The sequence below is a fragment of the Rousettus aegyptiacus genome, unplaced genomic scaffold, assembly GCF_014176215.1.
Source record: "Rousettus aegyptiacus isolate mRouAeg1 unplaced genomic scaffold, mRouAeg1.p scaffold_m13_p_3, whole genome shotgun sequence".
Lineage (NCBI taxonomy): Eukaryota > Metazoa > Chordata > Mammalia > Chiroptera > Pteropodidae > Rousettus > Rousettus aegyptiacus.
The window spans coordinates 104,350,903-104,639,260 of NW_023416306.1; the positions used below are offsets into that span (position 1 = coordinate 104,350,903).

Consider the following 288,358-nt stretch of genomic DNA (forward strand, 5'->3'; position numbering starts at 1 on the left):
ATATAATTTAAAATTTAAGTAGATAAAACATTTTACTTCTTAACGCAGAGTCCCCTCCTTTATAAATGTTTGCATCCTGTTCTTCCTCTTTACCTCATCATTGTTGTGATTTTTAAAAATAATTCTTAAAACCTATGGGAGGTGGAACAGAGATACAAAAGGTTTTGATGATTGAATTGCTATTTATTCTGCAAATATTTGTAGCTACCTGTTCTGTGACAGGTCATGGACTGGGTACTTCCTCTTTTCCATAACTTCTGGAAGGCTTCTTGTGTAAACACCCAAGCAATTTTTTTTTTTTGAGAGTTTTGCATGCTTCAAAATGCTTCCCATGGATAAGTGGAGAACTGTTTTACATGAATTTGGCAATGAGTTATACTGTAGGAAGAATCACCAAGGGTATTGCGGTGAGTCTCTGGTGTCTGGTTGAGGCAGAAACTACATTGATGACCTGTGTGTGAGAATGAGGATAGTGGGATTGGGTGTGTGGAAGGTGGGGGGTTGTCTATATCTGCAATATTGAGAAAATAAAAGATAAAGAGGAAGATAAAAAGAGACAGGTGGTAGAAGAAAGGGTGGCTGGCAATAGAAATTAGGGACATTTTAACCCACAAAATCACTGTATTACCCAAAAGCTGATTTCAAAGATTTGTAAACAGAATCCTAAACACACTAAAAGATGCTGTACCACCATAATGATGATCTAACACCCTTCACAGCACAGGCTAGAGAGAGATGTGCCACAAAATTTAAGGGAATGTCAAAGAACTCGGTAATCAAGATAAATATTTTAATGAAATATTTTAAAAATTAATGTAAAAAAATGATGAAAAATATCAACATTTAAAATAAAGACGGGATTAGTATTACTGGTTTTTCTTTTTTCTTCAGACAGCCAAAAGGCCTTGGGCAGGGCACTATTACAGATCCTGCAGAAACTTCCTACTCAGGTAATTTTATTAATGATGTTTTTCAAAAATTAGTTCTCATGACCTCTTCCCACATCAGTAACTTTTCTTCAATACCCTGGCATTTATCTGTAGGTCTGTTACAACCGAAAAACCATTTTCCTTAGTAACTGTAGTACTTTGATGGTAATCTGAAACATAGTGAATCCCTTCCAGTGCCTTACCAAACCACATTTGCTAAAAGAGCACAGAAATCACAGACTTCAAATTGGCTCTCTTAGGGATTGAGTAGGGAAGGAACACGAATATATTGTTTTGTCCACAGCGTGTGTCTTTTTTAAAAAACAAACAAACAAACTGAATTTGTTATCAAGAATTAAAAACTCAGAATACTTTACATGAAAATTATCTACATCTCTCATTTCTTGGAAAATCCGAAAACCTAGCAAAAGTAGGCCCAAATTCTTCCATGATAGCAATGGGCATTTAGAGCAGAATGGATCTGCCTTGAGAGCTCTCTCTAGTTGGTCGCCTCCTGTCTGTTTTACTCATTTACGTTGCCTGACCCTTCAGCTATTTGAGTTTGCAACCCTAGGCATGAAGGTACGCGTGCAACGGCTAACATCCATCTGCTGGCTCCATTTGGTCTCTCTTAGTGAATAAAGTTTCCTCGTTGTCTTTTCGAATATAGTCTTGCAGAGAGACTCACAGAGGTAGCTCACCTTTCTAGCCCACAAACTTTCCATAAGCCGTGAAAGTTGTACTGCCTTCCGCACATCTTTTCTCCTTGGCTCTTTGCTCCAGGGTCCCCTCCCAGGTCCAGAGCCTTCCTTTCGAACCCTAATCCCCGTGCTCTGGAGCCTGGGGCGGGTCCTTGTCCCCCAGCCGCAGCCCTCTGCTCCCGGCCAGGGCGCTCAGGCTCGCCCACGGCAGCACTGGGCATGCTCAGAAGCGGCCGCGGGGGCAGGTTTACTTCGCAGGCGCTTGCACTCGGCGGCGGGCGGGCGCGCGGCTGCAGCTGGAGCTCCGGCTCCCGGAGTTGGAGTTGGAGAGAGTTTCCCCCGCTACCCGCCCTCTTTGCGCGCGGCAGCCGGAGCCGGCGCGGAAGCCGGGAGCGTTGACCAGCCAGTACCCGGGCCGGCCGAGCCTTGTCCGGAGTCTGGAGCCCCGCGCGGGGCAGCCCCCGGGGAGGAGTCTCGCTAGCTGGGACGCGTGCAGCGCATTGGCACTGCCAGGGCACGAGTCGGGCTGCACGGTAGGGCTGGGGCGTGGGGAGCGGGCGGGCGGGCGAGGCAGAAGCCAGGCCAGGCCAGGGGGGATGCGGCTGCAGCAGCCGCAGCGATTGGGGTTCCTGGCGCTCGGTCTGATGCGGGAGGCTGGGGCAAGGACCCCGTTGCGGGGCGGGAGGAGTGGTCAGACGACCAGAGAGATGCTTTCAAGTTGGCGGGAGAGGGGGCTAAACGCCCAGGCGCAGCTGCTTAGTGCGCGCCAAGAGAGGGATTCGGGTCCCTGGTTCTCCCCAAACCCGGGACCCGGCGTGCGGGCAGGGTTGGGCAACCGGCAGAGCGGAGCAGTTTCCTCCGAGAAAGTTGAGGATGGAGCCCTTATTTTCTTTCTGTTCCCGCGGTACTATGGTCTGGAGAGTGCTGCCTGAGGCCCCCAGTGTGGAGGAGCTTAGTGGGTCGCTGCGCTCCTGGGCTGAGCTCCTCCATCCCCGGCTGAAATCGACGAATCACTCAAATCTTCCCAGCGTCTTCTAGGAAAATCTTCCCAGCCAAAACTGAGGTAGGCTCTCTGGGCCGGCACGGTTCCCTGCCTCCAGGGCGCTTAGCTGGGCGATGCCCCCTCCTTAATCTCAGACGTGGCCAAGGGCGCTAGGATCTGAGTTAGTGCTTGTGGTGCGCGCCAGAATGGAGCCTCACGCATGGTGGGGCAGTGTGGCTGGAGTAGGTGGACAGCCGGATTTCTCCTCCAGCCTTTCCTCAGGTTTACAGCACCTCACCAACCTCACCCCGTCATCTTCGCAGAGACAGGACCTGGAGCAAGGGCCAGGTGGAGAGTTTGGGTGGACATACTTCTTACGAGAGGTCGCCTGGGTTGTACTTCTGCCTTGAGCTCTGGCTGCAGGACGTCATAACGAACCCTCGCCTTCAGGGGCTGGGTGGGAAGGAATAGAGCCAGTGGGTCCACAAGAAGGTCCACCTCATCCCACCAGTCTCTAAGATCGTGTTCCAGGCCATCCTAGGACTCTGAAACTGGCATTGTGTGGATTGCGAGGGTGTGGAGGATGCTGACGGCTTCTCTTGGCTCCACTTTTTTCACTTCTTGTTTTGAGTTTTGGGGTTTTGCCCGCACTCAAGTCAGAGCTGCGCTGTCATAACCCGAGGCGGGGAGGGGGGTTGGCGGGCGGGGGAAGGGGGCGGAGGGAGGCTGTGGAGGCGCTTCAGCCAAGCAGTGAGCCGCCGTTTGCCTCGCCTCTGAGGCTGCTAGTGGGAACTGGTCCAGAAATGATTATGCAGGCTAGAAATATGCCTCTCGTTTTTTCTTTTTTGGCTGAACACCTTGGCTGTTGGGTTTGTGTGTTAAGTTCTTAAAGGGGTACCCACATACTGTTCAAAGCCATATTTTTGGGCCTCACCGTTTGTGCTGCATGTTTTTCTGTGTGGTTTTTCCTACAGGTAATCTCCTTGGGGGCGGATTTTCGGATGTGAGAATCACCTGGTGTGGGTACATAGATTCTAGAGCCAGGCGGACCTGAAGTCAAGGTGTAGCTTTACAGGGGATGACTCTGCTGATAGACAAATTGTTAGCCACTCTAAACTTCAGTTTTCTCTTCTGTTGAGTGGGGATAATAGTAGACTTATCCCTTACATTGCAGGGTTGTTGCCAGACTTGGGTGAGATAATGGCAATGAGAAGTGCTAAGAAAAGTTTAAAGCACCATTCAAGTCTTATTGTGTCTGTACCCTTTACCTTTTTTTTTTGTTTTTTTTAAATTAACAAGTTCTTCTAGTTATAACAAGATACCCAAGTCTTCCCTATACCCACTCCTCACCAAGAATTTTGGCTGCTGGGTTTCTTTGGAGTAGCTATTTATCTTCTTTTTTTTTTTTTTCTCTTCCTTTAAATCCATTTCTCTTTTGATGCTCTAGTCTTCATATTTATCTGAGGGAAGCAGTATGGAGTAGATTAGGAGACTGGTTGGGGGGTTGCCTTATCAATATTCAGAGTCCTGGGCCCTGGTTTCTATTGACAAACAAGTCTGCAGACCCTTGAGCTGGAGCTCTGGTTTGGTCTCAGGCTATGACCTTGAACTAAGGACTCATTGGAGAAATCAGCCTGTGAGGTTGAGTCAATGCTGATCAGGGTCAAGGAGAGGTGAGGTAAGCTTGACTCAGTAAGGGTTTCATCAGTCTCCTGACACCCACTCCCCACCCCCACCCCCACCCCCACCCTGCATTTTCCCTAATCCTATCGCAGTGGTTCTCAAACAGGAGCATCAGAGTCATTTGGAGTACACCTATAGAATCACTGACTTAAGAGGTGAAAGAAAGAGAAGTGAGATTTGTTCTAAAATGCTATTATTTTAATATTTCATGTAAAGAGACAGGGTGTTTTAGTAATTTGCCTAAAGCATTTTGTATTTCCAACACCTGTGCCACTTAACATTGTCCAGTTTTAATAATTCTGATTGCTCTTTAAATGAATTAATTTTACACACACACAAAAGATAGGATTCCCCTTTCTTTTAATACTGTAAAGTACTTAGTGTTTGGTTTCTAGATCATTCTTGAGTAGATTAGTGATCCTGATACTGATAAATCCAACAACTACCTCACTTTCTTTCTTTAGAGATCTCCGACATTTGTGAGAGAAGCTGCGTAAAGTCTGGCAGCTTGAACCTTAAGGTTGGAAAACAGATTGAATCGCTTATGAGCAGGTTTAAAAAGAATTTGCAATGTGGTATCTTCTCTGAATGGACAACTTCTCTAGGCCTCAGGGGGAGGTGAAGTACACCCACCCAGTGACAGATGTCCTGTAGTCGTGAGATCTGGTGAAGGCCTTCCATTCCTTCTAGAGGATGTTGGTGTTGGCTGTGACTGAGCTCCTCTGTCACTCTCCGAGGATGAGGAAGGCTGACTTTCAGGGGCAACTGTGCAGTATCAGTGCTTCTCTGTGTGATTCAGTTTATAATCAAGCAATGTTTGGACACAACCCAATCTTAAGCTCTTTTATCCACTAAGCTATGGTCCTGGCTGAGAAATGGCCTTGAATTTTAGCTGCTTTGTATCAGAGAGGCTTTGGGAGCCTGCTTAAGTCAGGAGGGTTCCTGAGATGACATTCTAAGGCAGGAATAAGGTTTATGTAGCACCCAAATGGACGACATGCACAAGGTCAGCGCTTTAACTAGTCTTGTGTTGCTGTGCCAAATGGAGTCCCAGCCGATTATCCTGCTGCTTTATCTCAGCTTTCCATTTGGGCTTTGTTTTAGTTTAAAAATGATTAGCACTAGAGAAAACTATCAGTAAATCAGAAACCTATTCAAAAACTCAAGTGTAGCACTTAGTGTCTCAGTAGATAAAAGTGCAGGGTCCATGCCTATCTTCCTGACTGTAATCAGCACTCAGTAAAGAGACGACCTTTGGGTTGTAATTCTCAAGATTCACTAGCTAATTTAAATGGTTTCTCCTACTTGACATGAGTAGGAATCATTTCTATTTTAAAATTCTTTCCCATAACTCGATGTTGATATTTTGGGTGTTACCCCTACTTTTTGCTGCTAGGATTTTTTTTTTTCCAGCTTTTTTCTTTATCACTGTTGTTCACTTTCCTCAGCATGTGACCACTTGATATCTTTGCTCCCTTGAGTAAGTCTGTTGTGAGACAGTCATTATGATACTTTATTTCATCAGGGCTATTGTCACTGGGTCATAAAGAGTCATGGCCCATTCCCGGAACACTGTTCTTCTCAACCTTTCTAGGGGATGCTTTTTAACTAAAACTCAGGTTGTACCACACTAATGCAATTCTAATATACATTTTCTTTCACACTCTATCATTTACCAATTTCAGAAATCCAGATGGGTCTTAAAATTATGAACACACTTAATGTGTTGTTTCTTTTTTTTTTTTTCCTGTAACCTGGCATGTTAATAGAGTGATTTCCAATTGATGGCATTTTAAAACAAAGCAAATTTGGTTCTGTAACCAAGTAGAAAATACAGTTTCTACTCAGTGCTGTCCTGCTGGTAGAATTGAGCGGCTATTGAATTAGCTCATGTTCGCAGAGCATGTGGGAAGAGTGACGCTGGGGTGGAGGCTAATAGGTGTGCTCCTGTGAGGGCAGATCAGCTAGGAAGCACTGCCTACTGTTTTCCTCTCATAGAGCCTCAAACATGTGCACCCTCATATCAAAGGCTCTGAGAAGTACTACAGTTAACAATAATCAGCAACAAAGAAACTTGGTTATAGTGGTTCAATTAAACGTTTCCCAGAACACAGAACATTTCTGATGTTTTGTGTGTATCTTCTAGGACCCCACTGCTGAATTAGCACATTCCAACAATTCTAATAAGTTGTTTAACACCATCTGTGGATAGGGAGGTACATCCCTAAAGGAAAGGGAAGTTGATAAATATGGATATTGATCCATTAATGAATTCTCTAGGTGATTACTGTTTTTTATTTCAGAGTAGAGAGAAACATTTTAAGCTGTGGCGGCTTAGAAAGTATCCGTGGAGGGGCTAGACTACAGAAATGCTGTAAATGATGAATGGCGCTTTTGTGAGAGGAAAAGGGGACTTTTAGGTTGGTGGTGTAATGGAGCAAGAGTGTGAAGTCTTGTACTTGTGTTTGCACATAAGTAATCTTCAGAGCACACACAAACAGGACTGTGCCTCGCACAGAGTGAGTCTGAGTGAATGAATCTGCGTTGGTCTAAGAACCTATGGTTAAGTTTACTATTGATTCTGTAAATTCACTGAAGTAGCAGATGAGTTCTAGTAACCACAGGAGAGCCAGTTGTGGATCAGTAGGAGGGGAGGAAAAATACTCGTGTTGAAAACAAGGAAGGATGCATGGGATGGGTGGTGGTGGGTGTTCTTAGGCCTTTTAGAGGATAGTGGTACCAGGTACAGAGGAATTCATTAAAATGCAGGTCCATTGAAGAATATCAGCTATTTGGGGGAAGAGAGTTCTTGGAAGATCCCCCAAGAAGAGGGCTCTTAACTGGAGTTTCTAAGAATATCAAGAAGAAAGAACTTTTACAACTCAACAATAAAATGGCAAATAACCTAATTTAAGAATGGGCTAAGGACTGAAGTAGACATTTCTTCAAAGAAGATATACAAATGGTCAATAAACACATGAAAAGATGTTCAACATCATTAGTCATTAGGGAAGTGCAAATCAAAACTACAATGAGATTAACACTTCACACCCACCAAGACAGCTATAATAAATAAGGTATAATAACAAATGTTGGTAAGGATGTGAAAAAATCATAACCCTCATACATTACATTGTGGGTGGGAATGTAAAATGGTGCAGCCACTTTGCAAAAGAGGTGGTTCCTCAAAACGTTAACATAGAAATACCTCATGAGCAGCTTCACTCCTTGTTAGATACCCAAGAGAATAGAAAACATGCTCATGCAAACCCTGTATTCAAATGTTCATAATAGCATTATTCGTAATAGCCAAAAAGTGAAAATAACTCAAATGTCTGTCAGTGGATGAATGGATAAACAAAATGTGGTATATTCATACAATGTAATATCATTCATCTATAAAAAGGAATAGTTTTTGTGCTACAACATGGGTAAACCTTGAAAACATGCCATATGAAAAAATCCAGACACAAAAGACCACATGTTATATGATTCCACTGTGAAATGTCCAGAATAGGTAAATCCATGGTGACAGAAATTACATTAGTGGTTGCCAGGGGCTGGGAAGGGCGAAGAGTGCAAAGTGACTGTTGATGGGTATGTGGTTGGTTTCTTTTGAGGATGATGAGAATATTCTGGAATTAAATAGTGGTGATGGTTGCACTACCTTGTAAACACACTAGAAACTACTGAATTCTATACTTTAAAAGGGTGTATGAATGTCTCAATTAAAACAAAAAACAAAAAATAGCCAGAAGGCCACTGTGACTGGGGCAAAAGGAGAGTATTAAGAAAAAAGTTAGAGAGATCTAGGAGTAGGGTATCAGTTTCAGGCCAGATTTTTTGCTCTTGGGAAAAAAACATCTAGATAATTCCTTTCTCCTTGTTTGTCATTTGGTCTCCTAGAATTGTTACTCTTTCATCTAGAAATCCTTCCCCCGAATTAAAGGGTTTTGTTCTTTTTTAAAAAATACTTTTTTATTTTTCAATCACAGTTGACATACAATATTATATTAGTTTCAGGCATACAACATAGTGGTTAGACATTTATATAACTTATGAGGTGGTCCCTAAAAGGGTTTTGTTTCAAGTTGCTCTCGAGTCAGTGGGCCAGTTTTCGTGTCAAATGCCTGTGATCTTCAGATCAGAGTGTGTTTCTAGACACGAATTCCGTCTTTAGGCTTCCTTGTTGCAATCCGCTGAAGGCCAATAGGCAGTGCTGACTGGGTAGTTTTGGTTTAGCTTCTCCCTTAAGATTTGACTGCGGTAGATGGTTTAGTGCCATCTTCTAATTTGTTTAGGGAACTCTGTCAAGACCTTTAAAAAAAAATTTTCTGATTGTATTAAACAGGATTCATACGGTATGTAGCATTGTATGAGCATCCACATTATTTGGGAACAAGTGTCATGATACTAAATGAGGTTTAATACCATTGGAGGTGGGGCTACTATCCCCTGGGTGGAGGTGTTTCTTCTCTCGTTAGCACTGTGTTGTAGCTGTGCTTCTCAGACTCATGCCTAGAAAGTACCTGGGGATCTTGTTAAAGTGCTGATTCAGTAGGCCTGGGTGAAGGCCTCAGACTCTGCAGTTTAACAAGCTCCTTCCGATGTAGATGAGGTCATGCATGGATCACTCTGAACAGAAGCTGATACAGTGTGGAGAGGATGGCTTTGAAATGGGACAGAGCTGAATGTGGAAGGCGGCTCCACCATTCCTTTGCTATGGGAACTTGGGCAAGGTAATCAACTTTTGAGCCGCATTTTTCGTATCTGTAAGATCAGAGTAAGACCTAGCTCATAGAAAAGTATCTAACATGGCATTCCTTGGAATGTTAAATATTGTTTTTCTTTTTCTTCTCACAAGACTAAGGATTCCATGGTAAGGACTAAGGAAAAATATATGGAAGAAAGGGTTTAGAGAGGTTTTTGATTTGTGTGGGTAGAGATAGGATGTAGGGGAAGTGGGGTATGAATCCCAGTCCTCAGGGAAACATTTAGTCTGCTAATTGGTTCTCAAATTGCCATAGTTTTAGCAATGACACTGTGCTGGTCTCAGCTCAATCTGGATAATTTTTAGTCAAGATGTTGGGTCTTTGTTTTCATGTCCTTGGTTTCTTTTTGACTAGAAGGTTATCTCTGAGCTGCCTAATTGTTGCTACAGTCCTTGGTGAGGGTGGGGGGGATAGTCTCCGCCCATCCTTGCCTCTCCGCCTTACCCCCAATTAATGAAATTTCTCTCTTATGAAGACTAGAAAAAGTAAAGGGAACTAAAAAGCAAACCATTGAGCTTCATTAGCACAATGAGGGGAGGTTTCCGGGGATGAGGTTGAAAATATTTGCTTCATTGTTGACTTCAGAAAATCTCTCGGCATTTCATTAGTTTACCTCCCGAGAGTCCCTTAACTCTGGAAAGGTTAAGTTGTATTAGGTTAATGGGGAAGAGGCAAAGAGGAGGAACTGGGAACTAAATGACTGTAATTCTGCTACCTGGAGCATGTGTCTCTTGCCCTCACCGAGTCTCAGTTCCCTTTGTTGCTATGCAGGACCCCTAATCACTACCTGGCTGCCTCCTGGGATTGGTCTGAGGCTCAGATAAGTGGCATTTGTGAGGGCATTGTGAGCGCCTCTGTAAAGTCTGCACCATCACTCCACGGGGCTGGCTTAGGCACTTGGTTCCTCTGGGTTAGACAAGGTGAGTGTGGCTTGTTGATTTTTGTTGTTTCTAGCTCCTCCATCATTTGAAGTGGGAGGAAATAAGAGATTGTGTTTACATTTCAATTAAGTTGACAGATCCTTTTCACTTACTTTCTTCTGGAGAAAAAAAATAAACATGGTTTTTAGAGTTGAACAAAACCAAACTGCAAACTGCTTTCCAGTCTTCACTGCTTGAAATTCACTGCTTTCCTAAGGGTGGTAATTTCACCCTGTGAGGCCCAGCGCCTTGCTTGACTGTCTTGTGGATTGGCAAGCATGGATCTTCATGCCTGATGATGATGAAGCGATGATGGTTCACTTTGTTACAGTGCTGGGGCTGGGCATTTAAACTAATGCTGCACCATTATATCAGATAATCAAAGATAAGATATTCAGGTGGAAGCCTAACACACGCTAGGCCTCGCTGGCACTTGCTGTCCTTCCAGTAGGTGGGGATGGGGATGTCATGTAGAATTGAGGATGATCTGATTTTTGAGGCGAGTGAATGCGTGTGCTATAATCTCATCACTTTTCATAACCGCTGTTGGTAACTAGCTTCAGTCAAAGATGTCATGTATCGGTGAGCTGTTCTTTCTTTTGAGACTGCCTAGGATAAGTTGCCTCACACAGTCTGAGATGAAAGCCAGCTGTATCTAGTGGTTAAAAAGTTAATATTATTCTTGAAGAATTTAACCTACCCTATCATTAAGGAAGCTGCCCTGCTGCTGAGAAGGAGCTGGGTGGATAAAGCTGGGTGTTCCTCAGGTAAGACCTTGAAAAATGGAATCTGTATGCAACTACAACAGTAGTTTAAAAAAAAAAAAAAAACTACCTTGATGGTAGAAATTTGGTGCTTATATAAAGAGCTCAACTCTAATAAAATGGACATGTCTCCAAATTTTACCTACTGAAAAATGAGACTTTTTCTTTTTAATCTGATTTTTTTTTCCCCCTGACAGAGCCAACTACACACACACTGGTCTATCTAGCAGTTGATCTTTAAAAACAAAACCAGGAATCTTGACGTCAGATACCTTGTTTATGAACAGCCCTTGCTCTCAAATCCCACTAGACTGTGAATCCTCCAAGGGCAGAGATTCTCATTTTTGTATCCCTGAGGCCTGGTGTGTCTGGCATGTAGGAGAGAATCAGTAAAAATATGTTGAGCTGGATAGCTGCTTTCTTCTGGGATTCTCCTCTAATGTCTAGTCCATGAATTCTTCTGTTGGTATATTATTTTTATTATTTTACATTTCCCTAGAGATTATTAAGTGCTGACATAACACATAGTTCTAAGCACTTTACAAATACTGGTTCCTTTCATCTGCACAGCGGTCAGAGGTAGGTACTATTACTTATCCCTATTTTACAGTTGAAAAACCTGAGGCAGAGAAAGGTCAGGTGACATGCCTGAGGTCCCACAGCTACCATGTTGCAGAGCTGGGAGTTGATCCTGGGTGCTCTGGTTTCAAGGTTCCTATTCTCAATAGTAAGCTGGGCTTCAGCTCTCATATATTACCCTTCTCCCTACCTGCCCTCCACAGCTTTCCTGAGAATTACAGAGAGACCAGACGTGCCTTTCCATCTCCCCTTTTTTTCATCTCCTTTGTCCTCTGCCCCCTTTCTGCCCACTCCCAAGTTCCAGAAATATGTGACTCTGAGTCATATATAGCACCATAGCTCATTTATACAGGCTTCGGGTGAGGCCACTCACACAGGAGCTGATTAGAATGAACTCTGTTATCTGGACAAGACTGTGACCTCTAGCCGTAGTCCTCTGAGTTGGCCAAGTGACGAGCCATGTGATCTAGAGTAGTGTCCCTCAAACCTTACGTGAATCACCTGGGCATCTTGTTGAGGACAGATTTGGATTGATCGGGTGTGAGATTCTGCATTTCTAACCAGCTTCCAGGAACGATGAGGTTGTCCATCCTTGGCCCAAGGCCCTAAAGGAGTCCTGAGTCTGTGCAAGGCCACCTCTACTATTCCAAGCACTGTCTTGCTTGAATAGACCTAATTCCTAACCTGGGACCCAGAGAGACATACAACATCTAGAAACGTACACACCAAGGAACTGGAAGTTGTGTGAACACAGGGAGAGGCTTAAGAAGAAATGAGCGCATAACTGAGAGTAAAGGAAAGTTGATGCTTTCAAAATGAAGACTGTTATTTCTAAATGTGAGCTGAAAGGTGCTCTATTTATGATGGAAAGTTTATTATACAGTAGCTCTAGTGATTTAGCTGTGGTAATGCAAAGTATAATAACTCCTATTTGAGCTGAAATGAAGTTTTATAGAGAACCTATGCTACTGGCCCCTAAAACTCTTGCACGGAACCTCTCTAAACTCTCCAAAATCTCCATAAGTCTCGGGTTCTCTCTGTTTTCCAACTCCATCTGCTAGGCTGTGCGATAACGCCCTAAGAACCAATACTGGTATACCAACTTATGGCCCACAAAGTGCTCTCATTGTATTTGAGTGAGATGGTATCTCATAATTACTCAGATGTTTTTTATACATGAGAGCAGTAGGGCTAGAGAGTCTCTGTCAGAATCACAGGCTCACAAATGATGGAGTCGGGGCAGGTATGGGTGAGGGAGCGTAACCTGGTGTCTCTTGCTCTTTATACTAGGCTGAGCTGCTTCGATACATTTATGCCAATGAGCAACTGAATTGGTTTGCCCTATTTGGCTTTGCACAGGAGGAGGCATCTAGATGGGTTTGCTTTTTTTTTTTAAATGATGTTTTTGAAGTTTAACATACATACAGAAACAAGCACAAATTGCATTTATATAGTTTAACGACTTTCCATTCCACGAACACACGCATTTAGCCTTAATACAGATCAAGAAAGAGAGCCATCGGCACCCCAGAATCTCCCCTTGTGCCTCCCACTTCTGGTTACTTCCTCCTCCATGGTAGCCACTGTCTTGACTTGTAACACTAGAGATCACTTTGCCTATTTTTTCAGTTTTAAATAGACACACACATGCTTTTGTATTCTATTATGTCTGAATTTTCTTTCTCTCAGTATTGTACAACTCATCCATATTGTGCATGCAGCAGTAGCTGGATCTTATTCTGTTGTGTAAACATACCACAATTACTGGTTAGGGGCATTCGAATTGTTTCTAGTTTTTGGCTGTTATGAATAATGCCACTGTGAACATTCACGTATATGTATCTTTTGGTTCCCAGAGCTATGCATTTCTGGGGTGCGCACGCGCGCGCGCGCGCGCGCGCGCGTGTGTGTGTGTGTGTGTGTCCTGTGATGTGAATATGTTCAGCTTTACTAGATATAGCCAGTTTTCCAATATGGCCATTCCAATTTATATTCCCATCTGGTGTGAATGACAGCGCCATTACTCCACGTTTTTTGCCAGTATTTAGTTTAAGTCATTTAAATTTTGGCTATTCTCATGTTTGTAGAGAGGTCTTTCATTATGGTTTTAATTTGTAACTCTCATCACCACTTGCAGCTTAGCCTCTTTGCACATGCCTTTGGCTATCCTCTTTTGTGAAGTGCCTGTTCAGATCTCTTGGCTATTTTTCAGTTGTGTTGTTTGCTTGTATAACTTTTGAAAATAAAGTGAGAGTTCCATAGAAATGTCTATGAAAAGTCCTTGAAATCTGTAGTAATGGGGCTTACCTGTCACTGATATCTGGTTGTATCACTGTAAATGTAATTTCTGGAGAGCCTCTCCTGCAGGAGGCTTGCAGGACAAGTTGAAATGAGGATATGCAGAGGTAAAAAACCCTTAGTAGGTAACTTTCTGAAAAGTTGGGGCACGCCAAGTATGTGGTCCAGGGCAATTGTTAAGATGTGAGATCACCTGAAAGCTTAAAAGCACTTAACCTACAAATGAGCTTGCCTTTTATGGAAGTCATTCTGGAATATTGTAGACCAACTTCAAAAGTATTGCTGAAAACATTTTTGGAATTGCTTTGAGTACGTTGTTATGGATATTTTTAGTTGGTGTTATAATGTGCTTTGAGCATCTGTTTGATTTGGGGGAAAAGCAAAAGACCTCTCAGAACCTGGTCCATTGAATAAGGAGGGTGCTTCATGAGTGACTTAAAAAACAAAACATTATTCATAAGACTTATCTATAAAAGGATGGAACTTTCTTGGAAGAAGAATGAAGATGTTAGCAGGGAGGGAGAAGGAACTGCACTAAGTGATTTCTTTTCCTCCTTTCTTTTAATCTTAACCTGTGAGGTACTTACTGTTGTAACTATTCCACTTTATAGATGAAAAGTGAGAGATTTAGAAAGAGAGCATGATTTAAGAGTGAAACCCAGCTGTCTCCTGAGGGCCACTAGTGTCTTTTCCTTTTTCACACCCTGCCTCACCTCTGACAGGTGTTAAAAGGAATTACCAACCTGTTGCAGCCAAGAAAACATGTGCAGATGGTGAAGGTCTGGTGTCTACCCCGTCCTGTTACAGACTTCCAGGAACTGGGTGGGCCCACTGCCCAATGGCACTCTAAGTGGGGAGGAGAACTGGGAGCTGGGCTTCAGGGCACTAGATCTTTCCAAACATGATTCCTGGGGATCTACTCTTTGGGAACAGTTTAAGGCCTTTCGGTCTCTTACCAGGACTCGTAGTCTGATCCATAGACCTTACTCTCTTCGCTCTTTTTTCCTTCTGGCTGGCAAACAGCCACCCAAGAAATACTCTAAGACATGTTGATGAATATTGTCACTGTTGGAAACTATTTTCTATGTAGTAAATAGTCTTTTTTCAGCTGAGTACTCTGTATAAAATCTGATCAGTAGGGGCAGAACATTGCTGAGTTCTTTAATATTCATTCATTCCTGATCTTAAAATACACATTACTTTTCTCTGACACAGAGTGGGTTAATGGCTTTGGCGTCTAGTAAAGGCCTTCAAAAATGATTCCTGAAAAGAATGCCCTGGGTAGATTGCTTTCGGATAGACCTTGGGGCAGCCAGCTGCGCCTGAGATGTGAAGGGCCTGGGAGAGACTTGAAAATACACTTGGCCATTGCAGAGGCTTGTCCTAACCCTTCCTGGTTTGTGGACCCCGACAAGCTGCCCCTCTTCCAGTGAGATTGAGAATGTTGTCTAAAAGCTGAATACATAGAAAGCAGAAGCTGCAACCTATTTTTCTGGCTCAAAGTGTACCAAAGAAACCTCTGGATTTCTCTTGAGACTACACAGTAGAATGGTTTCTTTATTTGGTGATTTCTTTATCCTTAACACCTTACATCTTGCACAGCCTTGGTTATCAAGGCAAAGCTCTGGGTTGCAAGTAACCAGATAACCAAGTCATTTCCTATATAGATTAGACTTTTAGTTCATTCATACTCAGACAGTTTTCCCCGGATACAACGAGGTGCTCGAGATAAAATGTGAAGACATTTCAATGAACACCTCCCCTGGCAAGATATTCATTTTCTCATCACATTTAATTCCTGTAGAGGATTCTAGAGTAGGTGCAAAGAGCGAGGTGTTACTAAGAAGGACTTAGTTGTCCCCGGTGACTGAATGCCCCATGTGGCCATTTCGCCTGTTTTCTTGGCAGATTATAGTATCCTATACACGTGTGCAGTTTGTACACTTCAGATTTGGACTTGACTGGTAGACATCTGAATAATTTACCTCCTGCCAGAAGAAAGAAATTTATAAATAGTGCTTTGTATTTTGAATTTTACAGTGCACTGAGTAAACACAAGATATACATTGTGAAAGGAGGAGTAAAGGACCGCCCACATCCTTATTTTTCAAGTGGGTGTAACTAATGACTAGTTCCTGGATGTGTAACTAGGATGCAGGTCATGGTCCCATTGTTGTCCCTGGCAGAGCTACAGTAAACACTGCCTCCCCGTAGGTCGCTGTGTTATCTCGCAGGTACAAGTGTCTGAAGTTCTTTTTTTCCTGAGACGTTTTCTACAGAGCTTGCTTCAGTGAATACCTGAGGCTCCCTTAATATGATATTAATTATACTAATAGTTGGTAGTTGCACACATGTGATGTGCCAATGCTCACTCCTTTTTGTGGATTCTTCCAACTCTGTTAATTAGGTGCTGTCATTCACTCATTTTACAGAAACCAAGATGCAGAGAAACTGTCCCTTGGTCCCAAGCTCCATAGCCCATCATTATGACTCTGGGTCAGGTTCTTGAATGTCACATTATGCTGTATGGAGTCAGTGAGTGATGGGAGGGTCTTGGCAGAACCTGGGGCTGGTCCTGCAACAAGATGTCAGAAGGAAGAGCAGACATTTCTTGATAGGAAGTATATCACTGTGGGTGGCTCCTGCGTTTTAAATGTGCTCAGTTTAGGTGAGTGATGGGCAAATTCATTGCAGCAGATTTCAAGAAGAAATGGAATTTTGAAGGAGAGAGACGTCTAATGACATTTAAAGGAAAGGGAAAGATAGTCAGCTTTGTATAGAGTGCTGACCTACATCCTGGAAAGGCATCTACAGAGATGATGTGGTATCTGTCAGGAGGTTCCTAGGAGCAGTTTTACCTGGAACAGCTGTTTCAGGTTTGTGGGTATTAGCTGTCCCTCCTTGCCCTGCTTTTATCGAAGGCAAACATAGACAGGGCCAAGCTCCTTCAATTCTTTCCTTGTTTATTTCATGGCTGGGTTTGGGAGAGGAGGAAGGGCAGGTAAAGATATAGTTCCACTCCCCTTCTTCACATGGACACCATGTGTCACACAGTGCTGTGTCGGGGTGAAGAGACCTGGAGAAATCCTCAGGAAAGACCCCTTGTGAAAGGCGAGGGGTCTGATAAAATCCTGCAGGGGCCTTTTATCTACATCTTTGTCAGGATATCTTTTCCATTTTGTTTAGTATTGATCTTATCCCTGTCTTTTCATTCATTCAGCAAAAACTGCCTACTCTGTGTAACCAATTACCATGGTGAGCAAAAACAGACAAGATTTCTGCTTTCATGTAACTTTTTTTGAAAAGCTGTGCAAAAAATAATTGCACAAAATGTTAAATGGCAAATGTTCTGAGTACCTTTGGGAGAGGTACATATTTGAAGGGGTTTGGCCTAGTTAAAGAAATCGAGGCAGCCTTCCTAAAGAAGTGATGAAGAGCAACAATCTGAAGGATGAGTAGGAGTTAAAGAGAGAAGAGATGGCATTACAGAGGTGGCAGAATGTGCAGCGTCTGTAGAGGAAGGGGCCGTGGCATGAAGGAGGGACAGAAGATGGCCCTCATGGCTCGGAATGTAGAATAAAGAGTATAAGACGTCTTTTCCCAAGAGACATGAGGTTTTCTAAGCATGGTTTTGAAATGATCAGATTGACAAGATATTACTTGGGTTGCAGTGAAGAGAATGGATGAATGGATTATAGAGGTTTGAGTGGAGATGTAGGTGGACTATTCTAGAAGTTTTTGCGGTTCAGGAAAAAATGATCACTTGGCCAAGGAGGTAAAGATGGAGAGAACTGTGTGGATGGAGAGAGGTGATGATTGGATATGCTGATGGGTTGGAAAAACAGGATGAGAAAGATGGAGGCATCAGGGACTCTAGCTTGCACGATTCGATGGTGGTGCCATTCCATAGACATCGTCATGTCTCCCCCAGCAGACCGTAGGCTGATAGCAGGATATTTCTCTAATGTAATTTCAAACCCTCACAGAGTAACCTATACAGTTGGTACACAGCTTTTGTTCACTGTGTTCTTTGAATAGGAGGGATTTCTTTAGAATGAGGGCCTTTGTGCTTGGTGGGAAGCAGCAGTTTGTGTACCACGTAGTGTGGTTGGGGTAAGGTAGAAGTTCCATAGCTGGAGTAGAGCCCCAAAGGCATTTAGCCATGTGGAGGTATGCCTTCAATTTTCAGGAAGCCTTTCCAATAATTTTGAAATCTTAGCAGTTAGAAATCTATATTTCTCATTTATGTTAGACTCAACCCTTCTGACCTTCACTGTCTCCAGTGTAAGATGAGCCTAATAACACCAACCTCCTTGGGTGGCTGTGAGGATTTTTTTTTTTTTTTTGATAATTCTGTGAAATATGGAGGAGTAATCAAAGGACTCTGTCCATCTGTGCAACCTTTTACCTGTATTTCTCCCCACCATTAGTCGGTGCCATTGCTCAGAGGGCACCAGCCAGCAGATGATGGTTGGCTCATGGTAGGTGAGGTATCTCTCTTGAGAGGCTGCTCATGTATGGGTTTCTTTTATCACCCAATCCTTCTGTAAAATGGCTAGTCAGTTTACAGTGGGTAAGTTTTTGATGTGACTCTGTTGGCTGGTCTGAAGGCTGAGAAAGAGAGATGAATGAGAAACAGGTCAGAGCTAGTTTTTTCTTTTATTAAGATTGTTTTAGATTTCAGGTTCTGGAATGCTCAAGGCAAGTCACAACCCCTGAATTGAGAGTATACTAAGCACAAGTGATTTCTCAATTTCCATCCTCAGTGTAGATTTGTGTAAGATGATAATGGTAGTCATCACTGACGCTTTGAGACTGGGCACTGGATAATTCTAGTGTTTTGGTTGTCGCTGGAAACAGTTTTCCCACAGTGTTTTCTCCTCACAGAATAGAATGCTTTCACTATATTGGTGAACTTGTTCAAAATGATTTGCCTTTAGGTAGCCTATTTTCCTCCCTTGTCTTTAGATTAAATAGTTCAAGCCTCTTTAATTTTTCCATCTCTGTCATTTCAAACATTCTGGAACACTGGTGCATGTCTTTCTATCTTTACCATTATATGTTTTTTTTTTTTTTTCTGTTTATTTCCACTTTCTCTTGGAACTACATATCTTTGTCCATTTCATCCTTTAGTTGGCAAAGGCCTTAGATATATAATTAACCCCTTTGTATTCTATATATTTTCTATGTATTCCATTTTATAGATAAGGAAATTGAGGCTGTCCAGTTCTACCATAAACCAGTAGTAAGCCCATGACTCAGTTCTAATCTGTTGATTTCTCAGCTCATGGTGATTTTCTAGAACTTTAAAATATTTCTAAGATTCTTTGTTTTAAAATGTAACTTTCAACTTAGGGTTATTCTCTCCTAGAAATTGTTTTCTTGCTTTATTGTAACCATAGCTTTAATTGGTTTAGCGCAAGGGGAGAAGCAAGCAATGACTTTGTCTCATAAAATTTACATAAAAATTTATAGCTTTATAAATAATATTTACAGAATTTGGCAATATTTGTATAATGAATAAATAATTTTAAAGTGTACCAATATTTTATGTATGGTCTAGCCGAATTCCCACTTGGAGGAGATTACATTTGTGTTGAAACATACTGTCTTTTCTCTATCATCTTGGGCTTTATGAGGGGTGAATCCTCAGACTAGTGATTTTTCACTCTGAGTTTGTGTAGGAAATCAGGATGTATCTAGTTATCTTATGGGATATTATGAAATTTTCATAACGAAATGCTCATAAATCCACTTAATTAAAAATAAAGAACATATTATATAGCAACAGGATTTTGTTCTTCCTTTTAAAGAGGAGATGGGAGTCCATGAATCAGATGAAGATAGGCTGTAGCAATTTCAGAAAGCATGGGGATTACTGCTTTAAAGGACCCGGAAGAGCAGAAACAAACCCAACAACTCTGTCAATCTTTACTGTGTCCTGGTGTTTAGGTGGATATTGAAGCTCTCTGACTGGTGACCTGTGGTCTAGCTATTTCCCTTTAAAAGCTGTCTATTTAAAATACGTCTGTTCCTCTGCCCAGCTCAGTGAGCATTTTTTTTTCCTGTGCTGCCCTCAGAGCTGCTTGTCAAGATGAAGAGCCTTTGGTGGAATAACATTTTGTCCTTAACTCAAGGTCCTAGAATCAGAAATAATTGGCAGATGTTGGCCTCAGAATGGACAAGAGACTCGTTCATAGACTCCACAGGGCTTATAGTGAGAATAAAGGTGCTGAGAGCAGATGGGAAAGTGCTTGGGTAGAGGTGGCCAGGCACGCCTAGTGCGTTGATGAGCACCTTGGCTTCCTTTGCCCATTCAGCGCCTCATATCCTCCCTTTTCCCCTTCCTAGAGGGCAGGGTGCTGTGCTGTCTTGGGTGCTGTGGTCAGACGTGCACAGAAGATTGGACTTTGGGGACTGGGGCTTGTTCACCTTTGCTTCTCTATGGCCAATTCCGTCCCTCTTTCCCAGTTTCATTTCCCCGTTGTCATTTGGTACTATTTTGAATAACATGAAGTACCATGGTAACATCGTTCATTTTTATTGTTTGCTCTTAAAAATGCCATTCTCTTCTTCATTCATATTGTATCTTTGCAATCATTCTTCAGACCTAGTCAAGGGCTTCCACCTCTTTGAAGCCTTCTGTGCCCATTGAACTTCTACCCTGAGGCAGAATTGACCTGTGCTGCTCCTGTGCCATATGTAATTATCATGATCAAGTATGATTATTTGCTTGCATGTCTAAAGTGAACACTGGAGGGATGGGACTGTGACTTGTACATTTTATGTCTTTAACATGGTGCCTGGTATAGGATGGGTACTGCAAAGGGGATGGACGGATGGATGGGTGGGTGGGGTGTAGAGAGAAGACATTTTTAGCTGGGATACAGGGGAAAGGCTTTAGGTGTGGATGAGAGAGTTGTTTCTGCTATGTGCTTACTGAAAAATAGTAGAGGATGGAAACACAAGCTATTAAAAATGAACTGTGCCATTTTTTTTTTCAGAGTAGAGACCAAGTAATTGTCAAGAGATGACATTACCATCATTTGCCTTTTTTCCTTAAAAGCTCTGGGATCTTTACTGAAAGATCTAGTTTCCTATGTGTAAAGTAGGTTGATAACTCTAAAAAGTAGATTCTGTTATTAATGTGAGGATCAACTGAAGCCTTCAAAGTGCTCAGCTCCCTGCCTTGTATGTATAGTGAGGGCTCAGTGTGGTAAATGGTATAGTTATTGCTGTTATTATTGGCTTCTGTTGTATGATAGAATCAAGAGGTGTCTGTTATAAATGTTATGGGGCAGAATTCTCCTTCTCCCTGAAGTAAGAACTTTTAGATTCATAGGTAAACACAAAGTAGATGTTCAGGTGTTAAGATTCATTGCAAATGGGGTTATACATTCTCCTTCCTGTTCCTAGTTATATCGTACTTCTATACAGAAAGGAAAGCACTTGCCAGTTTTTTAGAAAAAGTTTTACTCCTGCCAGCATTTGGTTCTGCATGAGGCCTTACGTGGGAGTCTTTTTGGTTGTTTAAAAGAATATGTGTCTATGTATGTATATATTTATTTGCAAAAAGAGTTATTCTGTTTCTCCCGCAAGACCTAAAGAGCAGGTGGCATGCACTGCTGTTTCTATTTTGATATGGAAACAAGTTGGATTGGTCTGGGCCACCTCGATTTTGGCATATGAATGCCATTGTATGGGTACATTTCTGCCCCTGCTGCCCCCAGCTGGAAAGCCATTTGGAAATCAGTGATGGGCATTCCTAACAGTGTTTATTTATCCATTTATTCACTCATTCACACAATCATTGATGCAGTCACTTCCTGCTCAGTGTTTCATTGCTTTTCTCACCTGGTCCTTCAGTGCTGGTTCCAGAGATTTTTTTTTTCTTGGTCTAAGAGGCTGCAACAGTTGCCAGTGGTGATGACTATTCATATGTGCCTCTTAACTCCTTCTTCTAAGAGTATTTTATAGCCTGTCTGCTACTGTTTAGGTGTGTGATCACTTGTATTTGTTGCTGAAATATAGGTCAGTCCTGCTTTAGTGAATTTCTGAGCAAACAAGAAAATGCATATGAAAGAGCTATATACCAGGTGGCATGGACCCACCATCTTTTCTATTTCCAGAATCCAAAAGGCTCTGAAAGCTCTCATAACTCATTTGGTGGCGAGATCTCATTTCAGTGAATGAGAGTCTGTTTGTATTCATTTACCTCATTTAGTGTGGTTATTCCTAAGTTTTGCTGCAGAAGTGTTACTATGTTTGAGTATGGGGTGCTGACCTACACTCTACACATAAGGTGTATGCTACATGTTTGAATTCCAAAGTGCTTCTGGCCTTAGGGCATTTGCAATGAATCCTACTATCTGTAGTGTTTTTATTAGGGCCTCTAAACCTTTTTTCAGTTGATGACCTACCCTTGAGATTCTCTTCATGGCGCCATCTTTTTTGGTGCGCAGATGAGGATCTCCCTTGCCTGTTATTTAAGGAATATTGTCTGAGGTGCTGTAGGTTGGACTTTGTGCTAGGTATGGGTCTAATACTTGGAGAAGCTAAGAGCCTCCTGATGATGTGGAAGGTGCTATAACAGCAGTCTGTGGAGTCTTGGGTGTGGGAGGATAATCACAGCCAGAAACTCCATTAAATTTGCAAAGGCAAAGAAGTGTGGAAGAGAGTGTGATGGGAGCAGTTATATATTTGCTGTGGTCTTTGAAAAGGAAAGCCAGAGATGGGGCTGCAGAGGGGCCGGTTTTTGAAGAGCCTTATCTGCCAAGCTAAACAGCTGAGAATTTATCCTTTGGCAATAGGGAGCCTTTAAACCTGAGAGTGAATGATTGGGTTTGCATTTTAGAAAGAGCTCTCCACTTTCATCTTAAGCGATCTCCTAAAAAGTCATTGCAATAGTCTGGTCACCTGGACATTTTACTAGTCTACCTAATGATACTTTACATTGTATAGCACTTAGGGGTTTGCAAAAGATTTTCTCCTGCCTTAATTTCTTTTGCAGTAACTCTGAGGGATGAATGAGTAAGTAATAATTTAGGAAACAGATTCAGAGAAGCGACGTGCCTAAGGTCATACATAGCAATGGGCTACACCAGCTCTCCTAATTCCACACCCATTGCTGCTTGGACGTGATATTAAAACATTTTAGTATGCCACCTGCATATCTTTTATGTTTCTACCCACTGACTAGACTGTCAGCTTCTTGAGAACTTCCAGTATTAAATTTGCTGTGCCTTTGACCCCAGTAGGCACCACCAAGAATTTGCTAGACTGTTTCTCATACAAAGCCAGCACAGGCCTAGAAAGAAGCAACATTTACGAAAACAGAGGGACCATCATTTTTCTTATTGTATATATCATCATGTTTATTTATTAGGCATTTTGTATGTTTAAGACACTGCTCCAGGTGCTGTGGGGAATACAAATGTAAAACATTTAGATTTAAATTAAGAACTTTGCCATGAATTAAGCCTATTCTATCTTATCCACATCCCACACACCAAATTTCTTGGCTTTTGCAACAAAAATTCTTTTTAATGAATGTTGGGTGTTGAAATCAAAAGGCTTCTTGCACAAACTGATTAGAACAGTTAGGCTACACAGTTGCTTTGTGTTAGTTTATGCCGTAATTAGGTGTGACATGGCACCTTTCCAAATGGGTATCTTAGAAACAAACAAACATCATTAAATGGGGATACTTTATTATAAAAGAATGAAAATTTTAGCTTGACTAGGTGCCCAGTGATATCACTTCACAAGTGAAAATCATCTTGTGAATCATACTTAAAATTAATAGCAAACTATAACTTTTTGTTAAAGCCCTACTGAATTAGCAGTGAAATTAATGATGTAATCTTTTTCTTATACACTTGGCATGTATTGCTATTTATGCTAGCAGTAGTTCCTAAGCTGTCCAGGAGTTAGAAAAAGGTCAAGTTCTAAATTATTCTCAGTCTTAGAAGACAGGTCTACTTAAAAGCATCAGATGAGTTGACTTGGTTCTGATTTTCCTTCACCGACATTGTATCAGAAGAGCTTTGGGGGGCCCTAAAGAAACTGTAGAGATCACTCAAACCCAAGGGCTAGATTGAGGGGAAAACAGATTAGGAAACTGATCTACGTGGGTTCAAGTCCATTCTTAAACTTTTTAATTATAACTTTGAGCAAGTCTCCGAGTCTCTGGTTTTTTTATCTAAAATGTGAGCCTTAAGCTAATATTTTTCAAAGATTCTAAGACATGCTTTTTTTTTTGGTCCATTTTATATTTTAATATATCTGAAAACAAGATATGTTTTACAGTGCATTACATGTTATGGTTTAATTTATGGTGTTTTTTCCTAACATAGTGGTTCATAAAATAATGGTGCATCTTATAACCAGTGATTTCTTAGATTTGATGCAATGTGGTAGTATTTGCCGTACCAACCTTCTGGGTTGTTGTCAGGATTAAATCAGATAATATATTTCCTAGAACATGATTCTATCTGTGCTAACAAACTAGCAAAAGCAAAAGCACCTTTCAACGTCCCTTGACAGTCTTTCTCCCTTTGGTACTTATTGTGATGAAACTTACTTTCTCTGTGTCTTAAAAGTATATTGTCAAGAGATGGAAAGTGGAAATGTCAACTTTAAATGAATTATCAAATGTCTCTCTTGAATATTTGAACTAGCAAAAGAATTTCAGTGGATTCTTACAGTTGACTTCCTGAAAGATTTTTCTTTTCGAAGAATACCTTGGACATGTTGGTCTTGTCTCCCCTTACTCCCCTTACCCCAAAGGGAACTCTAGGGCAGGCCAGCTTTAGGCGAGAGGAGGTGGAGGGAGAGAAGATAATTTCATTTGGGACGAATTGAATTTGTGATGAGTTTGAGGCATCCAAGTGAAGATGTTGAGTAGGCAGTTGAATTTGTGAGTCAGAGATAAAAATGTGGCATTTTGGGTACAGAGATGGTAAATGAAGGCTCGATCTTGGATGAGATAACCTAGGAAACAAACAGAGAAAAGAGAATTGGAACTGGAGGTTGACAAGCCCCTTCAGCTAGCAAACCTGTTTTATTTGGCCTGTGTAATGTTTTTAAAATATTTGAACAAGTTGCTATAGCATGTTTATGGTTTTTTGGCTGCCCAGAATATATTTTCTCTTTTTGACAGCAGCATCACAATTTCCCTTTAAGAAATTTCCTATCCTCCAATCTCAGACCTTGTGCTTTAAGATTAAGTTCCATTCTGACCCCAGATGAAGTGTGTGACCTAGGGCTGACCAATCATCCTCCGAGTAGCCTAGCTACAATGATTGGTTCAAGAATCGTCTAACAATCCAAGTTGGTCCGATCAGAGAGAATTTTGAGACTGTGAGGGAGCTCTGGGAAGAGAATTTTTCTTGTTTTCTATTTAAACACCTGGCAGGGTATGGTCTGGAGGTCTGGCAACTGCCTTGCTGCCATAGGGTAGATCTTATCTGAGAAGAGGGACAACAAAGAAATACAATCCAGATAGAGAAACTGGTCCTGGTCACACTGATCAAACCCAGTGGCAGCTGTACCTCTAGGCTTTTTGGTTAAATGAGCCAATAAATTCTCTTTTTGGTGTAACTAGGATTCTTTTGTTTGTACCAGAAAGAAAGTTTAATTGATGCAGTTGCCAAGATTTAAAAATTGTGAGTTTTTATATAGAACTCAGGACTTCTCGCTTAAGCTAAGTAACTGTTGTCTTAATAGGAGCATCTGCTCTCCATTTTATTATAATCTGCATCTCTCCCTATTGTCATCTTGCCCTGATGCCTAGGGTCTGTCTGTTGCCAGTTACCCTGCTCTTCCACTGTTTTAAATTACAGAGTTGAGGTGGAAATGAAAATCAACTTTGTTTCACTTAATTGCATCACTGTTTGCCCCTGTGGGTAGTTGGGCTTTTGACTGCATATCCAGTGAAAGGAAAAGGAAGTCTAGGTTCAAGCTTTGGGGAGCTAGAACCCTAAAGTACAGGTAGAGGGGGACAAGCCTGCTAAGAGAAGAGAGCCACAGCAGGAGGGAGGAGAGCATTGGTTGTAGAGGCCAAAGCAAGGAGTACTCCAGGGAGAAAACTGATCAGCATTGCCAAAATATAAAGAATGAAAAAAGGATTCTCATTTGAATTTGCCAACAAAGAGATTATTGTTGACCTGGAGCTGTTTCAGAGAGTAATGGAGCCAGCCAGATTCAAATGGGTCGAGAACCGAATGGGAGATGAAAAAATGGAGATACCCAAGGACAATTTTTATTTTCCTTGTGAAGGAAGCAAAGAAATCAGATACTAGCTAGAGACATGTGAGGTTGAAGTGCAGTCCTTTAAAGGTAGGATTTCAGGATGTTGAAGTGTCAATGGGAAGGATCTGGTTGAAAGGGAGAAGTTGATTGAGTAAACAGGAGAGAAGAGGAGTAACTGATTAGGCGAGCCTGAGAAAGTAGGCCAGAGTGGGTTCTAAAGCCCACATGGAGTGGTTGACCTTGGATGAGAGGAGGGAACAGGATGCAACAGGAAGGAAGAAGCTGAACATTGGTAGAGATGTAAGTTAGTCAGGTAATAAGAAGTTACTGTGCGATGGGCTCCATTTCTCTGTAGGAGACAAGGTCATCTGAGACTGGGGCGCTGGTGGCCTGGATGTCAAAAAGGGTGGAGATCTGAAAGTGAAATAACAGTTGAGGAGAGTAGGAGAATGAGTCTGTGAGAGAAATGTGGAATCAGCCAGCCTTGCTGAGTACTCATTTGCAGTTGGTGCTCATGAATGACACTATCTGCCTACTTGTCACTTTCTCCAGTGCCCAGGTCCTCAGTTATAGGCACAGGCAGAGCTATAGTAGGCATCATCTAAGGCTGGGGTTTGGCAGAAGGAGAAGGACAAAAAGGTGAACAAGTTAAGTTAGGCATTTGGCAAAGGTGTCATGAAAGTGTGTGTGATGGGAATGACGGGCTTTAGAAAGGAAATTGAGTTATATGGGGTGTGAAATGAAACTTCTGATGAGGCCCTAGTGGTTGATCACAATGAAGGAGATTTTGATAAGGAAGCTGGGGATATTATTTATAGTCAGAGGATGGGGTGTTTGGGTGGTGCGTGGCTCAGGTGGAGTAGAGGAAGAGGTCATTGGAGGTAAGCAGTCAAGAGATTAAGACCAGATGAGTTTGGGTGTTCAGGTCACCCATGCTGACTGCAGGATTAGGGGAGGAGAGGAAGATTTTGGTCAAGGTTCAAGTGAGGTAATTGGGTTTGGCTGTTTATTAAGAGCAGGTTATTCATTTCCTCTACACCTCCTTACCTTTGGTTTCAATGGAAATTCAGCTTGGAGAGTATATTTAAATGGTTTGGGGCCCACATCTCTGTTTTTGCAGTATGTCCTGAGAGTGATATTTTATCAGGAAAAATGTGTCTTTAATCACTTTGTGTTACTATGGAAAAGGTAAATCATTGAAACTTCTTGAGTTCATAGAATCTTCAGTTGCTGGAATGATCAGTGCTCTTTTTGCCTCACAAATGGTCATGTTGCTTCAGAAGGTGCAATCAAAATCTTCAAGAGGAGGCCAGGTTTAACTGAAGCTCTCTGTGATGAGCTTTGAAGGAAGGGTAAGTAGGAAGCCATGTTAGAGACATCTGTTGTCATTTGTAATACATGTTGTGCTTTGGCAGTAACTGAGGCCAAGCAAGCCCACTAGTCTGTAGTTTATAAGCAGTAAACTGAGAACCCAAAAAATTCTTCTCCAAATGGTAAGGCATCGGAGCCAGCATTCTTTATATTTGAGAGGGGAAGGAAAAGGGTTTGAAAGGCTTATCAAGAAAAAAAAATAAGCACTTGCATTTTATAATAAAATGCTTAATCTGATTATCACAAAACATATGAAGGTTGTGATAAAAATCCTCACCAAGTAATCAGGATGCAGAAGTCTGTAATCTTTTAAAAAAAAAAAAGCAAGCATGCAAGCTTTCAGATAGAGTATCTATTCATCACTGATACTGAAAAGATTAGGTAAATGACTAAGAATGAGGCAAGAGTGTCCCTGTTTTCAGGCTGAGCATGATGATGGCAATGGGAGAAGTCCCTTGCACTCAAGAGATCTGCCGTGGAATGAGATGTTTTACAGCCTAGAGCAACTGTGCTGTCAACCAGCCACTCACTCTGCCCTCTGTAGCTCTGTCTCCTTATTTCTCCGAGGAACCTGTTTATTCATCCCTACTTTTGTCTTTCCTTTGCCCTGTCCCAATGCCTCTCTTCCCCTTTTTGCGTATCTCACCTATTTTCCCTGTCCAGTGAGGCCAACCAAGTCCAAATCCAACATGATGCTATATGTGTGTGTGTGTGTGTGTGTATACACACACATATATGCACACACATATATATATGTATGTATGTATTTATGGCTCCTTGTGCTTATTGTTTGTGTGATTTGGTAAGTTAGCTCTTTGATAGATATATAGATTGTTAACGTTGTGAGAAATCTTGTATTTTTTCTCAAACTATTCCCAAGGCAAGAATCACTCTACCTAACTCAAGGTTTACAGTCTGCAACTTCTTTTAGTCTCTGGGCTATTCTGGAGTCTGAGACTTGGGTTCTGCTATCTGGGACTTCAACCCTTCAAGGATTGTTTCATTTTTCTCTAACAAAGAGAACAAAGAGTAGCTAATGAGCGTTGCCTGCCCTTGACATCTGCTGTTTTATGCTATTTTACCCAAGCAATAGTTTTGGCCCTGCCATAATCATTTCTTTCTTGCTCTCAAAATAACTAAACCACCTGCTTTGTTCTTAGCATTTTTTTTGAAAGCCTTAGTTTATTCTAGATATGAGCCTTTTTGTGGCATTTAAACTTATCTTGTCCTTTTCTTTACGCCTTTACTACAAGTATTGTAAAACTTATGAAGTGGGAGATGAGATGTAAGTCCACCCAGAATTGTTTCTTGAGCTCAACAGTGGAAGGGGACTGAGTTAGCTTGCAGCCAAGGAGCTCTGGCCTCCTTCAAGTCCTTCAGGAAGTCTCATTTGGGTTTGCAGAATGCCTGGCATGTAGTAGGCCATTAATGGGAGCTTTTTTTTTTTTTTGAGGCCTAGGCGGCTGATCAGAAAGATTCCACATTAAAGAAGTTTATAAATTAAGAATTCATCTCCTACATGAATTAAACCCCTCAGGATTTTCATATCATGGTAGTTCTCTGTACTTAGGCCAGCCAAAGAATAAATGGTGAACTTAGAATCATAGAACACTACAGCTGGCAGGAAACAGATCTCAGCATTGAAAATGCTGTTAAGTCAAAGGAGGCTGAGGCCTGGAGAAGTTTGGTGACCACCCCCAGGCCATACTGTTTCTATTGACAGATTGGGACCAGGATGTAGCTTTCTTAACCCTCGAACTAGGATTTTACCAGATGTGTGACTCTGGAAAGTCACTTTTGAGGGAGGAGAGTGGAGAGACAAGAGGAAAGGGATAGCGTCTTGAGGACACTCTAACCTTGGGTGGTAATGTCAAAGCATAGCACTAAATATAGCGGTTTGGCCCCTGATACTTAACCACATTTTCCTCTCTGTAGTTGGCTTCTACATTTGGTCCTTTTAAATTAAATTATGAGTCAATAGTTTGGAAAACCAAGAGAGTTTGGGGTCTTAGGGATAATTATAGCCTCCCACAATATTAAAGGTCACTGCTTTGTGACTGCATCTGGCAAAGAGTGAGAGAAGAGGCTGGACTCAGAGAGGCCTCTGGGCCCTGTGGGAACTGTGGGGTTCTAGTGTATTGCTGCCTAGACCTGGGGTCAGTGCTTGGTATTTAGCTATGTAAGGAGTGAGTTGCAGGCAAACGAGAAGCCTCTGGCAGTGGCTGATGTATTGAGAATTTTTGGGGGTCCTGTTCATGTCTACTGCAGGAAGGATGGGAAAATAAAGAAGCAACACAGCACAACAATGATAGAATGGAAATGAATGCATACAAAGATTAGATTGAGAAAGTGTTTTCTGAAATTGCTGAGATGGGGGCAGTGTATAATTGTGTTGTATGTTGTAGAGAAGTCCTGTGTTTCCTTAATGTATAGCGAAGACCTTTCAATGACCCCCTAAGAGCATGTGGACAGTGGGAAAATTTAGGGTTGGATGTGCGAGCAGACAGAATAAGGACTTAATTTGACCTTGTCAGTGGCAAGCTAAGGTGCAAACCGGGTGGTTTAGCTTCATAGTTGGAGATCTCAGCCATGGTGCTGCCTGCCCTGTGGAGCTGCCACCTGTGATTCAAGCCCTGGAAAAGCAATCAGATCCTGTAAGTCTTCCTGCTCTCTGCCTTCCCCAGGATTCCTTAGAGCCTAGTAAGTCACTGGGATGCTTTGCAACCCAAGACCACCCTTTGTCAAATGACCATGCTTTTTAGGATCCCATTGAATCTTTGATCTTTGAAGATACTTGCATCCTTTCCTTATACCATCAACTTTTTATCTTGGTAGCTGAGTATCAATTGGTTTTTCCATGCCCTTTGGAGATTTTTAGTTAAACTTGGCTCAACCCAAAACCTTCTGGCGATTCCATATGTTCCTCACGCCTTCCTCTGCCTCTGAGCTCCTGAGTCCTACAGTGCTGTCTGTGTGTCACTCACATACATTCTGAATGCAGTATTTCTCTCCGCACCAGTTTCCAAGGGAAATCTCAGGAGATTTTATTCCACCAAATAGGCCTTAATGAAGACTAGAAGAGTCGTAATTTGACCTTTGTGACCAGCTTTACTGATTTTATCCCTACTTCATATTTTTTCTTACCTGATAACCAAAGTTCTCTCCATACTGGGGCAGCTGTGGGACAGGGAGGCACTCTCACTCTATACCTTAACGACTAGCACACATAAATACTATTTATTTTCCAAGAATTCTACTGAGAAGTAAAAGAATGTCTCATTACATGCACTTTACCTTGAGTACAAATACATCAAATCAGAGATATGACTTTATACCTAATATCTAATTGACTATGCCGTTGATTCTGCCATCACTGGACTATTCGTATTAATTTCTAATAAATGTTTTACAACGTACTCAGCATTATACACTATGCTATCTGGACAACACTCACCTCAAATTTCGTTATTCTCCTTTATCTGACAACTCTTTTTATGTTTTCAGTGCGAGCCTTATAACTTTGCTTTTAGCTCTCATACCAATTCCCATATTTTTGAGCCTGAGACCTATATGAATCTCATTCCATTTCTTCTTTCCCTCTCCTTGTGGCCTGGAATATAGTTTTGAGTTTTTTTTTTTAAGTTTTATGCTTTATTAGGTTTATTTTATGATTTCAACAATCCTTTTCATATCCTGTTAGTAAGTACACAATCCAGAAGTCTCCTAGAATTTTCTTTTGAGTAAAAGTTGTATAGAATATGCACATATTCTTAAGACTTGTGTTCCTTTTCTCTAGAATGATGTGAATTTCTCCCAATCAGTCTCATTGGCATGGATTGTCTGAATGTCTTTTTTTCTCGAAAGATTTCTTTGAGAGATTTTGTGTAACTGGAAACTAGATCTCCAAAACAAAGGACTTTGAGGGGATTGGGAAGTCATGCTCTAATTCTGAGGATTGCCTAGGACCTCAGAAACTGAGAAATTCTTTCTAGGTTCGAGGAATTAAGAATCTGCTACCATTTGTGACTGCCAAAAAGTAAAGGGGTCTCTAACTCCATCTTTGTTGTTTTCTAGAGAAAAAGTTCATTTCTGCTCTGGGGAAAACAGAAGAGTCGAGGTTTAAAATAGATTATAATATTCACTGATGAGGTTGAAGAATTAGAATTTTGTCAAGTCTTTGTTTCTTGGGTGAAAAAAAAGAAAAAGGGGGAAGATAGGAAAAGGTGTATTAGGTTATAATAACAATAGTAGGTAGTATTCGTAGGTCACATATGTGTTAAGGCACTGTATTTTCCACTTCTCATCTCAGTTATTACCACAATCCTCTGACACTCCCACTCTTATCTTTATTTTATAGATGAGGGATCATGCTGCCAGAGAGGTTGAACAGCTTGCCGTAAGTCACACAGCTAATAAATGGCAGACCGGTGATTTTAACCTTGGCAACCTGGTCCGAAGCTCATACTCTTAGCTACAAGGTTACACTGCCATATATTGAGTCATTTTGACTTTTTTCCTCACTTTGAGTGTAGCCTCCCACAATATATATAAAGCACAGAAGTGGCAGTTTCAGCTTTTTCCTTGTTGTTGTTTGTTTGTTTAATAGCAGGGTTAAAAAAAGACAGCATGCAGCCTAAACCAAGTTTAATTAGACCCATGTGGAAAACATAACAATTATCCATGCCAAATTTCCAACTTTTTTTTTTTTTCATTTTCATTATTAATAGTCACTGGTGCCCATATTCTTTCATTTATTTTCTAAGTGAAATAATCGAAGCTAACATAGGATTCTCAACTGTTGCCTAGTTCTTAAAGTATTTTAGCTTAGAGGAACATTTTCTCTAAAAAAGAAAAAGTTAATTTTTGTTTGTGGGACACAAATTTCTTTAGAGAATATGGTATCATCAGGTGTGGAATCTTGGCATTAAATTAAACTGTCCTTTCTCTTCCTTGGGTTGATGGACAGGAACAGGAGATGGGGTGGTGAGGCTAGGAGGTGGTGGTAGACAGAATATCTGGAGAGATTTATCCAGATCTGGTCGGTGACAGAAGCCCCTTCATTAGGTCCCAGACATCCCTATAAGCCCCCAGCTTTCTGAAGCTGAGATTTTAGAAGAACCGTACATGATCTTCTCGAGCTCAGTTATTCAAATGTTTTGTTATAAAAAAAGCAATTCTCCTCTATTTGTAAAGGAAAAGAAAATGAAGGATATCCACCCCCTTCCCAAATATAAAAAGGGTGTTCTTATATTGCTTTTAAATTCAATTTAAAGATTCCTCGATGATGGTTTTCAATATTTTCTTCATTATAATATTCTTTCCCCAAGCCACAGAATGGTCATAGAAATATAGCAAATAAAAATTATTATATAAAATAGCTATCTATAGAGCTTTGATAGTATAAATGATTTTAAAATAACATTTATTAGGTTCCCCACACACACATATAAAACAATGCAGTAATTACAGAAAAGTTAGAAAATTCAGAGAAATAGAAGCAAAGAAATGCAAATTCCCGTAGTTCCTGTACCCAGGAGAGAGAAACTTACTATTTTCATATATTTTCTTGATCTGCAGAGTTTTGTACACCTTTTTCTGTATTGAGTTTTTGTTTATATTTCTTGGGTATGATCATCCTGCAAATATGATTTTGTTTTCTGCTCTGTTGGGAAGATGTCTCAGGTTCTGTACTTCTTTGCTGAACCTGCCCTGTCACAGGTCAGCTCTGCAGAAGGAGTGCTCCCTAAACCCAGACCCACTGCTCCACGCTACTGAGTTGCTGGGATGCAGAGCACACAGGTCCTGCCTCTGGGATCTCACAGAACTGCTGGAGAAGACAAGCAGACATTTTTGCGGCTGATTTTTTTGTTTTGATTTTGTGTGGAAAATTACAAACATACACAGAAATTGAAAAAATATTGTTATGGACCCTGTGTGCCTTTCTCCTAGCTTAAACAATGATCAATTTAAGGCCAGCCTTGCTTCATCTAGACCCTAACTTCCTCTGCCCACCCCCACCAGAATCATTTAGAAGCAAGTCCCTGACATCTTAATATTTCATTAGTAAGTATTTCTGTTCACACCTCTGAATGATGACTCTTTTCTTTTAATACTGTAATATTATTATCAGACTTACTTAAAGACCTTCTCTAATATAATCTAATAAGGAATATCTAGTCAGTGTTCAAATTCATGTTTTCCTCATTTTTCTTTTCAATTGGTTTGTATTAGATTCCAAATAAGGTCCATACGTTGCAATTAGTTGACATGGCCTTTGAGTCTCTTTTAATCTATGAATTCACCTTTCACTGTCTTTTCCTTGCAATTTATTTTTTGCCACATTGGACCATTTATTCTGCAGAGTTTCCCCTAGGCTGGATTTTGCTCATTACCTCCTCTGGCAGTTACATCTAGAGGCTGGATCAAATTCTGCTTCCATTTTTTGGTCAAGAATGCCTTATGAGTGTATTGTGTACTCCCATCAGGAGGCACTTAAATTAATATCAGTGTGTGTGTGTGTGTGTGTGTGTGTGTGTGTGTGTGTGTGTGTTTATGATATGTTGACAGTCAATGGTGATTGTTGCTCCCTAAATTCATAATTAGGGGATTCAAAATCTTGTTTCAACTATTTCTTCATTTATTACCTAGAAGACTTCTATAAAGAGGAACTAGTCAGCTATTTGGTTATCCTGAGGTATAGTTTACGTAGGAAAGACAGGAGAACACTTGATTCTTTATGTTTACCAATTTTCAAAATGATTAGTTGACTCCATTAGTCATCTAATTAGTAATCTCCAAAAGTAACCATTGAAAGAGACAGAGACAGACAGACAGACTTGGAGGTGGGGAAGGAAAGGTGTGTGTGATTCATTAAGAATTCATGAATTTAAAAATATTGGTGTTTCAATTTGTTGCATTTATTCTTACAGATACTAAAATTGTGCCGTTTTTGACCAGCGGGAGCTCCTCTGTGTTGGCTCCTGAATTCTTTGGTATGATTCTACTAGTCTTTGACAGCTTTCTTGCTTTCTTATGTTGGGATATTTCTGCTAGTGGTTCTCCAAGTGTGATCTAAGGATGTCTGGGGGTTCCCGAGACCCTATTAAGGGGACTGTGAAGCCAAAATAATTTTTATAATAGTGCTAAGGTGTTATTTACCTCTTTTACTCTCATTTTCTCACATATGTGTAGTGGAATTTTCTAGATACCACTTGTTGTCTATTGGAGTGTGCGTGTGTATGCACGTGTGTGTGTGTGTGTGTATACACGTGTGTGTGTGTGTGTGTGTGTACTGTGTTTTCTAGAATTCCCTAAGATAAGCTCTTAGGAGTCTTCAATAATTTCTAAGACCATAAAGGTGTCTTAAGACCAAAAAACTTGAGAACTGCTGTTCTATGGTCATCTTTTACATTTCTTGGCACATACATGAAATCACTGGTGACCTTATAAATTAGCTCCCTTAGTTTTCAACTTTTTTATGTGTGAAAGATCTGCTCCAAGTCTCATGGCTAATCCGTAGCAAAACCAGAATTTGAGCTAGATGTTTATGAAGTCCCCCCCCCCCAAAAAAAAAAAAAAACAGAATCACTGCTGTCCAAAAATTTCTGATTAATTAATTAAAGCTTAGAAGCTGTAAAGACCACCTGCTATGCTGAACATGTACATTTAAGGGCCCACCAAGTAAAATTAGCAGTTCTTTTTGTGAAATGGAATATCCCTCAAAAGGGAAAAACAGATGTAGAGGCAGGATGAGTGGTTGCTGTAACTCCATAGTATAATGAAAAACAACAGAGTGAATATGCTGTTTTTCTGGCCACAGTAGGGAAACTCGAGATGCTGTGGTAACTCATTAGAGTCTTAACTTTTGAAGATTTTAGCCATCCAGAGAAAAGCCAGCTTGGCCCATGGAATTCAACAATAGCTCATGCATTTCCCACTAATTTCTGCACCCAGGATCCAATTGATTGCTTGACTATGTAGCTTAGAAATACTTTTTAGTTAATCTGGAGTTATTTGAAACAAATCCTGTAAGAAAGCATCCTGCAGTTTTCAAAGCTGAATAGCAGTGCCTTAAGCCTAGGTCTTTCATTTTTCTATCACTGAATAGTATGCAAATACCTAAAAGATGGGTACTTAAAGTCACTGGATTTTGCAGTTCTAGGTCCTCAAGAGAATATTTTCTCTCTTTTGAGCTGAACTCAGTAACTCCTCTTTGTTCACGGTTATTCCTAATAACTGTAGCTTCTCCTGTGTAATGAACAACATTCTCTCATTTCTCAGGCACAAGGAAGAGTTTCCATCATAAGAAAAGGTAGTCCACTTCCCAAACTGGTAGCAGTGAGTGGCTTTCTGAAATTAATGTTTGTGTGGGAGAGGAGCCGCCTTATGTAATGTCCTTGAGTATTTACCAATGTAAGAAGCACCTGACAGCCTCAGGTGCCATCTGGAAAAGTGTCATTGTATAGGAAGCTTGGGTCAGAGCCCACATCACCATTCAGGTGCTTCATAATTACTTGTGGTTCAGATGAGTGAGGCAAAGAATACGTCAGAGGTTTCAGAGCTCTTAGTAAAATACAGATTTCTTTTTTGGAAGTAGATATTAAACAGAAAGTAAGTTTTTATACTTTTGAGCAAATTTATTTTTCACTGGAGCTTTGTTTATTATTCTCAACATTAAATCTGTTATAGTGAAATGATTTACATATCTGATTTAGGTGACCTGTTGCATTTAGATTTATGTATTGGAAAGTCAGAAGGCTGGGCTCTTCTAGCAAGTCATCTCATTGACTTTGCTGAAGTTAGTTTTAGAATACATGAAAGTCAGAGTATGAAATAGAAAGGCAGTCTTTCATGGGGATGGGCACTACCATTGGCCATATCAAAATTTTATTTTCTCTCATATTTGTCACTTAGACCAAATTGAAAAAAAAATTTAAGTTTCATGTATCAGTCTTCACGTGAAAAGCATTTGGTATATGATGATGTAAGCCTTGAGTTTATGGCTGGGGTATGCCAGGAATTTGGGGTTCTGGTGTCAGTGAGGAAAATGACCCCTCCTTTCTGTGCTTTGGTTTCCTGTTGAGAGTTCTGCTCCTTCATAAGGACCTTGAAGTACTAGGAGGAAAGGAGCTTTGTGTGTGGAGTTTTCCATAAAGAGCAGTCTTAACTAAAAGGCTGGGTTAAAGGTAGGTGAATCCTTTATAAAAACATGTCGTACATGTATATGAAATATTTATTAGCTTATACCATGCTTATTTACTTACTGAAGTATGAAGTAGCCCCAGGCAATTCGAATTCAGATTTAAAATTCAAGTTTTGTTCACCTAATTCCCTTCTTTCTCTTAAGAGCAAAGACTATAAAGGCTTAGAAAGTGGAAATTGGAATTGATTTTAATTGCCTGAGTGGGTTTACTTCAGAAAAAGCATTATTGAAGTGAAAAATGAGGGCCAAATTAGTTTTGTTTTTTCTCTCTGTCTAATTACGGGCAACTTTGGAGTATTCCATACATCTCTTTTCCAAGTCTAAGTGAGAGTATCCATCGCAAAGTGAGCTATGACTTAACTCTGTGATAACTGCCTTGGCTAAAAATCTCTGTGGTGAGAACTCAGAATTCCAGGAATACATTCGAAGGTGGAATCGATTATACAGATGATGCCCAAGGATATGAAGCTATTTCAGGATATCCCAGAAACTCCAAAGACCTCTTCCACATTCCGCCAAATCTTAGGCACCGTCAAGAGCAGTTGTGTTTCGTATCCTTCCAGTGTTTTAAAGTTAAACACAAAGTTAGGCTGATGCAGAGGGTGGAGATAGCCTGTTAGAATAACATTTCTCTCTGTAGAATGCCATTCTTTAGAAAAGATAAACAACAGTATTGCATGATTTGTAGCTCATACAGAGTCCATCACTGTTGCTCTATATTTAGGACCATGTCATATTCGAATTTGTGATATTTTGCTTTGGTTCTAAATGCAAAGTTTTTTGTTTTTGTTTTTTGCATGATGTCATTTTGCATGAAGAGGCTACAGGTGAGTGTTTTGGAGCCCATTAACAGAAGCCAATGGGATGAAAAACCTCAACTACTTAGTTGAAGATGAGAGCCAAGTTAGAGTGAATTCCGGAAAGAGTATGTGACATCGTGGCCATGCCCTGTTCCTTAGTTGGTGGGTTGGACTTGTGTTTTTGTTTCAGTAATGGAGGAGAGCTTTTTTTGCATTAGATTATGCTACACGATACTGCGTAACCCGACATTTTGGGGCTTAGGTCTGGGAAATAAAGAAATATAATAATTATTTATAATATAGTTTTGCATAATTTGTATGATTTTTCTCTTTTACTGTGAGAGTCAAGTAAGAAAATGGAAAAGCAGAGAACCCAGGTGCTCCACAAATCAGATTAAGAAATATAGGACATTAATAAGCTCCGAAGATATATAAGTTTTAGAACATCAGATATTAAAACCAGGGATTCAGAATTTTCCACTTAATTGAAATACTTTGAGATTTCATATTTTTTTGCTACCAATGACAACTTGATCTCTGGAAACATTTTATGATTTTGTGAAGTTCTGAAGTCAAAATGAAGCAGATTAACTAGAAATGATCTTAGCTGTCAGACCATTTTTTGTATTTTGCTGAGGAATCTAGTAATTCATAATGAAAGTTATATCTTTGTCTTAGCCTAGCATTGGGTCCCCATGCCTAGCATTGAGTTTAACAGATAATACATACTTATTGGCGGGTGGGCTGACGGGGGCAGTGTTTACTAAAAAGAAAAAAAAAAAACTTGAAGCAAACCTTTTGGCCAGAGTATATTTGAAGAAAGTCTCAGTGGAAACTTTAAGTATGATGGAAGGTGTTAAAACAATTCTTCCTTTGTGGATTTGAAAACTTTGCCATTTTTCTATGAATTGTTAGATTCTAATATCTACTATTCTAAAAACTTCTGATATGTAAAATGTCCTATATGTTAAACCTTTTGATCTGTTAAATATCTTTTGTGTTACACATTCTCAAGATGGTATTCTCTTGCCATTACTTTGGGAATATTATTTTTTACTGTTTTAGAATTGACAAGAAGAATGAATGAACAGGGATCATTGTTGCCAATTGACACTGCTCTCCCTATGTGAAAAATTAGATAGAACATGGGTTTTGAGTTCCATCAAGCAAGCAATAGCTTTTCAAATTAATAACATTTCAGTGATTTTTTTTTTCCTTTGGTTTGTCGTTTACTGGTATTTATGTCTCAATAGAGTTTTAAAGATTTTTTTTTTTATCATTGAGGAATAATTGACATGTAACATGTGGATTTCAGATATATAACATAATGACTCGATATTTGTATATTTTGCAAAATGATTACTACAAATCTAGTTAACATCTATCACCATAATTACAAATCTTTTTTTCATTGAGCTGAGAACTTTTAAGACCTACTCTCTTATCAACTTTCAAATGTGTAATATAGTATTATTAACTATAGGCACCATGCCATCCAGTACATCCCCATGACACTCATTCCCCTAGGCCCCGTCTCTGGCAACCACCAATCTTTTCTCTGTACCTATGAGTTTGGTGTTTTTTGTTTTTGTTTTTAGTTTAGTTTTATTTTGTTTAGATTCCACATATAAGTGAAATTATGCAGTGTTTGTCTTTCTCTGACTTATTTCACTTAGCCTAATGCCTTCAAAGTCTATCCACATTGTCACAAATGGTAAGATTTCCTTCTTTTCTATGGCTGAATATGTACATATATACATATTCATATTTTCTTTATCCATTCATCTATCGATGGACACTTAGGTTATTTCCATATCTTGGCTCTTGTAAGTAATGCTGCAGTAAACATGGAGGTGCATATATCTTTTTGAGTGTTTTCATTTTCTTCAGATAAATACCCAGAAGTGGAATCATTGGATCATATGATAATTTGATTTTTAATTATTTGAGGAACATCCAAACTGTTTTCCATAACATTTGGTCATTATTTTTTTTAAAAGAACCTAAAGTAATTTATTAGGTATACAGCCACTTTTGAAAAGTCAAGAATTTTAACCTGAAACTTTTTTTCTTTCTTTAAATGAATTTTGGCTATTTCCAGTGGGTAGAGCTGGGTCTGGGATCCAATCCTTTTATTCGTGTGGGACTCAGATTTGTTTCTGAAGCCATTTGAAGGAATCTCCCATCCTCCTGTCTGGCTTCATGCCTCAGGTACTGGTGCCAGCTCCACGGACAGGACTCTGGAGTGAAGGGGGAACCAGAGGTGGACAGCAAGTCAGGCCCACACAGGTGGTTCTTGTTTGGTGAAAGGCTGCCAAAAAGGCCAATCCTGAAGATTCTGTCCATTCTCAATTTATCTGGGGACTTTAAGATGGCATGACAATTACTCAGATTTCTAGAAACCCTGTTTTGTAACATCTTTGAGATCTCTTTTTGAGATGTTCTGCTTATGTCAGAAGAATGTGTGGAGCATTGCAGGGTCAATTTCTTTTATGGTCAAAAGCTTCAGATTTAGAGGAAAGAATCCAAATATCGTCTTTATTTTATCCATTCTTTCTACAGATGTCTATTGAGCACTTCTAACGTGCCAGGTACTATTTGGGGGTGGGACAACAGGGATGTAATTTCCTGCCCTCGCAGAGCTTCTAGTGGTGGAGACAGACACACAACAAAGTTGAATATGTCAGATGGTGATACAAGCTATGGAGAAAATTAAAACAGGGATGGGAGATAGGAGTAGTGCCAAGAGGTGAGGGAACCATATTAGGGCCTAGGGTCTTACAATATTGATGGTGACTGATTGGACCCTTAGGCATTAAATAACACAGTCTTTTATGTATTGTGACTGATTGTGCTATCGTAGTCCACCAGCATTGTCACTGCTACAGTCAGAAAGTATTTACCCCACACCTATTGGCAAGGTTGTATATGGAATGAGTCATACAGCTGAGTGTTTGTCCTTAATACTGACAGCCCTTATGTGGACACATGTAGAGGACCTATTAATGACAAATATTAAAAATAAGAAATTGACTACATTCATTCAGCAAATGCTTATTGGATGATGGTATATACAAAGCATCGTGGAGAATAGCAAGATGAATTGCATACATATCTTACCAAAAGAACACATAATCTAGTACACTTGTGTGAGGTAGATCATTTGCATGTTGGTGATTCAACACCTGAGATAGATTATGAACGGTCCATGATGTATGCTGATTTGTCATTTTGCTGAGGCATGGTTTTCAGCCACATGCTCTGGGAGGCATATGAGGGTAACTAACCTGGGAGTGTGTTAGCCAACTTCCGGGTGTCCACATTCCAGCACAACATTGTTTATACCCATTGTTTAATGTGTAAAATGCCTTTGAAATGAAGTATCCTTTCCTTGCGAGGGATTGCTCTGAGAAGGAAGCTAGCTTGTAGTGCTGGTGATAAAACTGCCCAAGTCTAAGACACAATGATTCTTAGCCAGAAAATGGCATCATTGAGAGTCTCAAGGAAATACTTCACATTTTGCTCCCATTCTGAGGGAAAATTATATGCCATACTAGTATTTGCCAGCTTGGAGATGAACTCTTCATGAGTGTATTATTTGGGTAAATCCTGATAATGGCCTTAAGGGAAGTGTAGACACTAGAGAATTTATCTGCCTTGACTCTCTCTTGGAGGAAGCTAAGCGAAGCTTTTTTATGAGCTGCTTCATCTGGATCCTAACATCAGGTTATTATTCCCTTTCATTCAGAAATAAAGGGTCAACCATTTTGTGTACAGGTCCCTGGCATTTATTATATAGATGGGATCAAAAGTTTACTGTATGGAAATACATGTATATATTACTATGTAGAACTATATATATAAACACAGTAAGGGAAATCTTGGAAGAGGAAGGAAAAGCCATAAAATACAATGGCAGAGGCTGTTGGCTATCCACCAAAATCCACATTTTTCTCTTCCTGAGACCACAGCAAGAAGGCATTTTCCAGCCTTCTTTGCTCTTAGCTGGGGCCAGGTGACTGAGTTCTAGCTATTAGAATGACCATGATAAAGATGGCAGAGGCTGTCAGCCTGAATTCCTTCTTCAGTATGAGAAGGAGCACCTCACCCACCCATTCCCTGTCACGGCAGCAAGACACAAAGTTATGAGGTGTTCGAGCCATCCTATGTTTTGGGGTCAATTTCAGTGGTGACTAGTCTTCCCTAACCAAGACTAATACTATGTGTAGTAAATGAGAGAGGCCAAGACTATAGTTTTGGTACCTTAGTCTTACTTCATTTCGATGCTGGACCTGGTTGTTTCTATCTTAATGATGGAGTCACCACTCTTGGGCGAGGCTGGTTGTAGGCTCAGGCTGTGTGTTTATTACTGCACTCACCGTTCATGGCTCTCAGGTGTCTATGCTCCTTGATGTGCTCCCAGTGGCTGAGGGTGGAATCCAGGGAGTACTAGCTGACTCCTGATTTTTCTTTTTATTTTCCCCTTCTCAAATATTTTATTGTCTACAATTGTGCTAGGTTCTAGAAATGAAAGAAACATGAACTGTAACCTCAAAGAACTAACTTATTTGACCTGACCACCTCAAATGGAACTCTTAGGTGGAGGTAACAAAAAATTCAAGTCAAATTTCTCAAACAATAAGTGATTTTATCAAGAGCTGAGAGGTACATAGACTTTAGGTGCTATTTCTCTATGATTCTTTACCTATTTATTTATTTTTAATATTTTTAGGAGAGGCAACCCTTGGTTGACCTCACAGATCGCAAGGACCTTGTCAGCTTGCAATCCCTTATTTTTTATTTTTAATGCCTATAGCACTTGGTCTTCCTAGGCTCTCTGTGATTCTTAATCCAGTCAGGTTTATCCCTGAAATTTATTTTAGGTAGTCAACCACAAAGTTCAGTACACAACCATACTTGGTATTGCCTTCCCTACTCCTTGTGTCTATAATTCTAATATGGACCATTTGGCAGGTATTGCATATTATCCAGAGCAAGTTGACTGGGTGTGTTTTCCCCTTTGAATTCCATTGAGCAGGACCCACAATGGAAGAATCACGGTATTACTTCACTGAGTATTTTGAAGGACAGTGATATGAGAGGATTGGTGTGTGTAACCTGAGGAAATCCTGTTCAACTGTGTTTTAGTTGTTAGGTTCGGCAAACTTCAGTGGCTCCCTTCATTGGGCCTATCCCTATATTTCAAGTTGGAATTTGAAGATCAGCTGCTTTCTTCTTCTTTAACCCATTGTCAATCTCCCTCTTTAGTTTGCTTTATTACTACCATTTGTCTTGTTACTGTTGCCTTATCTGTCTTCCTTTTGTGATGGTATACTCCTTGGAGGTAGGTGCACTGGACCTTAGCTATCTTTGTGTTTTTTTCCTAGTCCCTTATCTCAGAGCATATTGTAGTGTTTTATATATTATGTATATCTCAATAAAAGTTTGATGAATTAATTGATTACTTAAACTTCTTACACTAGAAGAGCTTCTTGAGCAAGTTTTATACTTGATGAATAGTTCTTTTCATGGCAGACATTACTTCCTGCCGCCATTGTGTTGCCATTAATTCTTATGATGTCTCATCCTGTTTAACTTTGTGACACTGGCCTCACCCTAGCCCATAACAGGAGTCATCCAGCATGAGGTCTACAAAGGGAAAGTGGTGACATGCTAAATGGTTGCTGTATGAGTGTGGTAGGATGTGTCTTGACCTGGTTCAAAAAGTATTTATAAGGCTCTTGTCTGGTGGATGATACTGTAGCACATTACCATGATTTCTTGGCAATGTTATATGTTATATGTAGTAATATATTTTTCAATTAAATAAAAGAACAACAGATTAATCTTTTTCCGCTTGGTAGCTAGGTTTGTATCTTACTTTGAGTCTTGCTTGACTCACTGAAGGTTCTGAAGAATTCTCTGAGAAAAGAGTCATGCAAATCCATAATTAGGCATGTTTCCCCTAATAAAATTACAGCTGAAATCCTTCCCTCGGGGTTTTGTTATGTTCCTTCTTCCTAAGAGCGCATTTTAATAGTGGTAACAGAACAGAATGATGACTTTACAGGCTTTAAGACTGTTGAGTCCTAAAGGATAGGAAAGAAGGTATTTTACGGGAAGAGCCCTCTACTCTCCTTTGTAATTAGGGCCTTCATCAGTATGTCTGTTCCTTTGGGCAAGAGAGGGATTACCGTCAATGTCTTCCTTTATCTTAGACTTAACAACTGGTCTTCCCTTTCCCTCCAGCTGAGAAGCGACTTTGAAAGAAGCTGGCCAGAGCCTTTTGCCAATCTCACTCTTCTCACTTCTTTTGTCAGTTTATGATCCTTTTGCTAAAAGTCAGTGAAGCAGAAGATCATCTTCACATCTTTGATTGTCTGACCTTTACATTTAAGAATCTGTGATATGTACATTTCAGTGCTCTCTTGTTGCTTAACTTCGACTGGCTTTGTGAAGACAGGGAAACCGTTATTTCTTTAGCAGGACTTAGAAAGCCGTAAGAACTTAACTGTATAGAATTCCCTATCATAAATTTACTTTTCAAAATTGTAAGCATTTATGTTGCAAATATGGTGCTGATTATCTTTTCCCCAAATAGTCTGCAGTGATTAATAGTGCAGGAGTTAAATATTTCCTATATCTCAACTCACTGGACTACATGACATTGTAGTGGCCTGAAAATTTTGGCCCAGTCTCATCTACCCACAGGAAATAATTTTAGAGAATGTCTTCACTAAGTATCAGTATGTTGGGTTATAAGAAAGCAACTTCTTATCTCCAGCTCATGCAGAAAGAGATATTAGTTTGAAGTTGAAAAGATTTAAATTTATATGGCAAGAACCTCCCCCCTTCCTTGACCATCGTGTATAAAGATGTTCAACTTCATTAATGACCTAAGAAATACAAATTTTAATAACATGCCATTTTTCACTTATAAGATTGGCGAAGATTGGTATGGTTAATAATACTCAGAATTGGATAGGAAAAAGGTAATCTTATATATACACTAGGAGTGGAAGAGTAATTAAAATTAGTACAATAGTTTGGAATGCTATTGGATATGTTTATCAGCATTTTAAACATGTATCAATTTCTAGCAATTCCTACATAATATTTGCACTGATATGTAATAGGTGTCTATAGTACTTTTTACCATTGAAAAGTTGGAAAGAGTGTGAATATCCATTAGTAGAAAAATGGTCAAATTAAATATGACATATTTGTATAAAAAATGACAATACATTAAAAGAATTTTAGGCAAAAGATGAATTTATAACATCCCATTGAAATTACTTATTTTTTTCCTGTGCGTGTGAATTATATATTCATAGAAAGAAGTCTAGGAGAATGTAAAGCTCTGAAGGGTGGATTTATAGGAGCCTTTTATTTTCTACTCCAAGCATTTTTATGTTGCTCATGTAATCAAAAGAATTACAACTATTTAAAAATATATATGCAGTGCTTCTTAGGCATGGGGTACTCAGCTCTGGATTGGGGACACAAAAATGCATAATAATGAAGATTTGATACTGATCTCAAGGAGTTCATGGTCTAGTCAGTGAACACAGGAAATAAGATATCCCTGGTAATATCTCGTAGGTACTCTGTGATAGAAGCTGTAAAATATTCGGTAGAGTTAGGGTTAGTTTGATTGGGTGGGAAGGAGATAATTGGGTATAAAATAAAATAAAAAGGTGGCCATAAAAGGAATTTGAGCCATATCTTGAAAGATTAGGTATTTAATTTGGTATTTCATAGTTGAATAATGACAGAGTGAACACAAGAGAGTAAAAGTGTGGATGATGGTGTCAAGTTTGAGTTTGGGAAATACGAGGAGGTTGACTTGGCTGCAGTACATGAGCACCCATATTGGTGAGCATCTTATAGGGGAGATGGGGAGGACCCCATGGAGAAGAATGGACAGGATTCTGGCCCGGATTACCCCTTCCTGCTTCTGCCATGTAGATGCTGTGCAAGTTTAGAAAAAGTCACTTCCCCTCTCATGAAGCAGGTGTTAATATCATTATTGTTTTACAGATGGGGAGACAGAAGCAGGCACAGGCACAAAGAGGCAAATAATGTGATGAGGTCAAAGAACAGTTGGATGAACTGTGGCTCAGGTGTAGACAAGCTGGCTCTGGAGCCCTTCCTCTTAACTGTGGCCTAAACTTCTTTACTTTCACTTTTTTAGCTTTTGGTTCTCAGGAAGGGTGTATTCCCATTCCTTCCCGGGTCTTTGTATGCTCTGGAGCTATATTTCTGCTCCCTTTCCTTCCTCCTTCCCTTTCCTTCCCTTTTTTGAGACGCAAATAAGCCCTATGTGATGCCAAGAATGAGATGGTTAAAATTTAACTGAAACTCGCAAGAGAAGTGATTTGGGGATTATTGTTTTAAATGGATTTCTTGGGTTGTAACAGAGGGAAATGAGGCTGAGATTCAAGTATAGCGAGCTCATTTAGGTCAACAGTTGCAAGTTTTCTAAGGAATTTGGGGTAAGAAAGGAAGTCAGGGAGAAAAACGGACAGGGGTAGGCATTTTATCAAAGTCAAGAGATAGAAAATTGTTCCCACTTTCTATTGTTACTTTACTATTTTGAAAAGCTAAACAACTTTAGATAATGACTTCTTTTGTTCTGCTATGCTATTTTAACATTGTGCCAAGAATAATCTTAATATAATTACCTGAAAATAAATAAGGAGGAATATGTGCCATCCTTGATTCGTGTTAAGTATATTGTTGCTACCAAGAAATCAAGGAAAAAAGTAAATGATTAACCAATTGCCTAAAGACTGAAACCTTTGAACTGCAAAGTGTTATAGTGTTTACTCAGCAGAAATAAGTCTACTAAATGGCAAGAAACATTAAAAAAAAAAATTAACCTAGAAGCTTTTGGCCAATGTCTCTCCTATTTCATCATAACTAAATTTAAAGTATGAAAGGTAAGTGGTGAGAAGTAAAATTCACATAGATCTGTTACTTTTACCCATAATGTTACAAAACTATAGGAAAACTTAGCCATTTCTCTTATTATTTCAATCTTTTGGGGTGGAGGAAGAATGAGTTGCAAATATGGAAACATATCTCCAATTTATACAGTAAATCTATGTAGAGAAATCAATATAAAGATTTATACCTCATTGAAGCACTTTTCTTCCCATGGACTGAGTTCTGAAAGTAATGTTCAGATTTATAACACACTTGATTTAATGCAGTTTCTAAAATCTGGTGTGTGTGAGTTTTTTGAAGGGAAAGCTGTAAAGTAAGCTTATTAGGATGCCAGTACACATTTTACTTTAGAATGGATGTTGGAAACTGCCTAAGCCTTTTAAAAAGGGAGAGGGCTAATAATAATCCAAGGGAGTTTAGTTTCTATATTTCTAAGGTAGTTTTATCTATGTGATTGCCTATGGATATAGCCAAAGATATAAGTTTTATTCCCAAGAAGTTTATTTTTCAAGAGTTGCTTGATAATTTGGATACCCCTAAAAGAAAAACATTTTTACTTATATGAATTGTTAGGAAGTTCATGGAAGCGAAAGATGAAATTTTCTGCAAAATTTCTGCAGTGCTGGAGAGTGTAAAATCCTACCTCCTTTAAAAAGAGTCCCCAAATCTCCCCTAGTAGGAATGAATCTATACCTTCTCATTGATGGATTGATTTATTCAATCATTCATTCAACAAACTATTATCAAAAACTTGTATGGGATCAAAACTGTCAGCAGAGTACCTGTCTTCCCATAATTCACGGTTTGTGGGGAATACAAAGTAACAACATAGTTAACAGGCTGTATCATTTCTGTTATAATGAATGAAGTTCGGCTACATGCAAATCCGGGAAGACTTCTTGGAGAAAGTGCTATTTAAGCTAAGCAGAAGTTAACTGGGTCAACAGAGGATTAGGAGAATAATATATGAGGTTAGTGAAACAGATTCGTGAAGGGAGTGACAGAGACATAATAGTTCTGAAATGGAAAGGAGTTCAGACTGGTTGGAGCTTGGAGCATGAGGGAGGAGGAAGTGTAGAGAGAAACGGTGGCTCTAGAACCCTGAGAGTCTTAGTAAGCCCACTCTGCTGATTGATGGCCATGGTGAGCCATTGAGGTAATCACAAAACATTTTGTAAAAATCATAGTAGCCTCTGTGTAGAGAATGTATTGGAGGGAGGCATGAGGTCATCACTGTTCAATGTCTGAGAAGTAATTGACCCAATCCTAGAATTCCAGTTTTTAGGTTTTTTTTTCCCCCCTGGGAACCACTCCCAGTACCAAGTACTGCATCATCAAGGTCCAATCACAAAATAGATGCCATGCTCGTATTTCAAATAGAAGTAATTTAACATTGGGAATTGGGGACACTGAGTATTGGAGGGCTGAAAGAGTAAACGGTGGAAGCAGAGATAGCCTATAGATTAGTAACTTCAGGAACCAGTTGCCTAGGGCTGGAGGGAGCAAAAAGGGAATGAGTGTGGTGACTAACCTAGAAACTCAAGAGTAGGGACCATTACTGTAAACAGTAGATTACCTTATGGCTTGTTCTCCGACCATCGAGGAGATAGGGTTAGTGGCTAGTGCACACAGTGCCGAAAGCTTGGGGAAATGGAGCTTTCTGCTACCTTGGAGACTGACAGGAGCTGGAAAACAGGAAGTCTCTTCTCCCTGCCTCTGCCTTCTAGTGTCCTGCCAGTGGCTCCCATTGTCAGAATTTAACAAGAAGCCAGTTGCAAGGGAGTCCGGGAAATGTGATTTGCAGACTCCTAACTCTAGCATCATAGAGTAGATTGTGGAATGGTGGTGGGCTTGGGTGGACAGATAGCTGGTAAATTATCTGTCCCAGGCATTTTAGAAAAATAACTCTAGCTGTACTGTGGGAGCTGGTTTGGAGGCAGGCAAACCTGGATAATGTGGATAATGTCTGATCAGGTCAGAGGTTGTTATCTAGGTAGGAGATAATGGCAGCCTGATTTAGGGCAAGAACAGAGAAAGAAAGAGAAGTGGGTAGATGTGGAGAGATTTAGAATGCAGAATGGAACAGAATTTGGTGACTGATGTATGGTGAGGAATAAGGGGACAGATCAGAAGGAATAAAGGATGGGGAGGAGCTAAGGAGGAAGCATGCGTTTCTGACTTAGGTGGATGATGGTGCTATTTACCAAGATAGGAATGTAGGGCTAGAAACTATTTAGGGAAAGATGATTCATTCAATTTAGGACTGTTGAATTTGAAGTGCCTGTGGCTCATCCAGCTGGAAATTATTGTGGCTATCCAGTCATAAGATGTGGATGTGATGTATTCTCAGCCGATAGGTGGTACTTCAAATTTTATTGTGAGTGAGATATACCAAGGGAGACTAGCATGCAGAAAGAAGTGAGCACAGGGCAGGAATAACAACATTTTAGGAAAGAACATAGTAGTAGAGGAAAGTCTGTGAAGAGACTGTGAAAGAGTGGGCAGAGTGGTTGGAAGAAACCAGAATTCCTAATATCCCAGAAGCCAAGAAAACACTTTGGAACAGGAGATTATGGTCAATAGTTCAGGCGCTCAAAAGTTTACTCTTCAGTGTTGTTTGCGCTTCTCTTATCATACTCATCAAGTCTGCCTGTTCCCCAGAGTTACTTATGGGTGATTCTCCTCTAGTATAATGTAGGCCTGGGACACTGTACTTCACGTACCTCAGAATCTGGCATTGATATTTTGCACGTAAGTATATACTCGATGTGTGTTTGTTACATTGGGTTAATCAGGTGTCAGCAAACTTCAGTTTGTGAATTAGTCATTTGTTTTTGTAAATAAAGTTTTATTGGAACACAGGCCTGCCAATTTACTTATTTATGTCTATGGTTTCTTTCACACTGTAACAGCAAAGTTGAATAGTTGCGACCAAGACCCCACAGGCTACAAAACCTAAAATATTTATTATGTGGCCCTTTGTATTTACTGATACTTGGATTATGGTCATGAAGCTGTCTTATGTAAGCTTGTGAGATTGTTTCTTTGACTCTTCCTTTAAAAAATCTGTTTAGTACATGTAGGAAAGATGTGGAACATAGAATGTCTTCTTGGGGTTGATTATGGTCTTGTTTTTGGTGTGAAGGCAGCAGAGCCAAGGGAAAGAAAAGTTAGCAGATGGTTGTAGCAGTCTCTTTCAACATGACTGGGGCTAAGTGGTACCCTTATAAGGAAAGCTGCTAGGTAAGGAAGTTGGAACAAGAGGGAATGTGGATCCATGCATTTAAAACATGCCTTTTCAGCTCTGTGATATACCAGGTTTTGTGCTAGGTGGTGTGATTTCTCTAGTAACTCACAATCTGGTTGGAGACATAGAGCCATAAGCCGAAACTTACAATTCCCTATGATGTGCTAGGTACAGTAATAAAGTTCTGCACATGTGGTACAAATGAAGGTCACCTGACTCAGCCTGGAGAAAAGAAGTGAGAGAAAGAATAACTATGGGTGGAGGCCACCAGGTGCCTCAGGTGCCACATTGCCACTTAGGAGCTGGGAATGAATGTAGAGGATATGAGCCTAGGAGGATCATCTACCAGCTCTGCGGCTGGAAGTCCTGTGTGAGAAGTAGCCCCTGAGGCTGTGCAGTCATGGAGAAAAGGCAGTTCCTAGACATAAACTTGTCCATCACCATTCTTTTTCTTTTCTTTTTTTTTTTTTTTTTTGAGATGATATATTTAGTGTGGTTTGATTTTGTGAGAATCATAACCTTGAATTGGTTGATTTTCTCCTTACATAAAGTACAGAAGTCATCTTACATTAATATGTCTTTTGACTAGATTTGTCTTGCCTTTAGGGATGATAAAAGCTCAGTGAGCTGAGCATCGAACATAGGCAGTGAAAAGTTTCTGTTGATTTAAAAGCCTGAACTTGCTGTCATTTTACTATTCATGCCCTCAATAAGAACAAATTACACATTCATCTGACCGTGCTCTCCTAGTGACCTCTGTGAACTGATTTGGGCGGGTGTTAGACCCAACTCAGGAAAAAAGAAAGTGAGATGCATACTTGCAGATTTTAGATTATTTGCCAATGTTCAATGGTTTCAGTAAGTTCTCTTGTTTGCAAGTAACAGCAACTCATTCCAATTTAGAAAATAGGAGTTTGTCAAAACCTTGCACATGAACTGGAAAGCTGGGTGAACACAAGCAGTTCTGGGTGCTTCCTGCTTTCCTTCCCTCTTTCTACATATCTGCACCATCCTTTCCTCAATCTACATATCAGTTTTCTCTGTAGCTTTTGCTTGCCAGGGATCTGTCTTTTCTCAGCCTCTTTCTGCGTCATAAATGACACTTAAAGCGTCAGCTCCCATTGCTGTTTGAGGTGTTAGCTCTGTTCTAATTCAGAGTCTGAGTGGTCCAACTTATCTTTAAGCAAGGCCATATTGTACTGGATTGACTCTTCCTGGGTCAAGGACTCTCCCCTGTTCCACTCAGCTTGGACTCGGGGGTATGCCCACATCGTTCATAAAAACAGGAGAATTGGGTAACTCCTCTCAGAAGCAGAAAGGAAGAAGCAAGGCATCCCAAGTTGTGATCTGTCCAGTACATCCCTTCCCTGCCTGGCCCATAATTTACTTCCTGCACACAGTTCCAAAGATGGCCTTTCTAATGTAATCCAATCCTCCTCATAGGTAAAACTACACATTCACATACCCCTTTCGCCAATGTGAAGCATCCCAAAGTCATAGGTACTACCTTGAGAAGCAGTCAAGGGACCACTTAAAAAGCCTCATCTAATTTGAATCTACAATTCTCAGTGATGACCATTTCAACTCATTCTCTCACGATTCAGTTTAAACATTTTGTGACCCGTGGACTAAACTTGACACATAACACGGACACATCCTGTGTTCAGTAGTGGAGACTATTTTAATGTTCAGTTAAGAAAGGGGAGAAGAAATCTCCACCTCCTAATCTAGCTTTGAGAAAGATCCATTGTGCATTGGTCACTGGCTCAGCATACACTCTGCCAGTAAAATAGAGCTCATGTCTGCTGATGGATGGCCTCCTACTATTTCAGGTCATCAGGATGACCTGATACTTGGAAATAGTAAGGTATATTGGAAGATACCTGCCTGATTCCTAAACTCTTGGCTTGTTGCTTCACCTCTCTTACCCTGAAATGAGTTCCCTGATCTGTAAACAACTACTCTAGAGTTGTTGTCTCTAGGCCGTAGGTTGACATGGATTTTTGGAAATATGGATTCTTCTATTTTCTTCCTGTGTCTTTTTTCAATATTTGTTCCCTGTGCCTTTCCTTGTTAAAATCTGATTATGGCGTTTTTGTTTTTTTATGAGTTCTTTGGTAGTTAATGATGTCACATAGAATAGAAATCTTAGCTCAGTGGATATATCTCAAACCAGAATCTTTTTGGATCTTTTTCCTTCAACCCCTGTGAAGAATTTAGGGCACTCTAATTTTGTAATAGATAGAGTAGGTATCTATGGGGCTTGGATTCTGTAATCAAGCTTTATTTTTCTGAGCATCCCTTCTTGGCTAAGTTCCACATGGTTTCTAAGTTAATTGCATAGAAAAAAATGAAAAATTTAGTTTTCTGCACTGTATCGACATGACTTTTACATTTGCATTTAATCATTTGCTCTTCTTCTATCTCAGTAAGTACAGTGAACTGTCTTTATATTTACATACCATTGAGAACTATATGATATATGAGGAGTAGAGTTAGAATAGAGGAAATCAGCATAGTCATTTTGTAAATAATAAGAATCAAGAAATGTTACAGCCATTAACCAACACCAAATAACTTCACACTAATTAAGGCATTGGAGAGTGAGTGAGAGTGTGTGTGTGTGTGTGTGTGTGTGTGTGTGTGTGTGTGTGTTTTCGCCCAGTCCCTTCACCCTCTTCCATCAGCTTGTTCTCTTTATCTATAGGTCTGTTTCTGTTCTTTTTTGTTAATTCATTTATTTCGTTTTTTCAGATTCTACATATAAATAAAATCATATGGTATTTGTCATTTTCTGACCTATTTCATTTAGCATAATACCCTCTAGATCCATCCATGTTGTCGCGAATGACAATATTTCATTCTTTTTTATTGCTGAATGATATTTCATTATATATATACCACATCTTTATCCATTCATCTATTGATGGATGTTTAGATTGCTTTTCTATCTTAGCTATTACTAGTAATGCTGTGATGAGTTTAGGGTTGTATATATCTTTTCAAATTAGTGTTTTTGTTTTCTTTGGATAAATACCCAGAAGTGGAATTTCTGGATCATTTGGCATCTCTGTTTAATTTTTAAATTAATCTCATACTATTTTCCATAGTGGCTGCACTAATTCATAATCCCACCAACAATGTATGAAGGTTTCCTTTTTCTACCTACTTGCCGGCACTTATTTGTTGATTTTTTGATAATTGCCATTCTGACAGGTGTGAGTTGATATTTCATGGTGGTTTGAATCTGCATTTCCCCAATTATTAGTGATGTTGACCTTTTTTCATATATCCGTTGGCTATCTGTATATCTTCTTTAGAGAAATGTCCATTTTTTAATTGGAGTATTTTGTATTTTTTTTAATGTTAAGTTGTATGAGTTCCTTATATTTTTAATATTAACCCCTTATCAGATGTATCATTTGCAAATATTTTCTCCCATTCAGTAGGTTGTCTTTTCATTTTGTTGATGGTTTCTTTTGTTGTGCAAAAACTCTTTGGTTTGATGTAGTCCCATTCGTTTGTTTTTTTCTTTTGTTGCCCTTGCCCAAGGAGACAGATTAAAAAAGATACTGCTAAGAGCGATGTCAGAGAGTTTACTACCTACATTTTCTCCTGGTTTTATGGTTTTAGGTGTCACATTTAAGTCTTTAATCCATTTTGAGTTTATTTTTAGATATGGTATAAGAAAGTGTCCTAGTTTCATTTTTTGCATATATCTGTCCAGTTTTTCCAACATCACTTATTAAAGAGACTCTTTTCTCCATCGCATAACTTTGCTTTCTCACTGATTAATTGACCGTATAAATGAGGATTTATTTCTGGTTTCTCTGTTTTATTGATCTATATATCTGTTTTTATTATTGTAGCTTTGTGGTATAGTTTGATATCAGGGAACATGACACCTCCCACTTTGTTCTTTGTCAAGATTTCTTTGGCTATTCAGGGTATTTGTGGTTCCATATAAATTTTAGGATTAGTTCTAATTTGGAGAGAACGCCATTGGTATTTTAATAGGAATTGCATTGAATCTGTTTATTCCTTAGGTAATAAGGATATTTGAATAATATTAATCCTTCCAATTTATGAGCAAGGTATATCTTTCTATTTATTTGTATTTTCACTGTCTCATAGTTTTCAGAGTACAGGTCTTTCACTTCTTTGCTTATTTTATTCCTAGATATTTTGTGCTTTTTAATAACAATTGTAAATTAGGTTATTTTCTTAATTTCATTTTTTAATCCTCTGGTGTCTAGAAATGCAACCGATTTTTGTATATTCTGTATCCTATAATTTTATTTGCATTCATTTATTCTATATAGTTTTTTAGTGGTGTCATTAGAATTTCTATATATAGGATCATGTTATCTGCAAATACAGTTTTACTTCTTCCTTTCCAATTTGGATGCCTTTTATTTCTTTTTCCTTTCTCATTTATGACTTCCAATACTATGTCGAACAGAAGTGGTGACAGTGAGCAACCTTGTCTTATTCCTGATCTTAGAGGAAAAGCTTTCAGCTTTTTATCATCAAGTATGATATTAGCTGTGGGTTTGTCATATGGAGACTTTATTATGTTGAGATACGTTCCTTCTATACTCATTTTGTTGAGAGACTCTATTATAAAAAGATGTTGAATTTTATCAAATGCTTTTTCTGAGCCTAAAGAGATGATTATATAGTTTTTATTCTTTATTTTGTTAATGTGAGGTATCATGTTGATTGATTTACAGATGTTGAACTACCTTTGGGATGGTTCCCACTTGCTCATGATACATAATCCTCCTAATGTATTGTCGAATCTGGTTTACTAATATTTGTTGAGAATTTTTGTAGCTATATTCATCAAGGACATTGGTCTGTAAATTTTTTTTTTGTAATGTCTTTGTCTTGTTTTGGCATCAGGGTACGTTGGCTTCATAGAATAAGTTTAGAAGCATTCACTCCTCTTAAATTTTTTGAAATAGTATAAGATGGATAGCTATTTATTCTTCTTTGAATGTTTAGTAGAATTCACCTGTGAAGTCAAATGATTCTAGAGTTTTATTGGTTGGGAATTTGATTACTGCTTCAATTTTATTGCTAGTAATCTGTCTATTAAGAGTTTCTATTTATTCCTGGTTCGGTCTTGAAAGGTTATATACTTCTAGAAATTTATTCATTTCTTCTAGATTGTTGAATTTGTTGGCATATAATTGTTCATAGTATTCTTTAATAAGAACATGAATTTCTGTGGTGTCGGTTATAACTTCTCTTTCATTTATAATTTTATGTACTTGGGCTCTTTTTTTTTTTTTTTTTTTACCCCTGATAAATTTAGCTAAAGGTTTGTCAATTTTGTTTATCTTTTCAAAGAACCAGCTCTGAGTTTTATTGGTCTTTTCTATTGTTGTATTTTTTAATTCTATTTATTTCCATGCTCTTCTTAACTATTTACTCTCTCCTAGTTTTTATTTTTATTTTTTTTGGCGGGGGAGGAGGGGTAGGAATGGGGTTTATTTGTTCTTTTTATAGTTCCTTTAGGTGTAGAGTTAGATTGTTTGTTCGGGATTTTTTGTTTGTTTCTTGACGTAGGCCTGTATAGCTATGAATTTCCATCTTAGAATTGCTTTTTCTGCTTCTTATAAATTTTGAAAAGTTGTATTTTCATTTTCATTTGTTTCAAGATAGTTTTTTATTTCCCGTTTGATTTCTTCTTTGATTAATTGGTTGTTTAGTCTCCATGTATTTATGTTTTTCCAGTTTTCTTCCTGTAAATGATTTCTAGTTTCATGCCATTGTGCTCAAAAAAGACGCATATTATGATTTTAATCGTGAATTTATTGAAACTTGTTTTGTGGCCTAATTTTTGATTTATTCTGGACAATGTTCCATGTGCACTTGAAAAAAAATGTGTATTCTACAGTTCGGGGGTAAAATGTTCTACAAATGTCTATTAAATTGATCTAGTCTAATGTGACATTTGAGGCCATTACTTCCTTAATTTTCTGTTTGGATGATCTATCCATTGATGTGAATGGAGTGTTAAAATCCCTCATGATTGTATTGCTATGGATTTTTCCCTTTATGTCTATTAATAATTGCTTTATATATTTAGGTGCTCCTATGTCGAGTGCATAGATATTTAAGATTATTACATTCTTTTCTTGGATTGACCCCTTTCTAATTATATAATGTTCTTCTTTGTTTATTTTTTACATTTTTTGTTTTAAAATCTATTTTATCTCATAGGAGTACTGCTGCTCCAGCTTTCTTTTCATTTCTATTTGCATGGAATATCTTTTTCCATCCCTTCACTTTCAGTCTGTATGTCTTTCAATTTGAAGTGAGTCTCTTGTAAGCAGCTTATAGATGGCTCCTGTTTTTTTAATGCATTCAGCCACCCAGTGCATTTTATTGGAGCATTTCATATATTTACATTTAAAGTAATTATTGATAAGTATGTACTTATTGCCATTTTGTTAATTTCTTTTTGGTTGTTTTTATAGTTCTCTGTTCCTTTTCTTCTCTTGACCTCTTCACTTATAGTTGGCTGGTTTTCTTTAGCGTTTTGTTTGGATTCCTTTCTCTTATCTTTGTATGTTTTTTATAGGTTTTTGGTTACCATGAGGTTTTATGTGTATCATTCTATAACTGTAGTAGTCTAGTTTAAGCTGATAGGTGTTTAAATCTGAATATTTTCTATAAGGTCTACAATTTTACTACCCCCTCCGTGCTTCATTTTATCGATATCATGTTTTAGATCATTTCGCATAGCTCCTAACTACTTGTTGTAGTTTGATACCTTTTTGGTTTTTGTAGTAGCTTTTTTTTTTTATTTTTTTATCTTATTTATTTATTTATTTTAATTAAGTTTATTGGGGCAACATTGGTTAATGTAATTAAAAAATTTCAAGTGCACATTATTTGACATCTGTATATTCTATTGTGTATTTACCACTCAAAGTCCCGTTTCCTTCTGCTTCACCGTATTTATTAAATATTTGACTTTAGCCATGAGATTTTTTTCTTTCTCATATTTTTCTTATTTCTGCTTATGTGATTTCCTTTTATGCTTAAAGAAGCCCTTTCAACATTTCTTTTAAAGCTGGTTTTATAGTGATGAACTCCTTCAGTTTTTGCTTGTCCAGGAAATCCCTTTCCTCTCTTTCAATTCTGAATGATAACCTTGCTGGGTAAATTATTTCAGCTTGTAGTTTCCTTTTTTTTTTTTTTAAATGACACTTTAAAGATAACCTTCCACTCCCTCTGGCTTGTTAAGTGTCTGCTGAGAAATCAGCTGATAGCCTTAAGGAATTTCCTTTGTAACTATTGTTTTCCTCTTGCTTCCTTCAAGATTGTCTCTTTATCTTTAACCTTTGCCATTTTAATTATACTATGTCTTAGTGTGGATCTCTTTGGGTTCATCTTTAGAACTCTATGCTTCCTGGACATGGATGCCTGTTTCCTTTCCTAGGTGAGGAAAGTTTTCTGTCATTTCTTTGAATAAAGTTTTTCTTTCTTTCTTTCTTTTTCTTTCTTTCTTTTCTTCTCCTTCTGAGATTCCTATAATAAAAATGTTAGTGCTCTTGTTGTTATTCCAAAGATCCCTCAGACTGCCATTTTTATAAATTTTTGCTGTTCTGATTATTTGCCTTCCATTAGTCTGCCTTCCAGGTCACTGATTTATTCTTCTCTAGTAACTAATCTGCTGTTGCTTCCTTCTAATGTATTTTTCATTTCAGTTGATTTTTCAGGTATGCTTGGTTCCTTGTTATACTTTATAACTCTGTTGAAGTTCTCCCTAAATTCTTGGTATTCCACTTTCAAGTTTGATGAGCATCCTTGTGATCATTTCCTTGAATTTTTTAAATCAAATTATTTACCTTCTTTTCCTTAGGGTTTTTTTCTCAGAAGATTTTTTTTGTTCCTTTATTTAAGAAATATTCTGTCTTTTCATTTTATTTGGCTTTCTATATTTGTTTATATGAATTAGATTAAATAGCTATCTCTCTTAATTTTGGAAAAGTGGCCTCTGTGTAGATTATTTGTGCCAGGTAGTTTTGGCAGGCCAGTGGAGTCAAGCAGATGCCTAAGGCTTCCAGGGTACTAGCCTACTGAGCCAGAATAGCTCCAGGTGGGAAGGCCAGGTTCATGTTAGTAATGCTCTGTTGATATTGCTCGCTCCCTTTTTTTCAGACTGAAATGGGCTCAGATGATGTGTCTGGGAACACACTGCAGCAACCTTGCAGGTAGATCAGAGCACCTGAATAGAGCCCCTACTCACCCTATGGAGAGGTGAAGGAGGGTATAAACAATGGCGTAACGGTATTCACAGGAACCTCCAACCCCAGAGAATTCCTGCAGTCTCCACAGAGCTCCCATGCCCCGCAGCCTTCTCTATACTACAGTCTTTCTTGTTTGTTGTACAGAAAGAAGGTGGACTTGTGTTGACATGATCTCTGTAGATTTTATGTGCTGAGTGGTTTTAAGAAGCCTATTGGAGCTAGGCAGGCACTTATGATGCCTGGAGCACTGGCCTATCTGACTGGAGCAGCACGGCAGAGAAGCCAGGTGCATGTGGTGATCCCATTGTTCCCGTTTGCTCCTTTCGTTCAGAGTCTAAAGACTCTGGCTGATATACTGGGAATGCTGTGCAGTGATATTGCAGGTAGACCAAAGCACCTGAATAGAGCTCCCATCCACCCTGTGGAGGTAGAGAGGGATGTAAACAATGGTGCTCACTGGCTCTACCACCATGGAGAGTTCCCACAGCTCCCAGAGGGCTTCTGCAGTTTCCCAGCCTTCTCTAGTCAGTCTCTTTCTCTTATTTGCTGTTCAGAAGCTACTCATTCAGTCTTCATTTTTCTCACAGGAGTAATTGATCTCTATATACATGCACATTTATGTTTGCTCATGGGAGGGGGTGTGTCCATTATCCTCCTATGCCACCACCATTTTTTTTAACCGTATGTTATTTATCTAGTCTAATTTAACTAGTAGAAGTTCCCAGTCTCCAACCCTGCCCTCTTTCTCTTCAGAGTTTCCCAGCTTTTATTGAGTTGGGTTCAGCTTCCCAATGAAAAACGATTTCATAACATCACATTGATAAAACTGTCCAGAACAATAGGGATATTTTTGTGTTATGGAAACACACACACACACACACACACACACACATACACACATAAGCACACAGCATTAACAGACCAATTAAGAAATAATGTCTAGTGTTAGGTACACATAGGAGTAAAATAGTTGGTGATTGTCCTGCGAATGATCCTTTGGCATTGCATAATTTATTTTTCTACAGATATTGTTGAGATGAACACAGAAATCCAAGAAGTTTATTGCACAGGCTATGAGAAGAATACTAGACATAAAAGTTTTTAAAAAAAATAAAATACAGATCTTGTATGTTTAAGCTCTTCATATGAAGCCAGTGGTCCTCAAGAGAGTAGTCATTATTGAGAGCCCCTTGCAGGTTCAAAGCCCTTTCCAGCACAGTCTCCTAACCATGTCTGCTCTGCCTACCACTCCATATGCAGTGATCATTTTGAGTCCCGGCACAGATTTGGAACATAGTAGATATTCAACAAAATGTCTGTTTGAAAGGACGAAAACCTGAATAAGTAAGGTTTCAGCCTTCAAATTTCTACAGAACACTGACTCTTTAAGGTTATATATAGAGATTGAATGGGATATCAATGAAAGAAGACTATCAGGCTGATCGGTGTTTTAAGAATACCAATTGAGTAGATAGCCATCTTTGAATATGCATCTTTGCCCACTTGTTTGATTTCCTTAGGATAAATTCTTAGAAACTGAATTGCTGCTGTGCCTATTTCCAGAGATTTTGATAGATATAACTGAAGTGTCTTCCAGAAGGCCACAGCAGTTGGCTGTATAGGAGACTGCAGGAGTCCCCACTGTCCGCATTTCACCTTATTTGTATTTGTATCTCCAGAGTCTGTTTGGTGGCAGTTTGTCAGAGCAGTTGGCTTATTGGAATTGAGAATATAAAGTGTTTATAAGCTTCTAAAATGACTATGTGATATAGACATTTAGCTTTTTTTTTTTTTATGCCCTTGGTTTGATTCCCCAGACTTCATGTGATGATTTCTTAATCTCTGCTTTACTCTTCCATTAAGCTTTATTTTAATTAAAACTGTTCTCTCTCTTTCTTATATATTCTCACAACTTTCCCAGTCATGCTAATTAATTAGATATCTATACCAAGTTATTCATACTCAGTAAACAGGTGGGAATAAATTAATGAACAAGCTATATATAGGAAAAACAGGGCAACTTAGATGACAGACAAATGACGTTAAGCCTCTGTTTGGACAATAAAATAGGACGTGATGGGACCTGATGAACTTGGGGACCGATTGTGGAGGTGGTGATCATGGGGGGGAAGAGAACATGTAGGCCTAGTATATATATAAAATGCACAGGGGCCAAGAAAACTTATTCTCACAAACTATCCATTTATGACCTTAGGTCTGTCTACTCCCACTTCAGTGAACAGATGGAGATGAACATTTTTAAGGTAGTTTTGTTTCACCTCCCCCCTACCAATAATACTTCGTACCAAATAGACGTTTGAGGAGTTTGTATTTGTCTCAGACACCTTTGTCCTGTGGTAGCTTCTCTGTGATCGTTTTTTTTCTTTCTTTTCATATATGTGCCCAGAGTGTCCTCTTGCTGTTTTAAAAGTGTGTAGGGTCTGTGCAGAAATGTTTCCCTGCAGAGTGTTCTCTCTGTTCCCTGCAGAGTGTTCTCTCTGCATCCCTTACTGAGCTAAAGCATTCCCAGTTACCTTGCACAGATCCCAGGTGGAGCCAAGGTGTATGTTCTAGGTTGCTCGCTCAGAGCCAATAGTTGCCATGGCTTTCCATGGCAGTGCACCTCCCTGTGTAATTTGTGTAGGCAGACCTAATTAGATTCTTTAATTGCATTTCAAAGATAGGATTAACACTCAGAGTATTTCCTGGTTATCAGCCTCTGAAGGATTCAAGTAGCTGCCTCTTCTGCTGCTGTGGAATAGAAGCTTCAGCCCCATCACTTAGTCCAGTGGTTGCCTGTTCTCCTTGTCTTTCTCCTCAGCTAGACTCTTTTTTTCCTTAAAGTTACCTACTTTGGCTTTAATCTCCATCCCTTGCACAGAGTCCAGGTTGTAATAATTACTCAGTAAAGGTGTAATGAAAGGTGGAATGAAAGTCCTGTTCCTACATGAATTTTTTTTGTTACCTCTGATCATAAAGAACTGTATGTGCTAGAACAGAAATATTCATCAAAGCCAGATGAATGTCCTCTCAGAAGGTTTGGAGAGCTTTGGCTCCACGTTATTTAATTTTCCTGTCTGATGGTTAGTGGTAAATGATAGCGACTGTTATTCTTTGTTTCTTTGCATAATTGCTGAACCCACTAGACCTGTCTAAATTGATTTATTTTCAACTGCCGCACAGATATGCTTTCTTGTTGGTTGTTTTTCCCCACTAGAGTGTAAGTTCCACGACTGCATTGCTGTTGCTCCTCAGTGTCCAGAGCAGTGTTGCATATTGAATGAGTGAGGCTGTGTCTCACCCCAACTCCACTATGGTCTTTGTGTGTTCCTTTTATCTTATCTCTTTTCTTGCCCTTGCCTTTTTCTTAATGTCTACACAGCTCCACATCTCCCTTGGTAACAACACTCCGGCCACAACAGTGTTCCACTTAAATTGGCTCGGTCATTATTTTCCTGCTTAAGCTGGCAGTTCCATATAGTGAAGGGTGTGATGGAGACAGGGCAAGATTGGAGGATGAAATCCATCTCTTTCCTGGCCAAGTCCAGTGGAGTCATCAAGGTGGTTGCATTCTCTGACCCTCATTCTCTTCACCTGTCAAGGAAAAATGACAAAATTCTCTATCTCCCTCACAAGCTGGGAAGATGAAATAGGATGACTCTTGAGGAAAGCTTTGTAATATACAATGTGATGTGTATATGCTTTTGCAGAGGAAAGCTGGCATGCTTGTATACTTGTCTGCCTTTCAAGGACCAGGGCAGGGTACCCCAGGTGGGAGCAGACTGACCCAGGGAGCTGATTTCTATAATCTCCTCCTACCTTTCTAACAACATTCTTGTGACATGGACAGCATTCTGCCATTTTTAAAAATGAAGATGCAGCTCTCAAAGATATAGAATTTTACCCAAATTTTTTCAACAAATAAAGGCAAAGGCGGGGCTCAGACCTAGATCATCTGATGACAAGCCTAGCCAATATCCAATATCTGTAAGATTGGGGCAGAGGATAAGTGACCACTGTGCCTTGGCCCCAGATTCTGGGTGGTGAGCCTGATCACATGTGCTTGAATGTCTCTGTAATTCGTTAATGCATGATACCGTAAGTTCATAATAGTGTTACCCTGAGTAAGTATTAGCATTAGAGTCATATTCAATTGATAGATTTTTCTTCCCTATCAAACATTGCACAGCGAGGTAGGTCAGAAGTTAGTTATTTTCTGGAACATGCTGATTAAAAAAGGGTTGACATTGAATGACAGAAGAGCTGATTGAATGGGGCAGAATCTGCATTTACATATGGACCTTGAGTCTGACCTGGATTTGTAGGCTAGTCTGTGGCATCTCGAGTGGGTGCCTGCCTACCCACTTATCTCTCATTTGTGGAGATTTCACCGTGGATTGAATGCTGGGTCCCAACCAAGGCATACTACTTTGTTGCTTCCGGGGAGTCTCACGTGAACCTGTAAAGACTCTCAGTTAACCAATAGGGCCTTGTGCAGCTGCGTGTGGAAATCAGGATAATTCTGGCATTTCTGAGAGCATTTTAATAGAGCACTGATTACAGATTGCAGGCACCTGGTGGTGTTTTTGTACTGAGGCTGAAGGATGCAGTTCCGAAGACAAAAACAGGGCTTGACAGATTCCTGATTTCCTACCCCGTATTTCCCAGGGCCTGGAATAAGTACTGAGAAATCCTTACAACACCTGATCCAGGCTCCTGGCACAGTTTTTACATGCTTTCTGCAGACCACCAATGCTAGACCGATAATGGGCATGTGACTTTGCCTGGGGTGTGTTCTCTTTCCAACAGCTCAAAGCACTAAGACTGTGGGAGGGCTCCTGTTAGTCTGGGTCAGCACAGAGCCCTGTGGCTTGGGACTTGGCCAAAGCTATTCTGTGCTTCTTGGACTGGCTCAGGCTGTTCCACTTGGGTAGCCATCATTGCTTTTGGCCTTGACAGCCAAATGAGAAAACATAAACTGTGAAAATTCAAGGGAATAAAGGTGATAGCCAAAAGTTGAGGTTTAGAAATCTGTGGGCTAGAGGTATTCTAGTCCAACACTTAGTTTCATACCAATTCATAATAAAAAGAATGAATCTGAGAAGAGTTCCCACTGTGATAAGTCATGATTTCTCTCTCTTTCCCCCTTCCTCCTGACATACTACCTGTCCTCACCTTCCACACACTTGGGACTGCTATAATAACTGTTACTTGAAAGAGCAAAGTGGACAGCAATGGCTAGCCTTAACCTTGACCTTGCTATTCTTTAGTGGTGTGATTTGGAAATTATCCTCTGGACTTCAATTTTCTTATGATTTAAGGAAGAGAATTGGATGAGATAGACAACCACTAAGATTACTTACAGCTATTAAATTTTTAAACCTACGAATGCCAACATTCTAACTCGCCATGCCTTTCAACCGAAGTATAATCTACTGGCAGGTAGGCCCCAAAAACGTGTTAAGGAATGGTGGTCGGTTGGCTCATTTGGAAGATCTTGCTGAGACCTGTCTCAGCAAGGTCAAGTGGATGGAATTCCCTTTGCCAAGGCTTTTAAATTTGTGAAGCTCAGGCATTGCTCCTAGGGAAGCCACTAAGTTTGCTTGAAGCACTGACAGCAAAGATAGAAGGCATAGAAAGAGTGTGAGGGAGGAGGTAACAGGAGGGCCCGAGTGTGTTTTTGAGATGCCAGAGGGGGGTAATACAGCAAAGGAAGTGGAAAGAGGAGTTTCCCTTGAGAACCAGCAGAAACCTTTGAAATATGTGCCTTTTATATTTAAGTTTTTTCCGGTTTGGAAAATAGCCTACCAGGTTCATAAAACTGCCCGGTGGCTGCCATCCAAGATCCTTCCGGGAGTTGACTCCTGTCGTAAACTGCTGGTCTCTAAAGGAGGGTGGCGGACAGCTGTGACGAGACTTCGGCAGGCATTGTCCTGTTTACGGGGACAGAGATCTATCGTAGACGCTCTCTGCTAACATATTCTTACCTCCCCAGTTTTTTATTTGTGGAACCTAAACAGGCTGTATTGTAACTAGACTATGCAATTTTCCATCCCAGCTACACAGCATGACATGCATACACAAGATGAACAGATACCCAGAAGAAAGACTTCAAACTTCAGCCTGATTTGTTATCTTTGTAACTGCTGGTCAGGGATGATAACAGTATCTGGTCCACCAGAAAGTAAGGCTGATCAAAGACAAAACTGTGAAGCACATGAATTTGTCTCAGTTTACCTAGAATTTATTTCTACCTCACCTTTTCCTACCGTTCTTATTTCTTTCAATGAGATAGTAAAGAAGAACAGACTCCTGGAATCACATTTTCTAGTTTTAATACCTACTCTGCCCTTTAAAATCTGTGTGGTCTAGAACAACTTACTCAACTACTCTGAGCTGTAGTTTGCTTATCTGTAAAATGGAATCTTGCTCCTTCCCCACAGGTGTAAACATATTCATGGGGATTTTCAAATACCAAAGCCCCATATCTAAGTGTATGCATCTTGTGTGGAAATTTGAGGTAGCTAATGGGGAAAGCTTTTTGAGACTGGGCAGAATTCTTTCCAGCACTGTTCAAATTATACTGCACAGGCACAAAATCATGACATTGACCACTGGGGAGACCAATTAAAGTTGAAATTACAGTCCTTGGCCAGATCCTTATGAGATAGAAGAGTTTAATGACCTTATTGAAAATTTCATTTATGAGATTGAGACATTGAAAGACAGAGTGCCTTACCTTTTAAATTGACATGGTAAATATGTATAAAATGGGTCCTATTTCTTCTGTGCCCCCTTCATTGCTTTAAAGACTTCGTTCATGTCACAGTATAATACTGATAAAATATCAATTACAGAAAATTCATTGAAGCTCTATCAAGAAATTATAAAGTGATGCTATTCTCCAAATCAGGAATTCAGGTAGGAAATATTGTTTTAAAAATGTTAGATTTAGAGAATATCTTGAGGTTTTGCTCTGATTTTTAGGTTTTTAGAAAATATGTAAACTTGTTTCAACTATATTTTAGATTTTGTCTTTTTTTTGTAGTTTAGGTTTTTATAGGTTTCATACACTTAAACAATGAAGAGTCTTTTTAAAGCCTTATTATCTTTTTAGTGTTATATTCCAGGACTGTACTAAAATAGAAATAGCTGAATCAAGAGAACTTATAATTTACCTAAGATTTGAGTCAACAAATATCTAATATAAAGGTCTCATCTTATGCTTGCTGGAGGGTTTATTCATTTATTCATTTCTTGCTTTTTAATGGTTGATATATTTGCTCTTTTTATTTTTATTTTTTAAATCCATAACCTCTCTTACAAACATCTATATAAATCAAACCTGTCCCTTAAAAAAAACACCTAAACCACCACCTAAATCTGTTCATTCCTTTCATGTACGGGTGTAGTGTTTCCTCTCTCTTCTATCTTCAGTGTAAGTAAAGGAAACTTACTAATTTTGTAAGCAGCACAGAACATACCACATAATTAAAAGGTTTATTTTCATGTTGTCAGTCCTTGTGTGGCTTTGTTTGTATTTGATTGAAATAGATTTGTCTATTGCCAGTGTCGTCTGCTATAAACAACGTTTTCAGTCCAATATCTTGTTTTCCTTGTTTGCTAATTAGCTGTTGGACACCTCAGTGACATGGTACTCAAAAATTGGGAAATGCCAACAATTTGAGCTCCTTTTGGTCTCTTTTCTCTTACAACCCTTTGTTCTTTCTTTGATATGGTTAAATTCATTTCATAAGGCCTGCCTCACATCTTGGATTCATAATCCTGTCACAATTCAGTGAATGCATCCTGGCCTGCCCTTCCCATTGATATTTTGTGTCTACCCATTATTATAGGATCAGTATATGGGTACTGTGGAACCAACTTAACTGGTCTTTGGAATTTTAACTTGTGAATGTGAAGGTTCTATTACAGGTTGAATCTTCAGAACGAGTGATGTTCATAAAATCTCCATCTCACCTTAACAAGTTCTCCAAATGGCATATTCTCGGCAGCTTTTTTTTTTTTTTTTTTTTTTTTTTTTTTTTTGGTGGCAGTGATGTTATTTCTTGGCTCTGTCATATCATTTGTTAAAGTTAAGATGTAGTGATTGACAAGAAGGTTAAAAAGTCCACCCACAATGTAAATAAACTTGTATAAACACAGGTCTTGTGGTCTGGGCATAGAGCAGTTTGTTCTTTGTATTTTAAACCTATGAGAAGAATGTGCTTACTGAACGTATAAACAAGGAAAGAGGAGATGAAAATAGTCTAGAATTATAGTTGAAACAGACATGAGTCACTGGCTTGGAGGATCCTGTGAACATAATGTCTCCCACACATGGAGGACTCGTATGTGCCGGGAAAGAAAGCCAATCAAGTCTCATAGTATTTGGTAGCCTGATGGTGGAAAAGAGGTCCCTCGTTTCCATCCTTAAAGAGTTAAGCTATATTTTAAGTTTTAATATGTTTCATACACTTAGAAAATGTACGTAAGCCATGACCAGGGCTGCTGTGTGTGGTTGTGCTGTTTCTGTGCTGCTCCAAAAGCGTGTGTCCAGGGAGGAAGTACAAGCTGACATCTTGCTAGTGTTCTGTTCGCCAGGCCATGGACCCTGGTGTGGAGCTACATTTGCTCAGAGGAAAGGTGCCGTTTTTTCCTCACAAAAAAAGCCATCTAGGCCTTGTTGTAATGCTTCACGGCATTTGTACCTTTTTCTCACAACTCTTTGAAGGTGGAATTTTATCCAGTTTCACCTTTGGGGTTCCCGACACTGTGCCTGGACTAAGAGTTGAAAGAAGAGGAGGAAAAACTGATAACTGGATCTCAAAAAAATATCTTTCGATATGTCCTCCAGTTTGGGGAAAGAGTGTACCACAAAAACATAATGTTTTATGGAACACTCAAGTCAGTTTATGGGGGAATAAGAATACTGTCCTGCAGAATCTCTGACCTATTTTTTTGTTTCAAAAATTCAGAGATAATTACATTAACATTTTGGCAAACTTTTTCTAGACATTTTGTTATGCATATAAATTTACACATATCATTTTATATTCATAAGCTCATTTTCTTTTTTCACTCTTTATTGTGGCATGGTCATTTTTCCAAGTCAATATCTATAGATTTATGCCATGATTTTTAAAGACTGTAATATTCCATTGCATGGATAGGCTATACTGTATTTAACCAATGAAAAGTGGATATTGATGGGTATTTAGGTTCTTTATAATGTTTGGCTCTTAAAATGAATCTGGGGTAAGCATACATTTTTAATATACACAAACACACATGCTCACACTATTTTCTGCAGTAGTAGAGTTGCTGGTTCAAGGGGTTCCAACACAAATATTAATCTCTGTGAATAAAATTATAACTTCTAGTAGGAGTGGGTTAAAAATGGTATAGTGTACCATTCATAAAAACACATACTTAATGATTCTGATTTACATTCTTAAAGCAAACTTTGGAAGATCTATTTGGTGGCTATCTTGCTTGCATACTTGGGACTGAGAGGGGAAGTACTTTGTAAGGCATGCAGTGCTATACAAACCTCAGTGGCTCATTACTAGGGCTTTACAGAGTATCTGCCATGTACTCTCAAAAAATGTTTACATAGTCTATTTATATAATTCATTAAATAGGGGGGTGGGGGAACCCCAATGACAATGGTTTCTGAATCTAGTTGTACAACAGAATAAACCAAAGAGATCATCAAGAAAGTGAATCTAGGCCCTGTTCCCCAGATCCCCTGAATTTCTGTGAGCAGGACCTGGGTACTCCAATTGATGTCGATGTATGTCTTTGTTTGAAATTCCTCCTTTAAGGTATTTCTTTGTCTTATCTCCAAGTATTTTTTCTAGCAAATTAGAGAATATTTTTAGCCTTCATTTATATATTCGTAATTTTTATTTTCCTTTTTGGAAGTGTCTAACTCCTTCCAGAATACTTTTAGGTGGGTTTTTTTGTTTGTTTTTGTTTGTTTGTTTGTTTTTGTATTAATTTAGTCCTGATCCTTGTAAATCTTGAGAAGCTTTAAATATGGGTTCTTGGTCTGCTATTCAGTTCACACCATGGCAAGACGACTCCATAGCCCTTGTTTCTACTGCAAAGAATGGTGAATTTGTAGTGATTGTACTTTTCAACTTTGTATGTCATTACCAGATTAAAATTCTCTGTCTATGCTAGTGGCCTATCAGACTCCCTTTTTAGATTTTACTAATAAGAATTTTTGGTTAAGGGTAGCAGTTGAACTACGTGGAAAGTTTGGCTGGTGGACTGAAATTTGTATCTAATTTAATTTTTCCACATGCCTACATGCTGTGGAGCAACTAAAAATTTTATCTTGAGAATTCTTATCAAAGAGTAAAGTTGTGTAAGTAGGAATTTTGCAAATTTAAAATCTGTAACCCATACTTAAGTAAATTTTTATAAAGGAGCTAAATTGACCTCAAATCATCTCATTGATCTTACTATACAAAAAAGAAAAAAATGTATTTTCATGACATAACAAATTGCATGTTTTCTAATTACCATGTGAAGTTTTTGGATTTTAGAGCAAAATTAATGTTTTTACATTATTTTTAGGCTTAATGATCATGCAGTAACATCTGCCTTAAAACATTTAGTGTTTATATACTGTAGAGTTTAAGGGAAGCGATTTAACATTTCTCTACTTTTTAGTATTTACAATATTGACCTGTTCCTTGTCAAGGTCATTGTATTTGTCTAAACCTGAGGCATGGAAAAGAAACAATTAAGTGCAGTAAAGCTTGAATCATATTTGTCTTTTAAAATATTACATTAGACAGTGTAGAGGGATGACTGTGAGCAAGATGATAAGGAGTGGTACTGGAGGCCTTTTAGGAGGCATCCAAATCATTCACGCCAGAGACGATGTAGATCTGAATCAACGCAGAAAATGTGAGAATGAAGAGGAACTGGTGGAGTCCAGAAACATTAAATCCACAGGACTTGGTGATTGGTTAGTTTTTGGAGGGGTTGGAGAATTTGAGGAAAAAGACAGTCTAGGTTCACTCTTAGTGAAAATGCTCAGCCAGCGGCTAGTTATATGGATTTAAAGCCAGTAAGGCAATGGGAGCTGGATGCGGTGACTAGTGTCATCAGATTAAAGGTGGGGCTCGAAGCTGCATTTGTAGAAATTCAAAAGCAAAGTGGTAATGCAGAGCAGTTTTATCTTAAGACATAACCTTATTTTTTATCATTTCTAGGTTACTTGAGGTCACCTCAGTAGAGTTCTCATGCACTAGGAAAGGCCAGCTGATTCTTCCCAAAGTCTTCAAGGGTGGCAATATATTTGCTGTTAGCCTTAGAGAATTCTGAAACTGTATGTCAGCTTGTTTTGAGTGAATTTAGCTTGGGGTTGAGTCACATTTAAGAGAGTCATGCCTAAAACAGGGGATTCTGGTTACTCATTGGCAATGAGAATATAGTTGTTATACAGTCCAGATTACTTGTGTTGGCTCAGCCAGTGCCAAAATATGATCAGAAGGTTGCATGTTAAACGTGGGATCCTAACAAGGAAGTTAATGAGACTAGATGAATCAGTTATTTAATAATATTAAGCTGAATAGATAGCATCTCTATCTCACCAGAGGAGGCTCTTATCTCTTCAGGTGAGAAATATTTAGGGCCTGCAGACTACACTCCTTAGAACTACCTATGTGATAATGAATGCCCAGCCAAAGGGCATCTACAGTTTTAATTTGCTAGAGTCTCCACCATTCCTCCTTGTCTCCTGACTGCAGAGGACAAGTGTCAGTTCACCTACTAGAAATCAAAAATGTTAGTGTTGGAATACAACATCTTTATTTGTACCCGCTTACTTACGTGCTTCATCTGCATAAGCTATGAGGTTGTAACAGTTTACAAGTCGTCCTCTGAAGGAGAATTTTATTTCCTGGTTACTTGTGGGGAGTGGAGGGCCATCTGACTACAGTAGCCTTGTACTGACAAAAATGGATACTGATTAGATGGCTCAAAGTGAGAAGAAGATAGATGAAGAGGCTTGAGAAAGATTAAAACTCACTGCAATTAGTTTTTACAACTACCACTTAAAGCTGCTTTGACTTGCAAATCATACTGTAGGTTGGTTTCTTGGATGGGAAACCTTTGTAATTATAGCCTGTAGAAGCTGTGGACCAGGAGGAGAGAAATCTTTCCTGGGGTTGTAGGGGAGGAAGAATAATCTTCCCTTTACCCTTCTGAGTTCGTAGCCAAGACCTCTGTGGTAAAAGACAAATTAACAAGAGAAAACAAACAGACATTTCTTAACAGGTGTACCTCATGTATACATGGGGGAGACCAAGGGGAAAATAAGCAATCCATAAGATGGCTTAGGTTTCAGGATTGAATACCAGCTTAATAGGAAAAGAGGATGGAGGATCTAGGCCTCTTTGGGGAGACAGTGATTTTTAGGGAAGATGAATGAACCCTTAGAAGAATAGATGGAAGGTATGATAGTTTGTGACAAAGTCTAGGTGTAATGTGGACTTCTAGTCTCCTCTCCATTGACAAGAGTCCCTCTTCTCTGATTGATGAAACTTCTGAAGAGGGGATTTATGACAATTGAATTCCTTTCAGAGGATCTGTCCTTAGGCAGAAAAGAGAGTTTAGAGAAGGACTTCTCCTGTGTTTGTTTGCTGTTTTTCACATGCCTTTGGCTCAAAGTAATCAATATACTATATACAGGCGTATTTTGGGGTAGCACATCCTGCTACCCTTCAGGGTGATATAAGTTGGAGAAACTATGGTCAGCAGTTCACCATTGCTCGTATATTCATCTTGTTTCCTTACAATGGGGTCCCGGCTTTGGACTGGACATTGATTTACCAACAGTAAGATGTAAGACTTGATAAAGCTACTTGGTTCAATCAAGAGAAAAAAATCCTGTACGTTCTCTTTCTGTGCTCTCTCCTGAGAATACATTTCTTTCCATCCCACAGTTCTTCTTTAGGCTACTGACTTGCTTATTGATTTATCGATTTATCGATTTATTGATTTTAGGCAAGGCAACCCTTGGTTGACCTCACAGATTGCAAGGACCTGGTCAGTTTGCAATCTCTTTTTTAAAAAAAATTTCACGCCTACAGCACCCAGTCTTCCAAGCTGGTCTCCCATTCAAGTACTAACCAGGCCTGACCTTGCTTAGCTTCTGAGATCAGAAGGGAATCCGGCTTTTTCGGGGTGGCCTAGCCGTAGACAGGCTATTGGCTTTTAAATTCAGTTTCAGGGTAGCTACAGGAGAACCAGTTACAGAGTTGTTTAAAATACAGATCCCAAGATTCTGGTTTTGTGGATACAAAGGAAGGATCCAGGAGCCCGCATTTTTGAAAAACTCTCCATGCCGAGTTCAGAGGTATATTCGGATGTGGGGGACACTCTTAGAGATTACTGCCACAAAGCTACAATAGTGCCCCTTTTACTCCCTGAGTCTTTTCCTTCTAATACACTGTGCATTCCGATTTCCTGGGTGGCATTAAAACTACACACCTGCATGATTTCTCACAGGCCTGTTAGAATTGTCGACAAAAGAAGAGCCAAACCTGTACAAAAATTTTATGAGTTTATTACCGTTTATTTGAGCCAAACCAAGGACATGCCCAGAGCAAGATCTCAATGGATTGAAAAAACGTTCTGGAGAATGGTAGTTTAGTGATTCTTTTTACACATTTAGAATCCAAGGAGAAAGTGTTAAGGGAGGTTACATGAAGTTCATTGGTAGTGGATTAAGAAGGTGGGAGAAAGCAAAGTGGGGAGGAGAATTTCTGGGATCAGATAAAAAGCAAAATGGACAGACACATACTTCTTTTACATTGGTGGATATAGGACAGTTGACATTTACCAATTACAAGTAAATGGAGATGGTATGCAGGCAACAAAATAACAATGAGGAGTTTGATGTATGTGCTTTTATGAGGGTGGTTGCACCTCTTAGGGGGTCTAGAAAAGATTATTCTGGCAGTTCAAGGTATATTATCCTAGATGCATAAGAATAATGGGCATGGCTCACTTAACTTAAAGATGAATCTTTTATTAAGGAAGGTACAGGCCTGGGATATAACTACTCACCATGATCTGCCCAGTTAGGAGTTTGTGATCAGATTGTCCTGTGTGGTTACTTTTGGTCACTGAGCTTGTCAGGTCTACTGTGGAGCCCCTTTTTCATTCACAGTATTCTTGTCTTGAACAAGAATTTTTGAGAATTTTTTATAAAAATGAATCTGATAATATCCTACTACAGAGTTCCTAAAGGTGAAGCCTATAAATTCCTCATCCTTATAACACTTAGTACAGAGCCTTCCATACATTAGACTATTTATCCATATTTAGAGGATTTCATACTCAAGAATGAAAAAAGTAAAGCTTTGGTAAATAAAATTGAGTTTCTCTTTTACAAATGCTTTCTGGTATGGATGGCTACATTTACTCACTTTATCCAAGTTCAATTTTTAACCATTAATTATGATTTAGGCACTAGAAATAAGTGACTTGCATGTACTGTTTTATTTAATTTTTTCAATGATTCTGTTAATTAGGTGAAGATAGCACTATGTGGCAGTTAGTAAAGTGAAGTTCTAGAATTTTAAGAGATTTACCCAGTCACATGTGGATTTTAAATTTTGGAGCTGAAATTTGAACCCAAATTCATTTAAGTTACTGATTCTATTTTCCTTTTTTGTCATTGTTGTTCTTGGTCACTGAATATCAACGTAAAAAAACAAAAGGTCAATTCCATTTCTTATCAGTTTTTCAAAAGAAACACAGGATTTCCTAACAGTTTAATGTCCCCCTCCCTTCTTTTTCTACAGATTTTACATGATTAAATGATAGCTTTTGATTTCTTTAACCACAATTTTTAAAAAACTGTGAATCTGAGATGGAAAATCAAAAGCCATGCCACAGTTGGGAAGGTGCCGATCAAAGAATGCCTGATGAGTTTGGGAATACAACTTTTTCTACATTGCTTATAGAACATTTGAGGCCTCTCTGCTACCACTGGCTTTCTTTTTCACATGTCCCCAAATGGCGACAGGTGAGAGGCCTTGGAACTGGAAAAGAATAAGTATATGTTTCTCCCTTTTTATAAAAAAGTCCCTGTCAATTATAATACCTGCCAAGGAAAGTCATGGGTGAATCATGGTGGGGAAGTTCTGTGTGCTAACTTCTAGGAAATTACAGGATATCAGTTAGTGGTCAGCACGTTGAGAAACAGGTCCCTCTACACTGCTGTCATTTTGTTCTCAACCAATGTGAAGAACCTGATATAAATGATTTAATGTGATTATCGGAGCTCAAATAGACCTGGGTATAGATCTATGATGTGTAGTAGAGATGTAGGTAGATAATAAAAAGCAACACTTTTTATTCATTATTCTTAGTGCCACTAAGAAAACCTGTTCTATTACAGAACTGAAACTAGGAGAAATTTCTTTAACCAGAGATTTTTTTTTTTTTAATATATCGCTTTCCTACTGTGAGATTATATGTGGACTGGATACAGGTGGACATCTGTGCTGGTAACATTCGAGAAACTTATGTTGGGAAGGATATTCCCATAGTCTTCCATCATAAATCATCTGGATTTAACTGAAACCTTCAATGTAGTCAGCAGCCAAATTCTGGAGAGCAGGGATTGTGTCTAAATGATTTTTTATATCTCTAATACTGAGGATAGAAGTGGCACCTAGTAGATATTTACTAGTTGGCTCAATTTTACTGTAGGCTGTTCAACTCTGTGAGCTGCTGTTACCACCATGAACATACAGCTGCACCATTGATCCATATGCAGTATCTCTGAATACTCTGTTTAACCTACATAACCAACCTATAAGCCCTCTCTGCACCTTTAATTCTAATTTATTAATTGCTTGAACAAATGTTAGTTACTGATTCAGGTGTAGAATATGACTAGGATGACAAATAAAAAAAAAACATTTACTCAAGTTACTGTTGAGCTTTCTGGATGAATTTTTCCAGTTAAAATTCAGATTGACCTTGAATATAATAGATACAAATGAGCAGAGTTAAGACCAGTTCGGAAGTACAACTTTTGGAAAACTAAATATAACCTGAGGACTGTATATGTTTAAGTGTCTGGGAGGGGAGAAGAAGGGGGACTCACTATGAGTCAGCAACATACTGCTTTATTTTCTTAATTATTGGGCACATACTGCCAGTTAGCCACAGGAGCATAACATGTGGGAACTGCTGGGTAACATTTCCAAAATACCTAGCATTAGTCAGACACTTTTTTAGAGATCTGTGTCCACTTTGGCTGAAGGAAAATGTGGAGGATTTGTCAAAGGTCCAGATCATGGCAACTAGATGCAGAGGAGCACTGGAAAATAGGACCCATTGAAAGAGGCTGAGAAATAAGGATTAATTACTTAGTCTGATCCAAAGCAGCTGAAGGGTGATTAAATTAATGGTTTTCTGTTGCATGTCTAGTTATTATATAGATGATATAATTTTCACTATGAATATAATTAGGGAAACAGATTTATATTAGAGTTAAAGGAGATTTTTAAGGGAACATAAAGAACTTCTTGACTTTAAAAACTGTTGGGCGGTGGAAAGACTTATCAACTGGAAGTTTGAAATCACGTTCTTTACAGGATAGGAATGGAAGTGGGTAGTGCATGCCAGTTAGATGTAGGTGCAGTTGGGATACGGATTGACAAGCTTTCTAGATCCCAGTTTGTGCTGCTCATCTCACATTGTGTTTGACATTTTCAGCAAGCGAATCGGTATTCCTTTTTTGTTTCTATGTTTTCACAGTTATTACAAATGTCAAGACTTTGCTTTTAATGATTCTGTAATGCACTTCAAGCAAGTAAGCAGCTAAACCACAAATTGAAAGTTACTTCACCTGCAAATCAACTTGCTGCTCATTCTTATGTGGGCCCTTAACAATATTGTCAATTCCAACTTGCCTTTCCTTTCTTTTCAGAAAACTCTCCCTGTGCCCTCCTCGCTTGTTCTACAATGAGTGCCAAGTCTGCCATCAGCAAGGAAATTTTTGCACCTCTTGATGAAAGGATGCTGGGAGCCGTCCAAGTCAAGAGGAGGACAAAGAAAAAGATTCCTTTCTTGGCAACTGGGGGTCAAGGCGAATACTTAACTTATATCTGCCTGTCAGGTAATGAAAACCAGATATTAATATTATTTTTAAAACTTCTATTTAAAAAGAGTTAATTTTAAGGTATCTAAGAGGGTCATATAGCCAGATTCTGTACACATCTGATCTTCCACTCCTCTTTCCTGCTTTTCTGTTTCTTTTCTGAGCCTTACGTGTGACACCTCTACTTTTGAGGTTGCCTCATATGGGAAAGGGAATGAAGTTTGATTTTAATGTATTTTCTGACTCACTAAGAGCCTCTGTAAAGGGTTTGGCAGACACAGTTATTTGTCCACATTTCCTTCACTAAGACATTGACGCGAGCTATCCTCTGAGATTTTTGTTTTAGAACAATTCCTAGTGTTTGGATAATTGTCTTTACTGACAGCCCGAGTTTCATTGAATTTCTTTTTCTTAACGGTTGCCAATAATCAGTAATTTAGCTTTTCTCAAGATAAATATCGATACATTATGGAACGGGAGGAGGTAGACTGAGCTCATAGATCACCGCTTTGCCTGACAGTTGTTCCTTGTTAGGAAGAGGCATCTGTGTCTGTTAAGCTCAGAATTTTGTTGGATTATTTTTTCTTTCTTTCTGTTTGTGATTGTAGGAGATCTGTGGGGTTTACTGTGGATTTATACCAAGTTTTTTTAGATAAAACTTGGATACATTTTCCATGGAGTTATGGGTAATGCTAATCAGAATACTTTAGGCATTTGTAATGTTTCTGATATTTCTGGGCAAGAAAGGGTTAGGCTTGCCTTAATTCATCTTTTTATTTCCATCAGTGGTGGCTTGGGAATAAAACTTTATTTTTGTTTTTTGGATTCATTTTTAGATTTAAAAAAAAATAAGCATCTGATTATTTAAGTTTGTTAGAATTTGAGAGTAGAGATAACTTTTCCAAAAAGAACATGTAAAGATAATAATAAGACTATATCTTAGTATAAAATGAAATGAGAACATAGCCCTTTGGTGAGAATATTTTTTCAATAGTTAGAAGAAAGCTTTTTATTTAAATGAGTGTGAGGGAACTGACTTTGAAATACTGGTGTCTCTTTCTTAATCCTCAATAATGATTAGATTAATAAAATTCGGTTATCGTTAGAAGACATTTACATCCCTTTCCTGTGCTTGGCAGTGTCTGGCATATAATAGGGGCTCGATTGATATCTAATGCCTAAGTGAAAGAAAGAAAGAAGTAGCCTTTTCTAATACCTTCCTAGTATTTTGTTAATGAGATTCAGGTCTTGAAAATATTTTCATATTCTTAAATTTAGATTCTAGAGTTTTCGCTTGCAGCAGTAACAAATAGAAATGCATTACAATACATTTCGATTTGTGTTTGGGCTGAGCATGGACATACAGTGATTCTAATTTTATTTATTCTGTGCTCTCTTGAAGGTGGTAGTTGACAGAAAGGTGAATGGTCTTGAATCTCCTAGAGTTTTGCCTATAACTGAAAAAGAGGGCAGTTTTGCGTGCATTTGATATGTATGCTGTTGTCGGACTATTTGTGATCATGAAGTCTAGGAGAGCAATATGGGGACCGTAACTGCCGCATCTCAGTGAAATAGTATTTTCCCTGCTGGAGGAGATGATGGCATGGGATTTACTAGATAACTGAATTTCCTTTATAAATTATCAAGACCTACAGGTTTAAAGTCTGAAACCATGAGAATTGCTCTTTTGTTTCATTTTCATGAAGGAAAATCTTTTGTTCTGAAAGTCTTCATTCTTTTCAGAGATTTGAATTTTGAGTGAACAGGTTGATAAAATCGATCTGACATTTAAGCAGATGAGTTCACGGAAACTGGGGCAGGAGAAGACTAGGCAACTTTGACATCCAAGTTTTTTGCAGTTTGATTTTTCTTATAATTGAGAAAGAAGAAGCCACCTTTATTTTCCAACTTATGTGAAGCTTAGAGGCATAGCAATCACACCTCTGGTAAGGTAATATTTTAATTAAAAAGTAATTTATTAATTACTCAAATATTTATTAAGTGCTTTTTATGTGCTGGTCACTGTAGGTGCTGGGGGGGTCAATTATGAGAAAATCTCATAAAGCTTACCTTGTTTGGTATGGAAGGAGTCATAAACATTAATAAGTTACTCACTCAAATAAACATAATCATAAACTGTAAAAAGGTTAACAAGGAAAAATATAGTGATATGCAAGCATGTGCGTGGAGAATTTGGCCTGGTTGGGAGATCCCAGAGCTGCTTCACTGGTTCTGAACAGAGGGTGGTGTTGTGCAGAGAGTGTTCCAGGCAGAGGGAATGGCATCCTCATTAAAAGACTCAGCTGGATTTTGAGTTTCTCTTTTTCTCATATTCAGTCTAAGGATGACCTCTTTGTAGCTCAACTCACATAGGAGGTTATAAAGTAAAAACAGAGCCTGAGAATGACAGTCTCCTTCTAGCCATTAGTGTGAACCGCCTACACTTTCTGGGAGGCCAAGCCTTTCAGTTCTTGTGGTCTGGTTGATGAAAACCAGCTATCCATTTTGAACAGGCAAAATTTGTCTAAATTAAGGCAATATCTGCAAATGATATTTAACTACTTTTTAAGCAGCATAAAGAGTTTTGTTTTGTTTTGTTTTAAATGAAGACTATCATAGCTTTAAAAGCTTGCACATGCATGTAAGCATAGGTGTTTTATATATCCAATGTCTTTTACTAATGTTTATTTGTGTGCATATTTTTTTTCCCATTGTCTATCAGAATTTATAATCTGAGAGGTAGAGGCCTGTGATCATAAGGCTTATTATTTTCAGAGTGGGTTCTATATTCTCTGTAGAGAAAGGTGCTGGAGTAGAGAAAATAAGATGATCTTAGGGTTATTTAGCTATAATTATGTACAGAGAGAGAGAAAATCTCCAGCCTTGGAATAGAATTTGACTGTTTCTCAGTGGACTTCCCCAATAGCTCCTAAATGGTATGAAATGATTATGTGCTGACATGATTCTGTTGATTGGCACTCTTAAAGCACGGGTTTCTACCTTTTCTTCTTGGCAAGGGGCTAAAATTAAAAAGGCTGACAATACCAAGTGCTGACAAGCATGTGGAGCAATTTAAACTCTCGTACTTCGCTGATAGGATGGCAAAAATGATGTAACTGCTTTGGTAAAAAATTTGGCATTTTTAAATAAAGTCAAACATACACTTATAGGACTCAGCAACTCTGTTCCTAGTCATTTAATAGGAGCATATGTCCACATAACAGTCTTATTTATAACCAAAAATCAGATCTCAAATATCCATCTACGTGTGAATGAATAAATGTTATTTTATATCAATGCAGTACTATATTAGTCTAAGAAATAAACTACCAGTATATGCGACAACACAGGTGACATGTTGATGAATTAAAAACAGACAGAAAAGACCAAATGCTGTGTGATTCTATTTGTATGAAATTCTGGAATGGACAAAACTTAAGCTACAGTGACAGAAAGCCCATTAGTGTTTGCCAGGGATTGGAGTTGGGGACTGAATTGCAAAGGGGTGTGTGAGGGATTTTTGCAATGGCTTAAGTATTCTGTATGTTGACTGTGGTGATGGTTACTTAGGTGTATATATTTTCCAAAATAAATTTTTAAAATAGGTACATCTTATTATACATAAATATATCTCAATAAAATTGAATTTTTAATAATATCTTACAGAGACACTAGTGGGTTGATCATAAAAATTTATTGACCTTCTTATTTCCATCTGCCTTGTAAGGCGGGCAGAAACTAGCCCTTTCCTTTATAGGTATGGAAAGTTATACATGAGGGTCATTTTGAACCCTCAAGCAGCAGCTGCAGTGCATGTAAACCTGTGCTTGCATCTATGTGATCTGTGTGTCAGTGTATTCTAAGTTCTTTGAAGCTAAGTATAAACACAAAAGATGCTGAAATGGAAGATGATATTTAACTTATGGCTTATGACATACCTGACTGTAGTGTATAGCTTAGAACTGTTAACCCTGAAATTCAGAGTGTAAAGCCCTGCCCACAGCTTCGTTGTCTTCTCCATGATATTTAGGTCTATAAAACTAAACTAGATACATGCTAAGAAGTTAAAATCAGTTTATTATCAGAGGCCAATTACCTATAAAACATTCTGTAATTTCATATTCAAAATCTATTCGATCCTGTTTAATTCAGTATGTGCAATGCTAGCCTTCATGGGCATAAACGGATTTTAAAAATCTTTCCTTGGCTGCTACTCACTGTCCCTATAGAAGGAGCATGAAATAACTTTAATTTCTGTAACTGATACGTTCTTTTTCATATTTTGTTGAAACAAAATCTTAATCTTGTCAAAATGGTTTTGGATTTGTAGAGAACAAAATTTCCTTATTTAAAAAAGTTTTGAATGCTCTTTGATGAAATAATTTATGTAAATGGATACCGATGGGAGATGATGATGTAGATTAGGAGCCTAGAACCTCGCAATACTGTTCTTTCTCTCAGTGGTTGCCAACCCTAGGTGTTCCTTAGAATAACCTCTAGAACATTTCAAAATACAGTTGGCCCAGTACCACCTGGGTCCTACTAGGTATGCACCACCAGGGTAGTAGGGAAATTTACCTGTATTTTGAGTGTTATACTGAAGCTAAAATTGAGAAGTTTCACTCTCTTGGAGAGTTACACTCTGGGTCGTCTTATTGGGACACTTGATACGATGATATATTTTTGGTACTCAGTTCTATCAAAGAATACTTCTTAGTCTCTTTCTTATTGACTGATCATGGCCAAACCTCTGAATTTTTCTGGGCTTCAGTTAATTCAGTTGACAAGTTCAAAAGTTTCTTTGGGCTCTGAGTTCTAGGATTCTGAATTCCTTTGGAAGTTTTATACCAGACTTTATTCTTATTCTACACATGTCATGTAGGGAGAAATCTAAGTTATTAATAATACAAATTGGTGTTTAAAACATTTATAAGGGTTTGAGAACATTCATTACTATGTTATTGGAAGTAGGGTAACCAAAGTTAATTCTCAGCTATCTAGCTTAAGAAAGAAATTGTTTTTATCCACTTTCTAATTCAGACTGGATCTCATCTCAAAGTCTATCAATAATAGAAGAGAGAGAAACAAAGAATACAAGATAGATGAAATTTCACCTTGATAGGAATGGTTTATTCAGGAGTGGTGAGTTGACTATCCAAGAGTTTTTATCCAGGAAAATGAAGAAATCCACACTGAACTCAGAGATTTACAAAAGTCTTAGCAGTGAAAGAAGAAATACAAAACAGTAATGATATATATTTGCTGTTCTTTATCATAGAAGTAGTAAATATTGCTGAAAATATGGATTTTTCAGAAAATTATGTAGAATAAAGTAAAAATAATTCATCTTATGTAGATTATACTATTTGTGTTAATTCCAGTTAATCCTCTCAACATCCCTGACAGTTAGGGTGGAATGCTCTTCATTTAACCAATGAGTGTTAAATGAAGATGGTGAGTGCTCATCAGAGAGGTCATGACATCCCAGAGTCACCGTTCTGGAAGTGACAGACTCAGAAATCCACCCAGTCTTTGTGACCCCAGAGGCCATGCCTATACTGCCATAGCGCCTCATTTCTTCTGACTCTGGTCAAGAAGGCAGTGTGCTGTAGAGGGGGCCATGTTTTAAGGAGCAGAATTTTCCCTAACATTTCAAAATTGGTAAAGATATTGAACAGTTTTGAACAATAGTACTATCTTTCTATCTCATTCATGAGGTTATTGATTAATAGACTGTCCTGCATTTGGAATACAATGTAAATCAGGGTAAGCCCTTTCTTTATCCCTTAATATGGAGATTGATATGTAAATCCAGCCATAAAACTTTAAGTAGCTCTAGAAGACAATGCAATAAAAAGCAAAGTTATTTCCAGTGCCTTGATTATATGATCCTTTCTGCATTCTTTTTTATTTTATAGAAATATAATATTCTCTAGTTTACTCTATATTGAAAATTTGGCTCTTTTGTGATATGTGCATAGACACTTTTGATTAAAACATGTATAACAACAATAATCCTTGGTTATGGGAAGGTAAAAGGGGAGAGAGTTTTCTTCTGACATGTGATCTGCCCACTAGATTTTTTCATGAGGTGTCATTTATAAATAACCTTCAGTGAAGCATTGCCATGCACCCATTACATGCTTCAGTGTTCAATAAGATTAGGGTGGCACCAACCCCCTTTGAATTAATAATTATAATAGTAATGGTGTTTATTAAGTTTCTATATCAGGCATGGTTCTATGCCCTTTATGTATATTAACTCGATTTTTACAACAATGTTATGAGATAGATAACAGTACTGTCCTTATTTTGTACATGAGGATACTGAGCGTACAGAAGTAAATTAGGTCACCCAAGGTCATCAACTTGCGAGTTACAAAACAGGGATTTGACCTCAGGTAGTTTGATTCTAGGTCTATTCCGTTAGCCACTATGCTCACGATCTCTCTCTCTGTCTCTCTCTCTGTCTCTCTTTCTGTCTCCCTCCCTCTGTCTCCCTTCCCCCCTCCCCTCTCTCTCTCTCTCTCACTCTCTCATTATGTGAGAGAGGACTTCCCAAACCAAACATCTTGTTTTGCCTTCCCTCACACCACTTTAGTGATAATCATATCTCTGTAGTACTCTGCTTTCCTAGGTGTTTAATTGCTTTTGGTCACAATCTTCTACACCAATAACTGCACTGTTAAGAAAGCCACATGTTAGAATGATAGTGTCAGGGATGTATCTGAGTCAGAGAAAATTGATTCCTCAAGGGGATTCTGAGGGATTCCTGAGAGGGACACTGCCATATATGAACCTGTTCAGTTGTGTAACAGAAAAAAGTATATGCCTTAAATTTATTTTAGAGTTTCCTTGGGGGTTCTCGATCACTTTCTGTGAGAACTGGTAGAAGTAATATTTGTCTTTTCTAAAAGCCTTGCTAGGAGAGTCCAAAAATGGATGACTAAGTACTTAACAGATATTATCTCATTTAATCCTCACAACAGCCTTGTGAGTGGCTTCTGTTGTTGTTTCTACTTTACAGAGGAAATAGCCAAAGCTTAAAGTGGGTAAGTACACTGCCCAGGATCAGGTGGCTGGATGGCAACAGAGCTGCGACTCACTTCTGGATTCATCTCGCTCCCAAGTATGCACTCCTTTAAATTTTTTTCTAGGACAGGGCGACATCCCAGAAACAGAACTCTCCCCTTCCTTAAAAACAATGTGACAGCATTCTTTGAGCAAAGCATTTTAATCTCTGAGGATTTAGAGGATATGCTGTCGACCACTTCAGCTTTTCTAGTGGTTGAGCACGCCAACACAGTTTTCTTTTTCCATTCTCTCGTGTGTGCGTTCCAATACTAAAACCAGATGGAAACATGGGAAAACTCTTAACAGAGGCCGGTGCCAAAACATTTCATTTAAAAAGGAAACTCCATCTGTGTGCTCTCCCACCACACAGGCCACTGTTAAGAACAAGAATTTGACAGCTGACTCACTTATGTTGGTTTTGACTAGTTTTGACTGATTGCAAAGGTAGAGCAAGTGGTGGTTAGGGGGCTTGCAAACGAAAGCAGCTCTCCTTCTGGCACGTGGCTGGCGAGACGCTGTGTACCTGGCAGCCTTCCTCAACAGCAGCCGAGCAGGAAAGCAGGGTTTTATTCCATGCAGATGCATTCTTTGCTGGTGGTGATTTTCTGAGTCACCACTTGTAGAAGTTAGTGCTCTTCGCTGCTGTACTTCGAGTTGAACAGCATCAGCTTTTCATCTGTCAGTATATTGTAGTCAGAGGCACCTGAGGATGCCATGAATTCCTCTTGCTCCCTGTGTTCTTCTAACCAAACTACATAGAACACAGGCTTAGGCATAAGACTGACTTAGGGTAAGATACTGGCTGTATTCGTTCTGAGCCTCAGTTTTCTCATCTATAAAATGGAACTATCTATATCCCAATGGCTGAACCGTGTGTATGTGGAAGGCCTGATTTATAGCAGGTCCTCAGCTTTATGAGCAATGTTATTATCTTGTCATTAAATGGGACATCCACTGGTTCTTGTCATATAAAGATAATTCCTCTACAGTTTTAAAAAACGTATTAATGTATGTCCATGACAGGATTTGTCTTGGGGTTTTCCTACTTCCCTTTCCATACTTTTTTTCCCCTTCCCCTCTCAAGTTTGCTCTCTCCTCCCCTCTGCGTCCCACCCCTGCTGGGGATTTTAAGGTCATTCTGACACCAGATCTCTAACCCACGATTCTCTTAATTCTCTATGTTCCAAAATTATTTTCCCCCACCCCCAAACTAGAATACTAGTGGACATCACACAACTATTGTTTCTGAGAATCTGCAGATTTCCACTCTGATCTAATGAATATTTGCACATCGCTGGCGTATCATGCCTTGCTGGGTGTAGTGGATGCTGAAGTCCTTGTGTTCTTTATCCAACTGCATGGAGAGTTAGATTGGGCTTAGTCAGTTGAGTTCCTGTCTCTGAAATGAGAGATGTTATTTTCCTACACCTGTCCTCACTGGAGCAAAAGAAAAATTGAAACAAAATAAAACAAAATATTCTCTGAGGTCAGTCAAGTGCACTGTTAAGCAAATAGCAGAGTTGGGAGAGGCTGCTACAAACACCTGTGGACCCGGCTTTTCAGACCAGATCAGGTTCTTGTTTGCCCAACTCTTTCCTGTTCCCCTTCATTTTGAGAGAAAGAATTAATACGAAGATATTTCCATTCCGGCTACAGTCATGCTAAACCATATGCAGAATTTTCCAGAAGGAACTATACATGACAACCGGGACAGCCAGGTTGCCAGTTGTCCAGTCTCGTGAAGAATAGGTGACCAGTTAGTTAGTCACTGTGCTCTGAACTTGATCACACTTCTCTTCTGGTCTCCCATGTCATCTCCTTAATAGCACTTAGCATTGCCAGGTTGTATTTGTCACTTTGCTTTCTGTTTACCTCACCAGGCTGCCAGCCCCTAGAGGATAGGGACATGTGGCAGACACTTCTCCATCCCTGTGGAACAGATGAAGCACCTGGGGGAAATCGGTCAAATCTTATTCCTGCTCAGACAGCTTGGGCTCACTTTCTGGGTTGCAGCTCTGAGCTGTGAGTTCACACATTCACCCTGGATCACATGAGCTGGAGCTTCGTTTGGCTTTTTTTTTTTTTTTTTTTTTAACTTGCTGTTATTCATACTAAATTGCTGCTGGGCAGTCTTTTAATTCCCTTGGAATTCATCGGGTTACTGAGCAGGGGTTTTTATTCTACCTTAAAGGCCCAGTTATGAGAAAAAATTGAAGATTTCTTCAAGTTATTCAAACTTTTAAAATCATCCAAAATGAGCAATTTATAAATGTTTCCATTGTAACCTACAGCGGGAAGCTGTTATCTCAAATTTTTGAAGTAGCTGAGTGTTTCTCCTGAAGAAAGAGTTTATATTGTGGAGGGATAAATGATCATTTAATGGACATTCAATATATAGAAATTTTCCCTGAATGCTCTTTTCTCACAGTAATTATTTGTCAGTTCTACATTTCCTTAAAGAGAGCTTTCAAGGGAAACATAGAAATGATTTTTATAAAAAATTTATCTGAGGAAATTCCTACTGTCCTCCCTTCAAGACACACACACCCATACCATTTAATACAAATTATTTTGTATCCACCACATGCGGGTCCCATGTGGCTCACTTTTGGACTTCACACCCTAATACATTTTGATGTCTATATCAGTTTAACAAATTATGTTGCTCTGAGAAGCCCAGAGGGGCTTGGCAAGTAGATTTGAGGTGGCAAGAATAGACCTGGCCTTGATTCCTTGAGATCTAAGTTTCCATTTTCATAAAAGGAAGCAGTGGAATGGAGAGCTGCCCTTTTTGATTTTCCAGTGAATATGAGTAAGCAGCAGTTATATAAATTTTTTTTTCATCTTGTTCGAATCCTTTCTATCTGTGAATAGGTAAGAGTCAACTTTGTTTTGGGGTCCCTGAATTTTTATTTTTCTCCCTATAAATATATGTGTGTTCTTTATCAAAAACATAGAAAGAGCCACAAAAAAAGGGGAAAATCATGTAAAAATTGTGACTTTGGCTTTTAGCTTTTTAATACTCTTCACCATTTATAATATTTTAGGTGTAATTTTGTTCTCTTTTTAATTTTACATGATAATGAAAAAATTTATTTTTTATACTCATCTACTATTGGATTTTTTCTTTCAATTTTCACAGTGAGAAATAAGGAATTTGGTCTTGCTTTAAAAAAATTACATATATATATTATATATGTACGTGTGTGTGTGTATATATATGTGTGTGTGTATGTGTGTGTGTGTGTGTATGTGTGTGTGTGTGTGATATACCTTACAGATGAGAAAATTGAAAAGCACAGATAACCTGTTAGAGGAAACATCCACATTGCTAGTGAGTGGTCAAATGAAACTGGAACCCTGAGTGTTCTGTGCTCTGCACAGCGCTCTGCCATGGACCAAAATGAGCTCATTTGAAAACCCGCATCAGCCAGAACTCCTTAAAAGTAAAATATTCTGTTGTACTTTGTCTGCTTAACAACTGGTTAACCATCCCCATGACATTTAACATTGTTCTCGATCAAATTCTATTTGAGGTACATGTGAAGCCTGCTCTCTTTAGGGTTAGGGCATTATTTGATTTCCATATGCATTTCCAGGTGCACATAAGTTGTGCGTGCGCGCACACAGAGAAAGAAAGGAAGAAGGTATGTGTCTTCTAGAGTCAGCCTTAATGCTTCTCAAAAGAGACAGCTTTTTACTTTTTTGTCTGATTACCTCAACAAGTTCATCAGACATCTTCTATCGTATTGTTGTTAGATGTGGAATAGTGGAAGTGGTAAATGTTAACCAAACATGCATGCTTTTTTTCCCTAGGTCAATACATTTAATTAATGATTCACATCTGACATTATATCAGATCCATCACTGGACCCATGGAGCAAATAGAGTGAAGGAAATAAACTTTTTAGGAATTTAATTTTAGAATTTTAGATTTTTATATCCAACAGAATCCTTAGTCATCCTCAAATCAAACACTAATGTTTACATGAAAAAATGAGCCCCAGAGGGGTTAGGTGGCTTGCTCAACAACTCAGAACTACTATAATCAGGCAAAAGAAGGGGGAAAAAAATGCTCAAGATCTTCTTGCCAGTTTGGTTTTTGACCTTGAAAATGATTCTGGTTGAAGTAGGATTAGGCGACAAAGAGAAGGGATTAGTAGCTAAACTGAATTGGAGGATGTATCTGTGCCATTCCTTTTCACAACAGTGTTTGGAAACAACTTGTACCACTCACTCCTGGGAAGAGCCTGTCAGCTGCCAATCAAGGAGGTGGCTATGTCTTTTCTAGGGCCTTGCTGTTGAAAGAAACTGAGCATGGATTCAGCTGTAAAGGCCAAGTTGCAGGTTTATCCCACTTCTCTGTCACTTCCTTCTTGGCATAGGGACCCATAATGCAGACAGTGCCCAGCGATAGTATTTTGGAGAGGAAAGGCCAAAATGCTATTGTCTCTAAAGGTGATATACCGCTCGATGCTTTGGGTTAAAAGAAAACATTAGAATTTCTGTTTAAAATATAATTGCCTTCGAATTTATATATTTCATGTGTGCTTTATAATTGCCATGATATTTTAGAGCAGTAGTCTAACTATATAATTTACAAAAATGCATATATTGGCAGTTAATATTCATACATTTTTTATTGAGGGCATGCATAGTCAAAAGTGGTTGGAGAGCCCCAGCTAGAGACCTGGAAGATGGAAACTTTTGCTATAGTAATAACTATGGCCGGTGGACTGTATTCTACTGTTGTAAAATCTCTGGCCTTTAGAGGTAGTTATGCAAAGTAGGGGCCATGTAACTGCCCTTTGGAATCAGCCTCTGCTCCCACTCTCATCTCCAGCTCGCCCGCAGTGATTCCACGGCTTTCTGCAAGACCGAGAGCTAGCCACCGTATGAACTAAATAAATGTCCTAACACAGACGAGGAGCCCATCACAGTGCTTAGCTCTTGGTAATGGAAATGGTGGCTGTCCTTTTGGAAACTGAAATCTGGCTGAGACAGTTTTTATTTCATATTAGGTTTGACTTGGACTGGATGTAAACATCTGTGACTTGCTTTTAGTTACTCTATCATCAGGTCAAGCCTGGTTTATTTAGTTCTGAAGCTTCTTGGCCTTTTGTACTGTTTAAAAAAGGGAAACCTACATTTCCTCTTTGGACCTGACATTTACTGATTCATCCAGGAGAGGCTCATTCTTTGCTGATACAGCAAAGTCCTTTGTTCCCTTATGAGCAACTCTTTTTGAGCTAGAGCATTTCCTTTTTTGTACATATTTTTTTAATTCATTTGTCAATTGTTACACTTCATGTGTAAAGGTTGTATAGATCATTTACTTATAAAATGGCTATGCCAACCTTCTTTGGCAAAGAAGTTTTTCAAAACTTAAATTCAAATACTAATTCTCCAACAGACATCCAAATGTGCCATATCTTACATAAAGATAAACATAAGTCAAAATACTCCCCTTTTCCATGGAATTCATAACTATTAAATATATCACTTTTGTTTTCAGAAATAACATAGCTCTGAGTTTGGACTTATTTTCTGTGAGAATGTATATCAGAGATTGTCTTCACCCTCCATTCCTTTTTTCTCTGCTGCTCCTCACTTCAGGCGTCCTGTTCAGCTGCTATTAGATACTAATGCCCTTTGCCTCCCCCAGCCAGTCTTTGCAATCCATCATGATTTCCTCCCTCTGAAGTCACTCTTTCTCTTCCCTCACCAATATTTCTCTTCCCTCACCACTATTAAAAATTCCTCCAAGAGTGACTGATCTGAGATTTGAGGAAAGAAATAACACAGTTTACAAAAACCTTACAAGACTGATATGTAATCTGAATACCTTTCTCTGAGGGCTTTTGTATTTGCAAAAAGTGGCAACCCCTCTAAAGCTGGTGGTAACAGTGGTGGCAGGAGTAGTAACATTGAAAGCATTTATTGAGCAACTATTATCACCCATTTCGTACCATCTCAGATAATTAGGTCTAGAATCAGTACACACACTGTGATAAACATCTAGGCTTCCTGTTTTGATCATTATTCCATAGTGCTTATTTCCTTATGTATTTGTTGGAAGTATTCATTTGTTCAGTGTTGATACGTAAGGACTCTTCACCGGAACCTTTTTGTATGACGATGGTTTTTACCTTGAGTTTTAGAGGACAGCCTGTTAAAAGACTTGGACTTCATTTAATTTGGCTAATGTTAGTTTTTGTGTTTTAACAGGATATTACAGGAAAAAAATGCAACTTGATACTAAGGAGCCTTGCGTCACTCATTTTCATAAATAGACTTACTAACCAGGGTGCACACTTAAGATTATATTATGCCTCCTTCAATTTCAAAAAGTATTTGCGATGTTTTTTTTTTTTTTTTTTTTTTTTTTTTAAATTGCTGTTAGCTAGCCTTCCGGATAAAATTCTCTGGCTTTAAGACTGTGATATGATAGGGATCTTGTTGCCAAGATTTTTTTACATAATATTTCAAACTCGCTTCCTTCCAAAATCCAATTTTATTTTGAGCTACAGTAGAGCTCTGTGAACGTTGAGGTCAGAGGAAGAAAAGAATCTTCTTTTCCATAAAATGAGCTCTTTGAATCTGGACTGGAAATATCTTGCAGGCCACAAGCAAGGGGAGCATTTTTCAGAAATGAGTTTAAATTTCCCTGTGGCCAGTTTAAATTTTGCCTAGAGGTAAGAATAAGATGGTTATACTTAAAGTCTTCTGAGGATACAGCGCTTGGCATTATACTGGATAGTTAGTATCATAAATACTTTGTACAGTATTAAAAATGAGATTTGGATAAGAATGATTTACTTAGATTTATGGGTTAGAATACTCTAATTTTAGCCTAACTCTGTTGAGTCCAATTAGAACATTCAAGTTTTGCTTTTATGAGAGATACTCTGGAGCATTATTTTCCTAAGTTTCTAATGGATCTTGAAAAGTTTAGAGTTTGTGCATGCTGACAAATCAGTTATGCCGTATTGGTGAGAAGTTGAAGAAGCCTTTCTGACACAAAGCTTCCTTTTGTCATATGTAGGACAATGAGTGGGGAAAACATAGAGTCCAGAAATCACTAACTGAGTGATAGTTTTATGTGCGTAATCTGTGTTTATTCCATTTCCAGGATCAGAGTGATCAGAAGTAACTCTGCCTAAGGCCAAAGGCTTTAGAGACAGAAAAATTGTGGATTTGAATCTTGGTTCTACTGAGCAGTCATGTAACCTAGAGAGAATCATTTGTCCTCTCTGAACCTCAGTTCCTACTTGTGTAAAATGGTGATTAAAAATATCTATCTTGGAGGACTGTTGTGAGGACTTAACACTTATATGAGAGGATATACATAAATGGCCTTGCTTGCCCCCAGAACACAATGCTTACTAAATGTTAGTTTCATTTTCCTCAGCTAACATTTGAAAACATTCTTCTATCAGTGGAGAGGAGTAAGAGTCATCAATCATTTGTCAGAGACGGCACTAGAAAAGGCAAGAAAGCAGCTGGTGACTTTGCATATTCCTCGAACAGGAACCGAAATTTTGTGCAGGAGGCCAAAGAAGGTTTTTAGTCAAAGGAGCCTGACACGTATTAGAAGCCTGATCACAAGTTTTGTCACTGTTATATTGGCTTGTATGACATTATCCATTCTGGAAATGGAAATTACTCATCTTTTCCAAAGAGCAAGTGAGTGACAAGCCAGTAGAGTTTCAGGGTTAAAGCAAGGAGGCTGGATACTCCTCGAAGTCATGACACGTGCTGAAAGGTTTTGGTGTGTGAAAGAGCACGACTAGGCTTAGACACAGCTCTGTTTGGAACTCAGTCGTATCTCTTTCCAGTTGTGGCCATAGAACATACCTAACCTTTGTGAACTGCTTTCCTTACATAGACGGCAGGGACAGCTCATACCTCGTGGGCTTAATGTGGAAATTAGAGAGCTGGCACAGCATAGATTTTAGACACATGTTGGTTGATATGCTGGCACAGCATGCTAAGCACAGTGTGTGAGTATGTGTGTCTGTGTGTGCGTGCACGTGTGTATGTGTATGTGTGTATGTGTTGGAGGGATGGGTATGATGAAATCATGCAAAATGCAGTTCCAGCCTCAGAGTGCTTAAGAGCCCCAAGATCATACTGAATTCTTTATAAGTAGTATTTTCAAGGGAAGAAAGCGGTAGGAACCACACCTGCCTGCTTTATGGCTATATTAATCGTTGACATTCGAAGCGCCACAGCCCTGGCCTCAGCATGAGTGCTGGACCTGTTAATAACTAAGTTCTAGTGTTTCATTTTGAAGGCACAGTCAATCGGTGTGTTACAAAAACAAAGCATATAAATGCTTCCCTGTTTGCTCAGTGTGAATTTTTAAGCTGATGTACTGTCAGTTTTTGTTTTCTTCTTCTTAAAATGCCTTTGTTTCGGGAGAGAGCCTTGACGCCCAGTAGGTAGCAGACAGCTTTTGCAAGTCTGTACACAGGGATGGCTTTCAATTCTGCCCTCAGTCCCCAAAGAGCTTGAATTTCCTACACTTCGATAACACGCTTTAAGGATATAAAAGAAACTTCTGAAAACCAATTTCTGTTTTATCATTTTATTTTCTCCGTTTTCATTTTTATGCAAACGAATGCCATTTATTTGGATTTTCTTCTACCATTAAAAGCTTTAAAAGCCAAAACCTGCATCTGAGGACTTATTCTGTAGCAGTTCAGCTGTGTTCCTATCTCTCCCTTCTTCCTGGTAGGCAGAGGCAAAGTCCTCTGTTGTCGGGTGCCAGTCTTTGTAACTTGGTCCTGAACCTTACTGAGGCTCTATTCTTTTCTGTGTAACTGCTGTCTATTTAATGGTGCAGTGATTTTTTTCTTAATTCCATTGGTCCACATGACCAAATACCTGGTAGGCAATCTTTCCTTCATGTTCAATTACCCAGTTATTCGCCAGTTGGAAATTAAACTCTTTCTTGCACTTTTAGATATGTGTGGGGATCAATAGCTGGTAGCTACGTGACAGGGGAGAAAAGAGTGTGGGCTTTGCAATCGAACACATTTGGGTTTGAATCTTGCACTGACACTGGCTGTCTGATCTTGGGCAAGTTACTTCTCCTCTTTGTACCTTCATTTTCTTAACAATAAAGCTGAGTGTTTGGTGCAGTTGTAAAGATGAGAGCTAATCTGCGTGAAGCACCTGGCATATTTCCTAGCACAGAGTAGATGTTGCTTTATTTCTATTTTGTGATGTAGCTACAAGTCAAGGAGTATTGGCAGCCATCAGAAACTGGAAGAGACAAGGAACAGACTTTCCTCTAGAGCCTCCAGCAAGAAGATGGCCTTCTGACACCTTGTTTTGGACATCCGGCTTCCAAAACTGTGAGAGAATTAACATGTTCTAAGCCACCCATTTGGGGTAATTTGGTAAGGCAGCCACAAGCCACTCCCTCTAACACGCTACATTATCAGCACTGAGGGTTTTAGACATTTAGACATCTAGGTAAGTCCCATTCCTTTAGACATAGAGGAATGCTATAAGAGGTGCAGAAGACATCCTTACCTTCATGCTGTCTGTCAGAAATTTAATAGAAATTTAAGCAGAAATATGTCTATACATCGAGCATTTTCATATGCTCACAAATATGTGAAGAAATAAAATATGCTTAGAGATTATCTCCTTACTCTCAGAAGCTTTATGAGATGATTTCCTCCCCTCAGCTGGAATGCCCTCTGGTCACTCTTTTCTGGTTTCATTCATTTGACAGCATTAAATAAAGCAAGAGGAAAATATACCTTTTTCCTCCTCTGTTTAGTGAGAGGAAATACTTATCTAGTTCCTAGTGTATTTTTTTTCCTTGAATAATGATACTTTAAAATCTTTTGGCCCAGGATTTTATTCTAATGATAAAGAGACTTTCAGTTATGGAGTTAAGATTAAATTTTCATGATTCAGAATATTAAATGCTGCTTGCAGATCATTAATAGTTACAGTCCTGCCATTTCAGAAATTCAGTTTTGTTTAGAATAACTCAACAAGAGAAATATAAAATATTTTAGATTGACACCCTTCAGATTTCCTTTCAGTTGTGCAAAATATTGGGAATGAGTTTTGTGGAAGTTTAGAAAAGTTTTAGGGGGGAAAGTCTAGCCTATTAATAGGTGAGTATAATATATGATAACTGTGTTTATGCTGACACGTATTAGCTACGTGCATTTATTTAAATTTGCTACATGGTCTACAAGCTTGCAATAAGCTTATTAGTCTTAATGGGATTCTCAAAGTATTATTTTTAATCTTTTTATAGGAATTGCAATTATACAACAGTAGAGAGAATAGTACCCCTGATCCAGTTTCAACGATTAACTCTTCTGGCTAGTGATATTGCTGTCCATTACCCATTCACTTCCCCTCACTGCATTACTTTTATGTAAATTATCTCACTTCATTCTTAAATATTTCCATATGTATATACTTAAAAGAAGGGTTTTAAAAGTGCAATCATAATACCAATATCACAACAGATTTCTTAATATCATCAAAAATAGTCATGGTTCAACTTTTTCAATTGCCATGTATGTATTTATCTTATTTATATCTATATATTAAATAAAGTGTAAGAATTTGAATAAACTAAAAATGTGATATATTTCTTATACTATATATATATATATATATAATTACAATTCTAATTAGAATCCAAATAAGGCCTACATAGTACAATTGATTGCTAATTCTTAATTTTTTAAATTTCTATTTATATACAGAAAAGTATACAAATTATGTATACAGCTTAATAAATTTTCACAAAGAGAACACTTTTATGTAACCAGCACCCAGATCAAGAAACCGAACATTACCGACTCTTCAGACGCAAGCTGTGTCTCTCCCATTGATACCTCTTCCCCCAGGTTAACCATTATTTCAATTTCTAGCACGCAGTTTAGATTTGTCTGTCTAGGAACTTTATATAAATGGAATCCTAGAGTATGTACTATTTCGTGCTTGGCTTCTTCCTGTCAATATTGGTTGTGAGATTGATTCACCCATTTTGTTGCATGTAGCTATAGGTTGTTATTCCCTTCACTGAATAGGATTCTATTGTAAGATCTGTACCACAATTTTTTATTCTATTTTCAATCGACACTTGGACTTTTGCCAAGTTTTGGTTATTGAAAATAGTGGGCTGTCACCATTCTCGTACATGTCTTTTGATGACTGTACCTACGTGTTTCTCAGGTATACACCAGGAATACAATTGCTAAGTCAAAGAGTATGAACCTCCAGCTTCAGTATATCCTGCCAGATTTCCAAGGGGTTTACACTGTCACAGGTATAGAGTGCCATTCATTCCACACATGTGCTCATTATTTGTTGTAAATTATTTAGTTGGGCAGGGAGGGCTGCCGAATGAATTTTTGTGGTTGAAAATTGACTGATGTGAGAAAGCCAGTTCTAGATCTTAGATATAGAGCTTAGAAAACACATCATCATTTTCCTTAGTTGAAAATTTTAAGGAAATGGAATTTGGCCAGATTAAAGACAGTTTTCTCACTTATGCAGTTTCCAGCTCTTTGTTTATAACCACCTTCTGCATGTGTACCTTTCTCACTGTGATGAAAACGGAGAATCGTTTGCCATGATTCCTTTGGGAAGAATGCTTAGAAACCTGGAACAGTGTCATTAAGATGACTCTCAGTCTTGCCCTCTCAAGGCCAACTAATGCTTAACCCAAGTACCTACTTTCTATCTCTTAGTGGTCCGTGTTACTCTTCTGTGGAATCCTTTGGAGTTTCTGCATTTCTCTGAAACTATGAAGATAAAAGAAAACTTTCAACTTGGAAAGAGATAATCACTACTCACTTTAAAGAAAAAGCTTTACCTTCTGACCCATACATTTTATAATTCTATTAATGTTTTTAAATAAAAGGTAGTAGACATCAAAATGATGGCCTGTGTGGTGATGTATCCAGCTGTAACCAGCTTTTGCTTATAGCTAAAATAGGTTCTTGCTAATGCTCACCCTGTGCTCTTTCCTTTTGAATTTAGTTTGAATTCGAATGGATTCATGCCTTTTTCCCTATAATTACTTTTTGTTTTTTACTCATCTTTCAGTTGCTCTGCATGTACTTTCCTTCCCCACTGATGTCACCATCTCTGGACACTAGGTGTCAAAACGCACACAGGTGTTAGGAAGAAATTAAAATCAGTTTTAGGATGACTCCTAGATCATGTTCTCCACCTTATGCTATGGAATAAGTTTCTATAACATGGGGAAGACCCACCTCTTTCAATACTTAGGAGTCTATGTTATACATTTTGAGTAATTAATAACCAATCGCATTCACTCTGTCTTTGTGATGTGTGACAGAATCAACATTGTTTTATATTACACTCAGAGACAGGGTGTTCTCTTTTCCTCTATCGCCTTCTATTACTTTTTGAAAGTCTTGTGAAGAATAACGTCTATAACTTATGGGTCTAGTTAATCCAGGAGAGCCCCTGGATTTTTTTTTTTTTCCAGGACAAGGTATAATTTTATTCTAAAGAGTAAGGATAAAGAAACATTTGTCTCAACAAGTTAGGGCCTTGGTTTGTAAAACTCATTATCTGAAGTTTATATATATATAAAGATGAGACTATTTAAAGTCATTCAACTCCCCCAATGCTGCACACTGACTGAGGTGGCAACAAAAGAGGAGAAACTGGTAGTTCGGAATCATTAGAGATTCTGTCTAGGTGCTCACAGTCAGAAGACAGTTCTCGCTTGGCTTTCCTGTTTCAAGAGAGTCCCTTAAACTCAGAAAATCAACCACATCAGAGTAATGTCAGGTGATCCCTCTTTAGGCCAGTAACAGTCTGTTTCTGAATGTGAGACTCTTCAATGCCACAGGGCTTCTGAGTGCCTGACCCACAGCCTGAGCTCCTGGCACTTTGCAGAGATGCTTTGTGTAAAGCATACAAGCTCCAGACTTTGGGAGGTAGGTGCAAAGTTTCATGAAAGAGCATAAAACTCAGGCTTTTCATAATCATTATCGTCTCTCCTCAGAAATTCTTTGCGTTCAGCTGCAGGGCTGTGCCTCTGCCAAGGAGTCTGAGCAGAGCTTTGCCTTTTCATCCATCTCCAGAGTGGGTCCACGAACAGAGCTCATGAATATAGAACTTTTTCAGAGTGTGAGTCCTTTTCAAGCATTTTTGCTTTCTCCCGAGGAAGTGAGATCTGGCACCTTTTCTCACTCCCGCTTTCAGGGATGTAAGATTGTATGCCTTCTGTGTAGGACTAGGGCAAAGGGTTCTGCATATAGAGACTTATTTTTCATATTAAATTAATGTTTGTTTTCAGATTGAAAACTGATCTGTCCTAAAAAGTTGTTAGCCATTAGGGAAAAGCTGAGTGATCTTCTTGAAAGCAGAAATCAATGTGCAGAAATGTGAGCTTGTAGAGCAAGTGTGGATCCCTTATAAATCAAAAATACATCTTAAGAAGTGGCATGTGGGGAGAAGGTGTTCTCTTTCAAGATGTCTGTTTGGAGGTAGTGATATCATCCTATAATTGGGCAATTTATGGCATTCGGAACCCTTTTTTTGGTCACTAAACTTTAGCTGTAATATTACACATTCTTTTCTAATCACTGCCTATTTACTATTATGTTGAACCGCCCACTATACTGGACTATGAACATTTAGAGCACGAAATCATATTTAGTCAGTTTTCTTCCATGTGTAAAGAATGCTCAGTGTCTAAGAGTGGAAGTTCTGTTTGTGGAGAGGTCTCTGTTTTGTGTAGCTGACATGTAAATGATATTCTTTCTCCCATTCCTGGCTTCTTACTGTGGCCAGCAGTGACTTTTCTTATTGGTAATCTGTCTTCACATGTCAATCTTGGGCATGTTTATATCCAACCTGTTTTGCATCCTGTTGGAGTTGTCTGGATTTTCTCATTTACCTCTCCATCACTGTCTCTGTCACCACATTGTGCTTCTCAGTCCACTTTTTCTTCAAAGACCCATCTGTGTTCCCTTCTGTCTGTGAGCTGTTCCCAATGTAGTTGTCACTCCTGCCTGAGCATAGCCACAGTTTCTTGTTCAAAGCAGTTTGGTCCCAGGGAGCCAGAAAACTGAAATATTTTGCTTTCCCTTCACAGATGGAGCTCTATAATACCACTTTCCTATTCTGCTTTCTATTTCAGAAGACCTATCTCACCTTGCTAATCAAGATCCGATTATTTAGGGAGACTTTTGCTGATAGAAGGAGCCTTTTTCAATATGTTAGTTAATAAGCACTTGATTTTGACCATAGTCTGCTATGACTTCCATAAAATTAAGTTGTTATTTCTGAGCAATTTCTCAGTTACTCATATTATATAAGTTATTATCTTAAGTTAGAAGGCTCCAGTCTCTTGACCTAACTGCTAAAAACCTTGGCCCATCCATCTTGGTCTTCTTGCCTCCTTTCTAAGGCTTGTCCCTCCACATGTCCTCTGTATCCCATGCCCTCCTACTTCCTGAAGGACTACGCTCTTCCAGTCATTTTCTCTCCAACCACCTCCAGGAAACTCTTCCTGTAAGTATACCTGCACATGTTCATATCTTCCATTTAAAAAATAATCCTCAAAAACTGACTCACAAATGTAGAGGACAATTTGGTGACGGACCGAGGGGATGGGGGGTTGGGAGACTGGGAGAATGGGGTGAAGGGTTAAAGAAGTACATATTAGTAGTTGATAGGTGGTCACAGGGATCGGGAGAACAGCATAGGGAATGCAGTTAGCATTATTGGATTGACTAGGTGGAAAACCAGGGGAGAGGAGAAGCAATTAGGGGAATCGGTTTATAAAGTATTTAAATGTCTAACCAATGTACTGTATACTTAAAACTAATATAAACAAAGAAACAAACAAACAAATAAATAGATTTTTTAAAAAAACACTTTTAAAACTTAAAAAAAAATCATAAAAATAATCCTTTCAGGACTCCAGACATTTTGCCAACCTGTCCTCTTAGCCTGCCTTTCCTGGAGAGATGTCTGCACTTGTCTGAGCACTTGCTAATTCCTCCTTTGCCCTTTAGCTCACTTTAGTCTGGCCAAGATCCTTCCCACTTGACTCTTGCTCCTGGTAAAGTTGCGGGGGGCGCCCCTGTGCTACCTAATCTCATGGGCCTTTGCCCTCCTTTTCACCTCATCTCTCAGGAGCATTCAAGTCAGTCGACTACTCTGTCTGCCTTAAAATCATTTATCTCTTGGCATCAAACATACCATACTCTCTCTTGGTTATCTTTCTACCCCATAACTTACTTTTGTTTTTGTTTCCAGTGCAGGTCTCCTCGACTTTAATTCTTAAACATGGAGACTCTTGGGCTCTGTCCTGGGGTCTTCTCCTATTCTTCCTCTCTTTCTCTATGTTCTTACTGCTTTGATCAGTAAGTGTGAAGAACTGTTATTTCTAATACTCTTATAATTATGTTGTAGGGTGGTTATGACAATAAAAGAAAAATTCACATTAGCTGCCTGGAATACAGAAAATATTCCATAAAGGATGCTGCCATTCTATATTATATATTTTTTATCTTGGTTTCTCTCATAAATTTGTATGAAGAGTGAATAGACCCAAATATTTGTTAAAAGAAAGAATAGTTGAATGTATCTTTCTTTGGTTTCAGACATTTGATATCTTGGTTTTCTATTAGGTGTTAATTGCTACACACTCCTAAGAAGGCAGGTATCTCAGTCTACCAGATGTTGGGCCAAACATCTTAAGATTTTTTTTTTTACCCATATACCTTTCATTGGTTTATTCTCTTGACTTCACCCATTTTGATTGTTCCCAAATCTAACGTATGACCCTGAAAGTCACCTAGTTACCAATTCTAGGGAAAATTTTTAAGTAATGTTTCTAACTAAGCTGTTTTTGAGAAGGAATCAATTACTATATGTTTATAACATACATAAAGCCCTAGAACAATGCCTGGCACCTAGTTGATGTTTGATAAATGTCAGCCAGTACTGTTTTGATTTTTAAAATTCTTATTATTCTGCAACATAGGAAACTCTTTCAAGGAAGGGTTCATCCATCTGTTTATGGACATAGTGGCAGCAATGATCTGACCTTTGTTCTCTGTAGACTAGCGTTTTCAAGTGTTGTCCAATGGCTTACCAATTTAGGACAATGTGAGGTACTCATTCAGGAAATGGCAGATCTTGGGCTCTATGCCCACAGACTGACCAAAGTAGGATCTGTGGGAGAGGGAACCAGAATCTGCTTTTTAAAATAAATTTTCCTGATTTGTTCTTATACACATTCAAATTTGAGAATTATTTTTGTACCTAATAAATCGTGAGCACTTGGAGGTATGATATCTTTCAAGTCATCAGTCTGGAGTAGTTACTTAGTAAGTGGTTTGGAGCACTATAAACCTTAGAGAGCATGTGGTCCATTGCCCTCATGTTGCCAATAGGAAGTAGAATCTCCTCTAAGATCAAATTGTTTGCTAGTGAGAGAGTCAGACTTCCTGGCGGCCCCAGTTCTGTTCTCTTTCCACACTCACACAAGCTCCACTTGCCTGCATAACGGCCCAGAAGGTTTTCCAGTATGCCTTCCATAAAGCAGTGGAGAGGGCTGTCCTAAGGGAAAACAGAAAGAGAAGAAGATAAAGGAGACAAAGAGTGACCTAGACAAAAATACCAAAAGAGAGCCCAAGAAGATGATTGAGATTTTGTGAGAAGAGGACCAGAGATTATGATGATAGGTGGGTTTGGGAAACAAGACAGGAGGCTATATATAAAAATAGAGAGGAAAATAAAGGTAGGAAAAACTAGGACAGGACCGTAATGGGTCTATGTTTATGTTTCATGCTCTAAATGTTCATAGTATAGTGATGAGAGCCCTAGATTGAAGCCCCCAAAGACCCTGCTTAAAACTCTTCAGTAGCTTAGTGAAGTAAAGCCAGAGCCCTGGAGAAGATCCCAAAGCTCCCTCTAGTTCCAGGGTGTCCATTTTTGATCTGAATGTGACAAAATGCCTGGTGCATTGCAGTCCATACAATGCACCCTTGGGTTTTTACTGGTAAAACTATGGACTTCAGAGGGAACCCGCATATTCCCAATGTCCTTGCCACACACGCGTGTGCATGGCTGACGGCATGAAGGCTGTGCCATCATGATGCATTTGAAATGAATTTTAATTAGAACTTTTTCCCTGGAGGTTTTAAAGCAAGAAGAAAAGAATACAGCTGTGCTTACCTCTGCCTGAGAGCTGAGCCTGCCCCGCTCTGGTGGGAGGTGGTTAGACTGCCTGCTGTTCTTGGTGGTGGACAACAGACACAAGGTTGAAGGAGTGACGAGACCCGTGCGATGGCAGAACTCCATCAGGTCCCTTCAGATTTTGCTGTTACACATCTTCGAATATGAAAAAAGGAATCATCAAGCGACTTTCACTTGTTAGTTCCTTGAATTGACAGCTGTTTGTTGCACACTCTGGGCCTCTGCTACATTTTGACTGGCTAAAGAAAGAGGGAGAAAGTGAGGGGCCAAAAAGAAAAAAAAGGAAAGCTTTAATTTCTGTTTAAAATTTATCTGGAGGGAAAAGGAAACATTTAAGAAGTTCATGTAGCTTAATAAAAACAAAGCAACAAATGAATTTCAGTGACTGCATAAATAAGTAACTATTTTGAACCACCAAATCACAAGATTTTTTTAAAATAAGACAATCAAGAAGGTATTTATTCCAGTTCTGTGGTACTTCAGAATCAAAGCTAGGGCATCTACTGTTAATGATTTATTTAAAGGTCAAGATGTAGACGTTGTACTAACCAGTGAAACCAATTTTTATTCCTTTCTGAATCTTATAATCCTATTATATAACAGTACATTTTATTACATATATTCAGCTTAGTACTGAAGAAAAACTGTTTGGGTTTTTTACCCATAGCAATTAAGTTTTCAAATGTCCAGAGCTAAACCTGGTGGTTTTCATTGAGTTTACCTTTTTAACAAAGAATTCAGAATTTAATTACCATATGTCACAAGGTACATAAAACTGAGAGATGTAACAATGCAAGGTTTTGATTCCAATGGAACATTTAGAATGAATCAAGTATCAGTTAGGATTCTGTTCAGCTGCACATAATGAGAAAACTGAATCAACAACGTCTTCAATAAATCGGAAATATATTTTGTCACATAGGAGCCCAGGGTGGATATATCACTGCTCTTCTGCCTTTGAACTTTGTCTGCCTTACCTGGCTCCCGATGCCTTGCAGTTGCAAGAGAAGTAGGCCACCCTCAGGGTCACACCTCCCTTTCCATAAGAAGGAGGGGCAAGCCAGAGGGCAGAAGGGACAGGCCAGCTTTCAATGAATCTCCCAGAAACCTAGGTGACTTCCAGTGCATTTCATCGGGCAAGACTTAGTTACAGGCCACCCTCAACTGTGAGTGAGGTAGAAAACAAAGTGCCCCCATCCCGTCACTCCTCTGTTAAAAAGAGAATGGCTGTTGGGGAAGTAGCTAACCCTGTCAGCCTCTGGAGGGTGAACATACACTTTTTCTGAAAGGGATTTCACCCTCAGGACTGATTCTAATTAACTTAAGATTTTTCTCTGACTCACTGTCTTCCACTTCCCCACCCCCCACCCCCGGGCCATGTCACTTTTCTTTTACTGGTCAATGTACCTATCTTGATTTTTCTACTACACAGCAATCAGCTTGAAAACAATTAAAATGCATGTGGATATTGGTCTGTGGACAAGGGAATACGCCAAAAGGGCTTGAGTTATCCCATGATCTGTTGTGAAGATGTGTGCCATTTTAAGTAAATGACTTTCTCTTTTCATGATTTTCACAGCAAGGGTGGTTGTGTTCAATACATGCTGAATTAAAAAATCAAACTGTTGCTGGTGAAGGCATGGAAGACAAAATAACTGGCTCTTTGATTTTAGCCATTTTATTATTCTTGGGAGGAACGTAAGAACACCATCCATGCATTATGATGACAGTTTTTTCCACAATATACTCTCTCCCAACTAGCATGGTCCTTTAAGGTGGTGGAATGGTATTTGGTGACCACAGGGGAATTTTTTCACATGTTCATCTCCTCCTTCCCACATTCATCCTCTGAGTAGAATCCATTTCTAAGTAGTCTGCTGGTCTCATCCTTCTGCCTCCTCTGGATGAAACTGTTGGCAACGTTCATGTGGTTATCTAGTCTGCTTTGAAATTTGGTTCTAATTTCCCCCCGTAGAAATGAGGCACAACCACTTGTATGCCTTTGGTCTCATTTTTACTGTTAAGACCTCCACTGGTGGGGTTCAAAATGTTTCAAGACCTATTTGGAAAAGACTTGGTTTCTGGTTTTCTTCTGTTTACTACCTTTCCCTTCATTTTCTTTTAGGAATTCTGTCAAACCCCACTCTGCCGTTTCAATGAATCGATGCTCTTTACAAATTGGCTGTGTTCCCAACACCAGGTTTTCAGTCTCTCCTCTCCTAGGCAGTTAATCTTTTCACAATCTCAAGTTGCTCCAACATAGGGCGTATTGAAGTAAACCCACCACCCAGACAGACTTGCCTAGGAGGAACTTGTACAGATGTACATACGTCAGGTGGCCTGCTGGCATTCAGCTGGCAGCTCCCACAGCTGTACTCATGGACTCTGGGACACTGGAGGAGGCATTACCACATTCAGTAATGAGTACTAATCCCTGGGATGCTCTCACAGTTTGGTCCCTGAGTTAAGTACATATGATGGCACTTGCTCAAGCAGAGGATAGAGCCAAGGAATAGGGAGGATTGAGGCAGAAAAGGGCAGACATCTAGGAGTAGGTATGAGGGTGCACCAGGTGGAGGGCTCCTGGCCTAATTCTGAAAGGAAGAACAGACTGCTGGGCTATATGTTAGGCAGTGAACCTGACGTAGCTAACGGATAGCAGGTCTACTCTTATACATCTTTATCATGGCCCTGATTACATTGCTGGGCAGTTTATGTTGGCTTGTTGTCTGTCCTCCTAAATGGCAGGACTCTGAAGTTAGCAACCATGTGTTATTCAACTTCATAAACACAGTATTTAGCATGGCGTCTGACAGAATGTAGTTGCTCAGTACTATTAGCTGAATTAATGGATAAAAGCAAAAGAAACAGGCTCTGTTTTCAAACTTCATAGCTGCATTTTTCAATCTCTTCAATTGACATGATAGACCCTACTCTTCGAGGTCCTATATGATTAGTTAGTTTGAATGTCTCTTTAGAGTTGGGGGTGGGATGAGGTAGAATAGAGTTGGGATAGTGGCTGCGGCAAGAGAGAGAAAGAAGACTGATTTCAGAAAAGGTTTGCATGCAGGTCAACAGGTCTCTGATATTCACCAGCATAAAAATAGACCTGCAGTTCTTATCAGTCTGCAGTTAGGCTATTTGCTGAAAGGTCATAATAAGAGACTCCCAGCAATAAACCAGTATACCAGCAATATAAAGTAGCCAGTGACAGATTCAGGATACAGGGAAGATGAGCATCATCTATACCACAGACTATATATATACCTCATAGATTTTTCACCCATGGAACCACTGTCTGGCTGAATGCTTTTAATGTGAATGTTGATTTTTTCATAATCACAAATCTGAGCAGCAGTTTTTTTGCCTTGTCCCTGTCCCTTTCAACAATCATATTTCCCACTAAGGTAACCCATGCCTATAGGAAGAGTTTTGGAACTGAAACCGTTCGTCTCCATTCCTTCTAAACACTAGATCCTGTCATCGTACCTTATATTGGGGATCGTCCCAATAAAGTCATCCTTTTTACCCAGTTGGGTGTTCTGCTATACATACCAATTGGACGGACATGCGGGTCACTCTTTAAGAGTTAATCTGTAGGGTTTCCATGACTCTCTAAGCTTTATGGAAACATATATCACTATCTCAAAAAGAGAGTAAAATTTGGGTGTTAGCGGATAAGCAGGAGGTCAGTAATGACATACCTTTTTTAGATACAGGACAAACAGGCAACAGAACCCCTCTTTCTAAACGATGTGGAGAGGACCTCAATTTGCTATGTTCTGTAAAGGTTTAGAGATGTTCTGTGTAGCATGGCAGCCACTAGTTATGTGTGGCCATTGAACACTTGTAATTAAAACTAGTCCCAGTTAAGTTGTGCTACAAACCTAAAATATATAGCAGATTTTGAAAATTTAGTATAAAAAATAATGTAAAATATATATAAATATAAAATAATATAAAAAATAATATAAAATCAGTACCCTTTTTATTGCATGTTGGGTTAAATAAAATATTCTTGTCATTTTTTTTTTTTTACTTTGAATATAGCTGTTAGAAAATGAATATCGTCCACATTTTAGTTCTGTCAGACAGTGCTGGTCTAGTGTTGCAGAATCGTGATAGAGTACACATAGTCGGAATTTAATAAATGATCTTGATAGCTTTGACTTAGAGATAATGTTCATCCCTAGCAAACAGAAAATCTCCAATTTTCACTTCTCTGATTAGCCCAAAAAGGCTATAACTCCAAGGATAGGTATACTTGCATCATGTAACCTCATTTAATCAAACTTTTTGCTAAAATCTTTCATTTATTTGTTTCCAGAGGAACCCATTGCCTTGCAATCACCTCACTGAGCATCTAGAGTTGGAATTAAGACTTCCCAAACTAGAATAGAAGTCAGGAAAATACTCAGACACTCAGAGCCAGAATTACACTTGTCCATATGGTCTGCTGTTGCAATATCTCTGTTGCCTTGGCCACCAGATCACCGCGAGGTGGGCTGTAAACGTAATTAGGTAAATGCAGCAAAACATCTTGGTGTGTAGCTTGATCTAAACCATTCAGACCTCTTTAGACAAAGGCAGTTAACTGCAATATAGTTCATTTCTTTTCATATAAGATTGAGGTATAATTTTCTGCTTTTCAATTCATCGTACTGATAGAATTTTTTTTTATTTCTGGGTTTATGGCATTTTCTGGCTGTGTAGAGTTGACCATTTAAGTGCTCTTTTTCTCCCTGGACACCAACACCCCCTCATTGTTGTTCTGCCAGCACGGCTTATTCGAGCATGCTGAACAAGTATTTGGTGCAGAAACTGGGCTAGACAATATCTCAAACCATCAAAGTGACTCTTCTAATAAGAATGTCTGGCCATTGGCAAGGAACTTGATATTTAGAGGCTGTGAAAGCTTTTGGGTGTGGGTCACCATGGAGCTGCTATCTGCTCTGTTTGCCAGAAAGCCAGGCTTGACTTGCCCTCATTAGAAGCAAATAAATAATTTTTAAAAATTTTAACACCATTTCTTATAATGCAGTTTAGTACTGGTAAAATGAGCTGACTTTGTTTTGTATTTTTTTGTTTTCCTTTTCTTGTTAAAATGTGAAAGAGTGGCTTCCTCTGGGCCTGAGAATATAGAAAGGATTTGGGGTAGATATTGATTTGTATGTGCCTTAGAAATGATTGAAAGAGCAGTGTCTAATATAAAACAAACAAAGGTCTTGGAGAGTATTATTTTTTTAAGCAGGAATAAAGTATAATGCAGTTAAGTATTATAATCATAAAATCATCAAAGAAGCGAGAAGTAAAATCTTTTGAAAAACCAATCTTTGCATGACTGAGCTATTATTGGAGATAATTAGGAGGTTAGCGATCCTTAGCTTTGGTACACAGGGTGCAGCATCTGATGAAGCAGCTGTCCTACAGTTTACCTTTTTACACATTATGGTTAACATTACTTTTATATTTAAAAAAAAAGTAGTGAGATTGCCATGCTCCCAGAATATTCTGTGTTTTCAATTCAAATAGCCAAATATGAGGATCTTGTCCTGACTTCTTTTCTTTATAAAGTTTTATGTGATTTCCATTGTCTTGTACAATGTGTGCATCATGAATTTTCTTCCCTGTGTAAAACCAAGCAGAATTTCTGTATATAATTTTGCACCTAATTAATATATTACTGCATTTGTAAAGTGGTAAAGTATTAAATGATTTTTGATTTGCAATTTTAAAATGTCTTCCATCTACAAAGCTTAGAATACTGGGAGCAAAAGATTACCAAAATCTCTGAAAACCTGAATGTACACAGGCAATTTTCTTTTATCTCAGCCAAATGGCCATGCATGTGAACACACACTCATGCAGACAATAAGCTTAATGTCAAACAGTAATATTTAAAGACAAAACTTACAGCCAAGAAAATAATTGCTTCAGGTTCTTTACTCATGTATGTGCACATGTTTAATATATATCTGCTATAATCAGAAGTGGTAATATAAATTACTATATTTTACATGTTTCTCAGATGTATATTTTTTTCACATTTTACTACTTCTGAAATCGAGATATATCTAGAATCTGTGATATCTTTAAATTGTTATCAGCCAGGTGGCAGTCATGATGTAATTGTGATTGCTGTGCAGACTGGGCATAACTGGTCATATTGTCATCACTTCAATTAAGACAGATTGAGTGTAATTGCCCCATAAGCTGCCTTCAAAAAGATTGCACTGTTCAGTGTACGTATAAAGGCACAGGAACAGAGCAACATGATATATGATGAGTCTAAGTCTGCAAGAGCTCTTTCAGTAAGTATAAAATAGCAGTATGTGATCAAAAAAGCATGTCATGGTTTAATTAGTAGTTTCTTTAACTTATTTAGTGTTACATAATAATGATGGATCTTGAAAATCAGTAGTGACTTGGGTATAATGGAAACTGATATATAAGATCAAGACTTTTGCAAAGCGAATATGGAGGTTTTTTTTTATATTCTTCCTATGGATGTATTTTCCATTTCTCCAAACTCTAGTGATCTCTTTTATCTGAAGGTAGCATCGGTGACTCAGTATCCAAAGAGTTTGCCACTCTGGTTTTTTATGCATCAGTGCATCCCCTTAGTGTGCTAAGAAACGATCCACCCTGTGCTTTTGCTACGATCTGTGTGTGTGTGTGTGTGTGTGTGTGTGTTGTGTGCGCGCGTGTGTGTGTGTTGAAAACACCGATGGCCAATGCTAAAGTAGAATTAATGGAACAGAGTAAGCCCCTAGATTGCCAAATGGCCTTAAGTTTTTACTATGACTTAACACAGGTCTCTAACCAATGGAGCTAATCAATTATAGACCCAAAAACTAAATCTGATCCTAGCCACCTTAAAATTACCATTTTAAATCAAAGGAAACATTACACATTGGATTTTGTGATTCTACACACGTTCTCCTATTTCTCATGTTTGTTTTGGGCCTCTAGGCTAGATCTGTCCTGTGAAAGTAGAGATGAATGAGAATTGCCAAATTATTTCTGTCTGGTCTATGCATAGATGCTAAGTTGTTTTGTGGTATGTGCTCATTAGGAAAAAAATTATTTCCAAGGAAAGTACAACATCTGAGTATAAAGCCTTTTTAGGTATAGCTATGTTGGCTAATCTCAGGTTTCAAGAAAAGACACCAAAGAAAAACCAAAATCCAGTATAATTCTATTCTGGTTTATTATAATTCTATAATTCCAATTCTATAATTCTAAGTTTATTGTAATTCTATAATTACATATTCTAAAAATAGGAGTTTTTTTTTACTCCTCGTGGACATGTTTACTTACATTTTTTTTAGAAAGCATTCATTTTTTGTATGCAAAGTCCATCCAACTCCATCTTGGATTCTCTTACATTTTACCCCATCTTATCATTCTTTCACAAATATACCTCCATAATTTCGTTTTTCCTGTGAAAATTCTGATTATTCTTGCTTGTTTTGCTTTAGTTTGGCTTTTGTTTGTTGGTGAGCTCTTTTTTACGTGAATCATGTATATGGATTTTTTTCCTGGAGTTTGCTTTTTATATGTTACCTCTGTTTTTGTTTTGTTTTGTTTTCGACATTTTATCTCAGTTCATTCTCAGCTTTATGTTCTACCTTTTTTTTTAATTTTACAACTTCTACTTTGTCCTCCATTGCCCAAAATTTATTTATTTCTTTAATTTGAAGGTTCCTATATTATAAATGTTGCCCAGAAAAATTTGTCTCCACAAAGAGGTCCTGCGAGATACATTATGATAAAATGGTTTATTGCTATGAGAAATTGAATATGCCAACGATCCTATATTTGCTCTTTTCACTTTTTCATATTTACTAAATGCTTTTAAATCAATGCTATATTGGAATATCAATTTTTATAGAATCAGCTCTAGATGGTGCAGAATTTCTCTCTGGGAAAATGAATCTACTAGAGAGAGTTTTGTTCCTTTCATGTCCCCTTCTTCCACCCATCCCACTGTTCTGCTCAACATACTCTAGTATTTGAAATATAGCAGGTGCTCCATATATATATGGTTGCACAAAATGAATGAGTCTGTCTTTAAAATGTATTTTTTCCTTTCTAAAGAAGAAGGAAGCCTAACTCTATCAGGAAAACTTTCACAGACGCTTTGAAGAGTGAGAGGAAAAGAAAGTAATGACCCTAACATTTAGCTTTTTTGTCTTGGGAGAGTGAAACAGTAGCTTACTTGAGGATATGCTTAAACAAGAAGGTGTTGATTTTTACACATCCATTGATTAGAGACCTGTGTTAAGTCATAGTAAAAACTTAAGGCCATTTGCGAATCTAGTGGCTTACTCTGTTCCATTAGTTCCAGATTCTACTTTAGCATTGGCCATCAGTATTTTCAACACAACACAACACAACACAACACACACACACACACACACACACACACACACAGATTATAGCAAAAGCACAGGGTGGATCGTTTCTTAGCACACTAAGGGGATTCACTGATGCACGAAAAACCAGAGTGGCAAACTCTTTGGATACTGAGTCACCAATGCTACCTTCAGATAGAAGAGATCACTAGAGTTTGGAGAAGTGGAAAATACATTCATAGGAAGAATATTTTTTAAATAGCAGTGTAATAATCATTTAAAATTTTTCTCATGAAAGAATCAAAATCCTAACCCTATTACGCAAATATATACTTTTCAGCCCTTGTCCACATTCTTTGGTACAGTTGTAATTTTAGTCAACTGACCACTCTCTACATCTGAGTAGAATATCTCAAGACACTTTCACTACTATTATTGGTTAATTGTGATGGAAGCCACCCTGGGTGTGATCACCAGAATAATGAATTGATTTATTTAGTTCATAGAACATTTTCCTCCCTCACAGGTCACCATGAAAGAAGTTCTTTTCAGGGATACTACATGCAAGTAAAAGTTTTGTTTATAAAATCTATGTCATAACTAGAACAATATCACAGTCTCAAAAATATATGATAAAGGTTTCATCATAAGAGATATTTACTTTCTAAGGAAATATGGCTCCTCTTCAAAAATGAAAAGTTCAACAGACAAATCAAAAATACATTAAAATACTTTCCACATTTTTAGGAAAACACAGATATGTTGAAACATGAGACAAGGGCAGACAGTGTTATCTCCGTGTGATTTGTCATGGGCCCACTCCACCAGAACCGGTGTGATTAGCCATCTGAGGAATATGTCACAGCTTAAAGTAGATTTGGTTCCAAAAGTAGATTAGTTCTGTGCTGATGGAAGTGTAGCAGGTCTTGAAGAAATCTAACAATATTTCTGTACCTTTGACCTGCGGAATAAGTGCCTGTAAAAGTTTCTGCTGTGCACCTAGAAGGCACAGCCACGTTCTTTTTGTGTAGTAATGAAGTGCCGCTTTGTGAGTATAAGGCTACATGTTTGCTAGATTCACTAGAAGCTAGTTTGGTATGAACTGCTCCCATTTCTGCCAGACGACACCTTGCAAAGGGCTGGGCTCAGAAGGGAGGAAGAGGCAGGAAGTTAAATGGCACACGTTTTCCAGAGAGTAGTTATTCCGGTTTGTTGAACACTGCCCAGGGTGAAGTAGAGGTCACTTGCCCATCCTCTGTAGAACATTATTTCTCCACTTAAGCCTTTTAAAGCTGGTACAGCCTATAAAATTTTGTCACTGATATAAATATCTAATTTAAGGAAATTCTGCTTGTGCTGTGTTTTCTTCTAGTACTGGAAATCTAAATGGGAAACCAGACATATGTTTATTAGCTTATTTGGAAGTTCAACAGTAAAATTTCCTGAAACTGCCAACATGGGCACAATTGCTTTTCAGAGCTGCAAGCTACTACTTTAACTCTCTGCAGTCTCTAGCAAAGGAATAGATAGTTTGCTGTGCCAGAAAGGGCACACTTTGGACCACGTGTGGTCATAAGCATACGGAGACATTCAGAAAGCCAGTCTTTGGCTTGAATGCGTCACACCTTCCAGCGATTTAGGGGGGGGAAATGGCCCTAGCTCTGTGTAAGCACGTGGGGAGGTGGAATGAAGGATGCTCGTTAATTGTCGCAGTATTAATTGTGACCACGGAATTGGAAGATTGAAAGCCTTCTGAGAACTCTTTGACTTTGAATCATCTTTTTCTGCAATACCTGTAACTTTCAAAGAGAATAATTTTCCACAAACTTAGAGATTTTATTCAGATAACCAGTCTGTGCTTGGGATTGGTTGAAGAGCAAACTTGTGAAGAGTAGATATTTTTGGAAACCTGCATTCAGAAACTCTCTATTTCTGAGACAATTTTTCTTTTTGGCTGTGTTTCAGTGTGAGGTTTGGAAACCTGCAGGGTGTGTTTCCCTTAGTTGTTCTGCTGAATATCTACCTGATATCTTCTGTCATCAGTTGGCTTTGTGGAATGTCATGGTATTTTTTTAAAACCTAGTGCCTGCATTGGGTTTTAATGGAAATTTCCAACCCAAGGGAACTGCTTGGATTGATAATCACAGTGCTTTTAATTTTCAGTAAATATAACAAACACGAAAAACTAAATTTTCTTCTTAATACCCAAGTACCAGAATACTAGAAATGTTTAAAAATCTGAGGATGCATGGTCTCAAGTACATTTGGATTGAATAAATCAAAATAATGATCAGATATAACAATGGCAAGGCCGATTTGGCAACTCTGAGCTGGTGATTGCATGTCTTTGCTTTAATCACCAAGATACCAAATTTTTTCAGCGATGTGTTTCTTATTTCTATATATAGGTTTATCAGTATCTGAAGTGATTGCTGAAGAGCTGGAAAGTGTTGTCAAAAGCTGGGTGGGCTATCTAATCCGAATTTGTTTTTATATTGTGCAGTTATTAATAGACCAATAAGCTAGTAGTGAAAGAAATGAGTCTGTGAGCTAGACACACTATTAAAATTGTAAATGAACAACTTAGCATGTGGCTGTGATGAGAATAAAAACAAAAATTGGGAGGAAAAAAACAAATAAACCCTAAGGATGCATGGTTTGTTTAGAAACATTGACGGGGCAAGGTTAATGAAGGGTAAATTAGAATCTCTCTATATTCCAGAATATTCTCTCCCCATTTTCTGCTTCTTTCCATTGTAGTGCCAGAGCCTGAACTGTCTTGCCCCCCTATATAATTGTACAAAGTTTGGAATTTTCCACTTGTTAATGATGCACATTTGCGGAGATTCAGCTTGCTTTTCTAAGGAAAGTCTGTAGGGTGCTGACAAATCAATACCATTAGGAATTGATTATTCTAAATTCCAGAGGACTATTTTGCAGGGCATCTTAGGGCACTTCTATGTTTTAATTTTCTACTCTCCCCTCACCCCTCCCTCTGTTCAATTGTCTTTGTGTGCAGGGGCGTAACAACATCCTATAGTAATTCAAAGGCTGTCAGTGCAATAAACTAAGATGAATGAGCGTTAAATCCCTGACTGATGATATGCTCTCCAGAACTAGACAAAAAGGACTTTTTATTAAAATCACAAATATAAAGATTTGGGAATATTTCATATCAAAGGTTAACACAACCCACTGCAGGGAGGGGCACTATAAGGAAAAATCATTCCCAAACATATCTGGTTGACATTTCTGTTAATGTCACCTGAGGGAAGGCTACTGCAGTCCATCCCTTGGACAAAGGAGGAAGACTGCAGGTATATCGCAGTGCAAAAGCAGAGAAAAAGACATCAAAAGTGATTTAGAAAATAAACTGCTCTTTGAAGATGTCTTTAGAGAAAAGTTTATTGCAAAGTATGATAGTTATTAAAACTTTCTCAGCCAATCAAGATTTGAGTGATATTACTCCCAGAATTTTAAAGGATTTTGAGCATAATACGCTCTGCCTTTGGCAATTATAGATAACATGAAAAATAATCTTGCTTGTTCCACTCGACTCTTTCAGAAGGATGTCAACACAGCCCAGAGGCCAAGGAGGAAACAGCCTCAGCCACTGAGAACCAAAGATTAACATTTGAGGGGAGGTGGATTGTTCAGCCAAGAGGGTGGGTGCGGAAGGACCCACCAGGGAAGAGGGCTGGGTGTGGGAGTGCGGAAACCCATGATGAGGCCTCCATCACTCACGGCATATCAGTCCTGACATCCGTAAACGTTCTTCGTTAATAGAGTCACAAGTGTCTAATTCTTCATGCAATACTTGAATATCATACAGCAAGAGAAGAACACTTAGAAAACCATCCATTCTGGTTTTCTAACACCTCTAACTTTCCATTTTTGTACTCTACACTCAAGCTTTTACTTGTTCTTGTCCACTAAAAAGTCTGAATTTCACCTCATTATTTTTTAATTAGGGAGCCCACCTTGGCTAGCAGCAATTGGAAACTTTATTTAAGAAAAGAAATAGCAGAGGGGCTAACACAGAGTCCTCACCCACTCTGGTCCTGGTAATATTCTGAGTGCTGCATGTGTATTTGATCATAACAGCACCCCTATGACATAGTTCAGATTATCATCCACCTTTTTACAGGTGAGGAACCAGGCATAGAAAGGTGAAGTAACTTGCCCATGCTGATGCAGCTAATTAGCATGGAGCTGGTATGTGAACAGAGCAGCCTGGCTTCACAGTCTTCACAGTCTGTGTTCTTAACCAGTATGCATCCTCTCCTAACTGGCAAATGACTAACCTCTGCAGTGGACATATTTTTTAAAACAATAATTTATCATTTGTTTACAAAATTACTCTGTGGCTATAGATAAAAATCTCAGCAAGCATGACAAAGTGTTAGCAGTGTACTAATGGAATTGCTTAGCCTGTGTGTTTTTCTCAGTATTCATAGGAAGTGAAATATGTGAAATCTCAACTCTTTAACTTGCCTAGCAATAACTGTTGCTTTCCCAATATAAAAGACTCTGTGATAGACTAACCCCATGGCATTTCTACCTGGTAGAAACGGTATCCATCTGACTAGTCAGAGCAGTGTTGCAAATCCAGTGCCATCCAGAGAATCAATTCCAGAAGGAGTGTTTAATCTCCGCTGTTAGTCCCACACTTCTTGTCCTAATTTCCACCACTCACTCATGATTCCCATTGTGTTCTCTCTTTAGCAAGAATCTCCCCCCCCCCTTTCCCCATGACTTTGCTAAATTGGTGGGAAATCAAATAAACGCTTGCTTGTTTGTTTATCCAACGAAGTAGAAAGAAAAACACAATAATAACATCCCTTTGCCAAAATTAAATCAAACCAGGCAGGCAGCAGAGGAGAAATATTTGAGAATATGTCAAAGCCGCCCCTGCATAAATATTTTCATTACAGTGGTACCGTTCCAACTTTATGTCTAAGCCATTCAGAAACACTGGTCCCTTACCCGTTTTCTAGGTAATACATTACAGGGGGCTTCTGGCAGGACCAAGGTGGAATGAGAAGATGGAATGCTGCTTGCTGTCTTTGTATTGTAACTTCCAAATAAATCAGAAAGTCATCTTTTAGTTGGATTCTTTTCCCTTTCACTCTTTAATGTAGGGGAGGGACAGATTATAACATATTTCTGGGGCTATTTGAAGATTATAAAACACTTTAAAAATCTTTGTATCAACTTATTCAGTATTTCTAAAGTCATTTAATTAGGAATTTCTACAGTTTTGCTTGGTCCATATATATCCTCTTGTTAATCTTTAAGAGTGGAGTTGCTGGTTTCTGAGAAATGACTCAGAAATCATATGGAGTTGAGAAGGGTCCAGCTGTGGAAAAAATGCCGCAGCCCCTCTCCTCGGTGTTTCCTCTGGGACAAGTGAGCTTCCAGGATTGAACCAGAGGCTCCTCTCCTCCCATGGCCATTACAGTTTCACATTTATGGAGATGAATACCTGAGTAGCTGCAACATTACCTTACAGTGTGTTTTCTGGCCTTTGTTAACTTTAGTTGTTTTGCCTTTGTAATTGCTTGCGCCCAGGATATCATTAGTGTTGTTTAACTAAACTAGTAATGGCAGGAAATGTTCTGATCTTCCGGACATCTAGGATCTTTGTGTTCAGCTGGTCACAGTGCGCTTGGTGTGATGCCGACACCTGGACAAGGGCCGTCTTCTTAATTTAGGTGCACCTTATAGTGAGCAGAAGGACTCAAAAGGTTGATGTCTAAACCACAAAAATTATTTTATGAAAAACTAAATGAAAATGCATTTAGGGAAATTTACCATTTAATGAAGCTCTATTGTGAGTTCACCATTCAGGTCAAGTCTCACCCCTATGTAATTTCATGTCTTTTGCATGTCACACATTATGAAGGTGGAGTGCATTTGAATAGTTTATCAAATTGAGCATGAAACCCTGAATAATGAACTATACTGAAAGCTCCTAATTGTATGGGTAGAAGAGTGTTTCGATACCATGGAATCTTTTTTCCCTATCTGTAGTAGGTTATTCTTAGCTATAAGTTTTCTGGAGAAATTCGAGAAGACAAAGAAGTTCAGTAGGTATCACTTCCTCATGATAATTTCCTGAACTCTCCCCCTTTGCAGAATTAATTGTTTCCTCCTGTAAGTGTATACCTGTAGCTTGTCACTCATTGCAATCTGACATATTATACTCACCCATCACTCTGTCTGTGTCCCCACTGAGTTCAAGTGCTCCCAACTACCCATGGACAGTGGCTTAATCATCTAGACATCCCTTAACACCAGCACGACAGTGTATATAATAGGAGGTAAACACCTGCTTATCTTACTGAATTATTTGAAAAAATAGAAAGATAAAGAGATGGCTAGTGAGAATATAGAAACACTAAATAAGGCACAGGTTTAATGAATAAGAACTATGAGTAGATCATGATCATTGCCACACATCATATTTTTTCTAATTGTTTCCTTGGAGTTTGAGATTTTATCTATTTCTAAATGAATTCAAAGGCCCATGTAGTAATTTGTAATGTTTTCAAGGAATAATTGCATTGCTGGGTTAGAAATGAGTCACTTAGCCCATTGTGAGTGCCCATCAACTACTTAGCATCTCCGTTTCAGTACAGTTTTGATCTCTGTTTATCTTAGAATAAGAACTTTTCTGGGCCATTTCCACAAAAACACAGATTGCTAATGCAGCAAAGTGAAGAGAGAAAATAAATCAATGGCCCACACATAGATGGAAACTTGATATTTGACAGGTGGCATTGCAGGTCAGTGGGGCAAGGATGGGTTGACTGTTCAGTAATAGGTACCATGACATTCGATTATTCATAATGAGAAGAAAGGGGACCTCTATCTTGCACCAAATACAAAAATTAATGTTAAGTGGTTTAAAGATCTAAATGTCAAAAACAAAGCCTTAAAGCTTTCGGTGGAAAATATGTAGGACTTTGTTCTTACTTTCTCAGGGTAAAGAAGGATTTCTTAAAGACCTATATGAAGGACTAATCATAAAGGAACAGATTGTTAATTTGACTACATTAGCATGAAAATCTTTTGTACACTAAAACACCATCAACGATGTGCAAAGATACTCACGTTCAAAAAAAAAAAAGATATTTGCTATTTTGTGTAACTGACAAAAGGTTACACTATAGGAAGACTTTCTACAAATCAATAAGAACAACCCAGTAGAAAGTAGTCAAGGGCTAAGGGCAGGCAGTTCATAGAAGAGGACATGCAAATGACCAATACATATGAAAGGTGCTCAGCCTCACTAATAATCAAGACAATGTAAATTAAAATGAAATGTCATTTCACAATCATGAGACTGGAAAAAGGTTTTGACATTGCTGTGCGAAGATGCACAGCAATGGAGCTCTATCTAATACATCATGAGTGGAAATATAAATCAGTGTCACCACTCTGGAGAACCATTGGCAGCTGCTTCTATAGCATAAGATGTGTTTGGACAGCTCAGCTACCCGTTGCATCCTAGAGAAACTGATGTGCTCATAAGGAAACATGGAAAAGAATTATCAGGACAGCATTGCTTGTAATACTGAAAATTGAACATAACTATCCATAAATAGGAAAATGGGTGAATAAGTTGTGCTGTTTTTATAAAATGGAATACTGCTAAATACAGCAATGACAATAACTAAAGCTGCATGAACCAACATGTATCAATTTCACAAACATAATGTTGCATCATGTTGAGCAGAAATAGCTAGTTGCAGGAGGAAATATTTCCTGGGCTTATATAAAGTTTACAAACATAAGCATGTTACATGTTTTCTGGGGTTAGTAATGTATATAAGTATAATGATATGAATGGGCATTATTCACATTGAATTCCGATTTTAGGTCACTTTTGCTGGAGACAGAAGAAATGTGATCAGGAAGGGGTACGTGAAGACACCAGTGGTGCTTGCAATGGGTTATCGTACTGGGGTTATGAATCCTTGAGTATTTCTTATTCACTATCCTTTTTTAATATTGCATATTAAAATATAGGCAAAAGAAAGAAATAACTTCTTAACTAAGAGATGTAAATTAAAGGTTAGAATACTGAATCGCTCCAGCAAGCCTCAAACTGTACTATAAATAAGTCTATCATTGACTACACGTGCCATTCTTTCATTTAAATTAATTAGTGGCCAGAACCTACTTCTCTATCTAAAGTATTTATTTATTAGCCAAATGTGCTCTCAACATTGCTGCTGCCATCTCATCTATCAGAGCTATTAAGGCCATCATTTCTTCTTTCTTTAAAATTCATAGGCGACGGCCAAGCTTCCTCCTGCCACAGCCAGGCTATCATCTCTATAAAGATAATCTCTTTCCCCTTCTTCTTATCTCTCTGGGTATATTGACTTTCCCCTTACTAAATCTTATGGCTGAAATTCTGCTTGATTTCAAAATTCTTGTAAGAATGAATCCTTTCCTACAGCCTTCCGATTCCTGTAAGTACACAGAAATGCTGCCCTTCCCAGCAGCAGCCTGGACACCAGATAAATGCATCTTTTCACCTGACTCATTCTTTATTTTACATCTATATGCCCTGAGAACACATTCGACTAGGAATCAAAACACCGTAATGCCTGCTCCTGGCCCCTGCATACCGACTGCGCGGCCTTGGAGAGGCTACTTAGTCCTCTGAGCCTCCTCAAGGGTTTGCTGGAGAGAGTAAAGAGTGAGGGAGAGGAGCTAAGGGGAGAAGATAGAAAGAGGTGAATAAGGGACAGAGGGCCTAATAGAAGGCTGGTGGTGGGTGGGGGGGAAGAGTGACATCCTGGAGAGATGGCTGCTGACAGAAGAAAGGAAGAAACCTAAGAAATCCAGTTGTAAAAAAGACCCAGGTAAATTACTGAACAGTGAAAGGAATCTTGGCAAGGCCTGGAATGTGATGCACAGTATTCTGAAAAAGAGGAGTGAGGGTTGAGGAACGTGGGAATCCATTGGGTGTCTTACCAAGTAAGTATGATCGTGGAGGGGCAGCAGAAAGGTGCATAGAGACCCACTGATAAAAAGGGAGGGGAGTAGGGACCAACTTTAAAACAAATAGCTGAGATGTGAAAAGAAGGGTTGCGGCTTTTAAGTTGTTCTTATTTAAAAATATAGTAGGAAGGACAGTAGTCAATAATATAGGCTAAAATAGGTAGCTGGGAGTGATTTTTTTCCTATGAGAAAATGACCGTAATTTGCTGCCTGATGTACCTGGGCTGCTGGGGATCCTGCATGTGCCTGTGCAGTGTGGATCTTTGTTCTGGAGTTACTGGGATTGGCCTTCAGCTGCTATTAAAAAGGAGTAACAGGATGTGATTCCATAGTGTAGCGGTTAGCACATCTGCTTTACACACAGAAGGTGCCCCAGTGGAGCCACAGTCCATGGTCTACGGCCATGCCATCCTGAACAAGCCCAATGTCTGATCTCAGAAGCTACACAGGGCCGGGCCTGGTTAGTACTTGGATGGGAGACCATGTAGGAAGACAAATGCTATAGGCATAAATAATAATAAAAAATAAAAATAAAATAGAGTAACAAGCTCCTGATATTTTAATACCAGTTGATTTTATGCCTTGAATTGGTTTAGACACCCTCTTACAATAATAAAATTGTATTTATTGTACCCTCTTACAATAATAAAATTGTATTTAAACAAACAGAAAAAAAAAATTTACTATTAAAACACCATTCGATATCCAGAAAGAAAGGATATTGTATAGGTTGAATTCAGCTAATGCTTTTGGGTATGTGTTTGCAAATATTGGAAAATATTAGTGAAATTACATTTCTTAGGACATAACTATAAATTCCTTCATGGAGATCACACTCTAAGCTCCTTATTAAACTGTCAGAGGGCCATCATAGATTCCTGATGGAAACTCACACCAGGTTGGCCTTGTTCATTGGAATGAGAACAGTAGTAATTGTTACCTTTCACTGAGATCTTGTAAGTTCATCATTGTCTTAATGAAGTACTTCACAAATATATCTTCGAATCCTTACCACACCGCTGTGATGTAAGTGGTGTTATTTTCATTTTACAAATAGGAAAAAACGTGGCTTAAAAAGGTTATACAACTTGCCTACTAAGTGGCAGTGACTAAAAGGCATAGCCCCCCTTGAAACTGACTTCAAAGCCCCCTTGCCTCTGTGGCCTTGAGTCTGTTGCACCCTCAGCAATACATCTCACAGGCAGGATTTCTAAATCCCATGTTTGTCTTACCTCTGGTGTTCATGGTATATGCCACTAAACCCACAACTGGGTTCATTTTCTCGATTCCCAGAAATAAGTGAAACAGACCACAGTTTATGGAAAAAGAGTCTCTAGTTACAAACAAAAGTCACTTGGCGAACTCTTCATAATATAAAAAGTTAAATGTCCTAGGATAGTTGATGCTGAAGTTGAGAGCCTGTGAGGTGGTCGGGCCTTGAAGGATCTGATGTCAAGTGAAGTGTTGGGGATTGGCAGGTGAAGAAGACAGAGACCGGGCTCTTTGCGGTCCCCCAGAAGCAGTGTGACACCACTGGATAGAGAAATTTCTGATGGTTAACAGACTTTTTCCAATTCAAATAAGGTACAGGGTTCTTATTTATTAAACAGGGTTCTCCAGAGAAACAGAACCAATAGGATATATATAGATAGAAAACAACATATTACGAGGGATTGGTTCACATGGTTATGGATCTAAGAAGTCCCACGATCTGCCAACCACAAGCTGGAGGCCCAGGAAAGCTGGTGGTGTAGCTCCTATCCAACCCCAAAGAACCAGGGGAGCCAGTAGTATAAAACCTAGTTCTAATCCAAAGGTCCAAGAACTAAGAACACTGATGTCCAGGGGCAGGAGAAGATGGGTGTCCTAGCTCTGCAGAGCTTGAGCCTGACTTTCCTCCACCTTTCTGCTCTATTCAGACTCTCAGTGCACTGGATGATGCCTCCTCATACTGATGAAGGCTGATCTTCATTACTCGGTCCGCTGTTTCAGATGCTAAGCTACTCCCAAGATACCCTCCCAGACACACCTAGAAATATTTTTTCAGCTTTCATCTCAGAACTTCCCTTAGCCCAGTCAAATTGACACACAAAATTAACGATCACGTATGGCTAGAAGTGTGCACTTAACAGACTTGAGTTTCATTTTTATTAAACTATAAAAAGTATAGTTAAATTATTACAAACAAGGAAGTACATAGCACAACCGCTGAAGAATCACTTCTTTTTGGAAACATATAAAGAGAAAATGTTGAGTAGTAGTGATCAAACATTAAATATAGTCAAGGATTTTAATGAGCAAATGTTTTTATTTTATTGTACTTTTAATTAAATTTATTGAGGGTAACACTGGTTAATAACATATAAATTTCAGGTGTACAACTTTATAATACCACGTCTACAGGTCCCATTGTGTGCTCACCATCCAGTCCAGTCTCCTTCCTTCACCATATGTTTGACCCCCTTTATCCTCCTGATTCCCCCTTCACCCCTCTTCTCCTCTGATAACCACCATTCTGTTGTCTGTACCCATGAGTGAGTCTGGTTGGTTGGATGGTTGCTTGCTTTTTGCTTTATATCCCACATATGAGTGAAATCATGCACTTTTGTCTTTTTCCATCTTACTTATTTCACTGAGCACGATACTGTCAAGGTCCAACTATGTTGTCACAAATGGCAATATTTTATCCTTTTTATGGCTGGGTAGTAGTCCATTGTACATATGTACCACATCTTTATCCAATCATCGTCAAAGGACACTTAGGTTGTTTCCATGTGGAAATGTGTTAAAACTATTAAAATGAAACCATTAAAATTGAATTGTGATAGTCTTATTTTAAAAAATGGCCCACATTTAACACACCTCCTTTAAAAAATAATTTAGTATACAAACACAAGACATTTATATACCTTCCTCCAAGCTTTGGGTATTGAATACCTAATTCTCTTCTTTCCTAATACCAAGAGCAAGTATACTATTAAGTTTCAAGATTGGTCTCTAGTGCTTTTTGATACCCAGCTGCTGTTTGATGTTCTTTTCCCTTAAATTGGGAAGATCAAAGTCTGTACATAGGAATCGCAATGAAACTTTACAATTTTTGGATATCAAAATCTCTGGAAAGCTAAAAATTTTGACTGTTTCTCTCTTACTTTGTATTCCTCAGTAAGACACAAATGAAACTTCCGTAATATTCAATTTGACCTAACTTGTCTCTCTCAGGTCCTGTCATCTGAGTAGCTGTTTTTCTCTTTATTACAAACACACATTCAAAATTTCGGTTCTTAGGCATTTAAGCAAGTAAAGATTTATAAGAAATTAACCTCGCTATCACCCACCCACCCCATCCTTAAGTAAGTACACATGCACACAGGGACACACACACCACTCACCTTCTCTCACTACTATTTCCGCTAACAAGTACACATTTATTTACTTAAATAAATTGCTATTTTACACGAAGAAAATTAAAAGTATGAGGCAGAGACACAGGTGTGAAGTGTATTCACAGGTCTATTTAAATCATTTTAGATTGGACAAAATCACTCCTAATTCTCAAATAGGAACAATTTAAACTGAAGTACTAAGTGGCTTGAGAGCAGTTTGGTTTTTAAAATTCCCATTGAATCTTTTTGAAGGGAAATAATTATTCTCTAAAAAAGTTTGATGAACCCTAAAGTAACTTAAATATTTTTTTTGACTTGTTTTCAATTTATTCATTAATTATTAGCACATCCAAAATATTTTTGTGAGATTGGGAAATGAAACATCACATTTCTGCCAGTGTATTTGTCACAGGGTAATTTTTCCTTTCCTAGAAATCTTTCTTTTTTCTCTTTAATATGAGCCACTATTTACTATATCATGTACCCATGTCGGGGTGAGATTTGAAAGTGAGGTTATTTTAAGCATCAGAGGCAGAAATTATCCTGAAAGTACTTGACTTCTGAGTGTGCTGGATGCCGAATTCTGCTTGTTGTATAAGCAGAAGGCAGACAACTTGGGCACCTCTGGTGCACCTCACCTTGACTGCAGCATGCCCTAGGAAGGAGGAAGTCAGGCAAGGGTGTGCGACAGAGCCCCTCTTATGACATCAGCAGGATTTTAATCTTGAGGGCACACTCTGATTCACAGCACCTGCTTTCCTTCCCATGTAAGAGCATGAGCCAACAGCTTTGAAGTCGGGAAACATTATTTAATAGTGCAGTTGGGGAAAAGTTTTCTTTCAGACCCTTAGTTTAGAATGAAAGTGAAACCTTATATTTAGACCAAATATTTGCCAATAAAACTCAAACCTCAGGTGTTATGATTTTGCTTTCCCAGTTCATCTGTCAGCAGTCGGTTATGTTGTAGGGTTAGAATGTGCCAACTACATGTGAACTGCTGCAACAAGGGGGAAGGTACCAGGCTGCTTGGTTCAGTCTCGTGTTATAATAAAGCATTTGTGTTGATAGATAAATCCTTACTCTTCAGCAATTTGAAGGACTACCAATTCTAAAGTATTTTATTAAAGGAAACTTTTCCCCTTTCTTCCATTTCACCTACTAAACAAGATTTGCCCCTGGTTAGATATCCATGCCTACAGTTAATTTTTTTTTAAAGAAATAATCACCTCATTTTAAAAAATTAGATGTTTTCATGAGTCTTAGGACTATCTGTGGCTTCCTCATACCATGAACACCCCATAATTCTGGCTCCTTTGACAACGACTGTAATATTTTGTCGACATAATTTAAATAAAACCATCAGGGGTCATTTCTTTGTTGTCTTATCCCTACTTAACTTTTGTTCCCCCCTCTAAAAATAGCTTTATTAATATATATTATGTACTATAGAGTTCACCTATTTAGAGTATATAATTTAGTCTTTTGGTATATTCACAGACTCATGCAAACGTAACCACTATCTACCTCACCACTGTCTTTTTCATCATACCCTTTCTCCCAAAACAATCATACCCATTAACAGGTACTCCTCACTGCTACTAACCACCACTACCCTTTCCTGTCTTCCCATCTCCTGGCAACTTTTTGGCTCTGTGCATTTACCTATTTTGGACATTTCATGTAAATGGAATCATACGGTCTTTCGTGACTGACTTCTTTCACTTAGTATAATGTTTTCAAAAGTTCACTGAATTTCTGGTATATATCAGGACTTCATTTTTTCTTATTGCCAAATAATATTCCATCGTATGGCTATACCACCTCCATTTATCAAGTGACGGACATTTGAGTTGGCGGCAGCAGAGTAACATTGCCCAAAGATGTCCATATCCTAATCCCCTGACCAATGAGTATGTTACTTTACCTGGCAAAAGGGACTTTGCAGATGTGGTTAAGGTTAAGGACCTTTTGAAATGAGGAGGTTATCCTGGGTTATCTGGCGGGCCTAATCTAATCACACGAATTCTTTAAAGTGGACTCATGCCTCGACAGAGGGAGGTGTGACTATAGAAGAAGGATCAAAGAGAGGCAGCATTGCTTGCATTCAGGATAAAGGAGTCAAGGAATGTGGGTGGATGCCAACAGCTGGAAAAAGCGATGAAACAGATTCTCCCCATGTGCTTCAAGAAATGAGACCTAGAGACTATAATATAATACGTTTGTGTTAAGACAATAAGTTTGTGGTAATTTGTTGCAACAGCAATAGAAGACTGTTATAAATTGAATATACCAAAATACCCTACATTCTAAATAGGTAAACTCTGTGGTACATAACATATATCAATAAAGCCATTCATGGGGAAAAAGTTAAGTAGGGATATGGCATCAAAGAAATAAACCTCGATGGTTTTGTTTAAATTACGTCAATACAAACCTATAGTCATTGTCAAAGGAGCCAGGAGTATGGGGTGTTCATGGTGTGTGGAAGCCACTGGTAGTCTAATACAGGGTTGTTTCTACTTTTTGGCTTTTATGACTAATGCTGCTGTGAACATTTGTATACAAGTATTTTTGTGAACATATATCTTCATTTTTCTTGAGTATCTACCTACGAGTAGAATTACTGGATCGTATGGTAACTGAATGTATAACATTTCAAGTAACTGCCACAGGATTTACCAAAGTATCTGCACCATTTTTCATTTCCATCAGCCAATGTTTTCATTTTTCTGTATCTTTACTAACACTTGTTATTATCTGGCGTTTTGATTTTAGTTATGCTGCTGGATATCAAATGATATCTTATGTGGCTTTAATTTGTGTTTTCCTGATGACTAATATATATATATCTATATCTATCTCTATATCTATATCTATCTACATCTATAGATATATAGATATAGATATAGATATAGAGATAGATATAGATATAGAGATAGATATAGATATAGATAGATATTATTATATTTTTTATATATATATACACACACACACACACAAAGAAAGAGAGATTTTTTTTTTTGTAGAAATGTCTATTTAGATCTTTTCCATTTTCAGAATTGGGTTGTCTTTTTATTGTTTAGTTATTCTTTATATTTTCTGGGTACAAGTCTCTTATTAGATATTTTAGCAGATATTTTCTCCTATATATTGTCTTATTATTTTATTGATGTTCTTTTCAGCACAAAAGTTTTTAGTTTTGATGAAGTCCAATCTATTTATTTTTCCTTTTATCTCAAACTTTTAGTGTCAAGTCTAAGGAATTATTGCCTAATCCAAGGTCACAAAGATGTGTACCTAGATTTTTTAAGTTTTTTTTTTTTTAAATCAAAATCATTGCAGTCACATTGGTTAATAATCAGATAAGTTTCACGTAATATATATATTGCATTGCGTGTATACCACTCAAAGTTAAATTTCCTTTCATTACCAAATAGTTGACCCCAGTTTTACCTCCTTTATTTAACTCCATGATCCATTTTGAGTAAATTTTTGTATATAGTATGGGGTAGATAATCAACATTCTTTTGCATGTAGATATCTAGTTTTTCTAGCATTTAGATGCAACTACATTTTAACTGAAAAATGTTAATCCCTGTGGATTATTCTTGGGTGTTTAAGATTCTGTGGTGCTTGGAGAAGGCTTGCTGTGCTAATGACATCCTTTTCTTATAGTCTTCTTTAATGAAGAATGTGTAATGAGCTTTCTATTCCTATACAAGTTGCCAATACTTTACAAAAAAGGTGAAAAATATAGGAAATCAAATGCACTTTTGACAACCTCATCCTTTCACCTTTCCTTCTAGTTTTTGTTTTATTCCTGATAGCATTGGATTTTTTTCTACAGAAGCATTACATGAGTTGCCGAGATTAGGAAGGATTTTGAAAAAGGATGTTAGTTTTACTTTTGCCTGCTAATTTAGAGTTGCTCAACTCCTTACCCCCTGGAAATTATCAAGTTCACCAGAGGCCTATCTGTGTTTTCTTCCTTCTTCTCTAGTTTCCTTAAGGTATGCTTCCTGTGCAAAAATGGATTTTTCTTAGCTGTTCCTAAATTGTAGACTGCTCTGTGCCATCCCTTGTTTTTCCATGACAGAATGCCCCTGAGAAGTAAGGATGGTCTAGGAATGGTCATGTTTGCATCCAAGAGTTAACTACCCTAATTTCTAAACTGGAAAGATCCTTACCCTTGGAAGGACTAGTTTCCTAAAGCAGTGCTTCTCAAACTTGAATGTGTATACACATCTCCTGGGGATCTTTTTAAAATACAGGTTATAATTCATTATGTCAAGGTGGAGCCTGACAGTCTGCATTTTTAACAGTCCATCAGGGGTGCTGATGCTGTTGATCCATTTTGAGAGATAAGATCCCTAGGGATCATAGATTCTAGGGGGGAATTCAGGAGCTGGCAAACTTTGGAAGCATTCTAATCCTAACCCTGAATTCTTCCTAAATTTTCTGGAAATCAAAAAAATAATTATTTAATGAAAAGCAGTACTCCTTCTACACCCTGCAAAACAAAGAAATCTCTTCCAGATACACTTCAGCACCTGCATTTAGGTAGAGATTCAACTTCTCGAAGAAATAAAAATTCATTCTTAGAAAAATCTGCAGAGATTTTGTTATGGCTAGTCATACAGTTGCAAAGCTTGGATTTATATGCTCTAGGAGATGGCAGGGTGATATCCAAGGGCTTTTAGTGTATTATCCATATCATGCCTCAGAAAGGTGTTTTAGTTATAGATTTGCCTAGGTGATTTAAGAATGAAATGGGATAAGAGTTGGACCTCTCTACCTGATCAGTCTGACTTTTCTTTAAGCTCAGTCAAGCTTTTATAGCAATTTAGGCAGATATCACCCAATTCCCTTATCATGAAACCCCCATCTACTCCAAATCCAAGGGCCAAGAACCTTATAAGGTTTTATTTCTTGGGAGCAGTTTTAAACTAAGTTGTACAGTAAAAGGTCATTGCTTCTGACCAGGGTGTATCACTAACTTTTCTTTCTGGTAGTTAATTCAAAACCAGTTATCTGTTATATTATTAATGATCATATAATAATTGCCATTTTCTTTTAGGTTCACATTTTATCAATTGTTGGAGGGAAACAGGGAGAGATTGACTGACTGATTGATTCACTGATTCATTTATTTATTCTACCTTTGCCTGATAAAGATTATTTATCTTGGAGCTGGATTAGAATTAGTTGACTAGGGTAGATGTGCATACTGATTGGAAAGGGGGAGGAAAAAAAAGAGGAAGACTTTATAAAAATATACCATGATGTCATAGTTTATGCTATTTTCTGTAACTTTTAAAGAAATCTTTGTAACTTAGCTTCCTCGCTAGAAAAGGGATGAAGCAAAGTAAAAATTTGTATTTCCCCTTACTGGACTAATTTTAAAAGTCTACGTGATTTACCTAATCTGTTGTTTTTGGTAAGTAAGGACCAGTCCCTTATAATGGTTGGCTTGGGATGAAATACAACTATGATAGTAATAGCAATCATAGTCATAGTAATAATGCCCGTGGTAACAGTAATCATTGTTGCATTGTTTCAGCAGTGAAAGAATCCTAACCCCACAGCATGTGTGTAATTTCTGGATAACTCAGTGGACCATCTGCTTGACATCTGCTTGTCTTCTTGACTCTTAAAAACCTCATTCTACCACTAGCTAAAGGATTGTATCAATGTGTGGTTCTGAACCATAGTTGAAATGAAAGAATTTGCAAGGCCATCTCCTTTGTGCTTTTTTCTCAACAGCCATTTTCGTTCTGTCTCTGTGTTCAAGTTGTTACAGAAATGCGGGAGCACCAAGTCTGACCTCTCTAGACAGTAATGATGTGAAACTCAATCGTGTGCTTTTGTTAAGCTCTGAGAAACATGAAAAATTGTTCTCATCCATGATTCCCTTCTCTCCTCCTTGAAAAAGACAGTGTTGACCCAAGCATTGTGATAAATAACTTCTGGTAATAATGGTGAAAGCTGAGAGAGACTAATGTTTTGCTTTGCAGTCTGGTACTTATGTTTGAAACAGTTGAGGAAATAATTTTCTGAAAATGAGCAAAAACGGTTAAGCTAAAAGCTACATCCTTTGGAAAAGTATTAGTGAAATACTAAATTGCAAAAGCAAATACTGAAATTTGCAAAAGCAAGCTCATAAATCTTGATCCATCATTGCAAATCTTCATCAGAGAACTATGCACAGGCCATTCCTCTAATGTACATTTGAAATGCAAAAGTTAAAAAAAGGAGAGAGTCTTCATGACAACCGATATAAGATTATAGAATAGAGAGAGAGACATTTGCAGAACCAGCAAAATCTACACCAGGGCTTTGAGGGGCTGCAGCCTGGCACACAGGTTGGTCTTTTAAATGAGGAAAGAAACGGATGGATATCTTCTTTAGGAAGAGAGCAGACAATAGAGTCAGCCTGTCTTTGAAGATGTATAATTGCTATAAGTTCATAGACGTTTCTTCCATTCACTTAATGAGAACAGTACAATAAATCATTGCATCAGCTACTATTTTGAAGTTCACATAAACAAATCAAAATGAAAAGCCAAGCATTTGACTATCCAGTTAAGATGCAAACTTCACACCTTAATCTTGTGATTGAGAGTATATAAAATAGTTCCATACCTATTAATACTGAAGTGGTACTAAACTTTTGTACTAAAAAATAAGGGAAGGATCAAGCAGAACTTTAAAATCTGTCTTGTAACCCAAACTTAGAAGATAGTTCTAGAATTACAAGCAGTTAATTAGAAAACTATTGACCTCAGCCACCAGAAATTAAGGGGCTTGTACAATAAAATCCATGAGAACATAATTTTAAATAATTTCATTTTTTGCATCACAGTGGCATATTTTCTGATACCAGCTTCAGCATCTGTTACCAAATGACAGTGAAAGTTGATGTATAATCAGTTTAAGGCTCACTAAATCTCAATAACCCTGAGCAGCTAAAGAATGACGCGTTGACATCAAAAACAAAGCACCTTATTGGACAGGGAAGGGCCACACTGCCTATTGGCTGCAATTTTTCTTGACCTGCATCCTCAGACCCCTTCCCTGGAAAAGAAATGTTATATTCCTTTGTCCTGGTGACCTCTTTATCCCATTTCCACTTCCTTGGTGGTGCTTTTTTGAGATTGGTAAGATGTGAACCAAGGCAGTAGAATTTTTTAAAGACTGAAAATATTTCATCACTCATTGTTTTGAATTGATGTCTTTAAAACACAAAGTTAAACATGGAGATTATAGATCGCAGCAAAGCAATTCACTTTTCAAGTTATTTTTTAGAAGTCCAATGAAGACTAACTGCCTCATAGACTTTCCTTTCCCTCAGCATACCTATGAGCTGGGGTTCTAAATGGGATTATAGCCATTCCCTTTTCCGTGTAGTCCAGGACATGTACAGAGATGACCTGTTCTTAATTAAGCGGTCCTCACCTCCTTCCCCAGGACTGTGGCCTCTCAGCAAGGAGGGAATAATTCCCCTTTGGCCAGTGAAGGAATAAGTGACCGTAATCGCTGAGCTACTTCTTTCTGTTGGAATCCCCTTGGTGGAAGTTCTCCTGTTCATTATATTTTAAGATAGTTTGAATTTCATACTCTTTAATAATTCTATGAATTACTTTCTAATTGTACCCATCTCCTGGCAGTGTAGGTGTTTGCAGCATTAAGATTGAGCACATAACTCAGAATTGCAAAGAAGAAATTATATAAATAAGGAAAGAGTTTAAATTCTAATTAATCTAGTGCTGGCTTCTCAAAATAGCTGTGTGGTAAAGGTCCCATTTTTTAATTTCCAGTCTGTGTGGACCAATATTTTAATAAAATAGAGTAAAAATGAATTGGTAAAAAAAAATGACATGAGAAAAGAAAGTCTACATTTTTTAAGAAGCTATTACATTCAACAGTCATCAAATTACTCTGTCCAAGTTCTAAGATGTTTCTAAATGCTCTGTCAATTTCTGCTTTTAGTGAAGAACAGGACCAGATAGCACAGTTTGTGGTCTACACTTCGAGTAGCACTAATCTACTGCACTCACATTTACGCACTTGTAACCTTTGCCATTCCAAACCTTGTTATTTTTTAAAAAATAAATTGTCGTTTAAACCTTTAAGTATGGACTTAAGACAAGGCTGTGCGATTTTTAAGTAGATGGAAGTACGTCTCAATTGCCAACTCCTATACATTGTTAAATAGACATAGATTTTAACAATTAACTGGCAAGTGTTTGTTGCTACATTTCATGTTTCTCTGGCTTCCTTTCCTATCACCTCATTAGATATCTCCCCCAGTCACTTCTCCCTATCACAATATCAAAGGGTGCTACCAAGTGATTTTCAATACCATTCATCCAGATGTCTTTCATGTCAACATAGTTTTTAAAATCTTGAATTATGTAATTTAAAACATGATTCTGGGACCTTAGTTTTGTTTAAAATCGCTTTTAAGACTACTGAAAAATAATCACATTTATGTTCTAATCTCACTCAGATCTCAAGCAGTTAAAAAAATGTTTGAGTTCCATGAATTCCTTGTTAAGATTGGGCACATAGAAATATAGCATGACTTATGCAGAATACCAGCTTGACGAATTTCCCATATCAAACAGACACTGCCTGCCATTGATGGCGAGATGAGTTTCTTTCTTCTCACTGCGCAATTTGAATGAGGTGGTGACGTTTAACACAGAAGGAACTGAAGGAGACACACTTGCTGTCTTACTGCATTTGGAGGGCTGCCGTGGGACTGGAGAGCGCACAGACCAATGAGTAGAAGTCGACAGAGAGGCTGATTTCAATTAAATGAAGGATTTCCAAACCTGCACACATACACATCTGGAGGAAGACAATGAGGAACTGAAGAACTCATGTGGTATTTCTTGGCGGTGTAAGATCCTCTGCTTCAGATAAAGCTACTGGGAGGAGGATGACCATAGAATAAAAGTGTGGAATACTCACTCCAAGAAATGCAAGAAGGCCTTGCCAATGGACAAAAGAGATTGCAAAACAGCATGCCAGGCCAATGACTGTCGGGCTGTTGGAGAAGGGTACTCATGCTTTGGATGCAGATCAGTCTGGACTGCTTCTAAGGTGTTTTCCATCTTTGAGAAGCTGAGGTTAGCAGGTTATGGTATCTATACTAGAGACATCCTACTGGTTGGTTTCTTTTCCTTTTTAAAAAAATTATGTAATAGACTAAACCTATAGAAGGGTACATCCAGATTTATTATCTTGCCACGCTTGTTCCATTTCTCTTTCTCTTTTTTAATATATGGATATAGCTAATGCCTCACTACCACCATTTCATTCTTTTTCCTTTTCCTTTCCAGAAATGGCCACTAAATTGTTCAGAAATTCTTTGTTGTGAGATTTTCCTGTTGTAAGTCATTTTATTTTTACTTTGTGATTTTTTTTTCATAGCCATGACAATTCTGGATGATAGTGGGTTTTGTTTTGTTTTGTTTTGTTTTGTTTTCGTTTGTTTGTTTAACATCTCTGGTATTAGCAATAGAGACTGAAATATAAGGTTTGCGGACTTTGTAGGATTTATGTTGTTAAACATAGGTCTTAGTAACTAATGATCATAAAGATGTTTTCTAGATCTGTGATCTAACTCATATAAAATTGTGAGTTGCAGAGTTTATTCTGGTAAAAGACACAGGCTTGAATGCTAAGAATGCTGTACATAACTTGTCTTACAATAGATAGACCCAGAAGAAACTAAACATTATGAATAATCATACATTCATTCATATAATTGGTTTATTCAGCTCTTTCATCCAGTTAGTAGATCAGTGTTTAAAGGATGTCAGCCACTGTCACAGACTTCGGGGATACCATGCAAGTGAACAACATAGACAGAAATCCCTGCTTTCATGAAGTTGACACTCTAGTTGTGAGAAACAAACAAATAAATATGTCAGATGGAGAAGAAATATGTTCTGTGGAGAACTACAAAGCAAGGTGGGTGAAAATGGAGTGTGGGTTAGGGACAGAAGTCATCTGTTTCATTTGGAGTAGTCAGTGAAGGCTTTTCTAATATGAGGATGCATGAGCAGTGGCCTCAAAGACTTGAGAGACAAGCTGTACATATCAAGGAAGCACAGTCTAAGGATCAGCAAATTGGGAGGTCTTCTAGTGAGAGTGTGCTTCACGTGGAGACCCCTGTGAGACCATCTAGGCAAGTGGTGTGAGCCAGAGATGATCGATGGGATGTATCTTTCTGGGACTTGGAAAAACAGTGTAAACTTAACATTTCTATCTGATTCAAACCATGTAAAATCCCTACACATCAATTTCCACATTGGTGGAATGAGGGAAATAAAATTCAGGGTTGCCGTGAGATCCAAGCAGGATGATGTAGCTGGGGCCCTGTGAACTGCAAAGCTCTCTGCACACAATGTGCTGCTAGAGCTGGACAGCTCCTGTGCCTGGGGGTTACAGGCAAGCTTGAAGTTTGTAAATTGACTTTTTCAAGGCCAAGCCTATATAACCAGTGTGTAGCACTTGGGGTTGTATAGATGCCCCATATTCTGATTTTTTTCAAGATTCTTAGAAGTAAAGTTAAATGCAGATTCTAACAAAATTTAGAAATATTTCAGTGACTCTGCTTCTCCTTTCCTGCTTGTCCCTAAAGATAACACAGAAATGTAAATATGGTTTGATGTATTTAGCTGGCACCAATTCTACTGTGTCTTTTACCTATTTCTATTTTAAGTGCATTTTCCTTTGTAATTTCTTGTTTCTTTTTATGTGCTGCCAAATCCCATTAACTTGTCCTTGAGCTGTATAATCTAGAGTTTAGCTACTGTGGGTGATGGGGTTTGCCTAAAATCAAACCTGACTGCAGACAGTAACCAGCTCCTTTCTGTAAGTGCTGAGGCTTAGCCCAAGGGCTATTGGATCTTCTGAAAGCACTGTGGGCCTGGTATTCCTGGCACAACTTGAGCCTTAGGAGGAAATTGGGAGTTTGTAAATTTCGCATCTGTCTCAGTCTGAGTGATAGAGGAAGGACCGTTTGTGGAGGCAGACCTGGCAGAAGGGACAAAAAGTTTGATTCAATTAAGAGCCCAAAGAAAGGGCAGTGTGCTTTGAGTACAGTGGGAAAGGAGAAGAAATAAGATTGAGGAGGTAAGTGGGTCCTTATCAGCCATGATACGGAGCTTATATTTTATCTTACGGAGAGTGGGACATGGGGGACAATTTTTAAGCAGACATGACATGATGTGTTTCACTTTCTTGCTACCATGAAGGCAAATGGGGTCAGAGTGTACACGCTTAGGCAGCTCATGCAGAGATCCAGTTGAGGAATGACTCGCTGTGGCCAAATAGAAGCCATCAAGCGGTGGAAAGTGTTAGACTCAGGATATATGTAGAGGCGGCACTAACAAGCCTTGATAATGGGTTGAGTTGGGTAAGATGAAAAAGAATGGAATCAAGGGTAATTCCTTGTTTTTGTTTTTTGTATTAGCAACTGAGTAAATTAGTAAATTAGTGATCCCATTTACTATAAAGGTGAAAGACAAAGTGTCGATTAGGAAAGCCTGGGAAAGGGAGGAAGCGGCAAATCAATGATGCCATTTGTCCATGTTACATTTGAGAGACTTATGATAGTGACCCAAGTGGGGTTGTTGGGTAGAGGATTGCAATCTGGAGCTCAGGGAAGAGATGTGGGCTGGAGATACAGACTTCGGATGCCTTAGTATTGAAGTGATATTTAAAATGTACATTGGATGGTTGAGATCCCGTAGGAAGTAAGTGTAGCCAAGACAGAGTCCTGGGATGCTGCAACAGTTAGCGATCTAACAGAGGGAGAGGAAGATTCAGAAAAAGGAGCAGAAGGAACACATTCCAAAATAAATGGGTGGTGGGAGGGAGGGATTTAGTAAAATTTAAAATTAGAGAATAATATCAGTATCTTTTTCATGGAATGTTATCAGTGTTATTTCAAGTACAAGAACAATTCAGGATGACTATCTTGTTTTCGTTTTTTTAAGAATTATTAATAAAAAAGAATTATTAAAAAGCAATACATGTTCATTTTTAAAAATTAAAAATACAAAGTATAGAGAAGAGAAATCATTTAAAATTTCAAGACTCTTTCATGGCGATTCCAATTTCAAAGTGCCGACATTTCGGTGTGCTTTTCCAATCATCCCTCATGCTTCCAAGATATTTTCATATAATTAAGGCGATATTGCATAGATATAGACAACTGTGTATAATACTCTTTATATTCTACATTGTAACATAAACATTTCCTCGTTATAAATTTTTTAGTGAAGTTTTAATGCTGCATATATTTTTAAACTTACTTTTTAAATGCTTCCTACTGTGTATTTTTCTATTCTTGACCAGTTCCTGCTTTCTTTGTTTTTCTTCTTGGGGAAAAGGAAGTAGGGGGAAAGGAAGGGTGTGTGTACGTGTGCACAGGTGTGGGAGCAAAAAGCCACATGAGCTTCACCTACAGGTAGTCTACAGCGAAGTAGACAACTCATCCCCTTGACTTAATAGTTCCCTACTATATCAATTTGCCGCACTTAAGTAAAAAGCCAAACTGCCAGCTTAGAAATTTGGCTTAGGCAGATTCTCTCGTAGAAGTGCTACTTGATATAGAAACCCTATGATTCAGCCCTTTATAAATGCTTTTTATTTTCATGACATACTGTAAACTTAAGGCCTTCATTCATGACAAATTTTAATTTAAGGGCTGTAGGAAAATGAAGGAAAGTGCTGAATCACGAGGTTTCTCTTTTTTTTTTAATTTTTGGGGTGATAGTGGTTAATAAAATCAAAAGTTTCAAGCATGCAAGGTTTCCATATCAAGCAGCACCTCCGCAAGAGGGAATTTCAAAAATGATTCAAATGAAAAAGGTTTCATAGCCAAATAGTCCTTTAAAATATCTAAATCCAATGACTTAAAAAATAACAGACTAAAAAAAAAAAAAAAAAAAGGAAACAGTACTGAAATACACCGCATTCTGAAATTGGAATTCTCCAAGCATACAAAACACTATATTTTCTGCATACCAAAAATCATAATCAATGTCAGTTGAGACAAGGGCTGTTTTGACCTGTTAATTGGATTGCTGTATATAAAAATTATTTTAAGGGCCTCATAAAAAAGACCTTGAAAGAAATACACCAAATACCAACTAGATTCTGAAATATTTTATGCATTGTGGAATATCCTTAATATGTCTTTGACTTTGCATATTTTTTTGTGTAAAAACCCGATTTATATGCAAATTGAAAAGTAATATGTATATCATTCATTTTATAGTGGTAAGGTTTGGATTGAGAAGAATAGAGACCATTCCCAGACACTCTAAATAAAGAGATAAAATTGTCACGTATTGGCTTTTTAAAGAAAATCTGATTATTTGGAACAATGGAAATACATCTTCAATCAAGATGCATTCACCTTCTAGAGAAATTCTGATTAAGAAATGATAATTAGAAATAGTTGATGAGTGTTCTGTATGCATACCTTTTTTTCCTACTCAAAAGTCAGGTTTCCATAACTACTACTTACTACAATGGATAAGAGGATTTCTGTGGCCCACAATTGATTTCCCATTGCACCTTGACACCATATGTTACAAAGTATGTGTTTACGTGTGCACAGTTGTGGGAGCAAAACGCCACATGAGCTGCAAGTACAAGCAGATCCTGTGTTGGTCCTACATGTGTACCCTCTGAGGTTTTGTTTAAGACCTGACATATGAAAAGTCTTAAGTATTTGTTGGAGTAAATGAAAAACAATATTATAGAAACAAAGATGGTTCCAACTGAGAGAGAATTGTACGCCACATGGAGCTGGATTGAGACAATGAGCCTCACGGGTTGTCTTTCTCCTTCGGCACTGTTGCTCCATAGGTTCCATGTTGTTTGTAAATCAGAACAGCCAACCTCCTGTAGGTTCTCAGGGTTTTCTTCATTAGACAGATGGGGACAAAAGAGCAAAGGACCAGAATTTGTGGGTGGGACGTGCACAGCAAGATTCAGATTTGACAATCATGTATTGAATGTCTGCTGCATTTCAGGCACTTTGTGGTCAATTCTCATGTTCTTCATATAAGACAGCACTCCTATAAATAGATATTACTAGGCCATTTCACTGATAACAAGCTGAAACTTAGAAAATGTAAATAACTTAACCTTGTGTAAAGGCAGGCCTGAAATTTGAACTCAAGTCTCCTGATATTTAAGCCACCATAAGATTTTCAAATAAATAATTAAATCTGAATCTTGTTCGAAATGGTTTCCAATGTGTCCCTTTTCTGATCACTGATAAAAATAAATTTATACAAACCATGACAAATTCAAATCACAGAATTTTCTATATGGAAGGGACACCCCTATATAAGGGGAACTGAGGCACAGAGAGGCAGGATGATTTACCCATAACCACACTGCTGCTAGTGGCAAAGCTAAGACTCGAACCCTCAGGCTGGAGTCTTTCAGTTTCTCCATTTGAGTGGAATGGTAACTTTCTAGTGACCAGCTATAGCCAAAGAGATCTTCTTTTGGGGTATAAGGGGAATATTAGAGCAGTGGGCCCCTATCAACTTAGATAGGATGCTTGACCTAACCATGTGGGTGTAAAATTGTGGTAGGACATAGACACCTATGTTATTCACATAAAACCAGTACAATGACTTTGGATCTGTGTTTGGACTGGACATATGGCATTTGGGGAATGTGTTTTATTTCAGTTCCTTAATTCTGTTGTTTCTGAGATTGATGTTCCTGTTGCTAAGCCTCTGGCATCCTTTGCCTGTACCCTGAAGCCAGCCCTTGAGGTGTTTGACTGAATGTCATTGTTCTTGCTCCAAAGAGACTGTATCAAAGCCTGTCTGGTTTGGTCAGCCAAACTGTCCTAGCGCAGCAAAGAGAGCCAAAATTTGGTTGGGATGAGAGGGGAAAGCAGAGTCAGAAAGATACAACTGGTTTATACATGCACAGGCCCTTTTATAAAAATCCTCATTTAAGCTTAGCAAATATTTTGTAAAATAAGTCATATTCCCATATTTATAGATGAGAACACTGAAATGCAACGATGGTATGTAGTTTGTCCAAGTGAAATGAATGGTGAAACTCTGCTTTGAACTTGGGTTCAGTTTGAAGTTCTTATTCTTTTTACCCCTAAGGTTATATCCCTAAGTAACAGATAACAAAATATACTTATTTTGTAGATACTTTTTTGACAATAGAGAGCTCTCATGTTAGATGTTCTGGTTATCTGACTGAACTCGTAGGCATCTTAAGTTTTGGAGTTGCATTTATGTACCAATTGTAACACAACCCAAAAATATTTATAGAGAACTGCCTTTGTTTAATGGACTGCACTAGGCAGTACATAAAAGACGAAAATTCTGTCATACAGTATGGGAGAGAGAACGTGTAAAGTTAAATTAATATAATGTAAAGCAATTTAAGTGACAAGAGCCGTTGGAGAGACACTGCCAACCACGTTGGCAGTTAGAGGAGAGTTTTCAGACAGGAGCCCAAATACCAAAGTGCACCTGTTACCTTGAATCTCAGAGCAGGTCATTTAATCCATGCCGAACATTGTTTCAACAAGACAACGGAAGCAAAGAAGAAACAAATCAAATGCAGATACCAAAAATGAGAGCTAACGGATCAAAACGTTTTGCAGAAAGACCACAGCCACATGTGATAATTCAAAGGAATTCAATAAAGGAAGCTTGGTTAGTAAAATATTCTTTAAATCTCTAGTAAAATGGTTACAAGCTTGCTGTAAGCTACTTTTTTATGTGGTTATTAGCCATCCTTCATAGATACATCAAAATTCAAATTAAATGCAAAATTTTATTCTAAGATAAATATATTGCAAACTATTTTGTATAATTTAGCATGCTCCCTGTTGAAATTCTAAGAAAACCCATTACAATCCTGGGTGTTTATTCAAAGTTTCCCTGAATTTACTTCAAACAAAAAAGGGTCTAAATGAAGCAGTAATCCCCAGAAACTCTTTTAAATTTATCTCATTAAACTCCATCACCCTAGAAGATATTATCAGTTCTTATTTCTCGATTCACTTTCTCACATTTTCCTCTCGTTTAAAATAAGACCTAATTGAACTCAACCAATGTTCCCACAAAACTAATGGGAGAGATAAAGTAGGTGCATATGGAACTCAATTCCTAACCACACTTTATCAGTGAATATTTGATAGTTGTCTGCCATCTGTCTATAGCACTGTGAAGTTACCCAAAGGATAATGATGTGGTCTTCACTCCTGAGATGCTTAGAGAAGCATCTGTGGTAGTCAGAATAATGTCCCCACCAAAGGTGCCCAAGCCTTAGTCCCCAGATCCTCTGACTCTGTTACCTTATGTACCAAAAGGGACTTAGCAGCTGTGATTAAGGTTGAGGACCTTGAGATGAGGAGATTATTCAGGATTTTCTAGGTGGTCCCAACCTAATGATATTCCCTAAAAATGAGGACTTTCTTCTGGCTTTGAAAATTCCATGAGCCAAGTAATGTGGGTTGCCTCTTGAAGCTGGAAAAGGCAAGGAAACCTCCTCCAGAAGGAATGACACCATCTTGATTTTGGCCCAGTGAGACCCATGTTAGACTTTTAACCGACAACTACAAGAGAATGAATTTGTGGTGTTTTTAGACATTTAGTAGTAATTTATTACAGCAACAAGAGATAATTAATAGAGAATCTTTAAAAGTTAATTAGCCTAGCGATGGTACAGATTAAGAGGTATTTCTGAAAAAGAAAATTTTCACCAGGGGCTGTGAAAACTTAGCTGTGCCCTCAAGAGTGAGCACTAATACAGTAAAGAGGGAGCACCAGAGCATTTCAGGATAAAGGGGGAATCAGGGATGTGCAGGTATCTTAGGGAACAGTAAGTAGGCCAGTCTGACAAAAAAAAAAAAAAAAAGATTTATATAAGACTATTCATAGGTAAGGGAGAAAAGATGCGTTCAAGTTATATTTAGGATTTGGAACACTTAACACTTGAAGTTTAAATTTTGTCTCATAGAATGCTGGTTTCCAAACTGTGTCCTTTGGGACTCAGAGATATGTCAGGGGATAGCAAAACAGAATTCCAGACACTCCAGCGTCTTTCCTGTCCTCCTACCAGAGCAACTCCGTTCTCAACTGTTTTATATATAGGAGGTCTGCTTAAGATTTTGTTCGAAAAATTATTCAACTACTTTAAAACGAATGAATGACAAAGATAAAATGGACAGCGGATCAGCCACAGTGATGGCTCCTTCACTAGCCAGTGACCCTGCTGATGTCTTGCTTCCCCCAAGACTGTTTATGTTTAGCTCTTTACACTTTTTAAAATAAATAATTGTATAATTTTACACTATACTTTTACAATCACTCATGCAAACTTCATATTCTGATTTACAAAGAAAACTCCTCAATTATGTATACATCCCAAATTTTACTGCCCTCATCTCAGCTTTAGATTTTGCCGGACGTCATTTATTTCTGATATTGAGTAAGAGCCAGGCTACTGGGAACCCTGATTCCTTAAGAGAAGACAGACACTGTACTTGCCTTATAGGACAAGCTGATGCTTCAGTGCTGGATGGGGTAGTAATTCGTTCTCATGAATTTTATGGCAACATCAGTGGGTCCTGTCATTTTCACAGTCTGATATGGACCTCATTTCCTTCTCTCTCGATCTTATGAAAACATGTCCAGAAACCTCTAAATAGCTCACTGAAAAATTAGGCATGACTAAGCCACAGCTGCTTGGGGGAACAATTTTGCAAAACTTTCTCTTGTCATTTAGCCCAGTTATTTGGTGAAGACCTCTCCCAGTGTTGCCCTCCCAACAGAGGTCTGACTCTCTTAATTTATATCAGATGGGAGGAAGCCTGGAGTTTATTTTGGACTTCATGGTAGATTAGAAAATAAGCATACACAGAGCTTTCTTCTTCTATTGGCAAATGGTTGTATTTTGTTTTGACTCTCCTACTACTCTCCTGTAGGGCTAAGGGTTCTCTTGGAGTCTGAGGCTCTATAAGGCCTGGGATAGTGCCTCGCCCAGGAGGTCCTTTGATAAGAAGACATTTTGGTGATAAGTTATCCCACCTAGATTGAAAAGTAACTATCTGATACAACCGAGAGCATAGAACTTGAGCTGTGCCAGCCCTAGGACTTCAAGGTTTCTCTTTACTGATCACAGAAACATGACTTTCCCTTAATATAGGTCCCAAGAAGATTTTTATTAAAAAAAAAAGAAGAAGAAGAAGAAAGTACATAAGGAACAAAATTGAGCAGATGAGCTAAGATTATTTGCGTTCATTTTAGTCTTTCTTCATGTTTCTAAATTACAATCTGTAAAACATACTACTTCTCCGTTTACCTATTGGATAATTTGCTGTATGACATTTAACAAGTCACTTAACCCCTCTCTACTTCTCTTTCTTTTGTAAGGGTTGGTATTAATGATACCCAAGGACTCTCACTTTGAAGGTCAACAAGCAGTTGCATTGCAGGATATCTGAGAGCACCACTCCAGAGCCAAGCAGCTGGGGTGCGAATTCTTCCTAGATGCATGACATCTTGAGCAAATTACTCTTAGTGCCTTGAGTAAAAAGATGATAGTTACAGTACTCAGCTCATAGAATTATTATCATGATTCAGTGAGGCAGGAAAAGACTTTGAATGTCTCCTGCAAAAGAGTAGTTCTTCTAAAGGGTTAAGTAAAATATCCACATACTATCTATGCTAATTTGAACATTCTATTCTTATCTTTTCCTAAGACTCTTTTGGCATTCTCACTAGAATAAAGGGGAAGACAAATTAATATTGACTTTTTATTTACTTAATACTTCAATTTTATTGAAATAAATTTCCAAATCAAATTATATGCGATATCTAAATATATTCTGGAAAATATAAACCAGTATAAAGAAGAACATAAATAACTTATATGCTCACCACCAGGTATAATCATTTTGTTTTCTTTCCAATCAGGCCTTGATATTTTTCTATTCTTACATTACTTCATTTATTTACCAAGTTATAATTATTCTGTATAAACCATTTTAGTTGCTAATCTTTCATTATTATTCAGTCATAAGCATTCTCCTGTTTTTACCTATGATTAATCATCACTTCACTGGTCGTATAATAACATTTTGAATAGATACTTTTTGATTTATTCCTCTTTTGCCAGATTGTTGAATATGGTCGTAGTTTATGATTTTCAATGCTATAAAAAATATACACTAAATATTCATGTTCAAACTTATGTTTATAGGGTTTATGATTTCTTCAGGGTAGATTTCCCAAGGTAGAATTACTAGGTTAAGGAATATGAATATTTTTAAGAACTTGAATTTTCCAAGTAACTTTCTGAAATTGTTGCTGCTAATACTATATCAGCATATCTATTTCATCATATTTTACCAGCATTGATTATTATCATTTTTCTAATCTTGCCAATTTGTAGACACCTATGGAACTACTGTTTTTAAGTGTTTCACTCTGGGGTGCCTAAACATTTCATCAGTGAATTGTCTAATAAAGATACTTGTTACAAATAAATGGAAGCATATACCGTGCACATTGACAGGAAGAATTAACATCATTAAAATGCTCCTACTACCTAGAGCAATCTATAGATTCAATGCAATTTCTATCAAAATACCAATGGCATTTTTCACAGAACTAGGACAAATAATCCTAAAATTTATATGGAATCATAAAAGACCCTGAATAGCCATGGCAATCTTGAGAAAGAAGAACAAAGTTGTAGGTATCACGCTACCTGATATCACACTATATTGCAAGACTATAGTAATCCAAACAGCATGGTACTGGCATAAAAACAGATACATTGATCAATAGAACAGAATAGAGAGCCCAGAAATAAACCCACACCTATACGGTCATTTAATCTATGACAAAGGAGGCAAGAATCTACAATGGGGTAAAGACAGTATCTCCAATAAATGGTGTTAGGAAGACTGGACAGATACATGCAAAAAGAAAAAAAGGGCAAAGAAACTGGAACACCTTTTTACACCATATGCAATAACAAACTCAAAATGGATTAAAGGCTTAAATGTAAGACCTGAAACCATAAAACTCCTAAAAAGAAAACATAGGCAGTAAACTCTGGCATTGCTCTTAGTAATATTTTTTTTCTGATATCTCTCCTCCAGTAAGGGAAACAAGAAAAAAGAAACAAATGGGACTGCATCAAACTAAAAAGGTTTTATACAGCAAAGGAAACTATCAACAAAACACAAAGATAACCTATGGTTTGGGAGAAGATGTTCACCAATGATACATCCAATAAGAAGTTAACATTCAATATTTATTTTTTAAAAAAGCCTTATAACTCAACACCAAAGAAACAAACAATCCAATTTAAAAATAAGCAGAGGATGTGAATAAACATTTCTCCAAAGAAAAAATACAGATGGCCAATAGATATATGAAAAGATGCTCAATGTCACTAATCATCAGAGAAATGCAGATTAAAACTGTGGTGAGATAGCACCTCACACCTGTCAGAATGATGGTCATCAATAAATCAACAAACAAGTGTAGGTGAGGATGTGGAGAAAAGGGAGCCCTCATGCACTGCTGATAGGATTTCAAATTGGTGTAGCCACTATGGAAAATAGTATGGAGATTCTTCAAAAAATTAAAAATAAAACTGTCATATGATTCAACAATTCCACTTCTGGGTATTTATCCAAAGAAAACAAAAACACTAATTCGAAAAAATATATGCACCCCTAGGTTCATTGGAGTGCTATTTAAAATAGCCAAGATATGATAGCAACCTAAGTGGCCATCAATAAACAATTGGATAAAGAACTTGTGAGATACACACACACACACACACACACACACACACACACACACACAATGGACTATATCTCAGCCTTAAAAAATGAAATTTTGACATTGCAACAACATAGATGGACCTAGAGGGCGTTAAGCTAAGTGAAATAAATCAGAGACAAACATTATATGATCTCACTTACATCTAGACAAAATAAAATAATAAACAAAACAAAAACAGACTCACAGATAAAGAGAAAAAGCTGGTGATTGCCAGACGGGAGGAAGTTTGGAGGGCTGGATGAAAAAGGTGAAGAGATTAAGAAATATAAATTGGTAGTTACAAAATAGTCATAGGGATTTAAAGTACAGCATAGAGAATACAGTTAATAATGTTGTAATAACTAAGTATAGTGCCAGGTGGATACTAACTAGAGGATCACTTCATAAATTATGTAAATATCTAACCATTATACTGTACACCTGAAACTGATATAAAATAATATTGAATATCAACTCTCATTGAAAAATAATTTTTTTAAAAAAAAAGAAAAAATGTTATTTATTCTTTTGGCAAATGTCTGTTGATGTCTTTAACCTGATTATTTAGGAGTCTTGGTATTTTTCTCACTAATATGTATGAGTTCTCTGTAGAAAAAAGAATAGTGTATATATGAAATATTTGCTAAAAATATTTCCCCTTGTATTTGTGCCTCTTAGTTTGGATATGATCTTTTAAAATCATGCAAAAGTAAATGAGAGTATTTTGTTAAATCTATAGATTCTTTCCATTGTCATTTTTCCTATGGTTTCTAAGCTTAGAAGGTCTTCACTTGTCCAGGTTTGGTAAGTATTCCACTCTGCATTCCTTTGGTTTTTCTGGGAGTTTACATATGCATATACACTTATGTATGTATAACTCAGTGCCTTTATGTAAACTTAAATACCTTTAATGGAAACAAAAAAACACTTTTGATTATTCCTCTAGTTTTTATTCATGTGACTCATTGATGTAGCCTGGACTCAAACTTAAATCCCTTGCCATTTCAATACTTGCTTAGAAAAGTATGTGGTTCCAGAGGGCCTCAGTAATATTTCCCAATGGTGTAGTTACACTTATGAGAATCACTTCTGAGGAATATTTATTAAATGTTGCCTGTATGAGTCAACGTCTAGTCAGAATAGATGGACTCCTCGTTCTATAAGAGATCGTAGTCAAAGATGGAAATTTGGGTTTGCTTCTGATGTGCGATATCTAATAAAAGACTTTTATACTTTGCACTCAGTTTCCTCATCTGTGAAAAGAACGAGTTGACTCAAATAAACAATCTAACCTTATGATTAAAAGAACTAGAAAAAGAACAACAAACAAAGCCCTAAGTGAATAGAAGAAAGGAAATAATAAAGATTAGAGCAGAAATAAATGAAATAGAATCTAGAAAAACAATATAAAAGATTAATGAAACCAAGAGCTGGTTCTTTGAATGGATAAACAAAACTGACATACCCTTAGCCAAATTCATCAAAGAAAAAAGAGAGAGGACTCAAATAAATAAAATCAGAAATGGAAGAGGAGAAATAACCATGGACTCCAAAGAAATGCAATGGATCCTAAGAAAATACCACAAGCAATTATACGCCAACAGATTGGACAATCTGGAAGAAATGGACATATTCCTAGAAACATACAATCTCCCAAGAGTGAGTCAAAAAGAAACAGAAAAACTGAACCAACCAATTACCACCAACGAAACCAAATTAGTAATTAAAAACCTCCCAAAAAACAAAAGTCCTGGACCAGATGGCTTCATAGGCAAATTTTACCAAAATTCAAAGAATTATCACCTATTCTTCTCAAACTGTTACAAAAAATTCAAGAAGAGGGCTTCCTAACTCCTTTTATGAGGCCATCATTACCCTGATTCCAAAACCAGGTGAAGACATTACAAAAAAAGAAAACTATAGGCCAATATCTCTTATGAACATTGATGCAAAAATCCTCAACAAAATATTAGCAAACTGAATTCAGCAATACTTTAAAAAGGTCATATGCCATAATCAAGTTGGATTTATTCCTGGGATGCAAGGTTGGTTCAATATCTGCAAATCAATTAATGTGATACATCACGTTAACAAATTGAAAGATAAAAACCATATGAACATATCAATAGATGCAGAAAAAACATTTGACAAAATCCAGCATCCATTTATGATAAAAACTCTCAGCAAAGTGGGAATAGAAGGAGCATACCGCAATGTGGTAAAGGCCATATTTGACAAACCTACAGGTAACATCATACTCAATGGAGAAAAGCTAAAAGCATTTTCCTTAAGATAAGGGACAAGACAAGGATGCCCACTTTCACCACTCCTCTTCAACTTTCCTACTCTTGGTTTTTCCATTTTGCTGATTCTCTCTACCAGTGACACTCTTGTTTCTTGTTGCTTGTCTGGTTCCAAACCCAGTCTCTTTTCCACTCTCAGCCCTAACTGCCTTCCAAGTTCTCACTTCAGGAGGCTCTCCTAAATTTATCTGTTTGGATTGACTTGCTCTTTTTTGTTCAGCCTCTGTACTCCATATCTTTATTATGGCACCTATCAAAGACTGACTGATATTAGAATAGTTTATATGTTGTATCCTCTATTAAATTAAGGTATATCTCAAACCTTAATATGCATGAAAGGTTGCTTGTTGTAATACAGATTCTTAGATTCCACCTAGGTTCCCCCAGAAGATTCTTTTTTAGTAGATTTGAGAGGACCCAGGTAACTGCATATTAACAAGCCTCTAATTACTCAAACTCTTCTCTTTCATCTCCATGACTATATGAAGAGCTTGATAACAGAGTCTGTTCTTGAAACAAGAAGCTGCCACAGCACTCCAGAATCAGGACGTAAAACTGAATTTTGGCTTCAACAGTCAGTCCACATATGAATTCTGCCTTTGTTTTTCTTGTGTTATTTCTTATCCTTTGTGTGACTCTATTAAAATGAAATCCATAACAGATAATGGTGATATGAGATACTGTCTAGTAACAAGTATATAGGAAGTTTCTTGGTAGTGCAAAACTTGAGTTACTTATGCCATTAGTAATATCAAACTGTAGAAACTGGCTGTGGCCAGTACAAAAGCAGCCCAGTGCCAGCAGCCTGACAGGTTGATACATACCCTGAGAATACTGGGTTGTGGACCTTAAAAGCCGAAGAATTCATCTGTGACATCTTCTACCCAACACTTCTGACATTTGTTTCAGAAGGTTGCTGCCTATTCAACATTTAGATTTCTGAAGTTGAAGAGAGCCTAATTGTAGCCCATACTTTAGCTCTACCAAAAATCCCCCACATCCATCTCTTTTTGTTTCTAATAAAAATGATGTTGCTAAGCATAATAACTAACGTAACTGATGTTTAGTGGGCTTTATGTGCTGAAACCACATTAATCACTTTATGTAAATGATCTCATTTAATTCTCAAGACAGCCCTAAGAGGAAGTGTAATTATTGCTTCATTTACTAGTGAGGACCCAGATACCCAGAGAGGTTAGGCAGTGTGTCCATGGTAACACAGCTAATGAGAGGTAGGTCAGTGATGTAAGCCCAACTGAGCTAACTCCAGAGCCAATGCTCTTTAACTGCTCCCACTGCCACTTTAGTAGTTCTCGGTGTCCTGACTTACTATTGCAATTGAAACTCTGTTTTATCTTTTGTGTGTTTGAGAGGATTTATTTTTTATTTCAATGTATCTTTGAGTATGCTGTGTGTGAATGAGTATTGCCTCAATTCCATATGAATTTGGATTCTACTAAGCATCATTTGGCATATGAGCTGCATGCCCAACACAAGGACATATCACCAGGAGTGCCTGCGTGCTGCTGCAGGTCTTAAAAGAAAAGTTATGTTTAACTCCTAGAACACTCTTCCTTCCACTGGGCATGAATGCCAATAAGCCTAGGCCTGTGATCTAAATCAGAGAGGAAGAATGAGAGCTCTAGATGGAATGCAGGCATATTACATTTAAACCTCTTCAAATCACTCTTCTTTAATAGGACAAATAGAAAGGGATAAATAGCATAACATGCAGGAATTCCTTGTGACTTTTAATTAGTTTCATGGCTGCAGTTAATTGAATAGTCATCTCATAATGAAAGCATGTAGACATTTCTTTGTTCCATACCTTGTTCCTTTACTGTTGACACTGGAAAATGCCAGCATCTCGACCAACTATAAATTAGACTGATTTCAGTCAGGAAAGCATTTATTGGAAACATTTAGGTGCTTAATACATTGACCACAGTTGGTGACTGAGATGAAAATAGATATTGACTTGGCATTATTTATTTAGAATCTCATTTTAGAGATCAGAACTAACATATAAGAGATAGAGGAAAATAGCTAGACAGGCTCAAGGCAAATGTCATAATGCCAATGGGATATGACAAAGAAGGAGTAGGAGAAATTTTCCTAACACACAAAAAAAGGAGGGAGAAATAAAAAGAAGTGTTAAAACTTTAAAGTTTCAAGGCAATTTTGCAAGCAGGAAGCCACGTTCTCCATCAGCGTTTCGTCTGCTTAGTAGCTACCACCTTGCAGTGCAACGCAAGAGCTCCTGAGGCTGGATAAAGAGAGGCATCTGTCCCTGACCCTCTTGCCTGTAAGGAAGAATTATTTGAGCATGAGCAGAGTTGCAAGATATAAGTTCCTCATAAAACATACCTGTGTGAGCAAAGCCAACTCTCAGGCTATGAATATAGTCAAAAGAAAATGCAGCACCTTATGAGGCTTTGGTGATACAGGATCTGTTTAGAGCTCTTCTAACCAGCATTAACTTTCTTATTCCTGGGAGACATGCCTGTCTCGGTTCCGCAGTTATCTAGACTGTCTTTGGTCCTTTGCCCATTCTACCCTGCCTGACTGCCTATCAAATATTTCCACCTGGCCTGAGTCCAGGCTCCACAGAATACCTCCTGGCCTCTCTCCCTCCGTTTTGGATGACTAACTGTATCTTATCACTTTCCTCGAGCTAGAAACCTTAGAATTGGACTTGGTCATCTAATTTTTTCACCTTTTACATTGAAGTCAGTTATTAAATCCTGATCATTTTGCATTGGGTTGTTTCAGATCTGCATCTCCTCTCATAAAATACTGAGATACTTTCCAAATTTATCTTTGTCTCTCTGTCCTTTTCCATTTAGAAAATCCTCAACTCTTCCAGGGTGTTTGTATTTCTCATATGCAAACCCAATTATAATAGTCTTGCTTAATTTTCTAAAACAGAGACCAAATTCTCTAACATGACTTGATCTGGTCCCATGCTACTTTACCATTGAGCTTATATATCATGTGATTATTCCTTTTTCCTGATTTGATGCTGTATGCATGTTTTTATGATCCTTGGCTGTGATTTTTCTTCTTATTTGTATTTTATCATTATTTTATATTTTATGGCCTTTTTGTATGATGTCGCTTACCCAAAAGAGAAATGACTGGACTGTAATTCGAACCTAGATTTTACTGTAAAGAGCTGTTCCTTGAATGTTCTGAGATTTATGATATTAAACTTCAATATTACTAAGGTAGTCTATTCTCCAGCTTTGGAATTCCTGGAAAACATTGATGAGGGCAGGCATATATTTTTATTCCAATTTGAACACAGAAGAATGAAAAAACTGACACTGAGTATCTCTCCCAGCCATGGTTGCTATTTGTTATGATTCTCTGTTGGAGATTACTCACAAGATTTTAGTCATACTTGGAAATCACAGATCCTTCTTTACTACCCCAGATCTTGCACAGTTTGGGTTTCATTGTTGTTGACACACACACACACACACACACACACATACACACACACACACACACACATCTGCAAAGGGCCTATATACATATTATAGAGTGTATATATATATATAGAGAGAGAGAGAGACAGAGACAGAGACAGAGACAGAACGTACACACACACACACACACACACACACACACATGTACACATTCATTACCTGACACTCTAAGTGCTCGGGGGTTTCCATCCTAGCCAGACAGCTGGCAAAGACTCTGAAGCCTAATAGCTAAGTTCTAATCTCAGTTCTGCTATCTACTAGCTGTGTGACCTTGGGTCCAGTCCAACCCCTGTGTACCTTTGATTCTTTGTCTGTGAAGTGGATTTAAGTATGGTAAATTCTTTAGGTTTGTGGTGATGATTAAATATTAAAACATGAAAAACACTTAGACTAGGACCTAACACAGAAAGCTCTCTCAGTATTAGCTATTGTTTTTTTGTTGTTGTTATAGAGTTGTATTTAATCACATAAAAGGTCAGGTTCTCTTTGTTCTCTGTTAATATTTCAATCATTGGGTAAAAAATTAATAATTTTGAGAATCACCATCTCTGGGCATCTGAATGGGCAGGCTTTACTGCACAAGAACCTGGAGGTCTCAGAGCACAACACCCCCTCACAGCCTGGCTGTTGACAGTGTCATTCTTGGACTCTCTTCCTCCCTGAACGTCTCCCTTAAGAGCTCTTTGGAGCAGCAGAATGTGGAAAACAAGGCTCATTCTGCTCCCTGTTCAGGACTGGGAGAGTTCTATTTACAGTAATTGATAGTTAGGAATGTACAGGGTCCACTCAACTTTCTCCTGATTCTCTCCAAGCCCCTACTTGGTAACATCTTGGCAGCATGCCTCACATTTGATATTCTACCTGGTGGCTCACTCTGGCTGAGCAACCCTGTGGTCTGTGAGCCAGATGGAGCCCCTGTGGGAGCAGCATAGCCCAGAGGACTATGACTCAAGTGATGTGAGTGTGACATCTGAGTACAGGTGCCAGAGTCAGATACCTACCTGCTCAGGTGGTCTGTTCCTAATGCTTACAGGAGACAACATAGAAAGTGTGGGGTCTTGCCCTTTTCATGACCCATCTGGAAAGAGGGACTCTCGGTCCAAGGGGTACAGTTCGCCCAAAATCAGGATAGCCTCCTGCAGATGCAGCTCTGTTTCCTTCCCTCTCATTTTCTAAATCCTCTGGTGACCTCTGAAATTTCTAAAGCAACACTGAAAGATAGAAAGACAAATAAATAATGAAAATTAAATTTAAAAATAAATACTACTACCAAAGTCAGAATTTGTACTTAGAACTTTGCTTTCTTTCTCCTTCCTTTCATCATCTTGTCTTCCCTCCCACCACCCTCCTTCAGTAGTTTTCCTTTCCTTTCTTTCTGTCTACACACCTCTTTCCTCCTTTTTTATTAACTTACTTATGCACGAACTATTCATTGGCTGTCTGTTTTGAGTTAGACACTGTAAATATGTGGGTGAGCAAAGAGGACACTACTCCATAAAACAGACCGTGTGTGTGTGTGTGTGTGTGTGTGTGTGTGTGTGTGTGTGTAGGGGAATACAATCAAATAATTTCACAAATATATAATTATACATTGAGATAGATACCAAGAAAGAAAAGTACTGAGAGCCATAAGCATTCATAAAGGGAGCCTGAAAAGAGATTGTGATTTTTTACTAACCTCAGAAAAAAAAAATTTTTTTTTTAACATTGGTTAACATCACAAGATAGCAACAGGATATTCAAGGTGTACTTAACCCCCATTTATCTTCACAGGGAGCAGCACTGTGAGAGAGGGACTCAGTCTCCCATTGATTGCCCTATTCTTTTTTTATTTTAATTGAGTATGTTTTTGCCTGAAAAGGAAATGTCCATATGTCCATAGAAGGACCTCATGAGTGGTAGAGGCAGTCTCTTCTACTGACTTGTTTTTAGGCCTAATTTGGATTCCCAGTTAACATACTGCCCAAAGGTATCTGCATAGATCTAATGAGCCCTCCCTTAGGAAACTCATTGAGGACAAGGGTACAACTGAGCAAGAATAAAACATGAGATACAAGAAACAGGGATTCAACAAAGAGAGAAGTATAGTGAAGTCCCAGGATGAGGACAAAATAGAGCCCAGTATGACAACACTACATGAGACACGAACAACTTTGCTGTCTGAAATGTTGTAAGTCTACCCTGATGATCAATATGTTGGCTGGGTACAAAATTCTACATTGGAATGATTTTTCTTTGAAATTTCGAAGGTATAGCCCCATTGTATTCTAACTTCCATTAATGCTGTAGAGAAGTCTGAAAAGATTCTAAATCCCGATCTTTTCTATATGATGTTTACTTTCTGTTTTTCTAAAAGCTCATAAGATCTTTTAATCCCCAGTGTTCTGAAATTTTACAATAATTTATCTAGATGTGGTCTCTTTTTATCTATTAAATTCGAACTCAGTGGATCCTTTTAGTGTGGAAATTTATTTCCTTCAAATTTTCTTGAATTACTTTTTGTATGGCCCCCCTCCAGTCAACCCCATGTCTTTGTTTATCCGTCTCTGTCTCTCTCTCTGAAATTTTTTTATTCAGATGTTGAGAACCTTGTGATAGATATGGTGAATTATCTCACATCCTTTCCAGCTTCCTTCTAGTTTACTTTTGAGTACTACAGAGACTGAAAGTGGAAATACTATATCTCCCAGACTCTTCTGCAGCGAGTGTTCTCGATGTAATTTAGATTCATCTGTACTACTTCTGTTGGTAAGCATGGTCATGGAGGCTTTTTACCCTGAGACAACATTAGCAGACATTCCAGTGTTTGGTCACTAGTTATGTCAGTATCAAGGAACAGTCTGCTTGTCGTCGATTTTGCTTGTGTGGGTTGTGGCAGGCACAGCCTGGCTTTGGAGCCAACACCAATAGCTGTGACTCTCTGGTCTTGGCAATAATAACATGCTTCTGGATTTGGCAGCTATCTGTGGCAGTTCGCTACTTCATTCAGGAAACAGTCTCCTGGTGTTAGAAGTGGTAGAAGCTCCCTTCGTGGTTTAATCCTCTGGTATAGTTTAGTATAGTTTCTAATGAAAGTTTAATCCCAAGTGTGTTTCTTTAGACCTTCCAGTGACTATATCATTTAGCATATCGTAAGAAATAATTTCTGCTAAAACTAACTAGCATGGATTTTGTTCTCTCAAAGGACTCCTATCAGTATTGATCAGTATGCTACCTCTGCATTTTTTTCTCTAATCTCTTTTTACTCTCTTTCTGTCTTCTATTTCTATTTTTGGGAGAGATTTCTTAACTTTAGTTTCTAACTGTAGAATTGAGTTTTTTAGATTCATATATATGTACACATATAATATCTAAGTATATTTTTTCTCTTCTGAATGCTCTTATAATATCCTGTTCTTGCATTATCAGTAGATCATCTTCTGTTATCTTTCTGAGGGTATGAATGATAGATTTTTTTTTAACTTTTCTTCTTCTTTCGTAGTCCCAAAGTTTTCTCCAAGGTGCTTTTGACTCTGATTGCATCTCTAATTTCATATAGAGACATGGCTCAGCGATCTTTGATTATCTGCTCATATTTAAAAGTAGGGCCTTAAAAAGCCCTGAGCATGTGGTTAGCTATTGTTACGTGTGGGATTCCTTGTAGGGTGGTCTGGCTATGCTGTTTAGTTGGGGGGACCTCTGATATTAGCATCTTCATGGCTTTCTTCTTGTCCATGTTAGATTCCCCAGAGAAGGATTTTCCAATCTTCTACCTGTAAAGTATGGGCTGGCTGCCAAGGTCCTGGGAGCCGAGTAGGACAAGAGGAATGGATCTAAGCAAAGTATGTGAATGTTCTCTCTGAAGGAAAAGGCAACAGCAACAGCTTTAAGTACATTGTCCCAGCCTAGAAGGTATCTGGTACAGAGAGGGTTGAAAGAGTCAGGCACCACCTATAAGAGCATTGAAGAGAATAGAGCATCTGAATGCTTCTTAAAGAGCCTCTCGACTACTCCTTCTGCTTCAGCTTCATCTTCACACCTATTTCAAAGGCACCTGATACTGTAAAGTTTTCAGCTTTTGAGAGGTTCTCCTCTGTAAATTGGGTTATTTTTTAGCTTTTCCCCACTGCCAGTGTAGGTTCCAGTTTTTGAGGACCTACCTGGGTCATTTATCCACCTATTTGCTCTCTAGCTTGCAAAGTTTTGTTGATGTGTATTATCTCCCATTTTTCTTTGTCTTTGTGAGTTTATGCCTTTAAACAAAAGTCCCCCTAACTGTCATTTTAGTCAGGTTAAAGAGAGACTGCATGTAAAGGGGTGTGTGCAGCTTCACGGTCTTGACCTGGGAGTTGGTTAACTTTTCTATGACTAATGAAGAATAGAAAGGTATTGATTTTAATTTCCATTTTTTCTCTTGATTAGTTATTAAACTTGTGTAGTGTGTATCTTTAAACTGGGTGTTATTAAACTTGTATGTGTGTGTCTAACCTTAAAATGGAACAGAGAACAGCTAAAAGAAAGAAATGCTGTATGTCCTAAAATATACACCGATTTCTTTCTTTCACTGCTAGTAGGGCTTGCTTCAAGCTGCACCAGTACCAAAGATTTGTTCTTCACCATGACTTAAATATACTTAATGGGAAGCATCTGCAGTCAACATCTCTGTCTTAAACTCTTAGTATAGGGAAAGGAGTGGGGTTTTGCTTTTCTTTTATTGTGTCTTATGTGACAGGAATTTATATTTTCCATCCAGACAACGTGCTTTTTTGGCATTTACTGCTGGGGGGTTGTGGCAAATCAGAAACAATTTGCTTGAGTTCAGTGAAACCTTTCACATCAGCACATTCTCACTGTTCTTCATTCCTGGTGTCTAAGCAAAGATTTAATAAGCCCTGTATGCAACACGAAAAGAGAAAAAGCCCATTAATGTTTCAAACACTGACTGTTGAATCCAAATATAGATTTTATGAGGGAGGGGTAATTTATATGAGGAGAGTGATTTCCTCTATAACATAAACCTTTTCATTTTTGCTATGAAAAGAGGGATTAAAATTGAATCACGGACAAGAAAAATTAATAATGGCAAAGTGTCCCATGTTTAATGTTTGGTTTTTGTTTGGAATTTCTTAGCTTCTAGTGGTAATAAATTGACAGGTTTCACATTTTACTGATTTTGAGAAAAAAAAATCAGGACGGATACATGACTTACCTTTAACAAAAGGTATGGTTAAAAAAAACTATGATGAAACAAAGCACTAAAGGTTAGAGAAAGAGTATATCTAACACAGTAGTTTAGAGGGTTTTCCATTGAGGCGTTGACTGTCAAGAGCTCATAACTTTGTAGGAGCAAAATATCATTTCTGCCAAAATGTATTCTTTTTTTTTTTTTAAAGACAAGGCGACCCTTGGTTGACCTCACAGATTGCAAGGACCTTGTTGGCTTACGATCCTTTATTTTTTTTTTTATTTTTAAAGACAAGGCGACCCTTGGTTGACCTCACAGATTGCAAGGACCTTGTTGGCTTACGATCCTTTATTTTTTTTTATTTTTTATGTCTACAGTACCTGGTCTTCTAGGTGGTCTCCCGTCCAAGTACTAACCAGGCCTGACACTGCTTAGCTTGCGAGATCAGACAAGATCGGGCTCATTCACGGTAGCATGGGTGTAGACCTCAAAATTTGTTCTTATTCATGCTTTGAGCCCCGGCATCACTTAGAGTGGGACAGAAACTAAATAAGATTCTATAGTTCTATGTTAGTTGTTTGGAAATACAGCTTAAGGGATTCCTATTTTCACTATATGTGTTTAACTGCCTCATGGGGAGGGTTCAAGGAGTAGGCAGTGTCGATTCAGAACCTATTCAGATTCAAAAGATAGCAAGTTATTTTTGACTAGGAGTTGGGAAACTTGGATTTTAATCTCGATTTATCTCTAACTAGTTGAATGACTTGAAGCAAGTCCTTCTCAGTTGTTTGATTGGTAATTTTCAAAAACTCTGAGTTAGCTAAGATGCATGTGGCACAAGAATACAGTGATAGATTTATGGTACTGTTACTCTGAAAATCAGATTTAAGGTCAGTCTACTTGAAGTGCTGGACAAAGCATAAGTATTTAAAGTTAAATAACATCATAAAGATGAACAGAATCATTGATATTTGATTGGGCAGTTAATATCACCAAGATTCCAGAATAAAATACTGAGAATATCTAACCTGAATTGTTGATGAGGTCTAGATATCAAAGATTTCCCAGAGGTAATTATTATGATAACCAACATTTATTGAGTGTTTAATATATGTCAGGCCCTGTATTAAAGGTCATTAAATGCATTCTCTTATTTGTGATCTTTATAACAACTTAGATTTATAGTTACTATTATCATTCCTATTTTGTAGATTAAATATCTCAACAGATAAGAAGTGGCAGATCAGGGACTTGGAGCTGAATCTGTTTGACTCCAAAGCTAAATATTTTGAACCACTACGTTAAATTTCAAAAATTGGCTCCAATTGAGGATTATATCAGAGAGTAAGCTATCAAAAACAGCCTCTCTTCTCTGTTATGAACTCTAATCCACTAGAGCAAATAGAAAATTCCGCAAATTATATACAAAAAGTGTGTCACACAGACTGTACTGGTCTAGTTGAAGAGGTCAGAGATCAGAGCTGTTGAATAGGGAGGAAGCAGCTAGGCATATTTACCCTGAATAAGAGCAAATTCAAGAAGACCAAGTTTAGTTATCTAAGGATTATAAATCAAAGATAAACCAGATTTATTTTCTGAGGCTTGATTTCTGTACATGGAATGAGTGGGCATATGTCTATGAGAGTAAATTTCCTTTCATTAGGTAGGTTCAAACGACATGAATATCATAGAAGGGATTCCCAGCCAGTGTTTTTTAGGGTCCTCTGAAACCTAAGAATATTTAGAGATCAAAGATATTTAGAGAAAATCATTTTAGATTAAGCCGAATGAATATGGAGGATTTCGGGGAGAAGGCAAACCTTGAGCTAATATCTGAAAGAGTGAATATCGTTCTTCATTTGTAAGTTAAAAGGTCAAACTGCTTTTACTAGTAGAGAAACCAGGAGAACCAGAGTTGTACTTGAGTTCACAATATTGGGCAAGTCATCTGTTCTCTGGCCCTTGGTTCCCGCCGCCCCCACCCAGCCTTCATCCCTTTGATGGTGGGGGACTGGAAGTGTTGGTCTCTAAGGCCTATTCGTTTCAGGTCTTCTCAGGGTTCTGTAGCAAGCCTGCCCAGCCTTCACAATTTGCCCTTTGGCCTTTCGATATTCCAAATCTAATATAAAAAATAAGTTCTCTCCTCAGGACAATTATTTTGGAGGCGGAGAGCCTCACCAGAGTACGAAGACTGGCTTTTTTTAGCAGCATCTGAGAGAGGTGGCAAACAGCTCAGAAAACCCCTCAATTCTAAGATAATCAGTTGTGGTGTTTTTTTGTTTTGTTTTGTTTTGTTTTTAAAGCAATGCTTTGTATCAAAGTGAAAAAGAGAAATGTCACAGAAACTCATCCTCTAAATTCAGGGTTACCACACTAAATTTTGTTTTACCCTGAGCAAGCAGGATGAAGATTTGAGACGATTTCCTTCCAAGTGGGTACATTGTTCCTGCTTCTCGATTCTCCCATGGCCCAGCCAAAGCAGAGCACCAACGGGGAAAGCAGTGAAGTCAGCCTTGGAAAATCTAGGAAGGCAGTTTCTTCCCTTGCATCGCCTGACAGAACAATGGGAGGCATATTTCCTTATTTCTATCCCCTGCAAAACCTTAAAAATATTTGTTTTTCATGAGACTTTAGATACAAGGACAAAAACCACATCAAGGCACAGTAAGGAGCTTTAAATTCAATATTTCACTTTAAGTGTACCTCTCATGGGGCAAAAATATGAAAATGGAGGGTTCGGAGATAGTATTAAAAATAAATGTTACAGATCTGCATGCTTTACTAAATACCTGCATATTTGGGGGAAATTGGCATTGAAGATTGATTTGCCAGAACTCCTTTAATGCTAAGGAATTCTATAGGATGTTAAGGGAAAAGACAGAGCGATGCACTCTTTGAAATGCTACATCAGCAAGTGCTGCCCATCCCTTATTGACTCTTGGCTCAGGTAGGCAAACTTGGTTTTTATTGCTTTTGGAAAGGGGAACTGTATTAGAATCACTGTTCTTTGGAAAACAAGTCAAAATAGGATTCCTTCATTGTGTCACTAAAATTTAAAATGAAAACTTGTTGATTCAGAAATGGCGATATTGGTACCATCTGTTCCTGAATTTCCATCATGAATGGAAGGTGGAAATCAGGAGCTGTTTAACCAAAATTTTTGAAAGTTAACGTTTGAAAATATAAATATGTTTTGACATGAGGAAACTGTTCTGGTTTTTTTCTAGCATACTTTTAAGGAATAAATTAGTACACAATCGGCCTTGCTTCACAGAATATAAGTAGCCAGTGGATCCATTGTTTCTCGTGGCATACTGAAGCCTCCCCTTTCTTTTTTTTTTCTCTATAAGACGTGCCCTTTTTGTACAGATAGCTGGACAGTTACGTGCTAAAAAGTAACTGTAACTGTTTTTTAAAGAGGGAAGACAGACTTTAATAAAACAAGATTTTTGTTCTAGTTGTTTTCCCTCCTTTTAAACATAGCCTATTGTTTTTGTCCTTTTATTTGCCAACTATTTAAGATCTTGTGTTGTGGGAAAGTTCCAAGTCAAAATATTTTTAAAAGACATTCATCTTGGGGAGGATAAGCTGACATTTCCATTAGCTTTTGCAGAAGAATCCCAGGGGTATTTAGACACGATGGAAGAACAAATAACTGGTCAGTAAGTCAACTCTCGAACCAAAGCAGCGCGATGGAGACTTTGTTGACTGATTCCCGACCAGCAATCGCAGTGGGTCATTTTTCCATAATGAACTGGATGTTTTGGAAGTTTTTTAAAAAATATATCTAACAGCAGTCTTTTAAAGCACTCACCATGGGGACTTTAGGGAGTAAGGAGTTCCCATATCTAGGTACCTCACTTCAAGCAGACCCCCCCTCAGCAGTTTTAAGCACTTGAGGTTTTATCACTCATCTTTACAGTCCATGATATAAACATTTGTGGTATCCTTGATAGATCATGAGAGAGAAAAGGACATTAGGTAAAAACTAAGGAAATCTGAATAAAGTATGGACTTAATAATAATGTATCAACATGAATTCATTCGTTCTGAAAAATGTACCCCCCTAACATCAGATGTTAACAATATGGAAAACTCGATATGGGGTACAAAGGAACTCCCTGTATTCACAACTTTTCTATAAATCTAAACCCATTCTAAAGTAAAAAGTTTATCAAAAAATAATAGATGCTTGTTGAAAATTAGAGATATACAGAAAAGTAAAAACAAATTTTTACATCTTGTCCTAACATTCAGAGGAACATTGTATTTTTATATACTTTACTGTATAGTTAAATATGTATGATTCTATGAGACATATGAATATAATTTCCCTTTTTAAAGAACATCTTTCCATGTCATTAAATATGTTATAGCATTCTAATTGTTACATAATTTTCATTATATGAAAATATGCCAGAATATATTTAACCAGCCCCTTCTTATTGGAAATTGATGTTATTTCCCGTGTGTCATTATTACAAACAATGGTTTAACTTAGCCATGTAATTCAAATTTTGTTAACGTTCACTATTTTCTTAGGAGCAGATTTTCAGAAATGATATTACTCAAAGAATATGTAAAGTTTCAAAAATGTTGATAGCTTTACAGTACATGAATTTGAATTATATATCAAGTGGAACTGATTTTGTATGAAGGATTATATGAAAAATTGAATGTATAGTGGAGAGACGGTGGACTAGAACTAGTTAGGTAAGAAGTCAAAGAAGATCTGAGGTAAGGCTTCTATTTATAAATCTAGTTTTGAAGTTTTACTGAGAACAACTATGGGTGGGGTAGGGAAGTAGAAGAGAAAGATTAAATAAATAAAGCCCCACTGGGGCATCTGAGTGAGAGCTGAGCAGATGCAGGTTAATGAAGGCTTGGCAAGAAGTAGAGCTCTAGAGACAGGCGCAGCAGGTCTGTAATAAGGGGTGCTCATCCCTTTCTGCCAAGTCTGAGGAGGAAGCAAAGGAGTGAGGTTCAGGCATCTCAAGGTTAGGTAGGTTGTGTCTGGACCCACTTTGTTTGGGAAGTCCACCACCTGTCCTCCACCCTATGCTCAATCATCCAGAAGAGGGAAGAAGGGTAGGCATTGATGGGCAGTGGCTGCTTTAAGTAGAAGCCTTTCATGAGATAAGTTAAGATATGGTAGACAGCGATGGGGGTATAGGGAGGGGAGAACTAATGCCCTGATTTGCACCTTTCAGTCTGTAAGCCACTAGCAGCCAATTTGGGGCAATTTGGAATGAACATTCCCCATAAATGGAAACACTCATATCTGCATTATGCGTCATCCCTCCAGGTACCAGCCCAGATTATCAGTGCTGGGAACAGCCCTCAAGTGATTGCTTCTACTCTGCCTTCAGGGAGTGTAGGTAAATTCCAGTAGAACCCAAATGCCACCATGTTGTGTGTGCCTATAAATGGATGGCAGTAGTAAGTTGCATTTCTGTATTGATATGCTAAATTTGCAAATCTCATCTCTGTTGTTTGACTTAGACTTGTCATTCTTAACATTTTGTCTGGTTTCAAGCGTTTTCCTGCTCTAAAGTTTAGATGCCTTTTCATGATGTTTTGAGTGGAGGCTCAAATATTGACTTGAGCTCTTTTCCGAAGTCTGCTCCCTGGACAGGGATTTCCTTTCCTGCCGTGACTTGAGAAGTATCCAGTGTCAGCTGCATCTGCTAGCTGGAATTCTGACCACCCACCATAGCCTTCAGAAAATGAGGATTTTTTGGAAGTCATATTGTTCCAGGAAAGGTGTAGAGAGTGCTGCATCTGAGTTTTACTCTTGAATTAATGACCCACAAACACTGAATGCAGCCTGAGCCTCTCCCCCAGAATGCCCACTCTTGTTCTGTTCTGGTCAGATATGCAGAAAAATCCAGAAGGAAAACAAATCTCCAGACGGCTCTCTGGTGGTAGCCTCACCTGCAAGGCCAAGTGTGTGGGAAAGCAAATAGGTAGTTGGTAGGGAAGGGAAAACAGTGTGAGAACAATGGTCTCGAAACCAGAGGATAGTATCTGAACAAGTATCTGAACAGTATCTTTGGTTTTGGATTCTCAAAACAATGAGAAAACACCCTTTCAATGGATGAATGTGGAAAAGCTTATGAAATGTAACTCATCTAACCTCTCAGAAACTGGAACTGCCCACATTCTGCTCTGCTACATCCTTTTCTCTCCCTGTTAGCCATCCCTGCGCACCTCCGTTTTTTTTTTTTTCTTTTTACGCCTGAGTGTACAGCATTAGATTCATTATAATTGTTGATTCATGAAATGTTCTCATCATTGATCCACACATGACCCGCTTTTACGTGTTTGATCATTTTTAATAACATTCATTTTTAATGGGAACTGGGCTGTTTCCAGGGTTTTGTTCTTGCGTCGGCCTTTAGCTTTTTCACAGACAGAGCCCAAATTCCCAGTGCCAGATGGCAGTGAGCAGTGGATCACACACCTAGACTGCAGGTCCCACCACTAGAGATGTGGTCCTATTACTTCCTGTCCATCCCAGCTACACCCTTCACAGGTTCTGCCATCCTTCATGGTTCTCCTCTGTGCACATTGAAAAGAAACTTTAATGGGACGAGTCTCGGTCTTATCTGTGGCAGAGTAAGTGTGTGGAAGCGAACTTAAGCAATAGCGTACTCTTCAGGGGTTAGGAATGGGTTTTACATTTTCTGGGAAATTTCTTAAATCTTTGATCATGTTCCTAGATACTGCTTTTTTTTTTTCCTCTCTCTCTATTAGAAGCGAATTCCTAGTGGGGGCCTAACTCAGGAGGCTTTCCGCTAGTTTCTCTAGGGAATATTCTAAACAATAGGGTGAATTAGTAAGTCTTTTTTTTTTTTTTGAGGGGTCAGTGGTGGAGGTGCTGGGGAGTAAGTTTTTTTTTTTTTTTTTAAGTGTTTTCCAAGTACCCTTTAGCGCAAGACAACTTGGAACATGATGAAGAGAGAAGACAAATGTCAATTCAGTAATGTCATTTCTTAGTCTTTCACTCACTAATGCAGCCAGGCCCTTCTCAGAGTACATGACTAGTGGTGGAAACAGCCCCCATTTAATGGGTGATGAAAAAAGAGGCACACCAAGAGGATAAAAAGGAACAAGAAAAAAATCATACAGATGTTGCCCCCAAGTTAGTAGCAGCTAAGAGCAGGGCAGCCAGACACCCGCAGTGGGAGCTCACTGCCCTCCACAGCCCCTCCTGAGCTGCCCTGCAATTGTTTGGGAAATCATTATATCTGCTGGGCTTTTTGTTCACAGGGGTCAGCTGCTGCCAACCAAGATCCTGTTACTATTTTGTAAAAAGAGGGCCTGGAGCTCAGGGAAAGAAAGGCTATGCGGAGAGGCAACAAACATTAAAAGGGGAGGAATAAAATGGAGTCTGTCAAACTGTTAGTACGATTTCTCTCTTTTTCCCCCATCTCTTCTTAAAATAATTGGTTTAGGACTATAGAATTGCCATCAAATAAACCCTGAGAGTCAGTTACCTTGGTTGGAGGCAAGTAAGTAAAAGTGTACCAGATGAGATCATGGAGTGAGAATAAAAAGAAATATTGATCCAGAGCCAAGAGCCAGCCTAAAACAGGGAAGAGGCAGGAAATTTTTTTTTGATCAATAATATCTTGATATTAAGTATTTATTCCCATACAAAATGGATTACAGAAAAAGCATTAGGGTACAGAGCTCTTTACTCTTACTCTGTTTTTTTCTTCTTTTTAAAGAAACTACAGAGAAGATACAATGGTCATAAGAAAACCAATTTTACATATTATTTTCCATGCAATATTTAATTATTAATTATTTTGCAGGGACAATGAATCGAATAGATACAAATTTCCTTTTTTTTGTTAAATGGAAACTTTTCTAACCTATTTCAATGGCATGGCTCCAGTGTTATAAATTTTCTTGGCCATTAATTTTTTATTGTTTATTTTTTTTTTTAGAGTTCACATACTTTTATCTTTTTATATACTCTCAATAGTCCTTGTGTTTATCAGTTTAAACATTGAGGCCTCTGCTGGTTCTGGCCAAACACAGTATAACGTGAACTTTAAGTACCATGTGTGTTTATACTCATTCTTTCTTGCTCAGTTTTGTTTCAGTAAGAATGGGCATAGGTATAATAGCTCCCTTACTTGTTTGTATTGCTCACATAAATCTATTCAAAAAGATCTCAAACTACCTCCTAAGGAGAAAGCAATTATTGAATTTGAGTCAGACAAGAGGGCAGAGAGGAGAGAAGGAATGGAGTAAATGGACACATTTGGGAGTCTGAATATATTACTTCTGAATCACGTGAATGTTATTACTGATTTAAAATAAAATATGTAAAATAAATTTAGAAATGAATAAGGAATCAACAGGCACTAGAAGTCATTTTAAATGACTGAGCTGTTTGGTTAAAGATCATTATTAAAAGGCCATTCCATTCCATTGGCCGATGTCTAGCTATCCGTCTTCTGGATGCCCCGGTGAGTGGCCAAGTTCTAATATGCTCTTGGCTGTTTAACTGTGTCATGTTCATAGAACTCCTACTTCTCGGTATTTCCTAATATACCAATTGTATATTAGGCCAAATATATACTTCCTAAATTAAACACTTTTAAGGTTTTTTTTAAAGGAGTTTTTTTGTGAGAGGAAGCCATGCTTAAAAAGTTAAATTATGTTGATAACCCTAGGCATTTAAAAAAACCAACCAAGCTCACCATCTTCACCTCAAAACACTAGTTAGCTGTGTGGTATAGTGCCAAGGTTCATTCCCTTTCCATTTGTGTCTGATTCATCATTGTTCTTATTTTTAATGTTCTTAAACATTACCTGTTGAAGCTGTTAAAATCCAGTAAATGCCTTCACATACCCAATTAAATGCCCAATTACCAATTTTAGGCTCTTGACTTACGTTTTAAAATGAGATGAACCTAGCCCTGCAGTTGAATTGTTCATGGATGATAACCTCACAGGAAGCAAGATTTTAAGTGTCATCACTCAGGTACATCGTTCCCACAGCTTCAACAGGAACACAAGCACCTCTTTGCTGCTCCTACATCAAACCCTGTGTGCCGTCCTGAACTAGTGTTGAGTTACAGCCATGGGCGTCCTTTCAAGTAAAGGAAGAAAACTGAGGGTGAGCAGGAGTCACTGGAGCCCGGGCTGGGGCACTGGAATAATTTCCTTTTCAAGAAAATAATAGTGCCTTTGTGTTGAGGCCAGGAAACAAGACTAGGAAGCTTGGAGTTCTGCTTTTGAATATAAATATGTATTTAACAAGATTACTTCCTAAACACTGAGTTTGAGCATAGAGGAGTATCCAGGATTCTTGGCCAGGAAATAAGTTGTCTTAAAATTCATCCCAGGTCAAGGTAATCTAAAAGAAATCAGCTGCTCTCTGGGTGGTCTTATTTCTGTTCTTCAGAATGGCCCATCCCAGTCAGTAGGGCTCATTTTTTTCAGTTATGGAAGCACAAGGATGGTTAGAGAGGTCAATCAGATCTGCTCTGCTTCTCTCTTCTTGATCCTTCAAAACTCTACGCATCCTCTGGCTACTATTCAGATGACACCGCTTTCATAAAGAAGCTGCCCTGCATCCACCCGAAACCCAGCCTTCACCCCGCTCTCCCACTCCAGTCACTGTGTGTCCTTTCCCTTCTTCAGATGCTAATTATACACTGGCCGGTGGTTAAAAAAAAATACATATTGTGGTATTTATCATGTCCTGCCATGTATTTTAGCACCTAGGGACTTGTCCTTTCTCTCCTAAGATGCAAACTTGCTGAGAAGTCAAGCTGTGCTCAGATCACCTTGTCCTTGTTCCCACCTCCCATCTCTTCTCTCTCTCCTCCGCCCTCGCCCCTCGTGCATCACTTTCCCTTCGGTTTGCACGCAGTAAGTGTTCATCGAATGAACGTTATTTGTGCCTTCAGATATTTCCAAAAGAGGGGAACAACCACACTGCTTTATGATCCAAGTTTTGGCAGTTGAAATGCTTCTTAATCGAAAGAGAAAATCTACATAAATGTCTCATATTCAGCTATGATTCCCTCTGGGGAAATTTAGGAAAATTATGAGCATACCATTTTGCCACTCCCAACAGAATAGCTTTCTCACACCACGAAGCTTCCTTCCTGCCAACACCTCCCTTCACCACCCCTCACCCCAACAGTTCATCAGACCTGCAGAGGGAAACAGCAGGCTGACAGTCTCTTTGATTAAGAATCTCAGATGAGTCTAAAACAATGACTGGGTAGAAGGAATTGAGGATATCCTTTATGTGTTGGACATTTTTAAGTGAGTAGATATTTTGCATTTTCTGTTTTTATTTGGAAATATCAACCTTACAATTTTTATCTGGATAATGGTTTTACTACATCTGTTTCTCATTTTATAAGTGAGACGTCTAGAGTATGGGCATCATAATGTACAGTGTACATTTATGTAACTCACAGAGACACAGAATGTTAAGACTAGAAACGGCTCCTAGCGTCTTTCTAGTCTAGCTTCTTCCTAGAAATGATGAAATTAAGCCTAAATAAAAGGCATGTGTCTAAAATGCCCATAGATAGGTAGAATGGACAAAAGAACCAGAGCTTTCTGACTCCCACCCAGTTCAATGTGCTCACTTGCTCGTGCTTTCTGTCTGTCTCCCTCTTCCTCCCTCTCTCTCTCTCTCTTTCTCCCCTTAGAATCCTTGCTGTGATTTACAAGTGGCAGTCCACTGCTAATGGAATAAGGCTCATTCCCCTCATAGAGCAGAAGGGATCACTTAGTGTCTAAGTCAAATCCTGACCCTGTAATGCTGGTTTGGTCCATGATGGAGCAGGTAAAGAACTACAGGGTGATTCACTACCAGAAACCTTGGCCTCTACTAGAGAGCCATTTTAATGAGCATTTCCGTCTGGCAGGCTATCAGGAAGGAGCATTACCTCCCTCTCAGGAGACAGCAGGTTGAACTATGGTTCTTTTAAAGAGAGGTTTCTAAGACTCTCAACGGGAAACATGCCATGTATTCTCACATAAATTTCCTTTTACTTTGTCTCAGCCAATAACTCCTCACATCAGAAAAATAGCCATTTAATTAGCTTTACTCTTTCAATTAAGATGACCTTCCACCCATGACAGTGCATGAAGAATACTAGCTTTCTGCTTCGTTTATATTGTGGTAAACAGGGCTTGTTTACATTAGGAGCTAAGTTGGCTTCTGGATGTGTTCCTCCAAAGCCTTTCAAGCGTGGTGGCCAAGATATCGTGGATGGGATGGAGCCTGTGGCATAGTGTGGTATGTGAGGGTAGAACTGGGGCAAGGGGCTTTAGATAATCACCTTTTGAACATGCCTGAAAACTCTCTATGAAGAACCAGAGTGGAGGCTAGTAGTATAGTGAATTGCGTTATAACATAAATCTGACATCAGGACACAAGCACTGGCCATGAAAATAGGGGTGACTATCTCTCTCATCAACTCCTGCTTTGATATACAGCCTGGAGCCTGCCCCTCTCAGTTCAGAACACAGCCAATAAATCTTCCTTGCACTCTCAAAAGGAAGAGAAAAAGAACAAGCATTTTACCAAGAATAAAGCAGATTCATTCTCATTCATATTCATTCCCTCTCCCTCTCTCAAAAATTGCCATTACTTAAAATTCGAAGTTTTCTTTTATGGTGCTTCAAAATTGCTAATTTTCTTTTGCGATCTTACAAATGCTTCCCTTATTTATAGGGTAGCAGACAACAGCGGAGGTCTTCAGCATCTGCTCATCGGCAGAATTCAGCACCCCAACTCTTCAGGGTGGGTGTAGCAATCTATGGCTTGTTAGGCACGTTGTCTTAGGAACAGAGTGTACACAGGTGTTCAGGCAGACACGGCTGGGTCAGTTATGTTTCCACACTGTCCCTAAGAGTTCTTCCCCCACACCCTCTCTATCAGTCAAGGGAGAATAAGAAGGACTTTCAGCTGCAGAATGAGCCTCTTTCCAAAGGAGCCCTCAAGAGAAGGGAAAACGTTAATGGTTGTGGTCTACTACAGAGGAGGGTAAACAAAAGTGGCATACAGAAGACAGTCACCTTCCCCATACTTCCTGCGATAGGGACACCACAATGGCTCACATTCAGACATGGAAATCACTATTCTCATTTGCCCATTTCACCAGAAACCTGAACCAGTCACATTGTGGCTGTTCCCACCTTTATTCTCTTCCCTCTAGAAATGTAGCTTTTATACCATTCATTCTGTACTTGAGACTCTAAGTGTAGACCACTCCTTCTCTCTGGGGAATTCTATTTCTTTTCTTTCTTCAAGTCTCCTTTTAGAACTTGCCTCCTCTGAAAATTGCCCTGGTTCATCTGGCCTATTGTACCCTCCATTGGCACTGAAATATGATTACCATTTCTTGCTTGATTTTTTCCCATCTAAATATGACCTGAAAAACCCTTGAGAAGTAGAAACTGTATCTTATTTTGCCTAGAGTGCCACCAAAAAAAAAAAAAACTAATTAATAAACAACAACAAGAACCTCCTGCAGTGTTATCAGGGAATACATTTTCATTTGAGGAAGGCTCGTGTGTTCTGAATTGAAAATATTTGCTAATTTCTCACAAATTTGGCTGAAGCTTCCCTTTTGTACCACCTAGGGTAGGGAATGTTACCTGAGCAAGTGAATAGAATGATACAATATATATATAAGAGGTTTAACCTATTGAACTTTTTTATAAGTGGAAGTTTAGGACTAATTATTTGCTTGTCAACAGCATATTTCCTTTGTGTTCCTAAATTAGATTCAGTATAGCAAAGTCCTAAAATGAGTGTTACAGAGAAATATCAGACATTTTGAAAAGGGAAAGGAGTGTGGGATAGCCTGCCAAGGAAAGTCTTATGGCAAAGGGAAAATCTGGAGTTGGCCTGTGAAGGATAAGCACAATTTAGATTTGCAGGGGGTGGCCCTAAAGCCATTCCAGGCTGAGAAGTCACAGGGAGCACAAGCATGCAGACAGAGTCGCCTAGGACATGTGCAAGGCCCTGGGAGGAGCCTGGCTCTTTTGTGGTGTCAAAGCTCTGGTGGAGTGAGTCCTGGAGATGTGGAGTGGAAAGTGAGTCTGGATAGCTGAGGAACAGCCAAGTATTCAGTACCCAGGGACCCTTGTGATCCATTGCATTGTATTAAAGAATCAAACATTTCTTTTTCTAAAAATATGTTCCGTAATTTAGACTTGAATTAGCAGGGTTTCTAAGTGTGTATTGCCCATCAGAACAGCATCTTCTGCGTGTGACAAGATGGTTGGCAACAATGGGAAGGACTTGCCCCCAGAGCTATTTACACATACTTCTTTCTAAATGTGAGGATCTAGAGATGATAGCCTGGCATTGAAAGGGCAGCCTTTGCAATAAATCTGGGATAGTCCCTGGCTTCTCCCTGTAGAACTCTCAACGACACTGATGTCCTTAGCAGAGGAAGCACATAGCAGAGAAGCATTAATTCTACTCTTATAACAACAGACCCCTAAGTGGCATTTAGGACATGTGTTAGTCATTTCCTCAAAGTCTACTTGGCATTGTCACAGTTTTGCTGGTGCGTATGGTCTTGCGATGGCTGTCCAGTTTATGCTGTACAGGGTCACAAGTACCTTCGAAGTCTGAAATGTGCCTGCTCAGCATCACATATGATCAGTAACTACAAGTATGAAATCACAGCAGCTGAGAAAAGATTCAATGAAAAGATACCTGAATAACCATGGCCTGTTACTTTACTTGCAATTTTTGACTTGCCAAAATAGGTTTGCATTGCCAGGCACAAATTCACTTGCATTTTATATCTTTTATATTTTACTTTTTATTTTACTCATGAATGAGTATCCTCTGAGGCCAACTTGGACTTCTTATTCATACTAGAGAGCGCCTAAGAGTCTGGATTAGTCGATAGACCAAAATTTGAGTTTGAAGAAATGAATTGTTGTGGCAATCTCGACATCATTTAATTTCTCTATTTGTTTAATAGTGACAGTTCCTGGAGAGTTTTCCATCTTCACAGAAGTGCCAGCACCTCTCAGTGCTAGGTTATGCTGAAGACCTAGGAAAGGTTAGTTAAGAAATAGCTCTGTTTGCTATGGAGATCTTGGCCTGTGGAGTCAGATGGAGACAAGTTGGCATAAATTTGTATCTGGTCTAAAAAGTCCTCTGTAAGGATGTTTGATGAGATAATCAAGAAGTTGATCCTTTTAGCTATTAATGGAACAAGGAAGAGGCAAATGGTGAAGACCCTCAGGTAGATGCAATGCCTTGTATCTCACTTGTCCCGGACAGGCTCTTACAAAGTTTCTGCCTCTAGTAAGTTAGATGAGTATATCCATGGTCCTAGGCAATGATATTTGAATGGACTAGAACTTAGGTTATGGGAAGACATCAGAGTCTCTGAGTTAGTGATCTTACACTTGGGAAATGTGATCGGTCTCACTCTAAGCCCTCCAGGCACTACCCAGTGCGGAGCCTTGGCTAGAAAGCAGCAGCATGATGCAATAGCCCATGTGCTGGGGATGAGATCTTTTATCATTTGCTTCTGTAGGTAGTAATTCAGCTGGTTGTTGTATTATGAGGGATCTGGTGACCTTTGGATCCCTCATATCAGCATCTGGCACATTCTTGATGTACAGTTTGACAGAACAAGACCTCAAGCACATACTGATCCTCTCCATGGCAGGTGTTCAAACCATGGCAAACTATCAATTGCACCTACACAGATAGACTTCATGCAGAGCCTTTCATTTTGTATCTTTATTTCCAATGCTGCCCTCACACTTTGAACAACCCCATCCACTGATATCCATAGTATTCATTTAATAGATACTCAGTACTGATGCTTACTGTTGGCACAGAACTCTGCTTCATATTTCATTATTTTTTGATTGCAAGTGGGGGCTGGAGAAGGATAGAAACAGAAACCTTGCCTGTACAGTATTAAATTAATGAGAATAGGAAATAGCCTCTTTCCCTCAAGGAGCTCAAACTTGGCTTATACCTGCCATATAGAAATAGTGGCCAAAAGGACACAATAGGATGCAAATATTAGTGTGGCTTATAGAGAAAAAATAGTTTAAAATGTCAGTAAAATTTTTTCTCTAACCTCTTTGAGAATGTGGCCAATGGGTCTATAAACACTTGTGGTAGATAATAAGATAACAGTAAGCATGCAGCATCATGGTTTTAAAAAATACTAGCATATCCAAATAGGAATCCAAATCAATTCAATGCTAAATGTGAAACTTGTTGCATTGCGTTGGTCATTTTTGAAACTGTTCTACTTAGATCTGGCTCCATGTCAAATAGGGAACATGGAGAATCCAGCTAAGGTTTGTGGAGGCCCACAGGAGGTGGTGATTGAAAAAGAAGACCTATCTGGGAAGACTGAAGGAACTAGGAAGATTTTAATGAGGAGAAAACTGGAGACCACTTAAATGATGACTTAAAAATGTGAAAAGCAAATGGCTTCAGTATAACCTAGAAAGAGAGTTTCTCATCATGAAACTTTTTAAGTATTAGGGTGAGTTGTAAATTATTATTATGGAGGTAAAAGAAGCTAAAAAAAGAATCTACATAAAGTAGCTAAGAAGGTAACATTCACAAAAGCAGATATAGATGAAGAATAAACTTCTTGAGATATTTTTCAACTCCATAATTCTGTATTATCTTGATTTTATAAACCATACATGTAAAATTAGTTAAGTGAGCTTTATTTATGTCAAATTTGTGTATCAAACTGAATAGAGCTTTAGCTTATATGTTAAAATAATGCAAAACATTGATTTTAAGGAACTAATAGAAGTCCTAATTTTTAGTATTTTGTTGCTTCAAGGAATTCATATACTTGGCCCCTGGTTATAAGTGTTAAGTTTAGTTTTAAAGCTAGTATAGATTACCTTGCAATGCAAAATTGGTGATTTCTGCCCCAAATTTCAGTCAATGTAGACTGAAGTTTTGGTATCAAATTAATTTCATGCAAAGCATTTGAGAGTTCAAAATAGGTCCACTTACTGGCATGCGTGGTTCTTCAATAAATGTATTCTCTGCCTCTCACAAACCATATCTGTCCATGATGCTTGCTCTTCTATCATTTTTTTTTAATATAACGGTTTTACTTTCATAATAGAAGATGCACAGTGACATCCAGTAAAACTGAGGAATTGCACTTCCTAGTGTACACTCCCAAGGATTGGGTAAGCACTCAGCTCTATCCCTGAGCCCCATGGGAACAAAGTTTAGTGACCACAATCAGCATTTACTGAGAGCAGCAGCTTCTCTCTTTGGCATAGAGTAATGGCCCAGTATGGTGGCTGCTTTCTGATTCAGATTGGCCCTAGCAGAATAGCCTCTGGTCTAGACGGTAATTCTAAGAAAGAGGACAGATCCCATGGGACAAGCAAGTGGAGGCCTGCAGATGTCATGACCGGCTGAGTTTTGAGAAGAGCTAATGTATCAATAGTTGGGTGTCATCTCCTTAAGACAGTTTGTCCTCCAATTATGGTCTGATTTATATGCAAGTCGTCACTGAGGAATTAGATAGAGAAAGCTGAGCATATCAGCTACTCATTTAGCACCAGAGTCGGTTGTTTTTTGCTCCTTTTGTTCTGACTCTTCATCAAGGCTGTGCTATTGAAAGATCCCCAGGGGTTTTTCTTAGGAAGGAATCGTTTAACACAAGTGGCATCATTTATTTCGGAAATGATTCCTGGGCTGTTACATAAATCCTAATGAAGTGCATAACAATGTATTCCACCTTGGAATTTGCAGCAGAAGTCACGGAGGTGCTGGCTTTCTGTGCGAGAGCAGCAGCTCTTTACCACATGTCAGATTTTGTAGTCAGATGTGCCTGGTTATTCTTTTTCTTTTTTCTTCCCCCACATTACCTTAAATGATCCAAGATAGAAAAACAGACATGGTCAAAAAGAAATTAGGGTGAGATATTGCTAACCACAGTCATCAATACATACATAAAATCCCTGATTATTTCTTATGGAAATGGAGATATTTTCTGTGAAGCATATTTGAGTTTGGACTCTGAGTAGGGCACCATACCAGGTTCTCTGAAGTTTGCAATGACATAATCTTTTATCCTCTGGATAGTTATAATCTGGTAGGTGAGCTAGTACATACAGATAAAATAAAAAACAAATCAGAATTGTCTTTATGCTGGCATGTACAAAGTGTGATGTTCAATAAACAAAGGCCTACAGTACTAAGCATTATGGTACAAAGATGACTGGGACTTGGTGACTGAACTTGAGGATTTCCTCAGGGGGGTGGGGGCAGTCAACAGCTACAGAGAGTGAGACAGACTATCCCCTTTTCTATCTCCACTACTGCCATCTGGTCTAAGCTACCATCACCTCCCCTGGACTGCTGCAATAGAAGTTCCTAAGCGGTTTACCTGTTTTCATGCACACTCCTTCCATGACCTGTTTGCCTTACAGCAGTTGGCCAGTACTTTTCAAAATGTAAATCAGATGCCATTACATTCCTGTTTCATGCTTACAAACCTTCGTTCCACCAGGGCCTTCATGGTCTCGCACTTGCTTGCATTCACGACTTCATTCATTTTTTTCCTTCCCTCAGTTTTGCTACTCTGATCTTTCTCTTCCTCGAACTTGTCAAGCTCTTTTCTGCCTTTGAGCTTTAGTGCTAACCTCTGTGCCCCAAAGCCTTGTTGTGCCCAAAAAATGCCTGGAAGCTTGTCTTGGGTATGTCTAGATTATAGGGAGTGGTGCAGTGAAACAAGGAAGATGAGGACGGAATTTTTAAAAAGCTGTTGGGCTTTGTAATTTGGAAGCATTTTAATTTTCATGGGGCAGTTTCTGGAGAGTGGTAAGAGGGCAGGGAAGTGATGGGTTAAGTGGTGAGTGGGTAGTAAAGCAGTCAAGGGACTAAACACACATAACTTTCCTCTCCCCATACCTGTCATGGTTGGGAATTGCAAATTGGTAGCAATTCTCAAACCTTGCCATAATTATCATTATTATTATTATTGGTTTACTTTTTATTAAGGTATAACTTACATATTGTAAGGTATACAAATCTTAGGTATACAATTCAATGGTATTTTTATATGAGTATAAACCCATGTAAACATCACCTATATCAACATATACAAACTTGCCAGCACCCCAGAAGGCTTCCTTCTACCTCCATCAAAGGTAATCTCTATTTTGACTACAATTGCCATAAATTATAGTTTTGTGAGTTTTCTGAGAGCTTTATTAAGTTGTAATTGACATGCAGGAAATTTCACGTATTCGAACAATACAATTTGGTAAGTTTTTACATGTAAACACACATGAAATCATTACCACAATCAAAATACTGAACCTATCTATTACCCCCCAAAAGTTTCCTTGTACCCCTTTGTCATCCTTTCCTAGCCCCCAGTTTTCCCACATCCTTGCAATATCTGCAGACAGCCACTAATTTGCTTCTATCCTATACATGCATTTGCATTTCCTAAAATTGTATAAAAATAGAAGTATATAGTATGTAATCTTTTTTTTGTCTGCCTCTCACTCAGCGTAATTATTTTGAGATAGACATTTGTGTTGTTTCCAGTTTGGGGCTATTATGAGTTAATCTGCTCTGGATAGCATGCTGACACTTGGTATGGTCAGTGTTTTAAATTTAAGCTATTCTATTGGATACGTAATGTTACCTTATAGTGGTTTCAGTTTGCATTTCCCTAATGACTAATGATGTTGAGCATCTTTTCATATGCTTTCATTCTATCCACATCTTCTTTAGTAAAGTGTTTCTTCAAATAGTTTGCTCATTTTTCTAAAAACTAGGTTGTTTTCTTTTTTTGAGTTTCGAGAATTTTTACAAATATACTCTGGATATAAGTTATCAAACAGTGATTTGCAAATATTTTCTCTTAGTTCGTAGCTTGTCTTTTTATTCTCATGAAGAGCAGAAGTTTTTCATTTTGATCCTACTTAATTTATTCTTTCATAAATTGTTCTTTTAGTGCAATATCTAAGAAGCCTTGCTCAACCCAAAGTCACAAAGATTTACTTCTGCGTTTTCTCCTAAAAGTTTTATAGTTTTAGGTTTTTACATTTAGGTCTCTGATCCATTTTGACTTAATTTTTGTATATGATACAAAGTATGAACTGAAGTTCCTTTTTTGCATGTGGATATCCAGTTGTTCCAGTATCATTTGTTTTAAAAAAAAAAAAAAAAAAGCTTTTCTTTCTTCACTGCATTGCATTTGCACCTTTGTTGGAAACCAATTTTTCACATATACACAGGTCTTTTTCTGTACTCTTCTGTACCATTGGTCTGTGTCTATCTTGATGCCAATACCATAATGTCTTGATTATTTTATCTTATAAGGTCCTTTAATCAAATAGTATAAGTCTTCTGACTTTGTTCTTTTTTCCCCGGAGTTATTTTTGCTCTTTTAGATCACTTGCATTTCCATATGAATTTTTATAATCGATTTGTCATACACTATTCAAAAACCTGCTGGATTTTTTTTTTTTTTGAGATAGCACTGAATCTGTAGATTATACTCAGGAAAATCGACATCTTAATAATATTGAGTCTTCTAACCCATGACCACAATATGTCTTTCTGTTTGAATCTGCAGATCAGTTTAGGGATTACTGCCATTCTTAACAATATTAAATCTTCCAATCCTTGATCACAAGATGTTTTTACATTTATTTTAGTCTTCAATTTCTTTGAACAGCATCTTATAGTTTTCAGTATACAAGTCTTATACTTCTTTGGTTAAATATATTCCTAAGTATTTTATTATTTTTGCTGATATTGTAAATGTAATTGTTTTCTTTGTTAGCTTCTTATTAGGCTTCTCCAGAGAAACGGAACCCATAGAATGTGTATATATATATAAAGAAAAAGGAATTAGAAATATGTATATTTATATATGGAATTCATTCATGAAATTATGGAGGCTATCGAGTCCAAATGAGAGGCTGGAGACCCAGGAAAGAACTGATGTTATAGTTCAAGTCTGAAGACCATCTGCTGGCATAATTTTTCCTTGCTCTGGGGAACTCAGCCTGTCGTTCTATTCTGCTGATTGGATGAGGCCCGCTCCTGTTATGGGGTGCAATCTTGCATTATTCAGAGGCCCCCAATATAAATGTTGATCTTAACCAAAAACACCATCACAGAAACATCCAAAATAATGTTTGATCAAAAAGCTGGGTACCATGGCTTTGCCAGGTTGACACATAAAATTAAGCATCACAGCTAAGACTCAGTTTTGTTATTTTAGTGATTATTGTAGAGTTTATTGTACACATTACTTTAGAGTTTATTGTACAGATTTTTAACTTAACATGCTTTATCTTTATACTATACATTATGTATAGTATAGGAACTTTCCAATAGCTTACTTTCCCTTCTCTCATCCTGACCTTTATGCTATTATTGTCATACATTTTACTTTTTCAAATGTTATAAGTTCCATACTACATTGTCATTTGAAAACAAGAATAGAGCATTGCTCAGTCTAGGGCTCATTATTCCTTATTAGTGGAGTAAGATCCTGCTGTGTATTCTACCCAATACCCCTGAATGTTGAGGTTTTCCAGTCTGGCTGATGGGTACAGGCACTATTCTCAGCCCTCTGTGAGCATGGAATACTGTTTCCTCTACTCATTTTGAATGATTCTTTCTCCAGACTCAGGTAATCTCACACATACGTGGTGAGAAGTACTCAGCTTGATACTCAGGGCCAAATCTCTGCGCATCTTTGGAGTTCTCTCTTCTTCATTATTCTGTCCAGAGATTTTAATTATCTTAGTTTCCCTGGGCTCTCAGCTCTGTCTCAAGCTTTCCAACCCAAGCAGTCTGCCATTTTCTGTCTCAGTTCCTTCTTCTTGCCCTGAAGCCTGGAAAACTCTCCCAAAGCAGTAAACCAGGGCAATCATAGGGCTCATCTCATTCATTTCCCATCTCACAGGGGTCACTGTCTTTCATTGTTTCATATATTCTGTCCATTTCTGGCTGCTTCAGGCAGAAGGGTGGCCCTACCACTCATTTCTGTTGTGTAGACACAGGATTCAAATTGCTAGGTCATAGAGTATATGCATGTTTAGCTTTAGTAGGTATTGCCTAAAATTTACCAAAATAAATTCAGATAATTTTCATCGTAGATAACTTTTGCTAATGTAATTGACATTTATTTTATCTAGAACGTGTTGCTAGATTTTATTCCCCAATTGAACACAACAGTGAAGGTGACAAGTTCTTAGTGACATTATATTTGCTTTTTTTAGAACTTCAGTGATGTACACCCTCATTTAAAATGTATTACTAAATCATTGAGTAAATGGTGGTGGTGAAGAGCGGGGAAGCAGAGAGAGCAGGTATATCTGTCTTTGCTTGACTGACAGTCATAATTATATTTGACAGCATATGTTTGCTAAGTAATAACAGCTTTGATTTTTCCAAAAACCTAGTGATATTATGTTTAGTACCTGGTCCATCAAAAAATTATCCGTTGCTCTGCCTCCTTCAAGTTTTAGTCTTACTCTTTGTCACACTGATGGAGATCCACATCCACATAACATCTCTCCATGGGTCATTTAGACAAAACATTCCCATGAAAAGATCAGGCTCAGCTGTAGGGCACACGATGTCAGGAAGCCCCTCAACAGGCCCTTCCCTCACACGATGGTGAGCGAACCCCTCTCTCCACAGCTGCCAAAGGACAGGGGAATGGTTCGGCCTTTTCTCACTGTAAGGATTACCTGAGCTCGAAGAATGCTTCTTAGCAGCTCTCCTTGGTAAAATATGTGTTGACTTTCTACCAAGTATGACACTTCCCTGAGTAGAGTTGCTGCTTGGCACATACTTTTTAGTATATGATGGGTAATGTTAAAGGAAAGCATAACATTAAAAGAATTTCTTTTTCAAGTTTTTATTCCTAGTCTTTGAGCTTCTGGTGGAGTAATTTAATTCATTTTTGAGTCAGGTAGCTGCCTCTTTGATCCCTTTGTCTTTAGATGCTCTGTTTGTAAATCTCTCCTAATAATAGATCAAAAATGATGTTTACATCTATTCCCAGAATTAAGGAAGTGAGAACAGAGTAAGACTTTAAAACTGTAGTTAACCCCTTCTGTTATCTCCATTGTATATTACAGTATTTTGGTACTGGATGTCATCTCTTTGAGAAGCCAGCACAGTTTTCACAGCCCTAGGCCTTTACTTCCTTGCCTTAGGCCAGTTTGTTTGTTTCACAGTTATACTCCATAAATCAGACATATTATACCCTTTCCACATAAAGTATGAAGTCACAATAGCTAATATTAAGCAGGTTTTATAATTCATTGTATGTTTACCCTTTACCCAAAATACATGTAAATTGATTTTTGGCTCAAGTCTCTGGGGAAATGTCTATGGAAGTTAAAATATCAAACACAGTGGGGAAGCCTTGGCTTGCTGAATCTCAAACCTAAAGTCACGTTTTCAGCGAGGCTGAAACAAACAGAACTGCTTAAGAGAGATGCTGCTAGAATAAGCATTGTAGAAAAAGAGGTTTCTAAAGAGATTTTAACCCCCAAATTTCTCTCCTCGTAGTCTCCTGGTATTACTATAATTTCTTGATTTTTACCATTTTCTCTATTCTCCTTAGTTCTCAGGATATCACTCTTTTCTAGTAAAAAAAAAAAATTGTTCAAATCCCTTAAAACTGTGACTTGATCTTGAAACATAACATATGAATCTGAAATAAGTTTTTGGTTTATTCATTATTTCTGGTGGAAACAAGAACTGTTCTTCCTTTTTTGAAGGGCCATGCATTAATTCACTTATTCATTTATGCATGCATATCTAAATTGGCACCCCGTGTATCAGTTTATACTGTAGAGGACATGGTGTTGCTAGTCTGGAGAGGGCAGTACTGGTCTTGCAGTGGGGAACTCAAGCCTTTGGGGATTAAGCTCTCTGATTTCAGGCTAAAGATTTAACAGCCCAAGACCCGAACCTGTCATTCACTTGAAAAGCAGAATACCCTTTTGAAATAAAAATCTACATATTTTTACAGTTTTAAAAAGGTAAAATAATAAACAGGGCAAAGAAGATTAAAATTGGAGGGACAAGGTTTTAGAAGTACCAACTAGATATCATATTGCCATATGACATAAAAGTTGTGCATTTTAAAATAATGCTATCTCCTTGTTAGTAATTTGGAAATATTAAAACCAGGTAGTACTTCCTACAAAGTTGTTATAGGGAGGCTCTATTAATGTACAGTTGTTAGCTGTACATACTCTCCATATGACGCTGTACCTTTATATTAAAAGTATTAAAAGCATCCTTTCTAAGGAATGCTGGTTGCAAGATGGCTCCTATTCTTCTCCTTCTACTAAAGGACTTATCCAGATTTCTATATGAGAAAGCAGTTTCCCATACCGATGGTCCCTTCTTCAATATCTCTTTGGAGAAACATATTAGACTTTCAGATTCCTCCTCCTACTCACCTTCTTCCTCTGATCTGAGGATGAAAATGTGATATACGCAGAGGATGGGAAGCCAAGGACATCCAGTCATAATGGCAAGAAAAAAAGTGGCCAAGAATATAATAATAATTTAAGTTGCCTATGGGACAAAATTAAGGGTAACAACATCCATGTTGTAGGGGTACATGAAGAGAGAGAACAAGAAGTTGAATGTATATTTGAAGAAGTAATGATGGAAAACTTCCCTAACCTGGTGAAGGGAATAGACATACAGCCCCATGAAGCTCGCAAGAGTCCCCAACAAAATGAACCCAAAGAGGCCCACACCAAGACACATTATAATTAAAATGCAAAAGGTTAAGAATGAAGAGAGAATCTTAAAAGCAGCAAGAGAAAAGCAATTAGTTACCTACAAGGGAGCTCCCATAAGACTGGCAGCCAATATCTCAAAAGAAACTTTGCAGGACAGAAGGGCTTGGCACAAAATATTCAAAGTGTTGAGAACCAAGGATCTACAACCAAGAATACTTTGTCCAGCAAAGTTATCATTTAGAGTCAAAGAACAGATAAAGAGCTTCCCAGACAAAAATAAGCTAAAGGAATTCATCAACACCAAGGCAGTATTATAAGAATTGTTGGAGGGACTTCTTTAAGAAGAAAAAACATGTTTCAAAAACATGAATAAAGAATGGTAATAAACTATATATTTATCAACAAGTACCTCAAATGGAAAAGAATTAAGTGCTCCAACAAAGAGATAGGGAAGCTGAATGGATGAGAAAACAAGACCCCTATATGTGTTGCCTACAAGAGACTCACTTCAGATTAAAAGACAGACACAGACTAAAATGAAAGGGATGTAAAAAGACATTGCCTTGATGGACCTAGAGGGTATTGCACTGAATGTAGTAAGTCAGATAAAGACAAATATCACATGATTTCACGTACATGTGGACTCTGAAGAACAAAATAAACAACAACAACAACAAAAATGGAAACAAGCTCATAGATACGGAGAATATTTTGAGGGCTACTAGATGGAAAGGACAGTGAAAAAGGGCAAAGGGATTAAGAAGTACAAATGGATAGATCAAAATAGTCATAGAGATATAAAGTGTAGCATAAGGAAAATAGTCGACAATATTGTAATATGTAAGAGGGGTACCTGATGTAGTGGGGCGACCATTTTATGAGTTATATAGATCTCTAATCACTATGCTGTACGACTGAAACTAATATATTATTGTGCCAACAATAATTGAAAAAACTCTTTGAATTATACAATGTAAATATGAGCATCTACTTATCTATTATACTGCAATAAAGCTGAGGAAAAAAAAAAACTTCTTCCTAAAAACATGCCAATTTAAGAATACCCTTTCAGGTTCATTTGAAGCATGTCAGGAACCTGACCAGTACCTAAGATGGGAAGGAGAGGGATAAGGCCCCAGTGACAAACTTAGCCATTTCATGAACTGGTCTCATTGGAACCTGTGGAGTCTAAATATTTGCTATGTACTGAATGATAACACTTTTTGAGAAATACTCTGATAAGCAAATAATCAGCCCTGGGTAGAGTGCACCATGCTCTATCTCCCACTAATTATAACAGTGATGATATTTCCATATTCTGAATGTGTTTGAGGTAACAATCTAGGTATTTTTGCTTCTAAGCTTTGTAAACATTCAGCCATCTCACCAGGTAAAATTGCTGATGCAGCCTCAGACCTGATATTTATTTCTCCATTCATACTATGAAATCCATCTAGGATTATCATACATTAGAGTTTTGGAGGAACATTAAAGAAACCAGTTACAAATAATCATTTCTCACATTTTTGGCCTGTTAGCCCATTTCTTCACCTCATCAGCACCTAGAAGACATGCTCTGTCTTGCTTTGATTTCCTGAACCACATTTCCGAAGATTTTTTTTTTTTTTTTTTGATCCTTCATGTCAGTCACCTCTGACACAGCCAAAGAGCAGCTCTGCTAAAATCCTATGTGGATACTTTTTCCTTATTCCAAATTGTTTGTCTCTCATCAACAGTCTTGTTGAAATCAACATGTCTGGCCATTAGACTCCAGCAGAAGAGAGAGCTAAGGCATACCACAAAATGCTGACCTTCACTTAATTATGATCATGCTAGAACTAAGCATAATGAAACTATAAGGTATCTTAGGTATGTAGGTGTAGTAAATTGTGCATTTTAGCTGCCTAGCCTGACATCAAACTATTGTCGATACAATTTGTTCTTCAATATTCTTTTTTGATAGAGAAATGACCACAAAGTTTTAAGATGATTCAATATGAGTTTAAGGTGTATAGAAAATGTTTGTGCAAACATTAGTAAATAGGCAAGAATACCTATGAAAAAAGTGATGAGTAATCATTTTGTGTATATACTGATTATTTCCTTTAAAATAATATTTTAAGACTGAGACTAGATATTTCGTATCTTAGGCAAAACTGATTTTGTTTGGAATGATTCGGACATGATGCTGAGAATAATGAGATTATAGGAGAAAGAGTGTGTGACGTTTTTAAGTTATCTCTCAGCCATTGGACCTAGAACTGGACAGTTAGTGTCTTAATCACTGATAGTGTGTATTCCTTTACTATTCCGCATAACAGGCAAGTAATTTGTGTTTCTGTCTTTCCCATTCTTCACCAGTCTCTATCCCCTCCTCCACCATTTCCTGACTCACTGCAAGACCAAATTTAATCTAAAATGGTACTTTGCTATTGTCCAGCATATTGGTTTTTAATTAAATAGACTTTTCTGATTGGGCAAAAGCAGAGCTGGTGGTCTCTACTCCTTGACTGTCTTATTTTATTTTTGTACAATATTTCCAGCGGGGACCATTTTTTAAAAGATCTTGCTAGGTCATTACCTCATAAGATAGAGATGTTATACCACTTGAGTAATGATATTCCAAACATAATAGTTCCTATCACTGCTTTTTAACTATAGCTGAGATAGAGATCAAGTCTACATGAAGGCTGAAGAGGAGGCGTGCAGCCATGGAAACCACTTTTTTTTTTTTTTTATCAGAGCTAGTAGCAGAAGGACCTGGATTTGGTTGGCCCAGATGCTTCTGCCTTCCTCTGATACCACCATAGAGAGCAGTGGGTTTCAGGGATGGCAGTGAGTGAAAAAACAGCGTTAGGTTTAGATAACCCCAAAACTTGACTTATTGAGTAAGTGCCAATGCTTAGGAAGCAGTGATCTTAGAGAAGCCATTTCTGGTTAAGCTTCATGATTATATCTTGGAGGGTATCTGTTGTGATAGTTTTTAAGCATCTGTCTATACTTGCTAATCATCATTTTACCAAAGAGGAAATATCAGATGCCAAGCCCTCCACTGACAATTCTCATTTGGAATTAACAGCATTTTTGTTCTCATTGTATTTTTAATTTTTTTCTAATTTTATTTTTTTGCATTATTTTCTATTTAATGTAGGCAGAGCTCTGTCTGTTTATGACTTTAACATATTTTTTAATGAACTGATTTAAGTACAAAGGCAAGTTTATTTAAAGGGAAATACTAAGAAAATAGCAGTCTAGGATATTGTCAAAATCACAACAGTGGTATCAGTATTAGAACAAAATGATTCAATTAATCCATATTTAATGAGCGTCCCACACCCAATAAAAAGTGGCATTTGACAATGCAGCAAAAAGCTATAATGGGAAGAGCAGTAGACTTTGAGTGCAGTTTTCAAGTTGCAGTTTTCCCATTCATTAACAGTATTGCTTTGGCAAGTCAGTGCTTTCTGTGCCAGAAGATATATAAAAGAACTTTTTTTAAAGTTTTAAATGCTCTGGAAAATGTAATTTGTTATTATGTCCATTTATAGGCTTCTGCATCACAAACTGGTAGGGGTAGCTTAGAAGACCTGTGCAGGGATTTACCTACGTCTTGCATGTTTGGACTAAATGAACATGATAGCCATCTGGTTTTTGTTCTTCACGAATATGTCATAGAAGCAAATGAATATTTTATCCAGGCTTGAAATGAATCTGTTTTGAAATTAACAGTTCAGTGAAACAAATAACATACTTAGATAAAATGATCACAGAAGTTTTTTTTTTTTTCCTGTGGAGTTGACATATAAGCTGAAATCTGAATAGTGAAAAAGAGACGACTACTAAAAGCGGCAGGGGTGGGTGGGGGCAGAATAGTTCTATGAAGGGAATGGCATTTGCAAAAAAGTAGAAAGAGGTTGTTATTTCCCAGGAGCAAAGATGGCTGGAACTTGGTAGACTAAAACAAGAGGAGAGCAAGATGAGAATGGAGAGGTACTCAAGGACCAGGTCATCCAGGACTTTGTGAGTCACCGTGAGCAGTTTGCGCTTTATTCTAAATGCTTTGGAATGCCATCGAGGAGTTTTTGAAAGATGGTTCAGTCTTCCAAATTTCAGTTTGAATGGCCAAGCCAGTTTGGGGGAAATCATAGGATTCTAGGTGAAGGCTAATGATGTGTTTACCTGGAATGTGGCAGCTTCAAAAAGCCTCCCTGATTTTCCCCAACTCTACTTTGGTCCTTGAAGCTCCCACCCTCCCCAATACCGCAGATGACTCTTATGTCATTTATCCTATTATGCTTTAATACAGTTTCACACCATTCTTATCCCCCTACCACCCAAGGTCTTGATTCAGAACCATATCTTATTCAATCTTAGAATTGCCCACACTTTTTGTGAGAGGGACTTTGGTGCTAACTGTGGATGTCCCGTAGTGCTCTGGTAGCTGCTGTGCAACCCCTAAATGAGGGGATGGATGGCAAGCCCCAGCATCCTGGCCATCTTTGCGCAGCTCCCCCGGCCAGGCCCCAGATTCTACCAGGCGAGTCTACACCTCCGGGAGGGTCTTTAAGACGTCCACTGGTGTGTTATCCTTGAGTAAAGCATGAGCTCTAAAAGCCCAGCCCGGGCATGCCCCTTCACAGAGATTCACCATTAACCTGGTGACTGAAGGCCTAAGGTTACCCCTCTTGGAGAAGTACTGCTAAGATGGCTATGATGCCTAGGTAACGATTTCTACCGCTTAAAGTTATGACAAAAAGAGCCATGGTCTTTCTGTCTGACTACTGTGGATTTTGCTGTCAAAAGATGCCCTCTTATCTGGTGTTGGGCAAATCCTAGGGACTTAATATCCTTTCTGCATTTTCTGCATTTCTGCTCACCTATGTGAGAAGCTGTCAGCTTATTGGAGCAACTGCCTAGATATCACTTAGCTTTCATTTCTACACTTTGTCCTAGGTATTTGGTAGTATCAGGATTCCAATAAAATACTTTGAAGCAAAAAAAAAAAGATTCTTACTTCTGTGTCTTCCACCTAATAAATGTTACTCATATATTTGTTAAATGAGTAAATAGCACAAATTCAGTAGTCTCAGCAGTCAATGTGCCTCAGAAACAACTGAGGAGAATAAAAATATGGATACCAGGGCCACACCCCCAGAGATTCTGTTTCATAGTTTGGTGTATTTGTTGTAAAACTTCCAGGTGATTCTAAGGTGTAGTCAGAGTGGAAAACCAAGGGACCAGGTTGATTCTGAGTGGCCTGGAGTATCTTGCCAGTCCCTCCCCTTTAAATGCCTATATATTTGCCTTTTCCTTGTGAATGTTGAAGACATGACAGAAATGCCCTGGTTATCTAGCCTTTAAAGTTATTCAAAATAATGAATTTGAAATCTATTATAGGAGGTCATTGGACAGACAGCACTATAATATCACTGGTCCAGGTCTTTTAGGTTGCATTTCTCAAATATACTATCAATTAGCTTTCCTTTGGATGAAGAAGATAAATTACTGTTTTTCACTAGACATGTGGAATTCAACTCACTTATTTTTTATCAGCTATGAACCCAAAAAAACTTAAAACAAGGAAAGAGTTAAAACATGACTTCTTCAGAAAGTCTGGCAGTAGTGTGTTTGTGTACGTGTTTTGACTTCAGGAGGAGAAAATCTTTATTTAACTCCATGTAATGTGTATATAATAATATAATTTGGGGGCACCTGTTTCAAAATAGAAACTGGGACGGTGGAGATAATAACAATAAACAAAAATTAAACCAAACCGGGCTCAGTGCCCAGGAAGACTACCCAGATTCCAAGAACTGGGCAAGGAATAAACCAACAGGGGGAAAAGGCAAGGATGGAGGGAGTTGTAACTGCCGTCATTAAAAATGACCGCTTTGCAATGCTATCGCTGTTGAGCAATTCCGTGGGGCATTTGGCATGTGGGTGGGGTTCCTGCCTTTCTCATCTCAGTGACGAGATTCCAATGGAACGTGCCTTCCTAAAATGTCAATGCTAAACATGCCAATAATTACAGCGATCATTCATTACATTCGAGATTGTGTAATGCTGTAAACTGCTTGAAAATAAATAGTCCAGGAGTGAAAATAGGAGTTCATAACAACTTTAACTAAAGTTACAAGGAAAATGTTCATGTTTCCTAGGATGCCTAAATGTCGTGTGATTTACATAAACAAAGGAGGAAATCCTCTTTGTGTGTTTAGGGATGGGTGTCTAATACAGGAACCCGTGTTTTCCTGTTATTGAAAAGCATCCTTTAATCTTTTAAGCACATTTTAGGACCTGCATATATTCCAGGTGTGTTATTTCCTTTAACATTAAAATACAAGAGCAGAACATGACCATCAGAGAAAAATATTAGAGCTCCTTTTTGTGTCATAGGAGATGCAAAAAAATAAATGAATTAAGTTAAATGGATGGGCAGAGCCCTGGGCAGACTGGTAATACTGCCTGAATTTAGTTAGGGGAATGGTTATTGCTAATGGGACTTAACAGACTTATACTTGGAGTTGTAGGCCAGAGAGGCCATTTGTGAATAGAAGACTATAAAATTTCCTCTGATCGTGGATGTTAAGGAGATAATGACTTTTTAACCATGAAAGTAAATGTAATTGGTGTGAAATGTTCTGGAGCTTTGAGCCAAATAATGGGTAATAAACCTAAGCATGATTTGAAATTTAAAAAGATATGTATTTGCTAAATTCTGGTTAAAAGCAGAGAGATAAGATTATACTGATGTTGTAAAAATAGTCTTCAGTTCTAGCACTACAGAGATTTTCACCAGACCTAAAAGCAAGATGCCCACATCTCATTCTCCTTTTTGTTCCTACTTTCATGACGCAGACACATTAATGCAGTAAACTCTGCAATGCGTGAAGGAGAGTCTTCCTACCACCAGCCACGACTGGGGTAGGTGCTTTCTGTCTGTTTATCCCTCAAGGATTCCTTCGCCATCTGTTGAGCATCTGCATAGTTATTTGAAAATGTGGACTCTGTGAGATTATTTGAAACAAAGAAAGAATGTGCCATTGATGCACGGTCCTCTTAGGATTGCATTCATTATGACAAGTAGTGCTTTCCACTTTTCCTAGTTCCTTTAATAATATCATTTGTATTAAACCTTACAGTTCTTCCTTATAATTACCTCTCCACCCTCGAGGCTCTGAGTTAGGAAGTAAGCAGTCACAGAAATCTTCCCAGTTGACTCTCTCCTAGTGGCTGCTGCCTGACCTCTGTCTGACATGTGGCACTGTCTATCCTCAGCATGACTGAAGCTGGGGTGGGGAGAACCATCCTGGTCCCACAGGTATGGTGACCTCAGAGGTTTGGGGGCCAGGGGGAACCCAGGTTGCCAGATATTGTCATAATCAGATAGAAACACAATACAAACTAGACTATATTTTAAAGCCCAATAATTCTGTTTGTTTGCTTGTTTGTTTTTGGAATGAAGTATTTATTACTCCTTATTACTGAAACCTAGAATATTTACACTGGACTATAAAATTAGAAATATGCATGGCAGTTCCCTAAGGGAGCCAGTAACCTCCACTTGCTTTAAAATTCAGCCTTTCCCAATGACCCCCACCTGGTGCCTGTCAACCCTGCAGTTGGTCATTGTATACTTGTAGCCTCTATTAAAGGTGCTTCGTGTTATTCGATTGTGTTCAGTTTGAACAAATGAAAACAAATGAAGCAGCCCTTACAATTATAATTGTATTGTAACTGCTTGAATGTGGAGATTATAACTGCCATTTCTTTTGAGTTCACCCCTCACCAAAGGCACACATTTTCACTCTTTCAATAGATAGATGTCTATGTTTCTCTGTATATATATATAAATATATTTTTCCTCCTTGCTCTCGCTCTCATTGACATATGCATGTAGGTGTGAGATGGAAATACCACTGACTGGGGGAAGAAACCAACCTGCACACCCACTTATCTGAGTGGTCTTTTTCTTGGCAGTGACAAACAAGAAACCCACACAGGCGTCCATTACAAAGGTCAAACAGTTTGAAGGCTCCACGTCATTCGTGCGGAGATCACAGTGGATGCTTGAGCAGCTTCGCCAGGTTAATGGCATCGATCCTAATCGGGTGAGTGACTTGTCCAGTGTTGAGCACAGGCGTTCCCTTCACACATGACTGTTTCATTGCCCTTGGCGGCGGTGGTGGTTGTCTGAGTCATTTTAACAAAGTTATTTCTCTACTTCAGTTATGTAACTCATAAAAAAAATCAGATTTTCTGATTTTTGTGCCCTTCTTATGGGGGATTATAAATCTTTTCATCATGTTTGATGCAGGAACCTTAAGAGGATACATATAGAAGAAACGCTACCTCCAATAATATCTTTGTTAGCAAATTGCAAAGAGCAGAGTTTTGAAAGGTGTTTTAGCATTTATGAGTCTTTTGTTTGGCATAGGTAAAAGCAGCAGTTTTTATACATTGAAATCAGTAGTTATTTCACTGTCTTTTCCAGGATTCTGCAGAGTTTGACTTGTTGTTTGAAAATGCTTTTGACCAGTGGGTAGCCAGCACAGCCTCAGAAAAATGCACCTTCTTCCAGATCCTCCACCACACTTGTCAGAGGTACCTCACGGACAGGAAGCCGGAGTTTATTAACTGCCAATCCAAAATCATGGGAGGTGAGTGGGCATTTGTATAACTTCAGTCATCCTGTTTCCTTAGACCCACTTTTACAGAAAAAGTTAGGTGTTCTACAAAAGAACAACCAAAAAAAAAAATTCTAAATACTCAGAGCTAGACAGTATAAGAACCATTCAAGGGAGTTCATTGTATGCTAAATCTAGACACAGTGGCATGTTTTCACTCTTATCCAAAAACTCATTTTTTTTTGAAGACTAGTCACTTAGCTGAGATTATTTGTGCTATGAGAACAAACCAGTTCCTTTATTAGAAAACCTTTCAGTTTGATTTCTTTACTGCCGTTTTTATAATTTCATTGCAGAATGCTGTTTTCTGGGTTGTTTTTTTCTGTTATTTCTCAAGATATTCTACAAACGTTAATATAAAAATTCTTAGAGATGTAACCCCCTTTTTTCAAACAGCAATTAGTCCCACAATTATTCCTTGAATGGCATACAGAGCTGAGTTAGGATGAGTGCTAAAAGCCATCCTAGGCTGGAGTGAGTACCAGCATTGGCAAGATAATGACAAACATTTAAGAAGGTGCTTAACGCATTTTTTTTAGGTAGACAGCATTCCTTTTCAGGGAATTGAAAAATGTGCTAAAAATATAAAAGCCTCGGCAATCATTCTGTGAGTTGAAGAAGAATATTTATATCATTGGTCTTTTCACTGACCTGATCTGGTTTTGAAAGAAAATTTTTAAAATGTATCAACTTTCTCTTAATCAAGTGTCAAATCAGGGTCACATTAGAAATACTACATATTCTCTTTGAGCTGTATATATCTTTCATTTGGACTTGGGACCGAATGCCATTATTCTGTTCTAGCAACTGATGTACTCACTGTCATTTTGTCACTAGTCTTTTAGATGTTGTTTGGCGAAGACACTGTCCCACACTTATTATACACTGCCATGTTAGTGTTCCTCTTAAAGAGCAAGTTGCTTGTATCATAAGAACCTCAAAAGGTCTTTCTTAGGCATTGATGTAGAGTCACCTTATAGATTCTCTATTTAGTCCTATCAAAATATCTACGAGGTGATGAATGGTGCAGTTTTTCTTCCAGGTGGCCACATCCTATGGTACAAAAGTGAGAAACATTAGACAGAGATGTGAAAAGGAAAGAAAATATCAAACACTAACCCCTTACTATTTAGAAAATATAATGAGATACGGCTTTTGATCATGTCTCTGCCATCAATGCTCTTCATATAAATCCTGCTTTCAAAGTCCACTTTAAGTTTAACAGACTTGACAAAAGGTCGAAGCACATGAGGCTCGAGACCACAGAAGGCTGCATGAAAATGGAAAGTGAAACATTTTTCCCATCAGTGTCAGTATGGTCTGTATCTTGCCTGGCTAGCGCTTAAGCGCAGAGTCTCCGCTAAAAATAACGTGACGTTATGGATTTGAACTTTCTGTTGCCCTTGGAGCCAAACTCCTCTCAAGCACTTCGCTTCCTCCACGTTCCATCCCGAGTACAGAGGGGCCAGAAACAGAAGCAGTGCTGTAGGAACTATCACATTTCCTCAGAACGAGAATGTGAGCTGGAAGCAAGGCGCGACCTGACTCTCTCCAGTGCCCTTGCAAAGGAAACAAGCTACTCCCTCCTGCCAAGGTTCAGGAGAGCTTTGGTGATTCTTCTTTTCCTCCTCCCAACTAGGCAGTTGGTCTTCTTTGTTGCCTCTGGAGCTTTTATTTCTTCTCTCAGAACAGGTCCTTTCATTCTTTTACTCACTCTTGTTTTCTCATATAATCATACAACAAATGAATACTAAGTACCGAGTATGCGCTAGTCACTGTGGTACATCTGGATATGGAGAATAGTTCCAGATTTGGCCTCTCAATACACCCTAATTGCCACAACACAAATCCCAGATCCCAGACTGGCAGATCCATAACAGCCTTTCTGTATGCTCTTCATTTACCTTCTTGAATATCCTCAGACCTCCCCACACAGTACCACTTGGCTACTTCCCTCAGCTGCTGGCCCAGTCCTTCACATATCTTCCAGTGCCCTACAAACCCTAAATTATACAGAGTTGAGACAGGAATTCATATATCTAATGTTAAATTGTTGCTGGGTGTGTTAGATAAAGCTAAAGATTGACTTCCTGTGGTAAGAAAAAGAATAAGTGAAGTGTCAGAATTGACTCTTTCTTTTGTGATGGTCGATGTGTCTGTCATCTATTTTAGATCTCAGTTTTCCCAAGTGTAACATGAGGAGGTTATCTAAAAACCTTTCAATTCTATCATTTTCAGAATCTATAATTCCTAAGACATAGCTTTATTGTGTAGGTTAATTACTTTTTAATTTAAGAATCAAATGAAAGCTTTGGTGCAGTTAAATGTTGACTGGTCCTCGATTCCTAAGGAAGGCAAAAAAGTTCAAATTAACACATTGTGATTTGTTGGCAGCACATATGTCCTTAATGAATGCAGTCTGTCTTATTGAAACAGTCGCTCATCCTTGATAACAGTTGTACCAACACACCCTAATTAATTAGCATGCTGATTAGTCTTCCTTTCTGCCAGTTATTGCAATTCTGAGACTTAAAAATTATGTAGTTTTCAGGTCACTACATTCTGACCTCTATAATTTGGGGAACACCTACCTCGTCTTCGATCTTTATTTTCTTATCTTCAGATGAGATCTGTTCCCAATTTCTTGTAAGTCTCTTCTTACAGTATGGGCCACAAGTTCTAGATATAGCTATTTTCTGTACTGTGAAATGTGACAGTTTTTGTGATTTTAGAGAACTAATATTGGTGTTGGTGTTCCACTTTATGCCAGGTTCTTTACATGTTATCTCATTTAGCTTTTACAGCAGCCTTTGGAAATACAATTTATTATCTCCGTTTTATAGAGAAGAAAATAGGATCAGAGAGATTATTAAATAGCTTGCCAAGGGTCATATAGCTAGTAAGTGGCAGAGATGAGATTCAAACATGGGCTCACTATGCTCTAAAAGCACCTTCCTCAGGGCCACTGAGTGTTACACTCTAGGGAACACTGTTGACGTCTTTGGTATGAATGGTGTCCCCTGGGGTTTTGCAGGAATTTTTGGAAATACTTTAGCCAGCACATTCCATAAACATTTACAAAGGGAGGTAAGATTATGGGTAGTTTTAACTTCTTTCCTGGTTTTATCAGGTGTATAATTAAGATAACTCTTAAGAATTTTTTTTTTTGTCCTAAGAATGATGGAGTCACCAGGAACTTTCAAATCAACTCGCTTTTTGCTTGTTTGTTTGGTTTTGTTTATCACAACTTTATTATATTAAAGAAACGAAAGTGAGGCTGTTTCAGTGAATGGGGAAAATGATGGAACCCAGGCCACTCACCAGACCTCTCGGGTACTCTCCATCTGGCCCAACCTAGTCACTGGGAAAACTGATTTTGAAAGATTTTACCAAGATCAGAGGATGGGAAGCAAGTCTGCCTGACTCCCATTTAACTACACTTTCTTTAATACCAGTTCAAGTAGGAATATCATTTAAGTATAACAATTCCATGCAGTTCTTCTCTTGTATGTATTGACTGTGCATATGCCATATGACAGGTTTTTCTTTTTTCCTTGAGGAGAGACTTACACAGATATGAATTCTTTCACATGTTTGAAATTCTCTCATCTGAACATTTGTTCCTCGTCTCCAGAGGACGGACTAGGAAGATTCGATCTTCTGATGCTGGCTGTAGGACTCAGGAAACACATGTAAAGTCTACAGGGCTGAGTGAAAGCCCTCATAAACTGGGAGAGGACAGGGTGCTCTCAGCTAATTTGAGTGGGAAGCAGTGGTTTCTTCTCATGCCTGTCAGCATCTTCTCTTCTCTGGAAGATTGGAAGACTGGTAAACTAGGACAAATTTCTCTCAAGCCTTGATCATTTCTAACCTCCACTCTACCTCTCTTTTAGTTCATTAGTTTTGTCACCTTCAAAAACGCAAAACCATTTATTTATTTGCTGGGTCCCTAAGTTACCAAGCAACGTACGAAGATTGAAGGTAGAGGCATGGAGCTGAAATGTGACATAGTATTATGAATGACAAGGACTCAAAAAGTGAAGTCTTAGGTTCATATAGGTTATACTTCTGAGATGGTAGCTTTATCCTGTTTGTCATAAGCAGAGATAATTTTATACTATTATATGTGTGATAACACAATTATACTTCAAAGGTGCCTTGAAGGAGTTAATCACATGTGTAGAACTTTAGACTCCAGAGGAGAAACCTGCTTTCAACTAATTCATTTAATAAAAAACACACACAGTCTTTTCCAAATAGTAGCATCAATTTAGATAATGAGCATGTCACCTTAAGTCAAAGTTCCAAGGGGGACTTTGTCATTTTGCTTTCTTCATTCTTCTTGGTAAAATGTGAGTAAACCCCACATGGCTTCCCGTTGCTAGTTTATTTACACTGAACTTTTATAGCAACTACCATTGGTCTATTTTTTTTTAACCTAATACTGTGAACAATGGAAATCTTTAGTGGTATCTGCAATTTCTGCGTCAGAGCCACAAAGTAGATTCTTTGCAAACCTGTTTTCTTTTTCAATAAGTGTTATAAATTATTTGCAGCGGGGGAGGTTCTGTACAAACTAAAGCATGTCCTAGCATTTTTCTTGAATTTTAAGCCCAAACACCCTTGGCTCACTCTTCAATTATACTTACTCTTTCACCTGTTTTCTGTGGGTCATTCTTCAGTGAGCCCCACCTATATTGTCTGAGGCCCACTGTACACATTTCCTCATTGATTCCACAAGCATCTACTCAGCGCCATCTGCCCGTGGCCATCCAACAACAAAGTAGGCACCTTCGCTGACTTAACTTACTTTTGGCAGGGACCAGGGAGAATCAGATGTAAACATATATAAAGTAATGCCATAACACCACGGTGATCACTGAGCTGCATTTTAAAGGACGGTTAGCAGTTGCCAGAGAGACAAGGGCAGCACAAAATGAGCTCTCTCTCATTGCAACTGTTAATCCACACAATTTTATTTAATGTTAGCTATTTCAGAATTTGGAATGTGGCATATTGTTTTTCCATGAAACAGGGTATTTTGAAGTGCTATATATTTTCAACATCATCACAGGTATTTCTTAAGCATTACCTATCTAGGTACAGCCCTTTAGACAATGGGATAAAGCCCAGATTTTTGAGCTCTATTAGAATTTGAGGTACACAGATGTCTCTGATGTCTCCCTCATGGCATTCTGGCCTTCTCACTGGTATGCTAACGAAAGGCCGAATGGCTTTACTCTAGGTTGGAATAGAATCTCAGCACTTGACATGTGATTTTGTATTGCACTTTTCTTATAAACAATTTAGGGTCATCCCTGGTGAGGCGTGCAAACATTTTACCTTACATGTGCCCTGGGCATGGGCATATGTAAGGTAACAAATAAATTATAAGAAAAAAATATACATGTGCACAGAGTTCTTATTTAAAAAAAAAGGTGATCGGGTCAATATGGTCATTCTTACTCCCAATACGTTAATATAATAAAGTCATGCACTGCACGATGTTTCGGTCAATGACAAATCATGTGTACAATGGTGGCCCTATAATATTATAATGTAGTCAAAAACTCTCTTATCACCTAGTTACATCATAGCCATCCTAATATCATAGTGGAACGCATTACTCACTTGTTTGTGGTGATGCTGGTGTGAACAAACCTATGGCACTAACAGCCCTATCAAAGTATGGCACATACAATTATATATACTACATAATACTTGATGGATAATAAAGGACAATGTTATTGGTTTATATATTTACTATATACTATGCTTTTTATTGTTACATTAGAGTGTACTCTTTCTACTTACAAAAAAGAAGTTTATTGTAAAACAGTATCCATGTTAGGCTGGCAGCCTCATAATACGCTTCATGTTTACATCTCTTGAATGCATCATTTCTCACGTGCTTGATTTATTCCTATGTTTTGTAAATTTAGTGTAGCTTAAGTGTACAGTGTTTTAAACGTCTACAAGAGTAGACAGTAGTGTCCTTGGCCTTCACATTCACTCGCCACTCCCTCACTGACTCAGCCCTGCAAGTTCTATTCACAGTAAGTGTGCTATACAGGTGTGCCATTTTTTATCTTTTATATTATATTTTCACTATGTTCGGGTATGAGTAGATACACAAATATTTACCACTGTATTACAGTTGCCTACAGTTTTTAGTTGCTATACAGATTTGTAGCCTAGGAGCAATCAGTTTTATACCATGTGGCCTAGGCGTGTAGTAGGCTACACCATCTCGATTTGGGTAAGTGCACTTTATGATGTTTGCACAATGACGAAATCACCTAACATTGCATTTCTCAGAACATATCCCCATCATTAAGTGACATATAACTGTACTGAAGGGAATCTATAACATTTGCTATAATTTTTCTATTTTTTTCTTCTGTTTTAATGTTTTCCATCGATAATAGCTATGTGGAATGTAACTCTCACATTTCTATGCATGCTTGAAAAAGGAGCACGTTGCAATGAATTGCTTATTTCTCAAGAATAAATTTATGTGTAACTTTTCACCTACTACTCAAACTTTAATATACTTGATAATATATTTGGAAATGTGCACCACCCACATATAGAGATTATAATTCATATACGGAGTTAAGTTGTATTAAAACCACCATACTGCTGCTTCTTGTGTAGAGCAGAGCAGAGCAGGAGGCCATGCTGCTTAGCTGATTCACTGTTGTGAGAGAGCTGTGAAGTATTTCTTATAGTTCATTAAAACAAGAGGAGGCCATGTCGTAGTTCTTCTAGTGACATTATTTTTGTTATCCGTAAAGAAATAACTACACAACAAACATCAATTGTCTTCCACTGTGGCACAAACAAGAAAAATGATTCATGAGGAACTTGCCCAAGATCCCAAAGCTAATATGGGATAGAGTTAGTGCTTCAGTCAAGGTCTGTCCCTTATTCCCCATCCATTCAAGGGAGACCATGACTTCCAAGTTCCCTTAATAAGCACACATCTTCTCTTCCTGATATTGAGTTAGTGAAACCAAAGAAGAGATAACACCAATTTAATAAAATACCTATAAGAATAAAATTAAAAATTCTTTTTGAAAGTTCCTCTGTAAATGACTTAATTGTATTAATTGTGAACACACACAGACTTATCATCCACTCTTAGGTTACTTCATCCTCTTCATTGTGGCCAACACTGTCTTTTCCTAGACAGCATGATATTTCATTAAAGACTTGCCTTATAGAAACTTTTTGGATAGAGTAAGAAATTAAGAATAGAAACAAAAAAATATATGCATCAATAAAAATAACAGTACAAATATTTAAATCGTACAACTGGAAAGCCTAGTTTGGGGGATTTTTTTGGTCTGGTTTGCTTTCGGGGATTCTATTAGTCTAACTACTGAATCAAATAAGCTTGATGTTGATGATGAAATACTTACAGAACCATCTGACAGCAGCCAAGTGCTATTAGGAACAGGACATTCTAGCAGAAGCCGCAAGATGTTTCTGATCTGTATTTTTTGTTTAAATTTAGGACACGACCCCTCATTATGTTGGGTGGTTTATGTGCTTTCTCATATTTTCTTAGTCATCTTGTTCCCATGATGGGACTCAAAAACAGATGTTTTCACTTTAAGTGAGAAAATTGAAGTGACCAAGGACTACTTCCTTAGGTCCCATCCAATTCTGCTCCTGATATAAATGACTAGTAACTAAAGAAAAATTGGGTCACAGATGTGGTTTTTCTCTTTTTTATTGCTCATTGGCTGTAAGTTGCATTGAAATGCATGCTGTGAAACAGCTGGTGGGTTACGGTTAGTCATCCTGAGCCAGAAGTGAGTGACTTTGTACATTAAATGCTTTTAAATTGTATATCACCATCAAAATCTTGAACCAAACCAAGGCTACATAAGGGTACTTCCAGGTATTATTGATTGGCTTAACAAGGATCAAGGACATATTTTTTCTGTACCATAGTTAAATAACCTGCAGTAGATGAAAGCCGTTCCTACTTTCAGAATCTACTAGAAGACATAACTGCACAACTTGATATAGTGACAAGAGCACAGGCTGATTCACTGCCCCTGCCTTTGATGTCATCACTGGTTAGCTCTATAACTTTGTCCAAACTGCTTAACTTACACTCAGACTCTCTATCCTTTTCTGTATTATGGATAGTAATATATACCTTGGAGGGATGTTTGGGGATTAAAATGAATTTTAAAATATTCAATCAGATGAGATTTTTGCAAAGTGCTAGTACATGTCTAAATATTCTATTTTTAAAATGCAAAAATTGTAATATGTGTATTTATATTACATGATTTCTTCCAGGATGTTTGCCAAAAGCCCTTTCTTGTGAAAGAAGCAAGAAAATATTCTTGAGTTTTTCTAATCCATGTTGGCCATAAGAATTGCAAAGAAATAGTAATTTCTTTGTTCCAGGTGGGAATGAGCTGAGCTATGTTATAGACATATCCAATTTCTGGAATGCTGAATTGTTTGCTTTGGGTTATAGAATGCTGAATGTGTTGCATTTTATGTTTGACGTTTATAGAGTGCATATGTTACTGCTGACTTACCAAAACAACGATGTTTAAATTCTGTCAAGTGACACTGTGCCAGAGATCAGACATATAATTCAGATCTTCTCATAGGAAAGAAAAAACCTAAAACATGTTTTCTGAACTTTATAATAGAAAAATTTCACCAACATATTTCCAGCCAAGAATATTTCTTTGAGTCCAATCCTCTTTCCACAGCCAAAATGGAGATATAGGGATCAGAGGTAAAATTGTTTAGTATTGTTAGACATGAAGTGGTATTTCTGAAACAGACATTAAAGGCATGCTGCATGATGTCCATACTTTCAGATTTACAGACAAGTACAATTTTAACAGAATTTGGGAGACAGTAAGTTTGCCAAACAATTTTCTATTAGGGACATTAAAAAAAATCTTCCTAACCGGTATTACCATAATTTTGGAAAAAGAAGTTTTACAATAAAGATAAAAAGAACGTAATCTCTGAGAATAAAGAACCGTTTCTTAAATTGAAAACACTTACCTTTATAAAAATCTTACTACATTGTTATTATTTTTCTTAATTCTCATAGACCAATAAAAACAGTAAAAATTATGAGCTGGCATTTAAAGGTTGTTGCTCTGCTGTAATATACATATAAAAAAAACATCAAGAACTAAAAATTACATAGATATTTAATGAAAAGAAGCTTAAATTCTCATGAACAATACTGGTTCTAAAACTGGTCATTTAGTGATTTGTCAAATTCATCCCCACTTCTGGAGAAACCATTCAGAGCACATACCTTTTGGACAGCAGATCAGAATATAATCTTCGGGGTAGAAAGCCATAGTACTTTTCCTTACCTGCACTAGAAGTAAAGAATTTGTGCATAGTACCTGAGAAACTACACAGGGATATAAGATTTTTAAAACCTTTAGTGGAAGGATAAATAACATGGCTAATTTTTTTTTTTTTACATAATTTCCTAAGCTCGTAAAAATTTCAGCCTTCTTTCAGATATTTAAAGTAAGACTAAATCACTAGATTTAGCCTTGGTTATCGAAATTTGGACAATTGATGTAAATCTGAAGTTGGAGACTTCATATTTAAAAGACCACACTTTCCTCATTCTTCTACTTGCAACATTCCTACCCAGGATTGGGTTCCTTAGGTGCCCTGCGAGAAGCAAGAGCATGATGATTGACAGATTTGGGAAACCAAAATAGACACTTGGTAAAATTTGCATTTCAGATAAACAATGGATAATTTGTTAGTATGCAATATTTGGGATGTGGAATCTACTTATATTAAAAAAAAACTATCCATTGTCTATTCCAAAAGCAAATTAATTTACTGTGTCCTCTATTTAATCTGGCAACTTTCAAGGGCATCTTCCCTTGCAATATTTGGGATGTGGAATCTACTTATATTAAAAAAAACTATCCATTGTCTATTCCAAAAGCAAATTAATTTACTGTGTCCTCTATTTAATCTGACAACTTTCAAGGGCATCTTCCTTCCCAGTTTCTAGCCACGTTAACAAATATGGAAAACAAAATAAGTTTATTGTTGTATAGACAAACTTTATGAAGGCCAAAAGATTATTAGGACTTTAAGATAATTCGAGATGGAGCTCTCAAAGGCATAATGTTAGGTTAGCCCTTCAAATATACAAACAGAAAAATATGAAACAGACTGCTAAGAAGGGCTATTAGAAGAACTTGGGGTACTTATGTCTTATAGTGGCTATTCTACATAGAATAATGCTGTAAAAGTATAAATTATAATTAGCAGTAGTATAGGAAATCCACTACAGCACTGTTGTAACTGAACATGAGATTTCTGGTTTGTTTTGCATGGTAGAAAAGCTTAGTCCTGACCCTAAATGTCTTTGGCTTGGTTTTGAGCAGTTAGTTTACCATCAAGAACAGCAAAAAGAGCCATAGACTCTTGGGGGCACCAAGCAGAAAAACAGTTCCCATTAATGGAGGAAGAGTTAAAAGCTCTGGGGTCACAAGAATTAGAAGAAGAATAAAGAAGTCTAACAGGAAGCTGCCACCTTAAAACTCTGGTCTCCTGTCTGAGCAGCCAAAGGGTTGGTTACCTTATGAAGGTGACTGGTCTATCAGCCATCCCTCAACAAACCTGTGGCTTGTCTCTGAGCTCCAGCTCACCTTTATCCATTGCACCGCCCATCTGTGAGCTCGCTCTCATTGTCAAGTAAACAAGCATTAAAAAGTAACCCTGGCTTGGCTTTTGGTTGGTTGGTGGTTTTGATTTTTGTTCTAACTCTATATGAGTATAGCATCCAAATGTGATGCTGCTATAGGTGAACCATTTAATGGGTCATGCCTATTAAAAGAGAAAGGATATCTGGTTCAGTATTTTCTAATTTTGAGAGTACATTAAGCATAACATTTTAATTGTGATATATGAGTGGCAGGAAAGCAAGAAAATAAGTATGTCATTATATTTGGGCAAAAACATATGTTTTAAGAAAAAGAATAGGGACAAATCTTCATTGGCTTAGGGACTTATTTAGAATGTCCAACTTTTGAGTGGTTAAATTGTGAGATGGCATGTGTGTGTGCGCGCATGTACACATGCTTTTCAAACTCAGTGGATACAATTCCTGGAAAAGCAAATATTTGTTTTGCTTTGATTTAAATTAATAGTCCAGTGCCAAAAAGAAAATATAGTAGTAAGACACAGGCTATTTTTCAGTTTAGACGCCTAAGCAGAAACTGATTATTTAATCTTTGAGAAAATCTAAAGATAATTGTCATAATTACCCAGAATGCCCTGTAAAAAGAACTTTCAAGTGTAATCAATATCTCTTTCATTGAACCTGATCAAGAATATTCTGGTCAGGATTAGCTTTATGCCCCTTATAGCAATGAGAATTAAACAGGACAGAATATGAGGGGCAAAAGTCAGGGGCATTCCATGATTCACATATAAATATTGTACAAGATCTAATCTCGTTGTAATTATTTATACTATTATATATCATTCCCTCTATCAGTTTCTCATTCTATCCTATGGACTTTATTTTCACAGTTGGTTGATTTTATTGATCTTCCCAGTTTCCATTATAAGAGGTTGAGACTTATGGGGAAAAAAAATATTTTTTACAAGGTCAGAGTAGATTCACATATCTGTGATAAAAGCCAAAAGCTTGTCTTGTGGTTGTTTTTCAAGAATATTAGGTTTTTTTAGACACCACGTACAGGGAGGGAAAACACTTCTACAATTGTAAGAAAGTTTCTATGGTGTCAGTATGTTATCCTTGTGTATTTTCTTTAAACTTTTGGCTTTTAAACTTGAATAAGCTTGAGTAAATTATAATTTTTAAAGAATATATTATAATTTTTACATTATTTAAAAGTAAATATTTGTCTTAGAGTTAATGTATATTTCACTCTTTCTAGCCACAGTTGAGTTTACCATCTTGTTCACTTACATTAGTTTCCGACTGATGTAGCAAATTACCACAAACTTAATGGCTAAAACAACACAAATTTATTATCTTATAGGTCTGGAAGTCAGAAGTCTAGATGGATCACAGGGCTGTGTACCTTTTGGAGGCTCTCGGGAAGAATTTGTTTCCTTGCCTTTTCCACTTTCCAGAGGCTGCTTTTATTTTGTGGTTTGTGGCCTTTTCTTCTACCTTCAAAGTCCCCAGCATAGCGCCTTTAAATATCTTTCTCTGGCTCTTAACAGTCTTTTCTCCTTTTACAAGGACCTTTACTATATTGGGTCCACCAGATGATCCGGGATAATCTTCCCATCTGAAGATCCATAATCATATCTGCAAAGTCCTTTTACCACATAAGGTAACATATTCACAGGTTTCAGGAATTAGAACATGGACATCTTTGAGAAGCCATTATTACGCCTACTGTACCACTTTTCTGAATAATTCCAGAAGCTATAGCACACACAATAGTAATATCATCCTAAATTTAATTTTTTTATTTTCATGTACTGTTAAATATTTCCTGTATACTATATTACTTGTGCTAATCTATTATCATTTAAGACATTTAAATTTAGAAATATGTAAACTTTTTATGAAGATCTAGTACATAAATGGCTGAAATGGCCTACCATGTGCAACATTATCAAGAAGTTCCTCATTTTACCAGCTGGGATTTTCATACCTTAGCCCTTTCTCTACACTACAGGGATTTTTTTCCCCTTAATAATCATATAGGGTTTTTTTTTTTACAAGTTTCTAGAAAGTCTTAAAGTACTTAATATTTAAAGCTTTTGATGAGGATGGTATTGTAGGAAATTCGATTTTGTTAAAAATCATGCTTTTCCTTGATATTTACCTCAGAAAATGATCATAATGCCCTACCTGTAATTAACTTGGTGGTTTTCCTCTTGAGAGATTGACAATTCCCTTTTCAGCTTTGATAGAAAGTATTGAGGTCAAGTTTATTTAACACCTTCTCATCACAGCCAAGTTCACATTAGCTGGTTGGATTTATCTCTTTAACTCAATATACATTTAGAGGTCATTCAACATGAGTACCTGAAATACAGTTACCATGTTAATGCAACAGTTTTCTATATTTCTTAGTATGTGTACTTCCTTCCCTATGGTACATTTCTTTTGGTACGGGGTACAGCTTCCCACAAGTATAGTCAGCTCCTCTTAGAAGTTTTTATTTTTTTCCAATTGGAGTTGACATTCAATATTATGCTAGTTTCATGTGTACAGCATAATGGTTAGACATTTATATAATTTACAAAGTAACCCCCCCCCGTTAGTCTAGTACCCAACTGATACCATATGTAGTTATTACAATATTAATGACTATATTCCCTATGCTCTGCTTTACATCCGTGTGATTATATTGTAACTGCTAATTTGTACTTCTTAATCCCTTCACCTTTTTCACCCAGCCCCACAATCCCCCTCCCATCTGCAAATCACCAGTTTGTTCTCTTTACCTATATTCAAGCAATATTTCTTAAACCTTATATTCCTGGTAGGGTATGATACACACTACAAAGAAAAGGACTTTGAATGCACAAATCTGTATATGAGTTTCTGGTCTGTCACTTACTATCTGTGGACAAGTTACTTAAACTGTAAGTTTGACTTATTCTTCTTAAGTAGATCAGTAATGCTTACGCCATAAGGCTGTTGTAAGAATTCAATAACATTTGTATGAAACATTTAGCACGGTGCATAGGAAGTACTGTGGAATATAGTGGTAGCTGTTATAATTAATAATTACATTAACACATTATTATTAATGTTTTCTTTTAGTCCCATCTTCCTATCATTGTCTTGATTTTTCTCCTTCTAAGGGAAAGTAATATGGAATCTGAATTCCAGTCAGATACTGAGGAGGGAGTGAAGATATAGAGAGACATGATTTTGAAGTATCCCTTACAGCAGATATAGTAGAGACACAGTCATCTATATATGTATTTTCATTTTTCTTACCTTCCAGAAAAAAAAAAAAAAAAAAAAAAAAAACATTAGCTAGTGGTGATAACACTGAGAGTCACCATTTCAGTTCCTACTATATGCCAGGCAATTTTCTTCAGTTGCATTATGCTTAAAAAGTAATTATTGTTATCTCTGTTTTATAAGTGAAGAAAATGGGTCTCAGATGGGTCACTTAACTTGCCCAGAGTCACGTAGGTAACAAGAGAAGTCAAGAGATTTGAACCTTGGTCTCTCCAAAATCTGTCCTTTCTACCTTTTTCATTAGAGAGAGAAAAGCAGAAAAGGTCTTTGAAGCAGCTATCTTTGATGTATATTTTTTTCTGAAAGTTCCAAGTGAACTTCAACAAAATTAGATTCTATCCTCATTTCATTAACCATTAGTATAGTTCTTGACAATGTCGTATTTTTAGTACGACATTTGAATTATAGCACTCATTGCTTCGTGACTAAAGTTTTTTTTCAGATAGTGTTGGACTGTTCCCTCTCCTAATGCTGCTTTTTCTTACAGTGTTTCAGATCATGTTTTCTTTTCTTCTAGGAACATATCTTTAAAATTATATTATACTTCAAAAGGAAAATGCAATTCGATTCTTTGAAATATAAGATATGCATACATTTTCAGGAATACATATGTTATATAGAGTGTGGTACATTTATATTCAACTCTTGTACATAATGACATTTATAGGCCAGCAACATGCATGGGTGAATAAGAATGGAGTCCAGGTAAGGCAGCCTTCAAAAACAGAATATGTATAAATCTTCTTTTGAGAAATAATAGACTTGGAAGAATGCAATAAAGCTTTCTTCAATGATGATTTAAAAAAAAATTATAAAATTATGACTCCCCTCTGTTGGATCTATTATACTTTTCAGCGTCATCCCTTGAAAGCTGAGTCAATGTATACACAAACACCTGGATTTCACTCTGATTAAGATTAGGTAAAATAAATAAATAAATAAATAAATAAATAAATAAATAAATAAATAAATAACTACAGAAGTTTTAAATTCTAATACAGATAATAATAGGCTAACAGGCAGGACCACTGAATTACGGCTGCTCTTCAACCCTTTTTTTTTTTTTCATATTATAAAAAAGTAAATTGGAATTTGTCATTTAGAGCCATTTACTTTCAATTACCCAGGCTTATATAAGATAATCTGTCAATAAGACATAATCAGCTTTTTCTTTGTCTCCTGGTGAAAACAAAAAGAAAATCAATATTATGATTGCTGAACATTATAGAATTTTTGGATTATCATGTTGATAAAAAAATAAATATTTTGAAAATTGAATATTGGAGCAATTGACATTGTAAATTTACACTTTGAGACCACATTTATATAGAGGAAATTAAAAGGAAGTAACCACCTTCAGAAAAAAAGGTAAATATATACATACACCAGAAACACAACAGAATCACAAGGCAGTTAGTAGGAATGAAGCTGCTTACCTGCTGGGCTACAGGTCTGATAAAAGGCAGGCTAAATTCTGTTGTAACGGTGACTAAAAGTACCCCATTTAAAGCAGGAAACCAGAGTGACATTCACTGCCTAGGTCCAAGACTTCTCTGCTCAAGCAAGGAATCTGCACACAAGCTGTGACTAACTGCTCCCTGGGGCAATGGTTTATAAGAATCTGCATTCCTGGAAAAGCAAGAAAAAGCAGACATAGTCTTCTGCCCAAGACCTAGAGCAAGCTGCCCACTAGCTTAGGACTGGTTCTGTGATATCCAGAATGGCACCTAGGCAGGAGCCTCAGATCATCATTTGAAGTCCTAATTGCCTCAGGGACCAAGAACAGGAAACAATAAAACTGTACATAGGGAGAAATGGCTAAGGTGGTAAGAAAGAGGGGAAAGAAATAAAAATATCTCACTCAAAAAGTATATGCACACCAAAATTCTACAATATGTAAGAGAAAAAAAAACAGTTGGAAGTTGAATTTATTCCAAATGAAATAAAAATAACAGAGCAATTTGAAAATAGCTTTGAAATAAGTATGTTTATGATACTGAAAAGATAAAGGAAGGAATTAGGGGGAAAAAACCAAGATGATATAAGACAAAAACAAAACCAAATGGAAAGACAAGATAGTGGGAAATAAAAGAATTCTGGAAATCAAAAATATAGTCTTTGAAATACATTCAATTGATAGAATAAACCCTAGATTGGGCAAGGTCAAATAGAAAATTAATGAATTGGAAGATAATGAGAAATTCATGTATAATACGGTACAGAGACATGAAAGATATAAAGGAACAGTTGGAAGATAGAATGAGAGGCTCTACCATTTATTTCATAGCAGTTTTGAAGAAAATGGCATAAGAATAGTGGAAAAGCAATATTTCAAAAGATGATGGCTAAAAACTTATCAAGAACTGTAGACTCAGAATGAGGATACCACCGAATCCCACACTTAAAAGTAAAACAGAACTATACCTAGATAAAAAGAAAAAGGAGCAGCAAAACATTAAAGACAAGGAGAAAAAATTTAAAGATACTGAAAATAGAAGAGTTTCCTACCGTAGAAGGCCAAAATGATAGCTTATCTTCAGCAGCAAGAGATGCCGGAAGTCAATAAATTAATTTCTAGAAGTAATTGTCAATCTAGACCCAGCAAAGTGAACTCAAATGAAAGGAGTAGGATGTAAGAGACAACGGTGATCACAAATATGGTAAAATAAAATAAAATAAAATAAAGTACACTGCCAAACTTAATTACCAAATGAATATTTTAAAATTATTTTGGGTGTTTTTCTAAAAAAAAACCTGGAACCAAAATTCTAGACATATAAACAAGGGATATATGTCTGTGTTCAGTGGATAAAGTCTATTCTGAAAATGATAGAATTACTGAATTAATTTGACTTTGATAGGAAAAAATTATAGTTACACCTATTACACCTCTGGTCTTAGAATGATAGACTAGGGGGGAAAAAAAAGGATTTTCCCTTCTTCTCTTGATCATTTTTCAAATCAAATAGAAAAATGTAAGAGTGCAAACTATCTGATGAAACACATAATTATCTTTAATTACAGTCCCCTATGTGGGGAAGGACTGACAAACACAGAAAAGGTCAAGGTAGATCCCAAAAGAGAGTTCTCATAGCTGTAATCTCAGACAGGTCAGCAGAGTGAAATCATGTGAAATTTGTGCCAATAATCCCTTTTTTTGGAGCAATAGGCAGATGCCAGGAAAGCTCTGGGAGTTTGATGGACTCAGTGGCAGGATGCCTGGACAGGCAAGTAACGAAGAGCTGAACAAAGATTCACACAATCAAAGCCATATTTGCAGGAATCAATCTATTGATGGTGGAAAAAAAGAAACTGAATTCTACACTATCCTGTGGTACAGTTTCCATTTAAGGAAATAAGGTTCCCGAGGCCTCTGTCACATACATAGCCCTACATCATAAAGAGAGTACCTCCTGCCTACTAGCCTGGAATGTGGTCCTGTTCTCTTCTCAGTAATGTGAACCTCCTGCAATAGCTGTTCAGAGAGTGATCACTGTGGTTTCAAAGTGGTAGTCCCAACAGAATCAGCATAAGTGGTTCCATCATTTTCTAGATGTGTGTGTACTTGCACAAGTCATAACCTTCCTATTTCCTATGCCACAGTTTTGGGTTTTGTAAAATAGGGTAATAATGCTTCCCATATAATACTGTGGGTAGGACGAATTAACATAACACAGGTAAAACACTAGGCATGTTGCCAACACATGGTAGAGAGCCTGGCGGGCCAAGCATATTTCTATGAGGTGGAATTCCCAGGGCGGAGCATTTACTTGGCTTCATTTTCCTTTTCCTCTCTGAAGGGTAGTGGTTAAGATCACGGATCCAGGAACAAGAATGCCTGAGTTTGAATCCTGCCTTTTTCACCTACCAGCCTTATGATCTCTGTCAAATTGTGTACTGGCCCTCCATTTTCTCATCTGTGAAGTGGGAATAATAACAGTATCTACCTCACAAATAGTACCCCATTGTCATATTAAGTTACTTTATTATCGTAGAGCATTTTGGATAGTGTCTGGCATGGAGTAAGTACTCAGTGTATGTTAACTATGAGTACTTTTATTTATTGAGAATTACAAGTCATACCATAGACATGGTTACTATACTTAAGTTTTTAAGGATAGTCACCTTCTCAGGAAATGTGATTGGTTAAGCATAAAGCAAACATTGAGTGACATTATTTTTCTTTGCAGGGTATTATACTCTACTCATGTATTCCAAATTTCGGGTTATTTAGATAATGAGCAAAATTCTCCTTTGCCCATAGTTAATTTTTAAGGTAGATCAACACCATATGTTGAATAAATTGGTCATGTGCTGGTACTAGCCAGTAATGATAAGTTATTTGTGATATTAAAGCAGAGGTCCACAAACTGCAGGCCTCAGGCCAAATCCAGTTTGTTTATATAAAGTTTTACCAAGACACAACCACCCCCATTCATTTGCATATTGCCTGTGGCTCTACTTTCATGCTACAGCAGCAGAGTTGAGCAGTTGGGCCAGAGACATTACAGCTTGAAAAGCCTAAAATATTTACTATTTTCCCCTTTACAGAAAAAGTTTGCTATCTGCTACCCATAGTAATAGTTTTCGGTAAATCTTTAGCTAGTCAGAAACGCCATATTTAGATCACTTAACAATAGGTTTTAGTGTGCTTTGAAAATATAAAGTGTAATAAAGTAGAAAGAAATTGATAGTGATATGGTTCCAGTCCCCCATAATGTTTTTTGTGATTACATAAAAGCTAGTAATCTACAAAAAGATGGTAAGGAATTTCACCTCTTTCCCTTAGTGAGAAATGTCAGATTTAGGACTTGAGCCCTTGCTCTGATGATCCTTTTGTTAAGGGGTGTTGTTAAGGCTAATACGTACAAAATGAGAGAAATGAACAGGAGAGCAGACAGGGACTCACAATGCAACTTTCACTCATAATCACAGAACTCAAGTCCCTGTGGGCTTGCTTGGCCAGGTTCCCAGCAGAGACAGGAGATCTCTGTAGTTTCCAGCCTTCATTTTCAAGGCCAATTGGATTTGAATGATCTGGGCTATCATTTCCTTTTCTTTTTTAATGGTTTTTAGATTTTGTTTTGTTTTGTTGTCTTTATACTGATTGACTTTTAATCTCAGCCTATAGAAAATACTATATAAATCTGTTGGGAATTTTAAAATGGGAAAGAAGTAGTAGGAAATAAAGAAAAGCGTTTGAGTTGTCCATCCATATAGGTGTTTTTGCTTAAACTTCCTCTATCCCCCTCAGTACACTTCTAAAAGGAATTGGATGCTAAGCACTTAATAATGAGTCATGGAAGAGCCCTCATGTATATTAGCCTTTCTTTCTTTCTTTCTTTCTTTCTTTCTTTCTTTCTTTCTTTCTTTCTTTCTTTCTTTCTTTCTTTCTTTCTTTTTTTTGAGTTTTTAGTAACTTTCTATTTTCTATAAATTTATCCTACGATGTTTTTTCTACATCTTTACTTTCTTAAAAATTAATAGAAGCAAAGACAGGTTTAGTCAGCCAAATTCAGGTTCTAAAGAGTTAAGGTCAACCAAAAGAGATTCTGTACTTTGCCAAGCACTGACCCTCCGGCATCACTGGGTGGTCTCAGGTCTTCTCCCAGGGACCAGTGAAGGTAGCTGCAGAGAAAGACAGACAGAGATTATAGCCCACTACAGAATAGAGCCTACACTGACACTCCTCTGAGTAAGGCACCTCCTTAGTAGTCATTTGCTGGAGAATGGTGGCAAAAGATGTCAGCTTTGGGCCTTGTGGTCTGTCCTTTCAGGATCTGTAGGGCTCGATGGGTGTATGTGCCAGCCAGGTGGTTAGAAGGAATCAGGAAGCACGGCCATTCTTCCAGCTTCTTGGAGCAGCCAAAGTCTCTAATTTTGCAGACAGCCTGCTCAGTCCTACAACTACAGACCACAACAAATATGTTCGATGCTCATTTAAAAGCCAGTGAAGTTCTCAGTTGGAAAACTGAATGCAGATCTTTCATGAAAATTTAACAAGAAGGAAAAGATTGATTTTGGTTGCCAAACTCCAAGAGATCATTAGCTGTTGCTCTTCCTTTCTAGTTCCTAGTTCCAGACCCCTCAGCTCACCAATGCATCTCTAACATTTGTAATCCCTAGAGATGACCCAGTCTTTCTGGCAGACCCCACATTAGATGGAGAAGTCCAAGATGAAGATGTTCAGTTCCAGCTAGTCGTGTTAGAGCAGTAACTTAGACCTCTTTAATTAATAGCAGTATTATGTGTCCTACTCATGCATTGCCTTTTTATTTAATTTTACAGACAAGTTCTGTCCTAGCGCTTGCTGAAATAAACACAAATCCTCATATAACAGAGCTCTGCGTGGCTGTGCTGGTAGGTGTTTTGCTTGGACTCAGCCCCACAGTCCAAAGACTGACATTTCCAACTTGCTCACACAGTTCTTTCCTACCCACCACTCCCCCAAGCCACAGAACAACGTTTTGCTGGCTTTTTTTTTCTTCTTGCTTTTGACTGAAGTGTATATGTAGAAGAACTTCTCTTGTGATTATGCCACATGGGAGTATAGTTAGGTGGCAATAAAATATTAAATTTCAAATAATGGATATGCTTCTATTCCTGAAATCAAACCAAGGAAGTCTAGCCTCTTAAGAAATATATGTTTAAAGATTTCCATGGAAATAACTATGGCCACTCAAGTTGGCAAAGTTCTCAGACCACTTTTCATCTTTAAGAATACTGAATTCTCCTTTGTATTACAGAGCTTAAGAATCTGTCCTATTTTTTCCCATCTCCCCTGCTGTTTCAGGCCCTTGTTTTAGATCATTTGTGTCTAGTTACATTTATTCAGAATAAGCAAGCATTCAATTACAAAAAGGGAATAGAAAAAATTGCAATGCCATATATTCCTTGCAACCTCTAATAATTATGCCTATATCAGCTAACATGTGAATTAAAATATGCACGTTCTTGATGTCTTCTAGTCCTCAAAAGGAAATGATTACTACGTTTTGTCAAACTAATGCCAATATGATGATATGTTGAAACATTCAGCTTGCAGCTGCAAGTTAGTAAGCCATATAAGGTAAAACTTTAATTATAGCTTCATCCTTCAGTAAAAAGTGCTTAATTAGACTCCTGTAAGATTTTACTTGAAGCTAAATTTTTTCTGAAGATAGATTTAAAGAATTAAGAAAAAGATATTTCCCATTCATCTTTCTTTTTCACTTATTGGCCTCTCTATTCATACTTCCACCCTACTTTTCCCTTATTACAAGAACTAACATAAGAAAACTTTAGCCTGTCGGTTAATAGATAACCTTTTGACTGGTTGGTTATTGATTTTCACTTCTCAGTTGTGAGTTTTCAAATGCTATTTTCCTTAGTTTTTTGACCAGATCTTCAGTGAAAAATAAATATTTTACACTTACAAAGTCTTTTCTGTACCGAATCGAGTAGTACCAGTTTGCATGTTGCCACTAATCTTATTAAAAACCACTAAAGTACCAAAGTTTGATTTGGTACTTTACGATTTCATACTTACGTTCAAAGATATTGCTCACTTAAGGGTAGTCAAGGGTATTGCTGCTGGTTTTTCAAGTGTCAGTAAAAAGAGTCCAGTGATAGCACTCCACCTCCCTCTGCTACTAGTTCTGGCTCTCCTAATTAATAGTCACGGTGGCTGCAATATAGTGTCTCACTTGTACAGTACAAGATTTTTTACCTTTCTGCCATTTTTTTCTTTAAGTTTATCCATGAATACATTTTTAATAAGAAGGCAAGTGAAAAATGAATGTCTAGATCCACAGAAATGACACTATGGATATTGTTATTAAAAGTAGCTTTGGCTACAAGTCCAAAGCAGAAAATGGGATATTTAATAACCACATTTACATTAGTATATAAAATGTACATTTTTATATTTTAAACCATAAAATTTGGTTTGTTAATGCTTATTTTCCAATAGCACCTACTTTTTTGTTCTTATAGTATAGAGATGAAAAAAACTTTCTTAAAAATAAAATTTAGTCCTTTTTTTTTAAAGTAGATAATGTTATAGATTGCATGTTTGCATCCCTTTCCTAATTCATATGTTGACACCCTAACCTCCAATGGGATAGTGTTCGGAGACAGAGCCTTTGGGAGGTGATTAGGTCAGGAGAGTAGAGCCTTCATGATGGCGTTAGAGCCCTTCTCGGAAAAGACTGGAGAGAGCTTGCTTCCTCTTTCTGCTGTCTGCCATGTGAGGACTAACAAAAAGATGATTGTCTAGAACCCAAGGAGAGAACTCTCACCAGAACCCCACCATGCTGGCACTTTGGACTCAGACTTCCCCACTTCCAGAACTGTGAGAAATAAATTTCCATTTTTAAGCCACCCAGTTTACAGTATTTTGGTTATAGCAGTCTGAGTGGGGTAAAACAGTTTTTTCTTCTAAAATAATATTTTAAAAATCTTTAAAGAGCTAATTTCTTTCATTGGATACTTATAAAATACTACTCTTCCCCTCTTCATACATAAAAATAATATCATTGACTTGATTTGTTTTAGTTACATAAAATATTTTCAAGGAAGTCTTCTAAACCTGGATACCTTCCTCAGAATGCATTGCAAATGTGAATATTACCCCTTTTGTTGATCAGAACACTTGTCTATGCCGCAACAGCAAACACACCTCAGAATTTCAGTAGCTTAACAAATAAGACATCATTTTTCATTCCAACAAAGTCTATGAGTTCAGTGCCTGTCTAGGACAACATCTAAGTAGCGACTCAAGAATCCAATTTGCTTGTATGCTTTTGATTCACCACCTTAACAAGTGCCTTCCAGTGTCAAATTCCATAGGAGAAAAAGAGAGCTGGAAGGTCACCCAAGGATTCTCATAACGTCAACCCAGAAGTGACACTCACTGCTTCTGCTTACAGCCCACTGGCCATATTACCAATCTGACTTCCAGCAAGGCTGGAAAATAGATGCTTTCTATGTACCCGGGAAGAGAAAAATACAACACAATTTTGTCAACACCTACTGTTATTTTAGCCAAACCCTTTGTGTGTATTATGGAGGAAAACTTGAGAAGCACTTTTTAAGTTATATAATTGTGAATCAGATAACTCGAACTTGTTCTTATAGTAACTTATCAGCCCAAAGACTCTTATTCCCTTTAGAAATTCATGATATGTTATCTACCAACGAGTCACTTTTAACAAGCCCTTCTCCCTTAACCCTCCTGAGTGCTTCTTCAGTATCTCCTAAAACTGCCTTTTTATTCCCATCTTTACCATTGTAGCTCAGGCTCTTGTCATCTTTTCCTGAAATATTTTGCAGTATTCTAATCACTGGTCACCTTACTTCCTTTCATTAGTCCCTCCCCAACTAGATCATCATCAGTCTTTCTTCAGCATTGTAAGGTCTCTCCACCTTATAAAGTCCAAGGAGCATTAGCATCTGTAGTACTCATATGTTATATAAGAGTCACATACCTTAAAGTATGAAGATTATTCGTTCCTCAATATATAAGCATCCTTGCCACAACAAGGATTATAAATGGCTTACGATGACACTTAGAAAACTCAATAAGTGAAATACAAAATAGCTTTAAATTGATGGAAGTCTTTATCTTTTAGATGTGATTCTGTTAATATTTTAACTCATAGGTTGTCTGGGGATGAATATACTAAAAATTTATCCTTCTAAATTGAGTTTTCAATGCTTAATTTTTTTTAAGTGTGGTATTTGAACCAAAAAGGTGTGAAAAACATGCCTTTCTTCATATTCCAAATAGAGTAAACAAAGGAAAAAGCAAAATCTTTTTAGGTTTTTACTCACGTTGTACATCATTTTTTTTTTCTACCAGAACCATTACAACAATTTTGGAAACAGTGCTGTTTCTATTGAAAGCAACTTTTTCCATATTAATCAAATATCCTAAATCTGTATTTTATGCATGATTATATCTCGAGAGAATAAAAAATTCCACAACAATTTATAAAAATGCTATATAACTGGAATTTTATTTCAGTATGTCCAGAAGTTGATCCTATCTGTGTGCCAATTAGAATAGCACAATGTAAGATGAATACCAATGAAAATAAGAATTTATGCATAAGTAGCAAGCAACCTCATCGCAACTTCATAAAACCAAAAATCTTTCATTCTTTATCAATTCACTATATATTCAACAAGCATTTATTGAACACCTACTAAATGATAAATGTCATGCCTGGAGACACTGATGAATAAAAGGGCTACCCCCTGCGATCAAGAAGCTCCTAATTTAAGGAAGCATACATATACGTAAACCAGTAGTTTTGGTATCTTATAATAAATACTTCATCAAAGAAATGCAAAGGGTGCTATTGGAAGCATTGACAGAATTTCTCACTCAGCCTCAGGGAGTCAGAGCTAGATTGCTGGAGGAGGATTGTGACTTAATAGCTAAACCGTTGAAAAGGGGAGGAGATACCAAGTAGAGGAAAACAACATGTGGATGTTATACTCATATCTTAGGCATAAGAGTAACATCATGAGGATGGGACAAATGAAAATCTACTCCTAGTACTTTGTACCCTTAAAAAACTTTGGAAATTTTCATGATACAGAAAAGAATAGTGACATTAGAGTCAACCAGACTTGAATTTGAATTAAGATTCTATTGCCGACTAGCAGTATAATCTTAGATGAGTTTCTGAGTTTCATCAGTTTTAAGAGGGGAATAATAATATCTATTTTAAAAGGTAACCACTACAGTTTATAGAAATATGGATACAAAGCATTTAGCACAGTTTCTGGCACATAGCAGGCACTTAGCAAATCACAGTCCCTAATAATAATAGTGCAAAAAGAAATGGGTTGCATCTGTAACTTTGATTATAGATCTTCAGTTGATTGAGCATTCTTTCCTTCAATTTGTATCTTGTTAATATGTATTGAAATGTTTGTGTTTAAAATGGTGCAGTGTGGATTAACTCCTCTATGTAATTGATAGTAATTTTATTTGATTGATGATAATTGTAGTGGATTTTAATGACCAGTTGGCAGGGGTTTTCAGAGCATCCTTCCTAGGAAGTAAAATGTGTCACAGGAATTCATTAGTAATCAAAAAAAAAAAAAACATTAAGACCATAGAATGACTAATGAATAGTTATGAAACACATTGGGATTTTATGCCAGCTTCAAAGTGTCATACTAGAGAGATGGTAAAAATCATCACCATGTTTATCACCATATGTTCAATCTGTCTATTAGGTGAGATTGTCGGTTTCTCATTCATCAAATTAATACAAGAAATTCAGTGACTCTCAGGTTCATTTGGGTGCCAGCATGGGACAGAATCAGAAAAAGAAAGCTATAATTCAATGAACTATATACTTAATTCTGTTGCCCTTGACGACAACATCTAAAGCATAACTGACCAAACCTTTGAAATTTTCAGATGCCAATGTTATAAAAGGAAATAGGTTAAGACTGCAGACTGGCTTGATGCTCTTTATTATCTCCCAAATAATAGGATTTAACTACAGCAATAAAGACCTAGTCCGGCAGTAAAGTGACCTTGGTGACTATAATAGACAGTTTTTGTTATACTCAGCATACTTCACCTTAAATTTAGCAGATTATCTTTGTCTGTGAAAGTTCATCGGTCTCATTCCTCCTGCTCAAGATAAGAGGTTTCTCCTGCATCCTTTGGTGCCACTCACATTGCCAGTTTAAGGACCACACTGTCAGACAGAAGAGCATCCAGTAATCGAAAGTTTTCTTCACACTTCTGCAGTCCTTTGGACCATGTAAGATATCCCTGGTGATATGTATACACTTTTCCTTGAAGCGTATGGTTCTTCCCTTGGATTTTATGATTATGATATCAAACCTGAGTTAGTGTTATATATTGAAATCACAAACTGGTGTATGTGTACATGCTCACTAAGGTGAAGTTCTCCAAAAGGTCAGAGTAACACTTTCCAAAGAGGTCATGATCATGGATCGTTTTAAGGAAATCAATGGCTAGATTCTCACCTTCCCTTTTCAGTTCCCAGGTGTGTTTTTCTTAAATCTTGAAGATCATGGATGAATAGAAAACCTCTCTGAGCTCCAAGTCAGAGCTTCTAGGACTTCTAGGGGCAGCTCTGCTATTACATGGGATGTGACCCTGAACAAATTCTTTCATTCACCCCTCTGACCACAGTTTTCTTCCAGTAACTAGATGATCCCTAAGTTGCTTTCCAGTGTAAAGCAACAGGTATTTGCTTATTTTACATGAGGAAGTCTTGCTAAATTCCCAAAGACCTTGATTACTAATGGCAGTAAGTTTGGCACATAATTCGAATTAGTTTGAAATAAAACATCTCGTAGAACCACTTTGAGCTGGACACATACTAAATGTAGCAGCATATTTTCTTAAGTCAAAGAGCACAGAAAATTTGTTTCTTTTTATTGTAAATGATATTCGACCTCAGGCTTTGTCCTTTATTCCTAGAGCCTCAAACCACTTAACCTTTTATTGTCTTAATCCAACATCATTTAATTTCCCATCTCATGTTAATAAACTAGTCTTATCTTTCTTTTTGGTGACCTTTCTCTGTACTTTCTACACTTTATGTTCTTATTTCCTATTAGTATTAAATATGTGTTTCTTTTCATACAGTACTGCCAGCCACATAATACATGTGATATATGGATCTAGTACTCTCTTTGGCACCAAGTATAGAAATGAAGAGGAGAAAGTCAAGGAAATTTAAGGAATTAACACTCTAATTGACTAAACAAACACTTGGATCAATAATTATAATGTGTTAAACATAGTAATAGAGGCACCAATAAAGTACTCATAAAGCATGGAGGAGGGAGCAAAACCGTCTTTTTAATTTTACTGAAGTTCACTTTACTCTTCCCTTTTACTGCTTGTAATTTTGGTGTAGTGTCATATTTGAGAAACCATTGCCTAATATAAAGTCATGAGGGTTTAAGCCCATGTTTTCTCTAAGAGTTTTATAGTTTAGCTCTTATGTTTAGGTTTTTGATTCATTTTGAGTTAAATTTGTATACAGTATGAGGTAGGATCCAACTTTATTTTTTTGTGTGTAGATATCCAGATGTCCCAAAACCATTTGTTGAAACACTGTTTTTTCCTCCATTGAATTGACTTTGCACTCTGGTAGCCACCTATCTCATGGGTTGTCCTGACTTCCACTGCGCCAAATTCATCTTGGTTTTCTCCTGCCTCTCAGGCTGTTTCTTCTCAAGGTTATTCATAGGCACTTTACCTTCACCTTATTCTAAACATTAAAATCCTTAAAGGCAGCGTTTGCAAACCCTCTCCCTTCTCTCTTTAGTGTCGCTCACTAGGTAAGCTTATCCATTCCCATTTTCTCTCTATGCTGATGACTTACAAAATTTATCTCCATCCCAGACTTTTCTTCAAAGCTTCATACAGGAATCTCTATTTGCTTTATTGACTTTACTTGGATGGGTCACAGGCAGCTTAAACATCACATTATCCAAAATGAAATATGCGAATCTCATATCTGCCCATCCCCCAAGGGAATCTGTTTTTCTGATGGTTTTTCCTATATTGCGTCACAATACACCTTCTTGCTCAAATCAGAAACTTCAGATTCACCTGCTATTCTTCCTTTTCCCTCATATCCCATATCCAGCCCACTGTAGTATTTTAAATCTTTCCACTCTCTCATCTCCACTAACATCCTTCTATTACAGGCCACCATTATCTCTTACTTGAATTACTGCAATAGCTTCTTAACTGTTGGCTCTGTTTTCTCTCTTACTCCTGTTCACAAACTATAGCCAGAGTGAGAATTTCAAAAAGGATCTCCATCCAGGTTACCCCTGTTTTAAAACTGCAGTGGCTTCTCATTGCACTTAACAGCTATGTCATTACTGTGTTCTGTGAGCCACTACGAATCTGACTCCTGCTTCTCTCTCTACTCTCGTCACAAGCCACTTTCCTCTCCTATAGCCATATGAGTCTTCTTTGGGTTCCTAGAACACATATGGGTTGTTTGTTTGTTTGTTTGTTTGTCCTTTCTAAAGACTTTGCCCCAGCTTGTATCTGTATATCACAGCTTAAATGTTACCTCTTCAGACCCATCTATCCCACTGATGCTACATCAGTCCCCCTCCCCTTGAGTTCACTATCACAACACATTGTTCATTACCTGCTTGGTGATTTTTAAATAACGTGTGTGTGTGTGTGTGTGTGTGTGTGTGTGTGTACACACACTTTTGCGCATGTATTGTTTTAACCTGCCTCTCGTTTCTAGATTGTAAGTTCCTTGCCTAGCATGGGATGGACACTGTATGGAGAAAGCATGTCTGTTTTACCTGTGACTGTGTTCCCAGCCTGCTATTGCTGTGCCTGTGGCAAAAAAAAAAAAAAAAAAAAAAAAAAACATTTTAATGAATGAATAAACAAAGAAAACAACAGAGAAATTTGGAAAAGGTGGAGTGACATCTGATGAGTATGAATTACCATTTGGTCAAAGAAAGAGCATCACAGATTGAGTAATCAGAGTATATAATGGCTCACAGGCAAGAAAAGAGATGGTATGTTTGAGAATATTGATTATATTCCTTGAAAACTGTTGAGATTTTGTACATGAAGAAGAAACACTTATTTTCAGTTTTATGCTCAATTTATTAAAATTGCAACTAAAAAATACTTCAAAAATAAACTTTCCTTAAACTTTTAAACCTTGTTTACCAAACTAAGTTCATTAAATTCCCTTAAAGAATTTAAGTTGTAATCACAATTTAATAAAACTGATTATTTCAAATATTTCAGATACTTGAAATAGACAAAACATATGAAAAAGTAGCAATTGCACACTTAAAGAATATTATATTTAAACATGTATCAACTATCAACACCAGAGTTTTTATCTATGTCTTCATTATGTCTTTACTTCTTTACAGATCTGCCAAATTTAATAGAAATGCTTACTTTTATATTTTCTGAGTATAGACAAATTGAGTTTTATCAGTTGCTGGATTTGACTGTAACTGAGTCAAACAACTGGTTTTTAGTGAGGGCACAGGCGTGGTTTCTTCTCCCAAAGTGATTCAAACCTGAGTTCCTGGATATCTCACTGAGTTCCTTTTTATATATGAACTTATGTTTCATATCAATAGCATATGGTTTTTGCCCATGGTTTTTTACATGAGTCCAGTGTTTTCAACTTGATGAGTTTTCTCCCAGAAGAGAGCGTATCATTTGCTTTGCTTGGCTAGTATTACATAATCCTCCACCATGTCATTATTATACATTGATCTGCTATGTTAGCATTATTGGAAACATATATAAACAGATGACTTATTAATAGCTTATAATTTAAGTTATCTAGAGGTTTCTTCCCTAGCATATGAGATCTAATCTGAACAGATAGTCAGTTTCTAAAGAAGAGAAAGCACTCCCTACCTCAGAATGCATCACCACTCATCCTACTTAGTAGTTGCATTTGATGTTCATCAGTCCTTTCTGGAACAGTTTCTATTCTTTCTGAAACCCTGGTTTACTGATACTTTTCTGTATTTACCCATTGCTTCTCGCACAGATAGAAACAAGTTTTACTTTTATATCTAGGTAAACACTTAAGAAGAAACAAAATACTAAAATATTTTCAAAAACCTTATTTCTTAAAAATCAATAAAATACTCTTCCTAAAATCAATAAAATAAAGCAATAAAATAAAACAATTATAGTCCATCTAGTTTTGTATTTCAGTGTCATTTTTTTGTACTTATATTAAGACATCATTAACATGTTATGGCTTCCACAAGTTGTATGAATTATTATAATTATATAATTATATGTTATAATGTAAGGTTTTTATATAATTACATATTATAATTATAGTTATAATCTTTATTCTTATAACTTTTATTACTATTGATGTTCTAAATGTCACAACTTGTCCCTAGGACCTGCTTTAAACCGGCTTCTTGTTCCTTTTCACACTATCTCTACCATCTGTGATGGTATCCTTTTGTCGGGCAATAATAAGGTATTTCAGGCCTGAATTTTCTTGCCACAAGGCATGGAATTTGCTACTTTCCAAAAAATTTTGCTTTCTTCCAGCAGAAAACCATGTTAGACACCAAAATTTAAGTGCGAGGTTTGCATTTGAGCGCTAATGTTATGGGAAAAAAAAAATTTTTTTTAAGTGCTGCTGCTAATGTTTGGACACCCTTAGCGACAGAGCTAGACACAGTGTTCCTTGTCAAGCTTTTTATTCACATCAATTTTTTTTCCAAATGTGTTTTTCATATCCTATACTCCACCTATAGTAAGAAACTGATAAAACTTGAATAGTTTTCTAAAATTTATCAAGAAACAATGAGGTGATAAATAGAAATTGGAGTCTGTGGGGGGTGGCAAGTAAGTAGCTTGGCACTAGATCCGGAAGGTCCTTTTTTAGTTCGTTGTGTTATATTATAGGGGAGCCAACAAAGGGTTGAGATCAGAAAGGGGCATGATCAGGTCAGTAGCATGCCAGGAGGATGATGTAGTAGAGAACTGAGAGCAGTGGCAGGAAAACCACCAGGTTGCTATGGTGGTCCATTAAGACCTGGCAGGGACTGGAAATAGAGCTGAGGGCAGAGTGAAGAGCCCTTGCTGAGATAAGTGCCATGGATTACATGAATACGTGGCTGTGGGATATGACAAAGAGGTTAGAGTTAAAGACGAGTTGAGCTTAGTATAGTGGGGTAGACAGAAGGGACATTAACTAACACAGGGAATTCAGGGGGAGGAGATCAAGTGGAAGGTGGGAGAGAAACTGGGTTCACATTTCAGGTAAAATTTGAGAAGCAGAAAAGTATAGACAGTGTCTGGCCCGTGTTTATTCTACAATAAATGTACAGAATGAATCAGATAATACTGTTAATGCAGTGTTTATTGAGCTCCTACTGCACCACTAAATTATGATAAGTGTATATCTTATTTAATTCTCACAAAAAAAAAACTGTGAAAATTAGGTACCATTTTTTATCACCATTATGCAACAAGAAAACATAGTCTCATAGAGATTAAGTGATTTACTTGAGGTCACATAGCTAGCATTTGGCAGAGACAGACTCAAACCCAGACTCTTCTGACTTTTATACTCCTAACCAAGAAAGGAATAAAACTGACAGATAGTAATCAAAGTGATGGTAGGAATCAAGAAATAGTGTGTTATAGAAGCCAAGGGAAAGAGCGGTTTTTAAAAAAGAGTGGTCCAGTGGCCAGGTGGAGGAAACTTAAAACAGGCAATGAACTTGATAGGCCATTAATAAGGCTGAGAGGTGGAGTTGTGTGGGAGCCACTTCACCGAAAATTCAAAGTGGGTGAGAAGAATGAATGGTCATAGTGAGAGCAGAGTCTTCCTTCTAGAATATTCATGGTGAATGAGAGTAGGGAAAGAAAGATGAGCTAAAATGGAAAGCTTAAGAGACTCTGTAGTGCCAGAAAACTGAAGTTTCTCTCTTTGATAATGACTAAAGTTGAGTGACTGCTATATTCCGACACTGCTCTAAGTGCCCCACTTGTACATCACCTCATCTATTCCTCACAATAACTTTGTACCAACTCCCATTACAGGTGAGGAAATGGACTGAAGCCCATAAGGATAAGTTATTGGTTCAAGGTCACATGGCTAGTAAGCAGCAAGCTCCACATGTTGAATGGAATTGGTTTGGGCCAGTAGCATTGTAGAGGGTTTTCAAATTGTACATATTAGGACTTGAAATCGTAGTTATTAAAGTAAAAGACACTGACTTCCAACTATAATAAGAGCAGAGAGCCGCAGATCATAGCTGCTTTGTCACCATACGTACCAAAGACAGGGAACAAAATCCATTCTACCAAATGTAGAGCCACTTGAAGTTCTTAACCTTAGAACAAGGATTCCCTCTTTCAAGTTGCTTTTCAGCCACCCTTCCGAGAGCCTGGTATTCTTTGAACAAAACACAACAAAAAGAAATTTTCTTATATTCATTCTGCTGATGCTCCAAACTCAGATTATGTCCATAAGACCAAGTTTAAATGAATACTAAAGGACCGGTAAATTTTTCTACATATCCTAAGTTCAGATGTTTAAAGTATATGAATAAAATACTAAATGTTTGACCTTTGCCATCAGGAATGTTGAGACAGTGAATTGGGAAGAGACAAGGAGGGGAGCAACACGTTTCCTCCTGAGTCTCAGCTGTGGAGCATCCCTGTGACTTGCAAACAGGCTGAGGTTCCACTAAATTACCTTAACTTCACCAGCAGAAGGTAGAATGGTCCATTCTCCTTCCTTTGGCCATGCCAGCAATAGATAACTCCAAGATCTCCTTCAAATAGGCTTTTGAGTTTATGGGTTTACAAAGTACTCCTGAGCTCTGAGTTCATTTTTCTTTGCCATCCAGCTGCAGGCAACAAACAAGCTTCATGGTCCCTGAAATTAGCCACCAACTTGAGACAAAAGATAATTCTGGAACTTCCATTCAGCATGCTATATCTGTTCTGCTGCCTCTATAAAGCAAGCCTTTTTTAATGTAATTACATGACTTGTCCATCTATTACTAAACTTAGGAGGACAGCCCGGATTCGTTTTCTTTTTCTTCAACTTAGGAGTCAGTATAGTTTATTGTAGCATTTCCCAAAGCGGATTCTATGCACAAGGACCCTGTGAATAAATGTTTGGAAAATTCTGCAAACAGATCTCTCCTGCTCCCACCCATACCTCCTTTTGACTGACAATTTACATTAGCATATTAAAGGTTTTCCTAAGTTGTGTAATATAGGAGCCAGCTAGATCAGTATTTCAATAAGTCCTTTTATAATAGATTGAGTTTTTTATGTAGGACTCTTTAAAACCACACAACCACTTTGGGAAATTCTGACAGTTGTTAAAAACTTTGGGGTCAGCTCTGAGCTTCTATGTATTTGACTTTTTTAGACTCTACATATATGTGAGATCATGTTAGGGTTTTAGGGGGGATTTTTCGTTGTTTTTTTCTTTCTGTGTCTGGCTACTATGGGCAGGGATGTGAGAGAAACGAGGAGATATTAGCCTGAGGGTACAAAGTTGAAGTTATGTAGGATAAATAAGTCTAGAGATCTAATGCACAGCATGTTGGCTATGGTTAATAATAATGTATTGAACACTGGGAATTTGCTGAGGGTAGATTTCATGTGTTCTCACTACAAAACAAAAAAGAAAAAATGGTAACCATGAGGAGATGGATATGTTAATTAGCTTGATTGCAGTAATCATTTCACTGTGTAGTATATATACATCAAAGTATGTGGTAAACCTTAAATATATACAATTTTTATTGTAAAATAATAAAAAAGAGCTTTGGGATCAAAATTTGGGTGATATTGGGTAAGCTACTTAACCTCCCTGAGCACTTGTATCTTTAACTGTAAAACAGGGAAAGAATATATTCCTTTGAGGAATATGACAATTTACTATAGCACCTGTACACAGTAGACGGTCAGGGAACAGGAGCTGTTTCTGTGAGTGACTGGCTCACTGCCTGTATGCCCAGCATGGGGTCACAATTCTTCTTTTAGAAAGGCTTGCTGTAGACATAACCTGGATTTGGATCAGAATGCATCTGATCAGTCAGTACCACGAAAGTACGAATAAAATTTAACCTTTTGAAAGAATCTCCATCTTACAAGAAGATCCTAGACATTGTCCAACATTGAAGCATAACAGTGTGATTAGTATTGATTAGTTGATGTAATGTTCAAAGAGTTTGGTGATTTACCCACAGATATTAATGGAGTTCTGTGAATTAAGAACCAACTTGTTTTACCAGATAGGCTTTGCATTTAATCACTCTGTTTGTAGAAGTGGAAGTTAATACTATTATTATGATTATTTCAATTATTATTCATTTGTAAAATGTGTAGTGCAAGTCACAGTACTAAGCAGAACCTTCTTAGAAGCATCACAATTACCATGCAACTGAATTATGACCGATAGGGATGGAGGTGGGCGCTCATCTCAGGAAGAAGGATAGTGTGTAAATGGTTCAGAGTGGCTTTAGAACTGAGAAGAGACCCTATGGTCAGGGAACCAGGTCTTCATAAGACTTTTCTTTTGATAATATGTCCTCTAGTGTAAAGACTCTGCAGCCTGTTCTTAGACTGCATGAATACTGAAAGTAGAAAAAAGGGAAAAAAATATTAGTTGAATCCCACAGATTTATATTAGTTAAATTAATTTGAATGGCACTAATACCAGACTTAGGTTTACCTTATGTCAAACAATGAAATGGTTTTGCTAAGAAAAGTAATACCACAGATGAAAATAGAATAGGGACCATTTACTCAAAGAATAAATTATTACCAGACACTTTGGGCATGTGATATTGGAATTACTGAAGTTCCTGACCTAGTAACAGATTTAATATAATAGATCTTCCTACCAATTTTTGAGTTTATTATATTAGAACCCAAATCTACTTTATATATATAGTTTTTATTTTCATAATTGATTTTCCTCTAAGTTAGTTTGGGTAAATGGGACTTATTGTACAGTTATTTCTAAATGGTTAATTGATTATGAAATAAAAGTAATCCAAGTAAAACTATTAATAGATTTCATTTTAAGAGAGTGCTCTGAAATGAGCATATATTGGCATATATTTATCGATCATTTATTTTTTAGATGATTTTTCCACTATCTTTTTCCCAAATAGGATAATTATTTTGCATTTCAAATATCTACCTATGTATCTGACATAGGAAGTAGCTGCTAAAAGTTCTATGTAAATTGCCTTTTTACCAGCTGTGGAATTAGAAATTTTGATTACCAGGATACAAACTGAAGTCTAGAATGACTAGAAGAATTTATGTTGATATTTGAGCCAATAGTATGTTTTGTGTACTTTTAAAAAAATTCGTTTCCTCTTTTCTCTTCTCTTGTTACTTATCTATATATTTTACTCCTTTCTCTCATTTTTCTACACATTTAAATCTCTCTTAATTGTATTTTTAAACAGTTACTGAATATAATGTTATGGCTTTATCTTAAGTTGCTCTCTCAGTCTTGTAAATCATTAACATAAAAGATACCAGCATATATATTTTTAAAAGCAGATACCAAGTGGAACTGGTATGACTGTGACATTGATGAAGTAAGAATGGTCTCTGCTGCACTCTCCAGAGTTTGTAATTCTAAAGGCAGTTTACTTTATTTGCTGTGGTTGACAGCCTGTTCTTAGACTGCATGAATAAATTTGGGTATTAATATGCTTCCTGTCTATTTAGAGAGAATTACTGTTCTATCTGCCTTGGGAGACTGTTTTATTTCCAGGTTTAACTCAACACAGTGTTAAGGGCCCCAATTTTTGAGTCAGGCATTCTATTTACAAAGCGTGCCTTGATTTAATGAGTATGTGTTCAGCACCCTCTCTAAGCAACATGCTGAGCCAAGAAGTGTCTCCTGAGAGCCTCAAGATACTTAGCCCTGAGATAGGACAAAAGAGAGGGAGACGTGCAATGACATTGGCATTTGGGAACTTTTTCCCAAAATTCCTAGAGGACAGATTCAGTTTTAGGGAGATGGAAGAACACGTGTCCATTGAGCACGTACAGACAGTTTGTATACATCTTTGTCTTCATTTCCATAATAGCTACTTGAGGTGGATGGCACAACTTAACATTTTACAGATGAGGAAATTGAAGATTAGAGAAGTTAAGTCACTCCTACAAAGTCATTCTGCCAATTGTGTCAACATAACGGTGCTCGTGCATTCAAATGAATAGTTCTGAATGTTGAACAAATCTTTCAGGGAAGCAATTTTCAGCATACACCAAGAGCCTCAAAAATGTATCTGTCCTTTGAACCACAGTTTCATTTCTAGAATTATCAGAGACAAGAGCAAAGATTTTGTGTGTCTGTGTATGTGTGTGCATGCACATGCATATATAAGTGCAAGAAGTAAAGTAAGACTTTTGGAAACACACTAAATGTCTGAAAGGGCAAAAGTTGAATACAGGAGTGTAATGCAGCCATTATAAATGGTATTTTCAAATAATTTTTTATGACATGGGAAAGTACCCACAATAGGATATAAAACTAAATATATGCATTATAGTCTCAACTATGTTTTAGAAAAGCATGTACAGAAAAATTACCACAATAAAATATACTATAAGTGTAAATCATGATTATCTCTTAAAAAATTGAATATTACCTGACTTTATTGCCTTTTTATAGTAACATATATTCTAAATTTTCTACGGTAAGTTTTTTTTTAACTTATAAGAGCAGGATGCTTTGTTTTGTATCATGATCTTAAGAAATTCATTAGGCTACTGCACTGAAGTCTTCTTCCATACAGTTAGTACAGACCATGTCATTAATCTCAGTATAGAAAAATTCCCATGAGAGCCAGTTAACACAGTGAATAAGAGACCAGGCTCTGGAGCTAGACTTCCTGGGTTTGAAACCTAGGTCTGCTAGTAGTCATTTGCTGTGTAATCCTTGGCACACATTAAACCCATCTGTAAAAAGGCAGTTGACCAGACACCCATCTCTTAAGGTGGTTGTGGGAGCAAATTTAGCAAATACCTAGAAATAGTAGCTGTTCAGGCAACTGTCATTTTTGTATTGGATTTATCAAGCTATTTAAGGCTAGTAACAACATATTTTTTTATAAACTCCCCTTTTACTTTTGCTATAGCAAAAATATTTCCTTTTTTGTATTTTGTGGTTGACTTAATTCATTAAATTTCTGGCACAATCTCTAAAGGAGATAGTTAACTTCACTAGACACAGACTAAACCTTTTGTCATTTGGCATATTTAAAATTTCAGGACCTAGTTAGATCATTGTATGTCCAACTCTCTGCTAAAGCATGAAGAAACCATAAAAAGGATGATATATACTTCCTGTTTTTAAGTCAACTAGTATTTATTAAATGTGTGCCTGTGTGCCATGGATTGGAAATACAAAAATGAGAAAGACCACAGTTTCTGCCCTCAAGGAGGGCAGTTACATTCAGGAAAATAAATACACCATTTGAAATAGATGCAAGATAATATGTGTGTTGGGGGCAGCAAGGTGTGGGATGGGCCAGATATGACAAGGTTTCCTAAGAAAGGCATCTGAAGTATATGTATTGAAGCACTTAGGAGTAAGTGGGAAGACTAACAGGAGAAACAGAGTTCCAGACAAGTAGCAGTAAGTACAAAGGCATATAGGTAAGTAAAGGACACATTTGTGAAAATTTAGGTAATTTGGTGAGGCATGGGGTTAGGGGATCTAGGTAGGAGGGCAAGTAGATGGGGTTCTAAGAGGTGAGCTGAGAGAGAGAGCAGAGCACAAGTCTCAGTTTTATCTTGAAGTGGTGGGGAGATGGGAAAATTTTTTCCTTTTGGAAAGTTTACTGTAGAAATGTGGAAGACAGGCCAATAAAGGTATAGAGACAGTTAGACAAAAGGTTGTCACTATAACTCTGAGGACGAGATGGACTGGATCAATGCAGAGACGATGAGGGTGGTAGAGAGCAGAGGGATGTGTAGCAGGTGACCCTGAGTTGTATGGGGTAAAAGGGAGGGAGGAATCTCGACTGTACTTCCAGACTTCTGAATTGAGAAGATAGTGGGGTTAGTCACTGAGCAGGGACCCCAAAGGAAAAGCGAGTATGAAGGGACAGATAATGTGGTCACTTTTAGACAGACTGATTTCAAGATGACTTTGGGTCACTCAGCTGGAGTTGTCCAGTTAGAAAAAAATATGAGTCTTGAACTCAACAGCACAACCTAGCTAAAAAGAAAAATTTGGTCAGTGAACCCATGAGCCGAGTAAAAGTGTCCCAGGGAAAGTCTGGAGAGTGCATAAGATACAATGGCTAAGAACAGAACCCTGGAATTACAGAATTAGCAAGAGGATGCCAGAGAGAAGAAAGTAAGCAAGAGAAGACCCAAGTCAAGAAGAGAAAATTCGAGATTTAGGGAATAGTCGACAGAGTGAAATGGTGACCTGGGGGAATTCATAATCTCTCTGGGAAGTCATTGCATCTACAGGTGAAGAAATGAGGTAGAAGAGTTGTCCGTGACTGTCATTGATGAAGCATCCAAGGAAGATATAGATAGTTGAGAGGAAGGAAAGAAGAGAATTGTCCTGAAGCTCGATAAAGGTGATAGGACTTCACCGGGCCTGAACTATGGGTAGAATTAAAACCAGGAGAGGTCATGTCACCTGAGACAGTGAGATTTGTTCAAGTCCATCCACATGCCTGAGGATAACTAAAGGTGGGTTTTCTACTGGTAGTGGTCAGCAGTGTCATCTCTGAATAGTGAAGACAGAATTTGGTTCCCTCTTTTAGTTGTAACATCTGGTTCTCTTTTAGTTATAATGACTGTTGGTTAAATAGTGTTATATAAAACAGGGTACACTATTCCCTGACATCCTGAATAAAGTTAAAGAAGTCATGACAAGAAAGTAGTGTGGCTTATGCATAGCAATTTCATTTCAGAAACATAGATGTGTCTAACCTTTGAGAAAACCATGAGGGCCAATTCCAGTGGGAGAAGACAAGTCTGGTTGTATACCCTTTTCATTTTATGAAAGCTAATTCAAGCAGCTCTTTGTTTTAATGCCAGCTATTCCTAGCTGTGATGTTGCAGATTCCTTGCCCCATCTTTTCCCTATGGGGTACATGGAAGGAAGAAGGAACAGCAGGTGCTTTTCTTGTGCCCTCCCCTCATTCCTCCCCGCTTTCCAGTCCCCTCTCCATCTTCCCATTCCACCCCATTGCCCTCTTCCTTCTTGAGAGCACTTGACTTGCAATGCAGCAAGGGCAGTAACTCTTCATTCACTAAGAGAAATGCCTTCAGGGCAGGAATAGGCAGGCATTACCTTGGGAAATAACCTGTCAATCTATGCTAGTCTGCTCACAGTTCTATCACAGTTATTGTTTCCCAGGATTGACACCAAATCTGCACAGAGGAAGGTACAGAATAAGGAAAAGTCACTGGAAAACCAGGTTCCGGGGTAGCCATGTGACATCCCTAGTGACATGATCTGTGCAAGCCACTTAACTCTACTAGTCTCAGCCTTCTCAGTAGAAATTTCCTGGCAGTCAAATGAGATAATATTTGTGAAGATGTTTTATAATTGCAAAATGCTATCCAAATGGTAGGCAGTGGTGATAAGCTGTTATAGTCATGAGTATGATGTGAAGGCAAAGGGCGACCAAGATTTTTTCTCCTAAATCTGAAGACCTAGACCTTCCATTCTAATCTTGCATTTAATCAGGTTTCTCCAGAGCCTCACCCCCTCTGGTCCCCTGTTAATCTGTGCCTATTCATCTTGGTTCATTGTAGTGCTTTATACAACTGAGGAATACTTAGTTAACCCCATTCTCCTTCCCTTAGTGCATAGTGGAAGCCCTTGAAATCCACCCCTAAAGAAAAACGTTAAACAATTTATGAAGTCCTTCCTCTGGGCCAGGCCCTTTTTTTGCCCGAGATCCTTTTCCACAAACCTCAGACCATTCCGCAGAGGAGAAATTAGGAAGCCCTTGCAGCTGAGACCAGAGGAAATTACATTTCTATTAAAAGCTGTCTGGCTAGATCTGTTTATCCCAGGTACAATGTTAAATGATGTAATAAACTTATTTAAAGACATGAAGCTATTACATAAAATGCCATTGACTATCTTTCCACTCAGTGTTAACAAAATACAGCTATAAATCGTCTTTGGTTGTCAGTTTGCATGTTGTTCATTCTCAGTGGGTTGTGCATCTACCAGTTCCTCACTGTTGAATTCTGTTTCCCGGTCCTGGCAAATAGGATGTTAGAGATGTATAACCCCTTGAAACATGATGGTTTTCAAGTTTCTCAGTATCGTGACTCTTGAATCTGGGAGTGCTGTTTCTTCTTGGGCTAGTTCACTGATGAAGTGCATTGCTGAGGACACATATTTTATATACTAGAGAACAGAGGCAAGGAGACCCAAGCAAGCAAACCACGGCTAAGCATTCAAGTTGGGAGCTGACACATCTACTCTGGACTTTGAGGGCGAATCGGAGCTTCTTTCGTGGAGCCATACATTCAGGGACAAAGGGGTAAAATTGAAGGGAAGAGTTGAAGGAATACAGAGTATTATATCTAGAAAAGTGTTCTGTCCCCAGTTTTCCTGTGGTTAATCACCTAAACCCTAGGTCAAGAGGAAATGCACCTAAAACTCAGACATGTCTCACTAAACTTATCTAATACTCTGAACATGTCAGGAGTTCCATTTACCTTTGCAAGCCAAGTCCTAAATCTGGGTAGATCTGGTCCTTTTTAGCCTCTCCCAAGCAGAATGTCACAAGGACAGAAATGAGTGGTGTCTTGGCAATGGAGTGTGAAAGAAGCTTTCAGTATTTGCCCAGGTCCTGCAGTTAACTCGCTTTTAGGAAGAAGCGAGTCAGTCAGGTCTGATCAAAAGAAATGTGGCTTTGTTTCCTAGATGCCTGGGCCCTTCTATAGTGTGGCGTGCCTTGTTCTCATAGGGCGCTACCCCTAGCAGGGTTCTGCATTGTAGGCCAGCCGAGCCAGCTTCTGACGCTCTTGCTGCCCTTCTTCAGGAAACAGCATCCTCCATTCGGCGGCCGATAGTGTGACCAGCGCCGTACAGAAAGCGAGCCAGGCCTTGAACGAGCGTGGGGAGCGGTTAGGCCGAGCAGAGGAGAAGACAGAGGACATGAAGAACAGCGCCCAGCAGTTTGCGGAAACTGCACACAAGGTGGGTCCAGCAGAACAGCAGAGATCTCAGCTCTGGGTCGTCAAGGAGCTTTTGTGCCAAGAAACTTTATTTCTATCTGTTTCTTGTGATGGCAGATAGAAAATCAAGCCTTTTTCCCCACCTCATACAATTTCCATCTGCGACTTAGTTAAGTACCAGAGAGAGGCATGAAAGATTGCCCCCTGTTCCTGTTTCTTAGGTTATCTCCTTTCTGACATTTTCATTCCTGTGTCTAACCTTGGACTTGGGGAATGTGGGCCATCTTTAATACCTGCCCAGAAGTTTAGGATTCAGGTTTCAGGGAATAGTATGGGAGAGAGGGGAAGAGGTCAGGTCCCAGAATATCCCTCCTCCCTTGGCCAGTGCTTGAAAGAGCTGTAGGCTGCTCATGCTTCCTTTTCTTTGCCATCCTTTTCTGGTCATGAGCTTAGCATCCTGTGTTCTTTTCACCATCCAAAAAGCAAGCACTAGTCCCAGGGCGCAGCATACCTCAGAGTTGGTCTCCATTCTGCAAAAGGCTGTGGACCTCTAAGGCTGACCAGACTGGTGCAGAGCTCCCTGCAAGGTTCCCACATGATCATGACCATAGGTACACATATCCACATTCGCACACTCCCTAAGAATGTGCCTTTCAGAGAGGGAAAGGGGAGTTTTTGTTGGCACCCAGCTATCTAAGCCAGTCACAAACCAAAAGGAAGATGAGGCCCTGCTGGTCAGGTGATACAGAGGGTTGACTGATGATTCGTGCTTCAGATCAAAGGACAGTTCTTCTCTGGCTAGTGATTCGCATTGAGGTTTCCAGAAACAACTTCCTCTGATAACTGCTGGCATCTCAGACACACGATCTGGCCCTACAGATACACTTTTCCAGTGACCTTTGTGGGGAAAAATTAATTTGCTTCGACAGAAAACCCCACTTCCGCTGAGGAACCAAGAATAGACAACCTGAAAAATAACAAGAAAAATCTCCCCAAGTGAGCCAAGCTGGCCTCTCCTTGAAGCTCAGGCTTGGGCCAGACCGTGGTCCACTTCCGACTGGGTCCTTCCTGCCTTTCTTTCCTGCATGCCCTTTGCACAGACCTGCTTCAGTGTCGCCAGTTCTCTATCTCAGGACGGGGTCTTAATGCGCTGCTGCCTTGGGGCCCCCATTTGGGGTTCCCTGTAGGAAAATTGGCCAGATTTGTCTGAAAATGCAGGCAGCCCTAGTGGAAACCGCAAGCCCCAGAGCCTCCCTCAGCTTGCCACGGCTGTTGCAAAGGGAGAGAGAGAGCATCCCTCTGTCCCCTCCGTAGCCTTCGTAGCCTTCGTAATGTAGAAATAGTGGTGATGAGATGGAAATGCTGGAATTCCGGCCTCGGTTTGATTTGTAACAATGGTAACTTTAGTGATTCAAATGCGGGGGTTGAAGTTGTGGACAGAGGAAGTCTGGGGAACCATTTATAAGTGTTGATTTGGGAAAGCGAAGGCTAAAGGGAATAATTTGTAATTGTCTTAAAGTCCAGGAAGGGTGATAGTGCAGGCGATTCTCCTTTATGCCTTACCACACAGAGCAATCACTAGTGCGCTGATAAAATTCTACTAAAACAAGAGTTTCAGTTAATGATTAAACCATGAGCCAGGTTACCAAGGAAGTCTGTGAAATCGCTCTTCCTAAGGTGGAGTAGACAATACCTGGAGGTCATCCATATGGGCGTCCCCCTCAGAGGAGCTTGTGCAAACACTGGACTGGACAACCTAACCAGATGGCCAGAATTCTTGGCCCCGGGAGCCCCCGTTTCCTAGATACTGTGGCCAAGTTTGCTAAGTGTTTGGGAGGGTGGTATGATACAGTAGTTAACATCTTGTGTTTGATTTACCATTTCAGTGACCTCAGGCAAGTGCTTAACTTCTCTGAGCCCCAGTTTTCTCATCAGTAAAATGAGGTTAATTAATAATAGTACCTATCTTCTAGGGAACCCAGAGAACTGAATGAATTTAAACCTATAAATCTATTAGCACAATATCTGGCAAATATAAATCTAAATTAACATTAATTATAATTATGTCCATAAAAAATGATTCGGCTGCATAACGAGCACAGTAGGGGGGTGCAGGTGGGGAGGTGGAGAAATGTAATTGAGCATTGCAACGCAGGAGTGGAAGGGATTGGAGGGGAAGATACGCCCTCCAAAAAGGGGTGGGAATGCCTCCTGCTAAGTGCTGATGCTTTCTAAACACAGAGCGGCCCTTTAAACAAGATCCATCAGAACAGAAACAGAGTAGGCCACCAAAGGCAATGGGGCCTCTGCTTTGACCACCAGGAAGATTGGTGCCAGCCAGTGACTTTCCCTCCTGTGTTCTGAGGGGGAGGGGGAGGGACTGCTAGTGTCTGTTAGTGCATTTGAGGGATTGTGAGAGCCAGACTTGCTGGTGTGTGTGTGTGTGCGCGCGCGCGTGTGTTTTAACTGGGGTGTTTGCTTATGAATCACTGGCACTGGCAGTATTCCTAATGAGAAGATTGACCTCTTTAGATAAGGTGTGGCTATTTTTCCAGAGAGACACTAGGACTTCCTGATTTGAACCTACTGGTGTAGGCTGACCATGAGGATGTCATTTTACTGGCCAAGCCCCCACCATGTCGGACTCACCCGTGAGGAGACTATTCAGAAATGGAAGCCAGGCCTTCCACCCTCCAGACGAATGTGGCTGTGTTGACTCATAAAGAGTGGGCTGTATTTACAAATTGAGACTCAGTGCACATGTCAAAGCCCTGAGCAGAAGACAGCAATTGCAGGTGACAGTTCTTCCGTATTTCCTAATTGAACAAGGGCACATGACTGCAGTTTTAGAGTATGGCCCACCTTTCTAGATTACAGTAGAAAAGAATCTCCACCTTCTAACTTTCTCTAGGACTCCTGCAATGACCCAGGTATGTTAATGAGTGCCATCAAGATATGTGGGTACTTGTCTCCTGTAGGGCAGATGTAAAATGTTCCTGCACCCCCTCTCCCCCAGCTCAGTTCAGCCTGGTTTAAGGAAGCTTGGTTCCTTCCTGAGCTGTGGGCTTGGCACAGTCTCAGCCCTTAGGAAAATGCAACTCAGCCACAGAGCAGGGCTGCTCACTTTCCCCTGCCCCACGGGTGGTGAGTCATCAAGCTCGAACGGGATCCACACCTCGACATCCTCAGATGACATTTTTCACAGAGAAGAATGATGGTATGCTCTGTTTTGCACAAGCCCACATTTGTCAGGGAGGGCGCAGCGAGTGGCATTTCTCTGACTGGCAGAGAATGGCGGCCTCGGTCCTTACTCTGTGTGTTTTATTTAGGTCTCTGAGCCAGAAGGCACCTCAAGAGTCTCCCCAGTATGATAATGATTTATCATTAATTATTATCACTAGTATTTATGTAGGAGTAGTTTACCCAGCTTTGAAAGAAAAAGCTTTCCACAGACATTAAGAAAACAAAATACATCAAAAGGAAATTTTAATCTCCTCTTCTATAGAAATTCTGACTTCTAAATTGGTCTGTAAGCATCTGAGTTGGAGATGATATTTATAGACATGAGGTACAAAGCAATTGTGACTTTAGAGCTCAAGGTCATTTGACAGATTTGTAACTGGGAAGCAACAGTACCCTGCCTTTCATATTCTAACGCTCTTGACAACTAGGGAATTTAAAAAACAAAAAAAACAGAGGTAGCATGAAAATGATTTCACTTTCTGTAAAAATACCTCAACTGTCCAATCCAGTTGCATTTCTGTGAAGCTGAGCTGGCCACCCCCCGCCTGGCTGGGCCCCCCTTCGTGTGGGGTCTGGACGCTGTAGGGTAACTAGGGCCTGATGCAGCAGCAGCACTATCATTGCTGAGGATTAGTGACTGGGTGAACTGGCACAAGCCCATTAGTTGAAGGTTAACAGCTCAGTGGATAACGGGACCGCAGCACTGATCAAATATTTATGATGATTATTCATTATGCACAACTCTTAACAGCTCTGTGTTGATTTGAATGCTCCACGTTGCTAAATAATGTAGAAAAACTAGAGACAGAGAGCAAGAAGTGGAGCCACACAGCAGAGGGGCTCAGGGTGGTCAAGGAGTGGGACAGATCAGAGGGAGAGCCTTGGTCCTGCCATTGTCATCCACCGTGTAAGCTCTTTGAGGTCAGCAGTTATTAGCCACCTGGCCATACTCAGGACTTCGCAAACACTGTCCGACGGTTTACTGACTGTTAGACTCCACACCGCAGGCCTGTAGAGGTCCTCACTTAGGCTGTCCTCACTAGGCAGAGACACCACGCTGAGGTCGTCCAAGCAGAAATTGGTGTAGCAGCAGAAAGGCTAGGCCCACAGTCCCCTCTTCGTCACATGCTGATTCGGCCCAGGTGCACCAGCTGCAAGAGAAATGTCGGTGCTGCTTTTGTGGTGGCCTAGCTGAGGTGGCACCCTCCCTCCCCGTTGTAACTCCCTTATTGAAGACGTAAAGAAGGAGAGGGGAAGCCTAGAGTTGCCCCAGGTTACACTGGAGAAGTGGATTATCAACATCTTCCAGCGTGATGCAGAGGACCACTGGGTGGAATCACAGTGATTCCCCTTGCTACTTCAAGGGCTGAGAACCTGGTCATGATGCAGATGACAGGGCTTTCTACAAAGTTATTGCCTGCAGAGAATCATCTGCTCCTTGCTCAAAAAACGTTCTCAAATGTAGAGCTCTGCCACCTACCTCCCCACCATTACTTTAGCTGCAACCTCAGGGATTAATCCCTGATATCGCGCTCCGGGCACATGAGGAATTACAGTTCAGCCTCAACTCTGCCTTCTGATTCACATCAGTGTACGGGCTCCATGGAAAGGATCTGACTAAGGAGAGCAATGTCAGCTGTTTATGTTCTGTACCTGCATACATTTCCTTAAATATAACATCAGGAGCTCCAGCTGGGCCCGGGAAGCTGTTGAATGATACAGTGGTAGTTGCTGTTTCCATTTATAAACCACATTTCTCAAATACCTGTGGGAGGGGAAGTAAACCAAGGTCTGGACTTGGTTCGTTGTTCAGCCCTGGTCAGTAACACAGTTTAATCAAGTGCTTTGGACTTGAGCAAATGTCCAGGCTGGATGTCGAGTGGATTATTGAAGATTGTTTCTCTACAGTTATTAGTTTTTAATACTTTACAGGATATCAGTAAATACATATATTCGAGGAGTGTTGAGTTTCTTAGATGACTAGCAACCTGGGAACCCAGAGGCCTTTGCTCTTATATCCCCACCTGTCTCCTAGGGCCGGTCATTCATTTTGCCTGTGTGTTGGCTTTTCCATTAGTTCTTTCCTTCAGTGGGATGAAGGAATACCCCCATGCAGCACTGTCCCCCACCTGGATACATACACTAACAAAAACACTGTAAGGAGTAACAAACGTGGCGCTCCATGGAAGATTTGGGGGAAAATTGCACGGTTGCTGGATGCCCCTGTGAATAGTCATGGTGATCCACCCCAGCAAGCAGAATCTTGGTGCCGCTTCTCATCGTGGACGTGGGGAAGCAGCAGCCCAGTGAATTCTCTCTCCCCTCTGCTAATAACGTCTCCCTTTTCTCATGCCTCTTTCTCTTTAGCTTGCCATGAAGCACAAATGTTGAGGAACTGCCTATCCTGGTGACCCTCTTAAGAGAAAAGGAAGAGTTTGTTCAGCAGTTTTTACAAGAATTCTGGACCTCCACTTGCTTCTTTTTTCCTATATGGACATTTAGATTTTTTGTTTTTCTTTTTCAGATGTTAATATATAAAAAAAAAAAAGACGTTGTGTTTATACATTTCCCTAATGATTCTTCTAAGAGTGCTGCAGTAGCAATGGCTTCATTTAGTTTTGCCTTTTCCCACTGTGTGTATGTGTATATTTTCATGTGTTTTCCCTTTTCTTAAGTTTTTTTTTGGGGGGGAGGGGCGGGGGGTTAGTTTGAATACGAAATTTGGACCAAATGTTATACTGAGTTGGGTCTAAACTGCCATCATGAATCTTTTTTCTTGATATTAAGCAGGAAGACGTTTTAATATGGTGACATCAGATGTTATTGTCCCTGGTTGGAAATAAAAGTCAAGCCATGATTGATTGGTTTCACTCAGCCTCCTAGCTACTCTTAATTTGAAGGTTAAGATTCTGTATCCTAAGACATAAATCTATATTATGGAAAACAATTGGGTTTATCAGGGGAAACAGCAGTCTTAGATTTTGCTTTTTATATAGTAATCTTTTGCATGAGCCATCATCAGCATTCAAAAAAAAAAAAAAGCAAATCAGAATCACAGATAGAAATCTCTTTTCTGAGCTACAGTTTAAATATTTTCACTACCTGTTTCCAGGCTGATTATTTGGCATTATCATATGAAGATTTAAAATTTGAGATTAAAGACCTAAGAAAAAGCCTATTTAAAAACCTGTACATTCGTGGCTGTTTATTTCTTTTGTCATTGTCCCAAATTCCAGTAGCTGGTATTGAAAAGTGCTTGGATTTTCATCAAGAATTGATTTGTCCAGATAAAGATCTGTGTAAATGATAATGTGAAAAGATACTACATTTAAAATCTTTCTTCTTTCTTTCCTTTTTTTTTTTTTTTTTAACAAAGTCATGTCTATTTTAGAGATACTCATAATGTCCTTGGGAAATGGCCTTTAGTTTCTTGGTATCTGATTTTTGGAACTTTTAATGTTGTTATGGATATCTATTTATTTAATGTAATTTAAAGTGTGGGTTTCTTGACAAATTGTAGTTCGTGGCAATTGAAGCTTGCCCAACCTGACATAAAATAGTATACTCATGAAGCCTTTACACTGTAGTCAGATTGAAAAACATTGGTTTACGCACCCAATGTTGTATTACTTATAGTAGTCTTGGGTTTAAAGTCTAGGAGTTTGTTTCTTAGAAGGTTAAAATGGTAAACATAAGAGCCATGCTTTTGTATTCTTGAAACAGGAGGCAAGCTGCACACCCAGGCACATTGCCAGCCTCCCACTACAGCGCCTTGATTCTTAAGCTGCTTGAATCTTCAGGATCCTTTCCGTCCCTTCCTACTCATTGAGCCGATTGAGTCTACATGTATTGTAGCCTCTTACATAGCGGTGTAAAATGACTTTGGGATTATTTATGCTCATTTAAATAGCTTAAATTCTCCTGATAAAGTGGTTCCCAAGGAGATAGGAAGTTGGGCTAATAGGGAAAAAAATTAGCTTAGGCACTACGTATCAAAAGGGCAATGGGATTTGCTGGAGACAAATTTCTGAATCCTCTTAGGGAGATGATCCAATTTAAGAGAACGCTCTGTAAAATTTATTGGAAAACTATATAAGTTTACTATAATATTTTGCACTTTTCTTTTGGTGCCCAAAAAGTTTAAAGAAAAAAAAAAACTTGTTATCTGGTGAGTACCATTAAAGGCATTTATAATTTCTAAGGAAAGCCCAAAATATCCTTCCAAATAGGTTTTGTTTGCAGACCTCAATTCAGAAAACAGAGAGGGAGGGAGAGAAGGAGGGTAGGAGAGAGGGAAAGAGGAAGGCAGGGAGAGACAGACAGATTGAGATTCATCTTCCCAAATTGGATTCTAGCTTCAGAGGTAGTTGATATAAATAATTGAAAGGGTAAATCAAAAACCCCTGACAATAGGCCAAACTCAAAAATACAATTTATTGCCAACTATCTAACATTAGTGTTTGCAGAGCTGCTTCTAGAGTAGCAGAGGATGAGGTCACAAGGATACTGTGAAATTTGAGTTTCTTCCTCCCTGGTCGAACTATGGTAGTTACTCTTCATAAATATAAGTATTCCACATCTTGCCCGCTTTCCTCACTCGCTGTTTATTTTTTTAGACTTAAGTCTTATTAGAAATAGGCTGGATTAGAAGAAAGCATATCTGAATATTTATTAGCTTCTTCTATTGATTTGCTTTCGGGCTGTGGTCATGCCCCTGACCTCCCAGTGTCAAAGTCCTACATAGGCCTCCACCCCACGGAGAGGCCAGAACTGCAATCCCTGTACCCTCCTGAACCTCCTGACCTCTTGCACAGGAGCCTTGTGATGACACATGAAGTTCTTTGCAGCACCCTCTGTAGAAGGTGCTGCAATACAAAATATTGATACAATCTAACCTAGAGAAAATTGCTAAAATGACTCACACTTTTTGGGACCAATCCATTTGGTTTAGCTTTCCTAGAAGACATTTAATTTCCGTTCCTTTTATTTCTGCACTTCACTATGAGTTTTCAGGATACTATATTTCTGTGGAGGACTCCTTAAATTGTATCGACAATGCATAAAGAAAAGAAATTTCCCAGTGTTATCACTTCCTGGAACGTAGTTGTAGTATTCTTCACTAGTATTATTAGATATCTGTGTACAGGAAGTATACAGTTATTCAGGTTAATGTTTCATATTAAAGAATGTATTTGTAAAATGTAACAAGATCAGTAGTTAACTTTTTTTAAGCTCCTAAAAAATTAAGTTGATGTGTTAGACTTCAAATTACAGTGAAATCTGTTTTAATACTCCTTTTGTGGCTAGCAAAGGTTGTGCATTTATGTAAAAATATTTACAGAATGCCCTAATATGGTATATTAAAGATAGATTTCTCTTTTAATTTTTAGAATTGTGACACTGCTGATGTCTGTTGTACAGTTATTCTTCAGAAGCTCTCTAAGGTGTCAAATAATTTTTGTTTCTTTCAGAGACAAGTAACACCTGCTCATGATTCAGTATAACAGCAAACTAATTTTGTCATTAAATATTTTAACTCTGTGATGAAAGTTTGTTTCTCAGTTTTTTACGAAATGTATAAAACACCAAATAGGTAGGCATTGTTGCACTTTTGTTGCTAATGGGAAGATCTTGTGTGCTTTCAGAAGGCTAAGAGTTAGGATTATTAGCATTATAATAAAGTTGGGTAGCATTATGATAATGAGATTTTATCCAGCAAGAGTTAAATTTTTTCTTCGCCTGGGTGAAGCAGTTAAGCCAATTAATAGTTTACCATTCTGTTGATGTTAGTGACATGCTCAACTCAAGTACTTATAAAAGCATACGCCCTTATCTTTCAGTTTCATAAGGCTAGTTTCTGTTAAATTGGAAAGAAGACTTGATCAAATTATGTTGATTTATTTTTATTTAAAAGCAAGTGCAACTTATTGCATCATCCCATTTGTTTTCAAAGGAACTAACTTAGGTGGCTACTATAGCTTAATGGCCATCTCTGTGTTGGCGCGGACACTGAACCAGTCAGGAATTTGAAATATTCCTGGGAGGACTGCAGGTGGAAGGCAAGACCGCAGTCCACTTTTCAGAGACAAAATGGATAGAGAGATGGTTCGGTTAGATGAGGACCAGCCTTAAGTTAACTATATATTTAAAGGCGTCAGTTCTTGTGAACTAATTATAAACCAATTGCCTCAAAAAGATGATCTTTTTCTTAATATAATTTTTGTTAGCAATTACACCACAACCAACTCACAATTTTTATGGGTGGATTAACATGATAAGTGTTTTGAGAAAAATCAATGGCGCCTTTTCCACTTGTTAATGAGAACATGCTTAAGAAAACTATTGACATTATAATCATCATCTGCCTAAACAAGTAGATTAAGGTAAGGGTGGTATAGAAAGAAGAAGTGGAGAGGGCCAGGGCTAGGGGTGGAGGGGTAAATACCAAAAATAAATTCCAAACAGAAATGCAAATATTTGAGTGTTATTGTTATCGCACCCCAATATTTTAGTCCATCTACCTGCACACACTGGCAGAAAGAAATGCACAAGTAGGAGTTTGCAGTGAAGAAAAGAAGTTGTTTATTATAAAATTAGCCAATCAATATGAGCAAACTCATGCTCTGAAAGACCCAACTTCCTCTGCAGTGGTGTGTGGGTTATAGATTATATAGGGCAAAATCCTAAGATTTGTGGGTTAGGGGTTTGGGATCCTGCTGGGAGCTAATCAGTCAGAGGTAATGTAAGGGTAATAAATCATTTCTTCAGGCCTTGAGGACAGTTCTGAGGTCAGGTACGGTGTCCCTCTGTCTGATTTCAAGGGGGTCATTCCACCTTTGGGCTCAGGCGCTGAAACATAAGAGATCTAGAGGGAGAGAAGAAAATAAATGATTTCTAAAGTTCTAGTCACAAATTAAATCAAAATCATGAAGACCCTCGGTTTCATTATTCCCTGTTGATGTTGTTCTCTGTGCATCTTCACCTGCCATGGGCGAGCCTGGGCGCTATCTTCACATATGCTCAGAAAAGATCTGAGCTATGCCCCTGGATGCCTCATAAGTCACTTTGTGACATCTTCTTGCCCTTCTAGACATGGTTAGGCAGGTGATGGTATTTCCAAGGGTCAGTGAGACTAGAAAATGCCTCATGTGGGCCATTTTCAGAGCATGAGAAATATAAAGACTTGAGACATGAGAAATTGCTGGTTCAAAGCTCATGAAGCTCTTAGAATTTCCTAAGTGTTGGGAGTGGGAAAGTTATCTCTTGTTATGTTAGCGAGTTGACTTTTGGAAAGCACCTAAGGATGGGGTTCCGGTTGCCAGTGGAAACAACCACATGATTAGAGGGTTGGTTCATCCCCAGCACCTGCACACCTCCGGGGAGGAGAGAGGGGAAGGAGGTTGAATCAATTGCCAATGGCCAATGATTAATCAATCATGACCATGTAACAAAGCATCCACAAAACCCAATGAGGATGAGGTGAGTTCTCTGAATCTTTCTAGTAAATTAATCCAACCCAAGGAGTGGGTTGTGGGAACCTCTGATTTGGAGCCAGCTGGTCAGAAATATGTGACAACCTGGACTTGTGATTGGCATTCTGAGTTGGAGGGGTTCGTTGAAACCTTCGATATGTGGACAATCGGTCAGAAGCACAGGTAACTTGGGCTTGCTTCTGGCATCTGAAATATGGGGCAAGATGGGGGTGAAGGGGCGGGGTCAATCTTGTAAGACTGAACCTTTAACTTGTGGAATCTGAGGCTATATCTCCAGTGGATAGTGTCAGAGTTGAGTTGAATTCTCTGACACCCTGCTAGTGTCTGAGCATTGTTCGTAGGTGTCGGGGAGCCCCTGCCATACTGGAATAGGGTCAAGGAATCCAATTTACCCACCTACAAGGAAAGTCTCACTTTATTTCTCTAAACGTGAGTGTGCTAATGGTCCTCTTTTAAGACAATGTTGCAAAAGATGGATTTTCCTTTGGTTTGCTTTCTGAAAATCCAGACATTTCACATAAAAAGATTTTGTATAGCTAGAGCCAGCCTGACACAAAATCGAACTTCGTTTATACCTCCCATCCCCAACCTTTTGAGAAGCCACCTTTCTCCCTTCTGTGCCCTTTTCGTTTTCTGCCTCTTCTGAAATCCTACTTTAGCTACCCTCCTAAGGCATTGCCTACACATAAAGCACAGCTCCGTAGCAGCTTATGGCAGTTCCTCCGTCCTGGCTGCTGTCTGTCACTTGAGAAGTTTTTCGAAATCCACACATTTTACTCCCAAATTTGCCTTTTTGGTGTCTCTGATTATCTTGTGTCCCGCAAAGATAAAAAATAACTCAGCAGGCTACGGGTGGTGGGGCATCTGGTTTCCCTAGATGCTTACTAGATTTAAACCAGCAAATTGAAGCTGTCAAGGAAATTAAATACGTGCATTTAAACTCAATGACTGCTATAATGTAACCTTCTGCCTTGACCCCCATTATATTTTCTCCCTTGAGCTTCATCTGGAGCCTCAGGATTTCCTGAGTCATAATTTCACTTCCCACCCACCTCCCACCCCTGAGGTTTTCTGCCACATTTTCTTCTTTCTGCTGATGAGTCATGGTCCTGGGCATCACAGGTCTTCAGGGAATGGGTCTGCTTGGGTGGCCCATCCCACCGGATACTGGTGGATGCAGGCTGGTAGGCAAAGCTGCCTTGCCTCCCTCAGTCCCACAGGAACCAGTGGCCAGACCTAAGAGATTTGAATCAGCTGCTGAGGTGTGTGGTGGCTGTTCTCACATTGTGTCTGATGGACATTTTGTATTCTATTGATTCTCTCTGATGGAGTGAAGTGTTTTTTTTAATAGAACATATATTTGTTCTTGTTTTCGTGTGCTCAATCAGCTCAAGGATGGCTGTTTAAATGGGGCCTGGCCTCCTCACGCCTTTATACTTAGATGTGTCAGAGGCTGGACAAGAATCGCCACTCCTGTGAGTTTCAGGAGCCACTTGTCAACATTAGATATAAGCCCTTGTCTTACGACATCATATCGTAAGATGACATGGAAAGAAGAAAAGCAAGCCCGTGAATTCTCAGTTTTACCCTGAGACCTGAAACATAGCTAGGATGATTCACAATTTCTGAAGAAAATTCCAATTGTATGTATGCTCAGACCATATGCGCCAAATACTCTAATTAAAATACATCCTTGGTGACTGAAGCCTGAAACTTTCTGTTAATTTTCCTTAAAGCAATCCTTTCTTTTACTGCCCCAGGAAGAAAAAATCAGTTCCTACTGTTGAATACGCTTTTTTATTCATAGTACAGTGGCTTCCTTTGGGGAGTTTTGCTCTTTTAGACCTGGAATTACAGTGACTGATACTGATGGACATGTTTACATCAGTCTGAAATTCTCCGATATTGAAGGAGCCTCAGCATTTGGACAGGAAGAAACTGGGAAAAAAAGAATGTGTGAACTGTGCTCCACCCCCACCCCAGGAGGAAAAATAAAACACACCTTTAACTGGAGTGAGCATGAGCAGGGTGCCCTCTGGTGTGGTTTACTGAAGGCAGCATTGCATTATGGTTAATCAGACTAATCCAAGGAGGGCCTGCCTACTGGAGCTGCTTCAAATTCCAGCTCCAGTATTACTGGGTGGGTGGCCTCCAGCAAGTTACTGACTCTCTGTGTCTGTTTTCTTAGCTTTAAAACGGGAGTGGTTATCTACTTAACAGATTGTTGTAAGGATTAAACGAAATACCGAATGCGAAGCCTTCAGCCTTGTGCCTGGCACGTGAAGGCTCCATGTGTGTCAGCTCTGCAGTGGGCTACTTCTTGTAATGGATCTAAAATAAAGTAGTAAATCTTACAGGCTTGTGATGCCTGCAAGACTGTGTTGCTGGCTGAAAGAATGGTTGGATTTTCCTTAAATCCACATTTACAGAAGTCACATGGACAGACATTATCCAGGCCTCTTTGGCCATTTTTATCACCCAGGGACATAAATCCCTGGATATTTTATATATCCCAGCTCTGGGATAAAGGAGAGGCTCCTGGCCTAAAGGCTCTCAGTCGTGGCCATTTTCTGGAGGAAATTTCCAAAAAGACTAACTCCACAAGAGAGAAGAGTGAAAAGATGTGTTCTTGGGGCAGTAATTCATGCCCCTCTTTTAAAAAGTTTAAGGTTGGTCTACAGATGTATTAGTGTGATTCCAAGGGTACTGCTACTCAAACCATTCCTAGATAACTTAAAATGAGAGTAACTTAAAGAGAACCATTTACTCCACAAAATGAACCCAGTTCCTAAAGTAAAAATAACTCTAAGAGAAAAAAAAAAAGTAATACCCACCAAAGTGTGAATCGATGATAGTCCACTTTCCTGGAGCATCTTTAGGCATTTAGCTAAAAGATGGAAAGAAGACCCCAGAAAAATAATGCTGTCAGCATACTGTTTTTCCTTCATTGTCATGGTGCTATTATTTATGATGTCCAAGTAAATTCAACATTATTTGGGAAATAGGTCATTTGTAAAGAACTGTCCAGGCAAGAAGGGCCTGGCTAATTATAATAGTGAACCTGTTTCATGCAAAAGCCCAAATTCTACTGTCCAAAAATTGCACTATGCATTATTTTTAAACAAATTGCAAACCAGACAAATTTTTTTAATGTAAATTAGCTAGAATCCTTCCTAGCAGACAGCCTCCTGGCTTTGTCATTGGTTTTTTGTCCTCAGGCAAATTACATAAAATTTCTGTAAATGATTTTTCATGTTTCAAAGGAAAACAATCTACACCCTGCCTGCCTTGGTGTCCTGGTGAGTGAAGTGAAATGTGGAATGTGGAAGAGCTATGAGAAGTACAAAATGCTGAAGAGGTATGGGTTGCTCACTAAAGACTTGGTCTTCAGTTGCCCACTTCCAAAGCCTAAGGGTTTCTTTTATCTACCACGTCCTCTTTCCCTACAGATCTGACCCTATAGTACTAGCTGGTATCCTCACCCTAGCCCCCTCCCCTCTCCCAAGAAAAAAGATCCCCCACATACAGTTTAATGTCACTTGCCATCATGGGAAGTAGAACAAAAGCAATAGTAAGAGACAGTCCCAATCTGTTTAGGGCAACCCCCCACCCCTACCCCAAGAGAAAGATGCAGAACATTCCGGGATGAGTAAGTTGGCCTGGATGCAGCTCACCTCAGGACCACGGGTAACTCTTGAGAGTGCTGAAATCCCGATGGAGAAATTGGTCTCCACTCACTTTGGAAGACTTGTTAAAAAGAAGGAAAACAAAATTTCAGAAACCAGTCAGAAAGGTCCTTCTCTCCTCATGTACAGGGACTGGACAGAGACACATTGAAGTCCTTACAGTGTCTGGCTGTCCTAACACAGTATTAACATGGAGAGGGTCACAGAAATGGCCAAAGTCTTGGGAATTCACAAAGTAAAAAGGAATGATAATTAGTCATTCCAGGGAGGCAGAATCCTGATCAAAGGATGCAATCCATGGATATTTTTTCAAACACAAGAAGGAAGCAACAGTCCTCAGCTCCACTCCCTGGGAGCAGCATTATTACCCCAACGAGGGGATACTCGGCACCAGCTCTGTACTCTTTCTTGGGGTCCCCTCACCTGGACTCACTTTCTCCGTGGAAACAGCAGGTAAAAGGGCTGGAAGGAGGCATAACTGTCTCTCCTCAAGCCTAATGCTGAGCTGGTCTAAGCCATTTACTCATGCTTCTGTTTCTCTGTGGTGGATGAGCCAAACACACACACACACACACACACACACACACACACACACACAAATGCCCTCCCGCACATACTACTACTATTCACCAGCTATATTAAATGAGAGCTTGAGGATGCTGCAAGGAGGAAGGGAGTTGGAACTATAGTCCTCCCTATTAGGCTTCCTTCAAGTCCTTTTTCTTATTCAGTTGCTCCCTGAGGTGGAATAAAAGTGACCGCTGCACCTAAGGGAGATCCATGTGCTTTTCTCTGTCACAGCATCCCTTCTTTCCTTTAACGGAACTTATTGAAACGTGTATTTATATATTTGTCTTCTTTATTGTCCCACCCATGACACGTTCAGCTCTGAGAGGTCAGGAATTGTATCTATTCTGCTCACCAGGTTGCATCAGGACCTAGGATTTACTAGGCACTTAGGACACTCTCATTGCATAGGTAAAACCTGTCCTGTGTTTAAAGCCCCTATGCAGGACAGCAGTGGGAGCTCACAGAAAAAAATCCAAATAGTTAAACATATGAAAAGATACTTAGCCTCGCTCATAGTTAGAGAAGTGTAAATTTTTAAAAAGGTAGTGTTCAAAAGCTTTATGATGCATGATAATCAAATACCATTGAATGGGAGTATAAATGAAAACCACATTTTTGAAGGCAAATTGTCAATTTTTATCGAGATTCAAATTTGTCGTACCTGCATCCCTAACTCAGCCCCCACCCCCCGGCTTGTGCCCTGCTAAGCTTCAACCACTACCTCTGGCAACCACTCCACACCGAACCACACTCAGGTCCTGCTTCTCAGTTCACCCTCATCAGAGCAGCTGAATCACAGTAAGTTTCTCCAGCCTCTGGAAGGCAAAAAGCAATTATCAAGAGTCACTTAATTCCCCAAAACAAATAAAACAAATAAGCTCTACTTTTTATTTTCCTGCTTTATATTTGATACTGGCAGTTCCTTTCATAGCGCCCATCCAACTTCTGCAGCAATGCCTTTCCCTTGACTCTTCAGTACTTTCTCCGGGATCCTGACTCTGGAAAGGAAAGAAGGAGTAATGGTTTTCTAAGCTATAAAACTTTTTATCTACTTTACTGGACAATGCTTTCATTCATCTACACCAGTTATCAATTTGTTGTCTCTCAGTTCCAAACCCACCCTTTTTTTTGTCCTGCTTTGTGATTCTGGAGCTGGATTCTGACCATTGCATCTGCTGCTTCTGAACCCCTTAGTGGTTCATTACTTTTTACTAATTAACGATTATTTATGTTAAATCCTTCTTGCTCCAATAACTGGCATGATTTCTTTATCATTCCTGGACCCTGCCTGACATACCATCTCGGGCAATTTGGCACAGCATCCGTTCCAGACCCCTACCATTATCCTCAAGTCTCTTTTGGCAAATCCCTTACTTCTGACAAATGATCTAATCTCCTACTTTGCTAAGATCAGGACTATGATATTTAAAACAATTTCACTTTTTCCACCTCCTCTAAGTCCTGTTGCCTCACTTACACTCCCAATCTTAATACCCTTCCACCTGTTAAAGGAAGACCCCTCTTCTAGAGCCTTTGATCCCCACCTCCTCTGCTTCTTCAAAGGCCTCATTTCATCAACAACAACCTGGTTTTCTTGTGTCTTTAGTCTCTCCATCTCCATTTTTCCTTCTATCAGAGGACATGTTTGCCTACTCTATCTTGAAGTCTGTTAAAACTTTTTCTTGCCCTTGCTGTCCTTAAGATACCACCTTCTCTCCATCTCTGCACAGCAAACTTCATGCTCTCAACTCGCAAGTCCTTACGAGTCTGGTCTCTTTCCCCTTCACATTGCTGTGCCTGCTGTCTCAGGGATGTCCCAATCAAAAGTCCACTTTCCATTTATTTGCGGTAACAATGGAGTCTTCTAGTTGCTCGCTTTCTGACCTGCCTTTTTCCCAAACCCTAAAGGCGTATTTTCCCACTGTCCTGCCCCTCTTCTCTGTTTGCCCTTTTTCCAAGTCAATGAATTCATTCCACAAACCGACTTATTTTTTTACTTTTGTGCATTAATACTGCTCTAGCCTTGACCTTTCTCCTGAATTCCAGAACTGAGTTTCTGACTTCCTGCTGGAAATTTCCACATAGCTCAATAGAGCTAACTCTGAATTCATCTTCTCTCCTCACAAGCCTCTTTTCCTTCTCTTAATATACTACTCAGAAGTAAAACCTAGCTCTCCTTAATTTTCTCTTCCTTTCCACAATTATCGACTAGGAATAATAATAGTTCACATCTCATGGGATTGGGCAGGGATAAAATTTTATTTAAAATCATTAGGAGAGTTCACATTTTGTATTAACATAATTCATTCAAGTAGTAGAAGTCTGCCAATTACATTTCATATACACAACCATTGCTGCACGTGTTTCTCCATCATAACCACAGACCGAGCTCTAACCCTCATCCATGTTTACTTGAACTACTCAAATTGGTCAACATTTATCAACAGTCTTCTGTATGTAATAGTCTACTGTTTTGCACACACTGTTACAAGGATATTCCCAGGAAAGAGGGACAATAGGATATTTCATACCCAGTCTCAAATATTTCTACTTTCTACTCTGGTGGAAAAGGCAAATGTATCAATCAAATACAACCCAAAATGAATTGAAGGCTGCACCAGAGATTAGGGATTACAATAGCATTTTCCTGCCTCCCCTGTCCAAAGTTGCCAATAAGTACTATCGGATTCACCTTTAGAAGAACAGATTTGATCATTTATGTCAGAGCTCACAAATTCATAAGCCAATAGAAGCTGAGCAGGATATAAAACTGGACAAAATAGATTTGTAGAAGGCAATAAGGAATGGTGTGGACTGTGGCTAACTGAAAGTACATGAATGTATGCCCTAAAGGGGCATGTTGCTACTCAGTTTTAGTCATTGTGGTCAATTGGGATGCAGGTTACTGTTGCCAGATCCTTCCACTTTTCAAAAGAGATATAGGCATTTTTATGTGAAATATCTCATTTGATCCAAACAAAACACATCAGTAGGTAACACCTGGCTTTTTGGCTACCGTTCTTGGAGCCATTATTTACGTCCCTTTTTTGCTCAAAACTTTTTAAGACATCCTCATTATCTGCAAAATAAAATCTGAATTCCACAATCTGGCATTCAAGTTCTTATGTGATCTAACCCCAACCATCTTTCCAACCTACTCCTCATTTTCACATAATTCTACTACAAGAGGCCATTGCTTTTCTCACCTCCATGCCTTCAGTCACACTGTATGCTGGCCTGGGATGTCATCCCCCACAGATCCATTCAAATTCTGTGTATCTTTCAGCGCTTCATTCAGTCTCTTTTTCCTTAAAATTTCCCTCAACTTTTTGCCAGGCTAAAGCAACTATTACTTCTTCCTATGCACACCTGTTGCTTTTTTGATACTCCAACACATTCCATGATTTGTCTTTCTTGCTAGACAGGTAGCCCCCGGGAAACTGAGACTGAATCTCAATCATGTCTGCATATCTAAGAGCACACGTTAGTAAGTACTCAATATATGTATAGTCATGTATTAAATGAACACATTGTCTTAGTCAGCTTGGGCTGCATAACAAGTGCTGGTATAGGTTTCCTTCTTGGTGAGGGCCCTCTTCCTGGCTTGTAGAAGGCCACCTTCTTGCTGTAACCTCACGTGGCAGAGAAAGTAAGCTCATGTCTTTTCCTCTTTTTATAAGGGCATTCATTTCATGATGAAGGCCTGATTCTCATGACCTAACCTAACCTGAATTACCTCCCAAATATCCCCTTCTTGAAATATCGTCACATTGGGGATTGGGGCTTCAACACATAAATGGAAAGTGGGGACACAAACATTCAGTTCATAGCATATGTAAATAACAGCATGCTACCATAATGCTCTATCACGTCTTCCCTCGTTCAAGAAAAGACCTATCTATTTTAATCTTTCTTTACTATTCTTCAACTGCTCTATTCAGCCTCTATCTATTTAATTTTTGAATATTTTTCCTGCAATGAGAACTGTGTGTATACCTGCATTTGCACATGTGTGTGTGCGTGTGTGTGTGTGTATGCATGTACACATGCATTGGACAGGTCATTTCTCTAAACCTTAGTTTCCTTACTTATAATATTAGAAAATAATACTCCTTTCATAGGGTTACTTAAACATTAAATGAGATTGTACTTGTAAAGTACTTAGCATGGTGATTTGCATACCGTACGCATTCAACACATGTTAACTTTATTGTGGTGGTGGTTGTTTGTTTGGCTATAAGAAAGCTGAGATCTTCCTTTTCACAGTACAATAGATCTGAAAAACTACTAAAACCATAGGCACCTGTGAGCTGTGTTAACATGCATTGTCCAAAGACTAATATAAGCCCATAACTGGTCACGAATAAAAAAGAGGGTGACAGCATAATATCCCTGGAACAGAAGGCAAGAGTGAGAGCCGAAGATGGAGGAGACATCAACGCTCTTGGCTAGTGAAACTCTGTGTGTTAGAGGTTGAGGTGAGGTGAGGTGAGGTGGGACGTAGTCATTTTTTTTACACTGACATACAGATACAAGCAGCACAGTTGGTGTTTCCTGTCAAGACAGGTGGAGTTGGGGGGCGAGGGTGAGGAAAAAGTGAAGAGAGACTTGGTCCTTCCCAAGGAAACTTAGGTCTGGGGAGAGGGTGCTGAAGATGAACTTTTACATTCCAGATATCCCTACTGACTTCTGAATATTTCCTCCCAGAGCCTTCTGAGAAGAAGTATGTATGTAGATGATGCATGTTAGATACACCAAGGTGTGCAAACCAAGAGCCAGAAGAGACCCTGACTGTGTGTACTCAGCCCCAGCAGGTGAATGTCTAAGCCCCCTAGAGAAGAATTTCTCTTCTTTTCTTTCAACTTATTTCGCGAGCTCCATGGCACTTCTATAGCCTGCCCCACACACGGGAGTTCTCAATTCCCCTGGCTACCTTCTAAGGAATACACTTCCTCTCTTCAGATGGACTGAAAACAGACCTATTAGAAACATTAATGATGGCCTTGACCTTCAGATAGATAACAAAGTATCTAATAAAACAATCTAAGGATCTTGCTTGAGGGCGTTTTTTGTGGTAAGGTAAATAATGAACCCCAGAGGTGAGCACTTCCCAATCTCTAGAACCTATGGATATGTTACTTTACATGGCACAAGGAATTTGCAGATATGATTAAGGATCATGAAATGGGGAAATTATCTCGGATTATCCAGGGTGAGCCCAGTGTAATCATAATGGTCCTTATAAGAGAAGCAAGTGGGTTAGAGTCAAAAAAGCAGTGTGAAGATGAACACCGAGAGAGAAATTAAAAATGCTAAACTACTGGCTTTGAAAATGGAGGAAGAAACCCCAAACCAAGAGAAGCAGGCAGCCCTCAGAAGCTAGAAATGAAACAGATTTTGCCCTAGAGCTTCCAGAATCTAACCCTGCCAATATCTTGATCTGAAGGCTTCTGATCTCCAAAACTGTAAAATAAGAAATTTGTGTTGGTGTAAAGCACCGGGTTTGTGGTCATTTGTTACAGAAGCAATAGGAAACTAATCCAGTCCTTAGCCTCCAAGGTGAGAGGTGTGAATCCTCAGGAGGAAATTCCCACATGGTAGGGGGAGGCGTGATCCTCTGAAAGAAAACAGAGCCAATAACTCCTCACAGACTAAACTTGTTTGTGATCAACAACATGTATTGAAACTTCTGGATCTCTCCTGGGGGATGGAAACAGGAATTCAGACCCCAAAATACAGGACAGATCCATATAAAGAGAAATAAAATTTTAAGGCAGAATCCAGTATACTAAATGCCAAATTAGGTTCAGTTATGGTTTTAGGCTTTCAGAGGAGGTAGCCATCCTTGCTCTCAATAAAATGCTTCTCCTATTTAGCTTTTCTATGTACCCAGGTTTGTCCAGGACAATCCAGGTTTATATCTGTCATCCTGTTGTAATCATGAAAAGGGACTCCTTTCATTCTCCAAAGTGTCCAGCTTCATGATAAACCGCATGATCACTCAAATGATAGGGCATTAAACAGAAGTCACTAGACACTCCATATCTTGTTAGTAATAGCTTTGAGCTTGAATCTCAATGAAAAATAAAAAAAATTATCCCCAAGTTTTTATACCACCAAAATCATAGTAGAGAACACTTTTGGTTGATTGACAGTGAATAAAACATATTTCAATAATACTTGACATAGTGTACTCAGATTCTCTTCTTGGCAAAGCTGAAGGGAGGAAACTTAAAGTACATCATCTAATGAGATCCAGTGATTTTAATATATGACACTTCCTGCTGCTGAAGCAGCTGAGGAGATGTTTTGTTTTGTTTTGAAACATTGCTTCCAAGCATGATGGTGGTAGGTATTGAGAGTTGGGGAAGGGGAGAGGAAGAAGAGTTAGATAGGAAGAATGTAAGCAAAGTTGGAGGGGAAAGGCAGTGAGTTCTAGTTTTCTTGCCATATTCATTAGGCTCAAAGAACAGTCATTTGATTCCGCCCTTGAACTTGATTCTGAAAGTGTTATCCTTTCAAAGCCATTTCCTGCTCCGGATGGGAGGTGGGCCAGTGAGGCCCTATTCAGCTCTGAGTCTGTGCCAGAAGGTGCTTTGCAGTGCAGAGGTGAAAGCTACATGTGGAGTTTTGAATCCATCTGTCATGTCAAACCAGGTGTGGGCTGAATCATGTCACTCAAATTGGTCCGTAAAGAGATGAAAATTAAAATGCTGATAAATGAGCACATTTATAAAATTATAAGAAGCTATGTAGTGTGCTCAAGTTCACATTTACCTTTGGGGGATGTTGATGAGACTCCATGTCTTCTAGCTGGTTTTTCTAATCTTCTGGCCTACTTGTTAGGCAAGATCGACACAATATTTAATGCTCTGTGTCTTTTTCTGGCATCTCTTCTCTGCATTTTTAGATTCCTCTTTGTATCTCTCCTTCTCTGGGAGAATCCGCCAGGATTCCAGAGCTGACTACCGGTTGAGCTGCAGTGGTTTTAGTTTCCTTGCACATTCTGCCTCGACACTCCCACCTCGTTACACCAGGCCTCCTGCCGACAATAGTAAATTTTCTCCCAAGGTATCTTTGTAATTTTGTGAGAAGAGGGGGAAAAAAAGAGAGAGAGAAAGGAAGAGAAGGATGAGAAAAAGAAGCCTGGGGTGAAGGGCATGAGGAGGAGTGGGGAGGAGGAAATATGGAAAGAGGGGTAGAGTGGCCAAGGTGAGCGGAAAAGACACTGAAAGTCTGGGTCACTCACAGCCCTGTGTCCCCAACATGTTTTAATGACTCAGACAAGCTGAAAACAGGTCTGTGGGAAGTCGTAACACTCCCCAAACCCTTGACAGTCACTATTCTTCACAGAATCTGTGAACAATTGCCCACCTGCCAGTGTCTGACTGAAATAATAGCTGTACCTACAGGATCATTTGGAAGACAGATGGTGGAGGCAATCCCCATTCATCTGCCAGCGGCCATTTCATAATTCTCACTGTGTCAAGCCCAGGACGGGAAGGCGGAATGCAGCCTTGTTAATTATCCAAGCTCGTTAGGTAGTTGTTGTTTTAAAGACAGTTCCCCACCCCACCCCTGTCCTACTCCTCCACCCCAGCCCCACCACACTGACCCTACTCCAAGGTGCTTCAGAATGCCTCGGGCACCCTTAGAATAAGCAGTTCTCCAAAACCTAAAAGCCTTGATATTTGCTAGGAAGGGGTTATTTATTCTTTCTTTTTCTTTTACTCTCTCCTCTTTCCCAGCAAGATACTGATGGCAGGTCCAAAAGAGGTACCTTGCCTTCCCTATAATTTGCTGCTTCCATAATCCTGTCCATCAGTATTCCATATTTCAAAATCTGAGTGATTTTTCCTATACTGAATTGCCATTTTGTACTTAAAGTACTAGACCCCTGAGTTATTGTTTTTATAGCATGCATTAAGCTGAAGACTTCCTCGCAATGCAATATTTCTGGATTTAGAGAGTTTTCAAGAGCTCCAAATTATTTCAGTTCATCAGAGACCCTTGGTTGTCTTTCAAAAGCATTTTTTAAGAAATAACCATGTGAATTTGAACAGGAGTGAAGACAGGGAGAAATGGGAAGGCTCTACAAGTGAGTGCAGCTAGCTTATCAAGCATTGACCTGTGCAGTGACACAGAGCCTCGTACACGTTTCAATACTCTACAGTCACCATCTTGAAATTCTTAATAATTTTTTAAACAAGAGCCCCACATTTTCATTTTGCATTGGGCTCCACTACTTAGTAGCTGGTTCTGCTACAATTATTGGAAAAAGGGGAACATTCACTCTAGACCAGGAGAGAGTACCTCCTGCGCCAAAGTTGAGAAGCTGGAAACTCCAGACGTAACATTAATTACCCAGTGGAGAAAAGACTAAGATCAGTACATACAGGAAGGAAAACATAGGCAGGGAATATTTTCAGTGTCTATGTGAGCACTACCCCAGGCATGGCCTGTTTTGAGATGCTGGCAAAATCAAGTTTGCGAGCTTCAGGACTGCGGATAGACCCCAGATCACTGTAAATTCGCCAAAGTGACAGCGACAGCTAGGACTCTTTTGGGAAACAATTGGCTGGCATGGATCCCTTCACTATCCTACTAATTTCACTACGTACCAGTTACACTGAAACTTCAGCAGAAGATGCATTAGAAAGATTTGTGAGAAGTATGACTAGGATGTAAGTGGGGGCCAAAAAAGGAAAGGTTTGGATGGCAGACTGAGGAGTATGGGAAGGCTTTTGAATATTGGGTAGGAGGGTGATGGCTAGAGCTCTGGTTGCCCCAAGAAAGGAAATATTCTTTCAAATGCCATCGGGCTGTTTATTCGAAAGGCTTGTATAAAAACAAACAACCTGCCAACCCTTTCCCCCTTGTGGCACATCATCTCCTTCCCACTACTCTTTCCTCACGCTGCCTCTCCCACCCCACAAACACACAGCAGAAAAAGCTCAGCTGTTTTCTTCAATTTTAGCAACGTTGCTGCATTGACTTCTGTCAGACTTAAGTCACTGGCTATGCTTCAGCCCATCGCGCTATACGTTTCTGAAATCACATTTATGTGAGCAATCCCGCCCATGACCCAGTCTGTGGTAAACAGAATTCTAAGAATAGGCCCAGTGTCCCTTGGCCTTGTAAAATTTCTCACTGTGAGTGTGGTGGGACCCTGTGAATACGATGAGATACCATGCCCATGATTATGCTCTGTATTGGCAACTCAATCTTAGAACATATTTATTGAGCAAAAAGCACTCAATTTATTATTATAAGGACTTAATAGATATGATCTCTATCCTGAAAGAATTAAAAATTTATAATTAAAGATGGAACTATCATACAAAAAAAGGATTATAAAATATATGTAAAATGAATATGCAAGGTTATTAAATATTGCCTTGGGATTGATATATCATCTTAGCCACTGAAGAGTCCAGGGTCGTTAAAAACAATTATTTATTAAAGATTTTAGCATGACATTTGGCTCATTCTTTTGTTACCTACTTTGAAGTTATTTGTCTTACTTCTGTCTTGGAAATGTAATGCATCACTGAGGTTGCTCTGAGTTTATGTTGTGTTCACTTTTAATGTGTGCTAAATAATTGGAAATGGGAAGCAGATGGACACTTGGCCCAAAGATTAAACTCCATCTCCTTAATTAGATGGTGCTGATTAAGGCTTCCATGGGGTCCTTCTCCTCACTGCCAAGTAAAAGAGGTCTCCAGTGGGGCTCCTCAAAGCGTTTGAGAACTAATGGTTTATTCAGTTCCTTTGCACTTTTTCACGGATACTGAACAAACAGGAGCCGAATTGTCTTTGTCTCTTTGGCTTTTCTCTAACAGTTTCGTTATTTGACTTTCCTTTCTGGCAAGAGTTGAAACAGAATAAAGGGAATTCTGAATAGCCCCTGGCTGAACTTTGCTTCCTATTTTGAGTTAGCAGAATTTAATGGGGGAAGTGGGGATGGTCTTCTGGACTGAGAGCTTCAGAGGAAGGCACTGGATACTGACCTCAGCCTGTGGCTTCTAACACAAGGAGACAGAGCAAGAGTTTGGAAACCGACAGATATGAGTTTGGATCTTGGCTCAGCTAGTTATTAGCTGTAAACTGTGGTATGCTGGTAAATTCTTAACGACACACTCCTAGAGTAAATAAATAAGGCCCTGATTTATCACATGTGCCAATTTTTGTGGTGTAAATACTCCTGCCACGAAAGATTTTAAACTGCCAATGTGACGTCACTGAATGCAGTGTTGGAAAAATATTTGTACTGTTGGCTCTCATAGCTAATATAAGCTGACTCCAGCACACCACTGGCTGTTAGTACCAGTTTCATCATCTGTATGGAAGGAATAAGGTACTTTGCAGGTCATTATTAAGATTAAAGTAATAACTGCAAAGTGACCACAACAGAAATTGACCCAAATTAGGTACTCAACAAATTGTCACTACATATTATCATTTTAAACTGGGCTTTAGGAAGCGATTTCACATTGCTGAGCACTCTAAGTCAGAGCCTCAGCCTTGAAAACTTAACATCTAAATCCTTTACGCAGGTATTGGGGAATTGATTCACACTAATCAAACACATGAAGAGCAGTTATATAAATTGCAATGCCAATTTACTACTTTGATTTAGCGTGTATACAAAATAATAATTTTCCAAACCCAAATTGGATCTCATGGTCTAATAAAGGATCTCTCTATGGTTAAGGAATTTGTTTTTATGCAAAGTGCTACAAAAGCATAAGTACTAATTATATTTAAATATCCTTAATTAATCATCTGAATTAAAAAATTAAATTGGGCTTGCCACAGAAAAGCGCTGGCCTGTGCAGACATTAGTATATCCCCTGGTCTGAGAACCAAGACTGGTGTTCTGCTCTGGTCTCCTTACAGGCAGCTAGCACTCATGTCAACCCTGCAGAAGCTGGGAGGGTGGACATTGTTAAGTGGAGAGTATATTTAACCACCCCTGAAGGTTGTTTTCTCAACCACAACTGTAAGTATAGATTTTAAACTTGCTGGGTAAAGGAGGAAGGATGGAGATTACCATTTCCATTTTACTGTTATGCAAATTGACACACCAAGAGGTAAAGGCACAATGAAAATTACTAGGAGAGCAAAGACTAGAATTCAGATATCTGATGCATACTTTAGTGCTCCTTCTTTTACCCCTACCCCTGCAATAATCAGTTGGGCAACACAAAAAATGCACAGTCCATTGCAGGAGAAAACCACATGCATAGATAAATATTGAGAAGGCGAGAGAGAATGTCTGTGAAGGAGGTGCTGGAACCGTATACAGGATACTATAGGAACTCCAACAAAAGACAACTAACCCAGTCTGGAAGGGGAGATAGAGTGTGAGTATAGTTGGGGGAAGTTCTAAATGTGGGAACCTCTGAGATGAATTCTTAAAGGATAAGAATTACCTTGGAAAAGAGGGACATTGCAGGTTGAGTGTACCAGAAAGCAGATTCTAAGATGGAGGTTAGTACATGAGACATTTATTGGAGAATGCTCTTGGGAGGGAAGGACGCATGATTGAGGAGAGGAAGTTGAATGATGAAGCGATCCAAACAAAAGCTTCAGTCAATTCCAGAAACACTCTGGAATTGAAGTGGTCCCTTCTGAGTTTTTTTTAACTAGGAGTGAGAGAGCCAGGCCATTATAACAACACGTGGACCAGTCATTGGCTGCAGGCTGGCTCTAGAAAAGGGTGTGACTTTGGATGAGTAATCTTCAAAAGAGAGCTGTTGCACCAATCCCAGGTGCTGAGGAAATAAGTCTTTCGTTCCTGAAGGGGATGTGGGCAATAGATCACAGCATCCACCGAAAGGGGGAGTGAGTTTTCTACACAGAGGAATGCACTGAGGAAAGAAACGGCAACGTAGGTGGGTGTCATGCAAGTGGTTCAGCGTTTGTCATGGAAAGGGTTCCAAGGGAAGCAGATTGTGAGAGAGACAGACATTTGCGTATGGGTGGTTTATTGGAGACTGGTCTCAGGAACAACATATTTAAAGGAGTGAGGGAAGCAGGATTGGGTAAAGGAAGAAGTTGAACTGCAATGTAATTGCAGTGGAAAATTTAGCCAATTCTGCAATGCTGGCCCTTCAGCAATGTCTTGAATCCAGGTAAGTGAGATGGACCTTATGCTACTGCAGTGACCAGTCACTGAGGATTGGTTGACCCTAAGGAGGCGTGCATAACCTTTTACAAGACAAATCTCTTCAGTGAAGGGAAAGTCCTTGGAGAGACTCAGCTGTGAGCCATCAGCAATCAACGATCCTGACAACTGGAGGTGTACCTTGTTCCTAAGGACCTTAAATGTATGCTGTTGTCCATATCATGTAAATGTGAATGGTTTCTAGTTCTCCTTCTTGGTTGAGATGGAAAAGAACACACTTCCCAAATCGATGGCTGCATAACATGTACTTAAAGATGTGTTAATCTATTAGCAAAGATACCACATCTAGCATGGTAGCAGTAATTGGGTTACCACTTAGTTGGGTTCACAGTACTCAAGTGTCATTCTTCAATATCTGTCTAATTTTTGTCAGGACTAGACTGGTTTCTTTAGTCCTTTAAGAGTGTACTAATCTCTGCCATTCACCTTAGGAAATAATATGTTTTAATTTATATCTTGACTGAAGGAGGGGTTAGTTTAAAGGAACCAATGTGAGGGTTCTTCCATCTACCACATATGTACATCTGATTATTTTTGGAGAGTTGTGTAATGACCACTGGATAGGTCCATGGACCCAGTAGACTCACCATGAGGTGGACCTGGGCTAAAGTTCTATTGATTACCTGGCTTCCAGATGCCCCCACTCTAAAAGGGGGTCCATCATAACATTTTGAATCTCTGAGCATCAGTATAAACATAGATTCTATGTACAACATTCCCATTACAGAATGACTGTATTCTCATGTTTCTAGTACCCAAATAAACATCCATAGGAAACCCGACCTATCATTCCATTAGTGAGCTCTGAATCTAAAAAATAACCCAGGTATGAAAATAAGGCAAAATATCTTGAATTGAAGCAGCTGCCTTTAGCCTTCTACTCATTTGTCCTTAATTATTTTGATTCTATAGACTGAGCAATATCCTTGTCTACTGCTCATCAATTTTGTTCCATTAACCATTTTTTAAAATGTTAAATATTTTTTCCAGCTTTATTGAGATTTAATTGACATATAACATTATATAAATTTAAGGTGTACAATGTGATGATTTAATACATGTATATATTATGAAATGATTACCACGATAAGGATGGTTAACACCTCCATCACCTTACATAATTACCTTTTTTGTTTGTGTGGTAAATACATTTAAAATCTACTCTCCCAGAAACTTTCAAGTATGTAATATAATATTGTCAGCTATAGTCACCATGCTGTACATTAGATCCCCAGAAATTATTCATCTTATGACTGGAAATTTGTACTCATTTCTAAGGGGGCCTCTGGCTTTTATATTTTTCCTTAAATTAGTGATTCATTACCCTCAATTGTTCATGTATTTCTTCAATGCATTGATAGCACCCAGCCATCTGATTCCATAGTTCTTATAATTACTTCTTCCCTCTAACCTCTCAAATGCCTGAGGCATTGCACCCATCTGTGCATTCTCTCCCATTGTTAAATCATTCCGTTCACTATAGATGAAAATTTTAACCGCCCCACTATTTCATGCCAGAGTCTATCAGTGCTCTACCTATCACTAGTGATGGGGCCCTCACTACCAGTAGGCCAGTAAAAAATCTGTCTCCGAAATTTCATTATGGAGTCTGACTCTTTAGATCTCTTAGGGTTCCAATTTTCCAAAGTAAAGTCACCAGAAAACTGACTATAAGATGGAAGTTTATATGTAGAGACTTACTGAAAAGTGTGCTCAGGAATTGTACCTGTTAGTAAGTAAAAGCAGGAGGATTGAGATTTAGTTCCATGGGAGCTCTGCAACTTAAGATGTTCTTTCAGAGACAGAGTAGAGAAATTTTCAGAAGAAAAAAATTTTAAAGGATATTGTGATTGATTAGATATGAAAAGTGAGAGAGAGGAAAGAATCAAAGTTTTCTACTAGAACTCTAGTTTGGAGGCCTGAACGGATGGAGGTTTTTAAAAAAAGGGATAGAGAACTTTGGAATGACAACCAATTTAGGAAAGAAGACGATGGCACCTTTTTAGACATTTTGATTTTGAGTTGAAAATGTCCATAAGACAATTGGGTTTATGATGATGAAGATGTGAAGAGTAATCTACCCTAGAGTTGGTGGGTGACTCATGACAGCAGATGAGATCACCTGGGGACAGTGAGTTCAATGGGAAGATGAGAGACCAAGAATGGCACCAAGGAGCAGCAAAATTTAAGACTCAGCAAAGGAAAAGGAATTTCTTACAGGACACGTAGAAATTATCTTAGGTATTGAGAGAGGGGTTTTGAGAAAGCCAAGAGAGGAGTTTAAGTGAGTAGTGTCAAATTCTGTAAAGAAGTTTAGAAAGAAAAATGTGGCTTTTTTGTATTTGGTAAATTTTAGGGTCATGGTGATCTTAAAAATAATTTAGTATATCTTAAAATTGTTTAGTGATGGGACTGGGGAAGGAGATAAGTCAGACTGCAGTGAAGTGAGAAATTTGTGAGAGTGAGTATTTATGAGAGGTCAGCACAAAAATTACCTCAGCCATGGTGTAGTTGGGTGGGTAAAGTGGGTGGGCCTCTCCTTAACTTTGAACATTAACATTTAACTTTTAACTTTACCATCGCAGTAACACCACAGAGGAAAAAAATTATTGAAGTTTCCTGGTCTCCCTCCCAATTGAATCAATCAATGGAAAACAGCTCATTATTGTTTCTGAATGAGAAAGTATCTCTTTTCATAATGGAGACATTTAGATGTTCTGCTAATTCAACTGCTTAAACTGGTTGAACATCTGTGGGCGCTTTATCTTGGTTAATGGGGATGTTTTAGAGGCCCAGCATAAGGGAATTTTATGACTGGGCAAGTTTTATTCATTTCTAGGTTTGCTAACTCCTACTCCCTTCTTTCCTCCCCATCCTCCTCTCCCCAATTCACCCTTTCCTCCCCTCTCTGCTGTTGGAAAATACTTCAGGCTATCTGGATACAAAACTATCTGTACTTATATTTTCATCTCTTTTAATGTTTGTTTTATTTATATTGTTTTTTATTTATGTAAATTATATTTATTTATTGGTTATTAATGTTGACTAATCAAGTCATGATTTAATTGACATCTTAGAAATGGGAAGGGTTGGCAACATCTCTTAAAGGGGAAGGGAAAACATAGACATGGCTATCAGTCGCGAGTTTGTGATTCATATCAAGTGGAATCACAGAAGGGCTCTCTCTGAGCTTTTAAAAGTACAGAGTTTTGTGTCATTCACTTTTCCTTTCTGCAGTATGCAGCAGGACAACTCAGTGTGTGAACTTTTAATAGATTTTGGCTGGCTCTGGTGTTGCTGCCACCAAGACCACTGATGCTGATGATGCTCCAGGAGGACGATGCATTGATATCCTTCCTTACACTTTCCTTTGACTTCTTGCCAGCTTTAATTTCCTGTCTTTCTTAATGATCATGGTTTTTAGGGGCTGAGATTATGTGCAACTATTCTCAAGTGTCAGGGACCGAAAGAATTTCATTGATGTTTAGCAGGCATCAGATCCATATCTTTCCAAATGGCTCAGGAAAGCTATTCACTCCTAAAGATCTCTCTTGGGTGGAGATGTTTCACCTGGCACAGACTCTCATAAATTTCTCTACAATAGCCTTTCCTATAGCTCTCCTCCTTTCCACATCCACTCATTTCCTCATTTATTTGTTGGGTCAAGAATACTGTTGAGCAGCCGCTACTTTCCAGACACTGAAAAACACGGTCCTGGAGATACAGCAGTGAACAGAATAGATACTGTCCCTGCCTTCATGGACATCATACTCTATTCACTTTGTTTAATCTCTGGTTGCCCCTACTCACAAGTATTCCTTTCTTAGGAGAGAGAACATAGTATTCTAGAAAGTTTTATATATAAAAAAAAAAACCTATGCTCAAAAGATGTTATAATAACTACCTTTGTTTGAATACCAGTGGAAGCAAGGATGGTACGTAAAGTGGACCGGATGGTGGCATTGGGGTGGTGGAGAGATATGCACTGTGTCAGAGCCCAAGAAAACTAAGGAAGCCTTTGCTTCCCCACCAATCAAGTGGATGGTAAAGGAATGTAAAATGATAAAAGAAATGAAGAAGAGTTACGCTTGTAACTCAAAAGTACAAAATAGCACTCTTAATTTTCTTTGTATTTCTTTTCTATCCTTGCGAAGACTTGATTTATGCAGTCACAGGATAAACAGAATTGTGACTTCTATTTCACACATCATCTGATTTTACGTGCTTTTGATTGTTGTATCCAGTTTTCAACAGAACATTCTTCTGGGACACTGGGGTAACACATCTGCCCCCTCTCCCTAACTCCTCTCACCTGTCTCAACTTTTTGATGCTGCACATGTGCAAAATCAAATTCACTGGGAAGACTCAGTCCCTGATTTGAACCTCATATACCCCAATTAGCAAATATAGGTCCAAAGCAGCCCGTTATCTGCAAATCTCCTTTCATCTCTGACCTGCTTCATGAGGCCTTCCCTTTTCATGCCTAACACAGATACAGAAGATGCACAATGAATATTTATTCAATAAAAAATTTTATTTCCACTTTCGTACTCTTTCTCAGGAAAGAGGTGCTTATTACTCTCATGCAAGAAGCACCCAAATAAATGAAAGAGCAAGTCAAGTCTCTATTTCGATGTGTCCAGCTTAGAGAGAAAAGAAAGTTTGTTTTCTACTCCTGTTCTTTTATTCTAGGTGCTGACTGGTTCTAAATCTAAAAAGACAGATTGACTTGTGGGCTCAGATGATCTTCAGTACTTCTGGAAACAAGAGCAAATGATTTGCTAAATCCAGGAATTTTCAGGAGTTTATCTCCATTAATTTGGAGCTTCAAAACCATGAATTAGCACCAAGACCCCTAAACCAAGAGCTACTTGGTCCTTTGCCTTCGAAGAGATTGGTAATGATTAGGTTTCTCACCATCGATAAACTCAAAACAAAAGCTCAAGAACAAAGCTTTTTCATGACCTGTGCCCTCAATATCTTGACCTGGCTCTGGGCCCCCATTTTCTCCCCTCTCCTTCCCCACTCTTGTCCCAACCTAGTACACTATCCTGAAATCTCAGCTCCCAAGCAGATCATTCTTGTCGTCCCTACTCACTCTGTGGGGTAGTTCGTCCTGCACCAATTCCATTAAGTTGTCCATTAAAACCCTTTCCTTACATGATTCTGGTTGAGAGTTGGCTGAAAGAGGAACTTGTTTAAGATTTGAAAGACAGAATTGGGAAGCATCTGTTACTTGCTGAAGGTCATCAAGATTAGATGCAGGACTGAGGAATGCAGATGTGCCAGTAGTTCCAGCTCATCCTCACTCTCCTCTCCTCTGCGTCCAGCTCTTCTGACTTGATCCTGTTGACAAAGACAGTTCCAGGTTCTCCCCAGACACTTGTCCGCAGACCCACAGAGGCACAGCTGCCCACAGGCTTCCTATGACCTTCTCCTTTGCTAGGTCCCATTTTGGAAGCCAGACATATTTGGTGTCTTATGCAGACTGGATACTGACTCTTCTGGTTCCTTAAATTCCTCCTGGACCTTCACCTCTCTCTATCCACCCACAATTGAATTAAGCTTAGTTTCTATAATAAACCTTTTATCCCATGATGAACAGTGGTCCTGTTTCTCTAACTGAACCCTGTTACCTGGTACCCAAGAGATAATAAAGAACTGGGTGATAAATATTTGACATATCAAGATTTCACCTGAGCATCTTTGTCCTGGACAATGGAGTGGTGAGATCATGCAAAGATGGGATGGCACTTCTCCAAAAGGGAGAATACTGACTGCTACAGTCTGCAAATTTCCTCATTAGCTGATTTTACAGGTTCAAAACATCATTTTCATGTTCTGCTGCTCTGTCCCATCCCTCATACCATTTTACGCTCAGATTCACAAACTCTAGGCAAAACAGAATGGCCACGCAGTCTTCTTCTCTCTGCTGCCTTCCCCTCTGTACCACACCCCCATTTGCAGGCTTTGCATTCCTTTTTCTCCAGTGCTTGCTGCCAGCAGAAATCACACCACTCTCGCATGCTCTAAAAAGAGCTGTTACCAAGTTGTCGAGTTGTCGTTCTTAAAGATGCCTCGCTGGTGCGCTCATCAGCTAAAAAATCAGTAACCTTCATCTTGGCACACATTTCTCACTTAGCTAGTACACCCCGGCAATTCCCATTTAGACTTTTTTTACAGAACAATTTTGTAGCATTTCCATTTATTACACATTTAATTGCCTTTTAATCGGCACAGCTGTTTTCAGTATGTTTGAGGCATATTGGAAGGATCTTCCTTAGAACCCGTTTCAGCCTCACTTCCTGCACCTGCTTACGTTACTGTCAGCCCAAACTTTGTGCTTGGACCGCCAAGTTTGATCAAAATTTTACTTCTGAATGGTTAAGAACATGCCCACTCTTGTCCCTCCTGATCCTTTCTTCCTCCATTCTGTCTTCCTTTCTTCAGTGTTTATTCAGACAAAGCTCACAGTTAGTTTTATTTTCTCACCCTTACCTTCACAGCCTTTGGTTTTTGTTTCTTTCCCTGCTAAAAAAGTTATTTTAATGATTTTCACAAACAGTTTTTGTTTGTTAAATCTTCTGGGATAGATATGTCTGAGAATATCTTTATTTTACACTCATATTTAAATGACTAGTTACATATAAATTTTTGGACTGAACTTCCCTTTTTTTAATACTTTAAAATTATTATCAATTCTGTTATAGCTAGGATTGTTGAGAATTTTGATGTCAATCTGCTTTCTTTTCCTTTAAAGATGATCTACTTTTTTCTTTCCAAAAGATTTTAGAATTTTCCCTTGCCTTTTATGTTCTTGTTCTAGGGTGTGTGTGTGTGTGTGTGTGTGTGTGCGCGCGTGTGCATGTGCGTGTGCGTGTGTGTGTGTGTGTGTGTGCAGTGTGTGTAAACTTCCCCTGTCTAGCCTACTATGAGCCTTTTCAGTCTGGTTATTAACATACTCTATATCGGCTTCCTGTAGCTGTGTAATAAACACACCAAAACATGATGGCTTAAAGCATAAACTTTTATCAGCTTGTATTTTATAGGTTGGCAATTTGAGCTGGGTTCTCCTGGTGGTTCCTATGTAGGCTGCTGCTAATCAGTTAAACGGTTCTACTTCTAGGTGTTAGCTGAGTGTCAGCTGGAAAAATAGGTCAACTGGACCATATGTTTCCCATCATCCACCTGGCTAGCTTGGGCTTGTTTATACTGTAGCCCAGGCTTCTAGAAGCAACAAAAGATGACAAGCCCCAATGTGCAGCACTTTAAATTCCACTTGCATCAATTTTTCTCTTGTCTTTTTGGCTAAAACAAGCCACTTGGCCAAGCTAGAATCAATGTGGAGGAGACTAAGAAAGGTCATGGCCATAGGGAGATGGAACAACTTAAGGGCCATTCATGTCAAATCTACCACATCATCTTTGATTCTGGAAAACTTTTTGATTGCTACTTTCAACCATTTTCTCCCCTACATGTACTTTTGCTATCTTTTTCTGAAATTCCTAACTTATAGATATTAACTTCTATTTTTATCCTCCATCTCTCTTAACTTTTACTATTATAGTTTCAACTGTTTTAATATTTCCTAGAATCTTCTGGGAGAGTTTTTGACCCGATCCTTCACTTTATTTGTTCGTTTTGTAGCTATATCCATTCTGTTATCCAAATGAGCCATTGAATTCCCTGTTTTAACAATTACATTTTTCATTACTATCATCTTCAGTCATTTTTTTTTTTTTACTGTTCCTTCTTGTTTCCAAAATCCTCCCTTATCCTATTGAGGGTATTTTTTATACTTATTTTAAAGCCGATTCTGTACGGCTTATTAAGTCAGCATCCTTTGCTGTACAGTTTCCCTTTGTCGTTTTTCTTTGCGAGTGTAGATGTACTGTCGTCTTTTCTCTATGATTCACATTACCCTGGGAGTATCGATTCCCTTGGCTGACAGCGGGCATCTGGACGAAAGGGGGAAAGCTCAGGTCCTTGCTTATGCCTCTTCTGCTGAGTTTTGGGAACAAGCAGTGTGCGAACAACATACTTATGGGCTCCACCATTTTCTATTTACTCCCTAGTTCTCAAAAAAGCAATACTGCCCCTCAAGGAAAACTTCCTCCAGTTTTCAAAATAACAATTAACATTTCTTGAGCACCTAGTATGTGTCAGTCCAATGTTGGCACTAGATCTTCTCTCTTCATAACCTCTCCCCCTATCACCTCCCCCCTTACCACCACATACACACGCCACACTGGGACCCAATCGCATCCTGTCTTTCCAGAATCTTTTTACTTTTTTTTTTTTTTTTTTGCCATGTTGTTAGGTACATGAAGCTTGTTTATGTGATATCTTTGGGATGGTTCAGTGGAGGCAGCCAGCATCTCATATTAGGTCATATTAGGCAGGAAACATCTGTATATGTAACTTCCGAAGTAATGTCTTCACTAACCCAAGCCCCAAAGAACATCTAGCTCCATGAGCGCCAGCCTCTGCTCTTCACCAGATATTTCCTTCCGGTTCATATTCAGTCCCCAAAAACAACACAGAAATTCTATTATCATATCAATCTTTAAAACGTTTTGGTCTCCTGCAGAAATGGATCTTGATACACTCACATACATATAAACACTCAGATTCAGGGCAAAACTTAATTTTATAACAGTCAATATTTTCGAGTTCTTCTTACCACTGTCTCAGATAATTGACTATCTCATTCTTGATATTGGCGTTTAATTCCTGATGCTTTAAGCACTTTTAACTTTTTTCTTTAATAATACAGGCATTTAGCTCTCTTTCTAGCCACATTTAAAAGGATGTCAGGCTTCATATGGTCCTTCTTCATATGTCCAGGACTGCACCTCTTGGCCAAGAGTAGGCTTGCCTGTTCTACTTTTGCTCCTCCTCTGAACTACAGCCATCCTTCAAAGTCCAGCTCAAATGCTTCTACTTCCAAGAAGCCTTCCCTTATTGCTCACCCCAAGTGATCACTCTGAACTTACATAGCAAAAAGGTTGTAAAGGCCACATACACGCAGGGTTTGCTCTCCTTCTCTGTGAATGTGTACAGTCAGTTTCTCTAAACCATCTACTGGGCCATCCACAGTCCCTCACAAGGCTAACCATAGAGATCAGTGATAAAGACATTTGAGTTCTGACCTTCCCCCTCCTCTCACATCCCCCTTCCTTTTCCAGTTCATTTCACAATGTACGCACAGTTTAGATTTGCATTGGAATATAATTATGGATATGAGTTGCATGTTGGATGGCAAACCTGATTCTTGTGCCACTTAGTTTCATGACTTACTTATCTGATCTTTATTTTCCTCAACTATAGTATGGCGATTTCTGAGTCTCAGTCTATGATTCAGGTTGCATATACCTTTAGGTTAGAGACCTAATGTCCTGATTTTCTGGGGAAAAGAGGGACTCCTACAGCACTGTGAGCAGATAGTGGTGCTTAATATTGTTGCTAGATTAATCAAGAAGTCAGTAACTATCTAGAGTGCCTCTGTATTCTAACTCTTTCGTAGGTGTCTTGCCCTAATCTAGTGGATTGCCGTCCTGGGCATATTTTCAGAAGTGATCTCTGGAACACAGGTGACATCGCAGCTGGCACTATTTTTTCAGCGTGTCCAAGTTTCTCATGACTCTCCAGTGCTGAGCAGTTTCCCTAAGAAAATGTCCTCTAGGTAACAATAGATAAATTGAGATATGCTGCAGGTAGCGTATTCCAGGACATAAATTACACGATTCGCAATTTTTCAGAAAGTGGAAACATGACCCCGAGGAAAACCAATTCCATCTAAGACATTTTTTGTTTTCTGGCAAGGGCCTTCCTGAGAGTCACCACATCCTTCGGCTGCAGTCTGAGGGTAGTGGGCCGAGGAAGAAATCGGCTCCTTCCTAATGTGGAAGCACTGGCCCCAGAGACTGCCTCCCACAGAGGTCTGTGGAGAAGGGAGGAGCACTGGTTTCAAAGGGAGGAGCCCAGACTTTCTTGGGGACTTCTGAAAACACAAGGAGCAGACAATCAACTAGAGTCAACCCAGAAAGAGAAAGCTGGAGCCCCCAGGACACCCCAGCCAGTAACTGTGACGCTCTACCCCCACGCCAGTATTTCTAAGAGGGCCTAACAGGCCAAAATCTTCACAGCTCATTCCCCACATGGGCTCACCATGGATGGGCTGCCTCTCCTCTGTCACATCAGTTAAAACCCAGCCAAGCAGTGGGAATTCTCTGTATTTTGTTCTATTTTTAGAATCCAATTACCATCTGGTGGTATGCTATAGGGAAGTGCTATTCTTCCGCGTCAGCAAACACAAAATGTAGCAGTTTGGTGAGCAAGCTGGGAGCTTTCAGAGCTTAGAGCAAAAGGTAGAGAAATGATTTTATTTCTGCCTAAAGAATCTCATTCCCATTGCATTCCCCTGGCTTCAGGATACTGTTAGTTAAGGTTGACCCTATAAAGGCAGAGAGCTCATTCTGGTGTCATGCTGACCTTTAAGGTATAAAACCCTTTGCCCAGGCCCAAGCCCATGTATTCTGGTCTATTTTCTTTACTATGCCTACCTGTTTCCAATTCTCCTAAATGCAGCCCCAACGACCACTAGATATCTTTCCTCATGAGATAAGAAGCTGCTACTATTTCAAGAACTGCTATCTTGAGGCAAGACTGAACAGCCGCTGGCCCTGATGCTCATTTCTCTTCCCTTTCCCTGACTGATGCCCCCTGGTGTGGGAAGCCACAGGCTGCTTCATGGTAAATGGTTTGATGGATGTGGAAATAGCTTGATGAGTTTTTGATGACAATACATAGTCTGATGGATGTTTGGCCCAAAGGGTCTCTTGGCGAACTCCTGAGGAGATTTGTTCTACCAAGGTTGGAAAAGAAGTCATGCCTAGAATCTCTCTTAGACAATCTGAAACTTCTTTGGATGCTTAAAGGAATTAGAATAAAGGGAAATATTGCTGGAGCAATGGAAAGGAGGAGCTAGAAGAGAAAGCAGGGGCAGAGCATCTTCAACTAAAAAACAGCACATATTTATCTAGATCTCCTAGATGCCTCTGAATTCAAAGGTTTTGTTTCTGTTTTCAGCCATTGAAATTCCTAATTTGACTCTTTGCGATTCACTCCATTCTGTCTTTTTCTTCTAGACACACCAGATGCTACAAATGAAAGGTATTGAGAAAGATCAGAAAACAGACTCTAGGTTCCTTAAAGCCTACACTCAGGGGGTCACTGCCAAGCCCAGGCTCATCGCTTTGTGGCTATGAAATTCCTTTGTCTGGATTAGAGACAGATGTAGGGCCTGAAACAAAGCAGAACAAGGGGCTACCACGTTTCCTTCTTCCTAAGCCTGCACCCAAATCTCAGCCCTCTTTTTCCCACCTGTCTTATGCACAAACATGAAGCAGAAAATGCAGGAGGGAGAGAGCACAGAGCTTTTGTCCCGGTGTCTGGAGCAGAGATGGTAGGAGGCTGCCCATACAAGTGTCTTAGACGAGGGCAGCAGTCTAAGGCCATCTGATTTCACCTTGGACTTTATGAATTATCCTTGGAAGCTCTTGGTTTTTTCTTTCACTTACAATCAAAATAGTCTTATCTAATACAGCCAAGAATCATAGGAAACCAAAACATAGTTCAAAAGAATTGTAAATTTCAGACTCGCTTCTGATGAAGGTCTACAGCTGGGTCAAGAAAACCAGGTAAAGTTGGTCATTGGAACCCTCCATCCACCTGTTTCGGTCCTTGTCCACTTTTCTAAATCACAAGCTTTGGATGCATAGGATCTTCTGGCACATATTGTTCTGATGTTAGATCCTGCTCCCAGAAAATATTATCAACCCATTATGGTGTGTTTTATAATCAATGATGTCCTGAGTCCATCGAATACAATATTAAGCATGGGCTATATATGAAGAAAGTTACATATTATCTCATCTAATCATCACAGAATTTTATAAGGTTAGTAATATTCCTATTTAAGAGATTTGGAAAGTGAGGACCATAAGTATCAATTGAATTGTTCAGAATCATGTATCTGATAAGCAACAGAACTGAGATTTGAACTCGGGTCTTTCAATTCCAAATTCCATAGTTTCTCCAAAACAGCCTGCTGTGTCTCAAAAATAAATAACACTTGCCCCCACGTAGAGTGTCAGCTCAAAATGAACACTAAGATTGCAGAGACTACCATGTTGCAGATGCACACAGGCAGCACAACTGACAGCCTATCCGCAAGCTCAAGGCAGACGGCGAAAGTAAGAGGAAGGCAGCATGGTTATCACCATGTGCGTCGGGGCCAGGGTGGGGGGAGGGTGCGGGGGGCGGGGGGGGGGGGGATGCCCTTGTAAGGATTTGTAGCAAGCATAGCAAATCTCTCTCTATTAACCAAAGAGTTATGCATTGAATACCTCGAGGAGGGAATCTTCGAGTCTTCTGAAACATAAATACAAAGAGGATGAGTATTAACAGTAATACATAATAATAGAGAAGAGGGACATGAACATTTTACCAGGACATACCCAATAAAGAGCTACTGCCAGCCCTCTAGCTAGAGGAATTGGTGGTCATAATTAAGCTCAAAATTGTTGAAATGCCAATCTGAGGAATCCAGTAAAGCCATTTTAGATTTCCCATTTGATATCTTGTTTTTAAAATAACCGTTTGGGTTATAATTATATTTTAAGAAGCCCAATACAATTCGGTGTCATGTACATGTGTCCCCGGTGGGGGTTCACCAATCAGGTGTTCCCTTTGCTGATGCTCAAGTGAGGACAGTTATCTCTGCCTGTCTGCACCCTCCACACACCTCAGAAAGAATACCATTAGGAGCTGGGTGGGACTCAGAAAGGACATTTGCATGATCGTTGCCCTAAACTGAGTCTCTGTTAAAAGAATAATGACCAGTTCTCCTGTTCTTGACAAGAATCACGTGAGGACAAAAAGACTAATTCATGCGCCTTCCTGGGTGTGGACTAGTAATCTTTGTAATGTGAGAGTTAGTCAGGACAAGTCCTTTATAGTCAGCCCATAAGTAGTATTTATTTTAGAAAAAAAAAACTGTATAAATATTACGTAGGTCACCCAAGTTAAATGAATTGGACAATAAAAGATTCGGTAAATACCTTTCTCTGCTGGGCACTGTACTAGGTGCTGTGTTTATTAAAGACTAATTGGGCATGTAGTTGGCTGGGGAATAGTAATTGCTCCGAAATGTAAGCTGTTTTGAATAATAGCTATCAGTTTAATAAGGATTTACTCTGCAGACTTTATGGGCACAGAGGGAAAGGGTTCAGAAAAAAGACTTGAGCTGATAGGGCTCATGTGATGCTGTTAGGCAATGTTGTCCCATGAGCCTCTGGAAATGGGTATTGCTTTTCCCTATAGAGTAATAGGACTTGAGCTTGTTATTAACCAGGAAGAAATAAAATGCTCTGAAAACCTAACAATAGGCTACTCTGAACTTCCCAGGATTGTGTTAGCTTAAGACCTGGCCCCTCAGACTCATAGTGAGAAAGAAGCTAGTTTCAAGGTAGTAGAGCTAAACCAAGCATCAATATTTCATAGAGAAAAAAAATGTATTTTTGTTCATCCTTTACTCTCCTCTGGATTTCTTATAAATTGATCATTAGATCTATAGGCTTGATCAGATTCAGATTCACTATTTTGCCAAGACTACTTCATCAATAATTTTATCTATTTCTACCAGGAGGTAAATAGTGCCTGCTCATCTCCCTTGTTGTAATGTTAGCAGCCATCGATTATCAGTATCCAGATTCACTAATCCTCTAGGGTTCATGGGGGTGATGCTCTGATTCTGTCATTCCTTTTCTATTTATTAGGTGGAACACTTCCATAAAGAAAATATTCCCCTCAGCAACTACCTGGTTACCCTGAGGTACCCTGAGTTCATAGAAGAAAGGCAGGATTCAAACTCGAGAAGTCACAATGAAAATATTGATAAATGCAACTTTGCACACACACTGAGAACACACACACACACACACACACACACACACACACAAACATGCCCACACAAATTTCTGCATGATCAAAAACATCACAAGCAAGGTTAAAATACAAATGATAAACTGGATAACCAGTTGTGATGCATATCGCAAAGGGCCAATCTCCTTCATGTATAAAGAAGTCCTAGAAATGAGTAAGAAAAGAATAATTGGCTGCTAGAAAAATGAGCAAAGCATATGCACAGAGAGTTCTGAGAAGGGGAAATATAAATAAAATGTCCCTTTAAGAAATGAAATGATGTTCAACTTCACTCACAATAAAAATCTAAGTTAAAAATACACTAAGATACATATTTTTTCACCTATCAGGTTAACAAATACAGAACCATTTTGATAACACACTCTTCTGGCATGGCTCTGGAGAAACAGGCGCTCATATATTGCTGGCGAGAGTGTAAATTTACGCTCTCCTACAGAGAAGAAATTAGCCGATTTGTATCGGAATTGCAAAAGCATATGCCCTTTGTGTCAACATTTGATAACTGGGAATTTAACAGAGACTTTGCACATATGCAGAATTACGTAAGTACGAGTTGTTTGCTGCAACATAAGTTTGTAACAGCAAAAGATTGGAAGCAACCCTAAAGGCCACCAACTGCCAGTGATGGACTACATGTATAAATTGTTGCTCCTCTACATGATGGAATATTATGCGGCTGTAAAAACAGAAGTTTTCTCCTCTAATGTAGAAAGATCTGTACAATATTGAAAAAAAATGGCATACTGAAAAGAGGGCGGGGGGAGCGTTATGCCACTGACATAGGCAGAGAGGTTCATTGTCGATAGAAGTGAAGAGCAATTTAAAATGGAGTAAAAATCTGTCCACTTTAAAAAAAAAAAATGTGCCAATAATTCTAAACAATGAAGATCAACATTCCTTCTTCCAAAACTCTTTTGTCAGTCTGACACTTCCACTGTGTTGCCCTTGGCAGGCTATTGGTACGTAACAGTGTACGGTATGTTACCTTTTGGGTTAAAATGTGGGAAAATGAGAATATGTATTAGTATCAGCTAGAATCTGAAGAAAGATATGCCAGATAAATATAAACGAGCAATTATAGTGGTGTCATGGGTGGTACGAATCTGAGCAGATAGGGAACAGAGGTTAGAGAGAGACATTTTACTGTATGCACACACGTGCACCCACACATGTGCAATAAATAAATACATGTATACACCTATATGTGATTTCTGAACCATGTGAATGTATTACCTATTAAAACTAAATTAAAACAATATGAAAAAAAACAGGACAGATATTGGTAACTCAAGGGAATCTCCTTCCAATATGTTTTTTGGGAATGCTTACCAATTTTCTTAGATGTTTTTATAAATTTGCAATTTTTCTCATATCTTACAAAAGGGAGAAATAAAAATATATGAACTTTAACATCTGCACATGAGAGTTTTTTAAAAGTATTTCCTTCACAAGTGTTCAGGCTTGGGAAGAAATTGCATGTACTTTAACTAAACTTTATCGTTAAAGATTCTGATAATTCCGAATAGAGCATCTATTTGCCTCATTTGTCTCAGTTCCAGTCAGACTACATGCTGCATAATGCATCAAAGTTATATTTATTTATAGCCTATTAGTCACACAAGCTCTTTACGAAGATGCTGGAAGAACTTTTTTGAAAATTGAGGAATATATTTTATGGTCCAATTTTCATCTTCTCTGTCTATGCCTATAACAGTGGGATAGTCCAAGGTCATTTTCAACAATTGTATCTATATAATCAAGACTTGTCGTGTTCTAGTTCTAAGATCAGAAGCCAAATGGTTGTATTTTACATAAATATATAGTATCTGTGGAGGAAAAGGATTTGAGTGACCCTCAACTAGAGACCAGGAGTCCTGAGGTTCTTGTCATTGAATCTATCACCTTTATTCTAGGGGAGAAAAGACTAAAGACCATGAAATAGCTGCTTAATAACACTGGAAACTGCTGTAAACAAATAGTATCAAGAAAAAAAGATCAAATCAAAGCAAGTTGTAGAAATAATCACCTAAGCAACTTTCCTCTTTTCCTCTCCAACATACAGAGTGGGGAGTAGCCCGCAATGTTTCAGAATGAGAGATGATCACAGAACACTGTAGATGGCGCCACTGATAGGTTCCTAACTTCCATCAGTCCTTGCTTCCTGATTTCTAGGAGGGAGAAAGCCATGCCTGCACCTGCTTTGGTTCAGAAGAGTTAAGGGAATTCAAGGGAGAGAGTGGCCTTGCTGAGGTCCAGGAGGAACAACCCAGCAGAATACTTAATCCCGTGCAGTAATTCTTTCTAAATTTGAGATGTCATATTTTTCATCTCTAGAGGTTCCATTTGGTTCTTGTTTTATAGCTCCCATTGTACACAAATTTTCCTTAAAATCCTTGAAGTTATATAATACCTTATGTCCTCGCCTGCTTATTTAATCATCTCTATTATTTCTGGGTCTATGTCTATCGACTATTTATTTTTACTGGCTTTGTGTCCCATTCCCCTATGTCTTTGAATATCTGATAACTTGGGATGCTGAACATTTTAAATTTATGTAGTTAGCAATGAATTTGTTACACTCCTTTAAAGAGTGTTTGCAAAAAATAAAAATAAAAAATAAATAGTTTGCCTTTTTCTGGCAAACAGTTAAGTAAAATTGTTTTTATTCACAGATGACGTGATCATACTAAGGAAGCTATAAAAAGGCTACTAGAACTACTAAATGAGTTCAGCAAGTTTACAGGATACAGATTCAATATAAAAAATAAATTGCTCCAACCAATCTTAGACTCAGCTTATTTTACGTAATGGCTACAATCAAAACTCATATAGAAGTAAAATCATTTAGTCTTTGTGTTTTTTAATGCACAGCACACAACATATACAGTAAATATTCCAAGAGAAAATTAAGCTAAGAGGGTGCTCTCATTCAATATGAAGTATTGAAAATCAGTTGTAAGTCGAACTTCAGAAAAAAGTCATCTATAGAAATAATAATTTATTTAAAAGAGAATAAAAATCAAACAATTATCCTCTAATATTCTTACATTGTTGACAAGTACTTAAGTTCCTAAGGACGAAACACTTATTAAAGTCCACTTTTTCAAGTCAATTGAGAAATTTTTTTTGGTTTCCTGAAATTTCAATTTATTAATTTATTGAACTAATATTCATTGATGCCAGCTTTGTGTAAGAATATATTATTATTAGGGGCTAGGAGAATAGATAAATAAATCAGACATCATTGAGGCCCTCAAGAAGGTTACTACTGAAAGAGGAGATGAGTAAGCAGACAAGCACCTTTAATATAAGATTAAAGTTTTTATCATTTCTGCCCTGCTCCTGGCTCTTTAAAGCAATCTCCTCACTCTTCCCCCACTTTAACCTCGAATGTGGCATGGAGGGAACAAACAAGCAGCATTGGGTAACTGCTAGGCCTGCCCCTGGATCACCTTCTTTTCCTGTCACTGGTCTCTCTGGCCTGGTGTTCTGATTTTAGCTCTGCTTATCTATTCTTGTCATGAACTGTTTAGACTCCATTCATTCGCTCATCAAAAATTATTGAGCGTCCATGATCTGCCAGGCCCTGTCTGCTGCCGGGGACTGAGAGAGAAGGCCAGGGAACAAGACAAGACTCTATCCTCCAGACCTCACCCCTTACCCTACTTTAAGCATGACTCTGCGTACTCCCTTCATCCTGGTCACCTGCGCTCCTAGAAACACATACACCCTGCTGACCTCAACCTTGAAAGAGCCCTCTACCTGAGACAATAAAACAGATATGAGGAAAGGGCATTGAGTTGGGGTGGGCAAAAGGATTTCCTTTATTAAAGAACATAATCAGGAAGGTCTAGAGAGATATATGCATATGTGCATATGTACACACATATGTTCATACACATACATACGATTAAAAGGTCGTGTCTATCTTTCTTTCTTTCCTCTTTCTAGACTCGTGTTTCCTCGTAGAGCCAGGAAGAAAATATAAGATGTGTTTGTAATTGTTTTTTTAGTTTGGAGGATTATCTGTTGTGCTGAATCTCTACCTCCTGTGTGTTTGTTCCTACCTCTTGGCAGGGTGGACCCCTACAGCCTATAGATCCCTAACCCCTTCTACATTGATAACTGATCAAATCAGGGTGACCGTCTAACTCAAGTAACATGTTAGCTTCTGCCCCTCAAGAATTTAGAATTGCCGCACGAAGACCATGATTCCACTCTGTTGGGGACTTTTGAAGCCAGACCTGGAAGGACAATACCTCACCTGAGCACAGAAAGACGGTAGCAAAGAGAGAAATGAAAGGAACATTTACCAGGGGCGTGTGGAGGCGAGGGACTACACGGTCCCAAAGGAAGAGAGACAGCAACAGCCCTGCCAACTGGGCCTGCTCTCGATCCTCCCAGAGCCCATGGATTCTATGGCTATCACTTTATCTTTCCAACAACCCGTCTTTTTGTTGTTTTGTTTGTTTAAATTATTATTTAATTGGGTTTCTTTTTCCCACAATCAAAGATTCTCTAAGATATGGTAGTTCACTGTACTGGCTAATGTGATTTTCAAGTAATTTCTACTATCTCCCAAAAACTAATCAATCTGAGAACTCAGGCTTAAACACAGAGTGAAGGCTAGAAAAATACTACTAAAAAGAATTTAGTTGGTATCTGCAAAGTAAAAAACTCATCCCAGGATGTTATGGGCTGCAATGTTTGTGTCCCCCCAAAATTCATATGTTAAAACCCTAATTTTCAATAGGATGGCATTAAGACACGAGGCCTTTGGGAGGTATTAGGTTTAGAAGAGGTCATGAAGATGGAGTCCCTGTGATGGAACTAGTGTCCTTATAAGAAGGGAAAGAGACTAGAGCTTGCTCTCGCCTCATTTGAAGACACATCTGCAACCAGGAAGAGAGCCCTCAGCACGAAACCAACCAAGCTGGCACCCTGACTTCGGATTTCTAGCCTCTAGAACTGTGAGTAATAAATGTCTGTTGTTTAAGCCACCCAGTCTCTATGGTAATTTCTTATAGCAGCCCAAGCTGACCAAGACACAGGACGTCATGTCCATGTCACTTGAGAGATTAACCCCCAGGCACCTGAGCTCTCCCAGGGCTGAGGAGGGAAGGCGAAGTTGGTGCTGTAGAGCTGTCTTTGCAGAGGGACACAGCCCCCAACCGAGCTCACCAGGAGAACACAGGCCCAGGAACGTTCAGAGGGACAGCGGACCACGCTGTAAGCACAGACATGTCGGCATCTGCTAGGATTCATTCCTCACCAGAAGCCGTGGGACTCTGGGGAAAATTCTAAACTCCTGTGAGCCTCATACTTTTCAACTTTACAAATGGAGAGGATCAAAATCAAATAATAGGGCATTTTCCTCGTGCTTAAAGTCAGTAATCTGTTTACGACTTTTCTGCAGGAAAGAACACCAAGCTCAGCAGACAATCCCCCAAACCAAATAAACAATTACAAACACATTTTATATTTTCTTCTGAGCCATTTTAAATGGAAAACTTAACAAAATACTGAAATAAAAATGCCCATTCACTTTTCTAAAATGGAACTAAAACACCTCCATATTATAAGTAACAAACTCTCGTTTTAGAATGGAAAACACTGAAAACATCGCTCCCTCATCACCAAATGATTAATAAAATTGCTGACAAATGATGGTTTTGCAGCACTAGTGACTCGGCCTCTGAGTACCAGCAACTGCACATAGAATGCTGGTATTCTATCAGCTTTATCTGGAATGTTAATGCAAGACTTCTTCATGTCATTTTGATAAACATGGTGTACTATTTGGGGGGAGGGGGGACATACGATAAGTTTTTAAAATGTAAACAGCTGAACATATTTTAAGGACTATGTATGCTCTGTGAAGTTAGGGTTATGAAAGCCAAGAAGGGAATTTCTACTGGGAGATTGATAATGGGGTGCAGAGGGTAGGACTGTTTCTGTGAAAACACTATTAAATGAAAGAGCTTACCCATACAATCTTTACCTTGTCTTTAAAGAACATCGCCTAAGGCATACTGAAGAAGGAAGAGCAGACGAAACAAGCAGAGGCTGAGAATATTAATGGAAGAATAAGAACGACAGTCTCTGATATCTGATTAGCAATTTTCAATTTACAAAGCACTTCCAGGCACATTATCTCCTGATTGCCATAAAATTCCTGTGAGGCATGAGGGATGTTTTTCTAATCTTTATTTATGAACAGAAGCTGAGGCTCAGCCAGTCTAAGTGACCCGCCCAAAGTTACACAGCTGGCGTCTGAGGCGAGACCTTAGTCCTCTGACCCCCAGGCTCTTGACACTAGTTCGCAGTTTGGAGTTCAGCTCTGGGCAGAGTCCCTCTCTTCATGGCTCAACAGTGGTAGTGGATGCTCAATTGACTTGTTCAGGCAGGAACCTGTAACTCCATCCATCTCTAGTTAATAATAGCCTTTGTCTGGTACATGAGGCATAGCAGAAAAGGGTCTATTGGTCTCAAGTTCATAAAGAGATTTCTTTACCATAACTTTCCTGAAACAGCAAAGTTTCCTTATAAGTTAACAGGCCTAGGCCCAGACGAAACTGTGAGAAACTACGATCTGTCTGTGCCTTCCTCTCCAATGTTCCCCCAAGATCTTCACATGCCATCACCTTCCCAGGACTGCACTGTCAGGACCCCTTCTACATTTGCCAAACAGTGAATTCCCCTCAATCCCTTTGTCTTCCTTCAAAAAGGCAGAATCATGGGTTTGAAAGAGACTGCAGGAATAGTATCAGTCAAGATAAGAGTAGGTTATGCTCTGGAAACGAATCCACCTCAAATCTCTGTGGCTTAACACACAAAAATGATTTCTCTCTCTCACTACAAGTCTAACGCAGGTCAGCAGAGGGGCTCTGTTCCCTGGGGTCACTCAGGGCCTCGAACTAACAGAGGCATCACCTTGACACTGCTTCCACAATGACTAAAGCAGTGGGAATTTGCTCAGAAGTGATACATGTCACTTCTGCTCATGTTCATTTGGCCAAAATCAATCACACACTGATATCTAACTTCAAAGAGGGTGGGACATGTGTGCCCGGTGGGAGAAGCAGAACACTGGTGACCAGACTAATGAAAACCAGAGTCCAATCCCCATGTGATGCTGGACTCTCCCTAATAAACCCTACAAAAGGATCCAATCTTTACCTGAACTTCTGGAACAGGAAGTTCCCCATCTCTTAAATAGCTGGTTTCATTTGAAGTGAGCTCTATTTGTTAGAAACAAAAGTTCTTAAAAATAACCAAAATTAACTTCCTAATAACTTTTCCTCCTTGGTGTTTACTCTTTCTTCAGGGCTTCAGGATAAATCATTAATTTTTTGAATAAATAAAAAGTCTTCAAACATTTGATGATAGCTATTATGCTCATTGACTGATTTAATTATGTTATATCCCTGGCCTCCAAGAGATCTTGGGTGTAAAATGGGTAAGCAAGAATACAGTACCTTATGGCATGGGATATGGCATAGATAATCCCCTAATGTCATTGGAGGAAAAATCAGGGGTCTCAAAATTGAAGGAAGTGTGAAGAAGGCTTTCTGGAGAAAAACGGTTGTTTGGCTCAAGAGAGGAATCAGCCCAGAAGATAAGACTACACCAGGGAGATGAAAAAATTCATATTAGGTAATTTAGGCGCAAAAGTGTATGATGCATTCAGGGAATTATAAGGATGATTGGATTTCTTTTGGGAAGGGACTTGGGATACAGTGAGCCTCAAATCATGGAGAGCCCCAGAGCTAATCTGAGAAGTCTAGAATCATGAAAGTTATTGAAAAATTTTAAGGATAAAATTGACAAGAGTTGATTCACATTTTAGCAGCGTTATTCTGGCAACAGGGGGCGGAATAGAGCAGAGGAGACCAGCCTGAGTCGGGCAGAGCTATTGCAGTGAACCCCGATGGGGCGATGAGACCAGAGCTAAGGTGGTAATCCTGTAAAGAAGTGGGCAGATTTGGAAGGACAATATGAGATGAGCAGTACTTGGTAGTTAATTCTAAAAAATGAGGTAGGACGTAGTGACAGGCTGGGATGCTTCTCATGTTGCTGGCTTGGGCACTCAGATGGTATAATTTACTAAAGTAAAGACATTCAAGAAGTTTAAGGGGGGAGATTTTTGTGGAGTTAAGTTTTGGAGAGGTTGATTGAAGTCACACACGTGACTTAATGATGATACATTAGGCAGTGTGCTGTATCTTTCAAGAGGGGGCCACTCGAGATCATAGATTAGGGAGTCATCAGCTTTTAAGTAGTTATTAAAACCATGTGCGTGGCTGACATGCAAGCCATAATTTTTCTACTTATGAAGGAGAATGAAAATACATTAATTTACCTAATTGGCCTATTTTTTTCTGGTGGCCAGATGATCCACATCTACTTTCTTAGAATTAAGAAACCTGAAGTCTGAATCTCAGTTAGTGCCTTGTTTGGTAAGCATGGAATCAAACCACGGGGAGATGGAGAATCATGAGAAATGTTTCATTCAAACATGCCCGGATCTGATGAGTAATCCCTGCTCCAAGGTGGAGAGCACCTCTGGGATAATTCAAATGTTCACTTCTCTCAAATCCAGATATTTTTCTCTCCCCTGCATGTTCTTAACAAACTGCCATACATGTACTTTTTTCTCTCCCACAGAATGACTATATTTTTTCTTTTCTGAGCATGATTACATAAATCGATAAAGTTATAGCTTTAGACCAGTAAATGTCAGCATATATTCCAGAGATCAAACTTAGGTTAACAGTTTTAGAGTTCAAGTGTTCTCGAAAACTACCCATCACACCTTCTCAATTTGTTTCTTAAAGGGTGGGAGCTAATTTGATTCATTACATGTTTGCTCTTTCTAATTTCATTCTCAAAGGGAAACCTGAACTTCAAGATCTCAGGCTACCTTGCCGTCATACTGTGGTGCAATAAAAATATATTTGGTGTTTGTCCTGGGTGGTTCCTAGCACAGAGCTCCTGAAACACTTGCAATTTCCTGAGTGATAGGAGTGTCTTTTGTCATTGACAATGAGCCCCCTTTAACCACACCTGAGTTTATGTTAATGTGGTAACTTAGGGTAGAGGCTCCTAGCTAGCTTCTGGATGGAGACTAGTTAAATTAGTCACCAGAAATACCAAACACTGAGCCCTATCCCACTCTAACCTCTGGGAAGGGGAGGAAAGCTAGAGATTGGGTTATGAAAACTTTTGAACAAAGAGATTCAGAGAGTTTCAGTGTTGGAGAACACACTGACATGCTGGGAGGGTGGCAGGCTCAGAGAGGGCACAGAAACCCAGTGTTCCTCTTTCCCACACCTTGTCCTAGGCACCTCTTCCATCAGGCTGTTCCTGAGCTGTATCGTTTACAATAAACTGGAAAACATTAAGTATTTTTTTGAGTTCTGTAAGTTATTCCAGTGAATCATTGATCCTGAGGGGGATCATAGGAACCCCCAAATTTATAGTCAGCCAAGCAGGAATATGGGTAGCCCAGCCAACTCCTTTGATGTCTGAAATAGGAGCAGTCTTGGACTGAGGCTTTAACCTGTGGGGTTTATGCTACATCTGGATAGTTAGTGTCAAAATTGGATTGAACTGTTAGATACCCAGTTGGTGTCAGAAAGTTGGAGAAGTGGTGCGGAGAAACTCAACACATTTCGTGTCAGAAGCAGTGTCAGATAAACCACAATGCACATTCCTCCGAATGACAGAAAAACCACGAAAATTTTTACTGAGCTCAACAAAAATCTCGCCATAACAAAGCAACGCTTCATCACTAAAGAATCATCAGCAACTATCCATTGTCTTTAGAAGATGCACTCTGAGCTAAGAGAGACTGTGGAACCTATGCGGATACAGTGATAGAAACTACTGAGCATACAGAGCCCTTTCCTCACCTGAGGGTGATGCAACAGGGTTGTCCCAGTGTGTCTGGGAGTCTTTGCTCTCTGCTCTAAACCCACCTCTTTGCTGGCTTCTGCTTCTTGGCCCAGTTACATTAGATTCAGATGCTGCGCTTGAATGATCAGATTGGCCTTGGGACCCATCTTGGTGTAAATCACCAACTTTGGGCTTTCTCTTGGCTGCAAGCTTTGCAGCCCTATGATCAGTCCAGGCTCGCCTCCACACCAGGCCAAGCTCCTTGAATCCCCAAGAAGCTAGGCATCTGCTTGTCTGGTAAAAGAATGTCGACAGAGTTTAAGAAATACCTACAAATAGAAAACATTTGATCATGATGATAAAGGAGAGTAAAGAACCTCATGTCATATGAAACATTATTAAAGATATTGAACGTGTTCAGCCTTCAGGAAAGAGAAAATTAGAGGGAAAATCAGATAGTGGTTTACAAATATTTGAAGGACAATCAAGAGTAAGAAAATCAGAACTCACATCTATCATTGGACAATTCAAAACAGCAGATTTCTACTTAACCTCAAAATTGACCAGAAATTCTGCCCTTGAGTGTGGTTAGAGCAGCGCCTCTGCCCCATCGGCTGGGTGTACTCAAATGTGAGGAAGACCTCCGAGCTTTTCAGGACGCCCTAGGAAGGGCTGCAGATCACCTCCAACGGCTTTGCCCACTCCGTTCCACTGACGAGCTCTCAGAACATGAGGGTTACAACTTCGGTCATGTAGCACTTATTCAAAACAGAAGGAAAGAAGAAAAACACATTTTTAAAAGTTCAAATAAATAAAATGAGCTTGGAAGTCAAGTATCCGGCTTGAGTAAACACAGTGGAACACTGGAGGAACGATTAAGATGTGAGGAAATGATGAGTGCAAGAATTCTTATAATTAAGTAGGTTAAGTGCGTTAATGAAACTCGATGTGAATCTGCGGAACAGTAATCAGTGGGATGTGTAGTGATGAAAAGCAGTGAGACAAGATGACTCGAGTTCAGTTTCTCCAGAAAGAAAGAGTCATGAAGAGGGAACAGAATCATGAAGTTCAGGCCGTTCTGATCGTATTTGTTCCCCGCCGCAGAGCGCCCTCCAGACCGCGGGGCTGGCTGCACCCTCCTTCTACATTTTGCGCAGGAAGAAGCGGGGGGGGGGGGGGGGGGGGGGTTATAATCCACTCCACCCCCAACAAAAAGAACCTACCTTTTCTACTTACTAACGCCTGAAATAATTCCTCCAGGGTCATCCTTGGAGGAGGAGAGGAGCGCGGAGGAGGAAGAACCAAGCCCAGGGACTCCAAGACAACGTCACTGTTTTAAGATATTCAGATCTGTCCCCTTCGACGGCAGTGACATTTCAGGAAATCGGATGTGGGCTTATCCACTGAGCTATCCCCTAAATGGACAAAGACGACGGATAGCCTATTTCTGAACAACTGTGGTCAGTTATAGACTATAAAACAGTACTGCCATCAAAAAACTGTTCCGTGTTATACCTTCTACCCCTTAAAAACTCTTACGTGAAGTGGACTGGCCTTCTCAGTGTGGTCACTCTCCAATCTGCAGTGGCCTCTTCCTCTGCTCTAATTGTCCTCTCCTTTTTTATCTTGTGCCCTTGAAACAATAGCACAAGGAAATAATTTAGTTCCAGTGCCCTCTGCTGGTCCTGTAGGGCAAGACACCTTAAGTTAGACCAGAGGTTGCCAAATTTTTCACTACCTGGAAGATAATTTACTTTATTAATCCTGGGGACCTCACATTTTGAAATTGAGCTTTTAAGAAAACTTCATCTGTTAAGAAATTATTAATTTGTTTACCAATTTGCATTTATCAAAGTCATAGAAAACTGCCAATCAGAACTCGAGAGCAACATGCGATAGCCAAGTTTACCACACAAAGATGATTTATTTCTAGTCAAACATAAAAATTCACCTTTTAACTAGCTTTAAACCTTATTGTGGGTTAGTGTGCATTTCTATGAGGCTTTTTAACATACTGCAAATAACTTAAAGACCTAGTTCCTACCTAGAGATCCAGGGCCCCCAGGTTTAGAGCCAGAGAGATGAATGTACCTCAGAATAATTTTAGTGTTTGATTTTCTTTTTTTAAAGTAAAATTTTATTGTAATATGACATACAAATGGAAAAGTACACAAAGAGAACTCAACTGTATAACGAGTACTTACATCAAGAAACAGATCTCCTCGGTATACCAGAAGCCCTAGTCGTGCTTCCTGCCTGTCACTCTCTGAGCCCCATTTCTACTATCTTGAATTGTAACACCATAAATAAGTTTTGTCTATTTGAAAATAGACACACACACACGGAGTATATAGTCTTGTGTCTGGCTTCTTTAGCTCGACATTGTTTTTGTGAAGGTGACTCATTTTGTTAGTTGCAGTGTGTTTATTCTCACTGCTATATTTTATCTATAAATATGCCACAATTTTTAATTGATTACTTATGATGAATTGATTCCAGCTTTTTACCATTCCGAATAGTACTGATATGAGGATTCACGTACATTTCTTTTGTGTGCTTGTATGCACTTTTTTGTTAGATATACCAGGTGGTAGACTGCTGGGTCATAGGATGTACGTGTGATCGGCTTTTGCAGATACTTCCAAACATTTTCACAAAGTGATTGTGCCAGTTTTGTATGTTAACTTTTGTACAAAGCTAGGTGCTGGAGATGTTCAGGAAGAATAAAGATGGGGACTTGGGAGATTATCCCTAGTCCTATGTTGTGGAACCTAAGGGAACTTTATGGAAAGAAAGAAAACAAAATAATCCTCAAAGGGACAGGACCAATCAATCATCGGCTCATCGCTGGAGCGACTTGGAAGCCCACTTCCTAAGGATGAGAAAGGAAGGCAGAATAATAATACACAAGATGGAGGAGGAGGAGAAAAGAAAAAAGATCAGAATGAATGCTAACCCTGAATGCCGAGGCACCGCTAACGATTTTACGTTCATAAAAATGGCACGGTAGTGTCCCAAAGCCTTGACTCTGATAGGGCAGATTAGAACCACAGTGCAGCCAAATGCCCTCTGTATTTATACATGTGTGTTTATCACAAAATTTCCTGAACTTGTTTGGGGCTATGTGAGGACTTAAGGTTGTTCATCAGAACAGCTTCTCCTTATTAATTTTGGGATAAGCCCTTTCACTACTCCTGATATTCACAAGAAAAGAATAAGCTTATTGTTGAACTTCTCCATAAGATTCTTGTAGGAAGTTTAATTTGCAATAAAGTAAGGCAAAGTGGAAATGTCGGATGCTATCAGACCAGAGGATCAGATTTTCCTTTTAAATGTGCTAGTCCCTCTTTCAGCTGGATTCAGGGCTTTCCTCTGAAAGTCTGAGGAAACTCATTTGCAAGAGTGACTCAGAATTAACCCACTCTGTAAGACTCGATTCTCTAAAGGCACTTACAGCACCGCAAAAGGAATGTGATGTTCTGTTTACAAAAGGAATTTGATTGCTAATTATGAATTACATTTTATACTTACAAAATATGTGTGCATTTCATGCTTATCTCTTTGCCATTTAGAAATGAATCCTACGGTTTTGGTTCTGGTCTCCCGTCAGCTGAGCTTCTCTCTGACACTTCACTATGACACAGAGCTCCTACCTGAGCTCTGACCTCTACACAACTGCCTTTTCTCAAGTTAGTTTTCAGCTCCAGGACAATGTGCTCTGCAGCAGATGTTATCACAGAACAGATAGGGACCGGCTATCCTTGCAGAGAACAGCCAGGTTTACAATTGCATTCATTTCCTTGGGGCCATTTTTGTGAATTAAACTTGGCACAGCCCTGCCTGTTTGCTTTTGATCTGACGTGCTGGACAAGAAGTTCAGTTCATTTGCTTCCTTTCCAGCAGCCATGTCCAAGAGCATTATCCAGCAGGAGGTCTAAGGAAGCTGCCACTATCAGCGTCCAACAGGCACACTTGAAAATTCATGAGCAATTTGTAAAAAAGCAGGAGTTCTTCCCCTCAGTGTGCTTTGACTGCCCACAACTAAAGCTGGCCAAGCCCATACAAAGAGGAGGATAGCAATCCAGGCCAAGAACTCAGTAGTGACTACAAGGCACCATAAGGATCTAGAAGCTTCAGATTGGCCTCCAAATAATACACAAAGATACAAAGAACTGGCATGGCCGAAACTTAGCTGGTCTAGCTGATACACAAATCAATTTGTTCACATCCACATAATTATGGACATTTACTTTTTGAGCTCCTATATGCACAAATGGACATTTGCAAAGCACCTACCACCCACCTTCCTGAAGACTTCTTGAGTTTCCCCCAAATCAAGAAGTGGCGCAATTCTGGGTGAACACCATCTAGCAGCAATTTAAGAAATTATATATCTACCTCAACCAAATTTTCTTTCTGTTCTTTTGTAAATTGCCTCCACGGAACTGCCCACGCCATCCTCCTCACTTTTCTTTAGACTTTCCTGCTTTCGCACTCAGTTAATCCTATCTAAGCCACGTTATTTGCCAAATTCAAGGCGCGCACACACACACACACACACACACACACACACACACACACAGACACACGCGCGCGTGCGCACACACACACACACACACACACACACACACACTGTAACCCAATCCCTCCTGCTCTCTATTTCAACCCTGGCCTGGTCACCTTAGGGAAATATTTTTTTCCCCTCTTAACAGGCACTTTATCTTAAAAAAAAAAAAAATGGAAACAATTACTTTAAATTCCCTAAAACTTTAGGTAAAAGAAAACTACCCCGAAAGTATCAGTTTTATCAAATTCTAGAACACGTAAAGTGCATGGAAATTCTGTTTAGAATTTTATCACAATTATTCTTCTAACCCTTTATCCTCTAAAGCATTTAAAATAAACAATAATTATTTGATAAATATTTGATGTTCATCTCTTCTGGTTGAATTGCCAGTGTTTCGATAGCACTATTTTTTATTGCAAATGTATAGTATTTCATTGTAAATGTGCAGTTGAGTTTTGCTTAAAAGCCTTTGTGGACTGGACAGGGGGCTTAATCGCTATAGATAAGATGACTTTCAAGATGTTTAAGTTCTAAACAAATAATAATAAAGAGGTTTGGGAGCGCAATAAGCATAACATGTTTAGAAGCCAAGGATAGACTGCAGTGTTACTCCGAAGTGATTTTCTTTCTAAGTATCAACTCTTGAAGGATCTTGCTATCAGTTTTGGCCTTCTTATTTAATTTAATCCATCCTAAAGGTGGGCCTCAGTGCTGAGCCAAACTGCACAGAATCCGGGTGGGTAATTGTGTATTTCCAGGTTAAAAACTGTAACGCTTGTTAAAAACTATAATGCTTGTTAAAAACTATAATGCTTGATTCTGACCAAATCTTCACTTTCAGAAAAAAGTTAGGAGACCAATCCACTGGGAAAAGATTCAATGAGACACTAAAGCCTACACTAACTACCATCATATTTTATCTTCCTCCCTGAGGCTGTGTTCTCACCTGAACTTCAGCAATTAATCTTAGGAAGTGGCACAGTTTTATTAAAATAATGAAAATACGGAATTTATTGACATGTAGCTAATTTAATCTTAGAGACCCAGAGGCTATAAAAAGAAAAGAAATTGCATAATTAACCACAAAATATTGTCATAGGAAAGGAAATGTTCATGCTTACAATCATAAAACTCAGAAATCAGGTAAAGTTTCCTAGCTGCTTTGTCTCTGTCCAGTTTTGGAAATGTCTTCCATTTTCGAGCTCTCCCAAGTTCGATTGACTCCTGATTCTCTGTGATCATGAACGGATAGTGGTATATCCCATATATATCCCACCCCATACACATTCCTAGAGAAACTGAAAGTTGACATGAGCTTTTGAAAGCACATTTGGGTCTAATAGACAATGTAATGAACTAATCTGAGTCTTTGTCACTTCCTGTTCTTCACTAATTTTTGATGGAGACCTCCAACCTATAATGTGAATAATATTCTTCTCCTTGACTCTGTTTCTTAAAATCAAATGAATTTGTGATAGTAGAGCTGCTTTGAAAAGCTCTCATAGCATTCAAACAACAGACCCTAGTAAATAATTTGTTTTCTTTCCACTCCTTATCCACACACACACACACACACACACACACACGCACGCACCCTCACAGAGCAGGGAATTTAGCAGGGTTCAAGACATCCTAACTCACCTAATTCAAGGATAGCACATGTACCACAACTCCCTACTAGGTTAGAATAGAGGGGACCCAGTTCATATCATCTCTTCTCCCTGCTCAAGTTCAGAACCAACCGAGAAATAAACACAGAAGTCAGACAGATGGAAATCAGCTATTAATGATAAGGCTCTTGGGAACCTGGCTGGGGCATGAAAGGCAAATGGACTTATTACTGTTGCTAAATTTCCCAGGTTTTGAGCCTCTCTGATTGAGGAGCGGTGTCTGCCTTTTGGACTTGCCACATAGTGGGAATAATAGGCCAGAACAGCATAGTCTTTGTAGACAGGCAGTTCCAAAAGAAAGAGAAGCCAGAAAGGACTAAAGAAATGCCGGAAGCACCTTCCACACCCAGTTTCTTCTCCCAAACCCATTAATCTGATCCATCACTCCCATCCTTCTGGAATTCACCAGGAATAGGCAAGAAAGTAGCAAGAGACCAGCAAGATTACCCTCACGAGAGTGGTTCTCAAATTTGAGCATGGATCAGGATCACCTAGATGGCTTGTTACAAATGCAAATAACTGAGCCCACTTAAGAGTTTCTGATTCAGTAGGTCTAGGCAAGGCCTGAGGATCTGCATTTCTAACAAGTTTCCAGGTGATGCTCAATTCTCTGCTCTAATGCAAAGGTTCTCAACTGTGACAAGCATTGGAATCAAGAAAAGTTTCCTTCTATCAGTCTCCATTGGGTTGAACCCTTAATTCTGTGATCTAGCAAGGGAAGGAATTAGCAATCTGTCCAAACACTGCAGCTTCCACTTCGTGAGGCTTCTCCCTCAATGTTGAACATTATTCTTTCATAGGACTGTTAATGCACAGCAATGATTTTTATCCCCAGAAAGCTGTGTAATGAATCATAACATAAATTTTAAAATTCAAAAGTCATACTGGACTCGAGCACTCCCTAATCTATTTCCCATGCTAAATTATGTTCAAAATAGGTCACTAGAGGTTCTTCAGTGAAATTAAATGACAACGTTAAGATATTCCAATAAAATGTCAATGATAAAATATTCCAAATTTGAGTATAAACTTTTCCCATCATGAATATTTTAGGTTGAAATTACAACTCCAAAATTAAATTCCTGAATATTAAAGTCTAAAATCAAGTTACCTTACCTTTGTGTTAAAAGCCAAAAGAAATTAAAGTCCCATAATTTCTTATTTTTCAGAGTTCATCTAGAGGAAATCTCCATATTTAGGTAGAATTACGGTTCTTTTAGCAGTGGCAGTTGAGTTCTCTTCCACTGGAACAGGTGTAGTTCTCTTAGGATCTTAAAAGTTCAGCTGTACTCATATGTGCCTCACTTTTGAGGAGATCAAAGAGAACACTAAAGATTATGAAAGTGCCTGTCTCGTGCACACTTGTTTTAGAAACCATATCAATCCTTAGCAGTTAGGGTATATCTCAGGCAAATTGTATGCCCAGAACGCTCTACGTATGATTGCCGAAGACCATAGCAGAGATTCACTGATGTCTGAGAGGGGCGAGCAGGCAGAAATGGGACAGAGTCTTCAACTGCAGCTTTGCCATGATGCTGATCATTCTATGTCAGTGTTGGAAGAACATGACCTTTATGACATCATATTTCACCATACTAGGGGGAGGAGATGGAAAGATCATTAGTGGATATTGTCTCAGCAATTAGAGGGTGGACTCTGAGACATGCCTCCCTTCTAACAAAGTCTAGAAATCTGCAGTGGTGGCAGTCCCAGGCACTGCCTCTTATTTTATGGTGCCTTTACTTCCAATCCGGCATATCAAAAACATCTTAATTTCCATTTCCCTTGGAGCCCTATGCTTCTGGCATCCCGCAGCTGGAGTGAATATGGATTCCTTCCTATTCATGACTTAGTCTCCACTCTTTCTTATGAAGAGGCATTTTCAGTCTTCTGCCACAGAGGTCGCTGTCTCCGTGTCGTGTTCTGAAATTACTCAGACCAAGGAAGGCTGCCTCTGAGGGAAGATTTCTCCCTTATCTCATATTAGTTTCAGAAGGAAAATCACTCTCAACAAATTCCTGAACAGAAGCTGCTGCTATTTCCAAAAGCTGTGCCGCAGGGCCCAGGGAGAAACAAGACTTCTGCTGGGTCCTCCTCAAGACCCACGTTCCCTTGGCTTTTGAATGGTCCGGGCTCTGACCTTTCTTTGAGCTCAGTCTTGCTCTGCAGCTGTGAAATATGATTCAAATGCACTATTCTCCTCATTCTCTTCTTTTTAGAAAAAGCCATAAAATTTACTTTAATCATCTTTATTGAGCTATGATTTAAACACAGTAAAACGTACCATTTTTGAGGACATAGTCTGATGAGTTTGGACAAATGTATATGGTCACGTAACTACCACAATGATCAAAATGTAGACCATTTCTATCACGCCCCAAAATTTCCTTGTGTCTCTTTGATGTCAGTACCCCATTCCAGCCCACAGGATTCACAGATTTGTTCTTTCATTATATTTTTACCTCTTCTAGAGTTTTATATAAATGAATCATACAGTATGTAGTCCTATGAGTCTGGTTCATTCACTTACCACATGCTTTTGAGATTCATCTATGCTATTGCATGTATCAGTCGTAGTCTAATTTTATCCCTGAGTAATATTTCATGGTACGTACATATCAAAATTTGTTTGTCCAGTTACCAGTTAGCAGACATTTAGGTAGTTTCCAATTAGAGCAATTTTTAATAACACTGCCATGAACATACACATACAAGTCTTTCTATGAACACATTTTTAATTCTCTTGTATAAATACCTAGGAAGATATCGTCGGACCATATTCTAATTATATAATTAACTATTTAAGAAAAACACACAACTGTTTTCTAAAGGATGTTATCAACTGGCATTACCATGAGCAATGCATTAGGGTTTTATTTTCTCCAGTGTTCCATTTGATTTTGACAATTGTTTTAATATTAGCCACCTTAGTGAATATATCGTATTATCTCATTTTGATTTTAATTTGCATTTTCCTAATGGCTAATGATGTTTAGCATATTTTCTTGTGCTTATTTCCTAAGCATCTATCTTCTCCTGTAAAATGTCTTTAAATCTTTTGCCTATTTTTTAAAAAATTAAATTGTCTCCTCATTATTGAATTGTTATTGCTCTTTAGATACTCTGAAAACAAATAATTTTGCAGCACATGTACTTTGCAAATATCTTCTCCCAGGCTGTGCTTTGCCTTTGCATTTTCTTTGCATTTCCATTTAAAGAGATGAAGTCTTAATTTTGATATTCAAGTTCCCATCTCAGGAACTTTGTCTACCCAAAGGTCACAAGCATTTTTTTCCTAAGTTGTTTTTTTTTTTTTTAGAAATTTTGTAGTTTATCTTTTATGTTAGGCTTATGCTTCATTTCAAGGTAATTTTTGTATATGGTGTGAGATAAAAGTCAAAGTTTCTTTTTCTCCATGTAATTTGTTCCAGTATCATTTATTTTAGAAAAATTTTAAATGCCTTCTCCATTGAATTACCTCAGTGCTTTCATCAAAAATCAGTTGCTCAAATATGTTTGAGTCTTTTTCTGAACTCTTCATCCTGCCCAACTAATACATATGTCTGGTCTTACACCAATACCCTACTGTCATTATTACATGTAGCTTTATAGTAAGTCTTAAAATTAGAGTGAGTCCTCCAAATTAATTCTCCTTTTTCAAAAATGTTTTGTCAATTGTAGCCCTCTGTATTATCATATAAATTTTAGAATACCTTGTCAATTTCTACAAAAGATTTACAGGAATTTATATTGGAATTGCTTGGGATTTATAGATCAATTCATAGGGAAGCAATATTAAGTCTTTCAATCAATACACATGGTATAGCTCTCTATTGATTTAAATCTTTAAATTTTTTCCAGCAGTATTTTGCAGTCTTCAGTGTACAGGTCTTACAGATTTTGTTAATTTATCTTCATTATTTGCTGTTTTTCAATGCTATTGTTAATGGCATTTTAAACTTTCAATTTTCAATTGCTCATCTGCATCTGTATCTATGAGAGAGAATTTTTCATATGTTAACATTAATTAACATTGATTACTAACATTGAATCAACCTTGCATTTCTGAGATAAACCCTCCTTGGTCATTATGTGTTATCCAACTTGCTAAAATTGTGTTGAAAATTTTTACATTTATTTTCATGAGAACTATTGATCTGTAGTTGTCTTCTTTTGTAATGTTTTTGTCTAGTTTTGTCATCAGGGTAATGCTGACCCCATTAAATTTTATAGGAGAATTTCTATAGAATTGGTGTTATTTCTTCTTTAAATGTTTGGGATGATTCATAGAGAAGCTATCTGGGCTTGGAATTTTGTTGCCGTTGCTGTTTTTGTTGTAAGCTTTTCATTATGAATTCAATTCCTTTAATAGATACGGGTTATTTATCTATCTTTTTAGGTTATCTCTGTGTTCTTGACAAAACTCTGATAATTTGTGTCATTTGTGTCATTTAAGCCGTAGACTTTATTAACATATGTTGTTCATAATTTTCCTTTATTATTTTTAATATTTGGAGAATCTGGATTGATTTCCTTTTATTCCTGACATTAGTATTTTGTATTTTCTCTGTCATTTTCCTGGTGAGTCTGACTAGAGTTTTATCTATTTTATTGATCTTTCAAAGGATTATCGTATTAGTTCTCTATTGCTGCTGTAATAAATTACCACAAACTTAGTGGCTTAAAACAACACAAATTTATTACCTACAGTTCTGGAGGTCAGAAGTCCAAAATCAATTTCATAGAGCTAAAGTTGATAAGTTGGCAGGGCCAATTTCTTCTGAAGATTCTGAGGAGAACATACATTTTCTTGCCTTTTTCATTTCTAGAATCTACCTGTACTCTGACCCATGACCCCTTCCTACATTTTCAACTTCTTGTTTCTATTGCCACATCTCTTAACTTCGATCTTCCTGCCCCTCTAATATGGATGCTTGTGATTATATTAGGCCCACCTGGATAATCCAGGACACTCTCTCCAGCTAAAGATCCTTAAGTAATCACACCTGTGAAGTTCCCTTTACTACTAAAGTAGTATAGTCCCAGGTCCCAGAGATTAGGGCATGGACACATTTAGGGCACCATTACTCAGCCTACTATGGCTTTTGATATCATTGCTTTTCTCAATTGTTTGTCACTTTCTTATTTTACTGGGTTCCAATGTTATCTCTATTATTTTCTACTTTCTTTTTTACTTTAGATTCAGTTTGCTCTCTTTTTTCCTAGTTTCTTAAGGTGAAAGTTTAGATTTTTTTTAATTTGAGATGTTTCTTCTTTTATATTAAATCATTTAATGCTATAAATTTCCCTCTAAATGGTGCTTTAAACATGTCGTAAAAATTTTGATATATTGTGTTTTCAATGTCATTTGACTCAAAAATATAATTTTTTTGTCAGGTCTTTTTTGACTCGTGTTATTTTTAAAATATGTTTTTAATTTGGAATTTTCTCAATATATTTCTCTTGATGTCTAATTCTGTGAGTGCTAATTTAATTGTTTTCTATGAATTTGAGGCTCTAAATTTTTTAGACTTATTTTATGCCTCAGTCTTGATGACTAGTCCATGTGGGAATACATGTGTTCTGCTGTTTTGAAAAGAATATGCATTTGACTGTTCCGGGATGAAGTATTCTAAACTATCAATTAGGTCCACTTGACTAATAACATTGTTTAAGACTTGAATATCCTCACTTGTTCTCTATTTTTTTCTATCAATTACTAGGAGAGGTGTGTTGAAATCTTCAACTCTAGTTGTGGGTTTTGCCTCTTTTAATTCTTTAGGTTTTTGCTTCATGGATTTTGAATCCCTTTTATTAGGTTCATACTCATTTAGAATAGCTGTCTTCTTCATGAATTGACCACTTTATCATTATATAATGTCCCTCCCTATCCCTGGTAATAGTCCTTGTTAAGTTTTCAAAATAGTGTAAAAGAGGACCGGAAGCTGTGTGGCTGTCTGGCCCTGCCTACTAATGCCTAGTACATCATTTAAAAGCTAGAACCTCAAACATAATGATTTTTAGGACACATAAAATGTAGCTTTTTCTGTTTTTTAAAGTCTTTGACTGTAGGTTTGCAGCCAAGCAATAACAACAACAACAACAAAATAGT

General features: G+C 38.5%; 1 protein-coding gene across 1 annotated transcript; it reads left to right on the plus strand.

Moving 5' to 3' along the window:
* The first annotated feature begins 1,663 nt into the window (after positions 1 to 1,663).
* STXBP6 (syntaxin binding protein 6) lies at positions 1,664 to 233,707 on the plus strand. The gene is given in 7 exon segments (XM_016150297.2): positions 1,664 to 2,044; positions 2,046 to 2,163; positions 74,689 to 74,877; positions 183,513 to 183,643; positions 184,027 to 184,192; positions 224,787 to 224,944; positions 230,533 to 233,707. Coding segments are annotated over 7 exon segments (981 nt in total). The 5' UTR covers positions 1,664 to 1,849; the 3' UTR covers positions 230,557 to 233,707.
* The last annotated feature ends 54,651 nt before the right edge of the window (positions 233,708 to 288,358 follow it).